The 247,003-nt window shown below is 38.0% G+C and overlaps 3 protein-coding genes across 5 annotated transcripts; 2 read left to right on the plus strand and 1 right to left on the minus strand.

Annotated features, from left to right (window-relative positions):
* Positions 1-954: 954 nt before the first annotated feature.
* Positions 955-122,801, minus strand: tmem178bb (transmembrane protein 178Bb). The gene is made up of 5 exons (XM_088644685.1): positions 122,100-122,801; positions 120,449-121,225; positions 67,989-68,102; positions 16,138-16,275; positions 955-12,361 (listed from the first exon to the last, which is right to left on the minus strand). Exons 2-5 carry the CDS (start codon positions 120,828-120,830, stop codon positions 12,111-12,113), a joined length of 885 nt encoding a protein of 294 aa, XP_088500811.1. The 5' UTR covers positions 120,831-121,225; positions 122,100-122,801; the 3' UTR covers positions 955-12,110.
* A 10,848-nt stretch (positions 122,802-133,649) lies between these two features.
* mrps33 (mitochondrial ribosomal protein S33) lies at positions 133,650-138,019 on the plus strand. Of its 2 annotated transcripts, none has more exons than XM_088644687.1 (3): positions 133,650-133,769; positions 136,142-136,369; positions 137,081-138,019. In XM_088644687.1, the coding sequence occupies exons 2-3, from the start codon at positions 136,155-136,157 to the stop codon at positions 137,184-137,186; spliced, it is 321 nt and encodes a 106-aa protein (XP_088500813.1). In that variant the 5' UTR covers positions 133,650-133,769; positions 136,142-136,154; the 3' UTR covers positions 137,187-138,019. The 2 variants fall into 2 exon arrangements, with proteins under 2 accessions (XP_088500813.1, XP_088500812.1); XM_088644686.1 differs by lacking the exon at positions 133,650-133,769 and adding an exon at positions 135,358-135,573.
* Positions 138,020-148,059: 10,040 nt separating this feature from the next.
* On the plus strand, positions 148,060-194,546 carry braf (B-Raf proto-oncogene, serine/threonine kinase). Of its 2 annotated transcripts, XM_088644688.1 has the most exons (20): positions 148,060-148,262; positions 168,103-168,204; positions 169,783-170,049; positions 170,530-170,633; positions 170,825-170,927; positions 171,669-171,817; positions 174,479-174,598; positions 175,644-175,803; positions 177,627-177,666; positions 179,079-179,198; positions 180,550-180,686; positions 181,330-181,447; positions 182,088-182,172; positions 184,213-184,389; positions 185,493-185,539; positions 186,303-186,421; positions 187,822-187,953; positions 190,317-190,451; positions 190,918-191,071; positions 192,455-194,546. In XM_088644688.1, exons 1-20 carry the CDS (start codon positions 148,101-148,103, stop codon positions 192,475-192,477), a joined length of 2,454 nt encoding a protein of 817 aa, XP_088500814.1. In that variant the 5' UTR covers positions 148,060-148,100; the 3' UTR covers positions 192,478-194,546. The 2 variants fall into 2 exon arrangements, with proteins under 2 accessions (XP_088500814.1, XP_088500815.1); XM_088644689.1 differs by lacking the exon at positions 179,079-179,198.
* Positions 194,547-247,003: the final 52,457 nt, after the last annotated feature.

The raw sequence follows: 247,003 nt of genomic DNA on the forward strand, positions 1-247,003 counted from the left end.
TGTCTCATTTGTTCTAATTTTCTTTCTCTTCACTACTTCTTGTTGTAGGGTTTCCAGTACCAGGGTTTCAGAAAATGCAGTTATAATACTTTTCATATTCCTGATCTAGCAAGTACTACATGCTATTATCACTGTCTATCTCTTATTGACATCTTGTTGCTTCTGACTTGACTATGCTGTACAGCACAAAGTTTGTTCTGAGACTTCTCAGTCCTAGTCCTGGTAACACCAGAGTCTGCTGGTTTTCAATACAGCTGGACTTTCATTTGCTAAGTTGGAATCATCTAACCTACAGTACAGTAGGGCCACGAATCTGTGAGGCAACAATGCCTAAATTGTCAGAAAACCTTGCTGCCCCTAGATTATTATTTAAATAGTGGGTTCAATTAAATAATCAAGTGATGAGTTGGTACACAACCCAGGAGACAATGAGGTCATGAGGATCTGAATTAGGAAATTTTGCTCTATGATAATGACCAATCACCCAAAACTTAAAATGTCATTTTAACATTTTCAGGATTCACAGTGATAATATCAGAATTCTGAATTTAACTGCACTAAACACTGCATATTATAAAAAGCATGTGAGTACAGTCTTTGCTTGATTTTCTTTTATCTAATGGTAATCCCAAAAGTAGCATGTAGTCTTTTTCCCCTCTTGTTTTCTGCAATACCACCTAGGATCATGGGTGTTAATTTGAGTAATATATTACAAATAGGCACATTCGGCTCATAATCTGATTTTGGTAATAGCACTCTGTGTAATCTCTTTCCTCCTAATACTGGCAGTTATGATGGCTGACAAAGAAGAAAAGGTATTTTGATGAAAAAATACCAAAACACAGCTGACCATATCCGTGTGTTAACATTAACTTTCTTGGGTGTTTTTTTTTTCTTCAGATTTCCATTTTGGATCCCAAGAGGAAACAAAACAACTTTTCTCTCACACAATAATTAATACTAGCAAACACATCAATGAGATTTTATTTAGTACGGTTTTACATTCCACAGTTGAACATTTTCAGATTTTTTTTACTCAACGGACACATTACTGATTTAAAAGGATGAAAGATCCTTACATTTTTAGCATATTTTTTAAAGGTGAAAGTTGCAGTATTTCTGTTCCCAAGTCCATCCTGTAGCATTGTATCCTCTAAATAGGGTATTTCTGAATGTAATGCAAATATCCAATTGAATGGGTGGGTTCCACAAGCTGTCCATAGAAATAACACTTACTGCAATTTCTTGTATTTGTGTGTAAATGCACATTATTATTTATTTCACCACATACAATTTTAATGTACAACCTTGCTTTACACATCCCTTGCTTTTCTACATACCAAAAGAAGAAGATTACAGAGTTATGCTCAAGACCTTATTGGTCAACCTCTCCTTAATTTGTGCAACAAATTAAATCCAGCACTTCACCTTTAAATAGGACGGTGAAAGATGAAAAAACACTGAGTCTCTGCGGCCGACATTCTAATTCAGCAGGCAGAGAGAAAAGGCTCTCTTCTCATGAGGTCTGAAACCAATTTTACATCTGGCAAGGATGTTGGTTTTGTGGTCTTATCAGTTTTGTCCTCTGAGATTCCTTAAGCCAATGTTTAGAATTGTTACCATTGGAAGTAATGATTTCAAACTTGTAATCCAGTCGTCTTTGTGCTACAAACAATTACAGTGATTTATTAGTTTTGGGATATCTTACATTATACTGTATATCCTTAGCTAAGACAAAACACAGCCAACCAAGTGACTTTTGAGTGTTTTTTGCCTGATTCCTAGTGGCCCATCACTCAATGGATCAATCGAAGGTAAATTTACAGATCTGAGTAAAGGTCCAAGACTTCTCACAATTAAAAATATAACAGCTCTGTCATAAATAGGTACGGAGAAACAGTTTAGAGAGGAGAACTTGAGTGACTTAAACAACAAAAGTACTCTGTCGGTGTAGGTTGAGCCTTATGGCCCATACTTATTACAGTGACTGTGATTTCATTGCAAAGATGTGCTGCACACTTGCAGATGTGCTACTGGTATAGGGTTGGGATGGGTTTGCAAGGATATTCTGGGAATCGGTGCAACAGTCCCAAGCCTAACAATAACATCAGTGAGAGACCAGGTACAGCTTATTTTGAATGTCAGTGTGTACGAGACCAAGGTGTCATTTAGTCAAGTGGGAGGGCTTGACCACCCCACGCTTGTAAACAGAGCTATAGGATCACTGCTGCTCATTACTCTTGTCTGGTTTTAAACTCATATTTAAAACCTCGTATAGCACAGTGTCTCCAGTCACCAAACTGGAACCTTGGTTTGGAACTTGTCCCATTTGTCCACCAACACCAGCTATAGCAAAACCTGGTTTTCCTTAAAGGTCTCCTGCCTACTGACCACAATTTTGTACTCTCTGTACAATCTTGTAATTTTTGTACCGAGTACAATCTTGTTGAGCTTCTACGATTGAAATATTCCTGAGGTCACTGTACAAATTTCTCCCACGGTCTATGACACACAATTTGTGTTATGACCTATTAATCATGTTTCCATACTACAAACACATACTACTACATAAGCTTTTTCAACTTTCTCACAAATGTGTTTGCACATATTGACATGATTTCACAGCCAAAGAATCAGACCTTATTCTAGTATTATCTTGTTACCAGGGTTTCATTTCCAAGTAAAGTTTTTCATGATACATATGCAGTTCAGTTAACCCTCAGGGACTTTAAAACACAGCATTGCATTTGGAGATTGGTTAGGTTTATCAGAGACAATTGATGTTTCTTCTATGTTTCTAATGCTTTCGTCTGTGGCTTAAGTATTATGCCAAAGATATAATCCACTATAATCGCTTTACAAATGTTTGCACTGTGTTATCCAAAAAACATTTATACATAACCCAAAAATTCAAGTTTTAGATGATGGAAAGTTATGTTTTTTGTTAGACAATTGATTAAAAACACAAAATAAATTAACCTAAAACACATTGTATTATAAAGTGCCTTGCAAAAGTATTCATCCCCTTTCAATGATGTTCCATTTTGTTGAATTCCAAATAATGTACTTATTATTTATTTGAATTGATATTTTAAATAAAAACTGCAATCCTCAAGCTGAACACTTTTAAGATTGAAAGAAGTTAAATATCAGCAAAAACTGCAAAGAAACACAAAAAACTAAAATATGTTGAGTGTTTTTAGATACATCTCTACCACCTTTACACATCAGATTGACAATTTTCACCCCTTCTGCTTTGAAATCTTGCTCAGGTTCTGACAAGTTGCTTGGGGATCTTTGATAACAATTTTCAAGTCTGGTCACGATGTTTCTATTGGATTTCAGTCAGTACTTCCTGTCACTCAAGAACACTCACTTTCTTCTTTTTCTGCCACTGTCTTGTACAGTAGCTCTGGCCTTCTGTTTTTGGTCATTGTCCTGCTGAAAAGTGATTTTTTGTCTTCAAGACTGAAGCAGGCTTTCCCCTAAGATCTGCCTGTACTTTGCTACATTCTTTTTTTCCTCAATCCAGAAGTGGTCCCATAACATAATGCTGTAGCCACCGCGTTTAAGAGTAGTTATGGTGTTCACTGGGTGATGCACTGAGTTGAATTAGCACTGAATGTAACTCCTTTGTATTCGGACCAATTTTGAAAGTTCCAATTTTGTGTTGGCTGCCACAAAAAAAATTCTCAAGTAAGCAATATCCCTAAAATACTTTGTTGCTGTTTTTTTTCAGTAACGGCTTCCTTTTGAGAAATCAGTCTAGCTTTGTGAAGTGACTAGGATATTGTCACCTTATAGATATCTTCCCATATCACAGTCATTGAACTCTGCAGCTCTTTTGAAGACATCATTGGCCTCGTGGTGGCATCCTTTTCTCCCTGGAAACTTTCTGTTCAGCTGAAGGACAGCCTGATCCAGGTAATGTCGGAGTGATATGATACATCTTCCACTTGACTTGGCTTATGTACTTGATAATGAATATCCAAGCAGTATTCATTGTCTTTAAAAAGTTTTTTAAACCCGTCTCTTGGTCTGTGCTTTTCAACAACTTTATCCCGGAGTTGTTTTTGGTCTTCATGAGTGAATCTTTGCTTGAAATTCATCACTCGATTAAGGGACCTTAAAGAGTTAAGTCTATGTATTCTGAATTTATGTGAATCACTTATTTCACACAGACCTTTAAGTTTATGCACCTGAACTTTTTTGGTGCCACAACAAGGGGGGGGGGGGGGGGATGCTTACAAAATCATACATATTTTAGTTTTTGATTTTTCTTTGCAGTTTTTGCTGAATATGTAATAAATAAAGAATATTTAACTATTATTTTAAAATAAGGATATTCATTCTAAGCATTCAAGTTTATAGTAAAAATATTCACAAAATGTGCACACATTGTAATTCAACCAAATGGCAGATCATTGGAAAGGGGGTGCAAAGTACTGTACATGGAGGAATAACAATCCCATTATATTTTATGCTCAGACCTTTAAGAATCTAAAATTTCAATCGAATTTGTTGTTAGTCACTGATCCTGATGATAAATGTATTTTCCACTTTCTCTGTAACCAGAGCAATTATTAGACAGAAACTGTAATAATTTCTTAAATGTGTTCATAATATAGTCTACCTTTATCTTCTGTCCTAGCTTCAAAAGGGTAAAAAATTGCAAAAGCTATGTGAAGTGTGTCCAGTGAAATTATAGCAATTTCATGCCCAATTGCATTCTCAGTACCCTCCAGCATTCAAGTAAAACCTTTTTATATCCTAGCCATAAGGTACACATTAACAGGAAACAAAGGCTAGAACAATAAGTTTAAATTAGTTAATGGCTCATGAGAGGAGGAACTTTGGAATATATGTTTTTTTTCTTCCATATTATTGTGAGACGTACACAAATGAGCAAATGATCAGACCGTTGCTTTGAAATCAAGGTAAAAGCAAGTGTTACTAGTCCTGGTGAACTAGCTTGGCCTTTTCTGTAAAAAAAAAGAAGAAATGATTTCAGGTGTCAGTTTGTTTTAAAAAAGGAATATAGTCATGAAATAATGTATTTTTCAAAGGCGTGCAATTGGTCATTTTTGTTATTATATTACAATAACTAATATTCAATAATTTGATACAATGATTTAATACATGCTATGTGACCTGTACGAAAAGCATTAATCAAAACGTATAAGCAAGAACTATGAAATGGAAATGAGGTGTTTTCAGTTTTATTACAATGGGCTTCAGCTGGTTGAGGAATATCCTGCCGTCTCCACAGCTCAATCTTATTAAATTACTCTTATAGAATGTGGTCTAGACCAGATGAACCTGTTTCCAGCTCCTAAGGGCACTTATGTACCATTCCAGCAAGTCTTTCAACATTTTACAAAGCATAATAAAACCACTGCTACATTAAGTTTTCATTTATTCAGAATATGGTTTAAATAGAAAATAATTTCCCTGATGCAATTTACCTTTCACAATAGTACTGATGCGGCATCTGTTCTTGTATTTTTTTTTGGCTTTTACGTGATACCGCATCATCTGGTAATTTGTTGCAACATTCATTCTTTCACTTTTGTAAATATACGGATCATTGCGTGTCAAATCAGCCAAGGCAAATCCATTGTCCCCTTAGAATTAGGAGGAAGAAAAGAGCACTAGCATTTATAAAAAGTTTTACCGACTAAAAATTCAAGCTATGTGGATGCTTTCAGTTCAAGGTTTCATCTGAACTATTGATTTTGATTGATTTACAGGAATTGCCTTCAAAAGCAACAAAACTGTTTATTATTCAAGCAGGACCTTTGGAAGAAGACATCAAAATTGATTTTGGTCAAGGTATTTGTGATTACCTAAAGATTTTTGTTGCACTTATCAGACAGTAGTAACGTTTAAAGGGATTCTACACCTTCAAAAAATATAATTTATTTCATTGCCTTAAAGCCTCAACAACTATATTTGTTATTTAGCCACATGTGATCAGTGTAAGTCTAAATGGCAAAATCTTCCCATTTTGAGCCTGATATCAGAGCTCTATAACCAATATGTTAGAGCACTTTGCCTGTGTAAGAAAGTCTGCAAAAGTGCTACATGACTAATGGAGTATCATATATAATTATAAACTATTTAGGATATATTTATTTATATTAATAATAGATATGTATAATATTTATTATTAAGATTAATACATGATGTATGACTGCTATAAATCAGTAGATGAGGTGAATCTCAGAAGGTTAGGAATGCTGTGTTTTAAATAATTAATTGCAACTTTTATGACTTTATGTAGCATTCAGGAGGCTATAAAAGACCCTAGCCTAGAAAACTTGCACAGTATATTGATGTTTTCTGTATTCCAGAGCCTGGTTAGATTTGCCAAATTATTCTGAAGAGATCATGTAATCAGTCTTCACAACATTAGTTAATGGATTCATTCATATAATGAACTGAGAAATAATTTAAACATTAGAGATCCAAATGACATTATTGTGAGTGTGCTGTATATGAACAAGAGATTCAGCACAGGGAAAATAAATGACACAGAGTTGGGATTGTTAGAACTCTCTTAAGGAGTTCTTCCCTTCCAGTGGGTCTGCCCACAACATGTTTAATTTATTGCATGTCACACAGAACTGCATCTGTATTCAAATGGATGAGGAGGTAAGTTAATGGCACCTTGGCAATTGATTAGCACAATGAGCCGTTACTGTCACAGGCAGCACTAATTGGCAAGCAAAAGCAGGGAGTGAAACACGTGACATTTTCCTAATAGGATACCCAATGGTCTTGGCCAATTAGCTACACACCGGAGAGAGACTCCAATTCCTCGGAAGTAAAACTCACCCACCAAGACCTCCTAAATGGGTTTTTAGAAATCAAGTGAAGGGGGTTAGAACTGGTTGTGGAAACGGATGCATATACTGAAATGGGTGCAAATAACAAATGATTTCATGCCCTAACGATTAAACTGAAGTATAATACTGTTTAAGATAAATGGAAACGCAACAACTAAGGGCTCACAATAAAACAATGAAGAACAACAACAGAAACAATAATTACAATAGCCAAATTTCCATTTCTAGGAAGAAGTGGGAACAACTTGTGTTTTCCCCTCTGGCTACAGACAGTATAAGATGATTCTTGGAACACTTTTTTGGTATTCGTATCAGGATTAAAAAGTATTTATTCATCTAAATCTGAAAATCATTTTAAAATGATGTGTATTGTATTAATTCAATAAGCATGTTATTTTAAATAGTAAATAAAAATGATACAGGATATATTTCTTAAGACGCATGAAAATTGTAATCACTTGTAATCACTTTTTGGAATCAACTGTGCTACTGATGAACTGTGTAATTTAAAAAAAAATCTTTAGCAATGCAGAATTGGTTCTGACACATTTGAATCAGAGGGACTAGATGCCTGATAGTGCATTTTATGTTGTTTGAATATGGTTTGTGTTGCATGATGCTGTGCTTGAGGGCATTCAATTACAGCAGTCCTCTTCAGTGGGTATTTAGATTCTGTCCACATCTGAGTCTTGACAAGTAGTCACAGATAGGAAGCATCATTGTTAGGGATTCTGCATATGCTTTTAGTTTTGTCAGCTGCTCAGTTTAGTGAAAAGTAGCATCAGCTACAAAATTATAAGACCTTTGACATGTTAATTGTATGTAATTATATAAAGTGAATATCTGAATACAATGAGAACAGTAACCCTTTGGTATCAAAATAATTTTAAATTCTCATAAAATTCGATGAGAATATAAAAAATACAAATAGGTGATTGGCATTTGTACCTACAACAGTTACGTGTAGTTGGGTTGTATTTGATTATATTTCTCTTAAACTTAATTATTTCTTACCATTTATCATATAATCTTCTTGTAACCTTGTTCTATTGCAATTAAAGTGCTCTGAGATTGTACTCACTACAAAAAAGGCACAATACTACAGAAACAATAAAGTAAATACTTGCCAAAAATATGAAAATTCAGAAAACTACAATTTAAACATTGTTAATTTAGCCAACAAGGGTTTATAGAGCAATTATTTAATACATTTGCTAGGATTATTTGTACAAGCATTTTTGTACCCTACTCACTTTGTACTGGCAAAGTCCCTGCTGATTGTTTATCAAATTAAAGTTAATGTACATGCATGGATTGCGACCTGGTTATCAAATAGGGAAACAGTGCATTTTCTTTAGGATCAGGACTTCTAACTGAGCGGTGGTGTGCTGCAAGGATCCATTTTAGGCCCATTGCTCGTTCAGATCTATATCAATAAGCTAGATTCTGACATAATTTGTAAACTTGTTAGATTTGCAGATGATGCCAATTTAGGGGGAGTTGCAAACACAATAGCAGTGGCATGACACTTATAAAAAGTCTTAGAAAATACATTTGGCAAAGGAAAATAAACAGTGATAAATGTGAAGGTACAAAGGTGCAAAAAGAAATCTGGGTATTTATGTGAATATCAATTCTGGGAAATTCTGTCAAATTCTGTTTTACAAGTGCAGCTCTCCTCTGGCTCTGTCAGGATCCAGTAACATTTCTCCACTGGCTCTAAGAACACACAAAACCAACACCTAAACAGAGGATAACTGCCACACAGAAAGACCAGGTCTTCACCTCTGTAACATGCTCATTGCAGCGAGCCTTGTTTCACTTACTGTACAATATTGTGTTCAGTTTCAGTCACTGTACCAAAAAAAGATATTATAGCCTTATAAATAGTTCCATGAAGATGAGCACGAATGATACTTATTCTCATAGGATTGTCATATACTGTACATGTATGTCCAAATTAAGCGGACTAAGTTACTTCAGTTTAGAACAAAGGAGTTCAAGATGCAATTTGATCCAGGTATATAAATTCCTAAGGAATATGGAGAGTGTCAAAACAGGAAACCCTATCATACTTGATAGCAAAACAAGGACATAGAAACTAAAAAGAAATTCCTTATGGACAGAAAATATGAATTATTGTTTTGCACAAAGAATATCTGAAACAGGATTCCCAGCTAAGTGGTTGAGGTCCATACTAAAAAAAATGGCTTTATTCTTCTAAACCACCAAACAAGCAAGATGGGATGAAAGGCTTCCTCTCTTTTGCATCAATTCTTATATTCTTACATTATATTTTTCAGTAGTTTTGTCAAATCCTAATCAATGCGACAAGATGACCACTTTTATAGGCATAATGTATTTAATATTTTAATGTTTGGTGTTAGCTCTCCTGGTTCAGGATATGGCAGCCTGACAAGTCAAAGCTTGACAAAAGGCTTCCCCCCCTCCCCCGTCAACCCCACTCAGTTGCAAGGAATAAACCAAGGAGGCTGCTTCAAGGGTGAAGATGGGGTGGAGGGAGGAGTGTAAGAAAATGTGTGAATAAGTGCCTACAAGGCAAGATATTTATAAGTAAATGAATGGAAGTTTCACCCTCTTCCACAACTTCTGTTTAAAAACTCTACTTCAGTAGTTTGGTCAACTTTACATTATTGCAACTAGAAGGTGAAATTTATAGGAATAGTGTATTTAATATTTTAAGACTTTGTGTTAATTTGTTTGCCATTACAATATTCACAGCAAAAGGCAAACAAAATCTAAAAAGGGGATCTTTATGGGGCTGTTTTTCACCCAAGTGAGATAACACCAAAGTATAATCAAAAGACTATTCATTTCTATTAGTCAGCTCATTTGGTTATGAGAATTCAACCAAATTTAAGAAAATTATTACTGAACAATTTTGGCCATAAGTTAAAAATAAAATGCCTGCTTGTAATCCCAATACTAGAATCTGTGGTTAGAGTCTGTAGTTTAACTACAGTACATAAATTTGGAATTCAAAGAAGCAATACACATTCATTTTAATGGTTATATCATAATTGTTTTTGGTAGCCAGGGTTATGAATGAATAGGAAAGTAATAGAGAGGTGAATGGAGATATAATTCAAGAACAATCCTTTTTCCTCTCTTATGTTGGGGATTATACTGTACATATTTCAATTTATAGTTATTTTAAACATTGAAATGTCTCTCCAACAATGCTACAGGAAGCATGAAGCATACACATGCAATTTGTTTGAGGAAATGAAAAGCAGAATGCAAAACATCTAAAAGAAAAACAACAAAAAAGTTTTGTATTATATTTAAGAACACCCTTCTGTCTTTATTGTGTTCATAAGATAAATGACTGTTATTACCAATGATATTAGTTTGGAGCTAATTAATTATAATATCAGTTTTTATAGTTGGGATCATTTTTATTAATTAACAGTTTTTTTCATTTGCTGACAGACATGAGTTAGCCAGAGTACTAAAATGCAAACAGAACACTGATGCTAGACACCACTGCACAAACAACTATAACTAAACATAAAATTGCATCTATAGAAGTCTGCTGGTGAAAAGATATCCTGGAAAACCCACAATTTTAGATGTTCTTTAAGAAGAGGCTAATTAATATTGGCGAATCCCCGTAAAACTGCATGGTGGCAAAAAATAATAATTTTGGATTTTCTTGAAAAATGTCAATCTACAGTGTAGCTGAAATTGTATTTCCAAATTCTTTAATGGTCTGGTTTCCTACTGGCACCCAGATCATACATTATTTTTAGAAACAACACTTGTATTTATTAATCCAGCTTCCCAGAGAGGCTTTAAACTCATGTTCTCATTAGACATAATAATTGTTACCCCATAGGTTCTGTAATGGCGGCTGTACTGTTCAAACATGTTCACAAGGTGGTAACTTCTTTCAGGAGTCTGGGAATACAGTGAATTGTTTTAACTGTGAACAGGATACTGCATCTTTCCCATGTATTAAATTTTCTCACCATTTTCTGAGATAGGTCTTTAGTTTTTTTTTTACAACCGATTCTTTTTTTGTACAGAGATTGTAAAACAGACACACCCAGTTACTTCTTGGAACATGAAGATCATGAAAAATGTCGCACAGCCAGGCACTAGTGCTCACGCACACGCACACACACACATGGGACTAATTAAAAAAGTGAACAAAAATAAATACAAAATGAAAAAGGAGCACAAAAATGTTCTTTGCAAACAGGAACTGGAAGAATGGGACTGAAGTGGAAAATGAATATCTTTGTACATGGAATTTTGATTTAGATTTTCGTATTTCGGTAATATTTCTTTACAATATTATACAAGCCCAGAGGTACATTATCAGGCTGTTCAGCTCCAAACCCTCACAGTGTAGGAGAGTACTCAGCAAAAACATTGATGATTCATCCACTGAGAGGAGGCCTAAGGCAGTTTGAAAATCACCCAGGTATTTTTCAGTAACGTTTCATGTTGTTCTGTGTTATACAACTAATGAAGGAGAATCCCCCCCAAAACCCTGAACCTTGCAGGACTGCGAGCGAAGGGGTGTTCAGTGCTGCGGGTCAGCAGCAGACGTTCAAATTTTCAGAACCTCCTTTTAATGCTGGAGCTAATTTAAAGTATCCGTCTTCTCTTGAATTGATGTCTGCTCCCATGAGCCAAAATCACACGAGGAAATAAACACTTCTTTGAAACTGTTTGAGCAAATATGTTTCTTGCACGATTTTGTTTTCTCACCCCGTCAAGAGTTAGGCAACAGGAAGACCGTAACAGGATCCATTGATAGACTGGGAGGTATGTTATAGCAGACAGTGCCAATACAGTATGTCTTAAATTTACTTTGTCCTGCACCATTATTCCTCTTTCATCTTCATAGAATCCCATTGGACGGCCAATGCATTCTTTGGAAGAGCAAAGGAGCGCTCTGCTTAAGAAAGAAAAAGGTGCATATATATTAATTCATTTACCTATACAGTTTTAATTACATACATACTGTTAAATCTGTCTCTTCAAACACGTTTTTCATCGTATTTCCTTCTCATTCCAGAGTAATTTTCAAGGCTGAGTATAGGACAGAGTTGTTTCCACCTACTGTATTTATTAAAAAAATATTACATTTGTCTGTGGCCAGAAAGGACCAGAAATAATTTTCCCTCACTGTACTGTGTGAGACCCTCAAAAAAGGAAGAATGTGGGTCTCTTGAAGCAATCGGATGCAGATGGCCTCCTTGCTGGAGATGTGTGGTCCGTCGTGAAACTTTAGCAGACAGTTCCATTCTCTGGCCTGGATTTGGGGCAGGTAGAACGAGGGAGAGGCTGGACAGAGGGGGCCAGAGTGCAAAAGAAGCCAGCAATAAGGGTGAGGCCCAGGCCTCCCCAGGCACAGAACATGGACCAGCCATATCCATGGCTGATGTCATCTGGCAGCCCATAGAGATAGCGCGGATACCGGGAGAGCTCAAAGTTGATGCCAGCTACACAAGTGCACAGAGAGATGATACAAAAGGTGCCTGCAAAAGAGCACAGAAACAGGAAATCAATGTTGAAAATAATTAAGGAAACACAGGACAAAGAGGGTATATAGGGCAAATTATATTAAGCAAATATGCACAGACATAAACACATTTCATTATTTCAGAAAATATGCAAGGACAGATGTTTACACTGCAGGACATTAATTTTGCTATGCGAGTCCTGTGTTTTAAACAGAGTACAGCATCTTAATTTTCTGATTTCACAGAGTTTATTGTTGAGGGCCAGTGGGATGTTTTTCCAAATATCCTGTAACTTTGTCCACAATGAACCCAAATTGTTTGAGTTTAACTTTCATCCTTTTAACACCATATAACCTTGGTGAACCTTGGTGCATATTTGTGAGTCTTCAACAGCATATTTATGGTCCAGATATTCACTATAAAGTAATCTTGTCAGATAATAGCAGTACAGTAATAGTAATACCTTACTAGACACTATACACTCTCTATGCAGTTGTTATTTGCTTGATATAATGTGCACTATTGTGTTGAAAGATGAATCTCTCCTCATTTCCTAAGGGAATGACATCATGGATCACAATCTACTTCTGTCTGCTGGCTTTATGGTTACTTTTGTTGCACTCTTGTATTAATCCAGCTCAATGCCTCATTGTATCTAACTGGTATTGTTTTTATGTTGTTTCCCCTTCTTACCAAAGGTTTCCGTGTGCTGTGAGCCATCGGATCTCAAGCGTTACATGCTCATGCAGGTCGATGCTTGTTATCTGTTACTTGTTTCTGTTTCTGAAGAAAAACTAACACTTGTACATGCAGGTAATTCACATGAACTCTCCAGGATTGCCACCTTAAAAGGAAAATAATTTACTCTTAAGGTGCTGTATCTGACATCACCTCTGGACAGCTTGAGTCTTTTTCTTTTTAGAAGCACTATTTATACTGTCAGCCCAATTAATGAATTCAGTACCCATTTCATGACCCCCTCTGTGGTCTTGCATATGGCACTTGGCGTAATATCGAAGTCGAGATATCTGACCTTTCACCCATCACTATAAGTAAACTTTATTTTAACAAACGTTAAAATAATAACGTTTAAAAAACGTTGCTTCTATATGCCTTCCTTCCTAGGGGGTACTGTGTTTCCCATAAATTTTACATTCAAAAATTGTAACAGTGCCTTTATTTTATTATGAGCTGGTTTGGCACAATTAGATTAGTTATCATGCAGGCAATCGCATTGTGCCAAATCAATACAACATTTTATTAGATAATATTTATTCTTTTGCTTTGAATTGCATACCCACTTTTTCTCTGTTTCTGTAATTACTTCCATGACAAGCTACACTGGCCAGCAGCCATATCTCCCTGCAGCTCTCAACTGGCTACCACTGCTGCTAAGCAGGGTTGAGCCTGGTCAGTACCTGGATAGAAAGCTAAGATTGCTGCTGGGAGTGGTGTTAGTGGGACCAGCGGGGGGGCGCCCATCCTGTGGTCTGTGTGGGTCCTAATGGCCCGGTATAGTGACAGGGACACTATACTGTAGTGGGCGATGTCTTTCGGATGAGACATTAAACCGAGGTCCTGACTCTCAGTGGTCCCCGGGCATTTCTTGATAAGAGTACCTAACTATACACTACTTACTATACACTATAGCATAGTATTTGGCCAGTGTCCGTGCCAAATTCCTCCCCTTGGCCTGTAATATGGCCTCCAAATTGTCCTCATGTATGATTGGCTTGCACTTGCCCTGCGATGGACTGGCGCCCCGTCCAGGGAGAACCCTGCCTTGCGCTTGGTGCTTGCCAGGTAGGCTCTGGCTTCTCGCAACAGCATATGGTATAAAGCGGTTTGGCAAAGTACATGACATTATAATCTGTACTGAAGTTAAAGGTATCTTTTTCAGGTTGTGGGTGTAACATGCTTACTTATAATCGTTGAAGTGATATTTTTGTAAAATACTTCAATCAAAATTCGGACTACATGACTCTTTGTTTATGATTCCTAACACCAAGACGTGTAAGATATACACAATCATTTTCAAGAGGAGTTACATGAAACTAAACACACTAACCTAGATATGGTTGAGCTACATGGTTTAACCAGGATACACTTTCTGTTGTTTATCCATCTGTTCATTTTCTAAACAGTTCCAATTCAGGGTTATATGGGGAGCTGGAGCCTATCATAGAAAGCAACAGGCACAAAGCAATGTCCGTGATGGGACATCGGTTCATCACGGGGCAGAGAGACACAAATTAAGAAATTAAGATATGTAAACGTCCGCCAAGGTCATTTTTCTCAGAAGCCAATTAACCTGCCAGTATGTTTTTGGACTGTGAGATGAAACTGGAGCTCCCAGAGAAAACCACATGAAAACGGGGAGAACATACAAACTCCACCCAGACAGCATTCCAGGCCAGAATTGGACCTAACCCCAGCACTGCGAGGCAACCATGCTAATCACTGCCCCACTGTGACACCCTCTCTGTTGTCCGATGCTTTTAAAAGCTATGGTGATCCTTTAATCTCTTCTTTACCATGCAGACAATGGTTCAGACAATGATGAATCATCTGTACATTTACATTTTTTCTTCAAAATGAGTCTTTTCATATACTTGTATTGTAATGCTATAACTCCTGTTTTTGGCAGCAGCATGAACATGACAATAATTAGTATTCTATTTATGCAGACTGGCTGTGCTGTTAGTAGCAGTTTGCGAAGTGTAATTTTCTCCCATCTGTCTTCGCACTAGTAGCAGATTCCAATGTATTGTTCATACTTTTATCCTTTTTACAGGTATCAGACAGGGCAAAGGTTAGAGTGTAACTGTTTGTGGAAAAGAAGAGAAAAAAAGTGATTCTCCTCCCACGATTGCTGTCAGTTTCCCCATCTTCTGCTAGATTCGTATTTATTGTATGAGTAATGGGTTTCATTCATTCACATTGATTTACAGTAAGTCCAATTCTCTGAGACTTTGCAGCTTCCAGCAACTGGATGAATATTTGTCAGGTGAATCTCCCAAACAGTTAAACTTTTCCATATAGTTCCTCTAGTATGTTGCAATATATTGGTTTCTTACAACAAGAATTGGTCAATAGCTTTTCTATGTCCATTTTGGTTTCTGGTACAATTAAAAGAGAAACCACAAGATCATAATTGTGTTTTTAACAAATGCATTTCCTATATTACCTTAAAAGTAAGCAGTTTTGTTGCATCTATGCACTGAAAACAATATCTCATGGAATCATTAGAGCCAAAATCCTGAAGCATAGATTCACAATTCCTTATATATAATTTTATTAAATATACTTTTATTCTAAGCATGTATTATGGAAGATATACACTGGTTATACATTAATAAAACAGTGCTGTGTAAGAACCTAATATAATCTGAGATTTGAACAGCAATAACACCTCGAGACTTTTCACACTCACCAATTTCTTAGAGTAGAAAGAGTTTCAGGTAGCACAGCATTTGAAATGAACTTAAGATTGCTTAAAAAAGCATCAGTGTGAAATGAGTTTTCGGCTCATAAGTGAATAGCTCAGCAGAGCTTACTTTGCTTTCAAACAAAATGGGCTTTTTTTTGCCATTGTTGTTTTTCTGTTCAGTTTCAGGGTGATAAAAATAACCTCTGTTCCTTTGAATTCCTCCTTCAACAGAACTTATCTAAAGTGGACCCATGAAACTTTTTCCTTTTAATGTATTTCCTTCTCTACTGGCAGGAGATACAATTTGTTTTTACGTCTCACCAATTATTATACATAGAACTGTGCCTCAGCCAGGGCTCACCTCCCATAAGAAAGAGCAAGCCTGCTACATATTGCATGAGCCCACGATCCCAGCAGCATCCAAGAACCCCAATGATCCAGCCAAACAGGATGATTGCCACAGCCATGCCCATGAAGCCTGCAGTCATTCGTCGCAAGTCTGTGATGAAAGACAGAAGAGTCATGTCGGTTAGACTGTAACATCCGGATTGGACACTTACCAAAACCGCATTTCAAAAAGCAACCCCAAAACCTCTTCTTTTTGTATTCTCGTCGCAGACACTATATACTGTACTGTATATATTACTAAAGACTGGGGATACATGAGATATAAAGGTAATGTGAGACAATATTGGCAAGCACCAGCTGAAATTGCTCTAGCAGGTTGTCACACATTGCCTCAAGTTCCCCTCAAGGTCTCAAGTCTCTCCTGTTTACAGTAATTCTGATACACATAAAATCAAAATCTGAGATGGATAATTGGAAAGCAAGCTTCTGCAATGCATTTATACTGTAGCTGTAGACTTGCTTTGGGCATGCTAATGTTCTGTATATGTTAAAATTGCATGCTTTCCAATTAGAATTGTGATTTGAGAGATGCTGCCTTGGTACTGTATTAATATGCATGCTCAAGAAGATAAAAAGCTTAACGGGAACACAGTTTGTGATGAACTTTAGAAAACCTCCAGTTAAAATGGAGATACTACTTTGTTTCTGATGTTCCTACGTGTAGGAATTACCTATAGCCTGAAACATCGAATTACAAATGGAAGTTAGGAGACAGTCAAACATATCACAACAATCAAGATATCTTCACTGCCAAAGTAATAGTAATCAGACAGTAACTTGAAGTCTTGTAGTCCTTTACCAGAGATTTTCAAAGGCTTTTTCCCACTCATGTTTTTTTTTACAATAAATTCAATTTACTCAACCAGCCTCAGTAATTTACATTTTTTCCAGTTCACTGGTGATTTCGAAAATAACTTTAAAAAGCTTTTCTCAAACATTTCCATAATTGTGGAGACTTTTGGTGTGCTACACTACAAATGGGTTAGGATCTGCTGTACCGCAGATGAAATTCCCTGGGCAGGAGAGGAGGATGGTGGCCCTGTCAGATGTGGCTGGAAGACGATGCAGCTGGAGGCATAAGAGTCAACCCATCCAGCTGTCTGATGTGATTCACCAGCCTGTTGTAGATAGCAATAATAAACTGGCACTGAAAATGCTTTATCTTTGGTCAGGTTCTCAGCAAGCTTCTCTGCTCCTCCCCTGCCTCGTGCTTGGGCAACATTATCTGAGATTTCAAGGTGCCACCTGCACAACCCTGCTGCTCCCTGAAACAAACTTGCCCACATGACTTCTTATCTCCCTTTTAAATTTTGATTAATTTTATCCTTTTTTCTCCTCCCTCTGGATTCTCACCTCTCAAAATTGTTCTGCATGAGAACAAATTTAGCCAAACAGAATGAGCACTAAATATTTTCAGCTTCAAGCAATCAATTCACCTTCTAGTGCACAAATTACCTCGGGTAGAAGTGCATGCGATTTACTGTACAATAATGCAATACCGCTTTTGGAGATTCTAAAATATGCTGTCTAAAGAATGTAATAACTAATGCTTTATATTTAAAAACAAAATTGTAACAAAAATATTTGTTAATTTTACAAAATGATAGCTTTTGCCATTTGCCAGTAAACAAAGTTAAAGCTGTTAAAATGTATGACAGCATTTCAGTTTAAAAATAATCAAGGCTGTGTTCTAAGACCTATTAATAATTTTCAGAGATTTTCATGTGGATCACAGCTCATTTGATTAGTCACTACACATTGCTATTTTCTGCCAATAAAAACCAGACATCTGGCAGGTGGGGTCCCAATTAGGTTTTTGTTTTCATTTCCATTTGCAATGATAAAGTTTTTTTTTAGTTTAAATCCCTCCCGTAGTTGAGAAATGCTGTTGTCCATCATTTCGGCTCACTTGTTCCTCTTCCTCGCACAGAAGGGGCTAAGGTAAGAAGAGTACATCCTCAGAAACAGGCGTTGTCAGCTATTCAGCTTTTTCAGACTCTGCAGTGCTGACAGTAGAACTAACATCGACTGGAGGAGTGATGCAGCTCTGACAGCACTGCAAGGTCACAGGCTGCAAGCAAGAGATCCTGGGGCTGAGAGTAAAACAGTCGCCCCTGCTAGCACTTCAGCAATTGTTTGCTGATACCTGAGCAATCCCATCCTGAGGCCACTTAAACCACAGACCATCCTGCAAGTGTTGCCAATGTCTGCATCACAGGGCTCAACCTGTGCTCTGAACAAGCGCCTCTACCAGCTTAGCCATTTAGAAGCCCGCAAAAGCCCTAGTCCATCAATAAAATAAGAACAGTTTTCTTTCTACAGGTTTAAATCTAAAGTGTACATAATTACACTTGTAGATGTATCTATTCATGGCTTCAGTGTTGTCTGTTACTTGTCTTTCCATGGTTCTACACGGATTCCAGGGGTTAACCTACCATTTGCATGACTTCCATAGAAATGGTCAAAATCAGTCCCTTTTTCCTCCTTCAGGCTATGCTGTTGTGTCAAATTACACAATGGTGAACAATGGTTGTGACTGGGTGCACATTCTTCCTTTCAAAGTGACATGAATTAATTAGATAGAGTATTTTGAAGTAATATAGGCTTAATGATATTTGGTAAAGGAACCATTTGATCTTGAACTTTGATTTTGTACCTTTTTAGCTGAAAAAATACTGTATTGACATCAAATAAAAAGTAACATTTGCAAAGGAAAATTGACTTTCTAAATGTTAGCTTCCTACATATTCAGTCTTCACAGTTCTTATTGGCTCTATATACTGTATCACTTTTTATGTGGCTACACCCTTTTCTCTCATTTCACTGTTTTATGGGCATATAAAATGTTTTGGTGAGGTATAACAAATGCATTTTTTACTGTTTACTTTTTATTCTGGAATTTTCCGTTTCATTTATCTTTACATGTCTCATTACCTAGAAGCAGTTCCTTCAACTCCGTTTCCAAATCCAAGGATCAAAGAATCCTGAAAATAGAAATCTCTACTGTTCTGTTGGTAAATACCCCAGGCTTACTCTGCTACTAGCTGGTAGGCAGGTCACAAAGTCTCACAATCCCCTCACTTCTGTCAACAAAGGCCTCATGGAGGCAGCTCTGCTTTATTAGCAGCTTAGCCAGGTGTAAAGTCATTGACAGTCCCACAAGAAGGGATTTCAGCTTGACAGGCTCAAGGCACAGTTGAGGGCACAGTGTGTTATCTGCGCTCATGGGAGAGAGTATTTCAGAATTTTGCCAGCATGTCCGAAGTGTTGTAATATTATTAAGTACAGCTGCTTTTTAAACACACATAAGCACTTTCAAAAGGCAACATGTATTTTAATTATTTTTTTGTGATCATTTTTGTTTTCCCCAAAACAATACAATAAAAAAAATAAAAATCACTTCACCTCTGACAAAACCTCCTTAATCTATTTCCCTAATGTATTTTTATCCCTAATGAGTCTTTGTGCAGCACTGGCTGACTAAACAGTTTGAGTGAAATATTCTGTCTTGGTGGCAGAATATATTGGAAGTTATTGTCTCTTTTTTGTCTTCCTCCTTACCTCCTGTGATGATGCAAATAGGGGGCTTGTGTAAAGCCACCAATTGGAGTGCAAATTGGATATACCTTGCTTAACTGATTGATTGGATCCAGTGGGAATTAAATGGCACAGGTGGAAAAGATTGGATTGGCACATTTGATAGGCTTTGTGGGTAATTGGACAAGACCAGGGATCAGAAATCAGGTGAAATGTAGAGAGTCTTGATGGGATGGTTGAAGGGTTGGCTCTTTGTGCTTTTTTTATCAGTAGACATGCTTGCAGTCTCTATGTTGGAGAAGGTCTCATAGGAGAGAGAATGAAAAACCTGCAAGGATTTTGTTTGAAGATTTATGATTATTGATGGAAAAATCCAGAGTGAGTTCTAGTTTATTCACTTGTATAAAATATCCCAGTATTTAGTTTAAAAGACTTCTGTGGCTCATAGGATAGGTGATTAGTGCTGATAAAAGTATTGTTGGAAAACTGGGAGTAACGGGTAAAGCCGATTTAAGCATGCCATGTCTCTGAGCAAAAAAGGGACAAGTTAGTTTCATGTAACAGAGAGACATGGAGCAGTCCAAAGGAATTTACCCGTTCTGGCCTTCCAGAGACTTCCTGAAGGAGAAAGGTTAATTTGAAGAGTAGAAGTAAAATTACTGACTGCTACTTAAAAGATCTGATGGATGGATGGATGGATGATTGAACAGTTGACTGTACAGATATCTCTGAAAGATTCTGAAAAAAACAGTACATCTAAGACTCTGGAGGGGTTCCGTCCACAAGATGCAGTGATGAACCACACTTAAATGTGCAACACTGTGGAGCATGGGTTCTCCGTCACCCCCTGATTGCAAAAGGTATGTATAGTATATGAAGGTATGTTCTTCTGAGTTTAAATGTGCAATACAACTGTGATGCTTGCACACAAAAGGATCACTACTCCACATTGGGGAAAATTGCTGGTACGGAATGTGTGTATTTACGATTCCCCCCCCACCATCTTGCTCCGATATTGCTAGTGACAGGAAGCACTAAAATATGGTCAGTCATGAGTCACAACATATGAGATTGTCTAAGAAACTCTGCAATAATTGCAGCTGCTAAAACCCAGTTTTAAGCAATATCTAGCCTTGAGAGATATACAAGAATGAGCTTCTGTATGAGGTACTGTTCTGTTGTTGGCTCCACCCCATGCTTGGTGTTTTACATATGTTCAGTATTGCCACTTTCAAGGCTTTATCATGTAATATGAAATTCTTCTGAACTAATTTATCTACACAGTATGCTGCAACCTCAAAGTGGGAATCTGGTAATTCAGCAAAAAAAATCGGGTTTCAGTTAATGGAAATCTGCAGAACAAAGCAATCCAAACTAGCAGTTTTTCAAACCAGACATTTTAAGAATTACTGCAAAGCCAAAAAGGAGGTTGAAGGGGTGCACTTTCCTTTCTTCTAATAAGCACAACTCTGACAGAGACCATTTTTTTTAGTGTTGTACCTCCTCCGCTTCTCCAACTACACTCTCACCGCAGAACAAACTGAATCCTTACAACATCTATGCATTAATGTGCTCTTTTCCCAGCTCTCCGTCCTCTTGCTAAGCTAATTGGTCTGCATGCTCTTTGCTAGATTTTAGTTTTCTGGTTAAGAGGATAATTCCCTGTCACCACCACCACCAACTCCACCCTTTTTATTTTGCAGGGTATGTTATTGAACATGTTGCATTACATTCTTACACTGGTTCAAACAAATGCAAAAATCACCCAAAAATAGCAGTAGTGGATTATTATGGAATATTTATTTTGGGGGCCAGTCTAAAGCTACATCTTTTGTTGGGGTATCTTTTTTTTCTATACAATACCTAGCAAGGCAGTTAACTATCAGGTTAGTCTATCTTTTCCCACATAATAACCTATGGCAAATTCAGCTCCACATCAATTTCACTCAAAAATATTTTGCAAAGAGTTTGGGATATAACCTCAAGGAAGGGACCATGCCACACTGTTACTTTGGTAAGAGGGTCAAAGGAGTGTAAAAACAATATTTTTATCCAGTCATGACATGAAGGCTTTTAACATCAGTAATATACAGTAGTAAGAGCTAAATGGAAAGATTATATATTCAGGAAGAGTGTAAAGAAAAACAGACAACATAGAATTGGAATAGAGATATCTTGACATCAACCTGTTGGAGAGCATAGGACATGATTATTTTTATTCCCAGTGAATTATTCACAAAGCTCCATATAAAATACTAATCTTTAAACTTCAAGCTCAGGCAGTCCAAGGTCAGAAGATCATTTTACCAGGAAAATGGTTTTCTGCAATGCATTTAGATAAAAGAAAGCATATTGGAAGCTAAGATGCCTAAGCCTAGCAGTGAGAAAATTAGTGGAAAACTAGAAAAAGAATTGTAGTCTTTACATTATCCTCCACTAATGTGTACAGTGATCCTTGCTGTCCCATGGCTTGTATGTGTCTCCATCTATAAACACTTCCCATAGAAGTGTAGTGTGTTTTTCTTGTATTCTCCAGAAACATTACACACCCAACTTGAAAACATTCTGCCATCGATCAAAATTAGGTTAGTCGTTTGGGATAGTAACAAAGCCTGTTTCTAAAGATACATTAGACACATAATGAGAGACGGACACTAGATTCTAAGTCAATGAAAGTTTTGGTGAATTTGTTCTAAACAGCAGCGTCTGATTTTTTTTCTTTTTTTCCGCCAGAAAAAGCATTAACGGCTCTGAAGGTTTGACAGTGATATTAGCAGTCTCGCAGTCAATGGCAGCCTCTGGGAGAACCAGCTGTACAGTGTCAGCATCTCTGTCACTGTTCTCATCCCTGACAGAACTTTCCTTTGACTTAAAGCACATCACCGAAAGGAAAGGCAGAGCCCTCACTTTCATTTCCGTTCTTTACAAAATCTTTTATTTTCTCGTCGCATTTCATCTCCATATGTTTTCCGCAACTAAATGTCTTGAGCTTGGCAGAGGGATGACAAAATATTTTGGGACACATTAAGGCATTTAAGTGCCTAAAATAGTTTAAAATCCAGTAGCTCATAAATGGAAAGATTTTTTGCCAAGACCAAAGCAGTAATGCCAGACAATTCATGATCTGAAGTACCTCAGGCTATCTCTAGCCAAAGATATCTAAATGACTGACTGAGACAAAGCTAAGTTAAGTAAGACAAAGTTAAGTAATTTCTCTCGGTGAAATGGACTGTCCTTTATTGTAACCTGTACTGAGCAGGCCTTTTACAAATGTAAACCTCGTGTTCTTTCAGCTATATGAAAGTCATCAATAGTGCTTAGAGATTAAGAGTAGGATGATCGCAATAGGCAGCCACAGCCATGTCCGCAACTCTATAAGCATGTATTTCTCTTCAGGAGGGACGCAATGCAGGAAGAAAGGGAGGGGGTGCAGCAAGCGTGGGTTCATCTGTATGCTGGTAGAAGAAGACGTCGGAGAAAGAGAACCACAGAACCTTCACGGCTCACTGAGGCTTCCCCAGGTAATTTGTTGAGAACCCCAGTGGTGTAATTAATACCTTTCACAATGGCATGAGCTTTGTAGCCTTGGTAAAATAAACAGCACAAGGAGAGGTCAGGGCCGGTGGAAAAAGAAATTCTCCATCGGAAGCAACTTATGCTCCTCTTTTCTTCCCCTTATATAACACGTACTGTATTTGTGTTAAAGTGACATGTTCAAACAATAGAGAAGAGACCATTCTATATTACTTAAACTTCATGTTTTCTAGCCACATTTACTATGTGCACAACATTAATGATGAAATGATAAATGCAATCATACAGGGGAGCTGCATTTATATTTTGATGTTGAAAACTATTGACACGATGCTTTGCAGCAAGTAAAACACCAATTTAGTGCTCACTGTAAATCATAAATTTGTTAATCTGTTTTGGACATTATGGAGCCTTTTTATCTAAGTTAACTTTCAATATAAGGAATAGCCACTTAGCAAACAAATATTATTTTTCTTTATTTCTGATATATCCAACCTTTGGTTTTGTACCACTTTAACACCGATAAACAACTAAGTGGTTGTTGTGTGTGATTCACACACAAACTATTCAGCAAAGTATCTCTTAAATCCTGCATTCATGACTTATTCTTTTTAATTAAGTTACCTGTTGAATGAACATGAAGGCCTAAACAATCATTGAATCCAGATGTGAAACATTCTCTCAAGAATTGTACATCTGTAGTCTGGCAGATCAATGTTATGTGGATTAAAACTACAAAACTAGCATGTTCTGAGAGAACAGAGCCAAATTTCTGATTTATTCATTAAATACTGAATTAAACATTTATATTTTTTGAATAATTTGGATTTCAATTGTGGAATGCTCGTAATAAGAAAGGCAATTTGATGACTAGGCAGTAACCAGGCAATGATTCCTTTCAAAGACATTAGGTTATTGGGGCTTTACAGCTACGGACTGGTGCAGTGCTCCAGAATACTAACGCCATATGTGTGGAGAATGCTGAAGTCAGCAGTCTAGCTTTAATATTGTAATTGATAAATATCTGCACACTTGTTAATACGCTCTGTGCTGTGTACACTTGCTTGCATTTCATGTCTTTAACAGCTATTGTTCTGTTTCCTGGGGGACTTGATTAAAGAGCTGGTGTCATCTTTTGTTTTAATGGCCCTGATATCCCATTCTGATGGATTCCTACATCATACACATATTATCATATTTGGGATAGTGAGCTTTATGGATGTAAGAATATTTAGGCTTTAATTATATAATGCATCCTCTCTCAAGGCAGTAGAACAGATAAATGCACTAGACTTGAATTAAAAATACATCATGCTTTACAGATGAGATGCTGTCTGCAGGAGTATAGCACTTGTTTCTATATATGTACAGTAAGCATCTGTACTGCTGTGGCTCTATCTGTTAGTATAAAAAGGCCTTAACCAACCCCTTAGGTTCTTGAGTGGTCTTTACTGCAAAAACTACAAAAGCAGTATGTTCAGAGAGAACAGAGCCAAATTTCTGATTCTGATCATTAACTATAATTATAGATGACTCCACAGTTCAAATCTAGATACATACTGTATAATCTAAATATAACATACACAGAATATACTTTTTTGGAAATAAATCACAAAGTCTAACAGCCTTGCAGTTACAACAGCATGTACAGTATTAGATCAGACCCCGCTGAGCTACCGTCCCGGTCACAGAAGCTATGCTGCAAGGTATCGTCTGTGTAATTTGAATGCACTGTACAATTAAGGAGAGAGATCTTACCTTAACCATTTTTTCACACTGTGTTACACCATTAAGATGTGCATGATTTAAATTAGCAAGAACAAAAGTGAGTCTGTAGTTTTATTAAATACTGATTGAACCTCAGGACACCTGATAATCAAATCATATTTTTCTCATTGCAACGAATCCACTAATGGAGTCTTTTTACTAGAAAAATCTTTTGACAGTTTTACGAAAACTAATCTACACATAAAAATGGTTGATATTTCCCATTTAGTAAGGCTTCAATCATTCTGTGTTAGGATATTCACCCCTTCTACAGTATGATGTGTATCAGTCAGTACTTCACCAGCAACTCGGATGGTTATTACTTGTTTCTACTGTTGGAATTTAATTTTGAATCACCTTGAGACAACAGCAAAACGCATCGAGGGGAAAATGAACAACGTTCCTCTGAATTTCAAGAAGCCTGGAGGGAGCAGCATGTGTGATAGGTCCTAGCCTTTAGTATTCATTTACTTTCACTTAATTTGTAAACGCTGGTTTTTTTTACCGTTACTTTGCAAGTACTGTTACGTTCGCAGTGTAGCTGTATAGTTTTCAAGGAGTTATACTAGGACTATTCAGTTGCCTCTGGCCTGTGCAACAGTAGTCTGATTTGCATCATTCATTTCAGCAGAAATAAATCCTTTCATATTTCTCCAACTACTCTTACTCTGCCCGGGTGTATGAATGATAAAATCTATTGGAACAAGCATCAAGGGTATGAACGCTAGGGAGTCTTTACTGTGATGCACTCTTTGGGGACCCTTGAAAATGCAGCAAATCTCTGTTGCAGTTTAATATCCTCTGTGATTTCTTTGAATTAATATTGTGTTCAAAAGCGTGTAGCAAGGTTTCATGCACTATAGTATTGTACTTTCCCATGTGTTGTTAGAGCTTTCTGAAAAAACTGTCTGATAGCTTGTGAGATGTCACTCCCTCTTCATTGTGTTATTTGACAGAAGTTCAGGAGGAGGTTAAATGCAAATGTCGCATTTCCACTTCCCTTCATGTAAATACTCCCATGCTCAGGGAGGAGCACAACTCTGTGTGCATTTTTTTTTATTGTTCAACTTTTCCTTCTCGTCGAAGACAGACATGTTTCGCACTCGCCGTTACTAAGACCTTTCCTATATCGCATTTACCTCCTATAAGCTAGGAGCAGAGACGCTTTCTGGCCTCTTCTCAAACAAGCTGCTTTTCAACCTCAAATTCTCCAGAGGAAAACACCTAAAAGAAAACTATGACAGGAGCAGAGCCAGTTCTCCTGATGTTGTTAACCCACCCTGGAACTCCAGAACAACAGATACTTCGACTCCCACCCACTACCAGCCTATCTTTCTCTCTTTCCTTTCCCTAAATGTCCTTTTCATTGTCTCCCAGTGCTCCCCCTGATTGCACTCTGTGGGGCCACAGTGTTAGTCTGCACTGGATCGGGGCTCCTCATTCACAGCACTCGCCGCTCCTTGTACCCGAGCCTTGGTAATGGCCTTAGTTGCTGTGGTGATGGGTACCCCCCCCACCAGTGTCCAGCTTGTACAGTGTCAGCCTTCAGCTTGTTGCCTCTCTCACAGGTGGACACTTTGGAAGTAACTGCTTCTTTTGGGGGGTATTCTGCTTGGAATACATCCATATCCAACCATTCCTCGCAAACCTCAGCAAGTGGTAAGTCTCTACCAGCTCCTTCCTATTTTCCCATCTGTACACCTCTGGCTACTCTTCCACGACACCGCAGTGTCTTCGGCTGCCCACTGCAGAGCTCCAATTCTCAAACTCGCGACTGCCACTGCCGCCACCTGTTCACTGACCTGGGTCCCGTCACCTGCATCATACATGCTTCTCATTCACTTAACTTCTGTCGGAGTTCGTCCGAAACATCACTTATCCGAATGCGCTCGGTCAAACAAGCTCAAGCCCCCATCCTACACACTAGTACTGTACATGAGAATGTCTTCTCCCTGCATCCTGTGAAACTCCAACCAATTTGCTTCTAGCTTTCTGTCTGAAACCTGCATCTGCATTCTAGGGCTGGATTGTGACAGTGCTGGACAAAGATAATTTCCCTCAGCCAGGTGATAATGGTTTAAAACAGTATTATCACCTGCCAGGTCAACCAGGTGACCATACTATTTTAGTGAAACTATACAATATTTAGTGTATTCACTATTGCCATTTTCAGAATATAGGTACGAATACTAACGTATTTAGCAATAGAGTCCATTGACATCAGTCATCACAGTGACTTGTTTTTGCTTACAGGTTTGTGCATTCATGCATTCAAAATCCCTTCTTTCTCCTTGCAGAGCTTCTCTGAAATGTAGTCTGTTCCTCCCATATTGAAAATTATAATATGAGTTATGTTGACTAAAAAGAAAAAAAAAACTTATCTGAGAGAAATGAATGCTGAAGGAAAATTGCTTTTCTCTGAAGTTCTGTGCATCTTTTCTTGGGAGTTATCAGTTCATTTTGAATTCTCAAAGTTCACAAAAATAAGTTTCTTTCAGGGGAGGCAGGGCAAGCAGTTTTCAGAGAATTTCCACAAGGACGGTTAAAAACAAAATTTTGTATTTTAATGTAACATTTTAAATAGCTTCCAGCCAGATAACTAACAAGTACTCTTCCTCCACAATCAACATTTATATAGAATCTTAACTGACTTGTTAGTGTTGATCTAGCAACAATATGGATACAAAGAGTGCATTTGGGTCAATTTTTTTATGAATTTCAACAATCATTCTTAAATTGCAGGTGTATTATCTTGAATGTATAACATGCATTTGGTAAGTACTGTAGATAATAAGAAAATAGAAGCATCATCAAATTGGGGTGATGTAATCGGTAAAGTACCACAGGGATCAGCTCTGGAACCACTACTCTACCTAATTCATATCAAGTCAAGTCTACAGATGACGACAATAGGAAGATTAGCAAATTAGCAGAGAAGTAAATAATTTAAAACAATATTCAATATTGTGTAAACATCTGGCAAAAGACATTTATTGTCAAACACAGGGAGTAGAAATTATAGATAAAAGATTGGAAAGGCTGAACTTGAAGAAAGTGTCTATATTGGCACATTCTTTTCATCTTCAAGAAAATTTAGATAAGTAATTATAAGAAAAATAAGATATAAAATGAGAATTAAAATCGAGGAATGAATACAAGATGTCAATTTCACAAATAAAATGTGCTGCTTTGGAATCGGTCCAGAAAAGAGTAATTAGATAAATTTCTTGGCAAAGTAGTGTCCTGTTCTGACAGGCTAAAAGAGTTAATCTTTTCAGTTTTTAAAAGAAAAGGGACTGGTGATTCATACATTCAAAGGCAACAGAGTCCTGGACAAAGATAGCCCTTTTAAAACAAAAAATAACTAGCTACTACAAACCAAATAGCCTCCTCTTAATTGTAAACACTGCTATGTTCCTGTGGAGACAACCAGAAAAAAGAGATGAAAATAAGTATTGTGTTGTATTCAAATCAGTGCATTTCTTGAAAGCTCCTCTGAATTTAATGCCTCAAAATAAAGGCACTGTGAAATTTAATTCAGATTATTTATTTGTATGTCATATTCTATTAACTTTCCTTAACTGGTTTACTTTCTGTCTTAAACATGATATAGAGCTGGAATGCTTATTTTTGTAATCATTGATTAACAGAGTGCCTCTTTTATGGTTATTGCAATCATTTTAGTTTGCACTGGTACTGTATTCTGTTATTTCAGGGAAGCTTCTAACTTGAAAAGCTATTTACAAATCAAAACATTTGCAGATAAGGAAAGGCTTACTTGCAAAAGCTAGATTTGGTGTTGTCACCAGCAATTCTGGATTATGACTGCCACTGACTACTGTAACAGCTGTAATTTAAAAAAAGAAAAGTTCAGTTTTACTCAGAGACATGTCACAGAATGTGATGGCTACAAAGATGTTTGTCTTCAAACTCTGTTTAGGTAACTTAGGCAGAAGATCACTAATATCTTGGGAGTCCAGAATGCATTTGGCCACTCTTGGATAACCTGTCTTAAAAATCTTCACAATGATTGCTAGCTTGCTATTCCTTTGGTTAGGAGTAAAGCTTATTTTTTGTGTACCTACAGTATAACAATCAGCAATAAAGACGACTATAATACAATAACTTTGAAGATTTCCATTGTTCTGTATGTATTAATATACAGTATGTTGTTTCATTCAGAAGTCAGACCCTTCAAGTTAAACTGAGATCCTACTAATCCGTTTCAAAGCATAAACTGTAGTTTACAATATTCATAGTCCTGAAATCGTTACTATAAGAATAAAATACTTATTAGAAACTGGGAAAAGTTTTTTGCAATATCTTTTTTTTTTAATTTCCCAGTTTATAATTTTTGAACATCTGAGAGAATTCACTGATCCAAATGAAACTTTTATACACAACGTAGACCAACTTGTGTGACAGCTGCTGTCTGCTGGTGTCCCAGAGTGATTTCTGACTCAAACATAGTTCTCCGGAGGGGCGTATCTGTCATCTCATATGAGAATCTGGAGGTCAGTAGAGGAATCACAGAATGGACTAGGATATGACCCGGAGGAGCAGCCTAAAGGCAGTAGTCAGGGATTGCAAAACTTGACAGCTGACACAGGGAAAGCAGAACTGTCAGCCTAGAGTTTATCTAACCTCCAAACCTGACATTGTGAGAATAACAAACATTACATCACTGCCGCAGAATCGCACGTACGTGTGAACAAGTGACTGGTTTTGTTGATGGCACGAATGTAAACATTGAAAAAATAAGCAAGGAACTACAAGAATGAAACTTCGAAATTTTAAGCATGACACTTAATGACATGTTTATGTTCTGACACTCAATTGCAAAGTTTTCTTTTTAAAATTTGGACGGCATAAAAAAAGAATAATTCATTGATCTGTCAAAATCATCGCAACAAACCCTGAATAGCAATTCAATGGAGCGATTCTTGAATGAGGTAAAAACTATACATAGCTCTAATTGTTAGCCCCCTGGCTATGTACCACCTAAAATATGTCAAGTATGTATGATGTTTATATAAGATTAAATCAAGGCAGAAAAAAGACTACTAATATTTCAGTAAACTAACCATGTCATTCAGCTCATTTCCTTCCACATTGTTTCAGGAGTATTCATTTTGTAACAGCAGCAGTTTCAGTTTAATGCATTTCAGAGCATGGAACAGTTTTGGAGTTCCAAAATTGAGTCTCAGATAAGCGTGCTGGAAATGCTTATAAAAACAGCAGTAGTGTTACAAATATGAAAGTCTGAAGTGTGGGTCCCATTAAAATTCACACACTTGGTGTGATATAAATTTGATTTCTGATTTTCTCTGCAGCCTATAAAATAAAACCACGTACAGCGGGTATTTGTTTAGCCAAAACCAAAACTTTTTTTGCAAAACATGTAGACCAACGAAACTGTTTACAGTAAGTGTTTACACTATACTTAGGAATATCTTCTGTAATGGTTCATGAAGTTAAGAATATTTCTAAAACCTGGTCAATCAGCAACTAAACTACGGCAAGGTCTGGGAATTTAACATTGGAGAATTTTCTTGTTCATGATTTGGTCTGGTTGACAGGCTCTAGGATGGAAGAAGACTTTTAAATTGGCAACAGAGTAGGATCAGAGATGAATCTAACTAGTGAGTGAGCCTCTGCTGACTGCCTAACTACCACCTACCCAGCATCCACATCTCAACAGTCTTGTTTTTATACTGTACCCATATGCAAAGGAGGGATTCATGTTGTTCATTTTAACTGATTGGCACAAGTTTGATTAGTTGTTTCTTCTACAATTAAGTTATTTAACATAGTCAGTCCACTTGTACTTTAATTATCATAAGGGAGGGTTACTTATGTCTTTCAACCACACATACTATATATTGTATTACAATATGTAATGGTATTGAGGTGGACTTATATGTGAATCTGGCTATTCATGATGGTTCTCTGCACTGAAGCCTCACAGGTGTCGGGATGCCTCTGCACTGACCAAGGGAACAAGTAGCTCAATCCAAGGGAAGTCAGTTGTATTTTTGTTTTCTATAATTGTCAATAACATTTAACAGAAAACTCCATATTCCTGTTAATTGTCCATGGCAATTGACAGCACAGGAGGAAGGTTGGGACTCTTCCTAAAACACTACTTAACCTAAATAGCCAAAAACAAAAATTAGTGAGGAAAGAATTCATCTAAAATGCACCTATATGTTAAAGAAGGCAGGCAGGGAAAGACGAATGTTCCCAATAACATAACACAGATGAAAGGAACAAGTAAATAGCCCAAATTGGTAAATTTATTATGTGGTGAACTGAATATTTTTTGCTTGGAATGGAGATTAACTGTGGAATTGATTCAGCACTTAAAATCCAAGACTGGACTTTCTTGAAGACCGGGTGCAATGCAAAGACCAAGAGAAGCAAGTGGAAATGAAGTTATGAACACTCAGGACAGGAAATAGGAGACACTTCCTTAAACAGAAGGTTTGTGGTCTGAGGGTTTTTGCATGTTTAAAGTATGTTAACAGCAATGAAATGAGAAAGATGGGCTACTGTATATGGTCTTCTTTTTTTATCCTGTTTATGTTCTTGAACTATTGTTGCAGGGTTGGTGGGAGAAGGGAGACATTTTGGAGTCTTTGGAATACCGCTGTGAAAAGGCTGTGGCTTGTTAGCAACTAACTGATAAGATTTAGATTGCATTCGATTACACTTCAGCTTTTTTCGATTGCACACGGAGACTGTGCATACAAACGAGACTGTGCCCCGGTCTAAAATCAATCTCGGGACCCATGAGCTTTGAAGCAGAAGCACTGTGTTGTCCAAGTTTTATTAGGAGTTAATATTGAAATAACCTGTGCCAGTTCTCTTCATTATGATTAGGTGTCATCGAGACTGGGCTATACATTCACAATGTTATGGGAAATAAGAGCTTTATACTATAACCTGACAAAGAATATTAAATGCTACATTTTTATGCAGCTCTGTCAACTGGTCCGACACAAGAGTACTTACACAGGCTGTGGATTAACATAAAATGTAAGAACCTGTTTGTAAATTTCTTTTTTCATCTGGTGGAAGGAGATTGTTGTTCTAATACATTCAGTAACACTGTGACAGAGGGAAAGAGAAAGTCCTTAAGGAAGCTTAATCATATAAAATGAACACAATACAAACTGATGGCAAAAGCAGTGAACCTAAGGATTGCTATATTGAATTTTAATTTATATGTCAGGCTCAGAAAATTACCCTATCTCATTCAGTGTGACACAGCTGCCTTGAAAGCTATTGACATTTTTCACAAGGCCAAAACCTATTTATTTTGTCTGTTCTTAGTTTTTTTTTTTGTGAAGAAGATATCAAAGTACATTCCTTTTATGAAATATTTACTCCCTCTTCATTGCCTAACATTTAAATTTTGTGAAAAATGTTTGAAACTCATTTAAGGAATATGCTTATCTTGAAGATACATGTTAATATGATCTAACAAAATGCAAAATATGGATTTTATTTTCAAATCTTTAAAACTTCTGTTTACATCTCTCATCTAAGAGAAATATAATTACTGCTAGAATACTGGCGACTTAGGATTTTACTTCTATGTGCCTGATCTAAGGAGACCTACTGAAAAAGAAATAATTAATAAATGACATTGTAGCGTAATACAGTAATTTACACCACATTTGGTTGTGCATAGCATAGTGAATAACAATATATAAAGAAAAATGTAGTAGCTGTACACTTATTCAAATAAGATGATGATAAGCAGTAGAGCCGAGGCAGGAGAAATTCACAGGATCTGGCAGTGTAAGTTTTATGGAGGCACTGGACGATAGTCAGAAAGTGTGCTCTTCAAGTGTTGTTCAATACACAAAATCCCGTTTTAATAAAAGTTTTAGTTATTGCATGTTTCTCGATTTTCTGACTTCCCAAGCAGCTGCAGGAGACGTGGCTCTAGATACAAGGTATATTCGAGCATTCTACAAGGAAACTTGGATATTAAGAAACAATTCGTCTGCATTCATAGTAACCACCCTGCTGAGTCATCTGTCCACAACCGAGCAGTTTCTTGAGAACAGAACACTCCTGATTTATCCTTTGCCACTTGTCAGTGATAAACTTCATGGCATCATCAGTTTGATCGTGCGTAAAACACAGCACAGACTTCAGACTGTAACAGATAATAAGGCTTGAACAAATCTATGTCACTCAAGGCTAAGTCTGGACTGTAAGGTGGATGAACAAACCTCCATAAATGAACAGTATCCTATAAATTGATTAGTGATTTTAGTTTAGTATAACACTGAACTGATACAAAACTGATAAGAACTTCGGAGTGCTGGAAAATGTTGGCCTTAATTTTTCCATCTTGTCCTAGACATTGTGCACAACTTAAAACTTCTCTGGTGGCGGAGATGCTGGGTGCTTCCACTGTATTGGTTCAGTCTTGGCTTGGAGGTACTTCTACTGTCAGTAACCAGCCAGGAGACATCAAAGTTCCACTGTCTAGTAAGTTGAGGTTTTGAGGCATTTGCAGAAATGTTTGAAATGTCAAGGTTTTCATGGTCCTATTGCTTCCAACATTCAAGAGCTACTCGTGAGCTGGTCTATCAAATCATTGTCACGGACGTCCAAAGGGACTAACCGTGGGGAGCAGGAGAGCGGAAAAAGACCCATATGCGTAGCGGCGAGACGGGAAAAAGGCCCGGGCTCATTAGTGCAAAGAGTTCAGGAATGCCGTATAGAAACCTATGCCCTCAGGGAGCGGACGTGGGGCGCCCTGGTGCTAGGCGGGTCTCAGGACATCCGAACGTCAATGCTGAGCGAGGACAGAGTGCAAGACCCGGAAATATATAGCCCAAGGGAAAGAGAGGGACAGGAAGGACAGCAGACAGGAAACTAGGGACAGGACAGAGAAGGAGCACCCTCTGGCTGCAGAGGGCGTGACAGTACCCCCCCCCCCCTTCATGGGCGGCTCCTGACGCCCATACAAATAAATGAGCTGCCCAGCACTGGGGGGAGGAAAAACCTCATTTAACTGAAAGGAAACCTCAGGGAGTCCATGGCTGAGAGCTACCCCCTCCTCCGGGGTATAAACCTTTTATTGGGTGGAGGAAGGGGGGGTAGAGTAGAGCTCCGGAGACTAAAACAAAAAAGTACACAAGCACAAACACAACAGACAAAAAACCTGGGAAAGACCAGGGAGACAAACCACAAAAAACAGGTAGGAACCAAAGTTCCGAGACACAGAGAGCAGGGGGGACCAAAAAGGAGGGGAAACCAGGAAGAAAAAAAATCAAAACAAAAGGCAAAAAACAAGGAAAAAAAAACACAAAAACCCCGGGGAAAAATACCGCAGACTGGGCAAAGGGCACATTCACATTCTAACGCTGATATCGGAGTGGATAACCTGAGGAAAGCCAGACCGAAGTCCGCTCACAGACACAGATGCCCGGAGTGATATCCAGCGAAAAGAATGGAGGAACGGCAAATGGGCACGTTCACATCCTAACGCTGATATCGTAGTGGACAGCCTGAGGAAAGCCAGACCGAAGTCCGCTCACAGACACAGATGCCCGGAGTGATATCCAGCGAAAGGAAAGAAGGAACGGCAGAAAGCTTACCATTCTTTCACTGATATCGGAGAGAGCAGGACCAGGAAGAGCCAGGCAAGAGAACCCGCTCCAGACACAGAAGCTCGGAGTGATATCCGGTAATAAGAATAGGCAAGCCAGCTCAACATTGAATCACTGATATCGGAGTGATCTACCCGAGGAAAGCCAGGTACAGGACCCGTTCACAGGCACGGAAGATCGGAGTGATATCCAGTGATTAGAATAGAGGAACTGAAAAAAAAAACAGCCCAGAGAACAAGAAAAAAAAAACTGCAGCAAGACAAAAAGCGCCGCTCGCGGGGTCAATAGGTGGCTCAGCATTCTGTCACGGACGTCCAAAGGGACTAACCGTGGGGAGCAGGAGAGCGGAAAAAGACCCATATGCGTAGCGGCGAGACGGGAAAAAGGCCCGGGCTCATTCGTGCAAAGAGTTCAGGAATGCCATATAGAAACCTATGCCCTCAGGGAGCGGACGTGGGGCGTCCTGGTGCTAGGCGGGTCTCAGGACATCCGAACGTCAATGCTGAGCGAGGACAGAGTGCAAGACCCGGAAATATATAGCCCAAGGGAAAGAGAGGGACAGGAAGGACAGCAGACAGGAAACTAGGGACAGGACAGAGAAGGAGCGCCCTCTGGCTGCAGAGGGCATGACAATCATTTGTAAGGGTCTGTTATCGTGACTGGCTTCAGTCTGCCTTTCTACATTCCACAGATTGTTTCTAGACTGGCCACATCCAACAGTCATCCAGACAGATTATGTGGAATAATGAAGGAAAGTAGCAGTCCAAGTAGGTAGCTGTGTCAGCATGCGTAGGCTGCAGATAAGAAAACAAACAAAGTTTCGGCTGTGGAGCCTTCTTACAGTGCGAGAAAGATTTCCTCTCTTTCTCACAACCGCAGAAGGCTCCACAACCGAAATGATTCTTTTCTTCTCTTTTCAACACGGAATAAACCTTTACTTGTCCCTAACGAAGGGACATGTCCTTTCTTCTATATGCACCTAACCACAGGCTTGCTCTGCAGTGCAAATTGTCTTGCACAAAAATTTAATGATGGCACGTTGATCTGAATTTTACTTGAATGATGTAACACTCAGGAACTTGTGTATAACATTTTAACCACCTTTCACTTTTAAGTGGTGTGTGATCATCAACCTACATCACAGAATAGAAATATATATTTTTTTTTATTTGGTGTCAAAGTTCTGGAGGAGACCAAATTCTAATCTTGCACTGGAACTCTCGTACTCTCCTTTTTTAGCAGCCCTTCCCCCACCCAAACCTCAGTTGCAGCTGCACCCTGGTTCATTGCTTATAAGTAAGGGGCTGGAGACAGTACTAATCTTCATCCCGTTCTGTCATTTCCTCAAGCAGGTGAGTTAACTCCAAAGTATTATGAACTCTACTCCTTTATAATCGTCATCTTGTCTTGTCATTATTAGAATTTGCCCATGCATTATATATATATACTGTATACAGTACAGTACAGCGAATACACATAATGTAGTGATGCAAAGGAACAGGTTAAGGTTTATTCCATGCTGAAAGGAAAAGTAAAGAGACACGCTGGCTCCACAGCTGAAACATTCTCTTACAGAAATTAATTTGGTCTAATGTGTTGTATTAAATACATAAAAATGCATGGTGTTCTAATGTACTTCCTGTATTAACGCCTTAGACCCTTACTCTATCTTGCCCTCAAACCACCAGATCCTGTCTGCTATGCTTTTTCTCCACATTTTAAAGGTACCACATTATTGGACAAGCAGTGGAATGTGTATGTATTTATACACTTTCTCATTTACAGTACCAAGAAAAGGTTTGTGAAACGCATAAGCTGGTCCATATTCTCATGTAGTTTTTTAGACCTGAAAACGAAGTAGATTTTCATGAAAGCCTTCTGAATAAACATAACACAAAGACATAAAATATATTTGGATGATATAATCAACAAAAATATTTAACGGTAAATAACTACATGTAAATCAAAATCTTAGACCAGTCTTGAATAAAGAAGGCTATCTTGGTTAAAAAAAAATGTATTTCCCATAATTATGTTGGGGATTCCAAAACTTTGTCTCAGCATGAAATGGAATGTGCTAGTTATAATTTAAGGGTTTTAATGTTGTGAATATTGCCGTCTTTTTTTAGTGCAGTTAATAAAATACACCTCAGTCACAAGGAGTTTGTTCTGGAGAAAAGAACAAATAAATATTATTCTTTAGTCATAGGTTTTATGGTTACATTGCACCACAAATTAAGCCCCTTGTTAAGGCAATAATCTATTGGCAATTATTAATGAGAAGGTACACAATGCAACAGACACAGCCTAACTGGACTTTTATTAATTTGTGATACTTGATTGTAATTGCACCCCTTGTTTCCATTGTACTTGCACTTAATGCAAATTTCGTAAACACTAAGCTAATAAGATTTACTGCCACTCCTTTATCAGACACAGCAGATAAGTAGGGACAGTTTGTTTATGAACTCCAAAATGCAGTATCAGCATGTAAATTCTGAGAAGTAATACATTACTGTAATTCTTCTGCTGAAGGTCATTTTAAGATAATCGATGTTTGTTTATTGTGAGCCTGAATGAATGAATTTTTTTCATTTAAGTATTTAAATCAATTTAAGTTTTAACAAGTTTAGGCTTAAATCAATGATGCCTATAATTTTTCAAAAATGTGTTTTGTTATACAGTAGGTAGGCGACTACGCACATGTCTCTAAGACTCTAGATACAATGGGTAACAACTAACTAGTATTAACATTTCCACTTCTTAAAGCTTCAGAGTTGTGCTGGTTCTGAGGCATGCTAATCAAAAGAATCTTCTGGTTCACCTTATGATGCATGAAATGATGAGTGTCATGTCAAAAGTGTAGGATAAAATAAGATAGAGAGAGACACAGGGGACAGGCAGACACAGAACATAAATTGTGTGCCATTTGAGATCATCCATAAAGACCACATTGCAAGAGCTTGGTATTCTGTGATTTTTAGGGAATTCACATTTCCTGAGTGAAGAATCCCTCAGTTAAAAATGGCATTTCCTTGTTTGTGGGTGCATTTTTAGAATGGGGGAATACTTTCCCATTCATCTGGTGGCATCCAGGTTTACAGAGAGAGAGAGAAATAACAGCTTGTATTTTATTTAGTTTAGAAGGCAGCTTTATCTTATTCTAGCCTTTGTAAATGTTATGAGTTTGAATACTTGGTAGCAGTTGTGTTTTTTGGGCGATCCAGACATAGGACTCTGGAACGCATTGACTGGAAACTTGTAAATAGAGTAACTTGTATGTTTAGTGCATGTGATGTTATTTTTTTAATAACTTTAGGTTTATCCCACTGTGCCTGAATTATTACTCTTTTCACCAAAGCTGTGCCAAAGAACAAAGAACCCATGTGTCACTAATCATACCAACGTCTTGGGTATATTCTTGGAAAAATTCTGATGAGTTGGGGGTTATGATTATTCCACCTATGGACTAGTCTGCTCGGTCATTCACCTTTTCATGTAACCCCCTATTTGTAACAATTTAATTTAAAAAAATGTTGGATATGTCTTGGAAAGCTCTAATTAGTACAATAACTCATTTCCCTACTGACACTTCTCCAATCTATCCTGGATTTAAGTGTACATTTCTTAAAGTCTGCCATAGTCTATAGATAATGGTTCTTGCACTGGTCTTATTCTGAGTGCACCCACACCATGATTTAAAGCAACGTCTCAGATATAAAAGCTGAAAGGGACACATTGAGCAACCATACAAAGAAACTACTGTTAAGGAACATTTTTGAAAATAATTTATTCAGGAATAAAATTACCGTACCTCTTTACAGGTTATTCTTTAGGAATTTAAGAATGTGTTTAAGTGTTTGAATGAGGAGATACTGTACATGTTTAAAGATGCACCAGTGGAAATATCCAACTAAAACTGATCATCACATCACTTTCAACAACCACTTATCCAGTTTGGGATCATCTATGCTCATGGTCAAGCGCGAAGCCTATCACAGGAAGTATGGGGCACAAGGTGGGATATAACCTGGATGGGACGACAGTCCATCACAGGGATTACACCTAGATGCATACACTCATGCCACAGCGAGTTTTGTTACAGAATTAAACTACCAATATGTCTTTGGACTGTGGGAGAAAACTCCAGGGAGGATTCATCACTCCTGTGATACAGTACAGTTAATGTTACTGCGCCACCACACCGCACCTCAACTAAAACTGTCTACTTAAAATACTTTATGGAGGCGGAGTGATCTGCAATGCAATTGAACAGAATTCTTACAGAAGTAATTTGATTACCAAAACCGAACTAATAGGAGCATGCAGAAAGGTCTGCTGAAAAAAAGTAATTATGCCTAAAGTTTAGTATGAGAGATTAGGAGAAAGTGTACTGGAGAGTGAATCCCTATGGCTTTACAATGACTTACTGTCACCATATGAATTTAGATAGAAGCTGGCTTCACGGTTAATAGGTTGAGCTAATCAAACTCCACTGTTCAGCCAGCTGATAAATTTACACTATGAAAGTGGCATAATTACACTGCCAACTAATTAATCCCAAAAATGTAATTGGCTCTTTGTGAATTTTGAATATACTCAAAGATAAGAGGTGCTGGTGTGTCTTCACTTAGGCTGCACAAACAGATCTGCAAAAGAAAGGCTGTCACTTAACTTGTCATTAAAGAATAACCTTATATAGCTAGTGTATGCGCCAGCCAAAGCCCTTTTGAAAATTCAGATAATTCATTTGGAAAATAATCAGGATAGCCTTTTGTTTTTTTAATGTTAAAAATTCAGAACTTCCTTTAAAAGCTTAGGTCTTGTATTAAGGGGTTATATTTTATTTGACAAGGTATTTTTGAAAATACTCTTTGGCTGTATCATTAAAAAAGAACTAATGTAGGACATTCAACGAGACAAATACTGTCCAACGCTGTCATGCTGCTCATTAGGTGAGGCCTTATATAAGTAGTTTGCTGATACAGCTATGTTTTCTGGATTGAATTCAATTTTTGGTGGGTTTTCATACTGTGGATATATTAATGTTGCAATGCTAACGCATTGTAAAAAAAACACTGAAAGTGTTGAGGGCATCCTCACAATACCCGTGTAAGCTTTCAGATTGATAGTTTTTTCCCCATGTCCAGATTTCACTGCCAATATTTAACATATTAATTCAATAACAATATTTCAATTAATCCAGCTTTTTGTGAAAATTACACAGTTTCCAGGAGATGATGAAAGAATTAAGTTGGAATGAAGCAGAGATAGTGCATCTCGGCTGTAATAAATCTGTTTGTATTTTAACAAATACCAAAAATCTGTTTTGTGCTTTTAAAATATCTGGTACACCCCAACCCACCAGGTACTGGAAGTGCTTTCATGAACTTTTGACCATCCATTTTCTAGCTCTTCTAGTTCTGAGTCATGGGAGATTTGTAGCCTATCTTGGCAAACAGGTACAACCTGGAGAGGACACCAATCCATCACAGGGCAGACACTAACACTCACAGCAGGATGAGTTCTTCCAGAAGCCAATTAATGTACTCGTGTGTTTTGACTGTGGGAGAAAACTGGAGCATCCAGAGAAAACCCATGTGAACACAGGGAGAACATGCAAACTCCACACAGATAGCATCCAGGTCCAGAATTGAACCCAGGGCCCTAGTACTATAAACAATGCTAAGCACTACACCACCATGCTGCCCATGAAGTTTTATTTCCAAACTAATTCTATGAATAATTAAAAAATAGCTACTGTAACATATAGTTTAACAACTTGCCATAGATGTAAGGGTTACCATCAATGAAAAATAAACTGATACAAATCTGTACAAAATATCATTATACTGTACTAACATCAGATGTTAATGTTAGTAAGTGCATGTTTAAAATACTTCATTTTAAAATTGTGGCATACTGTACATGACAAAACTCTTAATGCCACAGAGAGCCTCTCCCTTCTCCTTGAATTTATCTTTCTTGCTCTCTCCTCCATCCCATCTCTACCTGTGTAGCTTCCCCCTAGTTAACTCATCACTCTTCATGGCTGTCCTATGAGGAAAAACTTCCTCATCCTGTGGCCAGGAGTTTGACCCTTATTCAAGTTCAAACCCCTGCTCAACAGTAAACATTCCTAAAGACATTTTCTCACTGGGTGCTCTTATTACGTGTGAATGTTTATAATATGTGGACTTACAAAGGCATTCAGTTCATTCCAAAAGGAAACAGCTGCTCAACCCATTGAACTATTGACTCTCACAAATGTAGTCTTGCAGTATTAGTGCCCATCGCTCTTCTCAGCTTCTGTGGTTCTTGGCGTCTCTAACTTCCCGCCATCTGAAAGCTGAAGTGACTTTTTATTGAGTGGTAAGTAGATCTGTGACCTCTCTCTATCTTTTCTCTCTCCCTGATCCTTCACCGGAAAAAGAGCTATGTTTGACAGGCTGGATTTGATACCTATCATTTTGATGAATCGCAAGGAAACGCATATGCCCAAAGATGCACAACTTAAAATCTCAGCCAGTTCATTTTTGATTAAATGCCAAACACAAACACATTAGCATACTGGCTATAACTGTGCACAGCTCAAGTAGATTCCATGGATTTGGGGATCAACAAGACCTAAGTCTAGCACTCTTAATAAAGTTTATATGTAAGTAAAACATAAGAATCTGTCAAATAACATATCACAGATCCTAATCAATTTTTTTAAATCAAAACTGCAGTGGAACTAAACTATAAATCTTTGAATTATATCTATTTTTAATCTATATCTAATTCTGGCAAGTGTGAATGTTTTATTCAGTGTAAGTGACAAAAATAGCATGTTGAGGAATATCCAAAAATACAGTACATTAAACAGAAGAACGCAGAGGTTACAAAAGAGAGGAGGCATTTGAGCCCCTCTAGCCTGTTGGGTGGTACATGTACAACTTATGAGGCTATTTTCTTATACTGTCATTTTGATCAAATCTTTAATTAGATATTGTAATATAAGTGGGTGGCGGTACAGCAGTTAGCTGTCTTGCAGTGCTGGGGCTCTGGGTTCAATTCCTGGGGTGGAGTCTGTATGTTCTTGCCACGTTCACGTGGGTTCCCTCTGGGTGCTCTGTTCTCCTCCCACAGTCCAAAGACATGCTAGTAGGTTAAATGGTGTTTGTAAAACTGGCCATGGTTCAGTGCATGTTTCTGTCTGTCAGTGTATTCCCTGTAATGGACTGCATCCCATCCAGTGTATATCCTGCCTTGTCCTCAATGCTTTCTGGGACAGGCTCCATGCCACTCTGAAATGGATAAGTAGAAATTGAAACTGATGTGATGAATATTAGTGGTTATAAATATTAATAGATACTGTATATTAGTAGTTCTACATGATGTATACGCAACTTACAGTACATATTTTGTACAAAAAACATTTTTTTTTTGTCATGGCCATTCCACGCTGGTAGAGCACTTCACCATGCTCACATTATTGCAGACAGTGAAGTGGGCCTGCATGTATTTCACAAGTTTGAAACATGTCTCGTCAAAGAGTCCATGTTGTGTGACCCAGAAGAATGGAGTGATAGAGTGGTGGTTAATAAGTCTGCTATAGGCCTAGATGCATGTTTGGCCACTTAGCCTCTTTATTTCAAGTTCACTGGCTGCCACCTCTTCTAAATACCAAGAGCTTAATTAAATTTTGAAATTTGAAATTGGTCCGCTGATATAAATTAAAAGTAATTTAAATATATTTTTTATTGTTTTCTTTTAATGAAAGCCTTTTCTTCAGTGCGGATTTGTGAAGATCTATTGAATACAGTAGATGAGGTGGTTGACCTCTACAAAATCACGTAAATTAAGGCCCATATCACTGTGGCTCCTCTGGAACATATTCATAGCCTGTCCTTCTTACAGCACTTAGCCACAGTGTAAAGCTGCTGGTAATTTGAATACAGATAGAATAGCACTGGTTTAACTATTTTTTATCTGGTTTGAAAATGGCTTCACGCGATGATGCATTTGATTCAGTGTTCTTTTGCAAACTATGAAAAATGCTCCTAGATTTTGTGCATAATGAAAATGAAGTGATGTGAACTACATATAAAAACATAAATACTACTTCATTATTATTTCCACAGTCTCAGTTACTACTGGTAATGAAATTAATTTACATGTGACTCCCAGATTATACTCTCATTAAACTCCATTGAATCAAAGTTTAAGTTCCTTTATTCTGGTTTTCTGGAATGTGTTTGGAAATATACAGGGACATTTAGAATGCTGTGTATATTTTGGTGTTCTTCTACACCAGGAAGTGAACATTCAGTAATCACTTGTTCAGTAGATTCAAGTGCTCATGAAGTGTATTGTGAATTTGTGATCTCTATATTTTATACAACAATGGGCAAATGCTAAGTGATTCTGAAGAATAAACACCTGTATCATCACAAACAAAACTACTGTCACTGACATATTTTGGTTAATGTGACTACTGTTGCTTTTATGCGTGTTGAGTTAGACAGCAGTATGTTGCTAACATTGAATTAGGAAAAACAAATTTACAGTTTACATAATATGTCACCAATCAAGACTTAATCACAACATTGAGGTACACTTTTCTAAAAAATTGGACAGAAGTATAGAAACGTTTAGTTTTTACATGTTCTGTAAATGTCGTAGTTGTGGGTACTTGGTTTTGGTAATCCTGTCATATGCACCTGTGTTCATTAGGGATTTCCACGCTGTTTTCCTTCTGTCTGTTACTAATTACATCACATGAACATCCATCATTATTCTATCGTCAATCTATTTTTATTTGAATAAATTTCTTATAAAAATGGCAATGATAAAGGGTGGCGCAGTGGCAGGGTGGTTAGCACTGCGTCCTCACAGCTCCTGAGTCCTGGGTTTGATTCTGGGACCAGGGCACATTCTGTATGGCGTTTTCATGATCTGTCTGTGTTCTTGTGGGTTTTCTCTGGGTACTCCCCCACAGTCCAGAGACATGCCATGTTGATTAATTGGCATTTCTAAAATGCCCTGCGTATGTTTGTGAGATAATGTTCTGTTGTAGTTCTGCCTGGATACCTGTTTTCTGCTAGGTTAAGAGCCAGCTCACCACAGCCCACTAAGTACAAAAAGGTTACTGGACATGGATGGACAACAATTTACTGGATTTATATAGTACTTTCCATCCCACAGCTTACCATTATGTGTCACCAGTATAGCCAATCTAGTGGAGAACTGAGAAATTACTTCACCAATTAAGATAGAAATTTAGCTGGCACTCCCAATAGACATGTCTAGCTACTACCTAGGGAACACTCTCCTAGGAATGGGTTTGCTCCAGGTTATGGCCGGGAAGACAAGGAGAGGGTAAGCTTCTTGAGAGGTTAGGAATTCCTGTTTTAGCCTGTGGGTAGAATGGAGGTGTTCGAGGGAAAGCTGTAACGGTTGGGCAGAAAGGTAACCTGTCAACAATCGGAGCAGATTAGGAATGCTAGAAGAGGTTTAAGTTATGGTTAGCATCCCTGGCCACACAGGACCAGCCCAACAGGTTAGGCTTCTACTGGTTAAGGTTAAAGAACAAACTAAGGTTTAAGAACAATGAGCTTTTGGTCAGTTTCAGCTACAAGTCCCAGAGGTGGTTTGGGTTATCCAGGCTTCCAGACCCTGTGACTGGCCGTGGGAGGCAGACTGCACCCATGTCGTCTAGTTCCAATGTACTGTATGGAATAGAGGCAGCTGCAAGGGATCCCTTGAGCACAAGTCAGGTGTTCGGGAACCCTGCAGTTCATAACCTCTCAGGCTGCCGTTACCTTGGAGCTCTTCTGGTGCTTGGCCACCTGGGGGAAAGCAGCCCTCTCTCAGTGTGTTACCAAGAGGTTTCCCCAGGAGGGGAAACACCATTAACACAAATCCCTGAGGTGGCTATACATACGTAGAGAAAATGCCTCATTATTTATATATAGATTTTGGGCTCCTAGTTCATAAGGTGTTAAGTTTATGGTAGGGATGAGGGTTAAAACACCACTTCCTCTAGTACCAAGTGAAACTCAAGGTGACTCTGAAGGCTGGGAGTATGGCCCTAGAGACCTAGCATGGCTCTGGGCTTCTCTTTGGGATTCTCTGGAGTTTTATTCTCTCAGAATAGCATAGTTCTGGGACCTTAGATGAAAATATCTAGCCAAAAGTGAGCTCATATTCCATATTTCACATTTGTGTAGCTGGGAAACAGTGATTGGTGGGCGGGGTTGTCATGGCACTCAAACTAGTGATGAGCGGAGTCCCCACTACAAACCCTCTCTCACAAACACTGCCTAAGATCTTATTGATCTTTAAGTTACCACCAGATGATGTAATACTCTTGTTTCTCGAATGTTGATCCAACATGACCCTTCAATGGCTGTAGAACCATTAAGGCATTATGATGTATGATGTATGCATGTAACTATCGCTTTGGCATTTATTGCATTTTGTTTTGTAAAACATAAACCCAGATCTGTTTAAGACGAAGGATTTAGAAAAGTATGATTTTCCGTGGGTCATAAAAACACTTTTTTTACTGCTTAATTAATTAAGATATATTACTGTCAAATCCATATCCATTTTCTAACCACGTCATCCAATTCAGGGTCACAGGGGAGCTAGAGCCTTTCTTGGGAAGCAGCGAGTGCGGGGCAGGGTACACCCTGGATGGGATTCCAATTCATTGCAGGGCAGACACTCAAACACACCAGGGCCAATCTTCCCAGAAGCCAATTAGCTACCAGTAGATCTTTGGTCTATTCATGGAAACAAGAGTAAGAGGTAACCCTCACGAACACAAGGACAAACTCCATGCCAATAGTAGTCCAGGTCCAGAACTGAAGCCGTGGCCTCATAACTGCAAGGCAGCAACGCTGACTACTGCACCACCCTGTTGCGCATTAGTTACAAAACCAGTATATTCTGTTGAGTAATTATACTTATACTACTTATTACCCCCCCCCACCCTTTAAAATCGTAGGTAATAAATAGATCATAAAATTAATCTATACATTCCACTCCCAAAAGTTCCATTTGGGTAGCACTTTATAACATTAGATAAACTAGTAAATTACTTTAGAAGGAATATCTTATCATTCATGTTTTACAAATGTGATATATTATTTCCAATGTTGCTACTTCCCTCAATGGTTTGGCAAATTAGCTTTTTCAGGGTCATATCATATAGTGAGAGTCATTAAAAATAACCAATGGTATTTTTTGTCTTTTTAATGCCTTTTGATGCCTCTCAGTATATGACATACAATAGTTGCACTTAACCCACAACATTATAGACAGGTCAGGTGTGTCTCAAAAATATCTTGCCAATCAATTGCTTGTGATAGGTGTTACATCCAAGCAACATGACAATAAGACATATATGAAAACAAGGTCTTTAGGTGTTAGAATGTCTGAAAATTATCAATAGTCCCCGTTAAAAGTATTGTAAACAACAGTCATTCTACATGACAGTTCTGCAGTCTTTTTTTCTTCTGTGGCCTTCTTTTCTTTTGCATTTTCTTCAAGTTCAATCACAAAAGCTGTGCTTCAGTTTTTTAATACACAGAAAGGGGATTGTAGCGGCGAGGCTTATTAATAAGGCAGAATTAAGTGTTTCGGAGCTTTCCCAAATTAGGCCTCATCTCTCTGTTCATCTCTGTGGTGCAGCCACAGAGAAACTATTCATGCAGGCTGATTTAAGGTTCCTTTGATAAGGTTTCCTAGGACAGCTCCCAAAAGGGGGATGCACTTAGCTAAGCCTGGCTATCATGATCAATGGTCATCCATTGGCGCCTATCTGTCTAGGGAGTGCCAGATGGACATCTGGACTGCATTCCTAAGTGTCAGGAGTACGTGACTCATATCTCACCTTGATCAACCAATCAGGGACTGGTAGGGCCGAGTAACCCACGTGGGACTCTGATGCCCATGGAACTTTCAGCCAATCAACAAGCTGAAGTTCCTCCAGGTAAAAACAGGCAACACAGAGAGCCTGAGAGATTCAAGAGATTCTGGAGGATTCTGTGGACTTTTCTAAAGGGAATTCAAAGGAGAATTCCAGGGCAGGACGGCCCAGGAGCAGAAGGCTCCCAAGGGCAGGACATTCTCGCAGCGCGCCTCCTGACCATCCTGAGACTCATCCCGGACAACCACGGAACGGCCAGTGTGTCCGAGTGCCAGACCTTTCCTTTGTTCTAAGAGTCGAGAGCGGAGGTTGCCAGAGAGTAACCAGAGGATCCACCCGAGGTTAGCACCAGCAGCAAGCCTCCTGAACAGGTCGGGACTGCGGACAGCTGAATCACTATTCAGAACTAGCGCTTCATCAGGAACGAACCGGTCCTCTTCCTGACTTGCTGGGACCCACAGTCATCTTTTCTCCTGTGCACAAACTTTGCTAGTTAAAGCCAACACTAACTAGCCGGCCAGTGAGCATCTGCAGCGCACCGTCGCAAGCCGCACATCACAGCCTGGCACCGAGCCAGAGAGCGCGGATTGGACAGCAACAGCCTGCAACTGTTTCTTTGTGCCCGCAGGAGATCTGAATCCCCAGAGATTGGATGAGTATTCAACTTCAATGCATTACAGCTCGAAAATTCAATTGTTATCCCAACCAGTTGATATCAATTTAATTCCTAAGAGTTATGTACTTGTTTTGAGTATCTAATGTAGAAGTTATAACCAAGTTCATTTACGAAACGGTCTTAATGAATGATATACTGAACGTATGTCCTCTTGATATATGTAACACTTTGTAACTGATTGAATATATATCTTTTGTATTCTGATAACCCTCTCGATAAGATCTGTTAGGTTTATATGCATATTCTATGTATTAATAAATGTATCCTCGTGTATTAGTACCTGTGTGTGTGCGTTGTTTGAGTTTTATCGCATGGTTGGATTCTAAAGCCATCAAAAGAATCAATTTTGTGATTTACTGCTAACAATTAATAATTGTCCCAGTAAATGCCCAAACCCTACAGAACTGGTGCCTTCAGAGAGCCACTACATTACATTTTGGCTATGGCAACATTACAGGATTAACCCTTTGTCCTGGCTAAAATACCGTATACATTGCTGGAATTTAGTATTCCCAAATTGCTCTGTTTCCAAGTAATGCTCCATCTGCATTTTTCTGCCCTTTTCATCTTTAGTCCAAACTCAAGACAGTCATAAGATATGATCACCTGGAGACATCAGTCATGAATAAAATATTTTGATCTGAAAGGGTTATAAATTCTGAAGTTCATAATTAAGCACCTTCATGTTTCACCATTGTTGCAAATGACAACATTTTCTTAACCTTTAATTCTCTTCTTTCTTTATAAACCAAGGCTTATTAATATCAAAATCATTTGAAAGCACTTTACAATGCATAAAAAACAAATACACTGAAGAAAAGGAGAAAGCTAAGACAAAGTGCATAAAGAAAATAAATCTATCATATCCTCACAATACTGGCTAGTCATATCATGTAGAGCACTGAATGTAATAAATATAAAGATTTTAATATAAGCTTGAAGCTAGAATGCTAGGACAGCCAGCCTGGAATGATGCAATCTTCAGGAACATTTTGTTGCTGTACTTGTCCAGTGTAATCTAAGACACTCATGCAAGTAGGACATTTTAAAATGCTGTCCTTCAAAAATATAAATACAGAAAATAAATAAGATTTTCAGTTGCATAATACACAGCCTGCCAATATTCACCAGCTAGAAAAGAAAGGTTTTACAATACTCTACACAGAAGGTTCAAAAAGTGAATCCAGATTCTTTGTTGTGGATAAAAACTCAAGCACAGCACTTCCAATTGACGTTTTTACAACATTAGTTTTATATTCCTGTTGGGAGAAACCCAATCCAATCTGATGCAAAACGTTTTATCTCATCTGAGTTTAATATAACAACAGAGTACTGGAACAGCTTTAGTATGGACTTTAATTTGAAAATCATCTGCATGACAATCAAATGAACTATGTAATGTTAGATTGACAAAGGGGGAAGTATATTTTAAAGAGCAAAGGGTCCAGTATTGAGCCCAGTGGGACACCCCAAACCTAAACCAAACTCAGAACTAAAACCACCAAGATTAAACAATAACAAGTGATGTTTACACAGTAGGGTAAGTTTTAAACAATTTAAGGGCAGAATTACAGATACCAAACAACCAAATATGGAGAATTAGAGGATTTACAGCATTGATAACAGTGCTGAAATCTAAGAGAATTAACATAGTGCACCTGAATCAACTGCCATTAGGGGAGATCATTAGCAACTTTAGCAGGAGCAAGTCCAGTGCCAAGTAATTGACTGAAGCCAAATTGAAAGGCTTATTTTTGTCATTCTTGCTTCTGATCAGATGAAATAACCTAGTATTGGCAAAGTAGACAGAAGACCGTTTCTGAGTTACAGTAACAAAGCACTTGCTAGTACATTATGTGTGTTGTTCTTCAGTATACATCCATTTATGCAGTTATGTTCCCTGTCACAAAGGGGAAACGATTCCTTAAAGAGTACTCTTGTGGGCAAATAAAAATTAGAAGTGAAGCATTGTAAGTCAAATTGCTCAAAACAGTGCTAAGATGTCAAAAGGTCATATGCCTCTCCTTTCACAAAAACAGTCTAAATGCTGTAATGTAACTTAGAGAGTACTCATAACATACGTCTCACTACACTTGGACCCTTATTGGAGTAGGATGTAAAATGTCTAAAAATGTATTGCATAGTTGGCTTGTGTCATTTTACTCTGTGATATTAAAAACATTTCCAAATAATACAACAGTTTTTCATAAATGTGATCAATGTTTGCTGACCAATGAGAAATTCATTATTTATAATTGAATGTGTCATAAGTTGTCACAAAAAAAATAGATATATTACACATTTAGCTTCCACAATTTATAAGTTGTGGTTCTGTAGCATCTTGCATCCCAAATACCGCTCTGACAGGGCCACTGGTTCATGCACCCAAAACACCATGGCAACCAATCAGGCCTCTCCTCACCCTGTCAATCAGATGCCATGACGACATGATCTGGCCTCACGACATGATCTCCACCTGTGAGCAATTACCTTTAACCAGTAGGGTATTTAAGACCAACCTAGACAGTACCTCTCTGCTCAGTCAGAGTTCAGTCTCTTGGCTCAGCATTCACTTCTCTTGAGTTTGCTTGATTCCCTGCTTCGTTTAAAGCCTCACTCAGACACTCCTGAATCAATCTTTGTGATTTGCTCGCTTTCTCTCATGTTCAGACCCTGCCTTCTTTGACTTCGCTTTGGTCTGACTTCTGTGTGAAGCCTGGCTTCTCCTTGACTACTCCTATGGATTACCCTTTGTGCTTTTGCCCAGTTATTTCTTGGCTTGGAACTCTGCTTTGTTTTTGGCTATAGCTTTTTACTGTGTTTCACTGGATTGCCTTTTTCTACTGACTCACCTGCCTCCTTTCTATAGACCGTTCACCTGTCCTGGCCTGCATGTTTATTTGATTCAGCTCACCGCCCCAGACCGCTGCACTCAATCTGGATAGTGCAGCAGTATAACTTACTGTTAGTGTTATTAGTGCTATTGTAAACCCTTAAGACTGTCTGAACTGACAAATTAGCCAGATTAGATGTTGCTGCATCCTAAAAATTAGAGTAACATGCACCAGGTGTCAGGATTAAGAAAGAAGGATCAGCCTTCTTTCCCACAGCATAGCACACTGAGTAAAAAGGCCTGATCTGTTACTAAGTTTACTCCTCAGGAATCCTTCTCAGTACTGTAAACGTCTCTGTGATGTAAATACTCCTCAGTGCTAGGCCATTTCTATTACATTGGAAAGGATAGGTCAATACTATGAAACACACCTTTATCTTGAAAACATATTCAGACCCTTGAAACATTTTGTTGCTTTGAAACTTGCAATCATTACATTCTGAAGTAGTAATTAATATTTGTTATGCATTATGTACTAGACATATTTAAAGCAAAAAAAGAAGTAAACAGATAATATGAATGAAAAATTGAAAAGTGCAAACTCCTCGCTGTGGAAAACCTAAATTAATTTAGGTGCACAACATTACCAGCAAGAGCATTAGTGGAATGGCCTCCGTCTGTGTGCAATAACAGTGGCTCATATGATTTCATTAAAAATACATCTGTCTCTGTAAAGTCCTGCAGTCAGGTAGTGAATTTCAATTAAAGGAATTCAGGAATAAAGCTGTAGAAAGTAACACAGCAGAAAAAGAGTACTGGAGCAGTGGAATGTATGTCATACTACTGAGACACTGTCTAGATCAAACTGAACTGCCAGACAAGGAGGAAACAGGTTATAGATGCCACTGTGAAGAAAATGGTAGCTTTGAAAAAAATAGAGTATAGTGGCTGCAAATGATGAAAATGTCCACAGGTCAAAGCTGGTTGATATGGCAGAGTGGCAATAAGGAAGCCATTGCTGAAAAAAATTGTCATATCCAGCATGGACTTTGTAACAAAGCATTTAGGTGATGCTGCAGATATAGAGCAAAATCTGTTCGGTGGTCAGATGAGAAAAAAAAAATGGAACATATTGGTCTGACTGCAAAAGGTTTCGTAAAGAACACAGCACATCACCCAGCCAAAACCATCCTTTCTGTACTACACCACAATGATTAGCCAGCAGCCATACTGTATCACCCTGCAACTCACAATTGGCAATCCACCGAAGCTAAGTGGGTGTGAGCCTGGTCAGTACCTGGATGGGAGACCTCCTGGGAAAAACTAAGGTTGCTGCTGGAAGAGGTGTTAGTGGGGCCAGCAGGGGGCGCTCACCCTGTGGTCCATGTGGGTCCTAATGCCCCAGTATGGTGACGGGGACACTATACTGTAAACAGGTGCCGTCCTCTGGATGAGATGTAAAACGGAGGTCCTGACTCTCTGTGGTCATTAAAAATCCCAGGGTGTTTCTTGAAAAAAGTAGGGGTGTAACCCCATTGGCCAGGAGTAATCGTCCTGGCCAAATTTCCCCCCTAATAATCCCCCTCTTTGAATTGGCTACATTACTCTGCTCTCCTCCCCACTGATAGCTGATGTGTGGTGAGTGTTCTGGCGCACTTTGGCTGCCGTCGCATCATCCAGGTGGGGCTGCACACCGGTGGTGGTGGAGGGGAGTCCCCTTTACCTGAAGCGCTTTGAGTGGAGTGTCCAGAAAAGCGCTATATACTGTAAGTGTAAGCAATTATTATTATTATTATTATTATGTGGTGTACTCTTCCCAGTGCACCAAAAACAGGCGACAGGTCAATGGAGAAATAGAACGAAAGCGGTCTGTGTGTGGCCATTCCCATGGTGTGACTCGAGCCACAAAAGTCAAGAAGGGTAGAGGGTCTGACCTCTCGTCTCCAGCTTAGGGCCTCAGGTTGCATGTACAGTATGTGGGATGAAGATGTAAAAATCAGAGGAGTGACAATATGACGGAAAGAAAGCTGTGACAGGATAATGCCTAATTAGCAAAGATTAGTACCTGATCAACCGTTTCAAATATCACAGGCATTACTGAGTATCCTGAGGGAAGCAGTATTTTGAGTACATTATATGAAGTGTTTTTGTCCATATATCCACAGCAACTGAAACCTCCATGTTGCCAATATGGTCCCCCAGCCTGGAAACATGTGTTATTGCGATTCCCATTTGCTTAGTGCAGGTTGGTGTGGGAAAGACGGGCTGCAGGATGAGCTCAGGCTCGCACACAGAGGGCACACTAGTTCCTGCAGGGAGAAGCTGAAAGGCCTGAGGGAGAGAAGAGATAGATGCAAAAGAGGAAGAGAGAAAGACCTTCCCCCATTTCATAGGGTAGAAAGAAGAAAGGGTAAGCCTTCTGAGGGGCTAGGGCAAAGGTCATTTAGAAAGTTCAGTCAGGGTGGTATGGGACACTGCAGTATATATCATTTGATGTTCTTGAATAGCATAGAGATAAACTAGCATTCCTCTCAGAAAGGATTTTTTGTTTCCATGATTGCGTTCGTAAGTATATGAAGTATATATGCTAATATATGAAATAGGGTGACTGCATTCAGTCTGTATTTATTTATACTCTGTTGCTCATCCTTGAAACACAAAAGATGGTGTGGCCATTTTCATCTGAATGCTTGAAATGCTGATGCATTGTACAAAAAAAACCTGATTTTTCAAGTTTATTTAATTAATTAACTGCACACACTGCTAAATTCCTCTGTCTCTCAGGAGCACAGATGGTGTGGGCTGGTATTCTTGTTGGCCAGTGTCTGCTGTTCCTGTTCAACACTGCCCTCTGCTTGGCAGGTCTGGAAAAAAAATATCCACAATCTTCCCTGGAGGCAGCTGGCAACTGCACAGTCAAAATGGATGAAAATGAATCAGACATGTGGCACCAAAATCCCTCCCTGTACAGATCACAGACCTGCTGCCAGGCAGCTCATACTTTGATTAGAAATTTACAGCTTGGCCTGTCCAAGGTTTTGAAAGCCAAGATTTTCATTAATATTAAAAGAGGCTTGGTTTTCTATTGGATTTTCATGGTGGCCTAAATATCTACTGCTCTATTTGCAGTATCTAGCTTTCACTCTCACCCCAGACCAACAAAAAACACTGCAGAACGTCAACAATTTTAGTTTAGAAAGCTATAAAAAACGATTGACATAAAATACAAAAGTATAAATTTTATCCTTTGAAACCACACCTTAATTTGGCTTTGTGCTTATTTTGCAGTTGGGACAGATTAATTCACTACTGAAAATGCACCCCCAGTTATCTTCAAATAAGCCTGTCTAAACTGGTCCAATGTATATGTATCTATATGGATCATATCTAAGATCTTTCCTAGCAAGGATTAAAATAAACTCACTCTGTACCAAAATATGTGACACTGATTTACAAATTACTAGGGGCTTGTGCATGTCAACATTAATATGGCTTGTTCACACTATCCCTTGACTCATAAAAGCTTTCCAAAACAGTATTTACAATAACTGCATAAGATGAAAGATTACAACAGAGAGGCCATTCAGTCCACTTAGCATGCTCCATTGCCAGTAGCTAATTGATCCAAATATCTCATCCAGCTTTATTTGAAATAAGCCAGGGTGTCAGCTTTGAACACAAAGCTGGGTTGCTTGTTCCAGAGCCCTTAGTGCATAAGTGTCTAAAATTCTAAGTTTTAAATGCACTTTCCCATAGTTTCCACTTCTGTCTTCCAGTTCATGTTTCACTATTTATTCTGAAGAAATATGTTGGGCTGACTTTTTCAAAGCCTTTTTAGGATTGAGGACTGACTTGAATTAGGCGCTTTCGTAGGCTTCTCCATTGAAGACTAAAAAGATTCCATTCAGTGCATGTTACTGGTCAATCACAGTAGATCATCTGATTAGATATTACACTTACACAGTGTACATGTAAAGGAAGATCTCCTATGAAATCAGTAAGATTTTTGTCTCATATAAGTGCGTCTATAAACAAATCAGCCCCTTAAACACAAAAGAGGCAGAGACAAGGATAATCTATAGCTTAATCTGTCCATTAAGATAATTATTCGTAGTCAAGAACGTGAGATACAATCAACACATTGAGCCCTGGCTTTTGGGATTAAGGAAGAGCTGCCAGTCAATGACATCAGTGCAGCAGTAACAGTGGAGGGGAAATTCTACAAGATGGGATGGATGGGAAGGATTTAAGGAAGGAAAAGAAAAGGAGAAAAGATGCCTACCGAAACTGTAGCATGGCACAATTACTACAAAAAGAAAAGCAATAATCAATTGTTTTCACACACTAGTAGAATAATTCTTCCCTTAAAGACAGTAAATTAGACTGTCAGTCTTCCAGAAAACAGCCACATCTTTAGAAGGTTTTTGCAAGGAATTGTGGTTGTATGGAACAAACTAACGAGCAATACTGCAAAAGATTCAAGAATTGACTTAATGAGGTTTCTGGATCAATAAGCCACTAGCAGCTAAACAATCCAAACTGGGAGAATGGTTTCCTCTAGTTCTTGATGTTTTTCCCCTATATTTTTTTAACATTTACTTAAATGGGTCAGAGTGGGGAAAAAACATGGAAAAGAAAGTCTCCAATAAAATGAGTTATTTGAAAATTTAAAACACATCTGACAGAATTAAGTTGATGGAGGAAAACAAAGCATATGCAACATGAGTAGAAACTTCTGTTTTTTTTGTGGGGTGTGCTAGACCTAAACCCCATTCTGTGCTTTTTATCTTAGCTTTTGAACAATGTACTTCTGAGAATTGTGTTTTTCAAGAAAGGCTTATAAAACAAAAATAAAGAGAGCACCAGAGATTGCTGGATCAGAAGCTCACACTGCCACTGTCAGCATGTTTCTCCTGAAATATAAGTCATTTAGCACATAGGCTACTTTAGGTTTCCAATTTAAGGAGCTGTCCCATCTAATTTCTCATAATATTTATTAATTTGTGGAAGTGCAAGTTGTGCATATCCCACATCATGTTTCTCAGACTAGAAAAGGTTTGGATGGTCCTCTAGATACATTCTAAAAATATTAAACATGACCATTTACTAGATAAAAACGGACTCTTGTGCACTAGGGGATAAATACAACAATTCACAAGCGAATTAGCATAAGTGAAAAGAGCCCAGATGCAGCTTGACTTCTCCCAGGGAGCCTCCAGATTAAAAAATGCAAAGCACTTTAAAAGCTCCACATGCAAAGACAAGTAAACCTTAAAAAGAGAAAATCTAAAATAAGCAAATATCACTTTGGTCCAAAAAGGCTCACAGCAATCCATTACGCCGAGCTTTAAAACTTTTCTGTACAATGTTGCACAAAACATTTATACTGAAACACCATACTGTCGAACAAACCATTCTGTCTTTTCATACAGTTAGGCAAAGCCAGAATGAGATTGGACTAAGTCAAGCACTGTGTTATCTGAGATCACACACTAGGTAATAGGGTGTAAGAAATGGAAGTTGAGGACTGGACGAATGTTTTTTGGCAGTAGGATCAATTCTGAAATTGTTAATCATAGCCTACACACGAGTGACATACTAATGACATATTGTTTCCATGAACAACAAACCCAGTTTTTTCAGAATTCCTTATACTTGTCGAACAAAGCTCATGTTAAACACACCCCGCTGATGAGGCATTGTTTGGACTGTTCCAAGGGTCAAATGTAACAGCCAGAGAACGGTCTGGGGTTTGCAGGTCACCTGTATGAACTGTCAAATATTTTATGTCACTGCACCATCTACAAAGAATATGGTCTAGATTTTATATCCCTTAGTGATATAGTGATAGTTGACAAAACAAGGTTACCATTCTCTAATTCAATTGCCCCACCATTCTTCTGTCATATACTGTACATCAGTGGGGAATGTCAAGTAGAAATTTACTAAGGAATGAGACATCTTTGGAGATAACACCAGCAAGCAATTTGTATGCGAAAGCAGACAAAATGTTTCTTAACATTTAATGAATCCATCCTGCCATTATTATTAATATTTAAGTCCCTTATCCTGGTGCAGGCCTCGGCAAACCAGAGCATATCGCAGAAGCATAAGACACAAGGTGTGACACCTTGATGCCAGACCATGGAAAGGCCATAGAGAAAGGGCCAATTTAGAATTGACCCTAGCCAGCATGGTCTTGGGCAGCACAAGGAAACAGCTTTTTTCTTACCATGGCACTTTTACATTTTGAACCACTTACACTTGTTTTTTCATTTCACCTTCTACAGCACCAGGTAGATTACATGAAATCCAAGATCTGAAATGTTTTTTATGTATCCCTCAGTACTTGCCTGTTTTCCAATTGCAGACCTCCCTTCCTTGTGGCTGCAGGGTATTGGACTACAGTACTTGAACAGTCTGCAATTTCTCTTGCACAGCTCTTGCTGTAGACCATCTCTGTGAGCTTAGAAGCTCATTCAATCTTTAGAGCAGCTACAGTACATGTGTTGGCTAGTGTTGTGTAGTGTTGGCTTATCTGCCTGGAACTCATACATAATGAGGGTCGCTTCGTCTCAAAGCAGGAGTGCCTCTCTTGTTGCAGGCTCTAAAACTTCAGAAAGGACAGAATGTATCATGTCATGATATATTGTAATGGAACATGACAGACCTTAACAGAAATTGTTCAATGATTTCTGTAAAAATGCCCCAAATCTCCATAGAAACATATAGGTTATATCCAGTCATTTTCACATAAGTTTTTATGCTCTGACACCAAGAAACGTTTTTAAAATCCAGCATTAACCTGGCTTAATGTGCTAATCAAGGTCACTTGTGCAATATTAACGAGCTTTGTGTCTTAGCCGTGGAATTCTGTGGTGTCAAATGACACTGGGTAACATTTATCCCACAAATTGTCCTGTAATCCTGATTCTGTAATACCTTATCCTTTTCTTCTTTGTTCTTTATGATTTCCCCATTTTTCACCTTTTGCTTTTTATAGTATGGAGCCCAGGGTTTCGTTTATCTTGAAAATAATTCTTATTTTAAATTCTTATTTTATTTCTATTAAATTCTAGTTTTATATTCTCTGACCTTTCTCACCTTATTCTGAAAAGAGATCCAGGAGAATTGCACATGGTGTGTAAGGTGCCAAATAATGAAGTCTAAATTCTTAAGGGAAATCTTCTATGTGCTCAAATAACACAATAAATTCATAAATGATAAATGCTTAAAAAGTGTTAAAATCCAATGATTTCAATCTGTTTTCTTGAATGGATAACCTAGTACAAATAATGGACAGTGAATTTTTGGGGTACTGACGATAGGTTGACAGCTGTGTCTTGGTTAGTAAATGTATTATTTCACCCTTTTTTGCTGAGGTGATCGTCATCGTTACAAAGGTGATAATGTTTTGGCAGCGATCCGGCATGAAATTACTTTAGATTTCTTCTTATGGAAGAAACCAAAAGCAGAAAAAATGATTGTTTTGTGCACTTGTTGGTAGACAAAGCACAACTTCTGGACACCTCCAAAGCACATGAAAAGTCATTCTAAGGGAATCCAGTTTCTCAGCCTGTGTGGAAAATGATTTGTATGCTTTAAATAAATGGTTTTAAAAGGTAGGCAAGTCACATAATTTCAGGCCTAAGGTATCAGTTCAACTTGCGTAGCGCACTGAATCTATGGACAATCTAGCCCTCGGGGGATAAAGCTTCTCATACATATAGACACTTTGAATTATTAGCTTTGCAAAAGTTCAGAGCAGTGATCCTGACAAAGCTTGTTTAATGGCACTGAATCTCAATGTTGCATTTACTTAAACCAAAAATCCATACCAGCTTTAATGGCCACGGTCTGATTGTACAGTCCCACACAGATGATTTATAGTCAATGAATTATAATAGCACTGCACAATGAAAAAATAAAAGGGGGTGACTTAGCATTGTCTTGCTATCAGACATTTTTATATATTACAATACCAGCACAGGATCCCTTTACATGTTGCTTGTCTGCTATTGCATACTAAACTAAATTCTCTTTTATGCCATAGCTTTTGATATAACATGCAAATATCTCATCTGTAAAAATCACTTAGTCTTGCTAATTCCTTTGGTAGGTTTTTAAATGGTATATTCCATATACAGTACAATATTCACTGGCTCCAAAAAGTCTTCATACTCTGTTACTTCTAACTATTTTATATGTTTTACCTTCTTGACAAAAACCACAGGTAATATGACAAGCCATTTTTCATGGTGATTAGAATTCTGAGTTATACTTTGTTTGACAGATGGAAACAGCACAGCTCTTATTTGTTATTTGTAAACTTACATCTGCTCAACGGGATTGCAGTACAGGGTCTGTTGAACCCAGTTCTCACCAGTGTTTCATTAATGGAAATTTGTTAGTTCTCTTTGACATCTGGTTAAGGCCTTAACCTCGATTTTGAAAGGCAACCTGATCGTAATCCATCCATCCATTTTCGTACTGTTCAAGCAGAGTTGCAGGGGATCTGGAGTCTATCCTGTCAACCAACAGGCACAAGGCAGGGTACACCCTGGATAGCTCACCTATCCATCGCAGGGCACAAACACAGACACATACTGCTAGGAGAACTGGCTTCTGGGAGAACTGGCCTAGAGTATGTGCATGTCTGTCGTTGGACTGTGGGAGGGAATGGACACCCAGCAACAGTACAGTACAAAAGGAGAACATACAAACTCCTTGCACAAAGCAACCCAAAGCCTAATCATTTATCTCTATTTGGCATTATTTTTTTCCCTTACTACAGTATATAATGAATATAACCACTATCACCTCAGTGAAGCCAAAACCATGTTCTATGGTAAGCAGTTGTTCAAGTTTCTGTTTTTTTTTCCTTCCTGTCAATATACAGTATACAGGTATTTCCATGAAAGCCTTCAGAAACTTTCCAGAATATTGTCCTGTGGCCAAGTTACACTAAATCAGTAGCTGTATAAGGAAGTTTTATATAAGGCATATACTGTAAGTTAAATGCAGATATTTTCTGCTGTTGAAAATGTAGCTACTACAGTATGTATACTGTGCATCAGAAGAAATGTGTGATGCGATCAGTGCATGCATTTAGAGACAGACTGTTAACTTTAGAGACATAATGTACCTTTATGCAGATTGTGAATAGTGATTTAAATGTATGTGGTGTGGACTATACAGTAGATTGTTCATGACAGGCTGTGTACACTCAAATGACTGTTGAATAAGCACTAGATTACTGTATGTCATTGGTGAAAGAGATGACTGGGCACAGCTAATGTGATGATGTAACCTGTTGAATGACAATTCTGGCAAAAATCAAGAAAGAAAAATACAGAAAGTAATTATATACCCTGCTTATCAAGAGAACAATATTTACTTGCCAGAAGCATAGTGAAGGCTGTACTAAGTGTGTAGTAGGGTGTTCACAGCCAGAAATTCATTCCAGCCAGTCGATGGTAGGCAGTAATTTTGGAGACCAAGATTAAAGGGGAAGTCCATGTGTGATGGTCTGTGTAGGAGTGTCTAGTCACTGCAGAACTCCACTTGATAATTGATGGTAACCTGACTGCTTAATGTTACATTGACCAAGTCTCTATAGCTTTTAATGCATCCAATGACGAACACACACACACTACTAGCCTGTGACTTTCACATCAGACACTGTGTTGATCACCACTTTTGATAACAAGTATTATTTTATGTTAATGACCATATTTCATTTACCTGTGTCATGTCCATTCACTAAAATGGCAGGGCACATGTTGCAAAATAGATTGTCCTTTCCATTATCTCTGTGTGAATTTGTTCCAGTTATAAGTGATACCTTTCTTTTGATGCTCAATATAATACACACTAATCCACACACTTTACAGTTATTGTATGTGTAAAGTTAAAGAACATGTTTCCACATAAGTCTGCCTAGAATGTTACTACTGTATAATGCTACTTATTATTGTAAAAAAAGAGAGAAGCCTCAGACATACTATGCCTTGATTTGACAACCACGCATGTTACTGAAAACATTTAAATGCCTTTACCATCTTAACAACTATCTCAGTAGATGTGGGATTTTTTATCTCAGTTTTCTTTTAAATCATTTCTAATATGAAAATGGACATCAAAGTACTTTGGATTTGTTGGTAACGTGAGTAGCATTACATCTCCATCAGTCTCTAGGCCTCTGACCATACTGTTCACTGTAGGTGACTGGTATTTCTGATAAATCACCCTCCTATGAGTAGTTAGGATGAGGTTGATGGTAGAGCTACAATCATCCAAAATCCTTACAGAAGGGACTGGCAAATTCCAGTCCTTAAGTGCAGGTTTTCTTTGACCTAATTATTTGGATGTAAAGAAGTTCATCAAATTCTAAAAAAGCACCACTAAAACCTGAAAGAAACCATCCCTTGAGGTATCAAATTGTCTCTGACTCGGAGTAAATATCTGTTATTTCTTTTGGGGAAAATGGTCATAAAAGATGGCGGATGTTGCTATAGCATTGTTATGTACAGTAGCTTCAATGATGTGACTGTGTGCCGTCTACATACGACAGGACTGCATTGAAACAATGTATTTCTGACTCATCACATGTAGCAGCATGTCCTAACACTGGCTCCATGCAACCTCATGGGCGTTATTCACTATTTTATTCCAAGTGCCATTTATACAGTACTTACTTGACAATCTCTTATTTGAACCCTCATTCATTTTAATAAGCAGTAATTGAGATTTTTAGCAAATCTATGTTGTTAAAGAGAGGGTGGGAAAGCATTTTCTTTCCACTCTACAGATGTCGATGGTAGTAGTGGATCATGTTTTTTTTTAAGGGGGGTGGAGGGTGCTAGATGTGTCATCACTATAAATGTAGATTTGCAGTAAATTTGGATACTGCTGTCTTCAGCTGTTAGTAAAGTGCATTTAGCAAAGGCTCATTTTAAAAACGCTTTTTATAAATGAAGCAAAATAAACTGGTTTGCACCCATATTCATTATAGTTCTATCATAATCGCAACAACTTTTAGTATGAACCACTGACCATCAATTAGCCATTTAAATATATTTCTAAAATATGCGGTATTGTGTAGCTTGATTGATTTAAAAGTTTATTTGCAGTGTTGTCAGATTCATAAGCACATACCATATTGATTGTAAACCAATTTTACCTGAGAGGTTTAGTAACTGATACATTTTTATAGTTCTTCACTGGTATTCTAATTTATTTTATATGTATAATGTGAAATAACAAATAAGAGCAGGTCATAAAAAGTGGTGCTGCTAGCAGAGGATGCAACAATTTAATGTTTGTCTATTGTTTTCCATTTATATTGACTTTGTTATTTAATAGAAATTATTCCAACCATGTTGAAAGTATCCTACAGCATCCAATTCTGTAATCTACTGGTGTGCACTAGATATACTGCCACAGAACATTAAAGGGTAAACCCTGTGCCCAGAGGAAATGAATAAAACTTCTGATTACCTATTTTTGTTTAAGGAAAAAGGCATATTAATTAATACCAATCATAACCCCTTCCATAATTAATAATTTGTGTCTAACACGGCTTATATCAAATACATTATTTTTATTGCAACAACAAAATTACATCTCTTGTGTTTTGTGATATTCATAGCAGCAGAAAGCATAATACAATACAGTGCTGTTGATGAATATTTGGAAACTGTAGGGTTTTGTCTTCCTTTGATCTTTACATATGCTGTCCAAACTGGTCCAGATGTTTATTTAGGAGGCTCCGATTCTGTCTGTCACTCCGAATCATGCATATCTTGCTAGTACCCTCAGTCCAGTAAAGTGCTGAGAGCTGTAACTTTCCCCCCTACTGCTGCCTCTTCTTCAGTTTTCAGCCACCAGTTTTGCTGTCCATGCATTCAGGTAATATTGTTTCAAACTTTGTTGAAAGGAGCAGTTTTGTAATCTGTACACACATTTGTAGACTGGCGCACAAAATTGCAGGGACAGTAAATTGCGGATAAAACTTTTTCTCTGTGGAAACAAAGGAACAGGAGAAGAATAATAAGTAAACAGGTTTATAGCCTACGTATGGTGAACTACATCCTTTTGTGGCACTTCACATAAATGTAGTAGGAATAAACGATGCTTGGGGCTAATAGTGAAGAGAGAGATCAGAGCCTCAGTTCTGTGTCCTTAGAAGTATAGCATAGAAGTAAACAAAACATAAAAAGTCTCTCTGTTTTTATTGTACAGTAAACAGCACTGCTGAACCTTGTCAATATAAGAAATCCCACAATATAATAGCACCACACAGAGAATGCAAGAAAAGAACTAAACATCCACACTGGAGTAGAGACAAGATACTTGATTTACTAATCAAGTCTCATTAGGCTCAGTGATGTCATCTGATATCAAGGACTGCCGTAAGACAATAGAAAGCAGTGCACGTCCCATGAAGGCCTGTTTTCATATCATATTTTATCTTATCTGTATTATCCTACTGATAATGTCAATCGAAGGTGTGTATACAGTATGTTCAAAATTCTAAGTTGCATGCAACATAAATAAGTGAGATGTCAGAGTGCGACTATTCTTTCTGGGAAACATGGTTACAGGAATAGCCTAGTATTACCTTTCACTGTACTAGATTCATAGTGCTCATGAGTTTCAGGAAAAATTCGTGATTGTCGTTCAACTTCTGATCCTCCGGCTTCCTGACCTGCGACTGAACTTAGACTACATTTCTTGATCCCTCAATTATTAACCCGTTTTTTGTTTTTTGTCCACTAAATTACATTTTTTGGCTTCAGGGCCGTAACACATGCCTTCCTTTAGACATACAGTGAGTTGATGGGCCAGCCACATCAAAACTGTAATATAAACGTCATGACCTAGAATTTTTAAAGGCCGTGGAGAGCATTTCCACTGTCCATTGGGAGAGGCTGTTTTCTGACAGTGCCTAACCCAGGACCTTAGGGCTGTAACAGATGAACAATTGATCAGCATGGCATATCACCAACTAACAAACCAGTGCTTCACTGGAGGCAAGGTGGGAAGAAGGAAATGCCACCAAACTCCAAGACCTTTCACATGGAACATCTGTATGATTGACAGGTTAGGAAACAACAAGACTCTTAATCAGCAGAGGAACATTTGCAGTATACTGTAAGTGTCCTGCGCTGACAATGCATGGTGACCGCTGTCAGGTTTTGCAGAGACAATAACCATAAAAATGCAGGGGCTGAAATGGAGCATGACATTGAGAAGCCACGTCAAAAGGGCAGGCTTGGTTGAAGGACACAGGCATCTCATGCCCTTAAGCTGCTATGTAGCCATGAAATGGGCTCCAGGAGGCTTCCCTGGAATTCAGACATGGAGTGTAGAGTACAAATGGCAGCCAGGATCAGGATCGAAAATCCAGCTCTCTTTGAAACTGTGAAATTTTCCAAAATTCAGACATGCTTATTATAAACCATAATTACATTTTGGTGTACTATTACATGTATGCTAATATTACATAAAAATATTAAGATTATTTTCATATAGAACATACACGTTAAAAAAATCCCCAGGTGCTGGCAAAATAATACATATAATAAAAATCTCAGAAAAAATGTCTTTTTCTCAGTGTTATGAGAACCAAAGTAGTGTTTTGCCACGTCTAAATGTCTAAGCTGCCATGGCTAACTTTGGCAAGAGAAAGCATACTGTTTCCATTAAAAAGAAAGTGGAACTTCAAAAACTAAAAGGGAATGTTTCTGTGTGTAATCTCAAAGGCAAGTTTGGGATCTGCATCACATGCCAGGAAAAAATCATTTTTGGAGATATTTTTTTCAGTATTTTTTACGTTATTAGTGATAGACAACTATTTCATGTGATCATTCTTTTTAGAATGCAGCCCGGGTATTTTACTGTCTGAATACTGAAAATATCCCAAATCCTCTGTACCTTTGCTGCCGGGGAATCAAGAGTAAAAATTGTACACCTGTACACCTTCAAGGTGAACGAAGACCTCTCTTCACACAAAACTATAAGAACTGCAGGATCACTGTATTTGAGCAGTGGACTAGATACCACAACTAGAACCACTGCCATTCTGCATCATCTCCCACACTGTACCAGCCTGTTTGGCCCGTTTAAGGCCTGGCCTGTTTAAGGGACAGGCCTTGCTTCTGAGATCTGACAAAATTAGTCTGGAAAGCAAAAATGCTGCTGCAGAGGAGGACTCTGTTTAATGGCACTGCTTAATGGGGCAAGCAGAGTCCTTAAACAAGCCCACAAAAGAAAGGGACAGCATTGTGGCATTGCTCTTTTCTGCTGTCCAGACCAGGCGGGAGTGGCAACATCAAGTAAGAGCACAGCGGCTCTGGGTCTGATGGACACTCTTCTCCTATTTTTGGGCAGTGGAGATTCTTCCGGAACAGGCAGCTGAGAGCCTATCATGAACAATACATCTGGGATAGGAACCTAAGAGGACTTCCAAGAGGGGATCTACAGGGTCAGTTGCTGGGGAATCAAGCACCTCCTCAGAAGTCTGTAGGATCAACACAACTGGAGTCTGCTGCTGTACCAAACAATTGACAGGACATGCAGTTGCCCTTCAAGTAACTGAACAAGTCTGATAATTTGGAGAGACAAAGCATCCATAAAATCAGATGAGCATTACCTCCTTTGCTTTCCTGAAGGGCAGAGTCGTGACAGAGGAGTTGGGGAGTGGAGAGAAGCAACAGCTGAAGGCTTAGGTTGTGCAAGAAAATGGACACAGTAAGTGTTGTCCTCAAGTGCACTCGAAACATACTGTAGTATATCCCCAGACGCGTGGCGCTAGGGTCATACATGACCCTGAGAGAATCGTCAGTTAGTACAACTGTGAAAACCAACCATGGTAATCGCACTGCTCTGTAGCTCCCAATGCCTTGAGAGTCCAGCCTTTCCTCTTTCCTTTTTTGGGGAAAATGGGTACTTCAGGTCATTAAAGGCAACCTGGAGTACATTTAAGACCATAGAGATACAGTATGTTTTGGAAGTATTCCAGTTGATGAAAGAGCAACCTGGAGCATGGCCGACAGCCACAAGTGGGCAGTTAAGAAGTGCACAAAATAACAAAAGGCACAGAGGAGGAGAGTTGTGCAGGGAAAAGCAGCTTCATGACACTGGAAGGGACAATGAGGGACAATTGAAGGAGAAGCACAGGAGCATCTATAGAGCATCCCTCTATAAAAAACTAAGGAGTCCAGTTTCTCAGAAGAACCTTAAGAAGAGTTTTCCTGTATTTCATATAAGTCACAACAGTAATGTTGTATTCCCATAGTTTTCAGCAGTAAGCCTTGCTGTCAGCTCCAAAACAAATCATTTGTTAGGTTTATAACTGGAATAGAAATAATCATCCAAAATGACACTGGAATGAATGAATACTGAGCCTTACAACATTGTTAAAAATCTGGTTTATTTAGAGCAGAGGGATGACAAAGGCGAAAATGCTTCTGTAACAAGTCTTTCAGTGTAATACTATCTTGTGACAGTGATGTCCATGCCCAGGATTCTCTAAAGTATTCACCAGCAGGCTGACTTTTTGATGTAGTCAGCTTGCCTGCAGCATGTGGTCAGGTACTTTGAGGTGAAAGAGGCTTCATATTTCACCATAATTCATATAATCCAAAAAGCTAAATTCTTTTGATGTCATACAGAATTTTTCTGATCCAGAATGAAAGCATCGTGACTAAAGGCAGTGGCTTAAACATAACAAATAAGGATACACATAATCTACTTTATGTGCAGTGTAATAGTATATGCATGAATATGAGATGAGGGATCACTTTATTGGCCATATACAATTTCTTGCATTAGGAATTTTCTTTTTGCATACCCCAACTTGCTCTCCATGAGGCACACAGACAGCAAGAGAGAAGCCTGGGGTCAGAGCGCAGGGTCTGCCATTGTACGGCGCCCCTGGAGCAGTTGGGGTTAAGGGCCTTGCTCAGGGGCCCAACAGAGTAGGATTCCTCTGCCAGCTGCGGGATTTAAACCGGCAACCTTCCAGCCACAGGCGCAGATCCTTAGCCACAGAGCCACCGCTCCGCCACATAAATATGTGGCAAATATTTAAAAGGTGTACTAAGCCGCTTATTGTGGACAGTTCTTTCATCTTGAAAACTTTGAGAAATGTAACCAGGATTTAAAATAAGCTACTGACACACTTTGTTCTACCAACCCAAAGCTAATTTAATGGCAATGAAATATATCTGCTAAGTTGCACGCTATAGGTGTATTTAATTGTTTAATGGACCATTTACCACCAGAGTGTGCTTATATTCCTTTTCCCGCGAACGCAACAAGTTAAGTTTACAGTGTGACATAAATCTTTTAGAATGCCAACTAAAGAGTCTCTACAGGCAGTCTAAATATTCTTCCTTGATCTTCAAACATCTGGCGTCTGTTTTCTATTTTAGAAAAGGGGACTTTAAGCTCAATGTGGTGGAAAGTACTTTAATAAAATAAGTCATATAGTGTATTCTTAAATATAAATGTACTGTATCTTTTTGGATCTGGCTAGTTGTTGACCAGCTGTGTTTCTATTTTAGATTTACTCCTACTTGTTTATAAACTGAGAAAAAAAAACGATGAGATCCATTCACACAGAAAATTCACCACTTATTAAGTACAGCTTATTCAGTCTCTATAAGAGCAGTCAGACACCTAGATAAAAGTTGGTTTGGTTAATTTTATTTTTATGGATGATTTTTGTGGAAGAGAAAAGTTTCACATATGATTTTATCGGTTTATGCTAGGTATACATATACCATCTATAATAATAATAATAATAATAATAATAATAATAATAATAATAATAACAATAATAATAATAATAATAATAATTATTATTATTATTATTATTATTATTATTATTATTATTATTATTATTCACAACGTAAAGCTAATTACTCACTATTACGGAAAAACAACTTACTGTTATGCTAGGTTGTGTTTGTGAATTACAAAATATTGATGTTTTATGATAAGTGATACAAAACACATTGTATTTTGCATGATTAACACAGTTCCAAAAACCATGTATTTTAACCAGATTTCTAAGATTAATAAGAGTTTATTTAGATTTATAATGAATAATACTAGCAGAAATTGAAGTGAGATTTATCTGAGCAGTATTAATTGAAACTCCAGTTCAAAACTATGGTTTAACAATTCATTATCAATTAATTCATTAACAATTCCTGTACTAAATAAACTCACAAATCTTTTATCTAAATGTGTACACTAAACAGCTTTATAAAGAACTTCCAGGAATTCATTTATACCAGTGCTCTCCTATAGAATTAAATATTAAAATGACAAATTCCGTTGAATTTGGGTTCAAAAGTGCACCTTCCTGTCACTTAACAAAGCTGATTTCTCCAGCTCAGTGACTTGCTATCCAAAGACAGTTTCAGGTCATCACAGAAGAGTCTTGCACTGGGTACACAAACTCTGAGACACTCTTCCCACATGCTTTAAACAACTAGATATTCCTGTGGGACTGGCAAATGCAGAGGAACCTTATGAAAGAAAGATATCTCTGCTTCACTGATTAAAGCAGCCAAAAGCAACCCCAAGGCAAGAGGCTCAAGTCCCACCCATATTTGCAGAAAGACATAAATGATGAAAGGAAAGAGCTGCAATGTTATACTAGTGAGGTCTGAAGTTATGTCTTATTTTAACACTTGTTGGACAGAAAAACCAAAGCGTTATGGTCTTACAAGACCACTGCAACATACTGTCATGCAGTTAAGCACAACTACAGTATCCTTTACAGTTGTGGTAGCATCTCCAAATAACCTGGAAATATTTTAGCAACCTTTGGAAAATCAAGCTTTACATTGCAAAGAGAATCAAGCCAAACCAAGTTTAAACTCACGCAAGGAGTGCCACTCATCCTGTCGAATGGTCTTGGTGATGTTGTAGGAAAGGTTTTTCGGTATCATGGCTGAAGAGTAGTGGTATTTGATGAAGGAGCATCGCTCAATAGTACCTGTGTACAGAAAAGGCAAAGTTAAGAGTAATCACTGCTTACGAAGCATAAGTCTGTTTTATAAAAAATCTAAGTTTAAAAATATACAAAATGTAAAGAAACTCACATACATAGCATGTCCACTATAAAAATTGGAACATCCAATCTCTAATGTAAATTGGCCAATCACTAGATGTGCACTTCACCTAACTACTCCATCTCATACCTCAGTTCCCTGATGAAAAGCTTTGATAAATGCGACACAAGATTTAATAAGATTGAATCATTTTATTTGCACAATTCCATATGTGCCTAGTCAATGTTGGAATAATAAAACACATTACTTAATTTATATTAAACCATTACCTTACCAAACTCGAAAGCTGACAACAGAAAAGACAATTAATAACTGCTTAGTGTAAACCTATTTACTGGGGGTTACCTTTTTGCTTTGAATCCCACTTCACATTATTGTGAGCACATTAACGTCTGCTGGGATTAATTAAAATGTGATGTTCCTGCATTAATATAATTATTTATATAATTTTTATTTTCATTTAATTTCTAATTTACAGTATGTCAAACCAATCTGCAATCATCGGTTGTTAGTGAACTTGGCTTACTGTGCCAACATAGTATCGTCACTTTCAGGAAATACTAACCCATAAAATCACTCTTCCAAAATGTCCTCCCATCAGAGCTCTTCTCCTATTGACATGCTGCAAGCCGCCACAGTGCCATACAGGAGAGTGATCACCAATGACAATACTAGGACATCTCGCAGTGAAGTCAGTGCATGGACCGAGAAGGTCCCAGGAGTCACTGTGGCACAGCAAGCCAAGTAATCCCCATCCGACTCTTGCCCATCCAGTCATGATGGTGCTTAATCACTAGTACACAGCTACGTGAGGAATCCTAGTCTCAGTCAACTAATGACATGGCCCAAGGTTGAAGTACGGGTGTCTGCACCATAGAGTTCAAGCACTCCAAGAACCAAATCAGACACTTTAGAGCCCATGGCCATATGCTTGTACCTTTAGTGCAAAATTCTTTCTTTTCTGGTGTTAATCTCTTTCTATTAAAGTACTAACTACTTTTAAACATTAAAACATATAGCCTTTAATATTAAAACAAGCCCATATTTCTACTGCTATTTCTGAATGTCAGTTCTTATTATACAGTATCAATCTAGAAAGTGGAAACTACTATTGCTACATTAGTGAAGTCCTGGGAATCACACATTTCACAGAAAAAGAAAGCTGAAACAACATGACATAACGAAATAACAAAAAACTCTCCTGTTTTGCAGATACTGTACATTTAGTCTTGTAATGTAGAAAGGCTGCTTTGTTTAGAACATAAGAGCAATTCATGCGTTATGCTGGATGCAAAACCCTATGATTTTAGATTCAATCCAATACGCTTTTTATTCCTAAGATTAATAATACAGTACATCTAAAATGTCAGCTTTAGACATACCACAAGATGTATGTACTATAGATTCTACTGTCTTTTTTAAAATAAAATATATAATTTCTAATACTATTACAATGACAAATTATAAAGCTTTTCCTCTATTTGTATTTGAATTAGTTGGTATGAAGACTAGTGCATTTGACAGTCACTTTCATAAAGTTGTTAAATTATGTCAAATCAAAGATATACCTGTGCTGTATATTTCCTACCATCTCTTTGTATCAATACACTTCTTTGTTAAAGGATATATATATATATCTTGTTTTTTGTCCTTCAGACTACTGCAGACAGAACTTCAATAACAGCTACTAGCTACTGTACATGGGGAAAAAAAGTATTAACATCATGTACTGTACATCCAATAGTAAATGTCAACATTGTAAAAAAATAATTGTTACTCTGGGGCTTAAAGAAACATTCACATCATGGAGCTTACTTAACAGTGCACAGGAGCTAATATTCTATATTTTATTTCTTGTTCACTGGCATGTTCCTTTTCTTCCACAAATCATAGATATGAAAATAAATTTTAATTTAATTTAAATCGAAGCTGCCACACTTTATTAAATCAAAGTTCAATTTAGACGTTCCTGTATCATAAATCATAAAACAATGAAGTGAGTTCAAAGCAGTATGAAATGGTTTTAGAGAAAAGCTTTTTTTAAACATTAGATAAAGAGGTTACTGTTATGTAGTGAAAAAAGTGGTATGCAGTTTTTGAGAAAATAACTCCTGAAGAGCTGAAAAAACAGTAAAGCCAACAATAAACCAGAGGATCCTATGATCATCATTGGTTTTACGAATGGGCTATTTAATCTGGTTGATTCAAATTGAAACTACTAAATAAACCTTTATTATTTTTTTCCTGGTTTATAAAATAGAACAATTTTGCAAATGCATTAAAGCAGATTTATTTCTGTTTGATAGCTCACCACATTTCTCTTCATCCCATCAAAGTAAAAAAACAACATATAAGCAATAAAAGAAATTCAAAACATGCATAATCGGATTACACTGAAAAATACGATACAATCCACAAATTAAACGGACAAGAAACACTAAAAATCATCCATTCCAATATTTAAAAGGGAAAGACGTCTTTTAAAACAATCATAGTACACATTATGTCAGTTTAGGACGGGTTTAGATTATTAGGAACAATTTTTTTTTTAATGTGGAAAAAAGGAGTCCAATACGTTTCCCTGAGAAGAGTTTGTTTTTTTATGCTTTTTGATAAGATTATATGGTTGCTCTTAGTCTTCCATTGCTTGCTGCTCAGAAGGAGTTTTTCTAGTTCTGTTCTAAATGAGCTGCCTCTTGGCAATCAGATTCCAGGAATGACTATTCTGTGCAGTTTATGCCTGACATGAACACTGCACAAATATATGCAGCCTTCTTGTTCACAATGAGTCATTCCAGAGACATTAACTCCATGAATTGCAATTTGACTTCCTCCCTGCAGTCTGAGGCTGTCTGCAGAATTTTTATTTATTTATTTTCTTTATCTGCAGAGCCTCCATGCCTGTCTGCTTATCTTTCTTCCTCCCCCAGTAGATCTTTGTTTGGCCAAATTGTCAGGTTTCTGCATTCTGTTTATTAACATTTTCTTTCTGCGGGAGCCTTTAAGGAATCAGTCTCTCAGATTCTCTCGCGATGGTTGACACAGCTGAAGTAAAATTTGAAATCTTGCTTTTCATTCTGTTCATTCTCATCATGCATAGTACTGTCACATGACTAGCGCAGGCAAATCCTATTTATTCACAGCTGAGGTTAAGAAAGAGCTGAGGTAAGAAAACCAACTTTCCTCTTCAATGTTTCCTCCTCAAGCCAACTTCTCAAAACAGATTTCAATGTTTTAAGCTTGATCACCAAATCCATCTTGTCTCATAACAGAATAGCTTCTTTTCAGAAACATGCAGTTGCACTTTTTCTTAAGATGAGCTAAATAGATAGATACTTTGTCCACTACTGTGAAAATGTGTTTTTGGCTTCTCCCATAAAATTGCAATACACAGAAGCAAACATAAAAGTTACATAAAATCATGTGGAGGACATGATATCACAACAACAGTATGCGACATACTGTACATAAATGGATAAATAGGTAGTGTGTGGACTACATTCATTAAGCAGTTTTATTGCAGAGGGTATGTAAGAGTTCTTATAACTGTTTGTATTTGAACTTGGTCCCCTATACGGTCTTCTTGATGGGAGTATTATGAATCAAGAATGGAGTGGTTGTGTGGAATAAGCTGTGATGTTCCTGGCCATTCTGAGAACTGTATTATGATATAAACCACAGAGCTGGGGCTGCTGTTCCTCAATTACTTTTTTCTGCCTATTTTTAAACTCAATTTTCCTCAGACCGTTTAATTCCTTTATTTGTTCTTAATATTAAATAATCGCCACATCCATTTTATACCATGTCCCTTTATTCCGGTGCATTCCTGTAGCAACTATTTCCCCCGATCTATTTTTCCCAACCCTTCACTGCAGAACTGTGCTACTCTCTAATGACATTCACTTACAGAATAAATCTACAGATGATTTCCATATGCGTCATATCATTTGTGCATAAATACTGATAGTTTGGGGTTATTTTAATGCTTTATTAAGTTCATGACTTTTCATATAGCTGCACTCCTTAATTACACTATACTGAACGAATCACAGGCAATACAATACTGAGGGGAAAAGGAATAATATTAAATGGGTTGAAAACCTTTTCTTCATGTGAATTTATGCATAAGACGAGTGGAACGTTGGGCGGCAGTGTTTTTTTGTTTTCCCTGTGCTCATGTACATTTTCTCTGGGTGCCTCTGTTGGATGTACAGTATCCTGTCTTTTGCCCAGTGTTGCAGGGGTAGGCTCCAGCTCCCATGACGCTGTATTAGATAATGCAGTTAGAAAATAGGACTGGACAAACAGGGAGTTCCTACAACAAAGAGATGTGCTTCTTGGAAATTGCTCTAAAAAAGCAGGTCTGCAACACTGTTGAGGAATTAATGTATTACTTTTTTATGGTTTTTAAATAAATCTTGATAGGAGAAGCCATGTATGGCATGCTTCATTGAAGTTCACTTTTAGACACAGACCGATGTTGTGATAAAGAAAGAGACACCAGAGGGGTGAATGTTTGAACAGAAAACGATGAACAGCACTTCGTCACTTCAGGGAATGAAAGAGGAATTAGGGAGCTCGCTAACACCAGAGTAGATCTACCAGCATATAAAACAAGAAAAGCCAGACAACACTTGTCATCAACATTAGGTTGAAGACTGGTTAAGTCACAAGTGCAACGACTTGGAATGACACAAGAGTGGGGAAAGACTGAAAAGAAACGTACAAGCTAGAGATTATGGATATTGTGTAAGATAGTCAGAGAAACTCAGTCACATCTTTTAATTTCTGACCTCAAGCCAAATGGTATCCACCACGATATACTGTACTCTAAGCACAGTGGATAAGTAGTTTAAGATTTACATCACTTGCAGGTGAAGCAAGATAGAGGTTAACAGCCCCCGGAAGTTCAGATGTGCTGGGTTCATTTATTATATAGCAAATATTTGCTTGAGATCAGCACAGCAGAAGAGAAGACAACTTTACATGATAGCAGAATTAATCATTCCAATGCCTTTTTTTAATGGATTGTCAGTATGCATTAAGAGCTAAATAATGATATTGTACTGACATGTTGTACCCCTGTGGCAGTTTTTAATAAAGACGAGATTTAAGTCAGCATTCACTGGGTTGCTTGAAAATCACTACTGGAAACTGAATTCACTTGAACAAACAATTTAGCTAATATCAGTCCTGCAGAAGGTTTCTTCTCTTCTGGTAAGGTTAGGTTCTCTTGATTAGATGGCACAGAGTGACTAACAACAATAAAAAAAATGAGAATGTTTCTCATTATAGTAAATGTTCAAATCAATAAAATAGTCAATACCTTCGAATATGCTAATAAAACAGAATCTTAAGATTTAACAATTAAAACTGATTTGATGAAGATATTTTTATGAAGTTAAAAGTGCAGACAAGTGGTTAGGTGACCCAAACATATAACTGGAAGGTTCTGCACCCAGATCCTGTGCTGCATCCTGTTGTTGTGACTAAAAACAAAGTACCTGACTCAGATTGGAACATATGTAACTTGCTGTAGGTAAACATATCACCCAAATAAGTGTTTGCCTCTGCTAACAATTATCAAATATTAATCATCAGTGCTTAATGAGCTCCCTGTTGTTGAAGACAAACATTCTGTGCTTCACCACTGCAGTTATGTTGTCATCAAAAGCAAGCAAGAAAGAAAATGGTTTGCTGTTTTAAAAATCTAATGGCAGAAAATGGACACAAGGCAGTACAGTATATACCAAGGGTAAGATACCAGTCCATCACAGGGCACACACATGGGAGACACCAGCTACCTTAGACAGCGTGTCACAGCATGAGGTGTGATAGGAAACTGCAACTGCTGGCAAAACCCAATGTGACCACAGGGAGAACATGTACACTACATGGAGATGTTGCCCCAGTCTAGAATTGAAGCCCAGCGGACTGCTACACCACCATGCTGCCCAGTCTGAATGATAAAAAAGGTAATAGGTAATAAACTGCAGTCATTTTGGAAAAAATCAATTTATAAAATCACTGTAGAATTGATATAAGACATTCCAAGCCGTGCAATTCCTACAAATATATTCAAGCCCCGGGTACTTTTTATGACATTACATTAAAATATTTATGAGGTAATCTGGGAGTATAAACCTAAGATCTGTATCTTCTAATTTTCTATGACCTGAAGGTATGACCAGATGCAAAAAATATTAGAACACTGGCTTCTGACACTGCACTCTATGGTACTTGAAATAAAAGCCATGAAGTGCACAAGGTACAGTAATGACAATGATATATCACGCTATCTAACAGCGGTGTCTGAGCAGGTGGGTTTTGAGGGGGCACCAGAAGGCGAGCAGTGATGGAGCCATCCTGATATTTCTAGGTTTATGGTTTCACCACAGGGGTGCAAAGGAAGAGAAAGAAGAAAAGAAACAACTAAGCATCTAGCAGAAGATGAGAGGAATACAGGGAGAAAGGCCAGATGGGAATGAAGAGGCGATAGAATGATGAAGACGGGTAGGTAGGAACAATTAGACGAGCACAATGAGACAACAGGTGACAAGTGAGCTGAAGCAGAGGGGTGTTGCATCAGAGGAGGTCGGTGAGACTGGCTGAAAAACTGTTTCAGGCAGGTGTCTGTTGCTGGAAGCCAGGCAGGAGAGAGTTTTTATGCCCAGAACATAGAGAGAGAACAAGGACTCTGATCAGTAGCTAAAAGGAGTATATTGTTTAAAAGTGCATTTCCTTCAGATGTTATTAAACAAGACAACAGGAGGGAGTTAGGAAAGAAATACAGTCTCAGTAGAAAGGGAAGAGATTAAGGATTCTTGGCAATGAAAGGGAGAGTGAAATGATAAGAACTGTATTACAAATTATGTAAGTGAACTTAAACACGTTTAATGTTCACAGACATTTTTGTTGGCTGTTTGGTTCATTCAGTCATTTACAGTAACATTATAATTAACATTATTATTAGTAGTTTATTCATCTATTTTCTAAACCACTTCATCCACAATGGATCACGGAAAAAGCCGGCGCTCAACCCGGCCAGCAATAGGCGCAAAGCGGGATACACCCGTCCATTGCAGGGTACACAGAGATACACAAAACTCACAACAGGGCCAATTGTTACAGAAGCCAATTAACCAGCCGGCTTGTCTTTGGACTGTAGTAGCCAACCAAGATACCCAGAGGAAACCCATGTGAGCACAAGGAGAACACAAAAACTCCATGTACAGTAGACAGCACCCCAGGAATTGACCAAGGGCCACAGTACTGCGAGGCAGTGATGCTAACCAGTGTGGCAGCTTGCAGCCTATACTAGTTTAAGAAAACAACAACAAAAAAATGTATTCTACCAAATAGCTTTTACCTCTGCATTTGTGGTACGAAATCATAAACTCTTTTAGAATGCATACAATAGTCATTCACAAACTATACCCCAAGCTTTAACTTTCCACCTAAAAGCCAACATAGGGAAAATATAAACAGTGTGATCTGACCTTACTCTTTCAGCGCTACTGAAAGACATAATATCATCATCTTAAAATAAATTCTCAGCTGTAGCAGCATTAAAATTGTTCAAACTTGACAGGTGTCAAAAGTGACCTATTCATTTCACAACAGTGCACGGAGGAACATGCAAATTCATTGTGCAAACCTGCGGCAATCAGGCGACACGAACCTCTAAGTGCACCGAGATAATTATTAGCTCAAACATGATCTGCCATGCATGCACTGTATTCAGACATTCTAATCTGATTGGAATCTGAATACACAGATGAATACTGAAAGCCAAGATGACTTGCCTCGCTATATTTCTTAACCTGCCAGGTCTGAGCAATGGAGTATTGTCCAGCTTCTTCAGATGGCATTGAGCCTCTCTAAAGAACTTTGACATGTACAAGAAATATGATGGTGTAAACTTCTAAAGTTTACCTTTATAAAATTTGACTTTTTAGACCATTATAACCCAGTGGAGTCAATAGATTTTGTTTGTACACATTTCTATGATCAACTTTATTTTGCGAAACAGAGCAATCAAAAAAACAAATACACAAATAGTGACAACACCCTCCACTGGGAAAATAACTTTTCCCTCCATCCCTATCCCCCCCCCCTTGACCCTTCTCCTGCCTTTCCCTGAACCTCCCCCACCCAGAATAATCCCTTCTCCCTCCTCTTCCCCCGGGACTCATCCCCACCCCACATGGCCAGGCCCAGGGATTCTGCAAGCCCACCTCTGCAGCCGGAGGATGGTTGGTTTGTTCCTGCGTTTTGTATACAGTAGCTGTCTATACAGAGTCGTAGGACTCCTTCCATGGAAAACCTGAGCAGTCAATCAGCAACAGAAAGACTAAAGGGTACCCACCAGCTAAGAGGCCAGCACTGTGAAAAACTGGAGAACGCAAAACCGTTCCATTCTAATTTGAGTGTGTCTTTCGACTAGGCGCCATACTGTAATTAAATACGAAACAATGAGGTCAAATGGTAATTTGCATCGCCTTGGGGATATGCCAGAGAAAAGCAGTTCTTGTAACCTGGAGGGAAAAATTGCGCTCTCTCCTAGCTGTCGCCGTGAAGCAGAAGCGTCGTTATCTAACCATACTGTGATTGGGCCCAGTGCAACTGACTGGAAATACAGTTTGAAGTTTGGAAATGATAGTCCTCCTGTGGATTTCTCCTGGTGTGCGGTCAAAGAGGTAACACATGGCCCTCTTCCCCTCTGCACAAACCTAGAGACCAGTGGCGGTCATTTAATCAAGGGGCCAATTGATTAAATGGGAAGGGGGAGGGGAGGCATTGAGCTATAAAAATAATATGTGGGAGTACTGTACATCCATTTTAATTATAAAGATATGAGCTTGAAAATAATTCCTGAGGTGAAACCATCCATTCAAATCTGCCATGACATTTCTAAGAATAGTATTACTTTAGGAAGACTGCAGTATTTAAGACAGGATAGACTACCATCCCTAGATATTTCAAATGTTTAACTCTTGGAATTTTTATAGGTAGTGCTGTGTCTACCATTGTAGTATTTGAGGGAAGTAGTCCAGTTGATTTTATAACCTGATGATCTTAAATTGTTAGAAATGTCAAGTAGAGAAGAAAGCAATTGAATAGAATTCTTAAAGAATAAGAGAATATGACTTTGGTACAGAGATACATACAGTAATACTCCATGGATGTGAAGTGGACAAGTCTGTAGAACTGCCTGTGCCAGGAGTATTGAGGAGCTGGCAAACGGCAACGATGAGAGAGATTTTGTATGTTTTCTAATGCAGCGTTTCCTGTGCTTCAGGGATGAAGATGGCATACCTCATTTTAACTTTGCCTTGGTATTAAATAAAATGATTAAATGCAATGCAGATATTGAGATTAGGTTGAAGCAGCATGAGTAGAGGCATTTATCTGTCTTTGGAAAACATCTCTTAAGCTCTTTCTCACCACATAATGCTCATGTTAGATATTCTTATCAGGCAGTGTAGTTTATTTTCACTCTTGATAAGGCATCCCATTGAAATACAGTACGAAAAAAAGTCTTGAACATTTCAAATAAATTTTATAAGCAGTTGAGTAAATATATATGAAACTCAGGCTATGAATGACTGATGTGGTTAATTTGGGATGTTAGCTCTTCCTTTTCAGTAGTTTTCATCAGTTGAGTAAGGATTTTTAGTTATGTATCATCATAAAATAGTATTTTACAGAGAATTAAAACAACGGCAAGATAAGCTGTCAACATTTTTTAATGTGCCGTGAAATGCAATCTTTTTCTTGGCAAGACTTTTCTTTCTGTGAAAGCTTTTCATTGTGAAAATGCTGGTTTTGTGTTGTTTAAATAAAGGACTTAAGCTTTACACCAGATTTACTATTTACAAATGTAAATAATAGTGGACTCTTTTTTAAAGAATACGCAAGCAGATTAATAATAAATTGAAATATTAATTACTATAATTCCCCATGCAAAATTAGATCATAATTTGCAATGCTGCTTTCCACATAACCCTTTTTTGTAGAATTATTTTCTGGAAGTTTTTTTTATTAACAGTAATGTTAAGAGAGTTACAGTTAGGGCTCTCTTCACTATAGCCTTTATCACTGTCGGTTACCCTGTCCATCACATCACAGTGCTAAAAAGCTTAACTGTATCTACTGTAGCTCTTCGGTTAAGCTACAGCTGAACATTATTGCTGAACCCTCAATAATGTATCTGCATACATTTCTGTTTCTCAAAGCTTTGTTTGAGCCACAGGACACATAAATACTACCTTACAGTTGTTTACATATAAATGATCAAATAACTGGGCAGTTGTGCCCTGCAATGGACTGGCATCCCATCCAGTGTGTACCCTACCTTGCACCTTTTCCTTGCCAGGATAGGCTCTGGCTCAGCCACGACTCATATTCGGATGAAGCACTTAGAAAAGGGATGGATGTTACGGATTTTTACAAAACTGCTTTCTACAGTTACATTGTGTGTATTGGATTATAGGTTGCTACGTAGCAATTTAAGATTAAATGAATGCATGTTGTAAATATTAATTATCTATGTTCTATGAGCCTTTAGAGAATATATTACAGGGTGGATTTGTTCTGTTTGTATCATATATCTATATATCTATAATGTATCTTTTGTGTCATTTGCTTCAGGAAGAAGGAAGACAAGTCATTACTTCTACATTCAAAATCAGAAATAGTCTTTATTTGATTGCTCTCATTTGTATAGAAAGCCAGATTTAAACCAGTTAAATATACATCAGCAGCAAGCACCAGAATACATTGCCCCGAGGACTTTTATGAAATCATTATCTTAGTATTCCTATACATTGTTTTACACGCATGTGAAAACATGGAATTTGTGCCATGGCATTTGGGAAGCACCAACTTAGTTGTGGTCAACAAATACTAAAATGGGCACCTGGAAACAGAGAAGAGTGGGTCAGGAGAATGTTATTCTTGTTTCTCACTGCCAGGATTCATCCCAAGAGTAAAGTAAATCAGGCTGAAAAGCAGAGGCCCAGATGCTTTAGTATGAAAGAGACAGGGTGCTAAGGTCCTACCGTTGTTGAGAAGTACTCACGTTTGCCCTGGAGATCTGTTTAATGGTATTCTCCCAAATGAGCTAAAGGAAAAAAGTCAAGTACAATGAATGGACTATTGGCAAACCAGTCCAGCAGACCATGCAGTAGTGTGGAGCAGTGGGCAAGGCTCTGGTCTCCCAGCCAAAGGGTCGAGTCAGGTTCCAGGTCATATAATGATGTTGTAACCTTGAGTAAGGAGCTTCATTGAAATATCTCCAATAAATGTTTCACTGAACAAATGATTACAGGTGTAAGTGCTAATGTGTTTTAATTAACCTGTCAGGTAAAATAAAGGTTTCAACAAAAAATACGCATTTATAGGAAAATTTCAAACGTAGCACCTATCCATGTAAACTGGACCAATCAACTGTAGACCAATAACTCACTTCTGTTACATACAACATTATGGACATTTTATGGAAATTATAATTACCACTAAACTAGAGAACTATCTGTTTGAAAATGGGTTTCAAGGAAAAGTATCATGGATTTAGAAAAGTAATATTTTAAAGTTCTTCCAACTAACAGCAGCAGAAACAGAGACAGAGTGTGTAATACAGTGTGTTTACATTTTTAAAAGACTTCTGGTACAGCTCTTTGTAAACCATTGCTTTTAAATTGTGGGTAATAGGCATTAAACATAATGAATGTAATTGGATCAAGAAATGGTAAATGGAAAGAGAACAGTACAGATAAGTTGTTAAAGCTCAAATTAGAGTGAAACAAGTAATTGAGAAACAGAAATTCATATTTAGAACTACTGATCAAATAATTAGGAAACTCAAATGGCCTTAACAAAAGTCAAGACTCAGCATACTCCCTGCAGGTACCATTTAAAGTAGACAAGTGAAGAAAATTTAACTATAAATATACAGTAAAATAGCAGACACTGCCTGAGAAAAACTATCTATAAAAAGGACTGTGGTGTCTGTATTGAAACATCATTCTAGACAATGAGAGGAATCAATAAAAATGACAAACAAAATGTTAGGATATAGTTAAATGTGTAGAAGTTCAATCAAGAAATGCTATTTTAAAAGTATTCACAGAACAAGCAAAACCTTAGAATATTGTGTACAATTCTGTGCCCCATGTATATTTGTGACAATTCTCCAAAAATAAGTCAAGTAACTACATCAGAATTTGTTGCATCATTACTAGTGTTTTCTGTTTTTCACCCTGTAACTCAGTCAACCAGCTTCAACACCAATGTAACTGCACATAAAACTATGTAGTGAGTAATCATTAAGCAGTCATGCAATTGTATCATTTTACTGATTTCAGTTAGTCTTTCCAATACCACCAAGTGTGTTTTTACCAGATAAACAGTGCTGCGAAAAGTTCAGTTCATCCATGACTTCCAGGTAAATACAAGGTATCTTGAGGGTAACAGGATAGTAAATGTATGGTTGTTTGTGTGTTTGTTACTGTGTCTTTCAAAATAGTATGTTAGAAACATAGTTGTGCTAATGTATTAATGATGCACATGACTTTCAGCGGGTATAAATATAAACACACTGAAGAAGATGATATGCATTATCATCATCATAGTAATAGTTGTTGCTTTTCAGTCTTAAAGTTACTAAATAACATTGAGTGTGTAACGCAGAGTGACTACATTGCTCTTGCCCAACTCACTGTTTTCACATTTTTCTAATTGACTTTTTTATTGTATATGAATGGTTTACTGGTTCTTACTTTATGTGAGCGACCCATATGATGATTATGATTGATCCCTGTACATTATAGCACAGACTGATGAAACATCTAAAAATTGTCCAAAAATGTATGCTTATATTAGCATTTATAGACTTTGTATTAACAAATATATTGCATTTAAATTTTACACTCCCAAAGATGATTCCATGTGTGGTTCATCTTGAATGTCACAACATTCCTTTTTTTACTTCAGTAGGCAAAGTATTAAACCTAGACGCAGACACTGATAGAAGGGTTTCTCTTATCCAAAATACATGTAACCTTGGGACTAAAAACCTTTTTCAATAAAAAATATTTTTCTTTCTGCATTGTACAGGGTTGTGGTATCAGCGATTCCATGAAAAGTTTTAACACTATGATGTGTTGTTTTCTGTGTGCTGAAACTTCTGTATTAGCAATTGGTGTGTATTTGTTCTGGGATTTAATGGTGACAGTTTTCAAACTACTATATCAGATCCTCCAGTCTCTTACCAACTTGTTTGAGTTGAAGTTTGAGATAAAAGCTAGAACAGCATTTTAATCAGTACAGCTGCTCTTAAGACCAACTGGGAAAGTTTAAGGCACGTGATTTTTTTAAAAAAATGATAATCAATTATGCATCTATGAATCTATTCCAAGGGCAGAACAGCATTCTTAGAAGCTTTAGCAAAAAGGGTTTAGAACATATTAATCTGAGGTTATACATTTTTTTATATAAAATACAAATTAGCAGGATAATGGCAATGGCAAAATAAATCCAGAAATGTGCAGGCCAGGCTCTAAGTAGTTTTCTGATACAAATGCCCAGAAAATTTGTTTCCAAATTACAGACAAGAAGATAATTACATATGTAGTACAGAACAATTAACTGTGAATTATATTCAGCTTTTGTGTAAATGGACATAATATTTCTTCATAATTGGGAAGGGGGGTATTTTTCAGTGAGACAACTTAATGGTTTGATTAAGTGATTATTACTTAGATTAGCATGCCCTACCTGTGGGTGACTATTTAGAATTGTGAAGGCGTCAGACTTCTGCACTGCCCTATTTCCAATACTGTACAATTCAAAAAGGTCTGAAGAAACGGAAAAGGTATTTATGGTCTATTCATTCATTTACTGTAGCTTCACCACTCTCTAAGTCATGTGATGCATAATCAAAGCCAGTTTGTGTGCAGTTTACTAATTACGATGTATGCCATATCTTCAGTGGGTCCACATCAGATTGCACTCCCAATAACAGGTCTACTTCAAACATAGTTATATTTATACTATATATTAGGAAGTTGTTAACAACCTCTGTGAAACAGGAGATAGGAGTTTCTCACTCCAAAGTAAAAAATACCAGTTTGCTTGACAGACAGCTTGACGAGCTAAGGTTGTGAGCATTGCACAGACACTGGGGACTAAATCACTGGACAGTGGTTCTTTAAAGAGCCAAATAATATTAAGAGTAATTTACATTTGGTAAATTTAATATCTATATTTTTTCGGCCTGTTTCTGCTTTCTTGTAACAAAGCAGCCCATGAGAGAAGGAATAAAGCTGCATAAGAACATTACTATAAGCTATTTTCTAGGCTGTGTTTTAAAAACCCAATGCCCTTTTTGATGTAAATATGTAACTAATCCTCTTATTAAAAAAATATTTTTTGCTATTTTTGCATTTGCTTCTAAATTTAGGAAGAGATGTTATTTGATTTGTACATATATAGTATATAGAGATGGGATTCAAATTAAAAAAATATATACAGTAAATCCAAATATATAGAATGGATCTATGAAGTCTTTGCATTGAAATATAACTATTTTAATTTTAAAAAATCACATTTGGAGATGTATGGTTTCAGGATGCCTTTGTTAATTACTCCTTATTGAAGGTGTTAGGGATCATGAATATTTTTCTACAATAATAGCAAATAAAGCCTAATAAATTGTTAAGATGCTGATTCAGCACAGATTAATCCCTAAACACAAGGAAAACAATACAGATAATATATATATATGATATAAATAACAATTCAATATTTATTAAAATTATGTTTATTTTATATACATAGCATGCTGTGAGAATATGTTCAGTTTTAAATGGCACTTTTTCTAATATTTCAAATAATTGACTAATCTCCTCTAACAAAACCTATTGGAAACTGCATCCAATTTACTGTATCTACTGTACCACATTACACTTCATGATTTCAAACAGTACATTTCTGAAAGTAACAGATTGCCGTCATAAGAAATGTAGTCCATTTTATATTCCAGGTTTGTTCATTTTTGACCCACTTCATCACATGACAATAATTCAGGCAGGTACACTGTTTCATACGTTAAAGCATAAGGGGTTTGAGCCAGTGTACTGTAGGCGCATTTACCTGCTTCATTAAATGATGGTGTGACGTAACTGCTTGCATTTGGATAAGTAAGGGATTGAGATACAGTACACGACAATGTGAGGAATGCCACATTTTACTGGCTAATTGCCCATCAGTTGGCCAACTGGGGTGGTCACCACACCATTTAGAACAGGATTAAAATTATTTTACTCAGTTTTGTCTCACTCCAGTCCTAGGGGGCTATACTGTACCCCAGCAGGTTCTAGATCAGTGTTACATAAATCAGAGCTGGTGTTGAAAAGTGTGTAAATGTTCCAGGTGAGCTAATAATTAGCTCCGTTAGTCATGAAGAGCTGAGACAGAACAATAACTTTCATCTCCTCCAGGGATGCTGTTGAGCCCAGTGGACAGAGATTGCCTTGTATTGTATCGTTAAAAACCATACTGGAGAAATTGAAAAAACGAATGCTTTTTCTTATATAATATTAATAAATACTAAGTGGAAAACACATTAAATGAAAATATCCTTTTGTTTGACAAGAGACATTATAGATGTAGATTTTACATTAACTTTCCCCAGAAAAACAAATGCAGCCTTAAGGGGACATTATGCAGTGATAATAACACTGGGAATTTAGCATTTAATTAAACGTCTGTTAATTATTGCAAAAAGAACATGTTTGCCCTCAAGTTTAATCGTAGTGGCCCTAACAGGACATTATAGTCTTAGAAAAATTCAGGGAATTTTATATCATTACTTCTAGTCTATTAAATTCTAATTGCTTGAAATGATTCACGTGACACATTATTCAGATTCTCTCTCCGTCCAGCAAGACATTTGACATCAAAACACAGTTTTTCCACTAATCGATGGGGGGGAAGCTATTTCTATAACTATTTTATCCCCCCCACCCAAGAGACTTATCTGACTGATTTGCATGTTATCATCAGTTTTTCAGAAGCATCTTTCCTGGTTAATTGTCCTTAATTGCTTTCCCTCTCAACACTGTCATGGAAGCTGTCTTCCAATATATCTAACATATTTTATCTTCTCTGCTCTTGCCCATTTACTACACTATCTCTTACCCTGCAGCAAGGAAGGGCTGCTGACCTCCTAGAGAGTGAAGTGGATTTTGTTTTTAGATTTTTATGTTTCACCGCCTGCAGTGATCAGTGGCAGTGCATTCCTGTTATCAACCTTAATAGCATTTTAATATAGATTTCATGTTTCTGGCATCCTATGCCTTTTGGCTCTTTAATTTTTTATTATAGGTAGAGATGGAGGGCTGGAAGTCTTTAATATACTTCAGATCGGTTTTAACATTTGTTTCACTGCAAACACAAGAGAGGTTACAAACGAGAGAAATCCATTTAACCCATCCAGCACTGAATTAAAGTGATCAAGCCAGGTAAAGACCAAATCTCATGTGTTACAGTAGCTTTTCTGCATTAGACTGGGAGAGATGTGTACAGATATTACAGTTTTACGAAGTGTGACTACGCCTAGGGTGTGATGCACCACAGCTGGAATCTCTGAAACAAGGAGATCTCAGGGGAAACAGGTGCAGAAATGCAGCCATAAGGTAATAAGTGCTTCTATTACAATGCAGGGAAAAATCAAATAAAATTAAAGCCTAGCTCCGTTCTTGTAGATCTAACTAGATGTGTTCAGTTTCCTCTTCAGATAACTGGGCAGCTTAGCTGCTTACTGGCAACAAAGAAAACCTCTCTTAAAATCTCAACCAAAACTACAGTAAATGTCTCTTGAAAACACTGTACTTCTACAAGCCATTTCAAAATGTACCCCACAGTAGTGTGATTGGTCACTTCCTTCTCTCTGAAGGATCAGCTCAGGTCGGGTCAGTGCGAACATACAGTAAATTTGGGTGAAAGCTGATGTCATACTGTACCTACAAAGTACTGTGTCTGATCCAATATATAAATCAAATTAAAATTTAATTATACTACAATTTATATTTAAGAATTAAAATAATTACATTGAATTAAATGTACAGTAAATACATTTCTATAAATTCTAAAACAAATCTCAACTGAAAGCAGAGCCTCATGGGAAGCCAGGTGTGACCAAATCGATTGAGGAGGAACAACAACCAATTTCAACACATTCTGTTGAATTCTACTTTTAATGATTTATCTTTAACATTCTTTTCCTTTCAGTTGCTCCTCCGCATTGTAAAGTTTCAAATTCTAAAATATTTTTCAACATAGAAAACACAGACATAACTATAACATAAAAAAGACATTTCTCTTTTCATGGGTAATTTCTTGGAGCTCAACATTTCCCATCAAATAACTGTAGATTATATTTTGGCTACCTGCATTTAATATTCTAATACCAAGTCCATTTACCAAATCATTGATGCAATAGTAGGAATAGATCACAGTGACATTTGCTTGTGAATCATACTGACCCATATGAGCTGACTTGAGTCCAATAGCTCACAATGTTAGAACAGCCAAGAAGACTCAGCTTCCCTTCATTGAGAACAACCATGTCTTCTAATTTCCATTCAAAGATTGATTCTTACATCAGCTACATCTGTGTAAGGAGATTTTAAAGATATCTTAGAGTTCAAAATTACTTTATTACAAAGTAAGTGTATAGTACCTACTGTATAAAACAGCTTGGAGCATATTAATCATTCCAATTAAGCAATTGAAACCTTGGGTTAAAGGGAAGTCAAAATATCCTGCAGCCATCTAGGCGCTGAGAATCTCATCTGAAGAATAATTACATAATCACCTTATCAACCACCGGCTTATTTGAAAATATCCCCTTACAAAAATGGAAAATTGGGGTCTTTTATAACTGATGTATTGACTGATAATGTTTAACTCAACACTTAAAATAAAAATGGCTGAAATGTAAAATAAAACACATAAAATCAAAAGGAATGAATATGAATCTTGGCAATTATAAACTTGTGTTTATGATTCCTTTGTCTAACAGATATAAATAACTCAGTGTTTAAGTTGGTATACAGCTTTGTAAATCAACTACTAATGGCTACTAATGGTTAGTTAGAAGATAATTATGTAAGTCGTGAACTGAGCATCATTTTTGTTTCCTAGAATTCCGAATTCCTAGAACAGGTTAGGTTCATACACCCAGTAATTTGGAAAGGTTGACCAAACATTTGAACTTTAACATTACCCAAGATTATTGTTGAACATGAATCAAAGATGACCATTTCTTACTAATTTTCTCAGAAACCCTAAAAGGAAAAAAATATATTGATGACATCTTTTCACATGATCGTCAAGCAAGCTAATATTTCGGAATGATGTTTCTAAAATGAATGAATGGTGTTTAAAAGGCTATAGTACACAAATATTGGCTGGGATAAACATAAAGACAGAAACATGAAGTAATAATTCAACAGCTTCTGGAATCAGTCCAGAAATCTGGAACTAGATACATTCCGGGACTTCAAGAAATGTCTTACACTGATTGGCTGAAAGAACTGAACCTTTTTAGTTGTGAACAGAGAAGACTGTGAGGGGACATGATATAGGTATTCCAATTTTCATTGACAAAATCAGCCCAGGAAAGGATGTGGAAGAGTACTTAAAACTGAGAACATCATGCACTCCTTTACCCAAAGGGTTGTGGGCGAATTGAACAAGCTACCCCCCATGTTGCTGAAGCTTCAGTCAGTAAATGGCTGGATGAGATCTTGAAATCAATTAACTACTAACTACTGTACCTAAAGTAATGGAACACCTGGGCTGAATGTCCACCTCTTTTTTTGTATCCTTTATGTTCTTAAATATGTACAGTACAGAAAGGAATTCTAAATGAAATATAACAAAAAAAAGTGTGTAGGTTTTTATGGGATTTAAATGAAGAAATAACATTTACTTGTCTGTAGTAAGTGACTTTTGAAAAGTGACTCACCAAAACTAATGCAACAGATGTACAGTAGCATTGTGGTACACCTACAGTATCTTCCTATGTTATACTGACTGTTGAAATTATCCACAGTAATGCATGGGCCATTGAGGCTTTACAGGCCACAAACCCAAGTCCTGAAAGAGCCGTTTTCTAGCTTTTGTTCCAGTAGAATGATTAATTTCTGAGTAGGTCTTATTATTTAATTATCCACATAAATGTAACATTTCTCTCCACATTCATACAGCTACCGTGTCAAAATTGTGGGCCTATGTGAAATGGTAACAAAAAACCCTGAGAAACTCTTAAATATTTCAAACTGAGCACATAATTAGATTGCCTGGGTAGATGACATCACTGGTCTCAGATTAGGACAAAAATCAGACCCTGTACCATATCCTTGGCGGACAATAGTCTGGTTCTAGAGGGCAGTATCCCTGTGAAACATACTGTACAGTCGCATGGCTTACAGTCTGCATGTACTGCTGGAAAGCATTGCTCCCTAGTGTTTAGTCTCTAATCTTGACATCTCTGAGTACACAAAGAAATTGGACTCCTTGCAGCATGTTATTTTCAACCGATGTGTCAAGGGTCTAACACATACAGTAAAACATTGTCACTATTTAAGGCTTAAATGCCTCTGGATTGTCATTTTAGGCAATCTGAATCTGGTGTGTAAAGTTGATTGGATTTTGTCAGTTATGTATCATAAAACAAGAACACAATATCTCTCAAAATAGCTCTCTTAATTACATAGGCTATATTTTGTTGGACTCAATGCATCATTTCACAGTCTTTCAGTTCCTGAAGACAATCCAGCTTTGAATTACATTTCATTGTCAATTGCTTATGTACATGAAAGATTGCCAAAAGACAGCTGAAAGGTAAGATAAAGATCAGGTGAATTAAAAGGAATCTGATTATAGCCCCTCTGAATGGCTACTTAACCTGTTATTTAAATCCTTTATTTAATAAAATCTAGCAGTTTTTGATTAAAACAGAAATGCTTCAGAATTATACAGAATGTAGAGACATATCATGTGTCTTGTGTCACCTATTCCATTCCAAGAATTTAGCTAGATAGAATTAGCATAATAGTGGGATAATTCACGGTCTGGGGGATAGAGCGTTCAATTTTATACATTGAAGGGAAGATCAATGTTTTTTCTTCAATACACATGTAGAGTGCTCACCAATTCACAGTGTTTCATATTTTCAAAATCTGTAGCAGCTGGATATGTAACATTTAACCAAACACCAACCAGTCTATGAACTCATAATTTGATCTGAAACATTGTGTTAAAACATACAATATACAATATCCACACTACTGTACAGTATATCCATTACTGTGCAAGTTTATACAATAAATCACACAATACTGATATACTTTTCTCTCCACAGAAGTTCAGTTACTGTAGGTGGTTGCGTCAGCATGTGTAGGCTGCAAAGGAACTAGTGAAGGTTTATTCCATGCTGAAAAGAAAAGAGACGCAACGTTTTAGCTGTGGAGCCTTCTTTAATAACGCTTGAACCTTTACCTTTTTTCTGTTCTCTTTACATTTTGGAAACCTAACCAGAGAAGCTATGGTGTAGTTATACAGTGTTTTGCACCAGACTGAAAACAGCATTTGAGAATTAAGGTAATAAAATAGAACAACAAAGGAAACAGTGTTTTGAGAAAGGAAAAGGCTAACTGGGATGCAATTCTATAAATATGATGGCCTTAGGTCCTTTTTTAATAATGATAATTAATACACTTATATAGAGCTTTTCTAGACACTCCACTCAAAGCACTTTACAGGTAATGGGGACTCCCCTCCACCACCACCAATGTGCAGCAACACCTGGATGATGTGATGGCTGCCATAGTGCACCAGAACGCTCACCACACAGCAGCTATCAATAGGGAGGAGAATAGAATGATGAAGCCAATTAATAGATGGGGATTATTAGGAGGCCGTGATTGGTAAAATACAATGGAAAATTCGCCAGGACACCAGGGTAACACCCCTACCACCCTAAACCCTTAACCAACTCACCAGGTTGATTAAGGAGCGGTGTTTAAGTCATTCTTTGTGCTATTGTTCTGCTTTACAGTCTTGCATGTACTAGGTTCCAACTGCAAAATAATGAAAGATTGAGCACTCACATATGAATCAATGAATTAATGGAGATGATAAGAGAAGTTCAGAAGGAAGGTTAGAGCCTAATCTCATACATATTCACTGTACATATACAGTATAAATCTTGCACACAGGTCTTCCTTAGACTGGAATCCCACCATAGTTTCAAAAATGATAGTTTTTTCAATTTGCAAGACCTTACACAAGTGGTAGACCCTGCCACAGAAAGATTCCAGCTTTTGGAATAAAAGGTCACTAATGGCCTGCAGGTAGGAACAACCTTTGGTTACTGCATCAAACACATGATGTACACTTAGAAAGTGAGTGTAAATTAAGGCTGGTGAAAAAGAGCACATACAGAAATAAATGGAACAAACATGAGCTCTATTTGTACCTGCATTTTTCTAATTTGAATGTTTTTATTTGAATAAATGTTCTAACTCTAATACTTTCTAATTGGACAGAAACTCCTAGCTAGAATTATATGTTCTGGCTTCAAAATGTACTTATTAAAGTATCCCATTTTTTAATTCTATGATATTTGAGCACAAACGGCACTTTACAGATTCACTGTGTTGCCTTTAAACATTAATTTAATATTTTACTTGAAGGTTAGAACTGATTTTTATTACACACATTTTCTTTAGATCCTTAAAATATTGGAAATGACAGCAAAGCACTTTTGTTTGTGCATTTTATATCGGTGTAGAAGCATACTATTTGAGCACTATGATCAAATAAACGATCAAGTAAAAATACAATACAATGAAGTTGCAAAATGTTTTGTAATGACTCTACATAGTAAATAATATGAATGATTAAGTATCATCAACATACTGAACACATGTTGTTTTAAAGGACTCCAGTTGGAAAACAGTCGCAAATACAGTATATGGAACACAGTGAATGAACAAGAGACTCTTTGTCTGATGCATTTTATAATAGTTTTGCCCTTGTCCAAGGCTCTACATTAATCCGATGTTAGTACATTGGTTACATATCTGAAAAAAAAAACACATTATAACATAACTTCAGTAGGGAAAATATAATGTATTTTCCCTGCTGAAATTGTATTGTTGTATATAATGTATTGTTGTAAAATTAATAAATCAGAATGTGACTGTGGCTGGCACAAATATTAAGCAATTTAGACTTGACTTAATAAATACACTTTGATTTACAAAAGTGGAGTTAGAAACCTTCTGTCATAAGCCCTGTATACACCTGTTTTTCCACTTTGAATCCACTATGTTCTTTATCGTTTTCATCAAGGTCTGTGCTTGGATAATGGGTGTCATCAAAGCCTACTGTATTGTAGGTGGCATGTGGAGTAGTAATCAGAGGCTCTGAACTTGTAGGTTGTGGGTTCAAATGCAGCATGCTATTATACCTATAAGAAGTGTACTTCCCTCACATTCATATCCATTTTATAATGTTGGTTCCTACTGGATCCTAATGGATCTTTAAAAGTTCCATTTGAGCATGTGTCAGCCAAATGAATTTATAATTTTGTCTTTGCTGCCACAAGAATTTTGCAAGGCACAGGGGAGCAGTGAAACAGACACACTCTAAGCATAAATTTTGCGTGATATTTTGCATGTCTGTTTTTCTGCAAACTTGTACTGTACAAGTAGTTGATGTGATACCTCCACTCAGAGGCTTATGGAAATAAGTTTTTAAATAGAAGAATTGACTGGGATTAGTAGAGCTGAAATCAGAGCAAGACAGATAGCTAGTTCTAGCCTATCACTCATAATTAAAAGAAACTCCTACAGTACAAAATTGTATACCAGTATGAAAAATATTCCCCTCTACGGAGAAGATTATCCTATTTATAGATGCATAAAATTAAGATGACCTTATTTTGATTTCACTGGTAGTTCTGCTTGGATTTCTCTTTCCTGATGGAGCAGTTCCAACCAACAGTTTCAACCTAGGAATGCATTTTTACTATGGGTTGGATTTGCTTAATTATTTGGTTACAGTGCATTGTACACTATGGTCAGAAACTATTGTATTTCTAATGAGGATGGGTTAGCCTGAAGCTATTACAAACTACTGGGGTTTGAGGTAATAGCTTAGCAAAAAGGGAGAGGTTAGGTTTTTACGAAGAAAACAAAATTGCCAATTTCTCTCTTCCAGTCTTGGGAGACACCACATGTTTTCCACTTTGGTGAGATCCTGACGTATACTTGGGGAGCAAATGGAGTCTGTAGGGTGATCCTGCCTCCCTGGCCTCACTACAAACACAGGGCCTGAATAGCAAAAATGCACGTTTTTAACAGCTGCATCACCAGTATTAGTGGTCCAAGAAGAGTGTTTTATACCACAGCTGAAAACTCACTCATGCTATTTAAGGAACCTATGACTTAAGAGTTAAGAGTTAACAGTGAGGTCCTCAAGACCTGTTTTACTGTTTTGTATTCACCCAGCTGACCGAGGTTTCTTCAAGGTCTCTTGAGTGAAGCTGTAACTCATGTATCCTACATGTGATTAGCAACAAGAAAGGGAATAGGGTCTTAGCTGATTAGGGTCTTGGTTAATTGCGCAAGGGTGACCTAACTGCCTAACTCTCTGACCTTGTTTACACCATACTGTATATGTTAAGAAACTACTGACCAGTCATAAATGTATGTTTTTGTATGAAAAATGTGTTTATCTTCAAGAATAAAAACCTGTTGCTGTCCTTAGGAAAGCAAAGAGAGACCTGTTAACTTCGTCTGTCCTCCTTTCTTTGTCGCGATGAAAAAATCTCTAGTTTAATTTACCAGATTTGCGTGATTTGCTGACAAAAGGGCCTAACACTGTTGTATTTTACAATTGTTTCAGAGTTTCTTGCGTAATAATAGAACAATTTAACATTTTTCTGTTATTTAAAATCATTTGGTTATTTCTATTATTGATCTATGTAAGCAACAGAAATGCAGACAATATATGGTATATAAAATTATGGTCAAATTTTTATGCTATATTACTTCACTTCTCACAAACTGGCCTACTTGTTTCATTGAACACAATCTAATGCTTTTTGACAGATTCCTTTATTTTACAGTACTTTTTTTGCCTTAAGCTATAGAACTGTATGAAAGAAATAATATTTCAAAACAAATAACTGGTGCCTCAATATTTCTCTAAATATCGAATATTTAAATATATCCATATTTGATGGTTTTTCATGACGCTAAAAGAAATCCACACCAACTATGAAAATTAAATGTTCACAACTATTGGGTATATTCACAAAAAAAAATGGAAAACAGACATAAATTCTACTTTCTAATAAATGTTATAGAAGAAATTAATCTTTTATCAAAAAGTCGAAAAAGATTTTCAACAGATTTCTCTCCTTAAATTACAGTTACGGACAAATATTTGTACAATTAAAAAACTGATAGGTGATTTATTAGCAAAATTGTTAATTCTTATATTGAAAGATTTTAAGCATAAGCATTTCAATTTTTTATAAAAGTATTTTTGGATGATCAATATATTGATCTTTTACTGCTATAATGATTAAAGCATAAATTATTGACGGAAGAAGTAATAGGTTTATTCCACGCTGAAAACACCTAAAGAAAACGCAACGTTTTGGCCATGGAGCCTTCTTCAGGTGTGAGGAAGAAGGCTCCACACTTTCAAACCTGAAAAAGGCTCCACAGCCGAAACATTGTGTTTTCTTTTTCAGCATGGAATAAAACTATTACTTGTACCTTTGCAGCCTACACATGCTGATGCAGCTACCCACATAAATTATTGATGATTATTGTTACTGAACGCTGACTTTATAACAATTGCAGAATAAATAAATACATCACTATCATTTTTAAGAAAGGTTGAATAAGAAACAAAAATTACTAACAAGAAGATATCATTCTGCCCAGCTAGTCCATCTGATTGCTACTAGATAATTGATCCAAAAAATACAATTTAGACATTTGACAAACACAAGACAGCACAAATAACTACAATTAGGACCAAATTACTTTTTGGGTTCCTGCAAAATCTAGGAAAAACATTATTCAAGCAGAAAAATCACTAGATGACAGCAAAATCATCAGGAGAGCAAGCTCTGTCATTGGGTCTGACCTGGACCCCTTTGGAGGTAGTGGCTGAGAGGAGAATGGTGTCCAAACTAGAGGCCATCATGGACAACGTCTCCCATCCCCTCTATGACAGGCTTGTAAAAATGAGCACAAGAGCACGTTCAGCAATAGAATGATTCATCCACCTTGCATCTGGGCAGAGGCAACATTGACAGTGACCTGTTTCTGGACTGAACGCATCTACACATCTACTGCTACATCTGTTCTTTTTCTTTTCTCGTTTACAACTGTTTTTTGTGCAATATATGCCAGGGACCTGTCCAATACATTTATATCTATATTTATATTCATATGTGCAATACGGTTTTTCTGCGTACGGTTCTGTTCTAGTTTGTTCTTTGTGTGTCCTGGACTGTGAGTAACTCTTTTAGTGCACCCCTCACTGTACTGATTGTATTGTATGTATTGTATTATTATTATTATTATTGTATCATTCGTTACACTGTGGCTGTATTGTCTGCTGTTGCACGGCAATTTCCCTCACGGGATCAATAAAGTATCTGTCTATCTAAATGTTTGCCACAAGTGGTCAAGAAACTCATTAACAAAGCAAGAAATTTAAAATGAATGTCCTTGGGAAAAAACCAAGGTGAAAATGTGTTAAAGACAATATACAGCACAAGAGAAAGCTACCCTGGAGATTTCTATTGTATATTTCTAACAATATTATATGGTCCAAAATAAAAAAATACATACTGTATAACCTAAGCAGCAAGAATATTTTTGGGAGCAGAGAAGAATTAAAAGAAAAGTTCCTGATGCAGGTAATAATGTATAATTATTATACTACAGATAATAATGGATAAAACAAAAAAGCATACTGTATATTATAGTCCTAATTGATGCCTGTCTAGTGGGAGCTTTAATTGATCAATCAACAAGATTTTCTTTTCCTTAACATGAATCTTCATTAATCAGTTAATCAGCCAATCAATTATCTGGCTACCTCTGATTGACATCAGATATAAATAGCAAATAGCCTGGGAGTTTATTTTATTTTGAGCCGAAGTCATGAGATTACACAAGCACTATATTGTTTGAAGAGAAAGCAGGAAACGTCCCGCCCTGCTCTACTGAAAGAAGAAGCTGGACGTTAGTTTGCAAAAGGTGACTGTACCTTTATTGGTTTGCTGCCTTATTGAGTAAATAAAGTCTTTTCAGTTAAATCCAATTTTTTGCCTTTTCCATGATAGCAACCAAGTTACTCCTATAGAGGGCAAGCAAAGCAGGTGTCCAGCTGCTACATGACGAAAGTCAGCTTCTAGCAGTATTGACTGTGGGCACTGGAAGGTGGAGATAACGCATATAAAAGAGAGGGAAGTTTGTTGGTTATTCAGCCTGTCTATGCTAAAATAGGACCAAATGCAGCAGGGGACAAAACTGTTTTATTCCCACATTTCCTTATTAAACACTACAGATGCAAGAGAGCTTATTTAATGTTTGAAATAATAACTTGATTTATTGTTTCAAATTTCTGAAAGATGAATCAAGCTTTACAGCCATAAAGTAACAGAGGGATTATCCATGAAGCCAAAGGGAGGTCCGAATAGGGAATTTGTAATTCATTAACAGGAAAAATTAACTAAAAAACTAATGGAAATGGAAATATTTAGAACACAAAAACAATCTTGCATTGTTACTGGCAAATGACCCAGTTTGTACAATTTATGTAGGTTATAAATGTAAGGCTACATATTTTGCTTTTTTATCTTGATCAGCCACAAATTAGCTGACAAATACGATATCCAAATCAGTGAACAAACGCAAAGTAAATTAGGTAATCATTTCAAAATGACTGAATTGGTCTTCAAGCCAAGTGATGAGGGCTTTCAGTCATGTTTTCATAATAGTACTGCGGGCAATATGTTTAAGTGGGTAGCCTGGATTGAGCTGGATCGAAATGAAATTGATGAAGGAGGTCATCATTGTTTGGCTGTTGCCATTACCTACTCCACAGCAGTCCTGAACTAGATACAGTATTTGCACAGAAAGATTGTGGCATCAAGATAATGTCCGGTAATGGACTATTTTACCCTTAAATCCAGCCCTGCACAAATAAAAGGATTCACATTTGGATGTGAATTTAAACAGTAATCTTTTATCAAATTCAGAGCTTGTGAAAAAAAAAACAAACAATTCCGCTGCAATCCTGAAGCAATTAGAGAAAGAAATCTAAATCATACTGTACATCAAGCCATAAAAGGCAAAACAATTTTATGCAAAGCAGGGGTGCTTGTTTCTTTGATCTTTGCCTTTGCATATTAAAGACACGTTTTGCATGATTGAAAACTACAAAGCAGTCCCAGTCCCAGGGATGGAAGAGAAGGTATAAGTTGTTTTAATTTACATGCTAGGTAAATTTATACATAATTTAAAATACTTCTGGCTGTTTATGCTTTTAATAGCACTGCCACATTGTAATATTGTGAAATAAATACGAAAGCATAAGAACAAGACTGCATTTTCTAAAAAATTGTAACCTAGTGAACAAATGTACGCACAGCTAAATATGATAAAAACATTTAAAACTGAAGGAATAAATTTATAATAAACCAGACCATCAACAGACTGGTAACTCTTAGGAAAAGTGACAACAACAGATATACATCTAAAACATAAGTGATGCAGTGCTCAGTACTGAGAATGTTACCATTGTGTTACCACTAATTTTCACATACATTTACAGAGCCTCTTTTCATTAACTACCAAATGATAACAGGCAGTAGCACAGTTTTTGCAAAGGTTTTAAAATACAAATAATTTCAACACCACCAAAAAGCCAAAAACTGGTAAAAGAAAGAAAACAATTGTTGCAGCCTAACCTGGAAAACGCATTATCACAAAATGGTAAAATAAGGCAGTGCAAACTGCATATCAAAATGTCCGAAATAAAGAAGCGTGTCTCAGATCATAGTTGACAGGATCGTCTTAACACTTGTATTGGATCAGCTTGATCATTTCTCCTTAACGCTTGTATTGGATCAGCTTGATCATTTCTCCTAGCTGCTCAGAAGCAAATATTGAAAATGTGTACAGAAAGATGTCATCCAGGATCAGAAATAGACTCCACTGTACCAGAGACTTAAGGAATCTTTTACAGAAGAGTTAAATGCAATTAGAACTGGAGTGTGATGTAACAAAACGTCATATTAGATCATGAACAGATGTGTCAGAAAATCTAATTCATGTGTAATACATGTAAAAACATAGACACCACCTGAACATTATAGATGTACTATGCAGATAATGTGGACAGACAGAAGTAATAACAGTAATGACAGCAAAATGGTATTCGCAAAAACTTAAAAAGTTTTTTAAAATATTTGCATGGATGAAGCGCCAGTGCAATGAGCTGAGATCCTTCTTAAAAAAAACGCCATCCAATACAAGTGGTTTTACTGTACAACAACAGAGATGTAAACCCTTGAATATAAAGAAAGGTGCCATTATCACAAGACAGTGGGAGTAAAAAAAAACCCTGAACTCAAAGGATAGCAATATATATACACACATTTTCTAACTGCTTCATCCAAATCAGGGTGGTAGGGGAACTGAAGTCTATCCCAGCAAGCAACGGGCACAAGGTGGGACTGGAGTGCATCGCAGGGCCCTCACAGACACAAACATGCACATACACTCACACTAGGGTCAATATTCATGGAAGCGAATTAACTTACCAGCATGTCTTTAGACTGTGGCGATAACCCATGTGAACATGGGGAGAACATACAAACTCCATGCAGACAGCACCACAGAATTGAACCCCTGGCTCCGACCTCCTGGATTGCCAGCCTGCGATATCTCCAATATTTTTAGAGCCAAAATATAAGACCATTTTAAGCATGTTTTAGAATATTTTCGTTTCCAAGAGCCAATTGCTTCCACCTGCTGTATTTCCTACACTTCCACAGATGTTTTCAATCTCTGCTCCATCCATTATAGTCAGGGGTGATTATGTGTAGCTTCATTACACTAAGATGAAAATTATCTTCAGGTGCAGCTGGTGAGCTGCTTCTCATGTGCCCTGTGCCTCAGTTAGACGCAAGTCAATTTTCTAATAATATACAAATGATTTCCATTGCACGTAACCAAGTAAGGGGTGCTCCCCTTTGTGAAAAAAAACTTTCTTATGGCTATAAAGGAACAGGTAATGGGTTTATTCCATGCTGAAAAGAAAAGAATGGAAGGCTCCACAGTGGAAAAGTTGTGTTTCTTTTCAGCATGGAATAACCCCGTTACCTGTTCCTTTGCAGCCTACGCATGCTGACGCAGCTCCCTACTTGAACTGCTTATGGTTATTACACAAGTCTTATGTCAATTTATTCATTTTGTGTTGCTGCATACTAAATCTTTATGTATAAAGCCCCTATAAACAAACTCATGTGTGACCAAACCGCACCACAATCCAGGGAAGCTGTGAACCTTCCCAGGACTGCCTTCATCACGAGCCTCTTGAAAATCGCATAAAACTCTCAGGAAATCTGGCCCTCAAGGACTGGAATTGACTACGCCAGTTACATAGTGAAATACCGGCATACAGTTTTCTTCAGGAAAACAATCCATCTCACACCAGTGTTTTATTTTCACACTGACCTAATGATGAAGTATTTATAGCCCTTATGTAGAAGAGCTATTGATATATTCATTAATAACTAAGTGAAAAGATGCAACAACAACAAAGTAGTCCAACAAAGTATTTGGCAACATATTACAGTGCTGTTGGCACCGATGTACTTTACATAAATTCAAGAATTATTTCCGTTGCTTTTTACTTGACTGTACAAAGACTTTCCATCTGGGCTTCAATAAAAACCAAGACTGAAAATCTTTCTAAAAAGTTTAGGTACGCACTAGTTTTAATTAATTGTTGCATTTCCTTTTATTAACCTTGGAAAATTGTTTGTGCGACACTTGCTTACATGTATAGTGTACAAACAAGTTATTAGCTGCAATTGGTCTTATAAAGAGATTTACAAAATGTCACATGGGGAGACCTTTTCATTTAAATCCTGTGACATAAACCGAGAAGTGCCCAAATGAAGCTGATTCAAAAGACGTCTACCCTTCTCATCTGAATTCCCGTGTATTTGTTTAGAAACCTTAGCAGATGCTGCTGCTCCATTTAAAAAAATATATAGTCTGTAAACGTGATTCAATCTCTCACGGCTTTATGTGCCAGAAAATTAAGTTACTAGGCGCAGTGTGCCGATGTTTTTCATTTAAAATGCGTACAGTATTAAATGAAGCACTCCTTTTAATTTAGTGACCCAGTGGTCACATATCTTCAAGACTTTTCAGACAGATTTGTTGGGGGTTTTTTTTTGACAAAAAGACTGCTTCTGCATTTGTTATTGTGCTGCAGAAGGAACTGAAATTCCTACTTAAAAGGCATACTATGATATGGTCAGGTCAGGTCCTCTCACAGACAGATATTCTTTTATTTGTTTTATTTTGCCTTCTAGCCAAGGCGTATAGAAGAAACTAGGGGGAAAAAGTGAATATGTTGCAGGGCGCTTACACTGACATTTCTTCGGCTGTAACAATTGATTTAGTTTTGTTTTTTCCAGTGAGCTTGGACAAAAATTAGTTGATTTTTTGTTTGCAGGGTGTGGAAAAAGCCACCGCAGAAGATCTAGCTTTCACAGGGGTTGCAATAAGCAATGAATCAGGAAGGCTGACTAGTCTATAACACCGTTGCTCAGTTTATCTCTGATCATGCTGGAACAATGTTTTGAAAACAAGAATAAAACTTGGACAAAAGGTAAATGACTAGATCACCTGATTCAGTTCCGCTCTACTGAACTCCCTCAACAATGTTACTTAATACAGACCGTTCTTCACACTTTAATTGTAGTCCCTTCAGCAAACAGTACATAAATAAACGTGTGTGTATTATTTCAGCTGCCCAGAGCTGCTTCCTCACAGTCAGTGTAAATGTGTAAACAGAAGAATAAAAGCCTGTTTAACTGCTGCTCAGCTAATGGGTTTTAATAGTCACTGGCCCTAGCTTCCTCAATATTGCGTGAGTGCTTTTCTCATTTTGTGAACTGAGGTTACCAAACCTTATCATAAAATGATGATGAAAAGCTGGGCTGAAAAGTGTTTTGACTCTGTATGGAAGCTATTAACTGTTCGGGAGGGATAACAATGGCAGGTCAATCTCACACAGCTGTACCTTATCTCCATGATCGTGGAAATTGGCTATATACTGTGCATCGAACACAAACATCTCCCTTCGCATTTGTCTCAAGCATCCCTCCTCTACCCCATCTCCACCTCGCTGCTACCCCTTGGTTCACTCCTCTCTGAATGGGGTCCAAGCTTCCTTGTCCTGTGGCCAAGCAGGTTAAGCCAAACCTACTATATCTCAACAAGGATTCCAAACATTCACAAAGCATTCGAGTCTGGGATGCTGTTGTCCCTAATGAAACTCAATTGCTCAGAAAAATATCCTGAACTCTGCACTCAAATGCGTAGTTTTGTTTTGCATGTTATACTTGTTCACTGATGCCACATCTCGCACACTGTATACTGTGGTTTGCAAAGATATACATTATATGATCAAGTCTTGTACTGAGTTTTTTGTGCAGCAACAATTTCAATTATTTGTACGGATAATTAGCTAAATTTAGGCCTGTGGGCTAAAACATACCGAACAGGTATAGAATAACAGGCGACAAGGTGGTATAGTGGTGAGCATTGCTGCCTCACAGTGCTGGAGCTTGGGTTCAATCCCAGACCTGAGGTGCTTTCTGCGTGGAGTTTGTATGTTCTCCCCATGTTTGCATGGGTTTCCTCCAGGTGCTCCTGCTTCCTCTGGCATTCCACAAATATACGCTACTTGAAGGTTAATAGACTTCTGGAAAAACTAACCCTTGTGTGAGTGTGTCTGTGTCTGTGTCTGCCCTGCAAGTAGCTGGACTGGCATCCTGTCCAGGGTGTTTCCTATCTTGTGGCTGTTGCTTGCCAGGGTAGGCTCTGGCTGCCCTGAATAGTTAGTAAATGGATGGTTAGATATAACAACTTTATACTAATAAATCCATAAACACAAAGCAAAGTTCGACAAAAACGATACTGTAGAGCCAGACTAAGATTCTGGTGGTCCTGTGTTTTGCTTTGTTTTCTGAGCTTTTTGTTATTTCTGATATTCTACCTCTATTATTATCAGAGATAGCAACCATGCAGAGCCTTTGACACTTGAATCCACAAAAGAAAGTGGGATTGAGCTGCCCCACCTCGAAGATCAATTAAATCTTCATGCAACAAAAACAACAAGTACTGTATATACAGTATGTGAAGAAAAGAATGCAACATCTGTGGATACATCTTTGATATCTATATGAATCCCTGTGTGTTTTGTGGACACAAATTACATTTTCCTATATCGGATATACATTTATACATTTATATTGAAATTATTTCTCAGGTACATATCGCCATATATTCACAGACAAGGAAAAAAAAACCATACATGCATTGCTGGCGTGTGGTTTGTGAAAAGGCAGATTAGCTGGAGTGAGTAATTATCCCAAGGCCAGTCAGGCATTGCTAGATATGGATGAGTTTGTTTATGAACTTCTGAATAGGCTTCAGAATTTAGCGTGCTGTTGGGAGATTTTAAATGCGAGAACTTTTTTGTGATCGCTATCATTTCTTGCTATGTGCTGTTGCTATGCTACGGGGTAGAGCAAATAGAGTATTAAACAGTCTGCGACTCCAGCAGAACAGGGGTTTCAAAACAGAACATACAAATTCTACATACTGTATTGAATGACAATTACTGTGAAGACAATAAAAAGAAATAAAGGAATGTTTTATAAATAGAGGAGGCCATGTGGCCCATCTAGCCTATATTTGTATCCAATATGCTAAATTAAACTGTACTAATTTGTTATACAATTTTAACATAACATTCCCTGAATTAAATTCTAACAGCTTAACTATGCATACTATGATTTTGTTTGCTGTTTTCATCAAACATCTTTCAGGTGTTTGTCCCAATTGTGAGTTTTATCTTAATCTTTTGATAAATTTCATTTGCTGCTTCAACATTGTTTGCCAGTCCTCCTTATTTCATATCATCTGCTGCAAAGTTGACAAGGTTACTAACTATAGCAGAATCTAGATCTTTGATATAAATTAAAAGTAACCATGGTCCTAAAGCAGATCCCTGTGGTACTCCACTAATTACATTACCTCAAATTGAGCATGTATTTCTGTACTTGTGTTTTCTATTTAATAAGTCCAACATAGATCCATATTGGGCATACATCCACGCTGTCTTTGCTGGACATCTGATTTGTCTTTTTTGGAGATCTTATGTCACGAGAGCTCCGATCCGGGGCATGGGGGGAACGCAGGCGAATGAGTCCAAAAGGAAGTCCAATGGGGGAATTCAGGGTGCAGTCCAAGGTCCAGGTGCCGAGAGATCCATCAGAGACGTAGACGATTAAAAACAGGAACAGGGAACTGGGACCAGGAACACGAAGGGTTAAAATCATAACGGGGCAAGGTGCTCTGAGCCCCAGAATCAGAGGTCAGGACATCTGGGGATAAGGCCTTGCCCTCGGACTGCTTATGAGCCCGGTGGATAGGCGGGCCTTCAGACATCTGTCTTCCAAAGCTGAACCCAGAACAACGGAGACACTGGGCTTAAATAAGGGAAAGGGAATTGGACATAGCCGGGACAAATAAAGCTGGGAAGAACAAAAAGGGTAGGAGCGCCCTCAAGAGGAGGGATGACGATCTTGACATCTTATTGATTTGTGAAACATACTGAAATTGAAGGATTTCTTGTGCACAGAAGTCTAAAAATAGCACATGAAATTAATTTATGTATCGTTTAACGTTTACACACTTCATAGCAATGACTGTGACAGAAAATAATAGGGTTAAATGATTAAAAATATTTCAAGATGTTTCAGACGAAAGCCCCTTTCAGGTGTATCATTTAGGCATATTATTATTCTCAGATTTAAGTGTTCTTAAATACTTTGAATACTCTTTCTGTTGCTTTTACCAAGAACTTTGGGCCTCGGTGTAAAAGCACAAGAATCCAGCTAAAAGAAGGCTTCTTTGATAACTGGCATACCCCAAGTCTTTGACAGACAGGACATTCTAAAGTGGGTTCATTCTCAAACTCCATAATGTTGGCTTCCTTCAGTCTGCTATCACCCTTTTACCCATGTCAATGGGATAGAGGTCACAGTCCATCACCTAAAGGAAGGTGATTCCTCAACCAATGAGAAATCTTCAGGGTGAACACCAGGACTGTAATGACATCCTAACCAATCACCAACTGTAATTTCCTGCTATGAAAAAGGTAGTAGTCAGCTCATTTCGCTGGTTAGCTCACTAGCTCACTCTTCTTCTGTTTCCACCTAAGCTGGAAGTCTAACTTTACCTACCACGTGGCAACAAGCAGACAAGAGTCAGGACTTAAACATTGTTCAGGATACCAGGCCGAGAGAGTGACTCAGTAAAAGAACAGAATCACCAGATCAGTGCATTTCAGACACTTAGACTTCTTTTTGTTGACATTCTGAATATCCGAGTATATTCGGTAAAAAGCTATAGCTTTGACGAACTGAGTTGTTCCCGCAGTATCTAACATATGGCTGGACCCAAACACTCGACAGAAAACTTTGTTTTTAAATACTGAAGTTGAACAAGATGCGAACTTCCTTCCAGAGCAGTCCTTATCAAGGCTAGCCAAACATCTGCCTGTGATGTGCACCCAACTGCTGTGCGAGCTAGCACTGACACGGCAGCTGGCCACTGCTCCACCCACCTGTCACTCAGCACCAGTTACCATGGATACCTATCTGAATGGAGTCCTGAACCACCTGGAAGGAATTTACTTCCTTGCCCACTTCAGGTGGTTCAGGATATTTAAGGGCTGCTCTGACACTGCTCTGGGCACTGTTATAGAGTTTTGTCTCCGAGCCCTTCAAGTATTCTTTCCTGTGTGTCCCTAGTTTCATTGGAATCCTGACCTCTGCTCCTGCTTATGGCTTTCATTCACGGATCATCTTCATGCTTGTTATGTTCCTCTGCTTACTCGTCTTGGACTCTGTTTGTTTACCCATGACTTGGCTTGAATTCTCCCCTCGTGGTTCTCTACTGTGTCTTCCTGGATTGAACCCTCACTTCATTGGACCCTGACCACTCTCAAGTGGTTTCAGCCCTGCCTGCTCGATCACAAACATGGACTGTTTAGTTTCACTTTCTCCGGTTCACTGCCTGCTCAGTTGTATCACAGAGCACGTGGGTTCACCTTACAAAAACAGACTGTTGTTTACGCAACCTTAGCAGCAGTTTATTACACTCCCTCTCTCCTCTCTGCACCAAGACAGCTAAGCAGCTGACTTTGCATATAAAACTTCTACAGTATATTCACATTATAATTCTCAGGAGTTACACTATTATTTAAAACACATTTGAGAAAGTTTAGTTCGCAGTAGTACTGTAAATGTATTTTTTCTTGTCTTTGAGAAGATTAATATGATTTATTCTATGAAACTGAATAACCTCCATTGTAGTTGTTAGAACTGTATTTTAACTGATGTTATTAAAGAACTGTATTTTAACTGATGTTATTAATTCTGATCTTTGTGACACCTGAGTCAACAATCAACTATTCCTATCGCAGTAGATCAATTCATAAATATCCTTTCTATTACTTCTGGAGATTTGTGATCCATGCTTTGGTGTTGTATCAATAAACTCTATATTGTATATTTAGTACCCATGTTTTAGACTGTACATTATTGTGTTTGATTGATTCCTAACAGTTGTCAAAACACTCTCACAATTTACTGTTCCCATTTGTAATTGTTTCAGTAAACTAAAAGCCCTCACGTCACTACATAACAGTTTACAATGACAACGTAGTCCAGTGGTCAAGACTCTCTAAGTATAATCCACAGCAGAAAATAGAACGTGCAAATGTTACAATCTGATGTTTGTCTTTCAGTAAGGAAAACACGTGCCTTCCACTATTTGCCCCACTTCTGTTATTCACTTAATAAATACAATTAGCATCTTAAAGTCAATGGAGCAAGCGTGAGATAAGGATGGCAGAGATTTACAGGTAATAAAGATCATAATCTCTCCTGATTTACCCAGATCAAGTCCCAAGGTCAGAGCTGGGTTTGGTTACTGTGTTGTAACTCATACCACAACCAATTAATTACACAAAGCTCAAGACTGTCCTCTGTATTTATGAGAAAAATGTTCATTTGTTTTGTTAGACATCTCTTAATTGACCATCAATCATGTTGGTTTTAAAAAACGGATACAGTATGTCATGACATACTACAGACAACGAAACTAGTTCTGACTCATCACATGGGTTGAATGCAATAGAGAAGAGATTGAAACAAACCAAGAAATTGTTCCCAGTAATAGTAGATTTCATTTATACAAGTGGGAGAGAAAAGGAAGAACATTTACATTCTCTTATTATGTAAAAAATAATTGTGGCCATTTGATTTTAATGGCCTTGAAAGTAAAAGGATAGGTCTATGGGGAATGATACTTTCTACACCGTATGAACGTTTTTATAACAGCCGTGCTGAAACACAGACATTAAGGTGCCAGCGTATAGACTGAGAATTAGTAAGAGACAGTATGGAGTGTTCCAGAAATTATTACCCCTCACTCGGTCTCATTTTGCAGCCTTGATCTACATATTAGCAAATATGTTGGGCTTGGCTGTAATAAAACTTACTGTCTCTAAAAACATGACCATGAATATTACTTCATATTCTCAAAACCACCATACTACTGTATGTATCAGGGGCAAAAAACATTTAATTTTAGGCTTCCCCTAGATTTTACTCCAGAAAACAGGAGACAAAAACATCCATTTGCTGCTCGTTATCATATTGTGTTGTTTGCAAGTGAATAATAAAAATGGAGACCGTAAGGATTGGATGCACATCTGTAATTCTTAGCATAGTTTGAAGTCTGGAATCTGTTGCAAATGGGGTTTTGTCAAAATAACTTTCAAATAACTGCTTGTTCATTCTAGTTAGTAAAAATTAAACAATTCCAAAGCGAACAATTTTGTCATGTTTGTTTTTTGTATCACGTACTGTATTTGTATTTAAACCACAAAAAAACAACACGTTTATCTACTTCTCCAGCATTTGTTTTTTGTCCTCTCGCATCTTGCCTTTCATTCTATTGTTCCTTTAGCATTTCATTTTGTGATCTAGACTCTCTGTGTCTCCCATTTTCGCCTTCATCCTGTTATTGGTGTTAAATAAAACATTTCTGCTTGTTTCATCTGCAGCTCCTGAAGTCTGATTCTTTGCTCCTTCTACTGAGGCATGGGCTTTAAATCCTAGAAGACACTCTCTAAGAATGTGTGTGAAGAGTAACAAAAAAGATCACTTGACTTATTTTACTTCCAGCCTTGTCTTCTGTGCACATCATTGCTGCCAAGCATTTTGTACAGCAAAAAAGGAAACAAGTGTCACTCTACTAAAACTTCACAGAACTGAAATGCAGCCTAAGAACAGTTTAAACGAAACAGAAATGCTGCCTACTAAGATCAGTATTAAATCAGTGTATAATATAGGTCCATAATGAATTGAAACGAGAGTAGTGTCTACATTTTCTATTAATAACTCTTGGTCAATCAGCAGTTTACTTATTTTATTACTGATTGCCTACAACTGCAACCATTTGAGAATATGATTACCCTGTTTAAATGTGACAACATACCGTAAGAAAGGTTACAAAAAAGAAGTTGTCATTTGGTTACTAGTAGCTACTGTAAGTGAAGTAAGGTCTATATACTGTATGTTCCTTGAAAGCTTACAGTTTTGAAAACCATGACGGGTAGCTTGATTTTGTGAAAGTAATACTGCTTTTCTTGGTTTTTAATGTTCTTTCCTATAGATTCCATTTGCACCCTCTAGTTAATGTTTCACTGTTGATTCTGAAGAACAGGGAAAGTGTTACAGTACCTTTAAGTATTCTGAATATTTGAATCAGGTCTCTTCATTGTCTCCTCTGTTCTGTTCTTTTTGGCAGAGAAATGTGCCTTCTCAGGACTGATTCTAGGGCAATAATCATTTTGTACAGACCAAAATATACCAAATATTTTTAATTTGCTGGAACATTCTATTATTAAAATAGTACATCCCTTGGAATTCTACACTTTTAACTGCATGCAGTAACATTTTATTTCCATTTTTTTATACCAGTGTCAGCATAGATTAAAGTATTTTTCATACATATATATTTAAAGATTTCCCCATCTTATATCTATAGTTCATTCATCTACAGTTACCTGTGTAGATAAAATTATTTTGAAATTAAATAAAAATAGGGATAGGGTGCCAAGTAATTTGTACACTCTGTTTTGAGTTTTTAATTGCATAGTATTCTGTTGATTTATATAATATGTGCCAAATTACTATAGCAGTAAGTCAATTAAATATAGATAAGTGATTACACAAACCCATTCTTATTTTTGCATTTTTATAAATTGTACTGTAAATTCCTGCACTTGTCTAGCTGTTAAATCTGTGTTTCATGTCATCTGTCATGTGTTTTCTGTGTTTTGAATTCCGAATAGCCTTTCCAGTTTCTACATGTTTGCTAATTCTACTATTTTGGCATCATCTAGGAACTTGTCTAGTTTAATGACTGTTATGGCGTGACAGTGAGATGAAAAAAGGTAGAGTCTGCTGGACAGGTTGAGGAATTTAAGTGCTTGATCCCCTAGTGAAGGCCCAGGAAGAAACGAAAGCTGAGGAAGTCAATGTGAAGGCTGACGGAGATCGCCGAAACAGATATGAGCTGTGAAGGGAGATGAAGATTGCCGAGGTGGGTATGAGCTGTGAAGGCTGATGGAGATTGCCGAGGTGGGTATGAGCTGTGTAGGTAGATGGAGATTGCCGAAACAGATATGAGCTGTGTAGGGAGATGGAGATTGCCAAGGTGGGTATGAGCTGTGAAGGCTGATGGAGATTGCCGAAACAGATATGAGCTGTGTAGGGAGATGGAGATTGCCAAGGTGGGTATGAGCTGTGAAGGGAGATGGAGATTGCCGAGACGGGTATGAGCTGTGAAGGGAGATGGAGATTGCCAAGACGGGTATGAGCTGTGTAGGGAGATGGAGATTGCCGAGGTGGGTATGAGTTGTGTAGGGAGATGGAGATTGCCGAGGTGGGTATGACCTGTGTAGGAAGATGGAGATTGCCGAGACGGGTATGAGCTGTGAAGGGAGATGGAGATTGCCGAGGTGGGTATGAGCTGTGAAGGCTGATGGAGATTGCCGAGACGGGTATGAGCTGTGTAGGGAGATGGAGATTGCCGAGACGGGTATGAGCTGTGAAGGGAGATGGAGATTGCCGAGGTGGGTATGAGCTGTGAAGGCTGACAGAGATTGCCGAGCTGGCTATAAGCCGGGCAGCTGGGCTGATCAGACAGTGAAGGCTTGGCACAGCTAAACAAAGCAAAGCAGGAAAGGGAAGCTGCGAGGCCAAGGAAGGCTGGAAGGTCGGGGTCTGGTACAATGCCACTGGTGTCGTACACTGCAGAGCTGAAGTGGAGAAAGGAGACAGAGGGGGAACCAGTTGGCAGCAAAGTTCTGAATCTAGACAGACAGATGGGCTGAATCAGGCAGATAATCCTTCTCTTATGTTGGCTGGTTGTGCTGAGAGTGCTCCTCTGGCATGGAAGGAAGCTCAATGACAGAGCACTGGACTGTAGGCAGATCAGGGTTTGAATATCCTGGGGATAATGGGCTGATTACCTGTTAATTGGGGGCAGGTGGCTAGGCCTGCCTCCCTGAATGAGTTCACACTGCATTGGAAGATGTGTGACTCCTCGTGCAAACACAGCCAGTTACCATGGAGACCGAGGACTGCCAGCCCTGGTTAATCTGGTCGTAACAATGACTTTACCACAATCTAGATCATTCATATACTGTATATTAGGACTTGTATTGGTCCTAATAGTGATCCCTCTTAAACCCATCTAATTCTATTACCCAAATCTGAGAATTCCTCTTTTATCTGGACTCAGTTTTCTATGAACAATTTCTCAATCCAAATACTCCCATTACCTTGAAAGCCTACCACCTGCAATTTCTGAATTAATCTTTCATAAGTAACTTTATGAAACGCTTTCTGAAAATCTAAATATTCCATATAATATATTCTACATCCATTATTGCTATTACCTGTTAAAATAACTCTAAGAAGTTATTTAACCGAGACCTATATTTTCTAAATCCATGGTGAATATCCCCTAGAATCCTATTATAGAGATCTCATTTTATTCTAATTACCATTCACATAACCGTAAATGGAATAAAAGTAAGTCTTTAAATACTTTGCTCAGTTTTGTTGCCTTTTTATGCATACATGTATGTGTGACAGTGGCAGTTTTCCAATCAATTGATACTACCCCTGTCTAGAGTGAAATTTTGATCATGATTAATGAATAGTGTTTTTGTTTCCATAAGTAAAATTGTTAGATTGCCATCAGGCCCTGGATAGTTATTTATCTTGCATTTTCTAATACCTCTAACTATTCTATCTGTTCTATCCTTATATTACTGTAATAAATATAGTTTTCTTTGTTCAGACACTGCATGTTGTCACTTTCTTCCTTAGTAAACACCTAATAGAAATATTCATTTAATCCATTATTTATTTACATTTTATCATATATTAAGCTTCCCCTTCCTATTTCTGAGAATCGTAGTCCTCCACCATTCTTTTCTGGTTCTAACACTTAAAATATTGTTCATTGTAAACAATTGTGATAGTTGTTTCTGTATCTTTCTTGACCTTTCTTAAGAAAAATTCAGTTTTATACCTGTTCTTGCAATAATTGCTCTTTCCCTTTAGCTAGATGCTTTTTTAAAATCATTTGATAAATTACTTTCTTTCTCCTCATATGCTTCTTAATTGCTTCATTAAACATTTTGGGGCACTGCTTGCAAGTCATTTACTTTCTGTTTGACTGAATCTGTTCTGTAATTCAAGCAGAATATATTTTCAGTGTTGCCATCAATTCTTCATCCATCCATACAAATTCCATATTATTGTAACCCATTCTACTTCTCCTAAGCTACATCTCATAATCTGCTTTGTTGCAATAGTAATCCTTTGTTTTGGATTCTGTACAGTTTCAGTATATACTACAAAGCAAACCATATTATAAACGTAGTTCCTTAATGCATCTCTCATCTCTGTTTTCATTGCTGTACCTTAATTGATCAAAATGTCTAGATCAATACAGACATTCGCTCTTATAGGTATTCTGATTGCAGCCATTGCCATGATTGCTGTTTCAGTTTCAGTTGCTGACATCCCCACAGTCTCACAATCTATTGGAGAAAGCAAATGTCCCACAATAACAACTTCATCCACTACATATACATTTCTGATTTTGATATATAAAACTACATTATTATTAATACTTGATGTCTGTATGGTGTTCCTATCACTGTCCCTTGTTTTTTAAGTCTGATATACTGTAAGACCTTTAAATCCTAAAACATACATATATTTCCCTACTCTTTATTTCTTCCTTTAAAATATTGTCACTATTTCAGTCCCACAGATGCAGAGATTCTCTCTAATTGTTTTGGAAACCCACCAGGTTTCACCTGACCCCCAAATCATACAGCTTTGTACTGGTGTGTCTTTTGATTTTTATTCTAACGCAGCTCAAGTTTTCACATTTGATGCTTCAACTGAAATAGTGATGTGCTTTTCCAAACCATTTAAGAGGCTTTTAGCGAAAAACCATTCTAAAATGTCTGGGTACGGTAACAGTTGAGTAACAAAGTGCTCACAAATTCAGCTGCTGTGAAAAGGTACTAGATAACAGAAAGTACCAGAATTTAGCCCAGGATTATTTGTGGTCTGGGTGGATCTTATCTATTGGCCTCCTATGATCCTACTGTACAGAGCAACTGAGATTCTCTGCTATTTGCATTCTTGCAACACCAACACCTGATAGAGCTTTTATTGTTGAATTATTCTACACCCTCTCTCTAGAACATTCTGACAGTTACAGCTTAAGTTAATGCCTTTATCATCTCCTTGATCAACCTAAACTAAAGACACAGTAGTGGTTTCTGTCTTTCCTTTTTTCTGTTGCCTTTTTTAATGCTCATTCTCATATAACATCTTTCTCGTTTGCACTGATTTGTACTGATTTCTCAAGTCAAGAAACCAGTCTCTCTTTTTTGCACAATAATCCTGCTAGGTTATGTCTTTATTCATGTGAATGTATTTTTAACTTCATGGATATGCTTGAAATCTGAAAGTACTTCAAAATGAGTCCTACTTCTATGGCTTTTAAGTATACTTATCCCACCATTTCCTCTTTAAAATTGCTACATTAATAAATGTACCATATATTACATTTAGCTTTGTTATACTTTTGCTATGTCCTACTTACAGTATTTGCCTAACAAATTGTGCCTTTTAAAAGAGATTGTGTGAATGTGACTCTATTCACAAAAAATATCACTCTGTTCCATAATTCATTGGGACAGAAGTTGTGAAGAAACAATCAGTCTGGCCAGGATCTCCTTAACATACTCTTCAGCACAGTGGGAGAAACAGGGATGTGAAAAGCAGTTAGAATACTGCAGTGAGCTATTCCTTTCCAATGGAGTGATTTCTGTCAAAGCGATAGCTTTTCGTGAAGCTAGCATATCGCAGTGGCTCAGAAGGAAAGCTTTATCCTTATTTTGTTTTGGTTAAAAGAGTCAGAATGTCATTTCTCTTAGTTTTGAAAGAAATAAAATGCAAAATACTGGTCAAGGATAAAGGAAGAAAGTTCAAAGAAAACAGCATGGACTGCATTCAACATCAACCATTTCTCATTTTCTGTTCCATTTTTATTTCTCTCTTGTTGCTTTTGTTGCCGTCACATTGGTGTTTACCACTTTTCTTTAAAAGTGAAGAAAACACAAGATTCTTTATGTCATTGAACTTCGATTTTAATAAATGTTGGCGTACAGTTGTAGGGTTTGATACTTCCAGAGAAGGATTTAAGAATGCTGCCATTAAATGAAAAGTATGGCTTACTTGAAGACTTGATCTCTCACATAGTACTACAAATAATAATTCCTTGCACTTTTCATCACAGGGGATCTCAAAGTTCTTTCCTTATAGGAGGCACAACACAGTCTTAGCACTGACATTCAGCTCCCACATGAATGATGTACAGCAGCCATTGTGCACCAGCTGCCCTGCTATATACTGTAGCAAGTCAGGCAGAGAAGTGATAATGACTCCAGAGTGGAATCAACACTGTTGATATCCTCCTCTTTCAGAACACTGCCATTTGTAATGATCGAAATAGTCGAGGTCTTGGTTTAACATTTCACGTGAAGAATGGCCTCTTCTATAGCAGTGTCCCAAGTCACCATATTGGAACATTGTTTGTGTTTGAAATAGTAATCCAAAGGAAAGAGTGCAACCTACTGGTCCCCAAACACCACTTGGAGCAGGAACATGGTTTTCCTTGTTTGCCTTCACGGCAAAGAGCAGGCCCAACCTTGCTTAGTTTCTTAGCTCTAACTAGATCAGGATAAAAGGTGGTAAAAGGTCTGTGCTACATTTACCATGAACAGTACTTCAATTCAATAAACTTAAAAACAACTTATTCACAAGCACGGAACTTTATACATTATTGAAAATGACTATTTCATATTCCATTATGTTTATTTTAGTAACAGAAATGTTCTAGAATGTCATTAAATACTCCAGTAGTAGTTTAATAGTACAATCCATCCATTTTGTAATTGCTTCTTCCAGTTGCAGGGGAGCAAGATCCTGTCCCAGGAAGTAACAGGCTTAAGGCAGAGTACACCCTGGATGGGATTGCAGTCCATTGAAGGGCAGTCATACAGACACAAACTCATTCTCACCAGGGCCACTTTTTCCAACAGTCAATTAAACCACTAGTATGTTTATGGACATTTGGAGGAAACCCACAGGAATGCAGGGAGAACATACAAACTCCATGCAGATAGCACATCAGATTTGGAATTGAACCCAGGAGCCCCGTACTGCAACATAGCAAAGCTATCCACTGTGCCACCCTAATTTAGTATTACCTTATTATTTAAATCAGGCCTTTAGATGTATATTTATTTACTAGACTACATAAGCTATATAGGCCAAAGGCCTCCACCCATTTGTAAGGTTTCCTATGTTCCACAGTCTTACGTATTCTAAATGAATAGCCCTTCAGAAAGTGCACAAAATTTCAATACTGAAATTAATGACTCTACAACTTTAAATTAGTCTGGCAGCACTAATAGCTGATCCAATTATTTGTTCAAAAGTGGATGTCTGTCAAATATTAATGTTATTACAATGACTTCATCAGTCTAAAAATGTCAAATTTTAATTTAAAATATTTCTCAGTAACATGAGTCAGAACAAACCCAGAACCTTGAGGTATGAGTGAAAACCTATCTTTCTCAGCTCAGTTCTTGTTTCTCTTTGAGAATGAGCACAAATGAATGCAGCCGTTCATCCATGAAATGGTCAGTGTCCTCCCCAGCTGTGCTCAAACCCTAAGATTGCTCTACTGCAATTATCGGTTGTGTAGTTCAAGTAAAACTATTTAGCTACTTCTAAGATAAATGTATGTTGATATACCATGTTCATGCAGTATGAGAATGTTATCTGGTATACCTCTGCAGGGGGCTAACATTCTACAGCCTAATGATTACATACTCCTGTGTTCAATTCCAGACTTTAGTGACTTTCTTTGTAAACTTTTTTATGATCTTGTTGAGTTCACTTGAGTTTTATCTCAGTACTCCAGGTTCATCTCTTAAAAACATGCCAAGCAGGTTTAGTTAACTATATTAAATCGCTCATACAAGGGTCCAGTCCCACTGTAATCTCTATGACAAAAGGACATGTGCATGCCTCACTGACTTGCCCTCTCCAGAGTTGCTCCAGTGCCTGTTATCACATACAGGTTTAAGCCAATTCAATGGTTCTGCTGTTATGGAACGATTAAGGTTCACTGTAAATTATGAACCAGCAGACACAAGTGGAAACCTCTTGGAAGTATATTTGAAACTGAAAATAAGGGCACTGCTTACACAAAGTGTTGTGGGAGTATGGAACAAGCTATTCAGCCCTGTTTATGAAGCCACCACTCTGGTTCCTTTCAAGAAATGGCTGGATAAGACTGTTGCATCAATAAACTAACAACCAAACAGGCCAGATGGGGGAAGTAGCTCATTTGAACCCATTCTTACAGTATGTACAGTAGTTCTAATGTTATTGCAAAGAATTTTAAACACAGTATTTCTCTCCAGCTCTTCAATTCAAACACAATTACTGAGCCCTCATCAAGCAAACATTTCTACAATGGTAGCAAAGGAACAAGTAATAGATTTATTCCATGCTGAAAAGAGAAGAAAGAAAACACAACGTTGGTGACACCTGAAGAAGTGACAACTGAAGAAGAAGACACCTGAAGAAGGCTCCACGGCCGAAACGTTGTGTTTTCTTTCTTCTCTTTTCAGCATGGAATAAACCTATTACTTGTTCCTTTGCAGCCTTCGCATGCAGACACAGCTACCCACCTGAATTTCTACAATGGTATGTCTCTTGGAATTTTGAACTTATCAATGAACATAAAACATTTCCTGACAAAACAGAAGCAGTTAAAACATTTTGTGGCATATTTGTGTTGTTATGGTAACAAGATGTTTCTATCAAACACAAGGGATTTTCCTCAGTCAGTGACATAATCTTTGTCTTAAGAAATCATTATACGAAGCATTTTTCCTAGTGAATATGCATAGAAAAGCTTTCTGAACTGAATGCTTTCATGCTGAAATGATATATTCTTTATTTACAATATGTGTTTATTCTACATACATATTTAGAATATTTTAATAATTGAAGAGACAGACGTTCACTTAAATTATGCTGTTAATGTGTGTACTGTTTCAAAATATATTTAATATGTCCTTCTCTGAATTTATTCATGATGTACAATTGTACAGTCAAATTCTGCAATCTGCTCTGGTGTGTAAGGATAACATTGATTAAACTTTGTGCTGAACAGCTCCCTTTCTCATGGGGATCAGACAGGGACTGAATCCTCACATATATCTTCAATAATGTGCAGCTTGGCCTTGAATACATAATCTTCCAGACGTCCCCACAGGTAAGAACACATGCATTTAGATCAAATGAGTTGGTTGGTGGAGCCAATTCTCTGCTATAGATATCAGGAAACCGAACGGAAAGCGTGTCTTCGGTTGCTACTGTACATGATGAACTTCAAACTCTCGACAATTATTTCTTTACATAATCAAATACAGAATTCCCACTCTGATTGTAACTTACAAAACAAAAAGAGGGACACATACTCTGAACTCCATTACAATTTATTAAACTCTGTCAATGTTTAGACACAAAAAGGCTTTCAGCAAGATGAAACATCAACAGGGTTTAATAAATTATAATGGGGTTTAAAGTGTGTCTCTGCTTTTTTTAACTGTTTCTAATTGATTGTTCATTTACTTTGGGTTTGCATTATTTTGTCCATTTTTTAATTCCTTACAATAAGCATTTTTTTCTTCATTCACAATGCATACTGCCATCTTGAAAAGCAGCTCCTGAATGCAGGCCTGGGTGGCTAACTTTTGAAGGTACATTTTTCATCCCTTTTTTTAGGTTGATGCAATATTCTGTGCTCCTAACCGAATGTACAACAAAGGTTTGTATTTTCGTTGGATTAATACAAAAATAAATCACCCTGTACATGAATGTCAGCTCATGCAACACGTCATTCCAAACTCCATCCTATTTCCAACACTAATCCCAAGGCATAATCCCTGTATTGTAACTGAAATATTAACAGATTAACATATTAAAAGACCAGTGTTTGTGTTTTTTCTCCATGCAGTGGTACTCTGTTCAAAATGGTACAGTAGAGAACACAAACCTCCATAGAAAATACTGCTTTATGTAGTAAATATCTTGCTTGATTTTTTTAATAGGAGAAACGTAGTGTTATTCCTTGTAGTTCATCTGGTAGGCTTCTATTATCATTTAAACACTTATCAAATAATCAAAATGAAAGCAGATCTTCTGTTCAGGCATGGTCTCTGATTCATTTTATTCACATGTACAGTATGTCAGTTCAAAGCTTTAAGCAAAAGCCTTTCTTGGAAATTACATTATTGTCTAAGTAATTTTATTTCATTTTCGTACTAAAACCACAAAGCACAAATTATTTATGTATCTGTCTATGTTCTATAAAAAAACATATCCCTTGTGATTTTTCAGTTCTTTTTAGTGAAGTGTCTTAAAGAATGTCCCAGGAACTTTTTCTGTCAAACCCACCATCTGAAAGTAATGAGATTATAACAGCCTTTTCCTCTTCAACCTTGTTTGAGTGATGTCACACAGCAGGAGATTATGCTGGTGATATATTATTAAATAGTTCCTATTCTAAATGATTGAGCTATCACTTCTGATAGTTAAGTCACAATAATGTTAAGAGCACACATGCATTATCAGAATTCCTTGCGAGGATTGTCTATATAGTACATGAAGCACTGAGCATAAAATGGACTACACCAAACAGTGCGCTAGACATAACGGTGCCAAAGAGGGGCAAACACATTTTTCAAGCCAACATGTCTTTGGAAGGTGAGAGGAAATTGGACCACCAAGCGAAAACCCATGCAAACATGAAGCAAACAGGCAAATTTTACACAGAAGGAGCCCCAGGACTCAAGACTGGGAGAGGCAGCAGTGCTAACTACCAAAACACTGCACCACTCTTTAAGAACAAATCTTTTTTTTTTTTACCTATACACATACTGTAGTTCAGTTGAAAACATAGGAATACGAGAACATTGTCTAAACAAAGCCTTCTTATGCTGCAATTTTATGAATGGAAATTCTGCATAAGATTAAACATCCTGGAACAAAAACATGTCCAATCATGAGATTATCACCTTTATCGCTTATGTATAAACATTACAAGTTAGCAGGAGTGATTTCTTTAATTTTTTTTTCTTCATACATTAATATACAATCTAATCACTACACTGTCTCACCCAATAGAATAGGGTAAGATACTGTACGTGTATGTCCTTAAATCTGACCAATCATATTGGCTGATGACACGAGAGCTTTAAGTGGGCATGATTTAATGGATCTCTCCACTTGAGAAAATGAATGGCTTTGGCAAGCACCCACTCGGGTACAACTGACGAAAGATGAGGCCTTTTGTTCTGTGGATTGTGACCCTCAGATCTAAGAGGTTACTATTTTGGAAGCATGAAGAATAAAATTATTATTTTCACTTGTTTCAATAAGAGATGGTGCCAGTGAGAGAAGTTAAAAGAAATATTCAAGTAACTTTTACAAAACAGGTATTCATGAAGCAAAACAGTAAATTTGGTACTTAGGTCAGTCCTCATCCACTTACTGTATGTCCTGTATACAGTATATAAAACACACAACGATAAGTTGTAGCTTATGTGGAGGACAAAATTTGAGAAGGATGATACCTCCTGTACCACAGAAAAAAGCACAAATACAAATTTCTCCATGAAGATTTGTATAAATTTTAAGGGTGACAAAAACCCATTGCTTGATCATGGCTCCGTATTACAGATCTTCATTTAAAATGACTGTTCTAAAGAAGTTGAACCAAAGAAACCCCAAACCTAAAACTGACAACAGCTAATGCACTGCTTTTCTGTCGTGCCTCATCAGACAGCTGTCTTTTCTACCAGGTTACCATAGAAATGTCATACCGGAAACCACTCAGCTTAAGGAATCTTTTGAATGAGTTATTGCTGCTGTTCATTGGAGGTTGTTTTACAAACCATCCAGGGAAGGAAAATATTATTAAACTAGCAGGTGCGTTTTTTTATCTTCTCACCTCACTCCAATTCTGCAGACACACGCACCATGTCTATCCCTGCTTGTTGTTACTGTGTAACGGTTTCATTTATTTCATATGTCGTCCTGAAATCTAAAACAACATGCTCTTATCAATCTAGATGAATATTCTATTCCTTTGTGACACAAATGTGCATGTAAATGACTAAAACAATCCCCTAGACTAAGAACAGCACTTTGGGAACGCTTACATCTCAAACAGCTCCACTGCTTGGGAATTACAGCGAATCTTTGTCAATACTGAATCTGGTTCCACTCACTGCACGTACAGTACAAGTGGTCAACACACCGACATACTGCAGTTTCTCCAGACATAATACTTTATAAAGCCCCGTACATCCAGAACTGGAAGTACCCCTGGCCCCCGAGACACAGTGATGGACAGTCTGACATTTCATTTAATTGAGTTATTTGTAATGGCCAATTTTCCCAGAAGTCAATTAACCTACCAGTTTGTTTTTAGACCGTGGGAGGAAACTGGAGGAGCCGGAAGAAACCCACGCAAAGTCCACTCAGATAACACCCCAGGTTCAGAATCAACCCAGGGCACTGCAATGCAGCAATGTTAACCACTGCACCACTGTCCCACCTGTTGTTGTTGTTATCTTAGCCAATACTCTTAGCTAAAGCAAATTATAATACATACACTACATTGTATGTGTAACATGTACTGTACATACAGCCTCAATTAAGTCACAATTCTCCTCATAGTATGAGAAGTCTTGATAGTACACTCTTGTTAAATATATTATTTCATCTACAGTATATTTTACAAAATGAATCAGAAACTTTCTACAGGCAGAGTCTTGGGGAAAAAAGTTTACAGTGTTCTGAAAATGCTCCAATAATTCATAGGGATAACCTTAAAACTTAGGATATACAGTATGTTCTAAACATTGTACTGACACTTGTGAGTTTGCTAAAAAAATATTCAATAAAATACATAATGCGTATTTTACAGTATTTTGAAAGACAGTATTTGTGAAAAACAAAATCCTTAACAATCAACAGTATCTAATTACTCTTTTGTTCTAAAATGTATTTAACATGTTTTTAACATTTAAAATGTTATCACCATTTATTTGCAAAAGATGCATTTATTCTGAGAAGATTTTGCTAACTTTGAATACTGTTCATGTTAAGATTAACTTTATACTTATAGTCTACGTGTATTCCTACATTGTGGTAATATTGGTGTTAACCAATGTATTTTGCAGTGAATATATCAGACTTTTCTCCAAGCAATTTATTCTCTCCATGACTGCGACACTAACAAACTAAAACATTAATGTCAGAACACAAAATGATTCTTATGGTAAGAGTTTAGGATTAGTAACACATCACAATATTGCATTTCATCTTTAACCCAAAAAGGGCATGTTTGTTTACTGATCCCCTCATAAATCTACACCTTTCCTTAATCTTGGCAATGAACCCCCAAAGTATAGCTGGATTTGTCACTTTAAAATAATATCTTTTCCCCATTGGAAGTTACTTTTTATATCAAAGATTTACTTCCCATCCCGAGGTATGAAATTCAGACCTCCATCCGCGGAGAGTAAATCTCACCTGGGAAAGTAAATTCAGTCTCATGTTATGTGTGTGACTATGTCTATTAAAGTATCACAATATCAAACTAACCTTTGGATTTCCAACAGGTGAGATTTCTGATTTCTCTCGGCCACCTTATTGGCTTTTGTGTTTCAGATTTCGTGATCATTGCTTGATTGCCTTTTTCAGAGGGGAAGCAGCTGGAGGGGAGGGGGACTGTGTATTCAGACGGATGAGTATCATACCACATCCTCTGTACTATCAGAAGCTTTCTTCGCACACAGTGGAATACTTTGCTCCAAATGACTCCAGACAAGACGAGAGGGCTCTCTCCAAATAAGGGTCATGCTCAGAGAACCGAGGCCTGTTATGAAGTTGCATCAATACAATTGATGCTGAGTGCCAAAATGCTTCTTCTACATAGGAAGCAGCCTTTAATTCATAAGCATTTACACAGGACTATGCACATACTGTACTAGCAAAATTACACACCCAGACCTACAGTAAATCTATCCAGAAACTAGCCAGCACAATTCCCCAAATGTATACATTTAAAGAGACAGACAAATGATGAAATTAAGAAAAAGAGATTGTTGGCATGTGTACTGTACAGTATATATTCAATTACTTTTTCAAAAATGTATCCAAATGTGTCTTTATCAAGCAGTTATAAAAGCAGAGTTGTTTAAGATACATGCTCTTCCTAACACCGATTAGTAACTTCTGGTCTCTTCAACCTTTATCCTGCCAGTGAAGCTGTGATGTGTTGGTCTGCTTGGTTTGATCTCCCATGAGTTTTAGCCTATTTGAATAACTTCATAAATCTATATACATTATATATGTTAAGGCTTCATGCACTCAAGCAGTATTTGTGGTGTTAGAGAAACATTTTATTACAGGAACCATGTGCTTAATGTTCGGTTATTGAGCTGCAGAGGGGAGAAATACATCTGGCATGCAGTAAAACCGTTATGCATGTATTTACATTACAATTGCCTGGAAGCAAATGTGTGTGCATGGAAAAAAAATGTCCTTTCTAAAGGACAAAACTGGATTTCCAATTAATTAATGTTGGAATTATAATTTTAGTTACAATATGTCTTAAGAGCTACAACACATACTGTATACACAGGAAAAGCAAAGAATTACTCTGTGGGGTTATGTTACAACCTAATGCTTCAGTATTTTAAACAATTCAAATAATTTCATCCAACAAAATGGTTAACTATATATATAAACTTCAAATCAAAGCTTGCAACTGCTCACTCATATCAGTTGAAATCTCTTCATATTCCACTTTAACAGAATCCTTATGCCAACGGTAGGTACCAGAGTCATGGACTCGAAATGACACCGCTTTTATATTTTTATTAACGTTTTACATTTCTAGATTTTTACGTTTAAATTCGTTTGTGTCTTCTAGAAGAAAAAAAAAGAATCAAGCCTCATATTTGTTCATCCGAAATAGTTTAAATTGCGCTTTACTTGCAATCCATCCGTTAGTCTTACCTTTCGCTATGAGCTCTTCAATGTCCTGGTCGAATCCAAGCCGGTGGCATTTGCTCCAAAGCCCCATGTTGGTGGAGTTGTACTGCCGGCTGCACTCGTCTGCCGCGCTCATAGCGAACAGCTGCCGCCGGTTCCTCGCCAGCAGCAGCTTCTCCTCCCAGCGGTCCAGCCTCGATCTGCTCGCCCTCAGTGGGAGGCTGTTGTTGGGAATGTAAATAAAGCCTGGGTCGTTCCTGCGACTGGAAAAACTTTTGCACCTCTCTCTGTATCTCCTCGCGTCCGTTTCGTACCAGTGGTCGGAGCAGATGGCCACCGCCAACATGCCGAGGGCGCACAGTGCAAGAGAGAGGCCGGCATAGAGGAGCAACTTCCCAGCAGCCATGCTCGTTTTTCTCAGAGCCGCATCAGCACCACAGCAGCACGGACAGCTCCTCTATGTGCACCTGCATTGAATTACTCAGCTTACATCACCCCTCGGGACCAATAGTAATACCATCATCCAGGCGATAAACATGCAAGTGAAGTTAACCTAGGCTGAGGTAATAAATTTCGGGGTTAGTAGCTTTGTATGGGATCTTGTAGCTTTATACTGTTCCCGGGAAGGGAATGCAGCAGCTTTGCGGACGCTCAGCGACTGAAAAGATGCTTATCTCATTCTCCGTTTAACATCCATCCGCTGCTCTTCCCTGACAACTCGCTTAAATTAGAGGAGACGGGGATATCCACAAAAGAATCGGAGCAAAACGTCTTTCACGCTTCAGAGGGACCCGTCTGAACCTTTGAAGAGAGACAAAGAAGGGAAGGTTAACGATTTCACTTTAAATCGTTCATTTGATACATTATTTCCCTTTTCAAAAGAAGATTACACGTGCATATTGCGAGTGAGGGTTAACACTCCCTCCAAAGGCGTCGGCGGTATTTATTGACGGTAATATTTGACCCAACATTATTATTATTATTATTATTATTATTATTATTATTATTATTATTATTATTATTATATTTATATCGCTAAGCCTCACCAATGTATTACTATTCAGGAAACATTAAACCGTTTTGGTTCCAGAAAAGCTTGGCAAAAACGGATATATCTTTGTTGTCGGGTGCTATTCAGCCACCCCACCCCTTCCCGTTTTGGTTATGCAGTAGAGCTCGGGAGTCCCTTGAATTTCTCAACATGCAGGTTTACACATGGTCACCAAAACCAGTTAATACCAGAAAATATGCACAGTTGAACACATATGAGACACATATGCACAGGTTGCGGACTATGTGCGCGATGTCATGCTAAGTGTGAGGAATAAGCGGTGCCTAGGGCTAGTGTCTAGGTGACATCTGGAATTTCTTCTGAATTTTCAGTTCTTGGATATACTTTACGCTGGAATTTTGTATACGGTAAGCAAACGAAAAAACAAACACGATATAATTTACTCTAAGGCGAAACCTCATCTTCTACATCATTTGATTTTAAATAGCACTATTATACTATACCATACGCCATATATTCTGAAAACATATACATGTGAAATATATTTTATACAGTATGTTACTAACACATTTTGGTTGAATTCAACAACGCAGGCCAAGCAAATAAAAACGTCATGAAATGTTTTTTTGTTGACAACTAAGACTTCAACACAATTTCACTCACCACCAATCAAGAAGATATCATGTTATCTCATTTCGTTGTATGCATTCCAAAATGCTGAAACGTGCAATTACGATTTAAAAGAAACTTCGTGTTTTCAGAATCCGGGTTTCTGTGTCGTGGAATGTGTCCCTTTTTATTTTATCTTAGTCAAGCTTGTTCACAGATGAAGGCTCCCTTTTCTCTTCGCGGCATTAACTACGAATCCCCAGATGCAGAGGCTGTGCTTATTTTACATTTGTTTTGCAAGGCAAACTGCGGCGAAATCCATACAAATTTCCGTTCTGAAAAAAAAGTCATTCGTCTTCTTTCGCCTGGGCATGGGCATCTATTTTCCTTCTGAGAACAAATTATACTGAAATACCCGCATATTCGATTTAAATAGCCATTTTTCCTGACTCAACGTTTCCGATGTCTGCCCCCAACTCGAGAAATGAAAAATGTTTTGTTTTTTTACCCTTTACAATAAAACCGTGTAATGTAGGCTTTACAATGGACTCTGTTAGCTAGAAGAGTCAGTGGTGATGTCATTCTGACAACGTGAGCCTCATCTCTTATTAAAGTACCTTCTTAAAGTCACACTCCATACGGTTGTCGCAGCAGTAGAAATTATAACTTTTATTTTTAGTTGGTGCGTTAGAAAGTAGTTCTTGCCTCATCGATTTTTCTTTTGTCTGATAATACACATGATGTAATATTTATAGTCTAGCTGAACACTGCGAACATGTGCAACCCTGTTTATTATTAATCAGTCACCAAAGACGAGGGACACTCACTGTCGGTCTATTATTTAAAACCATTGACAGCAACAGGGCACATGCGGACTAGTGTAAAGAATCCAATGAAATTTTAATGTTATTGCCAATGACCAGCTGTGTTAATGATGAAAGTCGGAAATCATCAGCTGACGTTTTTACTGCGTGCTTCTCGGAAATTGAATGGATGTTTTCGTGATGTGTTTAAATGCAGCATACTGTACATTTGAGTTAAGAAGTGAAGAATAAAAGTAAATAATACATATTACAGGACATCTCAATGGGTTGAACTATCACTTCACAGTTCAAGGATCCTGGATTCAAACCGGGTTGTCTGTGTGGAGTCTGCATGGTCTCTCTCTGTCACACTGTTTTTGTGCACGTGCTCATTTAGGCTCTGGCTCACCACAGCCCTCTAAAGGTAAAATGGTTACTGAAGATGAATGTGTTTTATTTATATTTATATATTACATGCATTTATAAACCATTAGCTATCCTAGTTTTAGTTTATTCAGGTGACTTTTGGACATTAAGATATTCAATGTCTGCTTCACTTTCTAAGTTTATTTGACTAGGACTGTTACAAGCCTCATGATATAACAACAGTTCAAGACTGTACAAGATGTTTGTTTATACAGTATATGCTAGGCTAGGCTATTACTGTTTGTGAATGGGGCAGCTGATGGGTGATAAGTGGTTGATGAAGAGGGTACCTTCCTACATAAAAAGTTTTTTGGGGTTCTTTGTCGTGAAAACCTCTATACAAAAGCAATTAATAATTTTTATATTCCCTGTAAGCCAGCATGATGCAATTTCAGAACATTTACAGTATATCATAAAATATATCAGTTGATCAGTGTCTGAATTTGGTAATTCAGGGAGAAATAGCTTACAATCATAATGCATTTCAAGATCATTCATACAAACACTTGCAATATTTAAATGACAGCCCTGAAAGTGAAAAAGGCCACACCAGGTACACAATAAGTATTTGATTGCTAAGCTATTTTTTAATATATATATATATTAGAGAATCTGTTGGAAGCTACTGTATACCATGAACAAAGAGTTTTACAAACAACTACTACCTTTGGTAACTAGCTGGTCATGAAGGCAGTGGTAGAAGGCAGAGGTAAAATCTTCAATGCAGTTGATATTCTGATATGTACAGTAGCAGTTGAATTGTGAATTGAATTGAATTCAGTCATTTGAATTCTGATTCAGTTCAAATGAAGCCAAAGATAACTGTTCATGCTTGTTTTGGGCATGCAAAGCCAACATAACAAATTCTTTGTGCTGAAATGAGAAGTGAGGAAGTTTTCCTTAACTCCTTACAATTTAAATATTTTTAATGCAATGCCTCATACAGAAGATGTGTACCCATATCGTCATACAAACTTGTATTTTTTTTTCAAGAAAATCCAGGTATCCACAGTATCAAGACAACAGTCCTTCTGTACAGTACAGTATATGGTTGTGGGATTCTTCAGCACAGGAATGTTAACATTTGAACGACATGCAGTCAAGGATTGTCATGATGTAATGGGAAATTCAGTCACTAAATACTAAATAGCTGGTGGTCTGCAAAGTAATTCTAGGATTATTTACAGCAGGGATTTCTGTCTAGGTAAATGTTAATGGACATCTGTCCAAAGAGTTGATTGGTGTTTAAAAGATGATGTCTTAGCCTACACATTTAATCAGGCTGACTAAGATATCAGCTTTTGAGAATGAACAACTGTATGAACAATTACAAAAGAGACTGATGTAAAATGACATGTAAATGTAATCTGTAGTAGCACTATGCTCATTTGTTGCCTGTGCTATGTGGTGCTTCAGAATAAACAGATGTTCTTTCAGACTTGCACATCTAATTTTGTCAAATTCCATGTACAAACCTTAACAAAACAGTAAATTAGTAAGAAGGCTGAAGCTCTGCTGATATATACTTTGTGACTATAGTCCACATGAACATAAAATGGAAAAAACTGACCTCCCCATACTTTTAATTATCTCAAAAGTAAAGAGCACTTTTTATGATACACTTCCAATCAATTAATTCAATAATGTCCAAACAAAATTGTATTCTATTCTCTTGCTTGATAATAAGAGATGCTTGTAAGCACAAATTCTGTGGCAGTCAACATCCAGTTTTGTCCCAAAGGCTTCCTGTAGTACTTTGTTGTACCTTCTCATACAGTACTTAATATCTGAAAAGGCTAGATTTAATCATTGCTAACATGAATGAAAGATCCTGAAACGATTCCCTTTAAGAAGTTTTACATTCAAATATTAGTGCTGTGGATTAAGTTAGAGGTCAAAAGAAAGCTCTGATACCTTTGTCGTCATACTGAAACATTCAAAGTGACTTATGCCATTCTTATCTTTGTATTATTTTAATAAAGTGCAGTATCACATTTGAAGTTGTTTACAAAAATATGCTGGAAATTCTAGAGCAATTCGGGAAAGGTCAGACTTAACGAAAGTGTCCTGGTCCCAGATCACATAACAGATTTTGTAGAGAACAATGACATTTAAATTACAATGAAAGTCACCAAAACTCCAGTTAACGTGTATTGTAACGTGTATTGAGTGCAGCTCAGTTTTGCCCCTTCATGAATTTGATCACGATCACTTGCTTCACACAGTGCCACTTCTTAGACATTAGCTAACCATCACGCAAAAAGACTGGGGCCTCTTCCATGGCAGAATATTATGGTGTCGAGATTCCAAGGCTAATGTCACTTCTGTAACATGCTCTGCACACTGAACCCTGTTTCATAAAGAAATAACATTTTTGAGGCAATGATCAAATCAGTCAAATAAGGAATTATGTTTTGACTGTCTTAATCTTCTGACATGGTGCTTTGAAAGCCTGTAATGTATTTTAATTTTGTTTTGTATTTGTTTAATGCAGTGAATGGATCATTTAAATAGCAATAACATTTTGATATCATTTAAGTGGACTGTACTGTTTGTGCACTACTGTCATAGTGACTCAACATCTTATCAGATATTGAATGATCGCCCTTTCCTGACTGCCCTATCATCTCATATCGCCGACCACCTAATCTGCGAAACCTTCTTGTTCACAGCTCCCTTGACCGCCCTCGGCAATCATCCACACCAGGCACTTTCCCCTGCAACAAAGCTTGCTGTATCACCTGCAAGCACATATTTAACACCACACTCATTCAAGGCCCCTCAGGACAATTCTGGATCATCCAGGCGACCTCTTGTACCTCCAGAAACCTTATTTACTGTATCTCTTGCAGTAAATGCCCAGCTATCTCTACATTGGAGAAACAGGAAGGAGACTCAGAGACCGCTTCAGAGAACACGTCAGGGTATGTGAAGATTAAAGATCTCTCCAAGCCCATAGTTTCTCATTTCACCCTGACGGCCATGACCACTCTAATCTCTCCGTCTATGTTCTCAAAGTAGGGTTTCTTAACTCCTATAACAAAAAGACATCAGAAACTAAAATTATCCTGAAACTTGGCTCACACCTTCCCCCTTCTTTCAACGACAGACTTGTCTTTTTCGAATTCTCTCTATTCATTTGTAGGTTTCGTTTCCCACCTCTCCTCACCTCTCTCGACCTTACACCACTTGATTGGCTGCTCTGCCTCTCCCCTGCTCCCGCCTCCTCCTCTCTCCTGGCTTTTGTTTTCCCATGCTATATTATCTCTGCTTACTGCCCTATCTTTCTTACACCTGAAGAAGGCTCCACAGCCGAAATGGTGTTTTATTTCTTCTCTTTAAAGCGTGGATTAAACTTATTACTTGATACGGAATGACTATCAGATTTGTGCATTACAAACTCTATAAAGGAAAGCAATGAGAACAGCACTTTTCAATAACCATATTTTTATGTGCTTTTGGCTTGGCACTCTGTGGAGGGGAGAGTCAAGTTAATTGCTAAGGTGTTTGATTAATGAAGGGAGTTTGTTGTTCACGTCTGCAATTCTGAAACTTACAGTATGAATAAGCATTAGAAAAATACTGCATTGTTCTGGATTTACAGTATTTACTATTCACTGACTGTTAAATGATAAATAGTACCACTTTATAGCTCAAATAACAATTTAAAAACTTATACTGCAAAACTACTGTAGACAATATTAAGTAGATGATTACAGCTGATAGTATTTTATTATTAGTGTATAGCATATAAAAGCCTAATTTATCAAAACAAGACATATTTGCAATCAGGGCTCTTTGTATTCTCAATGACAGTGGCACAAAAGCTCTACTTCATAGAATGTATCAATGACATACTAAAGATATACTGAAAAACCCTGGAAGACAATACTAATGTGCACCAGTTCCTGGGAATCAGAATTGAGCAGATTCAATGTCAGCTTCTCAGACAGATGGCCATCTACTGTGGCCAATTTAAAAAAAACCTTATAGAAGAGGCTGAGAGTGGATTCCCACAATGCTGTAACACAGCAACGTGCCCTGTTATTAATGGACAAGGCGGTACCACCTGTCCCAGTATTCTGTACACGTACGAGTACGGTACAATTTATGTTCAAGTACAGTCAATAGCCCCAGATCTCCTTGCTGCGGAGAAGAAGGTGCTATTAACAGTGAAAGCGAACGGGTGAATGCACAAGGTATACTGTAATTTCATTATGTAATTTTATTAAATGCAAGGGTGACCAAGGTTGCTGGTGATCAGCATGCTGCATTATGTTTTTGATTTTATTATGAGTCTTAATGACAACCCAATTACGTAGTTTTACCTTGTGTGAAGAGTGATTTAGAGACCTAGAAGATTTGCATGGTTACATCTCTGCGGGCTCACGTTGGCCACCCTATTAGGTCTATAACAAGATGAATGTAAGCTACAACTTTTTAAACAGGTGCTGAAAAAGACATGGGGAGTGACACGGGCTGTGTGAAGATTGAATGCATTATTTTTATATCCATGCCATACCTGGCATTTTGATCTTTCAACATTCAGTACAGTATGTACCTTATTACCATGTTTCATCTTTTTGTTTTAGGAGGTGTGAGAGAGGGGAAAGTAGTGTGTCCCATGTTTCTGCTGGAGGCTCTCACTGACAGCACCCTCCCTTCAAACCCTGCAGGACCATCCTTTGGGTCACACACAAACTGTGCTATCATTAAGAAAAAGCCTCAGCAGCTGAGATGATACACACTATAAACACATATCCAACACCGCATGCTCAGAACACCCGCTTACAGTCCATACTGCAGCATCATTCACCACCTCAGACATCGGACAAACAGTCACACAAATGCTGTAGAGCAACAGACCGGACATGGACATTCTTCTCATCAGCCATGAGATACGACAGTGTCTGAGAGCGCAGCTCCACCAGGCCTTGAATCACATCTGACTAGGGGCAGTGAAGTGGACAGTGGTCAGAGGGTGAGAGTAATGGTGCAGAGGTTATTGATAGAGGGACAGCAGCATGCCAGTGAGCTCACCCACATTTTCAAAGGAAGTGCTGGAACTTTCTGAGAAAGCACTTGAGTTAAGAAGAAAACTATTACTTCTACAGACGCAGAGGAGGGAGACGTATTTGAACAAAAATTAATAGTACTGAAGAAGTAAGCAAAAGTATTACAGGACTAAATAATTCCATTACCGAAAACAAAATTCCAAATACTTACAAGGTAAGGTAAGCCAGAACAGTGCTGAACTGAAATGACCCAAAATTAAGATCTGTGACAATTTAATGCCCACTGATTTGGTTCTGACCAAGAGTATTCTTTAAGGAGTATACAACAAGAAACTGGTGATGAGGAAGATGGTGGAAATAACTTTGGCCGTAAATGCTGAAGGGTGAAGAGGACGTGTACCAGCGACTGTGGAGATCTTGATAGCAGAGAAGAAAATTGTGCATTTTGATGAAAGTGTAGAGCAGAAGAACTCATTTAAAGAGAGATTTGACTATTTTGTTATTTCTAGCTGGATTGAAAACAAAAGAAAAGCAGCAACTTTTTTAAGCAGAACCATTCAGCCTGCTGCACCATTTTGTGCAACCTGAAAAAGTAGTAAAAGGAGTAAATTCATATCAGTACACTGTGAAGACACTGGAAGCACATTTTCCCTCCAAAGACACTGAAAGCTCTGCCACCAGCTGGTCTGCAGGGACGTAATTCAGAGAGGATTTCTAACTAAGACAAACTTCACTCTGCAGAAGGCAGTCAAAATTGCAGTTTCAATGTAAATGGCTGTGAAAGAAGCACAGACTGGGAGCAGCAACCAGAGTGCACAAGGTCACTGCTAAGAATATTCTGAAATCGTCAAGCAGGAGAGACTGCTACAAGTGCAGCAGATCTGGACACCAAGCAGCTGAATGTTGGAGCCAGGTTCTCTAGCGTTGAGAATGTGAGAATAAAGAGCACACAGCAAAAAGAAAAGTTTGGCAGAACAACAATGCTGAATCCTCAGTACTTTACTAAAATCAGGATCAACTGGTTTCCAACTTTGTTCCGCTGTTTCCTTTCAATTGAGCAGACAGCCAGGCAGCAGGGGATGGGCCTGAGATGGTACTGTACTAGCTTGTACTCGACTTAGTATGCAGCTCCACAACAAATTTCCAAATTCATTGCAATTGACCTTGTGAGTTTTAAATGTTCCAAAGACTTTGTTTGGGAGCTGATAAGCTGCCTAGCTGCCTGGCTACTGATAGAGAGGGACAGAAGAAGTCATTTAGTAGCTTAAAGAGGCGCTTAGGCTTTTGTTTGGTTTATGTTTTGGACTAGCTCTGTAAATTAAGGAGCACTTAATGACTTTTTATTTTGTAACTGTTTTGTGTGTTTTGTTGCGCCTTCACTTTTCTATAGACATTCCTTTATCCAACACTTTGGTCCTGGGTGTCACAGCATTCTTGATTTCTGTCTGTTCTATGCACAGACAACAACAGAAAATGTAATGCTAGGAAAAAAAGGTGAAGGGATCAGTACTGTTGGCTTCACAGGTGAAAATGTACCTTTTTGCCTTTAAGGTTAACCTTTGGTCCCTCCATTTGCCTAAAGTTGTGGTAAATTTAAGATACAATAAAGGATGCAGCAAATCACAATGGAATGCATTTCATATAAAAGGATAAGTTAAAAAACAGATAGAAAGTTGCCTGGAAAGGCATTACTGCAGAGATAAATATTTAGACTGTATTACTTGATTATCTCACTATAACACTTTCTAAGAGTTTGTAATAACTTCACTGTCAGAAATACAAATCTGGTTTCTTAGGCACTTCGATTCAATATTCAGGGTATCTGCTGTACCGTATATAGTTTTGTATCTTTGATTCACAGTGTACCAGAAATCATGGGGTTTTGGTACTCAAGTGAGATTAAATTCTATATCCAGAATGTAGATTGTAAGTAGAGTTTAATTTAGAGTATCAGATAACCTATATCCTATAGCCAGGAATGAAAGCTGACCTTGCAGATCATGTGGTTTCTTTGTTTTCCTGGCTGAGTGAAATGGCAGAACAATGAGGAGGCACAACCTTGAAACATTTATTTACAATGTAACACAACACATAGACTACTATTTACAAAGATGATAGTATCAATAAGGCCTTCTACAGTCCATAAGTATCCTCTCAAGTATAGGTACAGCAGCTTAGGAAAGTAATGGCTTTTTACTTTGGTTTCTAAATAAAAAAGACCCTTCACAGGATACAGGTTTATTCTATTTTTTCCATAGGTTGAAATGTTTGTGTCGTGGTTGTAGCTAAACCTGTTTCTCATATAGTAAGATGCTCTTCAATTACCCACCATTTACATTTACAAACCCTGGGTCTACCAGTTTTGTAAATGTGAATGGTGGGTCACCAATGGTGGATCTAACAGTTGAACAGTTGGAAAGGACACTCTCATCAACCCCCTTATCCTGTAGAACCCTTATATGTAGAACCTAGGGTTCTACAAACTGCACAGCTCTCCAGACATAACAGAGCCAATAAACAGATGGTCCTAATGAGCCATCTGTGTGTCTCCCATTGATTTCTGGCTTGTATTGATTAAAAGGTACTGAACATGAAATGATTATATCACAATCCATATTGTTAGAACTAGTATAGACACCAACACACAATATTATCATGCACATGTGGTGTATTGTATCAGGGAAAGAATACTGTACAGTATGTTTACAATGATTTTGAATATTCCTGAAATATATTCACCAATAGATGCCCCTCTTCTAAGAATGTACTTGACTCTGGAGTCCAGGTTTATGTCTCTTCCTATATTATTTTAAATACTCAGATGAGGAGATAACTAAAATAAAAAAAAATAGCTTAAAGATGCTAAGATACATTTTGTAGAGGACTCACCTATTGATGTCTACTCTTTGCAATTATTTCTGATAGGTGCACTAAATTCTAAAAATGAGTTTTTGTTCTAGGGAGCTTTATAATAACTGGTACTAAATTAAGTACATACACCTCTCTGGTACTGCGATAATTTCATGTCAAACAATTCTTTTTGCCGCAGTCTTATTCAGCTCACTGCTTTTTTTTTTCAATTTTTCAATTTATTGCAACTTGCAATCAGCTTTGCTGAAAAATCTCTCCTCAGTTAATGTAGTGGTTGAACCCACACCAACATGAGAACATATGGTTTCAAGAGGCTTAAGCATACTTTCTAATGGTTCCTTATTTATTTCATATGATATTTCAGGGGGGTTGGATACATTTCTCTTTATGTAATGGAGGTACAGCTATTGCCCAGTATTTTAGTACCAGAAAAAACATGTTTATGTTAACAAGTACTTAGTGCTTCCTTTGCAAATCACAAACCTTTTTGTGGGGAGAATGACTGCAAAACATGTCTTACTCAAATGTCAAGGGAACAATAAATACAAAATCAGAAGAAAGAGATTTTCTATGTTCTAAAATTCATTTAGAATAACCTGAAGTCTGCAAAGTTACCCCTTTGTTTATTTTTAGTTTTTTATTTGAGATCTTGCGATGTTGTCATCATATACTATAGAAACAAATCACGCAGGAAAGTTTTGTTGGATTTTAGTTAGATTTTTTAAAATATGCTAGTGGTGTGCCTTTAGTATCATACTTCTGTGAAGGACACACTGAAACAATATGATTTTTCAGAAGAGGAATCACCTTAGAAGTTAAAGAATCAATATATGCTGTACCTTCAGAAAGTATTTACCTCCTTCAATTTCTCAACAATTTGTTATGTTGCAAGCTCAAATAGAAAAACATTTATAAGGGATTTATTGTCAACTGATCTATACGGTCTATACTATTTCTTATAATGTGGAGTTAAAGTTCTGGAAATGTATATTTTTTAAAAATTTAACTTACTAGAAAACGCCTTAATTTGATTAGTAATTAAATTGACAGTGGTAGCTACTGCATTGCCCATGTGCATCTAATTTCCTTGTGCAATCACTCTTAAACATGAATGGAGTCTACCTGTGGTTCAATACATTGACATGATTTCAGAAGAAATACTGTATAACTCATCAAAGGGGTCCCCCAGCTGACAATGCATGTCATGGAAAAACACTAAAAGGAAGACCAAGGAGCTTCTGTACAACTCCATGACAGAATTGTGGGGAGGTATAGCTCTGGGGAGGGTGTTGAAAGTTCCCAGGAGTACAGTCAGGTCTATCATAAGGAAATGTAAAGAAAACAAAACCAGCCTGACTCTTCCTACAGCAGGCCATCCACACAAAATTAGCAACCGGGCAAGAAAGACGTTGGTCCGAAAAGAGACCAAGAAATCAGTGAGCATCCTGTCAGAACTACAGGGCTCCATGACCGAGATGGGAGACCTTGTCCAGCAAACAACAATCTCTGTAGCACTATGCAGATTTAGCGTCAAAGACGGCTGAGTGGCGAGATGGAAGCTGGCGTTTACAAAAAGGTCGGTCGCAGACCCTGAGACAGAGTGACAACAAATTCCCTGGTCTGATGAGAGAGAAACTGAACTCTTCTGCCTCAATTGCTATGCCTAGTTGCAAACCAAACTCAGCTCATCACCGGCGTAACACCATCCCTGCCATAAAGCACGGCCCTGCATGCATCTTTGTTCCAGTCTAAGGTCTTTGACTGACTGAAGAAGGTTCTCCTCAAATATTTACATGCATTAGGCTCCATTCATTCTTCCCTTTATCCTGAAAAGTGCCCCAGTCCCTTCCACTGAAAAACATCCCCACAAGATTACCTACATGTTGGTAATGGCTTGATGAACATTGTTTCCTCCTTTCTGTGTGCTGCACACAGGCATTCCACTTCTAGTGTGCCTGTTGAATTGAACTGAATAATTGAACCAATGAACTGATCCTAAAACCCTTATTTTTCATTAATAGCAGAAAGTCAAAAATAGATGTAAAAAAAGAACAACAACAGTTTTTATGTGAAAGGGCAGTCCAGTTATGCCCAAATGCATTAAAACAGCAAAAAAAAATTAGTAATGCAACGTCTAACTTTAATTCCAAGGTAATGTTAATATCCATGGCAACTATTATAGTTTGAGCTCTAACAAAATGTATGAAAATACAGGAAGTTACAGGAATGTCTATGGAATTATTTAAAAAGCCAGACCATTTCTTCAGTTTTATATTAGCCATTATTTTCTATAGTCAACCTAGATAGTGGTCTATTTCTGAGGGTTGATTGAGGCGAGAGAAACTTGATTAGCTCACCGATTTTGTTTTTATGTTTGTCTCCCCCTGGTGGATTTCTTTAATGAGCGCAGCAGGGAAAACGAGCTGACAGTTCAGTTCGGTTTATTGTCATATGCGTAAGTGCAATGAAATGCTTATTTACATGTAGGCTCCAATACAAAGACAAAGGCGTTTAAGGAATAGTTATAGTGCGATAGTGCAAAAGCGCGAAATTGGTTGAAGTTCGTGTGCATGAGGACTGGCTGCATGTCGATTCTATCACCTTACAAAGTAAGTTATGCAGTTCTGAGAAAAAGTTTGTGAACCCTGTGGAATTATTTCTGCATGAATGACTCCTAAAATGTGCTGTGATCTTCATCTAAGTCATAATAATAAACAACGGGAGTCTTATTTAACAAACAACATTTTACAATGTCATATTTAAGTTATAATATAATATATTATATTATAATATAATGTTATATTTATTGAACAAATGGCAGCAGCCATATCACCCTGCAACTCACAACTGGCAACCCACTGAAGCTAAGCAGGTGTGAGCCTGGTCAGTACCTGGATGGGAGACCTCCTGGGAAAAACTAAGGTTGCTGCTGGAAGAGGTGTTAGTGGGGCCAGCGGGGGGCGCTCACCCTGCGGTCCATGTGGGTCCTAATGCCCCAGTATAGTGACGGGGACACTATACTGTAAACAGGCGCCGTCCTTCGGATGAGACGTAAAACCGAGGTCCTGACTCTCTGTGGTCATTAAAAATCCCAGGGCGCTTCTCGAAAAGAGTAGGGGTGTAACCCCGGTGTCCTGGCCAAATTTCCAATTGGCCCTTACTAATCATGGCCTCCTAATAATCCCCCTCTATGAATTGGCTACATTACTCTGCTCTCCTCCCCACTGATAGCTGATGTGTGGTGAGCGTTCTGGCGCACTATGGCTGCCGTCGCATCATCCAGGTGGATGCTACACATTGGTGGTGGTGGAGGGGAGTCCCCATTACCTGTAAAGCGCTTTGAGTGGAGTGTCCAGAAAAGCGCTATATAAGTGTAAGCAATTATTATTATTATTATTTAAACAATCAAGGTCATTGATGGAAAAAGTATGTGAACCCTTATATTTAGGAACTAGTGGAACCTTCTTTATTGGCAATTGACTCACATAGAACAAACCTATTTCTGAAACAAATAGAACAAAGTGTTTCCGAAAACACTGGCCATTATATGCATACTTAAAGTCAATATAGCGACAGAAATCTGTTTCACTACACCCACTTTGGTCAATTCGTGAGAGGATATTATTGTTGTAAGTCTTAATTTTCACTGACGTACAAAACAGATTCAACTAAAATAAATGAAAAATGTGCAAGAAATTGTAAAATATATATTTTGTAAATGTCATAAAGATCTTGATCTTACGCATCGCATGTTATCTGACAATAGAAGGTTTTAATTTAAAAAATACGAAATAATAAGACCTGAAGACTGCATATCACAAGACTTCTGTAAATTCACTTTAAATTTTGAAAAACTTGGAAAAACGTTTTTAAAAGTCAGATAAGTTAAAAAATAAAGACGATTCAATAATTGAATACCATAATTGAACTAATCGTTTTAAGCTGATGCGAATACTAGAAATAGTAATATAGTAATAATTATTACATAACTAACATTTTTCTGAAAAGAAAATGTACCATTGACATAGCTGCTTTGAAAAAAACATCAGACAATAAAACATGGAGACAAAGCAAAAATACAAATTTCATTTACATTAAATCAATGAAGAAACCGAATGACGCCACCCTCAATTTAAGTGCGTATGGCAAACTAGGTTGCCTATCAACTTCCGCTGAGGCGCCTAGGAACTGAAATCAAGAAGCTCGCGTTTTTCACGGACATTTTTCGGGGGGTGAATTGTTGCATGTGTCGAGTTCTGAATTTGAGGTCGTTTAACATTGTAGCTGGGTTTCTTTTTGTTCTAATAAATCAATTCTGTTGCCCCCGGAAACTGAGGGGTGATGCGTATTTATTTTTGGGCATTTGTTAAAAGTTACTGGATAAAACTCACAGCCACTGTATTATTTTGAACGGTACGTACAGTATAGATACTAGTGGAGGTCATTAAAAAACATTCCTGAATATGAGATGACCTGTTTGCTTTGCTTTTGTATCTACATGTGATTTTTAAATAGATGCATTAGTACTTTCACGTATTCTCTGTATATGTGTGGCGCACGCCTTTTTAAGAATACTGCTCGTCTTACTACCGATATCTTTCGATCTGCAGTAAGTAAATGTGTTACGTACGCGATGTTTCAGAAGTATAGGCGAGGATGCTTTGATTTTACTTATACTGGTATGAAAATCAAATGATTAAACATGCTACCCTACCGCTATAATAGTGGCTCTAGTCAAAAATCGTTTAATTAGTTTCTATGCATACAATATATTAGTATTAGTATTCAACTACACCCTTTTGGTTGAACGGCAGTCGTTTTCAAGATAGTCCCGTGTTTTGTTTATTAGCTAGTTTATGGTACAGGAAAGTTTTTTTTTACTGATTCTTAACATTATTTCTGTCGACGCCGCTCATGCTAGAATTTGGATGTAATCACATTTTGTTTTTCACGTTTCTCCTGTATATTTCCTCTCGTACAGGGGGAAGCCAGGGATGTCTACGCTGTCCAACTATGCCATGCGAATGGCGCGTCTCGGCGCTCGTATCTTTGGGGAGGTGGCACAGCCCACAGACAGCCGCTCGATGAAGGTGGTCGAACTGTTCAAGGATCAGCCCTTGGCTCTCAGGAAGGAAGTGTATGACTGGTATCCTGAGCACAAGACCTATTATGCCCTGACCAGGAAACTCCGGTTCTTTGGCCTCTTCAGGTACACCTTATGTGATCAGGGGCAGAGTGTGCAGGCTAGGAAGTTGTAAGAGAAACCAATACGCAATGAGTATGGTAGCAGCATACAGGAAGTGGATTAATGCTAATGCAGTGCAAGAATTCATTTATTAACAGAACAGAATGGGCCTCTTTTTCCATTGATCCATTTTTCCTCTGTCTCCCTGCTGCTTGGGTCAGATATAATAGCAGCTTGTAGAATATCCAGCAGCACCTCGAGAAGCTGCTGATTCTTAATGTGCTCCGGCTGTACAAGGTGGTAAAACATTTTACTTGGCTTGAGTTCCCTTGGCTTAATTTTGTGTGTATCCCTTTGGAAAAGGATGTGGGTGTATGCTGTGCAGAAAAAGGTTACAAATCTATAGTTACACTAACATTGTTTCAGATGTGTCGAAGAAAAAGGCAATTGCAGAATGTAAACTTCTAAAGATTTCGCAGCATGTTTATTGTCATATTAAAACTTGTATCTAATTGCACTACTGCAAGTCGTTGAACCTGTATAAGAAAATACAGTGTGCAGTCACAAACGTCTAATGACGATCTCTCTGAAATCACCCCTTTTAATTCTAAGCTGACTAACCCCCACTGTTTTTTTTGGATAGAAATCTTGCTGGTAATCCAGGGTTGATTTTTTTTTTTAATGTATTTCCTTTGATACCTTACTTATCATCTAACGTCTTGTGTTTCCAACCAGAGATGAACACGAGGATTTCAAGGAGGAAATGCGTCGACTGAGAAAACTCCGTGGCAAGGGGAAACCGAAGAAAGGGGAAGGAAAGAGAGCCATGAAAAAGAAATAGGCTGCAATATGCACTCCCTGATAAGGAAGGATTTCTAGACCAACGGTGAATTTCGTTGCACAGCACTGCCCAATTAAGGACTTATGCTCTGTTGCACTAAACCTTCCATCTAGTGCAAAGACAGATTTTTACAAGACTTCTTAATTAACAAATAACTGTCAGCAGTGTGAAAACTGTTGTTTTCCATGTTTAATAGAAAATTTCAGTGTCTGACAGAAAAAATGGGTGTTGTGCTGTACTGCATGTTTGTTTCACACACCTGGTGGACAGATAAATTGTGATAATTGTCGTCATGTTAGCGTTTCATACTGCAGAGTTGTAAAACTGGGTAATTAATCTTTCATGTCCCAAAAAAAATTTTTTGAGGTAGCCCTTTCAGAGCAAAATACATGAACAATCATCCTGTGCGTTTGTGTGGTGCTGTTCATTTGGGAGAATTCCAAGGTGCTCTACTGTATGTTTGAAGCAGCTCTGCTTGGATGCTGTGTGATTCTGGTTAATCTCTAGCAGCAACAAAGAGTAATTGATGTAGCCTTTTCTGCTCTGGTTAGGTTGGGGTGATGCGGTGGCTCTGTGGCTAAGGATCTGCGTCTGTGGCTGGAAGGTTGCCGGTTTGTATCCCGCGGAGGAATCCTACTCCTTTGGGCCCCTGAGCAAGGCCCTTAACCCCAACCACTTCAGGGGCGCTGTATAAATTGCTAACCCTGCGCTCTGACCCCAAGCTTCTCTCCCTGTCGTGTGTCTCATGGAGAGCAAGTTGGGGTGTGTGAAAAAAGACAAATTCCTAATACAAGAAATTGTATATGGCCAATAAAGTGATCTTATTTTGAAAACAGTTTTCATTTTAATACATGACTGAATTTCCGTAGTTTATAGACAGCTGTCATAACTGAAAATTTCATTCATAAACATGAATTTGTTTACTGCTGCAATTTAATTTTGTTTATAATATACTGCAGTCTGCTGAATGCGATCAGTATCTGCAGTACATGCATGTCAAGCAATTCAGTCCTATATACAAAAATGAATTAAGGAGTGTATTAAAAGTGGAATACACTTTTGCTGCATTTGAACTTGTGTTATCATGTCGTGTTTGTTCAATTCTTATTATTTAAGAACACAAAACGGGGGATGTGTAGTTGGTGCTGAGCATTATTATAAATGTTTTCCCAGCCACAGGATGCATATTATTCACTTTTAAATATCAGAAGGGCCAGTGATCACACAGTATATACAGCTCCTCTTCCACTGCTGCTCTTCTCCCTGCTGGTTAACCAGAGACATTTTTGTGTGAGTTGGATGAAAATGAGGCACCACTAGTGTTGCAGCTAACTGTTTAGCTCATAGCAATTCCAATTGACAAAAAAAGCCTTTTGTCAATAGATGTGTGTATTGTTGTAAAAGAATCAGTTTGATTAAAAAGTAGGGTTCTGTTTCTTAACTGGGAGACCTTGTTTTAGTATTTAACCTGTTTTTTGTATATTACAGAAAATTACATTGAAAATGTTACTAGAGGAAGTCACAGCATTCAGATATTATTGGAAACCTTACTTTGTTTATAATGGTTTTCTGTATGATGACTTTAAACTATTTTAAAAATGTGGATCTTGATGGATTGCTAAATGTATCTAGGATATCTACAAATATTAATTAAGATTGAGGTAGTTCAGGTGGGTAGCTGCGTCAGCATGCGTAGTCTGCAAAGGAACAAGTAATAGGTTTATTCCATGCTGAAAAGAGAAGAAAGAAAACACGTATCAGCTGTGAAGCCTTCTTCAGGTGTGAGAAAGAGGGCAGACAGCAAACGTTAAATAGCACAGAAGAACAAAAGCTGAGAGAGGAGGGACAAAGAAGCCTATTACTAGTATTATAAACCTATAACTTGTTCCTTATTAATTAAGATTGATTAGGTTTTGATTCAAATATACATTTTTAAATGGCTTTTTCCTTAATATTGACATGTACCTCAGTAAAACCAGTCTATCTAAATTTTTGCCTTGATGCATAAAAGAGTAGTTAGTGTAATATTTTAATGGTGAGAGTAGGTGATTACTGCACTTTTAAAGAGGAGTCGATTCTGGTGCATGTGCCTAACGCTGAGTACAACACTGCTACTGTATGATGATGTGTTGTTACAGTATTTTGATTAAAAAAAAGGTATTTTAGTGTAAGAATTATTTTATTTTGGACTTTTGCAATATCAGTTATGGTGCAATTGTTGGTGTGGTGGAGAAGAATACTGAAGAACACAAGAGGGAGACAGTACTTCCATTTAATGGCAGTTTTTCAAGAAATCATCTTCAGTTTTGCAGCTAAAAGGCAAAGAATAACTAGAATAAAGCTGTGAGAACAATGTCCATATTTCATTTAAATCACATAAATGCTGGCAAACAGTAGAAATCAATGCTGATTGTTCTTCTGCAAGACATTAATGTATATTTTCAAGTCACATGCTAGAGTCGTAGCTCCATTATCTTAAGGGTAAATTCAGTTGAAATGGAAAATTTACCATGGTAAATTGTTAAAAATCTTTTATATGACATAATGACCTGAAAAGGCTTGATGGGTTACTGTTGCACTGTTATATTGGTGTCATGGGTTATAATCACTGTGAGTATCCATATGCACATTGATAATTTACCTAAACTGAAAAGTTATGATAAAGATGACAATTATGCTTTTTTTTAAAGGTGCCCTGCCTTACAAGTTGGAAAAGGGGCATTTTCTCTGGGAGCAAGACTAAGTACAGTTTGTTTTTCCCAGGCTCACCATGAATCAGTTCAAGTAATTTAATCTAATATGTGCTTGCCTGCTATCTGCAAAACTACATTAAAGCCACACAAACCGTAAAGAGTAATCTGTCAAACCTCTGACTGCTCCTTCTCAGTCATGTCCACCACATTACTATCATTACTCAGGTAATTCACTATGATTAGATGCTTTTTACAACTTGTATTAATCAGCCATTATTTCAATTTACTGTATGAGCTTCCATTCTTTCATTCTCCAATCTCTACGACCCATCCATCCATTTTCTGTTCACTGCGTCCAACTCAGGGTTGCGGGGAAGCCAGAGCCTATCACAGCAAGCTGGAAACCACAATGAGTTCATACTGTAGAGTTCCAATAGCAAGAGTTCAAGTGGGAATTCCTGACATGTCTACTGTTTGTTGACGCAGTATAAGAAGTACAGTGTCATTTGAAGATTGGTACTGTCAAATGTGTGTTTTAAAAAAATTGAAAAGCAATTCAAAAAGATGTCATGTGACGATTTTCTTTTATTTCAGAAATAAGGAATCAGTTGATTCGTTTAATGTGGGGTGCAATTGCTATAATGGTGGCAAGCCATTCTTAAAGATCTATAATGTAAGAAAGGTTACAAACAAGGGGAAGAAATTTGGTTTATCTTGGTCATTTTCTATTTTAGTTGCTAAGTAAATCAAAATGTTATCCTGCAGTAAGAAAAGACCCATTTTGAATCTCAACCACCTACCTGGGAAACCTTTTAGATACACATAACTCTTCGTGTAAAGACATATTTCCTATTGTCCATCATTAATTCCTTTTTAATTTCCAGGTGTGTTGCTATTTCACTGCTGAGTACGTAATAGTCACTTTGGTTGACCCTACGTACACTGCTTGAAGTACTGTGTACTTACATCATATCTCACCTTTGTTTAATTTCTTTAAGATTAAGCTGTTTTAATCTTTTTGTTTATGACCTCCTGAGATCAGGAATAATCCTTCTTCTTCTGCTGTGAACATTGCAGCTGATCTGACATACTGCTGAAGTCATTCATCAGCGTGGATCAATGGGATTGAATCAGTTATCTGCTAATTGCCAAACACTTAGATGGGCTTAATGGTCTGCTCTCTTTTGAAGCCTTTCTTATGCTCTTTCTAAAGAAATAATGTCCTTTGTGATATGGTGACCACAAGTGAGCACACTATTTTCAACTGTAAAGTCTGAGCAATGAGGAAAAGCTAGTATACACCCTGGACAAAAAACACAGCAGGGACAACCATCCTAATTAGCCTAGTAGTATCTCAGGGGAAACATGCAAACACCATACAGAAAACACCCCAGAAATTGAACCCAGGACCCCAGCACTGCCAGGCAGCAATGCTTACCACTGTACCACCATGCTGTTCCTCTATAGCATCAGCATATATAGCTAGTTTTCTAACTATTTCAAAATCTAAATAATTGAAAAAGATAAAAAAGAGTGATGCACCTAAAACAGATCCTTGTGGCACACCATGGCTCACTGTACATACAGTATGCCCGTTAGAGGTAATAGCCCCTTTAGGTGGTGAGCTGTATTCTGCACTATTAACCAGTTCTATGTGCATACATTTCCTTGGATTTCTAGAGATTTTAATTCACAATTTAACCTTCCACAATATGTCTGTTAAAGCATTCTGGAATTGTTAATATATGAATTCTAGCAACGTAGTTGAACAAACCCTTTCAAAATCTCTTAAAATTCCCATGTTTGTAAGTGTTCTTATTTAGGTCTTTTATTTTCTTAAATTCACCAGGTATAACACTGAGCACTTGATAGTTTCATGTTTCAGGTTTGTCCCCCTACTTATAAATTAGTGGTACATTTTTGCATTTAACAAATTTCCATTTTTGGTGAGACCTAGCTAGAGGCCAATGAATAATATCCCAGATTTCCTTCAATATGATCTAGAAAATATAATCAGACTCCTGTAAATCCTTAGTGACAGTTATTACAGAAATTACAGAACTCATACTATGTGCAGCATGTTATCTCTTTTACATCTTCGGTTGTAAAATGTGCATGAAAGATTAATTTAGTATGCTTACTATTTCTTTATCATATTGTCTTTTTAATCCTGTTTTATTTTATAAACTGCTCTTATTTCCACCGTTGTTTTATTGTTGCTCTACTATAAACATTCTTTGCTGTTGCAATTTTTTTTGTTCTCTCTCTGCCATTCGAATGTCCCTTTTCATCTGTAACTTACTGTACTCTTTATCTTTCAATTTGAATTGTGTTTCTTAGGTATCGCCATCCTTCTGCTATTGACCTTGTATCCATCTTTTCCCAGTTCACCACTTGTAAGGTTGACCTCGTTTAGTTGTAGTCTGTTTAACTAAATGTTTAAAGATGAATGACAGATTCAAATTTTAGAGATGAAAAACTCCAAAAGAAAAAATGGTGGTTACAATTTCTCCGTGATTCTATCTCATCTGTCTTCATTATTATGTCAAGGTTTTTTTTAAATGATTAGGTAAATAAGAGTGTTCTCACCAGAACTGGCCTGTTATAAGTACCCTGCCCACCATTTCCCTAGTTCAGGTACTCCTGAACTACTCTGTGCATGTGCTCCCTGATCCGTTGTGCTCCCCTGGTTAAAGTACTCTGGTTAATGTTCTGCTGCTAAAGATCCCATTTGTTGCAGAAAGTTCCTCATTGCCCTATTAACCTAAATTCTACTCACTTGCTTGCCTTGGCTTGTACCTGGTGTCTCAGAATTATTGAGAACACAATTATTTTGTGAATTAAATCTTTAAACTTGCCTGGCAAAACGGTCAGCTTTGTTGTTCCTATGTCATTTTTTTCCAATTTGATTCGCACAGGGAGGTCAGCAACCCAGGCAGCATGCAGGCAGCACTCGTGTTGAGTCCCCCACTATCATTACTTCTGCTTTACTGGGCAAAGGCTTTGGGAACAGATGTGAGAGAACCACTAGGAGATTAAAATCACAACATGGTATGTTTTGACGCATACATTAAATCTTCCAGATATAGACTCCTTGTTTTTGTCCCTTTCAATCCAGAGCATCACACTGAATGGTGTGCTATGCATACAGTGGGGATTCTGGAACAGTAATGCCTTATTATTTTATTTACAGAGGAGTAAAAATGCAGTCTTCAAAGTAATCTGTGATGTCAGTAATCTTGATGCATGGAAAAGTGGGTCATTATTATGTTTGCAACTGGTTTCTGAACGAGACACAAGGGCAGCTCTGTAATAGTATGGGGATCTTGTAATAGTAGGGGTATCTTGCTTGGATAAACTGCTCCCCATGTCCCGTCGATAGAAGCAGAGTAACAGCTGTATGACGCACGGAACACACCTGGGTAACCTTTTTTGAAACAAGGTTTTATTTTTCCATTTCCAATACATTGCTTGCTTGAAATATTACTAGTCCACATCTGCAACAGAAAAGTTTATTAATACTTTTTGGTGCAACATTAAAATTCCTATGATTTATGCCCAAAATGCAGCTCTCTGGGTCTTCAGTAGAAATCTTATAAAGCGATGCTAAAAGTAAAGTACTGGGTTGATTTTAAGATGCTTATCATTAAACAATGTTATTATATAAACATATTAAACTATGAATGGGCTCGACCCATCTTTTCTGAAGGATTTACTTTTACTCCCTGTACTCCTATTTGAAATCTTAAATTTATGGATGGAATTCATCAATGTATTCTCAACTCTCATCTCTGTTAGCATTCATGAATTGAGGTTTTCAATGTGCTGCCCCTAACTCTAGAAATCTTTACTCATGTTTATCATAGATACAGTTTGCTCAGATTTTTAAATCTTAGTAAAAAACCTCACTTTTAACTTTTAGAATTTCTTTATCTAATTGTTTTTAATTTAATCTTTTGTGTATTTATCATTATCTGTATTTAAAATTGATTTGCTTTTGTTTTGTTATGATGTGAATGAAAGATGTGCATTATGTGATAGACATTATAAATTACATTTATTATTAGTGAGATTTATTTTCTTATTAACAGTGTACAATACATCTTTATCCATTTCACTGTAGTGCTGATTGTCAGCTTCCTGGTAGACAAAGGAATTGTGGGAATTATGAAGATATATTGGTCTACATTAAGGCCTCATCTCAAGTCTGGGTTGTTCTGGTAAAATGTTTTGTATACTAGATAAAATGTTCTGCAGCTGTAACTTCACAAAGAAGATTTAATTAGAGTCCTTCACTGGTGGTGTGGCCTCATCATTTTTTGTTGTGGTTAGTGGCGACTACAACACATCCCTCCTGTTTGTTACGTATTTCTTCCATATCGAACAATATAATTTTAGAGTGGGTTCGTTCATTAAAAGAACAGTTAGAAGGCATGGATATTGTCAGGTTTGTCTGTTTTGTTAGCATTTTTAAAATTGTCTGATTTGTTGGTTTTATTTTATTAGCTTACACCTTGACCCAAAAGAAACTCACACACATCTGCTTAACAAAGTTGAATACTAATACATTTTATTTTCATGACTCAAATGACATGCACTGGTTCCATAAAAAAGCAAGGGTAAAACTTTAGGATATGTTTTGCAATATTACAGCAAACTACATATGAAGCTATGGTGATCAATAATGTCACAATATTGTCTATAGTGGTACTGTATTATACACTAATAAATACAATACAATGCCACCACACTCAGCATGGAGACTCTTTGCATGGACCTCTGACCTTGGCCACAGATTTAGTGCTGGAATTTATTATTACACAATAATAATGTAACTGGATTGTTCCAATACTGCTGGAACATTATTACACAACATTATTGAAGATTTGAGCATTTTAAAAAAATATTTTTTTTTCCTTGAATTCTGAACCGGCGAATCTTGGAATTTTAATTAAAGAAATTTAAAGAAATTTAAGATGACAAAACATCCTGATGATGACTCAACGGCTTAAACGTTTGGTTTTTTATCTTGTGAAATTGGGAATGGTTTTTGATTGTGCCCAAACGAAATTCAGCTAGCTGAGATGACAAAATTGCATACACCTTTCAAGAGAGGATATTTGAATTTCTGCAAAGGAACAAGTAATAGGTTTATTCCATGCTGAAAAAAAGAAGAAAGAAAACGCAACATTTCGGCCGTGGAGCCTTCTTCAGGTGTGCCTTCTTCAGCCTTCTTCTTCACACCTGGAGAAGGCTCCATGGCCGAAACGTTGTGTTTTCTTTCTTCTTTTCAGCATGGAATAAACCTATTACTTGTTCCTTTACAGCCTACGCATGCTGACACAGCTACCCACCTGAACTTTTTGAATTTCTAATGTGTTTCTTTTTATTTACCTAAGAATATTAGAAAGGTTACAAATATAAGTAGACCATTTGGCCCATATGTAGATTATGCTTCTGTGTGTTCTTTTGTAAGTCTGACCAGTATGGATTTTGAAATCCTGTAAATTTCTAAAAGAAGCCACTTACTGTATCAACCATATGAGTCAAATTAGGTGATCCATACAACTATATCAGCTTTTGTAAATTGCTGTGAAACATCAGAATAAAGAACATTAAAGCTTGCTACTGCAAAGATTTCAAAATCAGACTGTAAAACTTAAAATAACCAAATTAAAAAGCCAGATAGTATTTCTTTCCTATTGTACATGTTTAGAACCCAAATATACCAACATATACTGTACACTGTATGTACAGTTAGCGCATGTACACTAAGCACTGTATATGTACTGTATAAAAAAGAAGTGCACTGTATGATATGCCCTTTTAAAACATACCAAATGTTAAAAAAAATAGATCATTGTTTTCATCCCTAACTGATGCATTGTTAAAAGTATATGTAATATACTACAATTTTTTATTTATATAATTTAATGTATGTTTTCAAGAAATTCAAAGTAGTGCACACACAACGCACAGCAGAAACAAACAAAAACTTACAGTACTGCCAGAAGTATTGTGAAGCCAAGCATTAGTCAAAATCTAGATGTTTAAGTGGGTTTGCAAAGCATCAGCAGGTGCTAAGTTTCTCTTGAATCTGGGTAAGAAACTCCACAGATGTTATACTGTACATGTCTCTCTCAGCCAGTCTTCCACAGACTTAGAAGGTATGAATCAACAGATCTCAAATTAAGAGTCAGATTGTAGTCATGCAATAAAACTTTAATATAATCTTCAGCTAGACCATTACGTACCTTATACAGTACATGTGCAGGAGAACCTTAAAGTCCACTCAAAACTTCACTGAAAGGCAGTGCAACTCACAGAGGATAGGAGTGATGAGCTGATGGCAAGTACTTTTAGTTAGTGCATTAGCTTCAGGATTCTGGGCAGACTGAAGCCATTTTAGTGCCTTAGAAAATAGTAACCTCTTCAAGTAAGGCATTACCAATGTTTCAGCATCAGATAGGGAGAGCAAGGGTTTTAATGGGGCTGTGGTCTGCGGGTGCAAGATCAATAAACGTGTGACATTCCTAACAGTTCAAATGACAAAACAGGATCAAAAGCAACACCAAAGGGTGCTAACCTTCACCATAAGCTTGATTTCATCACTGTCAACAGCAACACTGAAGTCACCAGTTCAGAAAAAGGCTAATGCTAAAGGACTAGTGGTCCTCTGGAAATCACTAGCTGAGAGACAGGATCCCCTAAGAAAACTGGGAACGGTGGCAAGTTGACAGCAAACTGTGATCCTTCAGGTGCTGAGAGAGGCTGCGGTTTGAAGCACACATGGGATGCCTTGGTTAGGCACACTTTGGGAAGCCAAAACCTTTTACTTTGAATAGTGGCTGTACTTGTCACCTGGTACAGTGCCTATAGAACGTCTACACCCCCTTGGACTTTTTCACATTTCATTGTGTTACAGCATGGAACCATGATGTGTTTAATTGAGAATGTTTCGCCACCCGTCAACACAAAGTACTCTAGAATGTCAAAGCAGAGAACAAAATCCAGACATTTGACTAAATTACTGAAAAATAATTTTAACATTATAGACATGCTATAGGCACTGTTAAATGTGCATGGCAGAGAAGGGCCCTTCTGGCCTGTCACATGCGGCCCAGCAGCTCTACCAGGTAGAGGCGCCTATGGAACACATGGGGATGGACAAGCAGCCCCCGCCAGCTGGAGGCATAGCGACCGCGCTCAGCGCTCATCCAGGCAGCCGGCTGTGGTGGGAGGTGGCAGGGACTGCCCTGTGAGGGCACGCGGGGCCTAGATTTGAAGCATGGCAGCATCCGTGCACTCAGGCCAGGACCCAAGGCACACCGAGGCTCTGGGGACGGAGGGGTATGGTCTGTGGATGAAGGCGTGATGGGCGTTTCCTTCCTATCTCTCGATGTGGGAATCTTGGAACCCTGCTTCCGCCAGAAGATGCCCCTCAAGCCTCGCCCTGAGAGAGTCTTGGCGGGGGGTGCCCCTGTGAAAAAGTGCTGTGCTTGCAAGAGCGCCTACAGTACTTGTTCGCTTTGCGCGTTGTTCAACACCTAGAGCCCCCATGTCTCCTTGCCATTGAAACCCTGTGACTACAGGTCTATCCCAAAGCTATACTGGTAGGTAAATGAGCTTCCAACTGGCCCTGGTGTAAGTGTGTGCGTGTCTGTGTGTGCCCTATGGCACACTGTGTGGCCCCTCAGGCACACCTGAAGAAGGCTCCACGGCCGAAACGTTGTGTTTTCTTTCTTTTTTCAGCATGGAATAAATCTATTTCTTGATATATGCTGTATATGTGCTTTATGGCTTTAGACTCCCCTGTCTGTACAGAACAAATAGGTTTTCACTCATACTAAGAAAAACTTTTTTTTTTTTAGAAGTACACATCACCATATTACAATTACTAACAGGAAGTATACTAAAACTTTTGTTTGTCACGGGAAACTACTGTAAAATATTAAAAGTTCGAGAATCAAGTAAATAACAGTATTATGTTTTCCCAAAGTCCAAGTTCTAAGCAGATCTATTTTATACTATAATAATATTATAATGAAGTATTTCGTAATAAAAAGGTACTACATAATATCTGCAAATTGCCAGTCCAGCTATCCCCGTATACCCTTACGCTGTTGCCGTCTTTTGACTCTCTCTCTCTCTGTCTCCCCCTCCGGTTTCTCTCTTTATTTCTTTTCTCTATTATTTTCCACTCAGTTTCTCGCAGTTTAAAATGGCGGCGTTGAGCAGCGCCGAGTCTCCACCGCCCGTCTTCAATGGAGACGCCATGGACCGAGATCCGGAGCGGGATTCGGGACTGGCCGAGCTGGGTGCGGGGCTCGAACCCATCGGTTCTGGAGGGATTCCCGGGGGACACCAGGACATTCCTGAGGAGGTATGCGGCGGGTACAGGGAACAGGGTGGCTGGGGACTGTCGGGCAGTGTGCGGAGATTTCTGGATGCTGATCTTCAGGAAAGACCGGCTGTAAATATGGATCGTGAGGATGCAGTGCAGGGGAAGGGATGATGCACGAAAATGCACATCGTTATATTTGATATTGAGCGTTTGAAGTAGATGCAATTTCTTTTCCTATCATGTGCTTTTGCATCGGTGATGGCAATTATGTTATTTATATTTCAGTAGTACGGTGCAGTTCCAATGTTTATTACTAGGCCTGCAGATCTCTTTTTTTTTTTGCTTTTTTCCTCATAGCTTGCTGCAGTTGTATTGGCAGGGGGTGTTTTGCGTCTAAGTTGTAGCCTGATGTTTTTTTTTAAATAATTGTTTAACGTACTTGTCTCGTTTAGACCTAAAATGTTACGTATCTCACCTGCCGTATATTTTTATGTAATAATTGTTGCAGTTGGTTATATGTGTTATAAAGATCGTTTAGGCACACGCTCGCACCTTTGGGGGTTTGTTATTCCAATGTTATTGTGGATCTCATAAAGATTTAAAACTGGGAAGCTGTGTTTGTAGTGCATGGTTCCGTTGTGTTGTGGGGAATGTATATATTATTTATGATGCATTTTGAAATATTAACGTGGCCTGTGAGTTATAATGCACAGTTACTGCATATTGTTTTATGAGTGGGATAGGGGCCTCTCTCGCGATCACAGACAGAAATACAGTTTTACGACAAGTGGTAATTGCAAGAGGTAAACAACATTAATATTCGTATTAGTTGTATTTTTATTTTAAATCCTTTTCATATATTTATTATAACACAGAATATGAGCTTTTTTAGTTTGTGATTTTGAGATTCTCCATTAATATTGTTTAGAGACTGTACGTGTAGCTAGAAAATTGCTGATCTTAATAATTGCTTAATATTTATAGTGCGATATCAATGGCACCAGGATAATTTGAGAAGCAAAGCTGTGTTCTTCACTCAGTGCAACAATTACATCCAGTATGTGACAGAAATTATAATCCAGATGGTGACAGCATTCAGATGTATACATACAGTACATCAATTGTATGTTATAATGCAGGCTTTATGTCATTGTTTATTGTGAATACAACTTTTTCAAACATAAGTAATGTATCATCTTGTATCTCATTTTTTTATTTTACTAATAGGTAATAATGCCAGACTCTATAGTATTTAAATGTCAAACTACTGTGTTATGTGAGCATTATCTGTAGGGTTAGAAATTGTGTAACCATATGTACTGTAGAATCTAGTATTTGTAGTTGTGTGTACATATATGATATTTTGACAAAACAATTAGCATTGCTTTAATGTCTTCACTTCAGGTGCATAGGAAGTCAGCATTAAATACAAGAAGTTGCATAGTTTGTCTAGTGCTTGAATTTGAAGTTACTTTTTGGGGTTCTCACAAGAACAGAGGCGCAGGTTGACCAGCATGCATGTTGCCACATTTACAGTGGTTTCACTAACATAAAAAAACATGCTTTTTAATAACACTGCACCAGGAAGCAGTCAGAAACAAACCCTCCATTTCCTACAATGCTGTTCATTAGTTTAAGTGTATTAAGGAAATGTAGAAATAACTCCACATCCTGTGGTTTAACAACTGGGACCAATCATAGAGACATAGGGCACAGCACAAGACAGGCCTGGGGTGACCCATCTCCTGGACAAGATGCCGGTCCTGTGCTGGGCCATGGAGAAAGAGGCTGTTTTAAGAATAACCAGTAAAGCCTAGCCAGCTTGTGTTTGATATGAAACCAAAAAGAGTCAGCAGAAACTGAATACTGGGGAACATGCAAACTACACACGCACAGATGCCTTCCCTGCATTGAATGCACGCTTTTGGTTGTAAGGCAAGGAGCCACTACTTCTGTCAGCAACTGTAGATCTTACCATGTATCTTGGCAGTCCACAAATCAAAATGATGGATTGTTGTGGCATAAGTACAGAAAGAAAAAGTGCTTTGACATTTTTTCCCCCGATACTCTACGGGGATTTCTGAAAGTATCCTGTGTGTAATGTGACAAACCATACATCAAGTTGTTGCATTAAAAACCTTTGATGCGCTGGCATCAGTTCTTAACAGACACATCGTCGTGTGGGTTAAAACTGGACCTTCAGCACATATTAGGAGCATATATTTCTCCCAGATTTCTCACGGCCCGAAATACAAGAAGACGGCATTGTAATGCTGCACAGGCCTCAGAGATTCTAATCTACTACGTCGCTGCAAAAACACATCCTGACAGTTAATAGCGACTGAACTTTCATACACAAGAGCTCATGGATACTGATTTTGCTAATTCCGATATGTCTTTGTATAATTTGAAAGTAAATGGGACTCAGTCATGCTACATATTTCCTGTATTAAAACAGGTTTTATATTAAAAAGGGGAAACGGTGCAATATTAAAATGGCAATACCTGTTCATATTAATCAACTGTTTTAATTATCTCATATAATGAGATAAAAAATAAAAAGTGGCTTCCTGTCCAGGTTGAGAACTTTGTTTTAAGATCACTTTATTATCCATTTACAATTTCTTGCATTAGGAATTTGTCTTTTCGCATACCCCACCTTGCTCTCCATGAGATACGCAGATGGGGAGAGGGAAGCTTGGGGTCAGAGCGCAGGGTCAGCCATTTATACGGCGCCCCTGGAGCAGCTGGGGTAAAGGGCCTTGCTCAGGGGCTCAACAGAGTAGGATTCCTCTGCTGGCTGCGGGATTTGAACCGGCAACCTTCCAGCCACAGGCACAGATCCTTAGCCACAGAGCCACCGCTCTGCCCCTGCCCTGTTTTGAGTCATGTGTCCCAGTATTCAAATGCTCTTGCCTAATGTGAATCTGCGCTGATTGCATATGTGCACGATTGGACCAAGGATGGATGAGTGAGAAGAAGAAAATGCTGCTTTCCATGTCTTTCACTTGTCTGTTTGCACGCTGCTTCTAAGGGACAGAGTACTGAAGGTGACTTTTCTGGTTGCTCACCTTGCCTGCTTTAACAGTATTCACCCCTCTGAAAAGTAGCCCTACTTTGTTGCTGTCTGAGCTTGCACTTGTGAGACTTTTCAGATAGAACTTTCTATTTCAGATACACACCGTCTGCTCCAACCTGCTGAAGTTAAACCTCGCAGACAGTGTGAAATGAACTTTAAAAAAAAAGAAATTGCATGATGATCAGTTGCAAATATCAATCCTATTTTGCTGTGGCAACCTTAAGTAACTTCCACTACCAAAGAATTGTTGAAACTTCACAAAATTAGTGTTGTGGTCTTTTTCTGTGTCATGATCAAAGTGGTTGAACTTGACTTTAGAGAAAGTGTGTCCAAGCTCCCTCAGATAGGTATTGAATTTCAAACCACAACTCATGTAGTGACATGACAAATCAACCATGAAGAGCAGGGAGCTTTAGAAACAAATCAAGGTTAAATTTGTAGAGAAGCATGGATTCGAAGGAGGCTTATCACTTTGAGTACGATGAAGTTATTAAGAAGTAGAATATGCATCTTACCACCTCGATCAGTCAGCAGAAAAATTGATTGGGAACATCACTGTGAAGTCAACAGTGACTTTGAAAGTTTTGCAAGGTCTTGAGATGGGTCTCTTACCATCTCATGCATCATAGTGTCATATACATACTGTTCACGAGGAATGACAGCAGCCGAAAGCTTGGGAGAAATTAGAATCGTTTATTGTGATGTGGAGATTTGGCGTAACCCGCTTGGCTCAGGGCCAACCTCCCGGCCGTTGGACGGGGAGGATAGGACCCCCATGCGACCAATGGGGTAGCTGCAAAGGTGGAGAGGGGGTGGGGGAGGGATGCAGAAAACGAACGAGGAAGAGGAGAGGGTGACGTTTGATATTTATGGAGACCGGTTGCTTACGTCGGGATTAGTGAGAATTGCAGCAGCTGTGTCGAATGAGCGCGGCTGCCTTCATTCCTCCCGAACTTTCATTAAAAACTCCATTTCATACATTGACAGCCCAATGCAAATCAGATTTATGGCAAGAAAGCTTTTACTCAAAAAGACTGACCTTAAATTGCATGTGAGATATACCGCAGACGTGACAGAAGGGTTTATGGTCAGACCAGACAAAAATAGAACTTTTTGGTCAAAAATGCAAAGTGTTTTGTCACAAACCCAACTCAGCATGTCACCCACTCGGCGTCATTCCCAGCTGGCATCAGGGTGGTGGCAGCATCGTATAATAGCGACACTTCTCATCAGCAGGGACAGGGAAAGCAAAGTTCATCAGAGAGGAAATCCTGCTGGAGTCACCCACAATTCGAAATATTCCTGCAGTGCTGGAGAGGTGGCCCAGTCAAAGTCTGGACTTGAATCCCACTGTGAGAAGCTGGCAGAGACCTATTCAAAATTACAGAAAGCTAAAACCGCTGCCAAAATTGCTTCTACCAGTTACTGACATGGGGGGACTGAATACTTATGTAAATGGTAAATTTAATTTCATATGTGTTTTAGTGGTGGTAAATGTCAGTTTCACATATAACAGAGTTCAATGTGACCATCATTTTGAATTAAAGTTAGGTCTAATTATATATATATAGTAATTAACATTATTGGCAGGTGGTGAATGCTATTGCCAGGCCTTGTATGGAACTTTGCCATATAGACCTGGTGTAAAAATATAACTAAAACAAACTCTCATCAGTGAAAATTCAGCACTTTCACAAACCAAATATATACAGTAAGTAGAGCTGGGTGATAATTCGATAATGATAATATCGCGATATAATTTCCCTCGATATAATTTTAAAAAAAGTTTGATAAATGTTCGATATATATGTTTATGCTTTGCGCACAAAATACTGCGTGAGTGCGCGTGTATGTTGCAGACCGGGCAGCTAACAGATTTGTTTAATGTTTCTGCTGTTTGGCAAGTGTTTGTTGTGTTATTAAAATAAAGAGTTGTTTAATTTACCAATTAACTGTCTGGTTTCTTCAACTTTCACCCAGGAGAAAAAAATCTGCCTTTAAACTTGAAAGAAACTATGATTTGACATTTATCGTGATAATTATTGATATCAACTGATATGAAAATTTTTATCGTGATAATGTTTTTGGCTATATCGCCCAGCCCTAACAGTAAGTATGTATTCTGTAGTACAAAGGCAATAGAAGTGATTCTGATTCAAATGTATTTGCCCAGTTGCACTTTGAAAATAATGTCCTGATTTGATCTTGAAATGTCTGTTCAAGGACTTAATTATTTGATAAATTGGAATTAGTTCGAATACATCTTGATGATCAATATAGTTAAGCAGACCATAGCATAATCTAGTACTTAAGAGGTTCAACCTCTTTAGTATTGTATTTTTAATAAAAAGTGTATATAATTGATAACTGACATTTTGTCAGCTCCTTCAATCAATATAAAAAACATGTTATATTACTTTTTAATTATGGGTTTTTATGATATTTAATATGAATAACATGCTTGTGTTACAGATGATGAAATTGAAGCCTACCTATATAGAGAGCATACTGATGGAATTAATCTGAAACATACTGTATCTGCAAAAGTACCGTTTTAACACTTCATCACAATTTTTCATTAAAATGGTCAACTCTTTTTGTCCAATCTGCCGAATATCAGTGTGAAGGTGTTCAGAGGTACTTGACAAAGTGAGAGAGGTGTCTTTACAGACTTATCTACAGGCACACAGTACAGTACCTTTCTCAGTAAAACACAGCTGCAGTTTAGTTATAGAATTTACATCAAATCTTAGACACTCCTGCGGTTTTGACATGAGCAGAAGAAAAGATCAGACAGTTAAATGAGTGTTTTTTCTTCATCCGTAAGATCACAACTTCAAATTGTTTAAAATTTCAGTCTGTGAACAAAGGAATTACAAGTAATAGTAATTACTATTACAAAATGCAAAACCATACAAAAGCTTTTACTAGGGAATGAAAAGGGAATTCAGTGTACCCCATGGAAACCACAGAAAAAAAATAGTTGATTCACCACTGGTCCAGTACACTGGTCTGTCTTTAATTTTTGTCCTGTGCTTTAAGGAGATGCACTAAATCTGCTAAATTACTGGTTTTGCATTTGATGCTTGAATTTATATAGGTTTAATTTTCTTTTTCTAGTTTCTTTGTCTTTTAAGTATTTTTATTTCATGTGAATTGGTTTTCACTTAACTTTAGCCTCATATCGCTACAGCAGGGTTGGTGTGGTATTAGTCTGGTTGTCTGGGTTAATTGGTGGATCGTCAGCAGTTCTTGCTTGGCGTTTACATTTCCTTGCCTCCATCTGAAATCCTGTTCAAGCCTTGCTTCTGTGTCTTTTCACTTGTTCAAGTCGCCTTTCGACTTTGCCTTACATTTTAAATCCTCTTTTGCTGTCTACTTCTTTATTTTCTAGGGCACGAGCTTTCGTGTCTGGGTCACTATTAATTGTCTACTGCCTGTTCCTCTGATACTCCCTATTCCTCCTTCTTTGTTGTTCTAGTGAAAGCTTTGCTATGCCAATTACTGCCTGAAGCAGATGTTCACTTGTGTGACACCTGTCTGCTCTGGCCAGCCTCTATAACGCACAAAGTTTGTTTTCTCACTTGAAGGGATAACATAATTGTGTGATCTCTTCAAATGAAGATATGAGTTTGTGAATTAATAGCAAATTCCATGCTATCTTAATAAAATAGTGCAAAAAGCTGCCCTGCCCATTTCCCCCACCCCGCCCCCACATACTTTATAAAGGGAAAATGTCAAAAAATCTGTTTCACTGAATGATAATCGATAGTATGGCACCTAATACGATGTGTAGCATTGCTTATATGGTAGGACTGTAAGTATATATCAGCTTTTACTCCTGCCAGAATTATGATTTTTTTTCCCCTTTTTGCTGCAGTCAGTGACAGACCTAGACTTGAAACGTTGGTTCAGTTGTTCATTGGGAAATGAACTGTCACAATACCTGAGTGAGACCACTATACTCCTGTAACTACCAAATCTGAGAGACCAAGTACCAGTGTTCCAAAATGTCAGAGACTTTTTACAGGTCACAGGTGTTCAGTAAATTGATGTATAGTTCATTTTTCTTAGATTATTTTTTTCATTAAATGAATAGTGCCTCTTTAGTGTAAACAGAGATCTTTCAGTTGTTTGTGTTCATCTCTTGTTGATAACAAGGTCACAGATTGGGTAGGATAGATCTGCCGTCAGTAGGGAATGGATGGCAGCAGTTTAAAGACATTGTGCTTGAAGCACAGACCATTCATCCAATGAGCAAACACAGCAAAAGCAGGAAAGTAGCAGAAAGAACAGTATAATATATCAAATAAAAAACACAGTAAAAGAAAGCATTTCCTAAAATGGTTAAAAATAACAGGATCTGGCTAAAGAAAATGAGTTCAATTAACTGCAAGCACAGTTCAAGAAATGTTACTAGAAAACCCAGGAAAGAAACAAGAATAATGCAGAGGAAGCAAAAATGTATTTCCGTATTACCAGAGCAAAAGAACAGTAAAGGATAAAGTGATAATGAAAGGAAACTTTTAGATAATGAAAAGGGAAATGGCTGACGTAATAAATGAATATTTCACTCAAGTGTTTACCAAGGAAGAAATCTGCCACATGCCTCGGGCTAAGGAAAGACAGAGTTCTCTATTATGCCTAATATTAGAATACAAGAGGCAGAAAAACAGGTGCTTCTACAGGTAATAGCAGCTCTTAACATACTGTAAGTCTTCAAGGCCTGATGGTATTCTACCAATTGTACTTAAGGAAACAAGATGTTATTCACAAGCTATTAGCAGAGCTCTTCCAGCATTCTCTCAAGTGGGTAATACCAAGTGACTGGAAAATTTGCTAGCATTTTGTCCATTAATAAAAGAGGTAAGAAAACTGAGTTAATTAGTCATAGACCAATAAGTCTTTCATGTAAAAGAAGTATGCTTATGAAAACCATTTGTATCGCAGTGAAATTGGAGGTACACATTTTTGCCTCTAAAACACTGGTTTCTTTCACGAAACAACTGGATGAGATCGCTAAAATTATTAGGGAGTAGCAACCAAACAGGCTAGATGAACCAAATGACTTCATCTTGTTTGTGACCTTTGTTATGTTTTTGTTATTTTATTAAGGATTGTCATCGTGCATTTAGAAAGGTAGAACTTGCCTAACTTACTTTTGGGAGTTCTTTGATAAAGTAATGGAAAGGCTTTTAAAGTTAATGAAGTTCCTCATTAACGATTTTCTGTTTATGGTGTGAGACATTCAAGGACATGCATGTATTTGGATTAAGAATTGAATAATGGATAGAAAACAGTACACATCGCCAGCAGCTGTATCACCCTGAACCTTCAATTGGCAACCCACTGAAGCTCAGCAGGTGTGAGCCTGGTCAGTACTTGAATGGGAGACCTGTTGGGGAAAAATTAAGGTTGCTGGTGGAAGTGGTGTTAGTGGGGCCAGTAGGGGGCGCTCACCCTGCGGTCTGTGTGGGTCTTAATGTCCCAGTATAGTGATGGGGACACTATACTGTAAAAAAAGGCGTGGTCCTTCGGATGAGACATACACCGAGGTCCTGACTCTGTGGTCATCAAAAATCCCAGGGTGTTTCTTGAAAAGAGTAGGGGTGTTACTGTGGCATCCTGGCCAAATTTCCCATTGGCCTTTATGAATCACGGCATCCTAATAATCCCTGACTCTGAATTGGCTTCATTACTCTGTTCTCAGCACTGACTGTAAAAAAATGTAAAAGTTTTAAAAAAGCAAGTAGATCAATTATTTCACCAATTGAAATTGCAGATGTAGAACTTGGCTCTTCCACCTGGACTATGGTGAGTAACCACTGATCGGGAGTCTGTTATAGTTAGTAAACTAGTCAAGTTCACATGTAGTACCACGACTAGCAAACACTGGAACAGCTCCAAACGAACTTCAGACTGAGTAAGATTAAAGATTGGACAAATATCTGGCAGGTGGCAATTACTGTATGGATGGATGCAGAGTGGTATGTAGAGGTAATGCAGACATATGCCATAATATCAAATGTAAAATGTGTTGTTAAACATTCTATGTCTTTATGCTGACACCTCATTTTTCATCCTTAAGCAATGTGGGGACATTTAACACAGAAAGTTATAAGTAAAGTAATTTAACTTGTGGAGAAGGACAAGACACATGGCCACAGAACTCCTTCTTGCATTAACGTCCTGTCAGGTTTTGAGTTGACTTTCCAATCCTTCTGCTTATTTTCAAGACTCTCGATGGGTTAGCCTAACAGTATCGAGGTGATGTGTTACATGTGCCATTGTGACCTTTGCCCAACCAATTACTGAATGTGTGTTTCTGTTGTTCATCTACACTATAGTTTTCTCAGGGTCTTTTGTTGCTCAGAGCTCTCTAGCTTAAAAGCTTTTTTAGAAAGGCATTTCTGTGTTTGTATTATTTTCTGTGTGTATTTTATTATGTAATGTTTTAGCTTCGATGATTTAGATTAGTATATTATTAGGATTTCATATATTCCTTTTAAAGGCACTATACAAAATAGTTTACCATCATGAAATTAGCATCCTGATCTGTGAGTCAAAAGAACGTCAGTCACTATTGTGGTTTAATAGTGCAGTACAGGTTTTCTCAGGCAGTTTGATTCAAAGCAAGGCAGTTGTGAACGGAAATCACTTTGGAATAGTGGTTCAGTGTGCTTTATGTCTATGCCACAGCTGGACGTATACTAAATGTTTTTTGCACTGCCAGCATTGAGCTATCATGCTGTGTCATCTATTTCTAAAATGGGCTTGAGGGTTGTATTTTGCCTTTAAGCCAACTTTTAATTAGAATCAAACTGAAATTTACATTGGTGCAAGCAATTATTCATTTTACAATTTTCAGTATTGCTTGGTGTGTTTAATGCAGGATATGGGGTGTGAATTTACAGAAGCTTTTCACTAACTGTATTGCGTTAAGTACTCTTGAATACATTTTTAAGTGAATGTGTGTTAAGTCATTTTACTGCAGGAAAGAAAACCACATTATAATGTTGATCCAAAGATAATATTTTTCAGCAGTAAAATAGCTCAAAACATAGCTTTGATAAAACAGTGTTTTCCACAAAAAAATAGAACTCATAGAATAGACAAATTGTCCTAGGCTTTCATTTCTTCAATGTTTCCTTCTCACAACCTGATCTAAGCTCTTACTTGTCAGATCTTAGTAATTAAGTAAGATTAGGCCTGGTCAGTACTGGGATGGGAGACCTCTAAAAAAACCAGGGTGCTATTGTAAGTGGTGTTGGTAGATTAGTAGGTGGTCCTCTGGACGATGATTCCAAACCAATTAAAGTACCAACCTTGTGATGATAGAGTTCCTGACTACCTTTGATCTTTAAAGATTCCATGACATTGTTAGAATGGGGGTATTATCTAAGATTCCCAGCAAAATTTCACAATCTGGTTTCACTAAACCCCCCCTTATTTCTGTTAGTGAAGTAATCTTTCACCTCTCCACTTGAACTACAATGTGCTACATATTGACTTCTGCTCATCGCCCTGGTGGATATACCTATGTATTTAAAGGGCATTGTTAGTCTTTACATTGATTATTTAATGGATTCTAAACTCTATTATGACATGAAGCAGCACATGTATGTACAGCGTGCTCCACAAGCTTGCCACTTGTCTCTAAAACACAGCTCATGGATTTGGAAGGCTGAGTGGGGGCCAGGTTGTGAGAACACTGATGATGCTTTCTCCGTTGATAAGGACTCTTCCCTGATACTCATTCCTCAGGAATCTGTGTAATGAGTGAGATAGAAGTGGCATTTGGCCCAGTTCAGCTGCATTCCAAGGGCAGTGACATGCTGCAGTAAGCACTGGTTTCAGGAGAGGAGTACAGTCACACATTCCAGTTGTAGTGGTTTGATGGGTTTACTGAGACAATTATTAATTGTAGCAGTAATCACGAGGTTGTTCGTTGGGGCTTTTAGAAAATCAATCGTCAGAACAACTAACAACGCACACACACGGGTTCAATACACGAGATACATTTATTAATATAAACTGTGCACCAAACATATACTAGTCTGCCTGGATACGAGCGGCAGACCTTACTGTGAGGGTTATCAATATACAAGGTATATAATCTCGAAGAGATGCAAACACAAAGAGATACACAACAGAGAATATATGTCAATATATATCGTTCGGTTACCAAATCGCTAATCAGTGTTATTACCCACTGTTACTCTAAACTCGTAAGTAAATACATTACTCATGAATTAAATTGATAACAACTTGTGTTGAGGTACAATTGAATTCTCGAGACGCAATGTAGAACATGGGGTTTACTTATCCACTGTGTATGGATTTGGAATTTCCCGGCACGAACACCAAACCAGCTGACAGGCTCTGTTGCAGCCTCTGTTCCAGCGGTTGTCCAATGGGCGTTGTGTCGGCGTCCTCTGGCTACCGGCCAACCAGTCGAGGTGCAGCTCGGAGTAGGACGGGCGGAGGAATCTAACTGCGGCGCGCAGGGCAGTCGTTGCTCCGAGGGGATCTACCAGCAGTCCGGCTGGCTAGTAGAAAGTCTCTATGCACAGAGTGTGACCGCGAGTCCTCACAAGTCACTCTTTTGCCTGGGAAGAAGCTGGTTCGTTCCCGGTCCAGCGCTGCTTCTGAATAAGCTATTCAGGTTGTCGACGAGGGTCCAACTGTAGGCTGCCGTTGATCAAGCGGAGCATTCATGTTAGTAGAATTCTGAGTACGTACGGGATCCTCGGCCTCGCGCTTAGAACAAAGTCCAAGTCCTTTTGCAGACAACAGCAGTTGTCACGTGATTGTCTCTGAGGATAGGCGAAAATGGCCAAGGAGGGCCCCGATCTGAGCTTGCGCTCCCTTTTTGATCAAGACCCAGATGTGTGCTGATTGGTTGAGAGTTTGGCGGGCATTGGAGACCCACGTGGTATTACCACACCCTGCCAGTCCCTGATTGGTTGGTCAAGGTGAGATATAAGTCACTTACTCTTGACACTTAGGAATGCAGTCCAGATGTCCATTCGGCACTCCCTAGACTGATAGGCGCCAATGGATGACCATTGATCATGATAGCCAGGCTTAGCTAATTGCATCCCCATCTGGGAGCTTGTTTCTTATCAAAAGAAAACATCTTAAATCAGCCTGCATGAATTCTTTCTCTGTGGCTGCACCACAGAGATGGAGGGTGAGATGGGGCCTCCTTTAGGAGCATACCAACGCTTAATTCTGTCTTATTAACAAGCATTGCCGCTACACAGTCATCTACTTGATGGAATATTTCTGCCTTGGAAGTAGAGAGAAAAGGTTGTGCTGGGTCTAGTCCAAAAAGGAAGTTCCTTAAATCCATAGGATTATAGTTCAAAGCACAGTGATCTTTGTGTCAGATCTGACCTTTGTGTTTACACAGTGGAAAATATGTTTCTCTGGGGTTTTCTCTTGTGAATCAGTCCACTTGACACCGACATGACATAATGGAGAGACAAGTGAAAAAAGGCTTCATAACAGCATTAAAGTAAGTGGAATGTTGTGTAAGAAACATTAGATGTAGAAAATAAGAAAAGGGGTAAAAAGTACAGCATAGTTTATATAAGAATAAATGGAAGATTGTTAAATGTATAAGATGTTAGTGTGCACTAAGACAAACTGGGAACCTTCTGCAGAAGCACACTATAGTTGTGATTGATGGAGGAGGTCAGCACATCACATCCTTCCTCCAGATTTTGGTTAACACTTTGATTTCGGAGAAATTGGGGTTGTTTTTAGTGTTTTGTGCTGTTGTAAGCAAATTGTAGGCTTACAGAATACTTACTGAGCATCAAACAAAACTACTTTATGCGTATATTAAAAAATAAAGCGTGTATGTTTTAGATTCTGATTAAACATTTTTGGTATTGTTCTGATTAATTGGCCGTTCCTAACTGAATATAATGCACTCAGGTGACTTTGGCTGTTGCATAAGAACTAATCACCTCATTACTAAGAGTGCCTATTAGGCACATGATTTAATCTGTAGCATGTCTAGCCTGATTTAAGCCAAGAAAAAAAAACACAGAAAGGAACCTATCTCTGCCACATCAAGAGAATAATGCCTTTGTGAAGTCAGTTCTGTTACTTGCTGTGTGTGGTGTTCAAAGTTAGCAAATTCACAGGACATTATATCCTGTGAATGATAACCTATGACCTGAGAGACCAGCTCTCTTAACACATGTTATGGCACCTTACCAAGATTGATGAGGGAGCGCCAAATGTGATGATCAAGGCAGGAGTGTCTGGTCACTATAGAACTTCCCCTGTTGATGGAAGACTGAATGCACAGCACCGCATTAGCCAAGTCCTAGGACATCACCTGCCGCCCTGCCTGCGGGCTCACCCTGAAGTGACAGTGTTGGAGCTGGACAGTGCACATCATGCCCCTTATCAAGAGAACAGTGCCTTTGGCGTGTTGGAAGCTAGACTAATTCACTTCAGGTGGGCCTGCCTGTGGTGGAGCAGAGTCCTCTTTACTAGCAAATCAAGGTTTTGTGTAGACCTCCCTAATGTACAGTGGAATACAAATGTCTACACACCCTTATTGAAATTTCAGCTTTTGTTGATGTAAAGGGTGAATTAAAGACAAATCACGTCAGATCTTTTTTTCCCCACCTTTAATAAAATCTTGTAGCCAGCAATATTTAAGTGAAAAACAAATGGATCCTTTTAAGGAAAAATAATAAAAAAAAACTTTAAATACCTTGCTTTTAATTTTGATTACTACTTTAAAATTTTACAGATAGTGACATCTGCATTTGAATAAATCTCAAAGGTTTTGTATACGGGGTCAGAGATTTTGAACACTGATGGTGAAATCGCCATGTTTCAGGATATATTTGACATGGGAACATCTTTGTTGATATAGCAGAAAGGCATCTGTTTACATTCATCTTTTTCGTTTCCTGCATGTCTTAGTTATATCAAATATGTATCCTGACTGCTATGTGTTTAAGATTAATTGATTAATAAAAATAGGTAAGCTAATTACATTGCTTTATTGCTGTTCAGAAATAGTCATTAGGTTTTAAGGAAATTTGCTAATGTCATGAAGAGTTCACATTGCACACAAAAGTGCACAAACATGTTGCACATTCTGTTTCTCTTGTGCCATTTTACTGCATTATCAGCAGTAGCTTTGTACATTATGAAGTCTTCCTTTCCTGCTTTTAGAACATTTTAAAGCCTGGTATTTGTATAATTTTGTATTGTGTATTTGAAGATTCTTACTTTACTAAATGTGGTATTCTGCATATTTGTGTGATTTCTTTTTCTTCTTGAATAAGAGCATCGACATAATGCCTGCGTTGATTGAAAGCCAGCAATCCATTGGAATGGCATGTGATTTGAATATAGTAAGAGTTGAGGGTGAAGAAAGGGTAAAGGTAAGGTTTAAAGCAATGCAAAGGAGCATGGTTTAATTTCACTGTTAACTGGAAATTCGAGGTAAGGGCTTGGGTATAATTCAGCTCAAGTACATGGTCAGCAGACCAGAGATCTCAAAATCCTACAAAGCCATCCCCAGCTTTGTCAGAGGCATGAAAGGGAACAGTTAAAATACAGTTAATAACAGTTAATAAACGCAACAGTTCATATCTTAATACATAATTCGTAAAACATTTCTACTTTTGTACCTGCAGATCAAGCTCGGTTATTTAGAGTAAATTATGTTGTTGTTAACTGTAAGGAAAACTATCATAGTAAATTCTGCAGGTTTGTAACTATACTAAATTTGACTGTGATAGGCTGTCATTTTGGTAGCATTTCATCTAGTTGATTTATTTTTTGATTGGGGTCCAGATGTCTCTATTAAATTGTCTGGAAATAGTTTTGCTAGCAATAAAATGATAAAATCAGCACCTAGAGATCCTGCATTCACTCACTAAAATAATAGACCCACCAGTGGGTTGCAAGAACAACTAGAACAAGTTCTTGAATTTTCACATTTTTAAAATATTTATATAGCCTGCTCCTGTATTTCGCTTGTAATCTGATTTTCCTAGCGAGACAGGCTTTAATTGAGGTTGCATTGAGGGCAATGGTGCCCTGGATTGAACTGCAGATGACAAAGGCTCTGGCTGTTCGCAGTGACAATGAGAGCTGAGCAAGGTTTTGTCCAGTGAGAGCATCTCTTCTGAAGCCAGCTGTGCTCTGCCTGCTTGAGAGTCTTTTTAGGGTTCCTAACTCGTAATACCCTTGCCAGGAAATGTGGAATTAATAAGGTGGTTCAGAAAAGGAGAAATTAGTGGAAGATGCTCAAATGTAATAAACTCCACCCTTTTTTCCTGTGACAGTTTAAATATTCAACCCCGCAAATTTTATTTGATGCTGTATAAAATTCCAAAAGATAAACTCTTTATGAGATAAAACTGCTCTATGACAAAATTGATATTGAGAAGCACTAACCTAGTTTTACTTCCCGTAATAAGGTTAATATTATTGCTGATGATAATTTGTACTCGGTACAAACTGTGCAGCTTGTTTAATCCTAGCTACCTTTAGTTACCTTTAATGATCAAAAAGCTCAAATGAATTTGACATCCAGGTCAGGTTCCTTGTAACAGACCTTATACCATCACACCAGCTGTTACACGAATATCCCCTGATTGCCTCTATACCTGCACATGAACTGGTCATTTTTATAATTTGTGCCCAGTTATTTGACGGCCCTCTGCATCACTCTTTGCAGTAGAAAGGAACTTCGCAACAGTCCTAGCGTGGTGTCTACTAAGGGGCTGTTCAAGACGAATTCACGTGGTATATCGTACATGTGAAGGGGCTTGGGAGCCTGAGACTGCAAACATGAGGGCTAGAGAACAGTGGAGGCAGCTTTAATCAAAAACGAATCCACCTCACTGTTTAGGACATCCAGCCAACCCGCAGCGGGCCTGTTTAAAAACTCTATCCTGCCTGTGCAAGTGCACGAGACGGCAACAATTCATTTGTCAAACTTGTATAACTGAAGACATAGCGCTTCCTCGATCTGATCACTCGGAGGAAATCCGAGGTGCTGCTGTTGGACCAGCAGGCCGCTGCCTTGCTGTACAGTGGGGCTGCTGGCGCATAATGGTTGCCGCATGCCAGCCAGGTGGGTGTAGCTCTTCAGTGGGGGGTGAAGTGGATTCCATCTTCTACGTAAAGCGCTTTGGGGTCCATCAGGATGAAAAGAGCTGGAGAAATAGAGGCTGTCAATTTTATTGTTATTATTACCGACCATTGCATTTAATTTAGGTAAATTACGTAGTTATCGCACTCCTTTAGAGAAATCGATGGATTATTGTATGGACATGTTTTAACTATTTCTGAGTCTGGCTGGCTAAGTTCATTTTATTCTGAGTTTTTATTAAACTAGATTCTGTTATTTGTAAAGATAAACACTGATACCAAATTCCTGCAACAGATACAAAAGTGTCTGAGCTCGATGTTGAATTTGACACCTTGCTATCGTTTCTAGGATTGTACTGTCTCTATTTGCTGTAATAGGTTCTTTGGTACATTGTTATTCAGTTAAATAAAAATGGTTTTATTCACCATTATTGCTTTTTCATGGTCTTTATAGTTAAATATTCCAGTATCACTTTGCAGTGTTTTAGCAAAGAGCAGGTATTAAGTAATGCTCCAGTGTGCCAAGCTCCCTGTGATAACACACAAAATACTTTGGTCCTGAAAAGAGCATTATAACTAGGTTAAGATGTACTTGATTTCCTAATTATGAAATTGGGGCATTCTACATTGAGTATTGCAGTATTGCCATATTTTCTTATGAAATATTGTGACATTTAAAAAAGCTTTGTGAAACCAGTGATATATTAGTCAGTCATTGTACATTTACTGCTCTGAAAATGGCAACATTTTTGAAAGGATTCTATTAGAATTAGAATTGCCTTTCAGGTGGAAAAAATTGATACATTTCAAGAGAATGTCATAAGTCAGTCAGAGAGGGTATGTATAGTAATAGTGAGCAATGACTAAGGTCAGCAGTGGATTAGTATGTTAATTCTTCGCTAAACAAATTTAAAAATATTCTAAGGAATAGAATATGAGTTATTAAAAATATATTTTTATAAAATATACTTGAGTTTTTCCTTTCTGTTTTTAGCATTTTGGCAGAATTCTTCTGTTAAGATTGAACTTTTGCGTAGAATTATTCTTTCACTTTTAAAAATAGCGTGACCTCAGTGACAGTTTTGGATGTGCAGTATCAGCTTGATAAAGAAATGTGCCGAGTGCTGTTGGCTAAGCAGTTTTTTCAATCTCCGATGTTTCCTTGGCAGTGGACCTCTTAAATCGTGTGCTCAATTGGTTCACAGTGATTATCGCACGGTACACGGGATACTATCCTGTGTCTTCTTGGTTTTTATTTCATCATAATAAAACGGTCCTTCAGCACATAAAAGCACACGTAGCCTTTATTTTCTGAATTCACACTTTTTTTAACTGATTTTTTTTTCACTGAAACAATCTTTTTGGGGGAAAAAAAGAAAAACGTGGATGGAATATTCTACTTTTTTGTATTCTCGGAGTTGCTTCAGACTCTAGGCTCAGTAATAACTGGGAGGTTGTGGGTTCATGTTAGAGCCCTGCAGGGGCACTGGGATTCCTCAGGACATAACCTGATTGGTGAGTGGGCATGGGGCATTTTGTCTGTGTTGCAGACGGGCATGGGGCATTTTGTCTGTGTTGCAAGTGGGCATGCATTTAAGTGTACATTAAATATGTAAAATTCCTAATTAGCAGTTTCATGTGCTTTTTGGTTAGATTTACCTACAATTCTGTAGTAGCCAATATCATTCCCGTATTATTAATCGGAGTAAGAGTGAAGGGCTGGTCCTGTAGGATTTGATATATGCTACTGTGTGAGCAGTCGCAATTTCTTGCAGGAGCGTTGGGATTGAGTTAGAGAAAATAGTCCTGCTCAGGGCTGTAGTTCACATTCCTGCTGCTGCATTGCTCTTTGTACCCTTTGAGTAATTGTAAGGTCTATTAATGTAATTTTTATCCAAACCCACAACTAAATAATTATTCTGCCAACGATGATTCATAGTGCCTGCACAGAATACAAGTTCAGTTTTTTCAAATATGATCAATTGTTTTGCCTGGTCATTAGACCTAAATCTGACCCTTAGTAATTATTACTTGTGCTGGTATTTTCCTTGGGTCAGTACGCAGTGAGTCCTGTGTGGATTGCTTAAACCACACAATCAATTAATACAGAAAATACACCTGATCTTTCTCGTAGAGTTGAGGGCATCAAGTTAAACACAAAGTTGATGTAGACTTGGGTAAACACAGTAATCTCATATAAGATGGGAGGAAACGACCATGCACAGATTTATATTGAAATAATGTTTATTAGGAAGATGGGATGCATCCTAGTAACTTTGTGCTAGAAATGCTCCGAAATTGGCCACTGGCATAAAGGAATGGTAGAGGAACCATGTACAGAAACAAACTCCTTACCTGGGAATGCATGTGCATCATCTTTGTGGGGTTTTTGCTGCTGTTGGTCTTCACTGCATACCTTTGAAAGCACTGTGTAACAGCACATGGAGTACTTAATTTTTTATTTTTGAGTGGTGCTATCTTTACTATGCATCTCTATCTCTTAAGTATTGAGTAATAAGGACTGACTGCTTGTACTCAGGTGACTGTGTATTTAAATAATTGTTGGGAATTATTTAACTCAAACGCGAAGAAAAGTTATATCAGTGCCCTCATTATTAGGAGCACATTTATAAGTGGTTCATACTTTGCAGTGCAGATTTGAATCTTAAGCAAGGTCGGCCAGTTTAGTTTTGGTGCATCTTTGATTGGCAACCCTTGTGTGTGCGTTTGCAGTCCTATTCCGAGCATGGGCTCTGCACTGGAGAGTTCCAGTAAGTGAGCTTAGAAGAGTGCCTGCACAGGACAAGATAATAATTATTATAATAATAATTGCTTACACTTATGTAGCACCTTTCTGGACGCTCCACTCAAAATGCTTTACAGGCAATGGGGACTCCCCTCCACCACCACCACCACCACCGCCAATGTGCAGCAGCCATAGTGCGCCAGAACGCTCACCACACTCCAGCTATCAGTGGGGAGGAGAGCAGAGTGATGAAGCCAATTAAGAGGCCATGATTGGGAATAGCCAGTGGGAGATTTGGCCAGGACACTGGGGTTCCACCCCTACTCTTTTCAAGAAACGCCTTGGGATTTTTAATGACCACAGAGAGTCAGGACCTCGGTTTTGCATCTCATCCGAAGGACAGCGCCTTTTTACAGTTAAGTGTCCCCATCACTATACTGGGGCATTAGGACCCACGCAGACCACAGGGTGAGAGCCCCCTCCAAGCCCTACTAACACCTCTTCCAGCTGAACCATCAGTTTTTCCCAGGAGGTCTCCCATCCAGGTACTGACCAGGCTCACACCTGCTGAGCTTCAGGGAGTAGCCAGTTGTAAGTTGCAGGTTGATATGGCTGCTGGCTGTGATGCCATGTTCAGTAGCATCCCTGTCAGATGTCCATGACATAGCACTGTCTTTCAGTTTTTGTTTGTTTTTTGTTTCTTGTTTCATGTTGAATTAACATAAAACTTTTTTTCTCCTTCGGATAGATGACCATGGGCAGAGGCAACAGAACCCCATTGTTTCTTTTTATTTTACCTTGTGAACTGATTCATTTTCATCCAAAACAATTGGATTGTTTTTTTTTTGTCTCAGAACCACCTTTAAATGTTTATCCGTTTAAACGTCTGGTAAATTTCTCCTGTTTTTTTGTAGGTATGGAACATCAAACAGATGATAAAATTAACACAAGAGCACTTAGAAGCACTGCTTGACAAGTTTGGAGGAGAACATAACCCCCCATCAATATACTTGGAGGTGAGTTAACAATAAGCAAAACTCAAATTAATTTGATGTGCATTGTGACAGTGTTATTTGTTCAGGATTTTTTTTCTCCGTAAAGATAACAATACTCTGCATTAAATCTAGGAAAACAGTACACGCCAATACATGATTTTTTAAAAACTATTAGCCATTTATTTTGGGGTGTGACCTAGCAATGTAAGTGTGTTTAGTAGATTATGTTGTACTAGTTGTATTATATAGTTTGGTTGTAAACATAAGAATGGGTCACTTTTGTCATGGCTGCTATACTGGATTAAAATAAATTAATATCCAGCTTTGCTGTCCTTTATTTTTCTCTTGGAATTGCTCTACCCATAAATTCAGATTTTAATGGATATTATCCTATTGCATAACACAGTGTCAACACCTCATGATGCAAATCCCGACCTTCAGTGGTTAAAATCGGTAACACCCCAGTTCTTTCTAAAGGTGCCACTCACAGGGTATCTGCTGAAAGTGTAATCTGGCAAGAGGCGTGTTTGAACCCACCTCAAAGGCTCAAAGGCCAGGTGTCGAGAAAGGAGAGCAATCCAGTTCTAATCGCTATATTAGGAGAAGAAGAAGAAGAAGGCTAAAAACATTCCAGCATGTCCAGTCAGGCTTGCAGGTCAAGTCTAAATGTGCCCCAAGCCAGAATGTTATGTATTTTATGTACTCTAAGTGTAAGTGTGAAATACAAAAGGAGAGAAATAAAACCACTGCCACTAACAGCCTTAGCACAGAAGGCGTTCCGTCTATATTAAGATTACCACATCATTTTGGCAGAAAATCAAAAATATCAAATATAGTTTTACAATGCCTTTTGGGAGGAAGTTGAAGTCGGAGTTCATAATATTTTTTCTTATTTGTTTTTTACTCTACACGCCATATTGTTAAGAACATGGTTCTTTCATTGGCTGCTTTTGCATTATTCACTGCGTGCGCACACAGGTAAATGGGGATAAATATGTTTTAATTGTGATTTATAAATGACTACTGGCTAATGAAAGTTAGTCATGTACAGTTCTTAAAGACAACACTAGTAACATGCTGGTTGTGTCTGTATAGTATATTGCTGTATTTTGTTTTTTCAGAGGGTGGCAGGCACAATCAGAGAGATTTCTTACATGAACGCTCTTCCTCCCTGCCTCTGTCTTGCTGCACATTAGTGTGTGGGACAAGACAAGCCACAGTGAATAACACGAGGTGCTTTAATTTGCCTTTTTGCTTTTTGAAACCAACGGAAACACGATTCTTGACTGAACATCCGAACATAAAAAACCCTCCCTGCCGCAGCCCTACAAACAATAGATCACATGAACAGCTTACTTTCTTTTCTGAGGCACGGGGAAAAAATGAGACTCCTGCCTTAAGTATGTAGGCCGTATTTCGACGTGCCCAGAGAATTGTTTTTACGCGCCTCAGGCCCGGGCAGGGTGATAATGGTTTTGAACATTAATGTAGAAGCTTAAACTAATGATCGGCACCTGTGTTCAGTATTCAAACTGAGGCTTAGCTATCTCGCGACTCTCCACAGGCAGTCCTGTAAGCTCTTCCTCTTCTCCATTATAGGCCTATGAAGAGTACACCAGTAAGCTGGACGCCCTACAACAGAGAGAACAGCAGCTACTGGAGGCCATAGGGAATGGCACAGAGTTCTCTTGCTCTTCTCCAACACCCAGCCTCTTGGATGTCAAGCTCCCCGGTGGCCAGGGATTTCCTGTGGCACCTACCACACTCGCTGTCCTGCAGACCCCCACAGATGCTGCCCGCAATAACCCCAAATCACCTCAGAAACCGATTGTCCGGGTCTTCTTGCCCAACAAGCAGAGAACTGTGGTGAGTTGAAGTGAGGGCATGAACTGCAACGAGAGTGACATAGATGTTTTCTGTGTTGTCCAACATGAACGAACGAGTTTTGAAACCGTTTTCAAATCGGGCTGGTGATATGTTAGATATTATTTTTCTGTTTGCATGTAATGATCAAAAGCAGTGTCTTTCTAGCTTTTCTTGCTGGTGTGTTGATGTTATGCCACAAAAGAGGAATCGTGAAAAGATTTTTCTAAATGTTTAGGATCTGCTGCTATATAAAATCTTTTTCATTACACCCATGTCCTAGGTACTGTTTTCTTCAGAAGGATCCACAGTACTTTATAACTTGTCTTTCTTGAGGCTCAGAGTGCAGAGTATAGGGCAGTCAGCCCCCGTTTGAAAGGTTCCTTTGCAGCTGCCTGTGATCCAGTGGCTTCCCTAACAGAGGTACCGTCTTCCAAGCTTGACGTCTTCTCTTGTTTTATTTCTGCTCTCCTATTCCCACAGGTCCCAGCCCGCTGTGGCATGACAGTGCGAGACTCTCTGAAGAAAGCCCTGATGATGAGAGGCTTAATTCCAGAGTGCTGTGCGGTGTACAGAATACAAGACGGGTAATAATATGTTCCTGCATATATATCTGTTCATTTTTAAACTGCTGTTAACCACTCTTTATTAATAACCTTACGCAGGGGTTTCTGCAGGAAGGGTGCTTAAGGTCACTATTTATTTTAGTCAGTGGGAGAAAAAGGCACTCATACGGATAAGTAACAAATGTGTGCAACTTTTTCTTACTCCTCTTCAGAGAAAAGAAACCGATTGGCTGGGACACCGATATTTCCTGGCTGACCGGGGAAGAGCTACATGTAGAGGTTTTAGAAAATGTTCCACTGACAACACACAACTTTGTAAGTATGAACACGCCATGAGCTAGCCTATTCCTTTCTCATTTTTGCTCAAAGTTTGGAATTTTCAATTATGTTTTTATTATATGTCACACATTTGGAAATCGCCACTGTTTTTTTAGACTCCTTTCAGAACATCTTCACAGGGACAAGAAAGACTTGTGTACTGTCTCCTCTGACACTGTTAGATGGTCACGTCCATTCATGGTGCCTTACTGGAGTTAACACTGTAGAACTAATTCGGTCTCCCAGAAAACTGAGGTGATCCTGGCAAGATAGTGACTGCCCTACCCTAGCGGCATTCTTTCATTTGTGTGCCATTGCCCTGGAAGTGGCGTTCGGCTTGTGATGCGACCCATGCTTGAACCTGGGACCAGCAGTTCACAGGGCTTGATCCGCACTCTGTGCAAGAGCCCTTATTGTTTGAGCCAATCCAGTGCCCAAGATGATAATTTTATGCTGAGTGCAGTCTTCTAATCAGTCAAATCTATAGAACAGGATAGGTATCATCAAACAGATGGGATTGACTAAAAATGCTAATTTACTCTTTCTATAGGTATACTAAGAATAATCTTTTTTTAATGTGTTCTTGTTGCTTTAATAATTGATTAGTCTATAATTTGTTTTTCTGAATATTTTCTTTTACATCTCTGATTTTCTGTAAATCATTACACTGCGCTACGTGACGTTGGATGGCGCCTGCAATTGAATATGCGTCTTACGTATGTTTGTGCGCTGTTCCAGGTGCGCAAGACCTTCTTCACCCTGGCTTTCTGCGATTTCTGCCGAAAGCTCCTGTTCCAGGGTTTCCGCTGTCAGACCTGTGGGTACAAGTTTCACCAGCGCTGCAGCACAGAAGTGCCTCTCATGTGTGTCAACTATGACCAGCTGGAGTGAGTACACACCTGGACTCGTGGGCTGAGGCTCAGGGAGAGAGACATAGTGCAGTTTTTACTCGCTGGCACTATGTGGCACTGGAGCCCATTTCTTTCTTTACAGTTTTCAATGCAACGACCCGCAAGATTTATAAAACACAGAGATGCCTTACGATATAATAGGAACGTGCACGGGTTCTTTTCCTTGGAAGTAAACATGCTCAAATTACCAATTACACGTAAACATAACTGTTCATTCTTCTTTATTGTAAACATTATTTTTCCATCGCTTCCCAGTTAGCCATTTCCTCTTTTATAATTCAGTACAGTATTTGATGTCTTAGTGCATTTAAATCGATTTTTTGAATATACAGTTTACTACTTTACAAAAAGGAATAATTAAAAAGTCCCTTTTCAAATTATTTAGAAGAATTAAAAAAGGAATTCAGGTATTGTAAATGAAGTCTGACTTCACACATATCCTTCGCAATTGTACATCATCCCTAGTCTGAGGAGAAGCAAATGTCATTGTGCTTGTGAAACAAGTCCCTCAATATCCCTTATACACATTAAAACACAAAATATTTAATTGTCAGGGTGCGTAATCATATTGGAAACTTCGGGCTCATATTGAAGGACTACCAGAATAATCCTGACCTCTGCGATCAATTTTGACAGCCATGTTATAAAATAATTTTGCTGTTCTGGAATCACTCTGGAGCAACAGCCACATACAGTCCCGGGCTTGAAGTAATGTCCACGTCTGCGAACACGACCCAGTTCAGAGTCAGTAGTGAATCACAAACCAGGTGACACAAGTGAAACCTTCATGAAAGTACATGTAAACTGAGAAAAGAGGCATGTTTTTGCATAAAGGCTTATGGGATTTTGGAACATGCAACCCAACTTCATTGAAGCGGTTAACTTGGTTTTTTAAAAAAAAATGCTGGATCAGATCCTTAAAGCAATTAACTATTTAATTGTAGCAGCGAGACAAGCTGTACCATTCTGCAAATGTTTTAAATTCCATAGAAGCAATATAATAAGTTAAAGTTATGTGTCATATGAGTAGCAATAATTTGCTCAAGTCTTGACTAATGTTTTCTACCATGTGACATACAAGACTAATTAAAACAGATGTGTGAGGGTGAGAAGAAACCAAGCTTGTTTTTTAGCAGTCTTTAATTCTGTAAACTAAATGTTGTGTTTTTGCGTTTTCAGTATTTTTCCACAACATAGCCTTCTTTAAAAGACAATTCGCTGTTTTTGTGACTTCACTCAATCCCAGTTTAAGATTCGCTTATTGCCCCTTTATCATTGCTAACTATGATTATTTAAAATATTGTCATTATGGTTATTGTAAGCTACATGTAGTTTAACACCTGCAGAAAATAAATGTGCAAACATGAACGTATCAGTTGGGGCAACTACAAGACTGGCATGCTTGTTAAACAGGATCTGAGATTAGGGATCAGTAACACGTGTAAATTGTACTTGAAAGATTGATGAGGCAAAACTTTCAGTAGCAAGTTGAGTGCAAAACATTTTTCCATGGTTTGTAATTAGCAGCTGTTTTTAAATGAAAAATTAATCATCCAAAAATAAGTATAATGGGTGTGTCACGTTTTAAAACACCGAAACCACAGAAGCATTGACTATGCATCTCTTGCCAATAAGAAAGTAGCTAAGACATCACATTTACTTTAACAGGGGAAGGACACTTAAATCTAACATCTCACTTACACAGAAATGGTGTACCTGAATTAAGTCACAATTCTTATCAATTTAAATTTCTACAGAGCAAACAAAGCTGCTGGTAGTGCCTTTTTTATAAGTGTTCATTGGAAATATGTAATTTGCAAATGCACAATGTGATGTGGTGACATGGTGGCGTAGTTTTTACTCGTAGCAGTTGCTTGATGTTTCTTTTTTTTTGTGCAGTATTTCCTAAAGAAATAATCTGTTCACATAAGAGTTTTCAAAAAGTGTAGCATGATATATGGTAATTTTGCCCAAATAGTTCCGTATACTATGTAAGGTTTTTGTCAGATCTCTAAAAAACTATATTTTGAGTTAGATATGCCCTAGAACCTTTGAAAACCTGTTAGGATTTTTATATTTTATTTTGCAATGTAACTGAAACATAGTTTAGATTATCCTAGGCTAAAAAACGTAATGCATGGAAAACAATTCTGTTTTCTCAAACTCCTGTTAATCGGCATCGATGAGTGCATTTCAGACCATAATGAAAGTAAAATGTACATACTAATGTGTAATGTGATTTACATCACAAAATTGACTAAATTTCCAGGTATGGAAATGTTGCCATCATTGGCTATGATTTAGAACAAGGCAACAAAACGTCCGGAGAGGTGAAGTGGCCCTATTACATTGTAAGCAAGCAAGCTTGTGAATACATTTCTTTTAATCCAATAGAAATATTGCTTTTGATTTTAACACAATTTTGCTGACAAATACTAATTGTTTACTCTGCATGCACATCATGTTGGAACGTTTCTGTGGTGAAATGCCGGCTGCACAACCAGTACTTTCCCAAGTTTGCTGAAATTTGTCCAATACATAATGAAAGCTGTTTTAAAGAGCAACACAATAGTAAAACTAGAAAAGGCATATTAACCTCTTAGACCTAAAGCTACCTGTGCCTTTTCCCCTGCGCAGCCTACTGCTTGTGTCCAAGTTTTTCGAACACCACCCGATCACCCAGGAAGAGGTGTCCTCAGAAGGAACCACACCAGTGTCTGAAGTCGGTCCGTCCCTCCCTCCTTCAGAATCCAGCGGGTAAGACAAAGAAACCTGTGCACAATCATGCTCCTTGCCGGAGTGTCCCAGTACTCAATGCTCACTGGTGAAACCCCCGTGGCTACGCTGCCCCTGATAACAGCTTTGCTTCCATCTTGGAAAGAGAAGCTGATGGCGTAACAGCATGTGTTTCAAGGTGTACATGTACACATTCGTGCCGAGATTTTTCAGTTTGGGTTTCCGTCCAAGATGTTAGTTTATTTGCATTTTCCCATAACCGTTGTTATTTGAAGCATAGCAATATTCTAAGATTATGAATACAGTATGTCGGGTGAGATTTAACTGAAAGATTAAGGATGATTTTATTTTCATATTAAAGTATTCTGTTTTTTTAACTGTCCTTTTAATGATACAGGTTGGATGCCTACAGTTGCATTTTTCCAATAGCCTATTAACGCAAATGTGTCCAAAGACATGCTTTATTATTATAGTGCTTCAGGACTCTTGTAACTGTTATAAGACTACGTGAATAAGAAAGAATGAAATGTATGTGAACATAAGTGTTCAGCAAGTGCCTTTGTAAGACTTCAGTAAGCACATCAAGGATGGTAAACTCCTTCCTTATTTTATCTTTTTGCAGTTGTGTTAACAATAACTATTCATCTGTAAAGTGATGTTAGTTTTGCCTTTATCTGGATTTTTAAGTATATCATGCATCTGCTGTAGTTAAAGATAAGAGACCACGGTGTTACTGCTATTTTTTATTAGGTTATTTGCTTTTTGAATTGTATGCATTTTGTTACTGCCGTGTTTAAAAAAAGTAATTCCACATATTTAACTGAATTGAGCCTTTTTCCGTTATCAAAGCTGTTGTTTATAGGTGAAAGAATAAGTGCATTGTGAAGCTTATCCCTACCACTAATATTGTGTTACTAAAATAATTATCTGTTCTGATTTCTGAACACAAAAGTTTTCTATTTTTGAATAGGTGTAAAAATATGATTGCTTGGATCTGAAGATTTTTTTCTAAACCGAAAGGTGAGTCCCTGTTGCTAAACTTAACTTTTTGTTTTCCCTGTGCAAGGTCTCTCTGCCACCCTGCTGCCTCCCCTTCAAAATCCATCCCCATTCCTCAGACTTTCCGTCCAGGAGACGAAGACCATCGGAACCAGTTTGGCCAGAGAGACCGGTCATCTTCTGCTCCCAATGTCCACATTAACACCATCGAACCTGTCAACATTGATGTGAGTCAGTCTTTCTTGTCAGGAATGGAGGAAGGAGGGCAACCTGAATTGACTCTACTGCTATCATGTAGTCATCTGTGGAATTATATCTACATTTTAAGGCCTCAAAACATATAAGCTGGGATTATTTGAGGGAAGGTTGTAAATTAAAGTGAAGTCTGAAATGGAAATGACGTTAGTATGATAAGGACAGAAGAGACGTTATAAGAGAAAGAAGGCCATTTCTACACACTTTGTATTTCTGTGCTTCGTTTAACACATTAGTAGTTTTACAGATAGCAGCCCTGATAACCCCATGGTAGCCCTGCTTCTGAGAAGTACTGAGATTTTTTTTACGGTATGCAGGTGTGTTATGCCTGTGGGTTAAAAGGATATCAATGCCCGACAAAAATGTGGGCTGTCTAAGTACTGAGTACGCATAAATACATTCACTGAGAAGCGTACACTTTGAGATAGGAATGAAACATTACACCATTTTATTGTATTAGCGCATTTTCACGTCATGTAAAACGTGTGTCTGTCATCTATATCACTTAGAAAGGTTTATACTATTATTAAACCTTTTTTCTGTCCCAAAAATAACCTTCTACTGACTCTTAAAATCACTCAAGAACAATTGAGAGATTCAAAATACTGTTACTGACATCTACAGTAGTTTGTATTATATCCTTCCTATGGTCTGTATTAAGAATTTCATTAATAATATAAAAGATTGGTGTCTTCTGTGCTGGGTTCCTCTCAAGAATTTGTGGCAGAGTATTGTAGCCATCACACGCATGCAGTCTCAGGACTTAGGAATGGGTTGGCTGCAAGACTAAAATGACTTAAGACTAAGATGGGGGGGAATTTAGGTCAGCTTGCCTGCATTTGACATTTTCTGCTTGTCAAGCGATTAGTTCGATGTCAAGTCGTCGGGGTCCTCAAGATCTATGCAAATTCCTTGGGCAGCAATCAGCACACTTGGAGATTGCTCATGACCTCATCAGGTTGCGGTGGTCTCCCCATGTGTGTGCTCCTCATGGGAAGACCACTTTGGCCCTGTCAGTGCATTTATAACAGGAGACTTCCAGGTGGTATCAGAGTCCAGGTGTGCTTAGTTCCTGGAGCTGTGGATTAAGAGGCATCAATTTGGACACTTGCACTATCACTGGAGGTGTCAAGATAAGCCCAGTTTATTGCGTTCTGGTTTGGCGTTGGAAAGTCAAGACATCTTATATAGAGTCCATCTCCGTAACACTGCTAAGAAGCTGACCCGGAAGCTTTAAGCAGTTCCTGGGTATTGTCAGTTTAAGGCAACAGAAGGATTATTATTATCGTTTAATCCAAAACCTAATCATAGTCTTATTGCTACAACACATTTACTAGAAAACCAAATGTTGACTTTGCATAACTGTTTACGGCAGTGTTCCTTTATATCCACAGTAAGAGACAATATTTCATTTAATGTAATGACATCTAGAAAAACGTGCATGTTGCCGGAAAGACTGTGGTATCTAAATATTTTTATTAACACCTGCAGTTTATGTAAAATTGTCATTATAGTGAGGTACACTAGTTAAGCACTCTCTTTAGAGATCTAAAAATCTTGACATGCTAATTAGTGCTTGTACAGTTTCTGATATGTTTCCAAGGAGTTCTTCATCAAAAAGTGTAGGTTATCCCTGTAATGAGAGTTTCTTCATCATGGTTTTAGATGTTTTAACTGTTAAGAAAATACTTAAAGGAAATGCTTTCACGTTTATAGAAAGGAAAGAAGTATATTCAAAGAATAATTGTTTTTTTCATTCTTGTATAAACTTTATGTTCTCTTCTTCTTCATCTAGGAGTTAATTAGAGATCAAGGCTTACAGAGATCAGATGGAGGTAAGAAGCCCTTGTGAATTTTAGAAACCCTCTTACACAGCTGCTCAGTTTTAAGTGTTTTTCTATTTGTACCGTGTTTTACATTTTTTGGCTTACTGATGTCCCCCTTCCTTGACACCAAGATTAATTTCAAGTTTCGCTGTGACCTTTGTATTCAAATGTTACGCAGGTGTGACAAGGTCATATTTGATCATTTTGGCTTCCTTCAACTAACCAACCATTCAGTATTTCCAAATTAATCCAGCAATAGAAATTCCCCACCATTGCTTAACCCTGTTTATGGTGTAGATATCTTTTGCCACTGTAAGTTTTGCTTTAAAAAAAACATTTTCTCTAAACCATTTTTTAGAGAAATCTAAAATGGTAAAGGTGCATCTGCATCTCCATCTTAACTCTACCTTAATTCTTCTGGTTATCAGATTTAAGTTGGTTTATTTTGTTTTAAAGCAGCTTCTCTACATTTTAACACATTTTTTTAGCTTTTCTTTTCAAATACAGCTGCCTGTCAAACTACAATATTGACCACTTTAGCATAAAATCCCTTTGATGTGAGTCAAAAGGAAATTTAGAGAAGAACACAAGTTTATTTTTTCGTACATGAATTACTTTCCTATCAGGATAAGTGCTTTCAGGCTGATAAAAATTTAAATAACGGGACAAGACATCATATAGTTAACAGAAATACAGACTTTAATACAGAAACATTACTTGAGGAAATATTTGATGGTTTAAAGTTATTAGTGTTTAAATATAGTAGTTTAACAATGAGTTATCAAAGCCTGAAAAAGGAAAGAGCTACTCATTGTAAGAAGTATCAGCCTTTTAGTGTATTAAATTCTGTCGTGCAAAAAGGAATATTAAATAGTAGCACCAAATTTGTTTTAGAGGTATTCCCATTTTCTTTGAAATGTGGAGCACAGTTCAGAGTGATTTTTTTTCATCTACAAATGTGCTGCAACAGCCCTTCGCTAGCTTCAGGGTCCTTAACCGTAAATTGATTTTTCTTTCTGATACAATTCCCCTTTTTTTCCCCCTTAATAATTGAAAAACGAACAGTGTAAGGGTTTTGGTTACGTGCTCTTGTGGACTGTCTGTTCAGTTTTCTTTGTGCTGCATGACATAATCACTAGCAGAGTAAGAGGAAGTGCACTTCACTCTTCTTTGTCAAATGGGCTGGGTGAGTCTCGTTGTTTCGGCACACTTCATTTTAAAAGTCTGTTTACACCCCAGGCTTGTTGGGCAGTGGTTAGCAGCACGGATTGTGCAACTTTGCAAGTATTGCAAGGTTACGCAGTCCTGTAACACAGCGTGGGCTTTCATACCTCCCCTCCCCTTTGGTTCTCCACTGACTGGCCTGGGGCTTGGTGTCGGGGTTCCTGGCATGTGATCTGTGTCTATCTCTCTCCCTGCAGCCCCCTTGACCCAACCAGCTCGCTGCTTGAGGAAGTATCGAACCCGGACCTCAAGCCCCCTCCTATACTCCTACCCCAATGACATTGTGTTTGATTTTGAGCCTGGTCCTGTGTTTCGAGGTAGCTAGGCCTTTGTGTCACATGCTCTCTTCCTGTGTTTCGCCCTCACTCGCACACCTGCTACGTATCTCTCACATTCACGCTGTTTTAGAGGACCTCAAGGCAGCAGGCCCTTTTGCTTGAAAAGCACAAGCAGAGTAAGGTGCGTGTTTGCCGGATAGAAACTGGATATGGCTCCCTTGGATTGCCCGTGGTTTCGCGACAGGACAGGAAACTTGAACAGAATGTTGGTGAATGGCAGTGAAGTGGCAGAGCCAGCTGATTGAAAATAATGAATAATTTTGGCAATTCTTTAACTGTTAAACCGTGGCACTTACAGTATTTTGCTTAGTGCCACATCAATTTTTTTACGCAATACATATTTATAGTTGTGGAAGTGCAGCGATTCGTGTTGTGAAGCTAGTTTTTTCTGAGGAATATAATAGATTGTGGGTTTTTTTGTGCTCGGGTAGTGTGATTTGCGGTGTTTGTTTTGCCTTTGCCTTGTCTTAGATAATAGTTTTGTTTTTCCGTAGGCTTTTTTCAGTAAACAGTTCAGTTTATTACAGATTGCTGTTTGAAGTTTAAAAAAAAACGTCTGTGCATATTCTCCTGTCATTAAAAAAATTTTGGTGGTGAATAGGATTGAAGAGGAAAATTTCGAAGACAAAATTAGAAACTCGAGTTCTGAAATTTGGCTGGTTTTAGTATCTCTTGTGATTATGACAGTCATGTTGGATTTAACGTTTGGAGCTGCTTTACTGCAATATGTATCCTGGCAACAAAAAAGGAGGACATTGCACTCAATCTACAGTGACCTAGGGACATAACAGATACGTGTTATTTCTTCTTTTGTTCACTGACCTAGGGACTGGACATTACAGGAAAACTAATTTGAAAAAGAAAATCACGTTGTAATAAGTCTGATTTTGAAATAAAAACATTTTTAAGACTTAAATCAAAGAGATTTAGGTCTTAAAAATTGAATCCAGTGTTACTCTGCTAATAGATTAGAGGACCAGAGAAAAACGTTGCGAACAGTTGCGGGGTGTCAGCTTTTCCCAAGATGAGTAGCATCTGTCTCCTTGCTTGCGTAGCCCCGGTGGACTTTTCACCTGAGCCAATACTCTGGAGCTGTGTGCATGTGTGAGGGTGACCCGCTCTCCACAGAAAGAGAGACAACACTGCTGTTTTCCTCGCCCACGCCACCTCGGAGCCACTTGCCCTGCCCTGTCACACTGCATGCCTGCGTGTAGCTCTGTGCCTCCGTGTCATGAGAGCAGACCTGACACAGATCGCCTCTGCTCACCTGCCGTATCTGGGCCACCTGTTTCTCGTCATCTTTTCTGTTTTTGTTTCTCAACTGCCATAGGGTCCACCACGGGACTCTCGGCCACTCCCCCGGCCTCTCTCCCAGGCTCTTTGACGAATGTGAAAGCGCCACAGAAATCGCCCGGTCAGCAGAGGGAGCGCAAGTCCTCCTCGTCTTCTGAAGATCGCAATAAAATGGTGAGCAAAGGCCCTCCTTGCTGAGTTGGGGATTGTTTTAATGCTCTATAAGAAAAAATACAGCGAAATACCCTTAAATTAGAGGAGTGATTCCTCCATAGATTGAGTGAAGTACCTCTGCTTGCCCACTCCCTGTGGCTTGCCTTCGGTTCAGTGCATCGCCCGAAAAGCCTGTCTGTAAAATGTAATGTATGCTTGCCCATATCACACCCTTTAAGTCCTGTTTGTGCATCTCTCTAGTGCGTGTTAGGTAAAGACACGTGCCCTGAGTCTTGATAAGAATCTGATAAGCACTACAGACCACGGTATGAAAAGGACACTCGGAGTTTAAGGTCGTTATCAGATCGCTGGTGTAGCAATCACAGCATGTTGAGTAAGGCTACATGTTTAGTTTTGTAATGTGTTTAGGAAAGTTATAAAATGAATAGACTTTTAAAGTACCCCTTAAAAATGATAAATGTGCTTGTTCTAACAAAGAGAGCTATACATAGTTACTGTTGAAGGCACATACCAGATATTTATAAGTTGTTATAGGTTGTTGACACCGAACCTACCAATAAGAAATATAAGTTTACCCATTTGTTCTTGTATAAGGGTCAGTGGAAACTGCAAAGCATTCTCATAAAGCTTTTTGCCTTGTCAGAAAACCCTGGGTCGACGGGACTCCAGTGATGACTGGGAGATCCCCGAGGGGCAGATCACTCTGGGTCAGCGGATAGGCTCCGGCTCTTTTGGAACTGTCTATAAGGGAAAGTGGCACGGTAAGGAACTGGGGTGTATGGAAAGACTCCTAATTAGATCTAGGGGGGCATCTGCACTTGCATATTTGAGATATTCCTAGTGGTATATCTTCTGCCTGCTCTACTGTTGAGTGTTTGGTTGCCAGAGATCTGTTTGCTGAGTGTGCAAGAAGCGGGGATCTCAACAGGTCTTCAGTAATGGAAGCGACTCCAGGACTGAAGGAATCCCTCCATACTTTACATCGTCAGTGCTGACCCTATATTCTTCACTATGGAGTTCCACAGAGAGGACAAGGAGGTTAAATCAGGAATGTTAATGTTCCATTAGAAACCCAGACAAGTGATTAAGTCACCAAACATGGTTACTGTGGCTATACTTGTAATGCACATACATTTACAGTCATCTGTTGTTGTGATTTGAAGTGAGCTGATCTTAATGTGCTGAGCAATTAACAGTTCACTTGTTTTTAATCTGTAGATAACTCAGTTTGGAGTGTAAGTTTAATGGGATTGTCTGAATAAAACGGTGATGAACTGAATAAAGGAAACAGATTCCACTGGAGACTCCTGTGGTTGAGGTTGTTTTTCCATGTCTGTTGTAGCCTCTACAGTATTTCAAGTGCCTCGAGTATCGAAACACAGTTTTCTGTTGTCTCTGCAGGGGATGTGGCTGTGAAGATGTTGAATGTGACTGCTCCCACTCCTCAGCAGTTGCAGGCTTTCAAGAATGAAGTGGGAGTTCTGAGGTAAAGGGCATAACTACCTGAGGACTTTCCTTAAATGTTATGTGCTGTACAGATGATCACACTGTCTAAAGGGCAGAGTGCAGGTTAAAAAGTTATTCTTTCTTGTTAATTTTGGAAGGTACAGAGGACTTTATTCACCAGATTGGGGAAAATGCAATGTACAGTACACTGGATTTTCTGATACCCTTGGTGAAATAAGAACACAAAACAAAACACACATAATAGAAGGATTTAAAGATTTCATTATTCTGAAGATTGGATGATCTGTCTTACTTAAAAAAAAATCTAAAAGTTGTTTGTTAGAGGTAGGAATGCAAAATGGTGGTGAGAGTGCAATTTCAAAGGAAACTGGCACAGTGGAGATTTTTTCTTAACGCGGAAAATTAGAAAAAAAGCTTGTTGGTTCTGTGGCTCAATTGTTTCTTAAAAAACACCTTCAGTCTTGAAACCATCAAAGTACTTGGGGCTACCAAGGCTAAAGTTTCTGTTCTTCCACAAAGTAACGGGGTGTACCTTCCATCCAGTTTAACGTCCACGCACCTACTGAAGAGACCACTATCATTTTAGAGATAATTGCAGCTGCTGCTTGCCAAGGCAGTAACTCGCAGCAGCTGTGGTCTTCCAGGCAAGCAATAGCTGACTCCCCGTCACAGTGTTATACTGTCATCTTAATACCTGGGCACAGAGCAAAATCATATCTGTCACAAATAATTCCAGAAGACACGAGGGTCACGTTCTGTTGATGCCGCTGTGGTTAACATTCTGTAAATCATCTTCCTGCAGGTATTACACTTATATGACACTCCCCTCGGTGTGCTAATGTTCTAGCACTTGGAGGGATAATCGTTTTGATCATTCCTCCAGGCAGAATTGCACTTGGTCACTCAGACCCTTTGGTTTAAATTTGTGAACCAACTTGTTAAGTTCAAGCTACAAATATTCAATTGAATTGAGGTCTGGAGATTGAGACTGAGCCCATTTATTTTATGTGTAGTCATATTTTTTTGTCACTTACGCTTTTTATGTATGCTTTGAATCGTTTTCTTGCTGGGATGGCCAGTTTCACTCTAGCTTAAGCTTCTTGGCAGAGGGAACTGAGTACTTGGCCAAAATGTTGTTGTTACATGTTAGGCGTTCTTAATTTTCATCTATCTTCACAAATGCTTCTAGATCCATAGACACAAAACAGCTCCAAAATATGATATCCCCCCCTGCAGTACTTCATAGTTGGACACAGCACTGGACAGTGCTAAATGTAGCTTTTTATGGATTATTTTATAACCATCCTCCGACTTGTGGAGGTTGACCATTTGCCTGCTATCTCCAGAGAGCTCTCTGACCTTAGCCATGAATGATGCATGCTGCTACTGAATGTCTTCTATATATCTCCTATTTTTAGAAACATGAATCCTACAGAAGCCGTTATATATTTCCAGAGGCTTCTGTGGAGCAAAACTTGTGACTCAAGTTTTCTGAAACTTTTATTTATAAGAAATATGTCTTTGTTCTCTTATGATTTCAGTAATCAGTTTTTCGATTTTTCATCAAGTAACATTATGTATTTCATATCATATTGTGTTATCTTTATGTGAACTTTTTTTGTTCCCAGTTCACTGGAGACATGAATACAGTAAATCTAGAGGCCATCGTGTATGTGATAGCACTTCTAAAGCATTTGTCAGGGAGACCTTCGTGGCTGTTTGTCATTTGTTTGAGTGTGTGTGTGACTTTTTTCATCTGTGTTTGAAAAGTGGGGGATTATGATTAGTGCTTTCTAATAAAAGCCTTCCTTAGAAATACCCTTCAAAATGATACAGATATTTCTTAAGTTTGAATTCCTGTAGTTCTTTAATATAGCTTATAGCACTTAGAGAAACTTGGCAGTAGAGCAGGGACTGGGGCGACCTGTTGAGCAGTTATAGTCCCTTTTCCACTGGTGCACCTGTATCCAGGATAGTGGCTAGGAAGCTGAGCTGTAAGCTTTGTAATTATTTCTTCCCAGAGTTTTTCACCCTTATTTTTCTTCACTCCTCTCCACAGAAAAACACGGCACGTGAACATCCTGCTCTTCATGGGCTACACCACCAAGCCTCAGCTTGCCATTGTGACGCAGTGGTGCGAGGGCTCCAGCCTCTACCACCACCTGCACATCATTGAGACCAAGTTTGAGATGATCAAACTGATTGACATTGCACGGCAGACGGCACAAGGAATGGAGTGAGTAGCTGAGCTTGGTTTCTGTTCCTGTTCCTCTGTTCTTCCTGGCTCACACAGTGTGACCGATTTTCTCTTACGTCACTCAGATTTCATTACACTCGCCTGACCTTTAAAGAGAAACTCTCAGATGGAAACGTAGGCTAGTTTGTTTTTTTATCTACACTTTGTGGCATGAAACTGAAGGCCTATTTGCAGATGCATGAGTGGTCTTTGCTTGACTGGTCCTAGGCTATGTGGTATTTATCATGGGATGTTTTCAAGTCTTTCTTACTTTTTATCCCAGGTAGTGACAGATGAGCGCTAGTGGTTTGTTGTCACTAAGAAAAAGTCATTTTAATACAATCATTAAGTAAAATATTATCTTGCATTTATAATTATTTTTATTTTGTACCACAAATATTGTACTTAAATGAGTATTGCATTCTTAAAGAATTACAAACCGAGGCATTAAAAACACATATACTCCTTTGTTTCTTTTTAAAAGCAATCTCAGTACATCTATGAGTCTTTTTAGTATTTTTGAAAGTTTGCTTTTTTTGTGAATTATAGTATTTAAGAATGAAGCTACTTGTGGGGTTAGACTAAGGCGTTGTATTGGATGAAGTGGTGTAGAAAACAGACAGATGGAAGAATGAATCTGAGAGAAAACAGAAATTGCAAAAAACGCTGGATCTTTATCATCCAGTTATATTCCATGGCAGCATGACAACAATACAGAATTCCTTTGATGTTTTTTATACAACATGAAACTCTATAGGGATTAACTGTCACCCAGTCAGCTAGTGTGTAGTGTTATTGATTTTCATTATTTTAATTGATTTTAAGAAGTTATCTTTTTTCTTGCTTTGTATAATTCTATATTAAATATGTATAAGTGGCTAATGAATGAGAAAAATATTATGTAATAATAAATGAAAAGATAAATCTGTTGAATTTCCAAATCACATTCTTCCGTAGATCTTTTCATATATATTTAAGGTGCATTTAACCATTTTATTTCTCAAATCGCAAATTTGATGTGTCATTAGTATGTTGTAACAATGTTGCAACCTAAGTTGCAGGCTGAGCTTGATCTGAAAGTTGTTTTGCCTTTTTTTTTCCAGCTATTTGCACGCTAAGTCCATTATTCATAGAGACCTAAAGAGCAACAGTATCCTTTGCCTTAAGTGGTTTGAGTGAAACTGTAGGTTTGTGGTTTTTGTTCTGCTTTAAAACCTTGTTGCTCCTCACACCATTCTCAAGAGAAGTTTTTTATAATAGGGAGAAAGGAGAGAGGGCCAAAGTTTGCCAGTACCTCTGATAAGGCATTTATTATTTCTTTATTCCAATTTGTGTATGTGAATAATGAATCCATTGTTCATAGCACTTCAACACTCCAATTAAATTGCTCCTGTGTGGTTGAGGTTTAAGTGAAAGCACCATCTGTAGTGCGAATGGTGCAGCTGTACCAAAACAGTTATAATGAAAGCATGGATGGAACATAACAAAACAGATAATCACAGATAATCCGGTAAGGTAATTTTACAGCGGACTTTGAGATCACCATCTCCTCTTTTAATTTAAATGAGAAATCGCAAATGCGTAGTATTACTTGCTTTACTTCCCCTTTTTTAGGAGAAAGGTGCACTTCATAAGGTCTCCCTTTCTTTTATGCAAAGTTCTCTTTGAAACTGTTACATTACTGTGTAATGTTATTAGTAAAGGGAGAGAAATGGCAGATATTAAGCTGTATCTGAAAGTGTAGTGGAATGAACTGAGCTGTGCTCAAAACTACACTAGAAAGAAAAGATTAATTCTTAAAGAAGAGCTGTAGAGTGAAATTTTCAAAATCTTTGCTTGATATTCTTTGATATTCAAGATGTAGTGATTTCAACTTTACTGGAAAAGAAAGGCCCTTAATGACCTCTTTCCAGACATTTTCCTCCATGAAGATCTGACAGTAAAGATTGGTGATTTCGGGCTGGCTACTGTGAAGTCACGGTGGAGTGGTTCACACCAGTTCGAGCAGCTGTCTGGGTCAATCCTCTGGATGGTGAGTACTGTGAAGTATTGTCTCTGTGTGGATCCCTCATAAGATAAGATAATACAATACAATAAGATAATACAAAGATAATAGAACTTTTTCGCATACCCTGACCTTGCTCTCCATGACACACAAACAGGGAGAGAAGCTTGGGGTCAGAGCAAAGGGTCAGCCATTAATCCAGCGCTCCTGGAGCAGTTGGGGTTAAGGGTCTTGCTCAGGGGCCCAATGAAGTAGGATTCCTCTGCTGGCCACAGCAGCTAATACAGCAGCCTTTTGATTTTGTTATACGTCAGTGTAACTCAGGCGATCAACTCAGGGAGAAGTCATTGAAGGATTTGATGCTTTCTTGGAGCTATTGAAGTGCATGCAGGGCATGGATCCTGTAGTTCGCCAGGTTGGACAGGATCTTTACGATCCAGTTGGCCAGTGCTTTACGAGTTCCAACTACCTCGTCCATATGGCCAGGTTTGTTTTCAAACCATGCAGGTAAAAGCCAAATTTATCAGTAGGTCCTCATCACCATTGCATTTATAGGATTTGATTGTCCCTTAAATGTGTGAAATAAACTCAGTCCAGATGCACTTCACCCAGAGGCTTTATTCTTTTTCCGAATTTGATTGTTGACTGTGGCTTTTGTGGGCTGACCACAGCATGTGTCTGTGATAATCATCAACATCAAAATATTAAAAGGACTCTGTCCTAGAAAATATCCAGGAGTGTGCCACTAAACTGCTGGACCGAAAGGAATGAACTGTAATGAACCAGTAAAAAAGATAAACTTCTTTAACTTTTGTGAGTGTTCTGTAAGGACTTGTTAGGTTGAAGTTTTTAAAATCATGCAAGAATGAACAAAGCTGTCTCAAGCAGTTATTACATAGTTCTGCCTCTCAAGGACAGTGTGGTCATAAGGTGTTCTCTTAACGTGAGTCTTTCGTTCCCTAGTTGAATTTGCTTCGTTCCATTGGAGCCAGTTTGACAGTTTTCTAGGTGTAATCTGTTGGTGGTGCCTTACTTGAACACTTCAGCACAGCTGGACACCGCTAATTTAGCAGCAACAGAGGATTTGAAATTGAGTAAAAATAGATTCTGAACTGAGATGCTAAAACCTTCAAAATCATAATGTTGGACGGCTGTTTCCAAGACACACACCCATGAAACCAAAACACTGGGCATTTCAAGAACCTGTCAGATTTAATGGGATCACTTAAATGAAGGATTAGTCGTCTTGACTTCATCTGCTATTATGTTTAGTTAGTGGTTAATGTTAGTAGCAAATGACAGTTCTCGTAGAAATCGGTGCCATCGTAAGCAGCTGGATGTTCTCAGGGTCCTTGTAGTTCTGTTTTCTAATCCTTAACATGACTGAGTGCAAATAACTGCCCTGTATTGGGATGCTTTGCTTCCAGGCACCAGAAGTGATCCGCCTGCAGGACAAGAATCCATACAGTTTCCAGTCCGATGTTTATGCCTTTGGCATTGTGCTTTACGAGCTCATGACGGGACAGCTGCCCTACTCCAATATCAACAATAGAGACCAGGTGAGGCACAGCAGCTCACAGAGATTGTTGGGTGCTCATTAAATGTTTTGAACAAGGAGAGTCTACCGAGGGGCTCACCCCCTAAAGACACTCTTCCGCTCTCAGATTGAGCTCTGTGATCAGAGGTTCAAGCCTGGGTCGTGTTACTGACTGACAGTAACTAAGTGTCTGACATTTGCTGGGTGCACTGAGGGTAGGGTGGTGTTGGTTGGCCAAGGGTGCAGTCTCCCGACTGCTGCAGGCTCTTCTCCAGGATGGGGCTGTGTTGCCTGTGAACTGATAAAATTTGAGTGGCTCAAAGCTGGGTGGCTCGGAGTAAGCTGTCCACATTTCCTCATTCTCCCCTGTGTGCAGTTGTGGGGTTTGTACATACGGGCCAAGACTTTTAAAAACCACATTTTCCGAACAGAGAGGTTATAACAAAAACACGATTGATAAACAAAAGTTAAATAAAATTGGTGTATTTTAATGCACATTTAAGATCCCATGTTTTTTTTTTGGGAAGCTTAGAAACCTGAGTTTTATTTTTATCATGTAACTCGGTTTGGTGTCGGCAGTTGTGTCTGTACATCGTGGGTTGCAGACACAACCCCTGCTCCTATTCAGGGTGACTGAGGAAGCATAGACAGGTTCTCTGACCTGTACACACATCACACCGCTCATCTTTAGACTCATCGCAAGCTCTGCAGTGATAATACAGGAGCGCCAGCGGAAATCGCAAGAACGGCTGTTTTGCTGGGACCAATGAAAAGCCCAGGCAATCAATCCCCAACCTACCTTTGGCAAAAATGAACCACTCGACCCACATGTACAGCATACTGTCAAAACATCTTTTTTTCACCTTAGAAATATCGCAAGACTACGCCCTATGCTATCATTAACTGTGGCTGAAAAGCTGATCAACATATTTGTATTCTCTCGAATTGACTACTGCAATGCTCTGCTCCCTGGGGTATCTAAATCTACTCTGAACAAGCTGCAGTATGTCCAAAATTCAGCAGCCAGAATCCTGACCAGATCTAGTGCAAGTGTTCACATTACTCCTATCCTGGAGTCCTTGCACTGGCTTCCGGTCAAATTCCGCGTAGACTTTAAAATCCTCATGCTCACCTACAAGGCTTTACATGGCTTGGCACCTCAATACCTGTCTGAACTTTTATCGCCCTACTCCCCACCTCGCAACCTCCGCTCTTCAAATTCTGCCCTCCTTACTGTCCCCCAAGCCCGTCTACATTGTATGGGCGACAGGGCCTTCTCCTGCTATGCCCCCAAGCTCTGGAACTCCTTGCCCAAGGATATTAGAGAGTCACCTTCTCTAAACTCCTTCAAATCCAGACTCAAAACCCTCCTTTTCAGAAAAGCCTTTACTTAACTGGTTCCATTCTTCACCCCTCTGCTCTTCTTAATACCATCTTCCACGGTCTCCTCTATTGTTATTGTTGTATTGCTGTAATTATAATTGTGTCCTGTCTTGTGAAATTTTTCTTATTTATTGTTGTAGTCTTCTTATTTATTGTTATTGTCATCCTGTAAAGCGCTTTGAGAAGCCACCTTTAAAGGCGCTATATAAAATAAAGTTTATTATTATTATTATTATTATTACTCATGTCCAGATTCCTGGACAGATTCCTGGACATGAGGGCCTAATGACATGACCCAGACTCGTATGAGTTTGACCCTACCTTTCATAACAAGTGTGACCCTTAGATGACTTTTTTTCCCCTCTTTTAACCTCAGATTTCCAAAACATCATATCATGTATATATAATATCTTGTTTGAATGACAGACTTTACTCGTGAAAAGAATGACATATGTCCTTTTATTAACCCAGTTGAAACTCCAGGTAGAAATACAAAATGAAAATTTAAGTTGAACTCCTTTTCAGTAGAAAATAATTGTAGCTCTTGTTATTAAGCGTAATAATTTTATGTTGTAGTGCCGTATTTCTTTTCATACCTCAAGACGTTCTTCAGATAACATGAAGTTGTTAGCATTGTTGAATCCTAAACCTTGCACCAAATGTACTGTATTTGAACCACTGCGTTACCAAGAACAGAAAAAAAAAAGCTGTGGGTGCTTCCTTCATCAAGACCTGACTAAAGTAAGGCTGTATTAAAAGATATAGGACAGAGATAAGCCAGTAATGAAATAAAGTATACAATTTTAAATATCCTTTTACACTCAATCACATGTGATTAGACATGCTCCTATATTAACAGAAGGGGGAAGAAATGCTGAATTCTATAGACAAGACAATCTCAAAATCTGCAGGTTTTTTGTGGATGATGTTTATCAGTGTAGTACATCACCCCTTTCCTTCTGGTGGAACAGGTCGAGCACTGAAGACTCTCCTCTGTTTCAGATTATTTTCATGGTGGGGAGAGGCTACTTGTCACCAGACCTCAGTAAGGTACGTAGTAATTGTCCAAAGGCAATGAAGAGGCTGATGGCAGACTGCTTAAAGAAGAAGAGAGAGGAGAGGCCTCTATTCCCACAGGTAAGAAACTTAGAAATATGGCTTCGTTTCCTGCTAGCTTGCAGTTGCTTTATGAATTATTTACTCCTAAATCTTGCTTAGTTCTCTTAATTTTTTCCTAATGTTTTCGACAGTAGCTTTTTATTCCTTTTCCAATTCAAACAGAAGTTTCAAGACGACAGAAAAGCATCTTTTGACAAGTTCAGAAACTTCCCTTTCCACAGTTCCTCTTGAAAGCTGCCTCACTTTTTGCCCTTTTCAGTTCACTTAAAAAAAAAAAACTATCACAACGTAACTCGCATTTTGTTTGGCCTTCCTGCTTTCCAGAGTAAATTGGAAAATATTTTTTTTTCTTCGAAAAAAACCAGCAAAGTTATTTATAGACACCAAGTTAAGATGACACTGCAGTCCAACCAGACAGTTTAAATATGAGAGCAGTTTGGAATTGGGCAGTGCTATATCTGTGGATACTGTCATGTCTTTACAGATTCTAGCCTCTATAGAGCTGCTGGCTCGCTCCTTGCCCAAAATCCATCGCAGCGCCTCTGAGCCCTCCTTGAACCGGGCCGGCTTCCAGACCGAGGACTTTAGCCTATATGCCTGTGCCTCGCCTAAGACGCCCATTCAGGCTGGGGGCTATGGTGAGTTTGCCACATGATAAGCATGATAGTGTGCTGTCCATCAAACGTGTAGAATACCAAAATGATGTGTTCAAGTTGTGTGAAATCTTCAACAAAGGCAAAGAGCACTTTACAGGTGAAATTTGTGAGAAGGCCACTTCGGTTTCGTTGCCACACAAATTCGGTGAAGTGTAACTCCATGCCGTAATAAATGCTTTGTTGTAACAATTGTAACTATTAAGACTTGATTAATCTACAATGATTAGCAGTTTATATGGTCTACAAGGTTATCATACAGATTAAGTCTCATAATGTGCATGATAAATCAGGTATAGAATTGTATACTCAGTCTGAATGTAATTTTGTATGTAGAAGTCTCAAGAATTTAAGAAAGAATGTGCCCAGCTTCTTTCTTGCACAAAATCAAAGCAGTTGTTTCAGCTCCCCCAGCTAATAACACAATTCAGGATTCTTCAATTTTGTGGGCGCAGGTTTGACCAGCTGTGCTTTTGTTTGTAGCACTGTTTTCGTCACATTTGCCTTGGCAATGAATGCTGTATCAGTAAGCTGGTTTGGCTGAGCAAGCTGTCCAAGGTGGTTATGTAAATGTCCTTTGGGACAGATTACTGTGATGTAGCGGTCCTGAATCTGCAGTACAGAACACAGAGGAAGATGCATTTTTGTTAATATTGAATAATGAGATGAAGTCTGTAAGAAGTGCTGTCCACATTCAATACACATTATTTTTAGCAGAAGAATGTATTATTTCCAGCGTAAACGTTTGGAATAAAATGTTGGAACATGTTATTTGAAAAGGGAAATCCTTTCAGCTCATTGTGCTCACATGATGCCTTCAGACTACAAGGAGTTTCACTATCATAGATTAAAGGTGATTTCTGAGTCATGAGTGGTGTACCTATTGAGAGACAGCAGAACAGGACAGGTTATAAAATTCTCAGATTCTGATTGAAACCAGGCAATCCTCGGACCTTAATAGGAAATCCCACTTGTATCATGTGACATTCTAAGCGGACATAGGATTGGGCAGATAGTCAACAGGAGCATCCTATGTTTTTACTTCTGCATTCTGTTCTTAGTGATTCCTACCAAACAGGGTGTTACATGTGAATGGTGTCTGTCCTCAGGGTGGCAGTAAATGAATAAGTATCAGAACTGGATATCTGTAGGAGCCTTAGTTTGATCTTCAATCCAGCCATGTTAAGTTTTACTATGTCTTTTAAAACAAATTTAGCTGGAAGGATTCCAGGATAGTACTCACATTTTTTTTTAAACTGATCCTTCAAGAAGAAATGTCAAAACAGCATTTCTCCTGTAAGCATGCCGTGTATTAGGTCTCTGGAAATTCAGATCTAAGATTTCTTTTTTGCTTTTTGTCTTCAACAGGAGAGTTCACAGCATTTAAGTAGCAGATCAGATTCCACCAGTACATCACTTGTCACTTTTTAAAAGTCTTGTGTTCCTACAGTGGGTTCATCCATTTAAAAATTAGTTACAGGAATGTGCTTTTTTCCTCTCAATCTGAAGAACAACAACTGTGCTTAGCAAAGCAAACAATCTTAACTTCTGACGAAAAAATCACAGCTATAGAAACGATTTAAAAAAAAAAGCTAAAGTAACATAACGCAAAAACGACGAAGCTAAACAACACAAACAACGTAAAAGAAGTTGTGGAAACCCCATAGGAGACAGAAATCCACGCAGATGGTCTCCCTTCAGAAAACCTGAAACCAGAAAGGAGGGAAGAAGGGAGGAGGAAACCGGAAAGGAAGGATGGAGTGCAGCTGTGGCAGAGGAGCTGCCACACCTTGGCCTCCCCAGGGACTGGGCGAGGTGGGATACAGAACGGGATCTGCACTTTGTCACGAGGCACTGGAGGGTGATGAATGGAGTAGCCAGCGCCGGCTGCTGATTGGCTGGAATTGGCTGGCAGGCCTGCATCACATCCAATCCCTGCGCGGCGCTGGTGGACACAGGGTCAGCCCTGCTTAAAGATGACTTGAATGATTTTTTTTGTTGTCGTTTTTTGTTTTTGTCGTATGGGGACTGGTCGTAAGGGGGAAGGGCTGGCGTTTGCGTTTTTCGCTTGTCTTGTGCTCGGAAGGGAACCGATGTCGTTGAAAACTTTATTGGAGAGAGACGGTGGTGGGATGGGGGGGGAAGCGGGGAATTCCTAGTACATTCCTCTCGAGTTTAACCTGCTGGGCTTCTCCATGATGCCCTTGAGAAGCTACTTAAGAGATTTAACAAATGTGGTTGAGGTGAACCCATTTCTGCTTCATCTGTCAGGCTTTCCAGCACACGTGGACACCTTTTTATGTTGAATACACCTAACACTCCCATAGATTTCCTGGATTCCCTTGTACCCTTGAACCCTGGCTGAAACAGTGAGGGTAGTGGAGGATAACAGTGTTCTTGGGAATATATGTCCACATTTTCTGCTCCTATTTCTGTAAAAACAGGGTAATTGAAAAGAGTGACAGAAAATAGATGGACATGTGAAGGGTTAGTGATCCCAGGGTTTAGGTGTCACTTTTAAACCAGGAAAACCAGGTTAAAGGAGTGAAATGACTTTATAGGATGCCTTGGCTACCTAACAAGCCTCAATTCCAGAATTATGAGAAAAATACATATTGCCTTCTTAGGACAACTTACTGCAGCCCGTAGTGTTCGGAGGTAACATGAAAGAACATTTTCCTGTTGGCCAAGTGTTCTCCTGAAGTAAATCTGACTGAGATGTTGTAGGCCGGAAGGAATTAAGCAGGGAACGTTTCATTGGTTGTGTTTTACGTCTAAAGGCATCATAACACTCTGTGCCATAACTCCACATGAAGCTGCATTATTTCATTTAATGTATGCTTTCTTTCTTGTGTGCTTTCTTTTCTTGTGAACAGTGTTCTTTTTGTGGTATATGTGTGTGTATTATTGATGACTGTTTTGAATTTCTTCTACAAGAAGTTTGGTTTCTAAATCAGCTCTGTGCTGATTAACGAAAATATAATACTTTAATAATTGTTTACCTAAGTGATGTAAGAAAATCACAGTGAAAAACGACGTTTGAAGTTGGAAAAGTGTGGTCACTGCAGTATATTTGCTTAAAACACATACAGTAATAAGTTACCTACTAAAAACAATGTCAGAGCTAGGAGGTTCTGAATCTCAAATATATTAAAGCTCTGGTTTGTTTTTTAATCATATACACAGTTGGCTTCTTATTCCACAGATTATTTTAAAGCTTATAACTATTATTTAAGAAATATTTTTGCTACTGTGTTTTTTTTTGGACAGGCAGGCCTGGAATGTCAGAATTATTTATGTAAAATTTTATTTTATTGCTCTGTTTTTTACTCTTTTTGTCTTTAGGTGCTGAAAAAAGTACTTCAGAGACATTAGCTCATTTGCACTTTTCATTGGTAATTGGTCCAAGCAGATGCAGAAAAATAATAAAAAGTGCTGTTAAAGCTCAAATCAAAAACGATTCAGGCTGAGACTACAATTTAAGACTACTTAAATTGTTTTGAATCACAACTCGAAGAACACTTCCCTTGACTGGGTGCTACACTTTGATTCAGTGCTTGTTTACAGTACACCAGTCACCGGTGTCCCTTGCTTTACTAAATATTATCGAACACAGTCCCTCTTTTCTTACAAAGCCCCAAATGTTCTGCTGTTTCCCTTTCAGTAGGTGGCAGTGTGAGCCCTTGTTACATAAAAACACATTTCATTTGAAATTGAAAAACTCCACAAACCAAGGCTACTTTATTTCAGATCTGTTCATGGATGGCTGATGGAGGTGCTTATTGGATGTGAACTTTTAGAGATTAAGAAGCTAGGAGGATTGGTAATAGATACCGGGTTAACTGCATTTTGTAAGATTTAAGCATAAGGTTAAACTGAAATGTGTATCTTATTGTGACCTGAGATCTACCCCACATTAGTTCAGCTCACTACAGGGAGGTGAAAGCAAGGGACTTGCATATGCTGGTTGATCCCTCTACAGTGTAGCAAAACAAAGGGAATGTTTTAAAACCGTTGCCATCTAAAACTTACTTTTCTAAACACTAGTAGAAGTCTATCAAGACTCCAGGCAGCCATGAGAAAAGACTAACAAAACTGTCTTAAAAAATGTACAGTCAATGACAGTCCTACAGTACCTACAGAATAACCCAGCTGAGGTGCGTAGAAACGGTTAATATACCTTAATAGTTAAGAACATGAAACCACTGGGATTAAACTACTGGGAAAATGTAAGACATTTGTAATTTATTTGAGGAAAAGAAACTGGTGCATTCTTTATACAATTGCAGATTTTTTGTGAATGCATCTTTCTCTTTGGTGAAACATTGGAGTGGGATCTCCTGCCACATTTCCAGGTTAGACATGCCTGCTATCCTGGAAATCCAGTGTTCTTGTGAATGTAATGATATATATATATATTTCTGGAGGAGAAGTCAGATGAAGGCACAAGTGTTTTGTGCACCCAATGTTCAGGGGTGTCCAGGTGAATGAAGGCATCTTTTGCAGTTGAACGAGCCTGTTGTGGGAGGTGTACATCCCATCAGTTACTTAATCTCAGAGGGTTTGGTTAGTCTTTTTAAGACCATGCCAATAATCGTTCTTTATGGGAGGGGTCTCTCACAGGGTACTTATGCTTATTATCTTTATAGAAGATAATAAAATAGGAGTATATGAAGTACACCATGTGAAAGGTCTTTCTTGCTTTCAAGGCTGGATTTATCCAATATCCCTCAATATGAATTTCCTTCTGCATGTGGATACAGGTTTCACACTTGTTTTCACTGATAAGAACTTACTGCAGTCTGGTGTCATAAATCTCCAGATTGTTTGTGTTTCCTGCAGCACAGACTAGAACCAAGGAGATCAAATGTGGATCCCTAAACTTTATAAAGTTCTTGTTTCTTTATTTTTTAGCCTATGAATTGCTGCCGTTTGTGCTTCTGTGAGACCACGCTTAGATTATATCTTAAGTGTTGCGCATCGTACAGTTTTTTTGGCTTTCAGCGAGCAACCTGTAAAGAGCACATCTTTAGAAGAAAGCATTAATTGCTTGTGGCTTGTTCCCCAGCCTTCTGAAGTGCTCGACACAGTGCATGTACCATCCACTCTGTAGAGCATGATCAAGTGCTTGGCTGCACCTCTTGTGAACACTTTATTTTTTGTTTTTTTGATGATGGGAATGATGAGCTGTCCTTTGAAGCACAGCGTATATATTACATCCTGTAACCAAGGAGCTTTGTGTAGTGGCAAACCGTGAAATTGCATTCCCCACTATGAGATGCATGTTGAATCTGAAAGTTAGTATGTTAGCTGGTGATCTTATGTGCCTCAAACATAGTACAAACCCTATTTTTGGAATTCAGCAAAGAGAGTTATGTCGTATAGGATATGTAGATTAATGCATACGCTCTGTATTTTACATTAAAAATTGACAAATTTCGATGGGTGTGAGAAGTCATCCGTTGATGAAGAGTTTGCATGGAAGGTGTTTGTACAATATCACAATCACGGCATTTAATGCCCTGTGGTTAAGGTTACGCAGTAGAGTGAATGAACCTGAGTTCTGAGGTTGCTATAAGACAGATTTATCACATCATCTTAGAGAGGGACTTGCGCGGCATATTTTTGGAACATGGATTCATGGAACACATTTTCAGATTCAAAGCAGTGCTTTATTATATATTGATGAAGCTGCAAGTTCTTCTATAAAAAAAGTGAACTTATGATTCACTTTTTTTTATTTTCCAGCATTTTTACTGTAGCTACAGTGTCGACCTTGTTAGATAAATTGCCAAGTTGCTGATTGGGAGGCATTAGGAGTTTTGGATTAGTAGGTTTATGGCCCCTTAACACTTACCAGGAGGCAGACACTTGTTTTTGGCATGCAATGGAGTCTCTTGCTGTGTGTGTGAACCTGGGGAGGTCATCAGGGGGATGCCAGGCTTAGAAATCTGCTGTACTCCATATTGCACTCCTGGCTGCTCTGTCATTTTCACCAACGGTTTTGATTATTTATGACGGTTCCCAATTTTTCAAAACATCTGAAAGATCTTTGCATGGATGTTTCCTGATTTTTACATGCAGGACTGAATTACCCAGAATAGCCCTGTCAGGAACTTTATGACTGAAGCAAGTACGTGCCCAATATTGTTTTTGTTATTTCTGTCTATGCGTATCACAATAGATTGTGGTCAGTTGCCTGTCTGTCATTTTGTTTTTGGTGAAAATTCCAGTGATGAACTGTGTGGATGCAGATATTGTTTGTATAGAAAACTGAACCTAGTGTTTGTTGTGATAGTAGAAGCAGATTCAATGGTGAAGGTCAATGTGCATTCATCTGAAACTTTCAGATTGGGGACAGGTTGGAAATGGATATGATCTCTCTTGCGTGTGTATAATGACACCATTTACACCAAGACTGTTTCTTTCAAAGCCAGTAAAGTTCATAATATGTCAGCCAGGTCTTCAGTTGTGTTATTTAGAATTCTTGAAAAGGTTTTTGTTTTCATTGAACGAAACCTTGTGGAAGACCATAAAAAACAGTAAACAGATCTGCCCTTAATTAAGAAGAGGATGTCCCTGACACCTGTTCCACATTCTCCATTAAGCTGGCCTGTTCTTTCCTGTTTTGTTGTAATTTCTCTATACATTTGTCCCTATATTTTTCAGCCTTATCCTGAAAAATCTGCTGGTCTTTGCCTTGGCTTTGTCTTTGTTAAAAGCGTCCTTCTTATATAATGAGTATCAGCTTTAAAAAAAGGAAACACTGGGGTGATTTTTGGATTGAAAGCTGAAATTTGTCTTTATAATGTTACCAATTGAAATACTATGTACTATGTATAAAGAGTTACAGTTTCTTACTGTACCATAAAAATGGTTCTGGTTAATACAAGTCAGGTCCTCAGGGTATTTGTATACTGTTTACTGTTGTCAGTCATTTAGTTGTATGCACACCCTGATTTTTATTTTTTTGTAATGTGCACAATTATTTATATGGAATTCCTGAGATTTGTTTTGTAAATTAAATTACTAAAAATATTCCTCAAGGCCCATTCAGAACTGTTTTATTATTTTTTCTTATTTTGAAGGATATTTCTAAATCCATTTGGAAGCAGAAAAAAATGAACTTTTTAGTATTTTCGCAACAGCTTGCCCTAAATTTATGGTTTAATCATGGAGACGTGTTGTAATTTAAATTAATCTAAACTGCTAAATGCAAAGTGATTTGTATTAAAGTAATATTGGGATACTTGGAAATGCTGCTGAAATACAACACAAAATCTATGGATTTATGGCTAAGTGTTTTATCTTTTGGTGAGAATTACATTCAGCACAAGAGACGATTTGCTGTTTTCATCAAAATATCTTTCCTTGTTAGTGGTGACAGCTGAAGTACTTGAGGCATTCGGTCACATACTTTAAACTGTTTTGCCATCTGTTTTTGTGCTTTAATTTTCCATCAATTCCCAGAGCATATCGATGCTAGTTGGAGTCTTTTTCACTTTCCTTCTAAGCTTATCACATAGCAAATTTAATGAAATTGGGGTCACCCAACTGGGGAGGCCAGTGTATCAGTTTGAAAACCTGTTGCCGTTTGGTGAGTTGTTTCTATTCTTGTTGACTAACAAACCTCCAGTTTTTCCTCCTAATGGAATTGTGAATTGGTACATTGGCAGTGATACTCCATAACAAGTATCCCTTCTGTTTTCAGGATTGTCTTTTGCTTGTGTGCCAGCAAAACCACCTAAGTCTTTCAATATTGTGCTTTATTAAACAGCAGACCTCTATAAAGTGCAGTGCACAACCTCAGACAATCTTACCCCAAGTTTTCTTTGCCCACATTGCCTCTTCTCGAGGTGAAATTTAGTTTGCACACACCGTTCCCTTTGACTGTGCTTCTGATCAATCCTTATGCTGCAGTGCCCGTTCTAATATTTTTTTTTACATGAACTCCGGTGTTTGATCTGCAGCTCTTCCTCCTCGTTCCGGTTTACATCAAGTAAGCCGATTATTTCAGTAAGGGAATTGTTTGCCTTGGTCTTTTTAAAACAGCAAGTCAGTCCTCTCTTTCTGATGTCCTTCTCAGTACACCCAGCCACCTCCTCTTGCTAAGATACCAATTTTGTTTTTAGAGTCGTATGTATCGTTTTCCTGTCTTTGTGAGATTTCAGTAATATTTGCTGGTGTCCCAAAAACACGGCAGGCGGTGTATGTGTCGCATATGTAAGGTCATCTGTTTTTTTTTCTTTAAACACAAAGCCAACCTGCAGCGGCAACAAGGTTACGTAGTCTTGAACATATTGGTACCTCATGGGAACAAGGATGTTCCGTGTAACATTGTGGACCTAACATATTCAAAATGAGGAATTAATGGGAGTGTACGTTTTAAGATTGCTGTATTTATTTTATATATTTTTTTTTATTTTTGAAAAGAAGAATGTTGTTACAGAGGTATATCTTTTAAGCGTGTTCCATTTGGACAAACTTTTAATTTGGACGTCACAGTCACTTTGTACCGCTAGGCCATTGTTAACGTTTGATTATTTTTTTTTCCTGGAGGTTTTTAGTGCTATAATTTACCCTCCTCTGCACCCCTCTTCCTTGCTCCACAAACAAATTATTGCCAACTTCCCCTACATTGCCTGCACCTTTTCCAACCACCACCACCACCCCCCCCCCCCCCCCACCCCTCCTCTGCCCACCTTTGGGAAGTTCATTTCACTTGTAAATTTGTACAATGAAAATATTGTCAGTTTGCTAGAAGGCATGGAGACTAAAAACAAAAAAAACAATTAAAAAAAGTTTTGATAGATGAAATTCTGAGAAACTTTATTTCTGTGTAAAAATATTTAAAAGACTGTATTATATTAAAGGAAAAAGAAGTAAATGTATTTGTTGTGAATATGAGAAACTGATATATTAAAGAAGTGCATGAAACATTGCCAACTCTGAATTATTTGTTTCTTTTGCGTATGTGTTCAGTTCCTTAAATTTATGACTTGATTTATTACTGAGTTCATTAACAGGATTATTGCTTTTGTTTTTAAATGGTCTAAGTGTTCCCTTTTCATTTTGGTCAAGCAAGCACCTGGGGATTTATTAAATATGACCTTGTATACAGTATATGCATTTTTATTTCTCAGTGTTTGGATTTATTTTTTTCACTGTGAACACAAAAAACATTGAGGCCAATGTTGCGTACAAAGTAGTACACCAAACACATATCATCTCTCATATTCGAAGTATTGGTGTAGCGTTTTTAGAAATGTATGAACTTTCTGCCAGGACATAGGTGACATTGCTCCAGTTTGCACGTGTGTATGGGCTGTATCCGTAAAACCGTTCGTGATGTGCTCCCGGTTTTGTTTTCTAATGAGGACAAATTTGGACACTGACACAAAACGATCAAAGATGATGGTTGATATTCTAAAGCTTGTTAGTTTTAAGAGTAACGGATTTAAATGTTTAGTTTTTCATTTTGCAGCGTTCAGCTGGTAGTTCCTCATTTCAAAAAAGGGGTGGTAGAATTAGCACATTTATGAATAATGATGTGTTACAGTAACATAAATCTTTGTTAGCTTAGAATTGCTGCTAATTTTTGTATATAAAGTACTATGTCATTGTTTATATTTATCATGTAATATATAATTGTTCAAATCTGGACATTGTTAAACAAAGGCACAAGACTTGACTGAAAGGCACAGAACCCCAGGCTCCCTGTCTGGTTCACTGTGCGATTCAGACAGCTACAGCAAAATGAAAACTCGCTGCTGATGCAAGAAGAGCTGTGATTGCCCTTTGGGTGCGTGTTAATGGCGTTCACTTGAAGGCGGAGTCTATCCTGGAAACACGGGGCTCACGCTGGGACAGAGAAGCACGTTGCCCAGGTGGGAAGACTTTATAATTATAAATGGAAGGTCTAGCTCCCTCTGCGATTGTCACCACTGAGTAGTACGTGGGGGTGTGGAACAAGCTACACAGCGGTGTTGTTGATCCTGATACCCTTCTTTCAACAAATGTCTGGATGAAATCTTTGGTTCCATTAACTACTACAGTAACTACCAAATGAGCTAGATGGGCCCCTCTTTCGAACGGTTCTTATATGTCTGTAACCTTACCAGTGTGTCTTTGGGAGGTAGATGGAAAGCAAGGTACTGTATCTAGTCAAAATCCATGCACACATACAAACTTTAAAGCTCCACACAGACAGATGCCCAAAGCCAGAATCTAACCTGGATCCTTGAGCTGTGAAACGCCAGTGCTACCCATCTCGCCAGCATACCCCCCTCCCAGCACATCTACATCTCCTGAAGTTAAAATTTTAACTTTTATTTTTAAATTTAAATTTTATCGTTTAACATGCAATCTAGAAAGAATCCAGATTGAAGTTGAGTGAAACTAGTTTGATTTTCAAAATTGAGTACACTCCGTTTATCAGTTCAAATGCAGAAGAATGGACAATAAGAAGGGGGTATTGTTTGGTTTGAAAGATTTTTGTTGCAGGAAACAACTCCATTTTACAAAAATGATCCGCAAGTGTTAGTTGACATTATATTCAAAAAGTGTTTCTCCAACATCCCTAAACTGAAATGTTTTGTCTTTTCAAACCACTTTTTAATCGTCAAATTCCTATTTAAAAAAATCAGTGGAATTTATTTGAATAAGCTATATAATTTAATAATCATTTAACATGCTTGATAATTACAATAATCTTGCTGCATTAAGTGATATTCTTTTAAAAATCCCTGCCATAATACTGTCCTTTACATGTCCTTCAGCCCTAGAACACTTTTAGTTTCTAGTCTCCCTATCTCTTCTGTGTTAAGATATGGTGACCAGAACAAGAAATAGAATAAATGAATAACATAATGAGTGTAACGAGTACTTTGCGGTAAAATTGTTTCATAACATACTGAACTTTATTGCATTCCAGCTTTGTACTTCATTTATGGTTCCAACCTGGAAATTTAATCTCGATATGCATCAAATACATATTTTACTCATTTTTCATCAACAGAGGATACCCCAGCAGTGTGATTGACAGGGCCCTTGCCCGAGCCAAAAACACCCCCCGGACCATCAACCCGATCAGGAACTCCCGCCGTAACAACCGCATTCCTTTGGTGCTTCCTTACCACCCTAACACACTTCCTATCCCCAGGACCATTAAACACAACTTTTCCATCCTACAGGGTGATCCCTCCATTGGGGCCCTCTTTTCTGATCGCCCTATTATCTCATATCGCCAACCACCTAATCTGCGTAACCTCCTTGTTCACAGCTCCCTTGACCGCCCTCAACAACCATCCACACCAGGCACTTTCCCTTGCAACAGAGCTCACTGTATCACCTGCAAGTACACAGCCACCACCACACTCATTCAAGGCCCCTCAGGACAATTCCGGATCACCCAGACAGCATCTTGTACCTCCAGCAACCTTATTTACTGTATCTCTTGCAGTAAATGCCCAGCCATCTACATTGGAGAAACAGGAAGGAGACTCGGAGACCGCTTCAGAGAACACGTCAGGGCTGTGAAGATTAAAGATCTCTCCAAGCCCATTGTTTCTCATTTCACCTCCGATGGCCACGACCACTCTAATCTCTCCATCTGTGTTCTCAAAGACGGCTTTCAGAACTCGTACATCAGAAAGACCACCGAAACTAAAATTATTCTGCAGCTAGGATCACACATTCTCCCTTCCCTTAACGACAGACTACTGTTCTTTTAAATTTTCTCCATTCATTGGAAGTTTCATTTCACACCTCTCTGCACCCATTCTGACTTCACACCTCTTGATTGGCCTCTCTTTCTGTCCCCTGCTCCCGCCTCTCACTCCTCCTCCCTCCCAACCTTTGTTCTCCCGCTACTTTACCTTTGCCTACTGCCCTGTCTCTCTCACACCTGAAGAAGGCTCCACGGCCGAAACGTTGTGTTCTCTTTCTTCTTTTTTTCAGCATGGAATAAACCTATTGTTCCTTTGCAGCCTACGCATGCTGACGCAGCTACCCACCTGAACATATTTTACTAATGTGATCAACTGTTAATAATTAGATTCTGCTTGATATTCTTAATCTAACAAGATGTTAGATAATTGTTCATACCAGCTTGGAAAACGTTTGATGGTTACAAGTTTAAAAAGGTTACTTTTTATACCCTATTACAGAAGAATGCATATATATATGAAAACATTTAGTATGTGAGGTAGAATTGTTATGACTTAGAATTTTTTTAATGGGTTGGTTAAGAATCTGTATAAATAACCATTCGAAAGGGCATGGTTTTAATTAAAGCAAGACCGGTGAAAGATATGGGTGTACCCTGCCTGTGTAATTAAGATGGCTCAGTTCCTATCAACATGATTGAAGGCAGCTTGTGAGAGAAGTAGGCCCAGCTCATGAGACATTCTGCTTCAACAACCACTTCTGTATGGGACAAGCCAAATCCTGGAAGGCAGGGGATCACAGTTTCTGTGCTTTTTATATGTGGAAAAACTTTAAATGTATGTTTTGTCATAATGATCATGTCTAAATAGGGCTTTGCAATGTACACGTATGTCAGTGCTGTAATATGCTTGTTATACATCATGTGTATCTGTGTACTTGGCGTGCGCACTGTTTATATACTTCATGCTTCTTCATTTTCACTGAAGTTACGTTGTCCCATCCCTTTGACAATGCCAAGAGCTTTGGAAAGAAAGGAGTTGTGATTTTGTACTCTGTCCACTTGGTGGTGGTGCTTACCACAGTACAGCAGTAAGAATGGTTGCCATAAATTCACAATGGTGGGTGAAATCTAACTATTATGACGGCCAAACAAGCCTGTTAATGACAGCCTGTTAATGATGTACAGTATCTTGCAGGTGTTCGTTACTTAAGAATAAGGCACATCAGAACAAAGTGCTTTCAGTGGATGTTTAATTTCTTCTGCCCATGTCAGCCTTTTGTTCACGGGTTCACCAAAGGTTTCTGTGCATCTATAGAATTAGCAGCAAACTCCATACCTACCCCTAGGCACTTAGTACCATTTGTTCCATTGTCTCTCCTATCGAGAACATGTGCTGAGGCACAGTATTTAGCACCATTTCAAAACAAGTCTGGCTTTTCTGATGACTGTTCCTGTGATTAACTAAGTGGCTTAGACTTTGATGTCGACATGCTGACCATGTGATGTTACTTTTCCTGAACGCACAGCTTTTAAAAAACGACTGTATCACAGCTGATATTTTCACAGTACTGATGTACTGTAGGTGCTGCACATCTGATGGGTCCCATAAACAACGATCCCCGTGTCAGCAAATTTAATTTTTGCTTGGCAAGGTAGTCTGTCGGGTTATGTATATTTTATACCCTTTATTTTTGTTAGTTTCACAGCAGAATCAACTCCTGGTTGAAGGGTATCTGAAGAATCTTCCCCAAGTCTTCAAGTAGTTTTCATTCAAACCTTTTTATTCCATTGTGTAATTTTACAAGACGTCTTTCGTCTTCGTTGTGTCTCGTCTTTGCGATCCAGCCCAGTATTCTCTTGGTCCTGTGATGATTAGTTTTCCCTGCTAGGTGTCTGTCCTCCCCAACTCCCACATTGACCTTTTCATCGCCTCACTCTTAGGGTGATGTTCCTCATCATACTTGTGCTCAGATTCTGGCAAGCATCACATTTCGAAATACGTTTCATGTGAGTTTCCATGTTTACATTATGTTAAGATTTCATACAGCTATTTGAAATTGAATGAATATATTAAGAAAATAGGTAAACGAAAGATGAGCTATAGTGTTCTCTGACAGTTAGCCACACAATTTTGACATAGATAAAATCAGCCTCTGTTGTCATTGTGTGTTCTTCGCTCCACCTCTTAATTTGGCTTTCACACCAATTGCATGACCTGATTACAGGGTCTGGAGAGCAGACATGACCCTCCTGTATTCAGAAAATGAATGAGCCCTGTGAGTATGAAAATACTCAAGATGGTGAATGTAGAATACTCAATGTGAGATTAAGGCAGCCAATCACTAGCAGTTGTTGTAGATTTGAGAAGGCCACGTCAAAAAGTGAATGTCTCTTCTAGACTTGGTGGTTTAATAAAGTAGAACTGAATAATTTTGCCAAATAAAAATGACATTCTCTTAAAGGTCATCAAGCAAAGGTAATAATTGCTCACTAACCTCTTACAGTAAAGAAAATAAAGAAAAAACAGCTTTACAAATTTCTCTCTCACTTTTTTATTGCACGAATGCAGGATTTATTTTGGCCATCTTTCTGAGCGACAATGGTCACTGACATGCCTCCACTGAGTTTGTCTAATATTTCAATTTTTTTCCATTAAAAGTAGGCACTGAACATTGTTTCTTTTTTTCATCACCTGGTTCTCTACTTGACTTTTACATAGGGTAGGGTTCACATCAGAGTTTTCTCACACAAAGAAAAGAAAATCACGGACACGGATCACTGTGAGGCTACTTTATAAGAGAACACAGACATACAGATGCTTTCTAACTGAGTCACTGAGTGGAAGGGGAGGTGGGAGAAGACTTACTTCATGGGAGACAATGGTATAGGCTCATTAACTAGCTCTTGTAGGCATGCTTGATGGATTTTTAAAATATATTTTATTTTCCGGAGCCAATCGTGTAAGCTGCGAGTTGACTGTAACTGCAGCAAAGTTATATGAAAAATGACCCGTCTTTTTTGTAGCAGGTGCGCCGCTATTTTATTGAATAGACGTAACATGGGTATTTTGCATTATGATTATCAGCATGGATCAGTAGGGGCTCTACAATGAAAGTCACAGGCTAGTAACTTGTGGCTAACATCAAAAACAATACGAGATATACAAGTGTGCACCAGCTTACTGATGCGCTCCTGGGAGGGGTCTGTGCCAGTTCTTCTGTAATGGCTAGACAAGCATTCCCCTGCTCACTGGTCTCTGATCCCTAGATGTCATACATCAGCCCACAAAGGTTCAATATGGTTCAAGTCTGATGATGAATAAGAACATCCATGGCATAAATGTCACATTCTCATTTTACAAGAAAGCTGTTGTTACACGTCGAGCTTGAGAATGTGTGTTGTTTCTGTTGTCACAATAGGGTGAACATTTAAGAAGGACAGCACAGGTCCCAGATCTTGAACTTGATCTTGTGCAGTCAGATTGCCGTCAACCAGGTGGAGGTCTGTACCAACTAGACAAGCCAGATATTAGATCCCCATCGATCTGGAAGAGGTGTTGTGATTCTCCCAGTTTGTGGCCTGTTTTTCATGGACTGTGTTTGACTGTAATTTCATGCCTGGTTAGAAATTGCTGAATGTTAAGACATCAGAAAGTGCATAACAATGTGTCGCTTTAATGTGCAATTTTGCTATGGAATGAAGGAATTGCTCTCTTTATAAGCACAGAATTAGTTGTTTTCTTTTTTTATTTCTGCTAGGCCTGCCATTCACCAGGTAAAATCACCTCATCGCCTGTCTGTAGTCAACTTTCTCACTAATGAGGTGCTTTAATGTTTATGCAACAAACTCAGTTCTCCATTCATATTGAGTCATGAAGAATCAATTACAATGATGCCAGAAATGATTAATAAACACCCATTTACATAAAAGTCTATATACATTATTTTTCTAAAAAAACATAACCATAAAGTAATGTTTATTTTGATGCTGATTAAGAAATAAAACTACTTGCAAAAAGGATTGTCAACAGTAACTAAATAAGTAATAAAAGTAGTATTTTAAGAGGGAGATTCAGAAATCTACCCACATTAAACTTGCATCTCAGTTATGTCCAATAACTGGAATTTTTATGAATATCTATTCTATGGTTGACTAGACATGCATAACAATGTGTCGCAATGTGGAAAAATCATTGTGTAGGTTCTAATGCACATCTAAGAATCACTTCACCCATTCATGGCAACACTAGAGAGTGCCTAGGGCTGTACTCAGATTAGACAACCTTCCTGAAAACCTCATGAAGGCAGAGGACCACAGGACGATGCGCTTTGTGTGTCCTCTTGGGTGTTCTCCAGAAAATGGCCTTTCTTCAGAAGAAATTAAAACTAATTTCAAACCTTCACTGAACTGTGACTTCTCATGTCCTCTATAGAGTACAGTTAAATCCATAACATAACAGTTTCTTTTATGCTCTCCTGTGTATCAACCAAGGATGAATCTGTATCACACTTAACTAGTCAGAGGGAAGCCCCACTAAATAACCTTGGGCTTTTTCTAGCAGCAGGAGCTACAGTACTTGAACACGCATTCCACATGTTTTTGAAATATGTGCAAGTTAACCTGGTCCCATTCTTCCAGGAGGATTGCCTTCAGTTTAAATTGAGAGCATGAGAGTAATGGTGTGTGGGATTGAAGTGCACATTCCACTGGTTCCACCAGCTCTCAACAGAAGTGAGAAGGGGGGATTATCTTGGCCAGAGCAGGTGATGGAAGCCTGTTTCTTGTTCCTCGAGCCCACTGCACATTGCCTGGCTCCGAGAGTCTATTGTTTCGATCTGGGTCTGTGCATTTTACCCTTAGGCAACCATTACTGCCAATGAAATGATGATAATGCTCTGAAAGCCTATTTAATGCCATGAAGTAAATGAAAGGCAACATCAAATGAATTGTAGGGGGGTCTTTACAGTAAATCCCCACCAAATCTATTTGTTTTAGCTCAGTAAGAATACATCTGCATATACTGTACAGTACCTAATAGGCTAGAGTCTGCAGGGCTCAGTACTACATTACAGAACCATACGCTTCATTTTTTTTATTCATGTAATGGACAATTACTTATCATATTTCTTACCCCAGATCTGGGCTCGATTCCTAGCCTCTGTTCAACCCGAGCTCCAAGACGCGGGCAGTGATAGACAGGCTGTCAAGCCAGTACATGTTTCTTGCATCAAAATTAAAAACCACACTAAGCCTCACATTTGAGCTAGAGTACACTTGCTGCTTCTCCTTAGATTCGAGTGTGGAGCTGCATTAGTGTGTCTTGGCTGCAAAGGAACGAGTAAAGATTAATACCACTCTGAAATGTAGAAAGACAAAGCTGTTTCAGCTGCTAAACCTTCTTCATATTCTGTTAAGGCAATCTACTGTACTCTGTGCCTGGCCAGACACAAAAACTATACCATACGACCAGATTTTAAATAAAGTCGTATATTGGGATATCTGATCTTAAATGCTGCAGTTTTTATAAAAATGAAAAATGGGTAGGGGTAGCATCAACTCTTTCCTTAAGCCCCTTTTTGAACAAATGGAAATCTAAACCCAGAATATCAGGTTAAGACAGAATACTGTCCAAAAAACGGCAAAATTCTGACATCAGCCTGTTCTGTTTTTCTTAAAAAGTAAAAAAGTAAAAATTAAAAGTACATCACCATTTATCAGACCTTGATCTTAAAGAAACATCCTTCTTGGAGCATCACTGGAAAAAAGCTGTTATATGTAATGTCTCCAGATAAAGTTGAATCAACTTTGTTTAGACTGTGTTATTGGATATGAGAAAACTATGATTTATTTAGAGATATGAGAAAGTATGTTTTACAGTAGCTAGCTAGTGCGATCAAAGCAACAGTTTCCATTTCGTGTTCTGGTATGTGTTTTGGGGAAACTGAGCTGACCGAATTGTCAGTTGTCTTCCACTACTTCATGATCCTGCATACTCATGAAGCAGGGGGAGAGGTGTGTTTGAAGGTTTGTGATTTGCAGGGGGGATTTTGTGTGCTCAAAGCTTTTTATCTGGGGGAGGGAATGGTGGTGGTGGGTTGGGGGAGCTGATGTAGAGATTTTCCACAGCAGCTCTGCTGTCACGTTAATGGGAGTGGAGGGAATCAATATGTCTGCTCAGTGTATAAAGACCACATCAGCCATCGCTAGAATGTCAAATCTCTTGGCCATTCTCCTTCTTGTCACCTTTCGTTCATTCGAGGAGCTCTGCGTTGGTTTAGTTATGAAACTCAGTACTTCCCTAAGGTCGATCTCTATTAAGAACTCCCTTGAGTGTACAGTATGCTTCAAAATACATTCAACTTTTGTAATGTCATACAATTCCAGTAAATAGGATAGTATAAATCTGTTCTCAACCGTAATTGTAAAAATGGCAAAAGACATTACTGGTAAGCGCCGAGCTAAAAAAATGCAAAACAAACTTCTAGTACTTTTGCATTTGAGGTTTAAATGAATTTGTCAAAGTTGTTGCATTTAAAAAAAATATTCTCCATCAGATCCCCTGTGTTGTGGGGCTGCTGGTGCACAATGGCCTGGGTGGGGGGTGCATTTCAGTGGTTGAAGAAGTAGGTCCCTTCCTACGTGTAAAGTGCTTGGGATGAAAGGTGCTGTTCAAGTAGAATTATTGTAATAGGAAATAAAAAACACTTATTCTGTACTGTATGTGACTGTCAATTGAAGAAGAAAGCTCTGTTATTGACAGTTTTAGTCCAGTCATTTTGTCTAGGCAGCCCTGGGCTCACAGTGAAGAGCCGAAGAGCACAGAGCACACACAGGCTCTGAGAGACATGAACTGACAGATCATCTGCTTCACTTCTTAATGCGGTTCCAGAATCCAAATAGCCACTTTTGATTTCCCCCGGGACAGGCACATCTCCCTCTGACATTGCTGTTCCTCCGGCACCCTGCCACTGACAGGAATCAGTGCTGCATGGCACTCTGTGAGTCCCATAGCTCACTGCACCCCAACAAATATCTGCCCAGACAGGCACCTCACTGACACTTCATTTTAGGCTCCTGGTTACAACTGGGGAGTAGCACAGCCTGAATTTGAACCAGCCATTTTCCAGACTGCATAAAATGACAGTCTGGACATTGCACCTGGGAGCTCATACTAATGTTCTTGATGCAAAGTTTAGATTTTTTTTTAAAACAATTTAAAAATATATAACCCTCTTTGCTTCTTGCTGGTGTTTTAAAGCATTGCTTTGACTCACTTTGAACCCATGTTACACTAAAGTTCAAAGTATGTTTGCTGCTTAGATTCCAGAAAATGTTTAAACCTTGGGCTTTAAGAGATTCCTAGGGGAGACTGGAAGAAGAAAAAGTTAGGAAGAGAATGAAAAGACAAAAAAGTGATGTCAAGGGGGGCGAATTAATTAGAAAAACACAAATTCAATTTGAAAGCATATTTAACCAGCATGTTTTAATCACTATCACCGTAATTAGGAGAGCTCCAGTGTGGCCTGTGGGTTTTTTTCTCCTGAACAGAAGAGAAGGGATGGAGGCGATGAGAGTGATAAAGAAGAAAATGCAATTACAACAAATATCACTTCAGATAATGACCTTGGACAAGTACTTTAAGAGGTGTGTAACTGGAGTGAATAGAAAACTTTCCCCCTTCTCAAAAAAGTGTTTTAGGTTTGGGAAGTTCATGATTATCAACATGCAGAGGGATATAGGAACGTTGGCAGAAACAGACATACGACATAATACAAATAAACATGGAACCCTCAGGAGTAGCTAAATTATTGAAGCAGATTAGTCAATATTATATAACAAAAACACAACATGCACCAGGGAGTTTTTGGAACATTTCCTGAAGCCTTTGTTTCAATTGCAATGCACAAAGAGTTTGTATCTAGGAAGAATGTTTATTTGTAGGCCACCTGCATTAATAATAAACAGAGGCTGTCAAGGCTGAATGCAACCATTTGTCATATCATTTTGATATAGTGCCTGTATATTTTACATTCTTACCTTTGATTCTCTGAAAACTATTATAAAACTCTTTAAAGATTGTTTTATTGATAAAGAAAATGTTTATGTGTAATCTGAAGACATAAATACTGCTTTGACTTTGGAAGCATTTTTGCTTTTTCAGTGCAAGTGTATGCTGGACTGCTATGCATATTTGTAATGGCTAATAACTATGTTGCGTGCCTGACTGTAAACGTTATTTTATTATAGTTGTTGTACAGCTATTATGGTGTCCATTCTCATTAAAATAGCAGTATTATTAGGTACATATTAGTGACAATTCACAACATACAGGTACAGTATAAGGTTGGCTGATCAGTTCCATGCCACTGAACTGATGTTATGTCCTACTCTACCATTCTAGGAGAAAAAGGGCCTCAGTTTCTCAAGGAGATCACTGTGTGATACAATGCAAGAGAGACATGATAGGGGGTGGGTGTCATTGTTTGAGCATCGTGATACTGCAAGCAGTCTTCAGGCATACAAGCAAGTGTTGGCATGTCAGCAGCAGAACTGATGCCTGCCAAAACATCAATGAGGTCCAGTGCTGTATGTTGGACCATTGCCTTACACTGTAAAGACATGAAGAGATATGTAATAAAGTTATAACAGTCTGTGATGATTGATGCCTACAGTCCTGCAATGTACTGTATATAAGCATATACTGTACAATACATGCAGGTGGGCATTTGATAAAATAATAGTTCATCTGTACTGGAGTCCAGGGACACACACATCTGCCTTCCCCATTGGGAAATCAAGACTCATCCAATTATTTATAATAATTCATTTAAATTATACTGTGCTTTTCAACCCAATGGCTCATAAAGCAACCTCTATACAATATGTATAGTAGGAAAGGACTAACATCATCCAAATCAGAAAGATTATTTCACAGTGTAGTATCATGTACCAACTGTGGGGTCAAAAAAGCCTTGTCTGGTAAAGCTGTACAATGGTATAGTAGATAATGAAATTTTACAACCGCGCTTCAAGAACCTACAATGCACACATTGATTACACTGCTAATACTGTGGATTCCAATCCCAAAAATATTTTATATCTTAAAGAAGGTGTCCTTGCAGGCTCACCTTGTATGCTATGACAATGATTCTCAGTCCTGGTCCTGGAGTATTCCAGTGTCTGCTTGTTTTTGTGCTAACTGGTGCCTGTAACTGACTTTCTTGCTGGTTCCAAGTTTTTTTTTCTACACTCAGTCCTTGTTTACAGAAATTTCCCAGTTAAAGTACATTATTTGCAACACCTTCAGCACACAGAATATTATACAGTCCTTCCTCAGCCTCCTAATTAAGAATTTGCTCCCTTATTTCTGTCTAAACAGCTCTTAACAGATGATCGATTAATGATGAACAGACACAGGTGGGAATGACATTGTATCGGATAGCTCCACAGTGAGTCGGTGTTTTTCATTCTGCTTAAGTCCAGTTGGTTATACTTCAGCTCACACGCTTGCAGTCCATAAATTCACTCATTGGCACAGGGTTCTGCTTTTTGAATAGCTAAAAGAAAACCTAAAAAACCACAAGACACAGGAGTTCCTCAGGTCCAGGATTGAGAATAAATCTACCAGTAGTGTAGCTCTGCTGACTAAGGGCCTAACTGGAACACAAAGCAACAGACACAGGGGAACTGCAGTGAGCTGATTGAGAACCGCTGCCCAATGATAGAATGTGGCTGTACACCTGTATAATATAAAGAAGCACAAAATAGAATATTCTACTGAACATAAAACGTGAATGTCACATTATAATCCACTCAATATATATTAACTATGGGAAGTTGTTAGCATATACAATTTCAATAATTGTATTGATCAATTACAATAATTGAATCAATTTTATATTTAGAATAAAAGTGAGACTATGGAATGACATATCGGGAAAGAACAGGCCCATTCTCCAAAATCTACTGTTTGCTGTTATCTACCCTGTTGTCCTCTCTCTCTCATCCACAACCACTCAGTCACTGCTCACTGGCACAAGCCTAATCAGACATGCACAGTTACACACTTTTACAAGGGGGAAATGATTTTGTTGTTTCAAAGTACATTTTAATTTAGAAACTAGAAAGCCTGTAAATCTAAATACTAAATAATGAGCACAGAGGAAAGTAAAGCAGATCTCTCCTTTAAGGTGACATTGTTGATAGTGCTGACTTTCCTGTGCTGCTTCTTGCTGCAGTTGGAGAAATTGGTCTGACACAGCTGTCTGGACCAAGAAGATTCAGTCCTGCTATCGCCAAAGCTGCCATCACACTTTTATTAATGAGGCAGAACTCCCATGCTTTCCCAGACCTTAATGTAAAAATTAACTGCTCCATTAGGGCTCAGTGGCTGGGTGATGTTTACAAAGAGAACATTTAATTAAAAACTACGTCTCTATTCAGCTGTGCAAAAGGAAGATAGGGAGAATGCCACTCTACAGTCCCTGACAGAGAGCCCACTCTCATGAGAAGAGATGAATTGCCTCCAGTGGAAACTCTTTTTTCCTCTGGTCAATACATTGCATAACTTCCAACAGCTGCTAAAGAGATCCCAGTCTGGAACCTTTATGGGAGTTCAGCTCAGGAAAAATACAACTGTTTTTTTTTTGCAGGTGTGTTCTATTAGCTCTGCTGTTGAAGGTCATAGATGTATCAAAAAGAAAAAGTGTGAGTTAACTTCAGACACAATTGTGAAAAATGTCATGTGTCTATGTAAAGGGTTTGAATAATGCTTTATTTTCCAAGGAAATCATGCCTGAAATCCATGTACATCCAATCCTGGTACATCTACACCAGTTGTATGATGCTGTATGACTCTCACACATCTGTGCTTCAGTCAGGCTCCATTAGTGGAGCCAAGCAGGAACAGTGTTTTAGCTTGCTTTGGTTATATTGCATCCTTCATGGTCTCGTAACTGGATACTACAGTAATGTCATCCAGACTCTTAACTTTAAATAACTGGAGCTGTCTTCATGCTGTGAGTTCTACCAGATAGCACTTCTAACTCACCAATTACCTAAGTTCAATAGCAAAATCTTACTATACTTGTATATTCTCAACTACTAGGTCATACTGTGGGCTGCAACCACTTGACTGCACTGCCTTCCTTATAATCTCTATAACTATGATTACGACATTGTGGACTGTAGAACCATTAGAACCGTTAGATTTTACCCTTTTGTACCAAAGACATGCAGTGCCATTTCCACCTGGAATGATGTCCCTTCAAACATTTTGTAATATTTCTGGAGGTATGGACAGTAGAAGCCTGGTTTAGGGTTAAAATTCAAGCTAACCACAAATCCTTCAGGGTGGACTGTACAATTGACAACTGTCCTCACTCCTCTCTTCCCAATGCATGCTTGTGCTCCTCTCCTGTTCATTTAAGATGTGGCTTTCTGATGAAACTGATATACTGTACTTGCTCCTTTAAATCTCTTTTAAATATGAGCTTTTCACTGAAACAATACATCACCTGTGAAAACAATTAGTTTGTAATGTATCTGTCCCTCAATTCTTTGTTTCAGTGAGTGGTTACTTTAGTAAACTGTAAAAAAAAACCTTTGCCAAAAAAGAGTTGTATTTTTTATGTTAATTCATGTTCTGATGTTAAATGGAAATGACATTTTCTAGGCATCAGCTATACTTTTGAATATCTGTAAAAGTAGATCCATTATCATGGAGGATCAATCCATGGATAATTTTCAGGTTTTAAAATTGCTTTTACTAGTTTACAAACTCATAAATTCATTCATTTTCTAACTGATTTTCTAACTGAAGTTCAGGGTTGCAGGGGAGCCAGAGACTGAGCCTTTCCCAGCATGCAAAGAACACAAGGCAGGAGGTACCAGTCTGTCGCAGCTCAGATAGACACAGACAGAAACACACACTCCCTCACACCCGGGCCAGTTTCCCTAGCAGCCAAATCATATGCCAGCTGTGAGAGGAAACCCATGCAAACATGGGGAGATGCCGACAGCACCCTGGGAATTGAAACCAGGCCCCCAGCACCACAAGGCAGCAATTCAAGCAACTACTCCACTGTGCCACTCTACCCAAGTATTCATATTAATATATTTCAGAATATTTATTCACTTCTGAAAGTGAATCTAGGCTTTCAGAAATCAGTTCAGATATTGGTACAGCTCTATCCTGTTGGTAAAGGCCAAAATTTCCCTTTGGCCTTTACCACTCATTGCCTCCTAATAATGCCCATCTCTGAATTGGCTTCATTACTCTGCTCTCCTCCCCACTGATGGCTGATGTGTGGTGAGCGTTCTGGCGCACTATGGCTGCAGTCGCATCATCCAGGTGGATGCTGCACATTGGTGGTGGTGGAGGGGAGTCCCCATTACCTGTAAAACGCTTTGAGTGGAGTGTCCAGAAAAGTGCTATATATGTCAAAGGAGTTATTATAACAATTAAACAAGTAATAATAAACCTGTTGTTCCTTTGCAGCCTACGCATGCTGACGCAGCTACCCACCTGAACTATTATAACAATTATATCTATAGATTTGTTATTCATTTAGAATCAATATCTACAGGAATAGCCTAAAACGTAGTTTTGCTTATTTACTGTCTATATGCTGTATATCTACTGTACTGTATATCTAAACTGTTGTGTGAAAGTGTTATTCGGTGTAAGCAATCAAGAGTTATAATATATTGTTATATCTACAGTATAAAATAGCATTATTTATTACAATACATTAAAATAAGCTAAACTAACAGAATGATTCACAACTATTACCTGAAGATTTGTATGTCTGTGTGTTTCAGAGTCCCATCTTTCTCTGCTTTAAGGCCAGATATGTCCTATAACTGATCCATGAAGTCTGCCTTAACGACCTCCATGAGAATGGTTCAGTCACTGTTAAATATTCTTGTTCAAAGGGGACTAACTTAATTTTTCAGCATAAAGTTGCTGTAGTTTAGTATGAGTTAACAAATAATATTACTCTTTTGATTATTTGGACTTTTGGCCATGTTTACAGTGTAAATATATGTAGACATATCCATTCCAAGACAATATCCATTTTTCCAAATGTACAAAATAAGGTAATTTGTATATTTTAGTTCATACAGTATATATGTTTGAGCATCAACAATTTCCTCAAAGATTCCACTGATGTTTTCTGCTATTATAATAACTTTGTTTTAGTTTGGGTAAGAAGAAACAATGATTGTCATCTAACAATTTAAACTTAATCTTCAAAAACATTTTCTCAGAAAATAATGGTAAATATACATTAAAAGCCAATATCACGTGTTATAGTAGATGATTTAGTAATCACATTATTACTATTTCAATTATATTCTTCATTGTTAACATTAGACCATAAGAAAAGTTAGAAATGAAAGGAGAGCATTTGGCATTTTTATCACTTTTGGTGGTTAGTGGTTAAATAACCCAAGCATCTCATCCAGTTGTTTCTTCAAAGAACACAGGATATTGACTTCAACAACATGGCTGAGTAACCTTTTCCATACTCTCACAACTTTTTTTTGTTAAACAAATGCAGTTTAAACATATTTCGACTTCGTTTCAACTAAGTTTCTACAGTTCTAGTTTCTACAGTTGCCCACTGTTTCATGTTTCACTGTTATTTACTGTATGAAAAAATGTGCTTGAAAGTTTCCTAAAGCAGATACAGTACATTATTGAAGGAGATACATTTCCAAGAACTATGTTCAAATTTTTCATATTTCTAGACTCATATTTTCTTATTTGAGGAACATTTTCAAATCTGATAACAGGAGGGCTCAAGAGACACGTTGCAGAATTGCACTGTTGAAACCCCAGCTAGGGTAAGGGTTAGCATTGCACACTACTTAGACAATTTTTGCACTTAGTGCTGGATTTTGGGCCCCAAGTTAACTGTAGGATAAGTGATACTTTGCTCCTATCTGAATAGTTTTTTAAGAGAATTTTGGCTGTACATTTTGTGTATTGCACCGTTCAGTAGTTCTGCTCCAAAACGGAGTCAGATGAAAAGTTGTCAAAAAACCTGTTCAATTGGGTGAACTCCCTTAATTTTGTCACTTATTGTGCAACCAGTTTCAAAAAAAGTTTCAGATAACAGCAAAATACCACTCATCCTAAAGATCACTTGAGACTCAAAATCCAGCACTGAGAGCAAAAATTGGCTTAGTAGTGTGGCAATGCTAACCCTAACCCTAAACCTGGGGTTTCAACAGTGCAATTCTACAATGTGTCTCTTAAGCCCTCCAGTCATCAGATTTGAAAAAGTTGCTCAAACCTAAAAATATGAGTCTAAAATATCAAAACCTTTGAAAAATGTTCTTGGAAATGTATCTCCTTCAGTAACGTATCTTCTTTAGGGAAGTTTTCAATTAACTGAAAAAATGGTGTAAAAAAGCTATTAATGTAAGAGTGCATTTCAGGTGGGTTTGTTGTTTTGGTTATAAGAACCATTAAATATTGACTCCAGCTATTCCTCTGTTTGCACATGATGTGACACAATCAAGAGAGTTTACCCAGTCAAACAGGTTTTTTGACAACCTTTCATCTGACTCCGTTTTGGAGTACAACTACTGAATGGTTCAATACACAAAATGTGCAGCCAATAGTGTCTGAAAAAAAAGTTCCAGATCAGAACAAATTACAACTCATCCTAAAGTTCACTTGAGACCCAAAATCCAGAACTGAGTGCAAAAATTGTCTAAGTAGTGTGGCAATGCTAACCCTAACCCTAGCTGGGGTTTCAACAGAGCAATTCTGCGAAGTGTCTCTTGAGCCCTCCTGTTATCAGATTTGAAAATGTTCCTCAAACAAGAAAATATGAGTCTAAAAATATGAAAACCTTTGAAAAATGTTCTTGGAAATGTACTGTATGTCCTTCAATAATGTATCTTCTTGACAGAAATTTTCACTCGGCTGAAAAATGCTGTGAAAAACTAAGTGAGAGTGCTTTTGAGGTGCTTGTAGGGTTTGGCTTACAAGATTGAGTCGAGCTACTTTATCTTTTCAGTAATGTAAGACCAGAAGCGTACAGAATATTCTAAAAGAGGACTACAACTGTGTTATAATATTTTTACATTACATCTCTTGGTATTTTTTTTCCTTTTAACTATATATCCAAACATTTCATGTTGTCTAGAAGACAAATGTAAATAATGTGTCAAGCAGCCTCTTGTACTGTAGCTCAAGATTTCCCATTTTTAGTCAATATTTACAGTTTTTAGTACCTGCATGTAATACCCAGAGGGTACTATGATAAGGTAACACAGGGATTTGAACAAGGAACCTCTTGATCTACCATCAGATGCTCTGAGTTATATAAATGATATTCACATAATCTTTTTTCCTCTCCACACACGGATACTGTAGGTTAACAAAGCTACCTTTTGCACGATATAATACAGCCTATCACATTTAACTCTTAGTCTAAAACTACTACCATTTCAGTAGACGATCACCACTGAATTGCATTTCTGCATAAGGATGGAAAAATGTCTAAGACTTCTGCACAGCAACCTTTTGTATATCGATATCTATATCCCCATCTTCATGCAGTGCAAAACTCAGGCACTGTTTCTACAGGCTCTGCACAACATATCCAGTAGGATGCTAGCAACCCATGTGCGAATCTGAATTTGTATTAAGAGTTAGGACAATTTTAAAGGCAGTGGCACACTTCAGAGGGATTGTGGAAAAAACCTCAGCTTGGGGGAGCCGAGTTGATTTTATCCCACTGAGAATCTGAGCTGCGAAATTGAACAAGTACTTCAGCGTTTCCAAGAGAAGGCATTTGCCTCACGTATAGTTCTCAAACAGTGGTAGGAGATCTGTACAAGATTAATAATGTGCTTATCCAAGCTTAGACCCCTATCAAGAATAACTCCTAGCAGGAGATGAGAAATAAACGTTTGAGATTTGAAGCACAGCTCTGATTTGATCCTGGACTTATGCGAACAAAAATAAATCTACCTTTTCTTATGAAAGCCTGCTCTTACGGAAAAGGCAATCACCCAGTTTTACTGCTTGTGGATGGGTTTTATTCTTAATTGTGGGATCATTTCAACTGGTCTGAGTAATTGTAACCTTTTATTTATTTTTGATGGTGTCTTTTGTCTGTGTTTCTTCTTATCACTGTCATGATTCTACTGCCTCTTTTTAAGAAATACTATACATACTGCATAAAAGCATTCTGTATGAATAAATACGTAAGTGATAATGTACAGTACACAGCGATATAAAATACAGTGATCCAAATTAAAAAAAAAACATTCCTTTTTACAATGCCACTGGAATAAATACAAGATTGGTGGTTTTTAAATGCAAGCCTTTTTCACCATAATAGTGGCATGGCTTAGTTGAAGTGGATTGACTGAAGTGTCTCTGATTTGTATTGAGCATCACAACTGTGCCTCAGCAGTGGAAGGCATGTTAGCTTAGTGTTAAGCTCTAAAGTTAGATTTGTAACAGAATGAAATATTTAGTAAAACCCAGATTTGTTTGGCCAGCCTAAAGATTAAAGTCGTCTTTGTCTCAAAGCCTCCTCTCACACCCTCACAATTTGTACGGAGAATTGCAAGCTGCAAAGAGTTATACTTGCCATCTGAAATTCTTTGTCAAATGTAGGAAATGTATATAAGAAAGTAGCATTTTGCTGAAGTAAACATAAGAAATTTTGATAGACATTGATAAAAAAATGATTTAAATGTTGAGTTTACACGAAGACTTAAATGTGCAGTGGTTGATAAATCAGGTGGCTCGGTGAAATGGCAGATAGCACAGCTGCCTCACAGCTCTTGATTCCCGGGTTTGAGTCTGGCCTGGAGCACCATCTGGGTGGAGTTTGTATGTTCTCCCCGGAGTCTCACGTGTGCCTTCCGTTGACTGGTAACCTGCCCAGGTTGTATCTTACCTTTCACCACTGTCTGCCAGGTCAGGCTCCGCCTCACCTTGTCCCTGTTGTGGACTAAGTGCTTAGTAAAAATGGATGGATGCTCGTTAAATTCTTCCACATTTAAAGATTATAACAGAAAGTACAGATTTAAACGTCAAAGTTTTTTATATTTTGCTAAATTGGGAAAATGTGACAAGGCTGAAGTTAAATATGTAAAGAAGTCTTAACACTTTCTCATACTTGGCATATCATGTTTTGTGATTATCGTGAAATCACACTTTCAACATGTCTTCCAGACTTTCACTGTTGCTGTATACAAGACTTATGTGAATACAAATCTTTTTGCAACATGACTATACATCTTTTCTATAGCCATACAGTACATCATACATACTGTATTTTGGAATTGGAATGTGCCACGTCTTTAGCCCCAGTATGAATATATGTATGAGTTGTTAGAGTTTAATGCACCATTCAGTTCAATAGGCACATCTATCCACATATTAGGGGCCAAGAAAAAGTTGTTAATGCTGTCCTAATGTAATTATATGAATTGCAATTTCTTATCATGATTCCCTTGATTAATTCAAACCGGTCTTTTCTTACAAATACAGGTAGTAGTATGGGTTTCACAAACTTTTTCTTGACACAGTGCATGCACATTGTTTAAAACCCTAGTATTGAAGAAAACGCCCTGGAGTGTTGCAAGACATTTGTCCACAGCCTGTGCCAGTTGTCGAAAAAGATGCCATGTCTAATTTTTAAGCTACTCATGATCGCACAGAAAGTTTCCCACCAAGAAAGGGTCGATTTGGAGGATCTCAAAACGCAGCAATGGTCTGCATGGTGTGGATCAGAGGCGCATTTGTGGACGACGCACAGATTTCATTAGGTAACCATGAGGAATTTTAATAACACGTATAAATATTAGTTAAAGCACCAATAAGATTAGTAAAGAATGTATGTTTGGATTTCATTTGCAAAAAAACAATATGCAAATGTGTACGATTTTTACACAAAAATATATGTCAGCATAATAAAAATAATATTTTCAGTAGCTGCATCTAAACTGAGATTGCATAGTCATGTTCCTGAGATAACACTCAGTAATTTATGTTGAGGGGATGAGATTTTATGTGCTGCATGGTTCTTGTTTCTAATTCATTGACCTCACTGAAAAAGAGGATCTCCTTTCCTGGGCCTCAGTGCTTCTTAAAGTAGGGGGGTGATGGGACTGCTCTGGGGAACAGCATGTAGCTTTGCGCTTCACTCCATTAGGCCCCAGACGTCCAATGATACTTGCTGAGAGAGTGCATTTAATTAAATACTATATCTTCACTCGGCTATGAGACAGTGACAGATGAAAGAGGAAAAGGGTAGTGCGAATGGGACCTACAGTACATGTTTTCATGGATGATTTTAGGATTCAGACATTATTCAGCTTTTTCTAGTGATATTTTTGTGGTCACACCAGGGTGTGTGTAATCCGATAGATTGCACACCCCAACCCCTTCCACTTCTTGACGAATTGTGTGTTTTTGAAAATATTTTTTGTTTTGCATCTTGCATGTGTTACAAGCAGTAATATACAGTATAATGACCAAGGTTGCAGGATTAAATTAAAACAAAGAACAAACATAGTCAAATCCCACATGTAACATTCTTATAGCAAGTTTATATACGATTGAAAAGCCAGGCATAATGTTAAATGAAAGAAAATTGAAACCACCAATATCTGTGCAGGGATCACAAAAATTACCAAGAAATCAAAACTATTTTCTAAGTGCATCCATCCAAGCAGATCAGAATGGAATAGAATTGTGCTGTTTTGCCTTTCATTTCCAGCTAGCAGCTTCTGTGACTGCTAATGAAAAGGTTATCTAATGTACTCAGGCTTCTTAGCTAAAAGGTTATTTTTACTTTTCACTTTTCACTTCTTAGCATAGAACTAACCTCTACATTTATGTTGTTTACTGGCAGTTTGTACTAAGTTGGAACACAAAGCTTCAGATTTCTCACATTTGATACCCATTTACAATCTTTTCTTTGTCCCTGACCTTGATGAGCACAAATAGAGTAGCACTATTCTGTAGGTGGAATTTGTATTGGCTGTTTCTTATTAACACCGAAAAAGCTAATGGAATCAATTCATGAGATTTCCATTTCATTTTATTGGACATTGACAGTGCTTTAGAGTTCATACTATTGTTGACTATTTTAGTTTATAATTGATTGAAGTTATGTTTAAGGCTGGTATTTCACTACAGACTGAAGAAAATGAAATGGGTAAGAAGAGGGCGCAAGATGAAATTTTATATACAACTTCAATTACTTTTAATTTTCTTAATGAATCTGAACCAGTAATAGTTAACTTTGCAAATTGTATCTGAGGAAATGCTGAATAAGATTAAATATAATGGTCATGTAGGAGTGTCATCTTCTTAAATTTACATGTTATGTTTCTCACTGTGTAGGTAATGAAAATGTCAAATAATGTGCTGCTTGTGCTTCCTGTGTGTCGAGATGATCATTTTCACATCCTGGTCTCATTCACACTCATTTTCTGCCTGTGTGGATCAGGTCAGTTGTTGGAAGCAGAGCTTGTAGACTCTGGTCCAGTTTTATACTCTTACAGCACAGTGACATGTTTACAAACAGCCTTTCTTATATATTTTACTGGCGTTATGCTTTTGTTAACTGAGAAAATAAAAACAGATCATTAGGTCCTTTTGTACCTTTGGTACAGTGGTTGGTTTGTTGACAGAAAAAGTATACTGTTGGCATCTGTTTGATTTAAACATTTTATAACTAGACATCTCATGGGCAAGCTAACATCTTGGAAAACCAGTAACAGATATTGTAACACTGATACAAAATGAACAGTCACAGGGCTCCGTGTCCACAAGCATTTCCATTCTTTATTACTTAACTTGGGTGTAAATTTACTTGGGAGTCATTTTCATCACATGACTTTTCATTCTTCTGGCAGCTGTGCCCACTAACCGTTATCCAGATGTGGTTGGGTGCTCACGTGATATATGCTATTGCAACCCTTTGCAATCGATTAGGCCTGTGTTCTTTCACTGGCTCAAATCTGGGCTGATATATAGGACAGCTGGTCTGTAACTCTTGTCAACATTTCATGGATCTTCACATTTTCTATCAATGAAAGACAAAAAAATATTGTTTTCCAGGGGTCCATTGTGATACAAGCTCAGTAAAGAAAGGTGTCCTAAGATTTCATATTAAAGGAAGCAAGAGTTAATTTGCCACGTTTCTATTTTTAACCAAAGTGCTTGGATCCTGAAAAAGAAGCAAGATCTATTACAAGAGCGTATTATCAGAGATGCTACATACAGTATAAGAAAAAACAGTCATTATTGTTGAGAAATTAGAAAGATAAGCATCCCTGGCAATGAGTATTCATGTACTGTATAAAGCATTATACGGCATTATACTGTAAGTAAAATGTATTGCTTTCCAAAAGCAATTAAATATTCAATCAGAAAAACATGAGAGTAATATGATATAATAATAACTGACAGAATGACATTTTGGCGTTTTTTGTCTACACAACCAGATTCACAATGAAGCTTTATAAAGCAGTTTATTCTGAAGGTGATTTTTGTCGTTGATATATAAATAAAAAATCCAAACAACTGTAATTATTATAAATGAAATTTTAGACATACGCCCTGCCAAATGTCATTACCAGGCAAATACAGTAGATGATAGGTTTAGTTTGGATTGCATCAACAGTTGCAAAGCCTTTTTTAGCTTCTCTAGTTGCTCAGAGAAGCAAGCTAACCCAGAACCAAACAAATAGGTATAATAAATGTCTAAATAAATATGAAAAAGAATAATAAGGTGGATGACTATACATATTCACTGAATATATTTTATTCGCTGATTATATACTGATTATGCATGTATATTTACCAATATATCTGTATAGAAGAATCTATTTCTGTATTGTGTTGAGGAGCAAAAAGAAAAAAACACAATACTTTGCCTGTGCTGTACACACCTGTAGAATGCTTTATTACTGAGTAAAAAGCGGATTGCTGTCTCTAGGTGAGGGGGAGCAGCTTCCCTTAGTGGAGGAGTTAAGGTTCCTTGGGGGCTTGTTTGCAACTGAAGAGGAGTTCAGCTGATGGACTAGTGCAGGACTGGCAGGGTTACTGGCAAAATTATGATCCACGGTGGTGAAGCAAAAGCCAAGCCCTCAGATGAGGTTCTTGGTATACCGGCTGATCTACGTCCCCATTCTGGTTTTTGGTCACGAACTGTGGATAATGACCAAATGGACAAGACCTTAGCTAGGTTTCTTCTTGGGTTGTTGGGCTTACTCTCTGTGACAGGGTGAGAAGCACTGCATTCTGGGAGAGTCTCACACACCTCCTCCGGATTTAGTGGAGCCACTCTGCCGTCTTGTCTAAGGAGGGGAGTTGGAACCTGTTTTCTGGTAAAATATATCTAGTCTTCTACACTGTACTACATCCTGTCAGCATAGCCCTCACTTGGATGAGTGACCAAGGCTGACTGATAAGCAACAGCTGCAAGTTACTCTTTCTGGGTCAGTGTAGCATCTTCAACAACCCATTATGGAATCCCAGTCTCTACCAATTAAACCTTAGATCAGGGTCCCTCCAACACCTGTCTCACATATATCCAAACTGACATCATCAACCAAAGCCCTGTGTTCCACAAGCTCTCTCATTGAGGGATTCTATTGGATTTCCATTCCTTCTGCCAGTCACGTTACACTAATTGGTGATGCACTATCCCTATTATTCCATCATTTCATCACATTAGGGTTTGGCTGAACTACCAAAACATGAGTTTATGGATATACTGTATATATTGATTTAGTTTGTACTTTGCTTTGTCTACATATATCTATTGGTTCAGACATTGATTCACGAGTATAGACATACTGTATGTGTTTATATATACTGTATATTGGTTTGTGGATATATGTATTGATTGAGTCTATCAAATTATATCGATACATCAGTTCATTGAAATTTAATATAGATACTGATTGGTTCACATGAGTCTATAGGTAGAAAGTGTATATTGGTTCAATATATACAGGTTATCTTTATACAGGTAAATATAAAGACTAGTAGACAAATGTGGAATGAACTGGACAAAAGGCATTGTATATATTTAGAAACTACATTGGTTCCTGAACCACACTGCGTGCACCAAGCACCTACAGTAGCATTTTTATAACTTGAGCACATTGTTTTGTATCTCAAGGATCAACTCAAACAATCAACAAATCTATCTGCTTGATGCTTAAAACATCCCCAATGAGCTTATTGTGTATCAGTATAAATGTATAAAAACAGGATTACTTCCCAAGGGTATTCCTTTTTGGATTCTTAAATAATAATAAGTTGAATATTTAAGAACTCAAACTTTAGATCCAAGGTCCAAACCAAATTCTTAAAACAAACAGACCAGAATTTGTGGGAGCCTTAAATAACTCATGAATACAAAGCTAATTAAACAAATACATATCCTGTCAATGAGGATTCCACATTGTTACTTGCCTGCATTGAAATTAACCAGCTACTCTACACAAATAATGGTTTTGAGCAAAATAAGAATTACCGCTACAGTGTTGATTTGCTCCTTTTTGTCTGTGTGATTTACAGCTACAGTAATGAGCTAAAATAATCCCTGACTTGTTGACACAGTATTCAGCCTATCGGGGCTCTGTGACCTTGCCGACTTCTCCACTTCGCATTATAGTTCTCCCTCGGGAGAGGAATTAGAACCCTGCCGTGCCTCCTGCAGCTTTCCCAAAATTTTCATCAGGCTTCAGATAAGAGTGATGAGATAGGATCTGAATTTTATCTCCCCCGTCTCAGGTTGTACTGGCTTGATTCATCTCCTGGTATCATTCTAAATGGCTTCTTTGCTTATCAGGTTATAAATGCCGAATCGCAGAGGGGGTAAACGAATGCAATATTTCAAATTTTAAAAGAAGTAGCAAAATAAGAATTACCCTGGTAAAACAGGCGAGGAGTAAGACAGAAAAGCTCCTCTTCTTCCTGAAAGCTTCTCTCGGCATCTTACATTTAGATGAATAATTTGAACATTCTGCTGCAGCAGTTTCAATTGCCAGAGTGCTCTTTCACATGAAAGGCATGCTTCATTTAATTTTATTTCCATTATAGACAATACAAACTGTTGAGGGCAGATCACAATTATGTAAATAATTCTTATATTAAGGTTCAGTAGCTCACAGTTTACAAATTACATCGATTCCTCTGCACAAAGATATAAGTTTAAAAACTTCTTCGTGTAGCAGACTACCACGCAGCAATGTTGTCTAAAGAGATCATGAGCTGTAATGATTTTTACGGTTCATTTATGGGCCAAGGTATGACATAATGTTCAGCTTTATATTTTCAATGATTTAGGAGCTGGCAGGGACATTTGGCGATGCGATGAAGAAATTAATTCATGTAGGCAGAAGACAAAGAATTCCATATAATTTCTCAGACAAATGACTGAATGACTCTTTGGACCACGCAAATTTCCTAAAGGTTTCCTACAGAGTTGTCAGAAGTCATCAGAAGAGCACCAAGCAACTCAAATTACATACAGATAGTTTCTGATGAAGTGCGTATACATTACAAGATGTGCCATTAAATCATTTTTGGGGTGATAGGTGTTTTGAATGGACCCTAACTTAACTTAACTTTAAGTTAAAAAATAGTTTTCACCAAATTCTACTCCAACTGCTTTAGCTGACAATATGACAAAACTACCATGCAGATTCTCTGTAGAATGTATGTAAAAAATTCCTACCAACAATATATCATACAAAAACAAATAAGAACAGTTTTTGTTTTAGAGAAAGTTTTAGAGAAAGATAGAATGCATATATTATAAACAGTTTGAGTAGTGAGCTGCGTCAGCATGCGTCGGCCGCAAAGGAACAAGTAAAAGGTTTATTCCATGCTGAAAGGAGAAAAAAACACACCCCACACAGCTGTGGAGCCTTCAACTTTCATTCAATTTTCAGCATGGAATAAACCTTTACTTGTTCCTTTATAAATAGTTTAGACAAGAGAAATCAAAGAGAATTAGAGGGCAAATGGTCAGGTAAATATAAGGAAGAATAGTTAGAGTGGCAGGGAAAATACAAGACTGAAAGAATAGCAAGACAAAGATCTGACAGTAGAAGCCTACTCAGCAAATGACTGTCATGAAACAGCTCCTGACTAGAAAAGACACCACAGTTTTAAAAAGCCTGGAAGGTGACAGAGCCGAACTAACAGAATCAGAATCAGTGGAATCAGAAATTGGTTACTGGCAAAATAAGGAAAACTAAGGGAAATTAGAAGGAATGACAATAAAGGGTGCACAGACATTCCCAAAACACAAAAATGCAACAATAAAGAAGACACTAGGTAAATCCCACCAGCAATTCTGAAGGGAAAGGGATAGTCCGTTTAAACCATGCAATGTGTGGATGATAGGAATTGAGAAAATTGAAAAAACATAAGGCAAAAAGAGAGGGGGGGGGGTAACTTTGGCACACTCACAAGATGAGGGATTGGAAGAGGAAAAACATCCAATTTGTTTGGCTTCCACTTGGCTACCTTCATTCCCAGGTTGAGATTATCTTTTGTTTTGTTTTTTTTTCTTTTTGTTAAAACACCAAATATGGGACGAGGACGTCATGAGGAAGATCAGAAAACAGAAATCCAAAGAAGGATATGATGTACGAGATAAAATTTGTGCAACCCCCTTTCTCACTTTTGAAGGGAAACATTGAATGTATTGCTTATACTGCACATTGGAGTGTTGTGCCATTTTTGATGCAACATGGTGTTTGCAATTTCTTCTGTCTGTATAGTAGGTGGAGTTTGTCTTGCTCTTGTAAACATTTGTGCATGTATGAACAACTTGAGATGAGTGGTGAAAGACCTCTCTGAGCAAATGATATACTGGTGAGCAGACAATTCTGTGAAAGAAATTCAAAGCTTTAATTTATTTTGGAACTCAAACCTAAAAAATCACCATAGGCTGATGACGTTTTAAAGTACATCAGATGTATTTAAAGAAATACGGGAACATGGGATATTATAGGTTAACCCCTACCTAAACTTTTTTCAGTTCACCCCAAAGATGGTAGCTGTACAAACTGGAAGTTTAGCACTAAGTCATAAAATGGCTATCCAGGAAAGTGTAGACCAAACAGTCTTACTTCAGTTAAGAAAATTCAGAACTAATTATATTGTAGGTTCATTTAGCTAGTAAACGATCACTTGAACAAGACTGGGTCTCAGCAGTCTCAGTGACAGACAGACATCAGTCACAAAAAACGTGTCAAGGCACCAGCGCGCAGTTCTCCCTACATCCACTGAGATTCCCATAATTTCTATCCTTTTATTTCATTCTGTTGATGCACGTTTTTGCACATCTGATGTTGTTTTTGCGCATTACCTGTTTTCTTTTTGTTGTTTTGCACATTGCCTGTTGTTGTTTTTGCACACTGCCTATTGTTGTTTTAGCACACTACCTGTTGTCTCTGTCTTTTCTTTTATTATACAATTATATTGTTGTTTTTTTCTTTTGTACTACTTATCATCTGAGAGCTAGCTAAATAGCATTTCGTTATACCATATACCTGTATATGAGTATAATGACAATAAACTTAATCTTGACTTGACTTGATTCGATCCCAGTCTCTTGCAGGCCCAAGGCAAGCATAGTACAGTACCCAGACAATGGATAACTCCACCATGGCAAATGACAGGGTCCTCCACCTTTGGGGGACTTCTTCATGACACCAGTGGTGAGTGTATCTCTACTCAACTTTTGCTGATTCATGATCACCAGCAGACCCAGAGCAGTACAGCGCCAGTTTATAGACAGCAAAGAATCCTACTGTACCATAAGACTGGCTCTACTACCATGACAAATTTTTACTCCATCTAGATTTCAGAGAGGGAAGACTTCACTTATGTAACTCGTACACTGCACTGAACCCTCTCACATCTGCATACCAGCAAATCATTCGAAATTACATACCAGCACACAGCAAAAGAGGACAGACAAAATGGGATATGCACACAGAGGAGGAAACTTTCATTCATAAATGGTAAAAATAATTATATAGTTTTCTTGTTTGAAAAGGTGTGGATGAATTGGTACCCAAAACTCTTAATATAGGTACAGTACATTTATACAAGTGGGACATTATTGGTATATGATATACTGTACTGTATACACAGTAATGAAATTAAAATTTGATTCAAGTATTGGTAATATAACTCCTAACTTCAGTATTTTCCCAGCCTAGTATTGCTAATTTGTTAAAGTTAGAAAAGCTTTTAAATTTCTACACCAAAGCTGCATGAAATGATCTCTCCTCAATCTGGACCTTTGTGTTAATGAAAGCAGTTATCAGAAGTTTGTAAAACCATTAATCTAAGGAGAAAACAGGGGAAAATTGATTCTGCTAAAGAAGGTCTGGAGAGAAGATACAAGACCTGCAAATATGCCCAAGGGTCCTCAACACTTCTAAATTGCCAAGATGCACTTAACTATACTGAAGTCAAGATCTGGCGTCTCTAAAGGCGTGAGGTTATTACAGAGGATTATCTGAACTAAGAGGTGATTGGCAGAGGTGAGGCGATTCATTCTCCTCAGTGAATGAATATAATACTGCAGAAGTTCAGAGAAATTAAATTTGACCAAACCATTAACTAAACTACACAACAATAACATAATCATAGCATGATTCCAGGTGTATGTAACAGAAAAGCTACATTTAGGAGACGTGTCTTACAGTACCTCTGTCATGTTGTGTGCTTCCATAAAAGCTTTCAAAGACTAAAGTGAATGCCCGGAAAAATAAATAAATAATGCAACTCTGGTATATGTTTGGCTTGTAAACTATTAATCCAAATACTTTCATTTTTGATATTTCTTTCTTCAACCTTAGTTAAATCAAGTGCAGTTTGAATGCTTTGGTCCTTATTACATTGCTGGCCTGTGTTAGTTTTTTGTCCTCCGAAAATGAGCTTGAAAAGGTTTTAAAGGATTATCTGTCTATTGTATAATTAAAACACACTTGAATTGCCCAAGGGATGTTTATCCGAGAATGTCAGTGTTATAATGCAGATTTCCCTCGTTCTTCACTCTATTTCTATTAAGTAGTGCTTCTTTCAGGGTTAGGATGGCTGCATTACAGGGAGCTGCATTACAGGGAGTGTGCATGTGTGTGTGGATAGAATCTACAAATGTGCCTCTTTGATTATTCCAGTAGCTGCCTGCCTGCTGGCTGATCTGGAAGAACCTCTATTTTGTCTTTGTGTCCATTACTTAAAGTGGAAATTAAAGGGGCTTGAGTGGAAATATGGGCCAGACCAAATATCAGCTTATAAAGTTTTAACTCAACAATACAAAAATATTTCATAAATTGCTAAATGTGTAATGTTACATTGTGTAGCTCTATGCATCCATATTTCAGTACCCACTTAGTCCAATACAGAGTCACTGTGAGCAGGAGACATTGTGAAGCATTATACATTAAAATATGTCCCATCCATCCATTTTCTAACCACTTCATCCAGTTCAGTGTCATGGGGAGGCCAGAGCCTATACCAGCAAGCTGGAAAGTAGGGTACACACTGGGTGGGACACCAGCCTGTCGCAGGGCCAGTTTTCTCAGAAGTCAATTAACTTGCATGTTTTTGGATTATGGGAGGAAACTCACATGAACATGGAGAGAACATACAAATTCTAAACAGAGAGCACTAAACTCAGGGCCCCTGCATTGCAAGGCAGCACTGTTAACCACTGCACCACTGTGTCACCCTTAAAATATGTTACTTCCAATAATGTATAATCTTTTTATTCCATTCTATTTTTTTCTGTAAAAAAGTGTATTCAACACAGCTACAGTAGGTTAATAATAAACTTAGATGTTTACCACTTTAAAACGTATTATCAATCAACATGTCAGTTAAAAGAAATCTGTGATAATGATCATAATGTGAGCATCAAAAGCAAAAATCCATTACAGAACTGTAATTAAGAATTGTACAACAATGTTTTTAGATTATTTTTCATACTATACTGTGTAATGCATTTTACACATGGAATTTGTGCTCTGGCAAAACGATATACAGTACTGTAAGACCCAGAAAGGTTACACTTGAAAGGAGACTGTTGGCTCATCTGGCTCCTTCGCTTGGTAGTATCAAAATAATCCAAGGAACTCCTCCTGCCATTTGTTGAAGGAAGCCAAGGCGTCAGCATCAACAACATGGCTGTGGAGTTAGTTCCAAGAGGAGCATTGATAACCTCTTTTTTCTTATTTATAACCACGAACTCCAAGGTGACTTTTTCAGCCTGAGTGTGGAGTAAATCAGCTTTCATTTCCTGGATAATGTAATTTATCCACACTTGAAAGAATCATTGTCAGCGTGCAGAACCTGTATGCTATGTTCTGGAATTAGAAACATAAAATTGATAATGAAATGCCCACTGCGGATGAAAGGAGTATTGTATAAGAAAGAGTTTAATTAAGGAAAGGGCAGTTTTGTTACAGTAGATTCCTAAAAAGAATCCTTGGGGTCAGGGACTAAATGGTTGCATATCAAACTGTGATTTCTATTAAAAAAATAAATTGCAGAAATTCACTTGGAGATAAAGTATTGCTATGTATGCAAAAACTAGACCAAAAGTTAAGCAGCTTTTATATCTTACTGTACATTTTTTATACTTGCAATGGAAGAAATCAAAAAGGACTCTGCTCCTGAGTGGATCTGCTGTATATGTGTATATATTATCTACTGTATATGGAAAGTGTTTGGGTTGTAGATTTGTTCTGAAATAGAAAACACAGGGCTCAGATAATGGTGACTACTCAAGTAGGGGTGACGTAATTAGTGGAATATTGCAGGTGTCTGTACTAGGACCATTCTTCTTCTTCATTTATAGTAATGATTTACAGTAGATTCAGGAATAATTAGCAAACTAGTTAGTTATCACTTTGCATATGATAGTTTGCAAATTCACAGGATTAGTATATACTGTAGAAGCTGAAAATGAAATTCAAAAAGATTTGGATGAAATCCAGGACTGGGCTAACACCTGGCAGAAGCTTAATGTAGACAAGTGCAGGGTATTGTGTGCAGGTAGCAAAAATATAAATTCTAAATACAAAATGGGAAATGCTGAGTGAGAACAGGCTACGTAGTAAAGAGACGTAGGTGTTTATGTTGCCATGTCATTTACATCTTCTAAACAATGTGAGCAAACAATAGGATTTTATTAGATATATAATCAAAAGTGTAGACTTCAAATGAATGTCAAAATTGGATAGCACACTAGCTAGGCTTCATTTAGAATATTGCGCACAGTTTTGGTCACTACACTGTAGTAAAGCTGTCCACAAGCTAAGGAACCAAACCGTTTTTGTCTTGACCAGTGAAGACTACGTCAAGACTCAATGCAAGTAAGTATTCAAAATCCTCAAAGGCACTGACTGCTAAAGTCAACCCCAGGGTATTTCTTCAGAACTAACAGTGATGCACAGACCAGAGGGCACAAGTGGAAACTACGTGGAAGAGTAATGAAAACTTATAAACAGGTGGTACTTCTGTACCCAAAGGGTTGTGTGAGTAAAGAACAAGATACTCAGCCAAGAAACTGCTAAATGAGAGCATGGATCAATTAACTTAATACCAAACAAGTTACAGTAGATGAGCCGAACGGCCTCTTCTCATTTAACCTTCCTTTCATTTGCTAACCCGAGAAATGTGCCTGCTCCAAGCACAAGTGCAGCTCTATTGCCATTAATAAACGTGATGAGCTCCAGACTGCATCAAGTGAAGAGATGATATGTCTGGGTCTCCATACGCAGCACGACAGGTCTCTGATTAGATGGCCCAGATCTCTCTAGGTTTCCTAGCTACAGTAATAGTGGGTAGAGGGTAGCTTTAGGTTTGCAGTGAAACTGGAGAAAAACTGATTTGTTTGCAGTGTGTCAAAAGACAGAAGAACAGTCCTCCGAAGGCTTGATTGCTGCAGCTTGTCTGTTTTTTATTTTTCCCTTCCACCCTTCATTTTGAAGAAAATGAAACCATTTTTAAGGATTGCCAGGATTTCATTATTTGACTTAACTTTTTTTTTTACGCTTGCCAGTATTTCATTATTTGACTTAACTTTTTTTTTTTCCATCAGCCAACCTAAACTTTGCTTAGGCTGCGTTTTGTGTGTTCTTTGTTAATTCTGTGAATGTATCAAGAGATCAAGGGTTCAGCTGGAGACCATGCTGGAAGAGCTTATCTGGCCTTCCTCAATTTCCCCACGTAGTGTTGCTATGTGCTGACAAACAGAAAAACAAATTGGTGAGTCCATACCAGGTGAATAAAAATAGATCGTTCAGAATAATTTTACAAAGTGGGGCTGAGCTTTGAATTTCTTTATGTGCTATGGAAAAATGATTCAAGTTTTGCAGGGATTTTCAGAATCCTAGCTACTGTAACACTTGCATTCTAAATTGATTATATATGTACTTTATATATATTGATGCTTTTTTCACACAAGAAAATTACTGTTTGACACAACTTTACAAGCCATACTAAGGAGATAAATGCCTTAAGATCTTTCAAAATTCTGATCAACACTGCAATAAGTTCCTTGGTCCATGTTTCAGTAATGTCAGGTGAATACATAAAGCATTTAAGTGTTTCAGTACTGGGACAGTATAATCTCCAGCCATCCCATCTTACCTCAGGGAAGCTTCAACATGTCTTTTACAAACATTCAAACATTTCTGCAGTCTACATACAAGACAGTGACACCTGCAGCATCCATTGTCTGAATAAACAGTTACTGTATTGCTTGTCTTCACTTGTAATTAATGTTGTCTATGATACATATAGCAATGCATGTATAATTAAAGATATAATATTGAGAAATGTATTGCATTTAGCACATGGGATTCAGCTTTTAAACAAAACATCATTCTTTCTTTACCCCCAGATCATTTATCCATTTTCAGAAAGATGCAGGATGCCAATTCTTCACAGGATGCACTCACAGACAGTTTAGATACTGTATACTGTACCAACTAACCTACAGCAGCCAACATGTCTTTGGGAGGAAACCAGCACATCCAGGGAAAACCTAGGAGAACAAGGAAATTCTAGAGCAGAACCCTACTCTCTCAACAATCTATCAAAATAGTAAGACATCTTACCATCTGTGGTTGGTTTGGATCAGGATTATGTTCCATCTTTACTAACACCATCAGCATATTTTAAAGAAATCTAGGACATATGTCTCAGGGTAGACCTAATCAAGATCCTCAAATAGGCCTTACACAGAAGCTAGACTGTTAGGTTTTTGGATAAAAAGGGATCTAATACACCAGAGTCCTATTTTAAGACTACCAGGACTGAGTCCTAACAACAGAAACACCCCAATCTCTCGTATCACCCCTGAAAACATTACTGCTTCATCTTTCTGACATCCCTTATTTTCCATTACATGCATCGGGTCAATAAATCTGTTCATCCATTTATCCACTCATCCATTCATCCATCCAACTTCATTTTACACAACACCTTTCACCACCAGACTTAATCTTCTCAAGAAAAGAGAACTCCAATCTGGGGGGTGAGAGGTTAGACAGAAAATGTCCTCAAAAGTGAGAGGCAATCCCCTGGCAGAAAATGTGGACAAGCTCTCCAGCTCCCGTCCTTAATGACTGCGGTATCTTTCATGTTTCATTCCTGCTGTAGTGATGTCGTTTTACAGTATGTTTGTTTGTTCATTAGATAAACTGGTTTTGAGGAACATTTCAAGCCTGGAGAGAAGTGTTAAATTTGTCAAGTGAATTTATTTAGTTACCTAAAACTTATACAGAATTGTGTGATCTATTTGGAATAAATGTCAAAAGGCACCTCGGGTTTTAGAATAGTTTAGGACAATAATATAGAAACATTGACAGAAAATAAAGGAGGGCCAAACAGACAGTAATAACTTCAATATGAGCACTGTGTTTGAAAATTTGTTTAGCATCAAAATGAAACACAAAAGGCTTAAAAAAATTAAACTTACGTTTTTGTAATGTTATAGGACAAAACAGCTCAGCACTTACTGCACGTCATTTTTTTCACTTAAATTTCAATTATCTTATTTTTGTGGTGTGAAATAAAAATACATTTGCAGGAGTCATATACAGTAATATACTGTAAAGATACATAAAGATTGAATAAAACCTGGCTGTTGCCTGTGTTGCTGTGTTATGGCATAAGAAAAGCAAAATGAAAACTAATTTCATGTAGAAGCTTTCATTCAGTGAAATGCAATGCCTTTCTGATAATGGGTCTAGTGTCAGCTCTTTCAGTGATGAAATGATCAGTTTATCACGTAACGCAATTAGTAACAGTATCATGCTCCAATAGTGATGAGTACTCTACAGATTGTAAACATGCAATTAACTATGATATTTGCTATCAGTTATATAAAATATACCTTGTAAACAAGAAACATTAAAAAAACTGTAAAGTGAGATGGTAATGTAGTATTTAGGATCATGATATTTTAATGATACAATAATAATGACTTCATTTTAATTGAGCTTATGCAGAAAGTATGTCACAGTTAAGGGAATGATACATGGCTTGTGTTTACTGAGGCTGGAATAAGATATAAAGAGTAATCTGTTTCAAACAGAAAATTAAAATAATGGCACCTTGTTTTAGATAGACAGAGATCCCTGCAATGTAGTAATTTACCCATACCCATACATGAAATTTAAAGGGGAATTAAATCGCATATCTAACTTAATTGGATTCAGCTCAGAAAATGGAAAAACACGAATGTGCAACAACATGAATAGAAAATAATACACATTTGAAGTAAATATACAAGCTAAGTATGTGATACAAGCTAAGTACATATAGTTATCTTGTAACAAGGTAATGACATGTACTGTATCTGTATTACCCTTCCCTTCTGCTTTCGTTTTTTCTTCTTTAATTCTGTTGTATAAAACTGATCTGAGAAACAGAATTGCTGACAAAGTAATTAAAGGGAATTGTCTCATTGCGAAAAATAACGCCACAATGTCTCTGTCTTTTATTCCTGCCGGCTTTTCTTTTGTGAAGAAAGCCGAGTGTCAAGTTACTTATAACATTTCAGGGAAAACACTTTCATGTGCATTAGCTCTCGCTGCAATTACAGACCAGTGCTATTAATCAGCACCCCTGGAGTGCTTATGCAAAACAGAAACCATCCTCCATTCATTCCAGCACAACACCTTCATTCCTCATCCTGTCACTGGTCAGGAAACATACTGCAATCCACAGGCCATTTTAATTTGCTCTGTATATACCCATCGTGTATATGGTACTTAAAACATGCATAATGAGGAATATGCAGCTTAAAAAGTATATTACTGTATGTACTGTAGCACAGTATGTAATTATTTTGTAGTATATTAAATGTAATTAAAGTACGGTATAATAGCTAATCCTTAGCTAATTGCAAAACTGTTTATTCCTTTAACACAATCATACTGTACAATTACAACTTTTGCTTGTGTAAATGACCGTTTAAATAACCACGTGGTAATTCTTAACACAAGCCACTAACCCTTTGACATATTGTAACTCTAATATTAAAACCTCGGATTATTTCCAAATCATGAATATTGAATGGACAAGCTACCATGTCAAGCTGTCATGACAAAATAGCATATACTTACAAATCAAAGTTTAATTGATATTAATTTAAATGAATAAGGAAAAAGACATACCTTCAGAACGAGACAGAAATGTACTGTATTTTAATAATAATAATAATTGCTTACACTTATATAGCGCTTTTCTGGACACTCCACTCAAAGCGCTTTACAGGTAATGGGGTCTCCCCTCCACCACCACCAATGTGCAGCATCCACCTGGATGATGCGACGGCAGCCATAGTGCACCAGAACGCTCACCACACATCAGGTATCAGTGGGGAGGAGAGCAGAGAGTAATGAAGCCAATTCATAGATGGGGATTATTAGGAGGCCATGATTGGTTAAGGCCAATGGGAAATTTGGCCAGGACGCCGGGGTTACACCCCTACTCTTTTCGAGAAACGCAAGGACCACAGAGAGTCAGGACCTCGGTTTTACGTCTCATCCAAAGGACGGCACCTGTTTACAGTATAGTGTCCCCATCACTATACTGGGGCATTAGGACCCACGTGGACCACAGGGTGAGCGCCCCCTGCTGGCCCCACTAACACCTCTTCTAGCAGCAACCTTAGTTTTTCCCAGGAGGTCTCCCATCCAGGTACTGACCAGGCTCACACCTGCTTAGCTTCAGTGGGTTGCCAGTTGTGAGTTGCAGGGTGATATGGCTGCTGGCTGGCTTTAAGATGTTCAGGTACGGTACATCTCAGAAACAATGCATATATAAACAAGTGGGGCTTTTAAAAATGTTCTAGTACAAAATTTGTTGCATTTGCCTGGTTTTAAACGTGATTTTCAAGATTCACAAAACTACATTAAATTAAAAAGGAAAATCACTTCCCCGTAGCTACGTCATCTATACCTTTATACCCCCCTTGATTGTTTAAGAAAATAGGAAGAACATTTAAAAATGGCTGAATCTAAACTATGCCACACCAGAGATGTACGCATTTGGTCTAGGAGTAATTCAGTATATTCAGTATCAGTATATAGTTTAATGTTCTTGCTGAATTCAGTTTGGCCTCCGCAAAGCCCCCCTTAATTAATGTGTTAAAGCTACTGTATTTCTCACTTCTCTGCTTGATCTTCTGTGTAAAGTGCTTTAGAAAGCATGAGAAGAGCTACTGTATATATAGTAAATGCACTTTAGTCCTCAAATGCTAGCGATCACTGTGCCCCCAAAAGCCAACTCTTTAGTGCAGAGAATTGGAACAGGGGGTTTGTGGAGACTTGAGAACACGGGGTAATTCCATGAACCCTGTTACATTAGCAAGAATACTTGTTAGTTATCCTTGTTACCACGTAAAAAGAAGAACTGAATTTGTTAGTGTAGCTCTGAGCTAGGGGTCTTTCCTTGTATGTTTGTTTGTTTTGAAAGTCAATATGCCCTGTGTATTTTAGCATATAACAGTACTAACTTACTTTCAAGCAGCTCATTTCTTGTTCAGCCCAAATAAATATCGGTGTCACCACTGCTGAGAAATAAATCCATCCTGGTTAGAAAGAGATGGGAGCTGTAGAGAATTTCATGAATTTCCAGTCCTGGTAGTAGACCCACCATTACTCAAATTCTGTCAGAAAGCAATCGTGGTTTTCATGCCGGGAGAGCAGGTGCGGCACTCTAAATTGCAGGAGAGCTAAAAATAAAGCACGTAGATGAATAAAGAAAATCCGCTTTTCCGTGTTTATTAAACTTGTCCATTGCCATTTGGAAAATCAAAGGCAGTAGCATTGAATAATAGTCAGTATGTTATCCCTGGGTCATTGGACTAAACCAAACATTTTTAGCATCCAATTTTTATGTTAACTTCACTGCATTATAAAAGACGTTTGGAGCAATTTTGTTATTAACATTTTGATGTATTCTTCCCTCTGTCTATCTACTGCATCAGATGCAGGAATACATCCAGTCATAAGTATCCACACATCCAGTTTGCATGGGCTGACAGCCACTGTTTACTGTGTCAGACCCTATTTATTTTTAAAAGACATACTGTAGCCCTCACATTCAACTCTCACCTGTACAATATGTGTAATACAATTGTACAATATATTAGTATTATACACAAATCACTATATGAGATGAGCTTTTTGACAGTTCATTAATGCCCAAAAGTGTATAATTTGTTTCACAGATATATGAACAAAGAGATTATAATAATATGCCAACACAACTTTCTAGCAAAAATAGTGAACATAAAAATGTGCCCTAAACAGACATGTCAAAAAGAAGCACATTTCTCTGTCAGATCACTGAAAACTCTATGTAATCCTTCTCGTTTTATAGATGTCTGCTTGTACAGACACTCTATAGTCCTTGTAAACAATGTCAGTGTGAATCTGGATGATTTTGGTGTATATACTGTAAGCAGCGATGGAACAATAAATATGCAAAAATGACCTACAATGATCAGTTTACGCTCCAGGAGATGAGCAGTGAGTATGACTGAGGTCACAAGGAAAATATAAATATGAGTGTCACTAATTACCCAGTATAAGCAGTCAGCCAAGTCAATAAATAATCAGAAAAGGAGTAAAATAAGTACAGGTTTAATAGGGGGAAACCAACCAAAAATTGAAACAAGGAAAACAGCAAGACAGAACAAAACTCAACCAACAACTACTACACCACCTACAGTAAGCCAGGTTCTGTTGATGGACAGGCGAACCTCCATTTTAAGGGGTGGGTTAACAGGCTCTGTAATATGACCCAAGATGGTGGAACAGATAGACATAAGACAACATTGTGGATCCGCAACAGGTAACACAACAATACATATAATACAGAAAACACGAGAGATACCTAAGAAACCTGTGTAAATGTCCCATGACAAGGCCACAAAGGCCATCATCATAATGATCAGAGTCTCTTATACCAGGCAACAAGACAACAGCATGCCTCTTACACATATATATTTTGCAAGATTCATGTGAATAAATTACTTCAGATGTTCTGGCCAAAATACTAATAAGTTATTATAATTATCTTGCATGAATCCCTCAGGATAGGTCCTGTAGGACTGATTATACTAAAGTGTTCAGATGATGTTTTATGCAGATGATAATTGATTGTATATATGAATATCACCTGCTCTCTAATGATTTTGGAAATCGTTCTTGGAAATACAGGTCAAACTGGTGAATAGTTCTGAATAGTGGCAACAGTAACAAGAATGGTTGTTAGAATGTTCAGCAATGTTAGCGGGTAAAAATGCATCTACAAGATTGGATGGAGTATAAGTTAGCCTTAAAACACACTTGGTTTGAAATATTGTTATTATTATGGAAATAAGGAAGGCTAGATTAAATTCTGCTGGTGCAAAAGCTGTTCCGGTATTGTCAGAGACATTCTGTTGTCTTCAGAATGTGTTTGAAGTGTCTAATGTTTTCAGTTTTGTCAAATTATTAGGTCTGATTGAAGAGTGATAAAAACTAATGACAAAGATACTTCCTCTCTTTCAGTTAACCTTATGTAATAGGGTTGAGTAGCAGAGTGCCTGTTACATAAGGTGATATCAGCCCTCAAGAAACCTGGGCAGTACACAGTTCTTCAGTAGGATTCTCCTGTCCTTCAAGACAGTGTAAAAGAAGGCAAATTCTATTTGAGTACTGCAGGAGTGTCCAATTAAATCCATAATGGCCATTAAGAGCTGAGCTGGAATTAAAATCTGTACACACACCAGCCTTCTATGACAAGGATTTGAAACCCTGGTGGTGTAGTCGAATTTCCAACTGTCCAGGGTGTGGTTTTGTGGCTTTTGTGACTTTGCTATCAAGTCGGATTGATCCCAGTAGGGTCACAACAGACCACAAATCACCCATACAGTATCAGTATTGTATTATTATATTTGCACGCCTGAATTACAACTTCCCATGTAGCCCCTCTGCTTCACAGGAGATGTCATACAGATTTGGCAAACCACCTTGGAAGAAGCTGGACTACAGAGAATTCACTACCTTCTGTTATTTACTGTATCAGCCAAGTGAGCAACTTACAAGGTGTCATCTCTATAAAACGCAATGCATTCTGCACTATTACTTCAATCTTACCGTTTGGATGTCCTGTCAGAACTACCCAAAGTGATCAAAGGAAGATTACATACTGTAAGATTAAAATAAATGGAGGTCACCTGGCCCTGTAGCTTTTTTGTTTGCTAGTATCTGCCATGCTTGTGCCTGGGTTGGACCCGTTTCCAGCTTCCATAACACCATGGCCAGTGGTCAATCAACAAATTATTTTTTGCCCATTCCCTTGGCACAACAGTCCCTTAATCAGATCTGATTAGAGGTTAAAAACATGACTAAAGAAAATTGAAGAAAAAAAAAACAGGAACTCAAATTGCAATGGATACCTTTAAAAATATATATTTTGGTCTTAAGGAGCACTTACTGCTTTAACAGAATATTCTGAGAAGTAGAAGTATCAGCCAGAATGTATGTTATTCTATGTTTTTGTTGATTCTTTTAAGTAACAGTGGTGATTTAATAAAATGGGTATTTTCGATTGGTATAATATTACAGAGTGTCTGCTCTGAAAGGAATGTTTTAGGTTTTTAGTACCAGACACTCAAGGCAATTCTTTGATGGGTGTATGCTCAGGATAGCTGCTATTTAGATTCTCAATCTACAGTATGCATTTTTCGCTTCTCTCTGAGCAATGACTTTTCTCGCCAGGGTGCTCAGAAGTCTTCTGTGTCTTATTGTTGTTTCATGATTGTTGCTGCACTCCAGGAGCTTGCTTCTGTTCTTGTTTTTTAAACATAATAAAAGTGGGAATATGTCTATAATTGCTCCCTGAGGGACTTCCCTCCCATTTTACAGCATGATTGGCTATCAGATGGCACTTCTGACAGATGAGGTAGAAGAGACAGGGTGATGGAGAGGTCTTCAGAATTCCCTTCTTTCTTGATAGACAGTAAGGCCAGGCCTTTGGGAATAAGCTGGCCAGATGTGCCCTGTTTATTTTGAACATAGTGTTGGGAGAATAATTATTTCACCTCTATCAGTTAATTTCTATGCTACTTATGTTACTATTATTTTAGAGATCTTAGGGAACAGGAAAGGTCCTGTTCCTGTAACATACAGTACATTAAACAATTTAATAAGATATAGGTTTTAATTTAATTTACATAATACACGTTGTTATTTAATTTTACAGTATAAAACAAGATAGCCCTTAGTGAGCCAGTATGTCACTCATATGAAAAATCGTATCCTTTGGGTTTTCATAGAACATTTAGAAAAACAGACCTCTGCTCTCAGAGAGCTGTGTTAACACTTGCGCAATCTACATTTTAAATTCACACTTGGGATGGTGTAAGTACTCAATTTTCATTTGAGGTGGTGTAAATAGTGCAGGACCACAGGAATTTGCACTAGGTCCACTGCTCATCCTAATTTAGATTTATGATCAGGTACAGTTACTGAACTATTCAAGTTTGCAAATGATACCAAAATAGGTTAGGAGGATTAGCAAACAGTAGATGCAGCAAAATAAATTCCAGTTTTCCCTAAACCTCAGGATTGGGCAAACGCCTTGCAGATGCTGTTTAATGTATATGAATTTACAATATTACATGCCGGTATGAAACAAACCACAAACGCAAATCGGAAATGCTAACTTGAACTTATGAATAAGACTTGTTTATGTTGACAAGTTATTATCATCTTATAGAAATTATGGGAAATTTAAAGAAAATGATCAAATTTACCACTAAGACTTTAAAATATTGTGTTCACTTTTGGTCACTGGAATATAAAAAAAAGATATCACTCTTGCGAAGACAGTCCAGAGGGGAGCAACCAGATACCATCTTTATACTGACAAGCCAAAATAAATAATCCTTTTCAGTCTTAGACAGAGATGACTTTGAGAGGACCTGATTCAGGTATACAAAATCCATAAGGGCACTGATAAAGTCAACTCAATGGATTTCTTCAGAATCGAAAGTGAAACATGAACCCTGGGACAAAAGTGGAAATTACTGTATGTGAAACTGAGAACAGACAGACAGATATAACTTTACTCAAAGGGTTGTGGGAGTGTGGAACAAGCTACCCAGGTATGGTGATAAAGCTGATTCCCTGGCTTCTTTCACTAAACTGCTGGATGAGATTCTTGGACGACCTAGCGAAATTGTAGAATTTTAACAAAGCTTTTTCTGAAGTTAAGGGGATTCCAAATTTACTTTAAAAAACTTCCTTCCAGACCAAAGATGCACCAGTGGAGTGATGCTCAATAAGCTGCTAAAAGCAGAACCAGCTGAACAGCCTTTCTTTGTGGTAGTGGGTACAGACATGTTTTGTGTTTCTAATGATGTCTTTGATCAAAGCAGCCTTATGCCAGGGCTGCCAATATTTCTATCTCCACCTTGTCCGACCCTCTTCTTTGAAGTAGATAGGCTTATAAATTGCAGTAGGAGTTCGTGTTTCTTCTTTAATTCCACTAGTGAAACTATATAAAGGCGGATTAGCACTTGCTTTCCTGAGACCATCATTCTCACACAGCCTTTAGTCATCTTTCTTTTTCCATCACCATTTCTAAAAGATCCTTTAAAACCCTTTAAATACACACCATGACTCAGATATATTCACCACACCCCCAAGACCTCTTACCAGACACACTTCTTTCAAGCGTATGGATTTTAAGCAAGTCTCAATATATTGTCATCAGATTCCAGAATGACCAAAACTTAAATGCTATGTTAGAATTTTCACCCAGTTGTTTTGAAGATTTTTTTTTTTACTTAAATGAAGTGGTTCCCATGTATTATGTGTAATTCTCTCCTCTACCTGCCCAGTTCTGGGAGTGGGCCACAATCTCCTTAAGTCTGTTTAGTTTATATACTGTATAATAGTTGGGAAATTTTTAAAAATTGCAAATGGAAACAGTTGTAATGCTAATTTCTTTCTTATATTATTAAGCAAGTAGTAGGGAGAATTATCTTGCCTCTGAGCATGCTGTATCATGAACCGCCCATTACCCTGCTCTTTATTTCATAATAGTGGTCAGAATGTAGTTGAAGCAAAGTATATTTCAACTCTTGTTTTTGTTATTTATTGAGACACTCAGTATGAGAAATACCTTATTTGCATAGGAGACGATAGAGTATGAAAATGTTTTCTTTTATGACAGCATACAGTACATCTTGGAAACACAAAGCTTGCAAAACACCTTTTAATGCTACATTTAATTTGCTGTGTTTATTTAAAATTCAGAAATAGTCATTTTATTCTTTTAATATATAATATAACAAATATAACTCCTCATTTAAAACAGAGTATTTGCTGGATGTGATGTGTGTGATGTGATGCAAATTAAATATTATATGTATAGGCACATGTAATTTTATTTGCTTCTTAATTCATTGGAAATACTGATTGTTAAGAAAAGAAACTGTAGATGCTTCTGGGTAGGTTTAGGAAACTTTGTCTTTAAAAGAGTGACAGTAGCACCGGTTCCAGACATAGACTAGAAAGGTTTGTTGACATGACTTGAAATGCTTTTTTGTGATTAAAAGCATAACTAAAATTCTAGCTGATAGAAAATAATTTGCTTAAGCTTACATTGTGTCACCTCACCAAAGTTGGTCACATCTGTTGTCTCACAGGGCTTGGCTCTTGGCTTCATTTTGTTTTCAGAATCTGTTGACAGGTGGACAGATTCTTAGCAGGTATGGTATCAGTTTTCATGACACCCAAATTTATGTTCAGACAAACCTGGCACTAATCAAGCACTGCCTTGTCTCCCTGCTTAGATAATGAAAAAAAAAACAGATACAACAAAAAGTTTTACATCTGAACTCTGATCAAATTGAAGTTATACTAATCAACTTTAATTTGGAATTTTTCCAAGTGCTCATTCATGGTGTCACTTTTGATTTGAGGCTTCTCCTTGCAATGCTGTGAAGGTGTCTACACTATATATCAATTTTCATAGTATTGCTCATATCCATTCATAACTCTTAAAGTCTGATGCAGAGATGCTAATTCATGCATTTATCTTTTCCATACTTGATGATTGCAACACCTTGCTGGAGGGTGTATTCAAACATTTTCAAAACAACCTGCAATATGTTCGAAACTCCGCAGCTTGGATTGTAACTAAAATGTCCGAGCGCATTTTCCCCGTTTTACCTTTCATGCAATGGTTCCCTATGGATTTTGGAATAAAATTTAGAAAATCATTGCTTGCTTACATCAGTGAAGTCTTAATCTCCCTATAGACCTGCATATCACATGATCTCTTTAGATTCTGGCCTACTTTCAGTTCCCCAGACTAGACTACGAACCTTAGAAGACCTTACTTTGCATTCTGTTGCCCCAAGGCTGTGAAATAATATCCTGGCCCATATTACACCTCACAGTTCCATCAGTTCTTTTAAACCATGCTTTACAATTTCCTTTCATTCGATAGTTCTTACGCTAACTCTGTCTTATTTCTTATGTATTATTTTGGATCCAGTGTTTTTGTTTTTGCTTTTGCTTTATTTTGCTGCAAAGCCCTTTCAAATATTGTGTCATGAAAGGCCCTGTAGAAAATAAGGTTATTACTAGTATCATATTATCAGAGTGCTTCCACTAGATCAACTAGCTCCATTATTTTTTAAGACCAGAAAGGAAACATTCTGTTACTCCTCCATCCACAACAAATTACAATACATAAGCCAGCAACCAACAAGGCCAAAGGCAAAATACAGTATGTAGCAAGAAATAAACGCATAATGTATACACTAAATCACTGGCTTTCACAGAAATAATAATAATAATAATAATAATAATAATAATAATAATAATAATAATAATAATAATAATAATGTAAGAGGGCCTTACTGAAGTACACTATCTGCAATTTTCTGAAGACCAATAAGCTCTGTATACAATATTTGTGATACTTGGATATTTGCAAGACATTATTGATTAATAACTTCTTCTCATGAAAACTTTTCGTAGTGAGGAGGGCTTTCTTGACATGTTTGTGGGAAGCACATTGACAAGGATTTGAGCTGCTGTCCGAAACTTCTCTCCATGCACCTTAATTGACACATACACCCAGGACGGTAAGGTGGATACTATATGTTGGTAAAACATACATGAGGATCGCTGAGGGTTGGATCAGCCTTAGACATTTTTTCAAAGCAGTCAGCTTTCTAGATGTCATGGAGCGTTTTCAGCTTGGCTGCCTTCCTGATGTTAACGTGAAGCTGTTGCCTGAGAAACTTTCTCTGTGGCACAATCTTATCACTTTGAGTTAAGGTCTGGCACTTTGAGAAGACGTTCCAAAGATGTACGCTTTTTGCAGACATCCTCGTCATTTACCATTTCATTGAGTCTGAGCCTGAGAAGCAGAGTCTTTGTGGCGTGCTCTACCTTTCTGTTTCGGCACTGTTTCATTCTCTCTTTCCTTGGAAAAACACAACTATTGTTGTAGGTTTAAATTCTTTTTTTCACAGAATGTATCATTTAATCTTCATTTACAGTAACAAAAGGAAGCACATTTGACAAACGGTGAATGGTGAACTGTCCGTAGTAAGAGTGTGTCCTTTTAAAACTTATTTTAGCCTTACAGGACACAAACTTTTTGATGATCTGTCTGACCTGCTGCTTTCTTAATTATGCATTTTTCTAACATCTTTTAAGCAGAAAGAATCTCAATCATGTAGTGTGGTTGAATGTACTGACAGGCATGGAAAGAAGAACTTGCAAATGCAGTAAATCGGAATATTAGCTATTTGCACAATTACACATTTTGAACTTTAATTTTCCCAGTAGTTATGCTTCCTGTTTAAGATACAGGTCTTTTGAACTTTTCTCAATTTTTAACTCTCTGTTGCTGCAGTTTAATGCAGTTATCATACAAAATACAAAGTACAAAATGCTGGTTTGTGTAGCAAGGACACTCCAAGACCTTGCTCACATCATATGACCTTTATTGTTCAAAACAGCATTTTTAGCCATCATCCACAAGAAAGCTGGACAAAAATCACAGCTGCAATGAGGGTTGTATTGAAATACTCTGTTAAACTGCACATTATACTGAAATGCTTTAGAAGCACAACTCTCCATTCAAACGTCCGTGTTAACTGTTAGCATGATAATATGAGTGGCTGTCATATGCCCTTGGAAATCAATACAGTTCTCCTCTTCTACGCTCCTCACTACCTCCTCAATATGAAACGACAAAAGGTTTGACAGCACATGCCTGGTTTGTGAGTTTGTGTATGGAAATGAACGTGTGCATGTGTTGACGGCACGCAGGTTAGACAGTTTTTAAGATCAATGTCTGCAACAATGTCATGGCTCAGTGATCAAGAGAGAAAAGCCAAGAGTCCCCACATGGCATGGATTATTCACGGCCTTCTTCATCAGTTTGGGGATCAGCATCAAGTGCTGGCTTACTAAATAGCTCGAGCTGAATCCAATCAAGTTCCTGTGCAATTAGCTGGGCTGACACAACTATCACCCACCACCAATTAATGTCATTGTTCTGTCTTATCTAGGGTTACCAAACTTGAAAGCACTACAGTATGTGACCTGTATCAAGCGACCTCCAAGTGGTCTCATCTGAAACTTGTTTGTTAATGATAAAATGCAGTCTG

Source organism: Lepisosteus platostomus, chromosome 9 (genome assembly GCF_059453375.1).
Source record: "Lepisosteus platostomus isolate fLepPlt1 chromosome 9, fLepPlt1.hap1, whole genome shotgun sequence".
NCBI classification, from domain to species: Eukaryota; Metazoa; Chordata; class Actinopteri; order Semionotiformes; family Lepisosteidae; genus Lepisosteus; species Lepisosteus platostomus.

What these genes read in the sequence shown, in the direction of transcription:
- tmem178bb (XM_088644685.1), bottom strand. Translation starts at nt 120,830, where the DNA reads ATGGCTGCTGGGAAGTTGCTCCTCTATGCCGGCCTCTCTCTTGCACTG. An exon ending in TGAAGAGCTCATAGCGAAAG is followed by an intron (nt 68,103 to 120,448) that starts GTAAGACTAACG and finishes TTCTGTACACAG; the next exon opens with GTACTATTGAGCGATGCTCC. An exon ending in CTTGCTCTTTCTTATGGGAG is followed by an intron (nt 12,362 to 16,137) that starts GTGAGCCCTGGC and finishes GCTCTTTTGCAG; the next exon opens with GCACCTTTTGTATCATCTCT.
- mrps33 (XM_088644687.1), top strand. Translation starts at nt 136,155, where the DNA reads ATGTCTACGCTGTCCAACTATGCCATGCGAATGGCGCGTCTCGGCGCT. An exon ending in CGGTTCTTTGGCCTCTTCAG is followed by an intron (nt 136,370 to 137,080) that starts GTACACCTTATG and finishes GTTTCCAACCAG; the next exon opens with AGATGAACACGAGGATTTCA.
- braf (XM_088644688.1), top strand. Translation starts at nt 148,101, where the DNA reads ATGGCGGCGTTGAGCAGCGCCGAGTCTCCACCGCCCGTCTTCAATGGA. An exon ending in CCCCATCAATATACTTGGAG is followed by an intron (nt 168,205 to 169,782) that starts GTGAGTTAACAA and finishes TCTCCATTATAG; the next exon opens with GCCTATGAAGAGTACACCAG. An exon ending in GCCTGGTCCTGTGTTTCGAG is followed by an intron (nt 179,199 to 180,549) that starts GTAGCTAGGCCT and finishes CAACTGCCATAG; the next exon opens with GGTCCACCACGGGACTCTCG.